The sequence below is a fragment of the Oncorhynchus mykiss genome, chromosome 10 (assembly GCF_057628025.1).
Source record: "Oncorhynchus mykiss isolate SJ-2025 chromosome 10, ASM5762802v1, whole genome shotgun sequence".
Classification (NCBI taxonomy): Eukaryota; Metazoa; Chordata; class Actinopteri; order Salmoniformes; family Salmonidae; genus Oncorhynchus; species Oncorhynchus mykiss.
This window is the reverse complement of record NC_143031.1, coordinates 38,943,259-39,184,520: the sequence shown is the minus strand read 5'-3', so window position 1 is coordinate 39,184,520 and position 241,262 is coordinate 38,943,259. Positions and strand designations below refer to the sequence as shown.

Here is a 241,262-nt window from a genome sequence, read left to right as displayed (position 1 = left end):
TCAATATCCTCCCTGGATACCCGGGCCAGGTTGATTAGAAAGGCCTGCTCGCTGAAGTGTTTTAGGGAGCGTTTGACAGTGATGAGGGGTGGTCGTTTGACAGCGGACCCATCACACACGCAGGCAATAATGCAGTGATCACTGAGATCCTGGCTGACGACAGCAGAGGTGTATTTAGAGGCCAAGTTGGTCAGGATGATATCTAAGAGGGTGCCCATGGTTACAGATTTAGGGTTGTACCTGGTAGGTTCCTTTAATCATTTGTGTGAGATTGAGGGCATCTAGCTTAGATCATAGGACGGCCGTGGTGTTAAGCATATCCCAGTTTAGGTCACCTAACAGTACCAAGTCTGAAGATAGATGGGGTCAATCAATTCACATATAGTGTCCAGGGCACAGCTGGGGGCTGAAGGGGGTCTATAACAAGCGGCAACGATGAGAGACTTGTTTCTGGAAAGGTGGATTTTTAAAAGTAGAAGCTTGAATTGTTTGGGCGCAGACCTGGATAGTATGACCCGAACTCTGCAGGCTATCTCTGCAGTAGATTGCAACTTCGCCCCCTTTGGCAGTTATATCTTGTCGGACGATGTTACAGTTAGGGATGGACATTTAGAGATTTTTGGTGGCCTTCCTAAGCCAGAATTCAGACATGGCTTGGACATCAGGGTTGGTGGAGTGTGCTAAAGCAGTGAATGAAACAAGGAGAAGGCTTCTAATGTTAACATGCATGAAACCAAGGTTTTTCCGGTTACAGATGTCAACAAATGAGAGTGTCTGGGGAATGGGAGTGGTGCTGGGGGCTGCAGGGCCTGGGTTAACCTCTACATCACCAGAGGAGGAGTAGGATAAGGGAATGGCTAAAGGCTATAAGAACTGGTTGTCTAGTGCGTTCGGAACAGAGAGTAAAAGGAGCAGATTTCTGGGCGCGGAAGAATAGATTCAAGGTATAATGTACAGACAAGCATATGGTAGGATGTGAGTACAGTGGAGGTAAACTTCGGCATTGAGTGACGATGAGAGAGGTTTCGTCTCTCGAGGCACCAGTTAAGCCAGGTGACGTCACCACGTGTGGGGGGTGGAACAAAAGGGCTATCTAAGGCATATTGGGCAGGGCTATGGGCTGTACAGTGAAATAAGACAATACCTAAACCAAAACAGCAATAGACAAGGCATATTGACATTAGGGAGAGGCATATGTAGCCGAGTGATCATAGCGTCCAATGAGTAGCACTAGATGAGTCAGGGAGCCAATGCAATAGTCGCTGCTACGCTAGGTGAGCTGGAGACACACCGATTTAGACAGCTAGCATGCCTGGGCTAAACAGATGGGCATCCGGTGACGTCGCAACGAAAGAGCCTGTTGAAACCACCTCGGACGGTTACGTCGGCAGACCAGTCGTGATGGATTGGCGGGGCGCCGTGTTAGCGGTAAAGGGTCCAGGCCAATTGGCAAAAGAGGTATTGTAGCCAAAAGAGGTATGTGCTTTGTGATTTCATTTTTTTTACATAAATGCTTCAAAATTCACCAAAAAACCTCACTAGCAAGCTTTTAAAGTGGTGCATCAGCTAATACGCTTGAGGAGGGCGGTCACATGGTCCTGAGTTCGCACCAGCTATGGTCCGAATTGGGAAGACATGGTACTCGCTAAGCAAGCAACGTGATGTCCTTTATTGTGGTGCCGTGACCCAGATCTACAGTTGTGTAGAGCTCAACGCTGGGGTTGATGTTGAGTAAATTTGAGGGGTGAATATAGCACATGGGTTGTATGACACTCCTCAGCCTGAAGTGTCCCACTTGCTTCGCCTCATTAGCTAGATTTTGACGTGGCTCAAATGGCTAAACGTTTTAGGAGGGCGGTATTGTGTGTTTGTGCGGCAGAGGTCCAGAGTTCGCGCTAGGTATAGGACGAATTGGGAGACATTTGTCACGTGCACCGAATGCAACTGGTGTAGACCTTATAGTGAAATGCTTACTTACAGGCTCTAACCAACCAAAGATTGGAAAGCAGCTGCAGTCATCCCCCTCTTCAAAGGGGGGGGACACACTTGACCCAAACTGCTACAGACCTATATCTATCCTACCCTGCCTTTCTAAGGTCTTCGAAAGTCAAGTCAACAAACAGATTACCGACCATTTCGAATCCCACCATACCCTCTCTGCTATGCAATCTGGTTTCAGAGCTGGTCATGGGTGCACCTCAGCCACGCTCAAGGTCCTAAACGAAATCTTAACCGCCATCGGTAAGAAACATTACTGTGCAGCCGTATTCATTGATCTGGCCAATGCTTTCGACTCTGTCAATCACCACATCCTCATTGGCAGACTCGACAGCCTTGGTTTCTCAAATGATTGCCTCGCCTGGTTCACCAACTACTTCTCTGATAGAGTTCAATGTGTCAAATCGGAGGGTCTGCTGTCCGGACCTATGGCAGTCTCTATGGGGGTGCCACAGGGTTCAATTATTGGACCGACTCTCTTCTCTGTATACATCAATGATGTCGCTCTTGCTGCTGGTGAGTCTCTGATCCACCTCTACGCAGACGACACCATTCTGTATACTTCTGGCCCTTCTTTGGACACTGTGTTAACAACCCTCCAGGCAAGCTTCAATGCCATACAACTCTCCTTCCGTGGCCTCCAATTGCTCTTAACTACAAGTAAAACTAAATGCATGCTCTTGAACCGATCGCTGCCTGCACCTGCCCGCCTGTCCAACATCACTACTCTGGACGGCTCTGACTTACGTGGACAACTACAAATACCTAGATGTCTGGTTAGACTGTAAACTCTCCTTCCAGACCCACATCCAACATCTCCAATCCAAAGATAAATCTAGAATTGGCTTCCTATTTCGCAACAAAGCATCCTTCACTCATGCTGCCAAACATACCCTTGTAGAACTGACCATCCTACCAATCCTCGACTTCGGCGATGTCATTTACAAAATATCTTCCAATACCCTACTCAACAAATTGGATGCAGTCTATCACAGTGCCATCCGTTTTGTCACCAAAGCCCCATATACTACCCACCATTGCGTCCTGTATGCTCTCGTTGGCTGGCCCTCGCTTCATACTCGTCGCCAAACCCACTGGCTCCATGTCATCTACAAGACCCTGCTTGGTAAAGTCCCCCCTTATCTCAGCTCGCTGGTCACCATAGCATCACCCACCTGTAGCACTCGCTCCAGCAGGTATATCTTTCTGGTTTCCCCAAAACTAATTATTTCTTTGGCCGCCTCTCCTTCCAGTTCTCTGCTGCCAATGACTGGAACGAACTACAAACATCTCTGAAACTGGAAACACTTATCTCCCTCACTAGCTTTAAGCACCAGCTGTCAGTGCAGCTCACAGATTACTGCACCTGTACATAGGCCACCTATAATTTAGCCCAAAGAACTACCTCTTTCCCTACTGTATTTATTTTATTTATTTATTTTGCTCCTTTGCACCCCATTATTTTTATTTCTACTTTGCACATTCTTCCACTGCAAATCTACCATTCCAGTGTTTTACTTGCTATATTGTATTTACTTTGCCACCATGGCCTTTTTTTTTGCCTTTACCTCCCTTATCTCACCTAATTTGCTCACATCGTATATAGACTTGTTTCTACTGTATTATTGACTGTATGTTTGTTTTACTCCATGTGTAACTCTGTGTCGTTGTATGTGCCGAACTGCTTTGCTTTATCTTGGCCAGGTCACAATTGTAAATGAGAACTTGTTCTCAACTTGCCTACCTGGTTAAATAAAGGTGATATAAAAAAATATATATAAAAAAAACAAGTGGTACTTGCTGAGCAAGCAGGTGACGTCCTTTACACCTATAAAAAGACAACATTACTATTGATCTCTATATAGAGCTTGCCAGATTGTAGTCCGAGAACCTGGAAATAAATTCACTCGATTTGGTTCTTTCAGCCATCCCTATGGGGAAAGAATAAGGTTTTGGAATAAACACTGAAAATAAGGTCTGACCCAGGCTTAAGTGATTTTATACGTTTAGTTCTATGAGATAATAGCAGCCAGTTAACATGACCTTTCTCTCTTGTCATGATGTGGGTTTTGTCCTATATTTGTATTTCATTTATTTTTAATCCCAGCCTCTGTCCCTGCAGGAGGGCTTTTGCCTTTTGGTAGGCCGTCATTGTCAATAAGAATTTGTTCATAACTGACTTGCCTAGTTAAATAAAGGTTTAAAAAAATAAATAATTATAATAATAAATTATTTCACAAAGTGACAGTTGATGAAGATTATTTTAAACCATGTGATTACCACAGACCTCATTTTCGGCGTTTATACTAAAACCTTACAAAAACACCATTAAATCTCCTCATAGGCTTTGTCCAACGAACGAACCATGGCGGAGTTAGTGCCTCCAAAATGCGCTATTACTATTTCTCTCTATTCGGTGACAGAAGAAGAGCGTCACAGATCGAACAATTAATCAGATATCTCACCAGATGTTTAAATGTGAAGGTTGGCGTTTCCACTCACTACCAAATAAGGTGATGAGAGGAAGCCCAGTGCCTGACAAGTGGGAGAAATGGAGCGAGATGGATTTTTGTCGAAATTCTGCACATTTTCTCATCGATTAAACATTTTGTCAGAACAAAGTTTTCTGTTTCCCAAACTAGAATCTGTAACAAACATAGCGGACTTTACCTTTTGCCAATGTTTTTTTTCTTTTTTATTGTGTTATTTAGGAGCACAAGGTTGAATTTAGTTATTGCACACGCGCACTTCTCAGAGTAGGCGTTCCCTAACGAAAATATGCAAATAAATGTTAGAACGCGCCAATAGGATCTCAGTAGCTCCTGCTTGGCTCTGCCCACCTCCTTGCTTGTTCTGCCCACTATGATTATTTGACTACGTTGGAAACGACAGGCTCTGGTCTATCTTGGGTTAGTTATACATATCTTTAGTTTCGTTTGAACTGTTTCATGAATTCAAAATGGCGAAAAACCCATAATGGCGGACCTTGTCGGTCCCCGAGCCAAAGGTAATCCTTGTGAGGACTGAGGAGAGGGACTTATGTTGGCTACCGAATTTCATGCCTTCAGGTGGGTAAGGGGCATGACCTTTCAACGTTTGCATTTTCTATATCTTGTTATAGCGCCACCATCTGGTCAATCACTGTTATTTTGTAAATGACCGCAAGACGTTTCATTCACCCAAGTTTCGTCAAAATCGGGCCAGTGCTGTCTGATATCGCGTGTGACGTAAGGGACGGACGTAGACAGATCCACAGTCCCCTCCCCAATGAGGGACATTATTATTAGAAGTCATATTATTCATAGTACAGACTGTATACTGAGCAAATGTGTCAGTCAATTATATCAGCGGCACTTGACTATAGACAGAATACATATTAAAGGATGCGTCATTGCGCTTGACGCTCAAGTTATGTTACAGTATTTTTAACACTGCTTTGCACTGAAGTTATGAAATGTGATACTTTTCGACCGAGAAGGACTATGGGAAAGCAAGTCTACAGTATCAAGCTAGCTCGTTCTGCAGCATGCAGCCACTCATGTCAATAAACTACAATCCCCAAAAGCCCTTGTATTGTTGACTTAAGCAAGATTTTGTCGACGTGGGAAAGGGTCTGCTCAGTGCTGACACAAACAGATAAATGTTCATGGATGTCGGTTGCAATAGAAATGAACATCTTGACATGCACATTGGATTCAATAAATATATGGTAATTGAAACTGCCTGTGGAAGCAATAAACATATGTGAATTGAAATATGTGGCTTAAACCTGAAGAGATATTGCTGAAAAATGCATTCAAGTTATGGGTGACGGAAAAAGGCAACGATTATTTCGTATTACAAAGGAGGCGAGGATATGGAGAAGGAGGAGGCGGTTTGACAGGTATGCGTTCTGTTCTTTGCTGTTCTGGTAAATCCCAGTGGTACCGCTATGACCGTCTAGCGAAGTGTTCACGCCATCAAACGAGAGCTCATATTTCCGTTATATTTTCCTCCAGATTATGACATGTATAGGGGAGGGAGGGAGGCAGACAGTTCTCTAGATGCGCGTGACAAATTGACAGCCTGAGCCTGAACTTCACATGTTAGCTTTGATTGCAACAGGTACACAATATAAAGTATGTGGACAACCCTTCAAATTAGTGGATTCGGCTATTTCAGGCACACCCATTGCTGACAGGTGTATAAAGTCGAACACACAGCCATGTATTCTCAATAGGCAAACATTTGCAGTGGAATGGCCTTTGCTGAATAACTCAGTGACTTTCAATGTAGCACCGTCATAGGATGCCATCTTTCCAACAAGTCAATGTGCCAAATGTCTCCCCTGCTAGAGCGGCCCGGTCAACTGTAAGGGCTGTTCTTGTGAAGTGGAAACATCTAGGAGCAGCAACTGCTCAGCTGCGAAGTGTTAGGCTACAGAACGGGACTGCTGACTCGTATCGCATGTAAAAATCAACTGTCCTTGATTGCAACATTCACTACTGAATTCCAAACTGCCTCTGGAAGCAACGTCAACACAATAACTGTTCGTTGGGAGCTTCATGAAATGGGTTTCCATGGAAGAGCAGCCGCACAGAAGCCTAAGATCACCATGCACAATGCCAAGTGTGGCTGGAGTGGTGTAAAGCTTGCCACCGTTGGACTCTGAAGCAGTGGAAAGGTGTTCTCTGGAGTGATGAATCACACTTCACCATCTGGCAGTCCGGCGGACAAATCTGGGTTTGGCGGATGCCTGGAGAACACTACCTGCCCGAATGCATAGTGCCAACTGTAAAGTTTGGTGGAGGAGGAATAATGGTCTGGGGCTGTTTTTCATGGTTTGGGCTAGGCCCCTTAGTTTTAGTGAATTGATATTAATGCTACAGCATACAGAGCCCTGACCTCAACCCCATTGAACACCTTTGGGATGAATTGGAATGCTGACTGCGAGCCAGGCCTAATCACCCAACATCTGTTGCAAAAGTTTCTTAAACGTAACGAAACAGGAAGGGACTTACCTGAATTTGTCCAATAGAAACTATCCTTTTAGTTGCAATGGTTTGGAATGATGATTACTCCAATGTTGTTTGCACACACGCTATGACGTGTCAAATATTGGGTTGCCGACATTTGCTTTAGTTTATGAGTGGAGCAATGGGCTATACTGATGTGCACTTCTGTATGAGAATGTACTGTATCTACTCAAGCATGAGTAGAGCCAGGTCAATGCTCATCCTTTCTATAGTGTCAGTCTGGTCTACTAATTCCCTGCATTTGAAGTGGAATGATCATATTCTACATTATAAAAAATAATGTTTGTTGATCTTTGAGTTCAATACTGCCCTATTTGATTACATATTGATCCTCCTTCACCGTGCAAGTCAGGAGTCATTCATTGTATACATTACACCAAGAGTGAGTAGGGTACCTTGTTTGCTCAATTGCAGTCAATGAATGTCAGCTGTCAGTTTCCCAATAATAGTAGGTTGTCTTGCACATGGTCACTCACAGGCTCCAATAAGCCAATTCTCAGCTGTTGATCACAGTTATCCACTTGACTGAAACAGCATAGCTAACTTTCACATTTTCTCTCATCTCTAATGCTAAAAATAGCAATGGTGGCCTTCTATTCTGTTGAAGCCAACGGTGTTCCAGTGGTTATAGCCTACTGATTGTCATGGTACATGTATTTGTCAATTAGATGGACACTGAGAACACAATTTTTGGGGCACAATAGATATATTCTCTGACTGGGCTAATAATGGATGGAGGTCCACCAATGGCTGCTCTCCTCCTTTTCAACGCCTTCTCGGAAGCCCCCTGCAACGTTAACTTTTTATCCTGAAGTATCAAGATTTAAATCTTAAATGGCCACAGGGCAGAGGGCAGGCTATTATCCAGTGATGCCTGCTCCTAATGAGGTCCTTGCAGACTGCAGATGCACAAGTTCTGTCAGAGTGTCTGCCAAACTTTTATGATGGATGATTTACAGTATGGGGCAAAACAAAGTCTGTAATCAGTTCACAGCTGTAGTGTAGGCCACCGTAGTCTCATCCACCAGCCGGCTCTTGTTAGCAATTAGCCTGGGTTTGAGGTTAAGACCACTTTACAGCTGTGTCATGATCCCCAAGCACAGCAGCCATAGATGCTGCTGATGCAGTCTGGGATAGCAGTATAGCTCTGACCTTGTTAATAATTTATGAAGGCCACTACAGGGGTAGATGGGTAACACAACACTGTTGGTTTGAGGCACCGACAGGCAGGACACTTGAATGTGATGATAAGCAGCACAATATCCATTGAGTTTTGACTGTTCCATGTTACATTATAATGGCATGCTGATCCAACCCAGGTGAAAGGGCTGTTTTGTTTGCTAGATACTGTAAATCAATAGACATGAAATTGCCTCATTTTGAAATGTCTTATTATGCCTGTTAAAATGTCTGGCTGTTAATGAAAATGATTGCTACATATTTTTGGGACAGGTCTCCTGGTTGGAACTCTGGATACGATGCTGGACTCTACGTCTAAAGTTGCACCGTTTCGCATTCTACACCAGACACCGGACTCCCAGGTCTACTGGTCAATAGCGTGTGGTGAGAGTCTCTCTACACTTTCTCAACTATACTCTTCAGTCAGAGTAGACAACACACATTAAGTGTTCTACCCACTTCATATGTATGTACTGTATTCTAGTCAAGGCTCATCCTATAGAACTACTGCTGTACACACCATTTTTGTTCATATACTGTCCATAATATCTATACACACTGTCATATACATATTTATATTCCAGACTCTGACATTGCTCGTTCTATTATTTCTGTATTTCTTAATTCCTTTCTTTTTCCTTTTGGGGTTTGCATGTTTTATATGGCTAGGTATTACTGCACTGTTGGGGCTAGGAAGATAAGCATTTCGCTACACCTGCGATAACATCTGCAAAATATGTGTACGCGACCAATGAAATGTCATTTGATTTGAACGTAAACATTATATATAGGCTTTAGTCATGGAATAACAGGCTACAATCATGTAATAACCTTTAGGATTATATTTGAGTCTAGACACATTTCCCATTTTGTAACAAAATAGATGGCTTAGTCATGGATAGTGTCAACAGTTTCCTTTCATTTGTGACTGTTTTCCCTGTGGTTAGGTGGCACCAAGGAGGAGATCAGCCAACACTGGGAGTGGCTGGAGAAGAACATCATGAGAACCCTGTCTGTGTTTGACTCCAGCGATGACATCACCAGCTTTGTGCAGGGCAAGATCAGAGTAAGTAATCACTAAAGCTTATTAAACATGTGGTTAGACACAGACATCAACAATACTATTGTTGATCTCTGCCGCTCTCACAGGAGATGGAGGCCTCCTCCAGACTTAATGATTTATTCATGTAGTGAAGCCTACTGATGATAAGTGCTTACTCTTTGAAAATAGTTGGTGGTGATTGTTATTTCACTACTGCTTTATGATATGGAAACATTTGACTGTTTGTTGAAAGCTAAGCAAAGGATAGTAGGTTTAATAACAATATGAATTAACAAACCATATTATGCTAATCTATATGTCTTGATACATATTACAGAATGGAGATGGCATGCTGACTTGTTTAGACTGCTCAATTATATTAGCTATCTCAGTGGCCATTAGAGGGATGTTGACCTCTTCTTTCTATAAAGGGTCTGATTGCTGAGGAAGGAAAGGTGTCATGCGTGCAGGAGGATGACCCTGAGAAGTTCCGTGAGGCGCTGCTAAGGTTTGAGAAATGGTTTGACCTCCCTCAGAAGGAGAAGCTGGTCACCTACTACTCCTGCAGCTACTGGAGGGGTCACGTGCCCTGCCAGGGCTGGCTCTACCTCAGCACCAACTTCCTGTCCTTCTACTCCTACCTGCTGGGCTCCGAGGGTGAGACCAGAGACCTGAGCAACCCCTCACTGTTGGCTAACTGTCACTAAATTGTCACTTATCCATTGTATTTGGATACAATATTATTATCATTCCATGTCATGACAGAATGGCAGTGAAAATAAAAAATAAAATAAAATAAGTTTCCTTTTCAGTGAAGCTGGTTATCTCCTGGAATGAGATCTGGAGGCTGGAGAAAACGTCCAATGTCATCCTGACGGAGAGCATCCATGTGTTGGCCAATGGGGAGGACCACTTCTTCTCCATGTTCCTTCATCTCAATGAGACGTTCCTGATCATGGAGCAGCTGGCTGACTACTCCATCAAACGCCTGTTTGATAAGGAGACTTTCCAGGAAGAGCCCTCCCTCTCAGACCCTCTGCAGATCACCAAGAGGTACTGTACTGTACTGACGTACTGTCCCTGCGCTCTTCCACATAACTCCTATTTGACAGTTACATCAGGGCACCATGGTGAACTGAGACGATAGTCATAACTCTGTTTAGTTCTTCCATGCTCTTCTCAGTCACTTTCCTCTCTTCCAGAGGCTTAGAAACGCATGCTAGGAACGAGCAGTTCCGGGCCTTCTTCAGGCTGCCTAAAGAGGAGAACCTGCTGGAGGTGTATGAGAGCTTCCTGTGGGTGCCCTTCAGCCACTTCAACACGCTAGGGAAGATATGTCTTTCCGAGAGCTACCTGTGTTTCGCGAGCCAGGATGGCAGCCAGTGCCACGTCATCATCCCCATGAGAGAGGCAAGACGCTTCCATGAAACACAACTAATTACTGATAACGTTTGTTCTGTTGCTCAGTGGTTTGTCCAGTGTTGTTGAAACCAACTCCTATCCTTACAGGTGATTGGTGTGGAGAAGCCGGACCGTAGCAGCAGGGCTTTGATTGTGTGTGTGCGGGGTAAGAGGGCTCTACGGTTCTCTGAAGTCCGAGACTTTGAGCGCCTCGCCAATGCAATCCGCAGGAGGTGTGGGATGACGGCCAGTCCTCAGCACTCTGCATCGACTGAGGTAACTTACTGTTTTGACCTTTGCCATCAACCTTCCAACTGTCTCTAATTCACCTCCTTATCTGCCAGGCTATAATTGCTGCTATTGAAAACAAACAGAATTGTGTGTTCACTGTGCCTTGCAGGTCATCAGAGGGGAGTGCCAAAACCTCATCAATCACTTTGAGGACAACCCAGAGGAGGTGGCTTTGATGGTGGGACAGAAGGACAGCAGCAAGGCTGTTAGCACTGAGGCCCTCATGACCGTGTTCCATCCCCAGGACACCGAAAATCTGGACCCCAAAATGGTGGATATAAGTGGTCTTTTTCTCTAAAATATTACTTTTGCTCATAGTATGAAGAAATATAAACATTTCACTAAAATATAAAGCGCAACATGTAAAGTGTTGCTCCCATATTTCATGAGCTGAAATAAAAGATCCCCTACATTTTCCACACACACAAAAATATTATTTCTCTCAAATGTGTACACATTTGTTTACATCCCTGTTAGGGAGCATTTCTCCTTTGACAAAATAATCCATCCACCTGACAGGTGTGGCATATCAAGAAGCTGATTAAACAGCATGATCATTACACAGGTGTACCTTGTGCTGGGAACAATAAAAGGCCACTCTAAAGTGTACCGTTGTGTCACACAACACAATGCCACAGATGTTTCATGTTTTGAGGGAGCGTGCAATTGGCATGCTGATTGCAGGAATGTCCACCAGAGCTGTTGCCAGAGAATTGAATGTTAATTTCTCTACCATAAGCCGCCTCCAATGTCGTTTTAGAGAATTTGTCACTGTCCAACTAGCCTCACGACCACAGACCACGTGTATGGCGTCGTGTGGGGGAGTGTTTTGCTGATGTCATAATTGTGAATAGATTGCCCCATCGTGGCAGTGGGGTTATGGTATGGGCAGGTATAAGCTACGGACAATTAACACACTTGCATTTTATCAATGGCAATTTGAATGCACAGAGATACCGTGACGAGATCCTGAGGCCCATTGTCTTCACACAGCCATTGAAGAGGAGATGTGTCGCGCTGCATGATGCAAATGGTGGTCACACCAGATAGTGACTGGTTTTCTGATCCACGTCTCTACCTTTTTTTTTAAGGCATCTGTCACCAACAGATGCATATCTGTATTCTCCATCATGTCAAATCCATAGATTAGGGCCTATTGAATTTATTTCAATTTACTGATTTCCTTATATAAACTAACTCAGTGAAATCTTTGAAAATGTTGCATCTTGCGTTTTTATATTTTTGTTCACGATAGTTTCTCTAGGAGAACAGTTTTTTTCCAGTGTGAGAATGATAATAGGGTGAAGTTTTTTTTTTTAAAGGTGCTCTCCCTGTACTGTAGAGTTGTCCCAGCCTTGACAGCTCATTTCTTATTCTACTGTTTCATCTCTGTGCCTGACAGCTGAAGGAGAAGATGAAGGAGCAGTCATGGAACATCCACTTCTCAGAATATGGCCGTGGCACCAGTATGTTCTGTACCAAGAAGACACGAGACCTGATTGTGCGTGGCATCCCTGAGGCCTTAAGGGGAGAGCTCTGGATGCTTTTCTCAGGTTCTGTTTGATATGGCTCATTAACTGTTAAATGGCATGTATGTTTCCTTTACTGGCGTGTTAAAGTGTGGTGTCTCTAATGTTTAATGCCGTAGATGGCTGTAGGACGCTGGATGTGTTTAGTTAAATATGGAGTGGGGTGTTTTGCCTTTGTACTATAGGTGCAGTCAACGACATGGCCACTAACCCAGGGTACTACAGTGAGCTGGTGGATCAGTCTCTGGGGACCAGCACCTTGGCCACTGACGAGATAGAGAGAGACCTGCACCGCTCCCTACCAGAGCACCCTGCCTTCCAGAGCGACACAGGCATCTCTGCCCTGCGCAGAGTCCTCACCGCATACGCCTACAGGAACCCCAAAATCGGCTATTGCCAGGTACCAAGCTAGAAACCCCTATAACACATTTTTTATTTTAAAAAGCTAATGGGCACCTTGATATTGCTCGTGCTTTTTCTCTTGTGAAGGCCATGAACATCCTGACGTCAGTCCTTTTGCTCTATGCAAAAGAGGAGGAGGCTTTCTGGCTGCTGGTGGCCGTCTGTGAGAGGATGCTGCCTGACTACTTTAACCGCAGGATCATCGGTGAGTGACGCAGCTGAACAACAATATCATTTTTAGTTGTAGCATGACATTAGATATTTGTACGGTATGTGTGTTTGATACTGAATTACACTTTCCCCCTTAACTGCTAAACATCCTGTTTACAAACTTGTGTTTCCTCAGGTGCACTGGTGGACCAGGCGGTGTTTGAGGAACTGATCCGAATGCACCTCACCCAGCTGACGGAACACATGACAGACCTGACCTTCTTCTCCTCTGTGTCCCTGTCCTGGTTCCTCACCCTGTTTATCAGCGTCCTGCCAATAGAGAGCGCGGTCAACGTGGTCGACTGCTTCTTCTACGACGGCATCAAAGCCATCCTGCAGCTGGGCCTGGCTGTGCTCGACTACAACATGGAGGGCCTGATCAGCTCCCATGACGACGCTGAGGCGGTCACCATCCTCAACAAGTGAGTGTCAACACTGAGAGGGCGGGGTCTGAAGGTCAACTGAATTGGTTATTTCAAAGTACCGTATTAGGTTATGGTTGGGTTGTGAAGTAACATAAATTCCAAAACAATGAGGTAATTCTATAGGAATGTCCATTTAATTCATGTTACTTAACTGCTGCTCTGTTTGCCCTGGCAGGTTTTTTGATAATGTGACCAATAAGGACAGTCCTCTTCCACAAACAGTGCAGCAAAACTCTGTAGGGAACAATGACAAAGCATCATCCATCTCCAAGGTGGATGTCAGTGATCTCATCAAAGAAGCCTATGAGGTACTGTAACAGTCAGAGTTGCTAGGACCCCATGTCTCAATGTCAGGCTTGTCATTGATTAGACTTTTTTAATTTGCTGACAGAAATATGGAGACATGAAATCAGAGGAAGTAGAGAGCAAGCGGAAAAGAAACAAACTATATGTTATCCAAACGTTAGAGGATACAACCAAGCAAAATGTGGTGAGTTGCTCATCCACAAACTTCCATAGCATCTTTTTGGCATTGTTTACTACAATTTGATGTAGGATTATTTGAGATGTACTTTTTCCCCAGCTGCGGGTAGTGTCACAAGAAGTAAAGTTCAGTGCTTCCCAGCTTGATGAACTTTATATATTGTTCAAGGTTGGTGCAATATCTCAAATAGTAATAATATACTACTGCATACCTACATGCATTAATATTCCTTCTCATAGACAGAGTTGACATGAAAAATTTAAATATGTTGAAAATAGACACAAAGTTAACCGCTGGAGATTGAATATTTCAATGTGTTTCCAGAGGCAACATTTCCTCAGCTGCTACTGGACAATGAACAGCCCAGTGCTGCTGCACCACGACCCCAGCCTGGCCTATCTGGAGCAGTACCAGCTGGGCTTCCATCAGTTCAGCCTGCTCTTCTCCCTCCTGGAGCCCTGGTCCCTCTGCAGTGGCAAGGACACCCTCTTCCTCTGGGCCTTCCGCCTGCTGGATGAGAACCAGGATGGCCTCGTCAACTTCAAAGAGTTCTGCTGTGCCTTGGGTAAGGTTACACCAGCCGGCTGATGCATAGCTACAAGTCTATGAATGCTGTTCCCACCCTCTGCTTCTAACGTTATCTGTGGGAACTATATGTCACATCTAATCCAGCGTCAACCTCATGAAACCTTTCATGCTAATTTACCCCTTCCCTATTTTGTTCTTACTACAGATATTTTGTACAGCGGCACTTTCACCAGCAAACTGACATTCCTGTTCAAGCTTCATCAGCCACCAGGTAAGTAAGATCACCTATAACTTCATCAGCACCTTCTCTATTAACCTCTTGTCATTCTGTCTATGATACTTTTGTTCTGTATTCCTTCTTAAGTGCCTTCAGAAAGTATTCATACCCTGTTACTTATTCCACATTTTGTTGGTACAGCCTGAATTCAAAATGTATTCCGTATATGTTTTTTCTCACCCATCGACACACAACTCATAATGACGGTGAAAACATGTTTTTAGACATTTTTGCGCATTTATTGAAAATAAATGACAAACTCATTTTCATAATTATTCACACCCATGAGTCAATAGAAGCACCTTTTGCAGCGATTACAGCTGTTAGTCTTTCTGGGTAAGTCTCTAAGTGCTTTCCACACCTGGATTCTGCAACAATTGCCCATTTATTATTTTGAAAATGTCAAGCTCTGTCAAATTGGTTGTTAATCATTGCTAGACAATTTTCAGGTCTTGTCATAGATTTTCAAGTAGATGTAAAAAATTAATTACTCAGGAACATTCAATGTCTTCTTGGTAAGCAACTCCAGTGTAGATTTAGCCTTGTGTATTAGGTTATTGTCCTGCTGAAAGGTGAATTCATCTCCCAGTGTCTGGTGGAAAACAGACTGAACCAGCTTTTCCTCTAGGATTTTGCCTGTGCGTAGCTCCATTCCTTTTTTATCCTGATAAACTCCCCAGTCCTTAACAATTACAAGCATTCCCATAACATGATGCAGCCACCACTATGCTTGAAAATATGGTACTCAGTAAAGTCTTGTATTGCCCCAAACAACACTGCTTTTCCACAATTTTTGCAGTTTTATTTTAATCCCTAATTGCAAATAGGATGCATGTTTTGAAATATTTATATTCTGTACAGGCTTCCTTCTTTTCACTCTGTCAATTAGGGTAGTATTCTGGAGTAACTACAATGTTGTTGATCCATCCTCAGTTTTCTCCTATTACAGCCATTAAACTGTTTTAAAGTCACCATTGACCTCATGGTGAAATCCCTGAGCGGTTTCCTTCCTCTCTGGCAACCGAGCTAGGAAGGACGCCTGTATATTTGTAGGTAGCCTGGTGGTCTAGCGGTTAAGAGTGTTTCGGCAAGTAATAAAAAAATGGTTACTGGTTCGAAACCCAGAGCCAGCAAGGTGGAAAAATCTGTTGTTCTGCCCTTGAGCAAGGCAGTTAACCCCCAACAACAACTGCTCCCCGGGGGCCGATGTCGAGAGATGCAGAATCAGACATGCAACCCCCTGCATCTCTCTGATTAATTTTCACCCGTCTACCAATAGGTGCCCTTCTTTGCAACGCATTGGAAAACCTCCCTGGTTTTTGTGGTTGAATTTGTGTTTGAAATTCACTGCTCGACTGAGGGACCTTACACATTTTTTTGTGTGGTGTACAGAGATGAGGTAAACATTCAAATCATGTTAAACACTTGTTTCACACAGAGCAAATTTTTACTCCTGAACTTATTTAGGCTTGCAGCAACAAAGGGGTTGAATACTTATTTACTCAAGACATTTCGGCTTTTCATTTTTTTATTAATTTGTAAACATTTCTAAAAACATAATTCCACTTTGACATTATGGGGTAGGCCAGTGACCAACAATCTAAATTTAATCCATTTTAAATTCAGACTGTAACACAACACATTTTGGAAAACGTCAAGGGGTGTGAATGTTTTCTGAAAGCACTGTATAATAAGAAACAAATCCCAATACAATTTTCTTGCAGACTGTGCCTTTCTAATTTCAACTGTACTGTATATTTTGTGCTACTCTTCTACTCACCAACTAATCTCTTTGTTAACTGTTCCTTACATCTGTCCCTACTGTAATGTTGTATGCTCTCACAGACAATGTCTTCTTCCAGCTTTCACAGGTAGTCCTTTCCAATCAAAGGCCCAAAGACTGCCTCACTTTATTCCAATGACTGACGACATATCCCACTTGAGTCGATTGACTGGTCAGCTTGCTTTGCTCTTTTCTTTCTATGCTATAACCTTTTCACTCTAGTCCTCTCTGTGCTTTTCTCTTTGGTAGATGCTCATCTGTCTGTCTTTAACAATGTCTTAAATGTGGGTCTTTTGTTGTGTACAATTTGTTTTACTACCATCTAGGGATGTTAACTAACTAGATCCTTTTTAATGTGAAATTCGGATAGCCAAGCTTGCTTCGCACTCATGTTGGTGCTAACAAGCAGGTGAGCTAGTGCTAGGTTTCAATAGCCAATCCAGTAGGGGCTGGAAACTATAGTGAACTTTCCCCAGCTTTGGTCCTGCCCTGTTCACACTCTATGCTCGCATTGCCCAACGGTCCCCTGCCCACTTTGCTTCCTTCATTGAAAATGAATGGTCTTCTGTTGTTTCATAGCTCCCCAATGTGCTATATGGATCTCTTGTGTTGTTTATCACACGTGCACAGCATACAGTCTAGTTTGAGGAGCAGAATAGCCTATCACCTGTCATCCAGGGTGAGAGCAGCTCTTTAAAAAGAGGGTACTGGAATTAAATGTGTTTTTTAAGGCCAGTCATTACGTAACAAATTGCTTAAAGGTTCTAAATGCAATCACGTGTTAACTGTTTTGACGCCTCCCGTGTGGCGCCGCGGTCTAACACACTGCATCGCAGTGCTTGGGGCGTCACTACAAAGTCACTCACTGTAGCCGCTTGTTATAGACCCCCCTCAACTCCCAGCTGTGCCCTTGACGCCGTATGTGAATGATTTCCCCCCATCTATCGTCAGAGTTCGTACTATCCCAATTTAGGTGACCTAAATTGGGATATGCTTAAAACCCTGTCCGTCCTACAATCTAAGCTAGATGCCCTCAATCTCACACAAATTATCAAGGAACCTACCAGGTACAATCCCAAATCCATAAACATGGGCACCCTCATAGATATCATCCTGACCAACTTGCCCTCTAAATACACCTCTGCTGTTTTCAACCAGGATCTCGGTGATCACTGCCTCATTGGCTGCATCTGTTATGGGTCCGCGGTTCAACGACCACACCTCATCACTGTCAAACGCTCCCTAAAACACTTCTGCGAGCAGGCCTTTCTAATCTACCTGGCCCGGGTATCCTGGAAGGATATTGACCTCATCCCTTCAGGAGAGGATGCCTGGTCATTCTTTAAAAGTAATTTCCTCACCATCTTAAATATGCATGCCCCTTTCAAAAAATTTAGAACTAAGAACAGATATAGCCGTTGGTTGACTCCAGACTTGATTGCCCTTGACTAGCACAAAAACACCCTGTGGTGTACTGCACTAGCATCGATATACAACTTTTCATGGTAGTCAGGAACAAGTACACACAGTCAGTTAGGAAAGAAAAGGCTAGATTTTTCAAACAGAAATTTGCATCCCGTGGCACTAATTCCAAAAGTTCATGGAGAATAAGAGTACCGCTGCCCACTGCACTGAGACTAGGAAACACTGTCACCACTGATAAATCCACGATAATCGACAATTTCAATAGGCATTTCTCTATGGCTGGCCATGCTTTCCACCTGGCTACCCCAACCCCGGCCAACAGCTTTGCACCCCCCACAGCAACTGGCCCATCCCTTCCCGCTTCTCCTTCACCCAAATCCAGACAGCTGATGTTCTGAAAGAGCTGCAAAATCTGGATCCCTACAAATCAGCTAGGCTAGACAATCTGGACCCTCTCTTCCTAAAATGATCTGCCGCCATTTTTGCAATCCCTATTACTCGTCTGTTCAACCTCTTTCGTATCGTCTGAGATTCCTAAAGATTGGAAAGCGGCCGCAGTCATCCCCCTCTTCAAAGGGGGAGACACTCTAGACCCAAACTGTTACAGACCTACAGTTGAAGTCGGAAGTTTACATATACCTTAGCCAAATACATTTAAATTCAGTTTTTCAGAATTCCTGACATTTAATCCTAGTACAAATTCCCTGTTTTAGGTCAGTTAGGATCACCACTTTATTTTAAGAATGTGAAATGTCAGAATAATAGTAGAGATTTATTTCAGCTTTTATTTCTTTCATCACATTCCCAGTGGGTCAGAAGTTTACATACACTCAATTAGTATTTGGTAGCATTGCCTCCTTTCAATTATTTAACTTGGGTCAAACATTTCAGGTAGCCTTCCACAAGCTTTCCACAATAAGTTGGTGAATTTTGGCCCATTCCTGCTGACAGAGCTGGTGTAACTGAGTCAGGTTTGTAGGCCTCCTTGCTCGCACACGTTTTTTCAGTACTGCCCACACATTTTCTATAGGATTGAGGTCAGGGCTTTGTGATGTCCACTCCAATACCTTGACTTTGTTGTCCTTAAGTCATTTTGCCACAACTTTGGAAGTATGCTTGGGGTCATTGTCCATTTCGAAGACACATTTGCGACCAAGCTTTAACTTCCTGACTGATGTCTTGAGATGTTGCTTCAATATATCCACATAATTTTCCTTCTCATGATGCCATCTACTTTGTGAACTGCACCAGTCCCTCCTGCAGCAAAGTACCCCCACAACATGATGCTGCCACCCCCGTGCTTCACGGTTGGGATGGTGTTGTTCGCCTTGCAAGCCTCCCCTTTTTCCTCCAAACATAACGATGTTCATTATGGCCAAGCAGTTCTATTTTTCTTTCATCAGACCAGAGGACATTTCTCCAAAAAGTACGATATTTGCAGTTGCAAATCGTAGTCTGGCTTTTTTATGGAGGTTTTGGAGCAGTGGCTTCTTCCTTGCTGAGCAGCCATTCAAGTTATGTCGATATAGGACTCTGTGGATATGTGTATTTACTGTGGATATAGATACTTTTGTACATGTTTCCTCCGGCATGTTCACAAGGTCCTTTGCTGTTGTTCTGGGATTGATTTACACTTTTCGCACCAAAGTACTTTCTTCTCTATGAGACAAAACAGGTCTCCTTCATGGGCAGTATGAGGGATACGTGGTATCATGTTCTTTATACTTGCGTACTATTGTTTATACAGATGAACGTGGTACCTTCAGGCGTTTGGAAATTGCTCTCAAGGAAGTTCCACCTTATCTTAGCTCACTGATCACCATAGCAACACTCACCCGTAGCACGCATATTTCACTGGTCATCCCCAAAGCCTTCCAGTCCTCTGCGGCCAATGACTGGAACAAATTGCAAAAATCACTGAAGCTGGAGACTTATCTCCCTCACTAACTTTAAGCGTCAGGTGTCAGAGCAGCCTGCCAATCGCTGCAGCTGTACACAGCCCATCTGTAAATAACCCATCCAACCAACTACCTACCTCATCGTCATTGTTTTTCTGCTCTTTTGCACACCAGTATTTCTACTTGCACATCCTCATCTGCACTATCCATCACTCCAGTGTAAATTGCTAAATTGTAATTACTTTGCCATTTTTGGCCTATTTATTGCCTTTCCTCATTATAACATTTTGCACACACTGTATACAGATTTTTCTATTGTGTTATTGACTGTACGTTTGTTTATCCCATGTGTAACTGTTGTTTTTTTCGAAATGCTTTGCTTTATCTTGGCCAGGTCGCAGTTGTAAATGAGAACTTGTTCTCAACTGGCCTACCTAGTTAAATAAAGGTGAAATAAAATTTTAAAAACTACAGACCCGGGTTTGATCCCAGGCTGTTTCACAACCGGCAGTGCCGGGGAATCCCATAGGGCGGCGCACAATTGACCCAGCGTCGTCCGGGTTTAGGGGATGGTTTGGCCGGGGGGGCCTTTACCCGGCTCATTGCGACTACTTGGGGTGGGTTAGGCGCCACAGTTGAATGGTGTTTCCTCCGACACATTGTTACGGGTGTTAAGGAGCGTGGTTTGGCGGGTCATGTTTTGGAGGACACATGATTTGACCTTTTCCTCTCCCGAGCCCGTTGGGGAGTTGCAGCGGTGAGACAAGATCGTAATTGGATATGACGAAATTGGCCATAAATAGGGGGGTTACAATTAAAAAGCTAACATTTTTATTTCTCAATCTCAACTCCTAATTCAAGCGTGCCTCCCATTCGCCATTCGAGTGCATAGGCTATAGTCAACGGTAGGCAGGCTAGCAACGTGTCACCCTGAACTTTACAATGTGAGCTTGTGGCATTATAATTGTTTGAAACATTAAAGTTTTACTTTAATACAAGTAATGAGGAATGTCTTACCTTGCTTCACAGCAGCCTATCCAAAATCCAACCATAGAAATGTGGAGGCAATTCTTTAAGAAATACTTCCTAATGCCATTAACCAGCATTTGTTCTATTGGTATTCATATTTTGTTGTCCAGAAGCCAAAGTCACAATCCTAGTCATATTAGCAACCCATCGTAGTTATTAGATTCCCCCTTTTTCTACGTTTAACTGAGATTTTCATCTCTGTGACACATGGAGCCGCTCGCATTAAGTGCGCTGTTTAGAACAGTGTTTTGTCGCTAATTGCATTTTGCATGTTTTATTAGCTAAGTCATTACACCAGTTGCATGTTTTATTAGCTAAGTCATTACACCAGTTGCATGTTTTATTAGCTAAGTCATTACACCAGTTGCATGTTTAATAATAGCCTATATCCTTTTGACTGTAAGACATAGGCTTGCTATTGCTGCATGTTTTCATTAAGCTCTTAATGAAAAATGACCATTCCTTGTATGTATGTATGTATATTATTTTCTGTTGGTCACGTTTCGAAAACACTTTACCGTTTGTTGACCGGTTAATGAGGTTGGTTAGTCGGCAGAAAAACGTACCAAAGGTTTACAGTTGAAGTCGGAAGTTTACATACACTTAGATTGGAGTCATTAAAACTTGTTTATCTTTTTTATTTTTTTTATTTTTATTTTACCCCGTTTTCTCCCCAATTTCGTGGTATCCAATTGTTAGTAGCTACTATCTTGTCTCATCGCTACAACTCCCGTACGGGCTCGGGAGAGACGAAGGTTGAAAGTCATTTATACTCCGATACACAACCCAACCAGTCGTACTGCTTCTTAACACAACGCGCATCCAACCCGGAAGCCAGCCGCACCAATGTGTCGGAGGAAACACGTGCACCTGGCGACCTGGTTAGCGTGCACTGCGCCCGGCCCGCCACAGGAGTCGCTAGTGCGCGATGAGACAAGGATATCCCTACCGGCCAAACCCGGACGACGCTAAGCCAATTGTGCGTTGCCCCACGGACCTCCTGGTCACGGCCGGCTGCGCGATCCCAGAGTCTCTGTTGGCACAGCTAGCACTACGATGCAGTGCCCTAGACCACTGTGCCACCCGGGAGGCCCCCAAGTTAAACAATTTAAAGGCAATGCTACCAAATACTAATTGAGTGTATGTAAACTTCTGACCCACTGGGGATGTGATGAAAGAAATTCAAGCTGAAATAAATCTCTATTGTTCTGACATTTCACATTCTTAAAATGAAGTGGTGATCCTAACTGACCTAAGACAGGGAAGTTTTACTAGGATGAAATGTCAGGAATTGTGAAAAACTGAGTTTAAATGTATTTGGCTAAGGTGTCTGTAAACTTCCGACTTCAACTGTATATATGATATAATTGCTCACTGGTTATGGTTTAGAATGGCAAAATGTACTTTACAGTTACTGTATGACTTCCTTTGATGTGAATGTATTCCATTCTTACTATGTAGTGTCTGACCTTCCAGAAGATGGCGTGATCAGAAAAAGCCCTGAAAGAGGTATTTTAATTGGCATGTCTCGTTCTATTTTACCAAGCTTCACAATGTTGCTAATTTGAACAGAATGTCAGAAAACACATTGCGCTTTCTGTTTCACTCCCACAGGCAGAGGGAAAGTTGATCTGCAGGCCTACCTGAAACAATGGCAAGATGAGATACTAAAGAAAGAGGAGAGCATTAAGGATTTACCCAGAATAAACCAGGTGAATACACCACTATCTAGGTTAGCATGAAGTCAATCTGGTGGCTATGACATAGTTATCTTTTGAACAGGTCAACTTTGAACAATTGAATACACATGTCATTCCTTTATGCAAAAGTCTTCATTTAATCCATCTCTTTTATTTTTTGTTTGTCAGGCTCAGTTTATCCAGTTTTCCAAAACACTCTACAACCTGTTCCATAGTGACCCAGAGGAAGAGTCTCTGTACCGTGCTGTGGCTCGAGTCACCAGTCTTCTGCTGAGAATGGAAGAAGTAGGGCGCAGGCTCCAGGAGCCCACCAGTCCCCAGAAGTCCAGCACTAGCCCCATCCAGGCTGCCCTAGAGGGGGCTCTACCTGACGGAGAGGCTTCCAGCACCCCTGAGAGCAGCTCTGACACCCCTAGCACTCCCATCACTCAGGAGGCAGGCTCCATCCCACAGGAGGTCGAGTGGTCATTCGCTTTTGAGCAGATCCTGGCATCCCTGCTCAACGAGCCTGTCCTTGTGCGCTTCTTTGAGAGGCCTGTAGACATTCAAGCCCGGCTGGACCATGCCAAGTGTGCTCAGTTGAAAGCCAAGACAAACGAGTGAAGGATCCACTGTGGGTTTAACCCTCTTATCAAAGCCATTAAGTCTCTGTTCACTATCCTCTCTATTTTCTACTGTTATTTCTCCACCTGGTCAGGTAACAGGAAAGGATCCTAAGCCAACCCTGTTCACTGTAACCAAACGTAGAAATATACTTGTATAAATTCCAGTTGTATCTTGTAGATTCATAGTTTGTCCTGTCCTCTGCACACCAGCGAACCTGCTCAAGCATCTTGCTTCTAAGTGCCAGAGTGGTTTTTCTCATGCAGCCATAAATCTCTCAGCTAATTTTCAGAAACACCAGCCTTTCAAATTGGGGTGAGAGTGATCAGTTGACCTGTGTGGAATATATAGGGAGCACCCTCCAGGGTAGTCACTTGAAGCCAACAATGGAAGTCAGTCTTTGCCTGATACCGGTGCATGTAGATGGGATGAATAATTGTATATGAGACCCTTACTGTTGCTCATCCATAATTATGCAATGAATGGAACCTAGAATGGAGAGATGAAAGAGGCACCACTGTTATTGTATCTCTAGGTTTATTTTGTAATGAAGGGATGTGGCCAATTTATTTCTGGTCATTTTATGGAAGGGGGGCTTTTGAAAACAATGGGACCACTACTTACTAAAGGCCTAAGAGAGTGCTGAATAGTTGGAATTCTACATTTCAGTTTTTTTATGGCCTCTTGCTTTTTTGCCTTCAATTATCCATTTGTTTTGCTGAAATATCATGACTGAGGGAACAAGAGCATGCTGTCATTGCCAAGTCAAATCACTTTCAGGACACAAACTAAAAACTAATTGTATAGTTGTTGTTGAGGCAACCACAAATGAGGACGTTGTGCAATATTTAGTTTCTAACTAATGTCTGAGTCTTTAAAGGAAATTAAGTTAATGTATATATAATTTGATATACAGAAGAATATACATAACTGTCTTATGATTTATATTATCTTGTTTGATATTGTAAATTTAATTGAGTTGCAAAGGGATTACTAAATATTTGTCAGAGTAAATGTTATATTTATAATGTTTTGTAACAGGAAATTATTGTTATGTTTGATTATATTTGTGAGACTGCAGAAAAAAACTGGTAGTGTATATCCTGTTACACATTCCTTTATAAATTGTTAGACTTTTTTGAAATGCTGTTAAGCATGAAAGGATGCATGGGCATGGATAAATTATGACAATAACTAATTATTCCAAATGCAACACAGTTGGCTCTGAATGTGTTAGTTTATTTCTAGGTTTGATGTGGTGGACTGTAAAATGCAGGATTTTAGTCAGATATTGATTGGAAAAAAACCTGCTTCAATGTCTTTTGTGTAGTATAGATATTTCTATTTTACATGAGCAGTTATACATATTTATTTTCAAAATGAGTCAGGAAAAGGACAGCTGAGCAACTTTTACATGGTTTGTATTTTCTCTATTTGAGCGTTTTTCCTCAGTGCCATCTGTGTGTAAAATCACACCTTGCAGTTATATTATAGTCCTCTAAAATGATATTCCTTGTTATAATAGATGCTAAGGTTAATATAAATATTTGTCACCTTAAAGCATTACTTGACAGCACAATATCATAAAATATGGTCGATATGTAGCTACTTTGCAGTAAAAAAATATATATATCTAGTAATGAGCATGTTCATGGGAGAGCAAGTGTTACTGTTTAAAATTAGCAGTTTACTCTACATTGCATTAGTAGTGACTCTTGAGTGGGAAGTTAAATTCACCTGTGAACAAGTCAACTAAATGAAAGTCTTAAATATTTGCAGGGAAATTGCCATTTGAAATGACACAGTTCTCATGATAGATTGTTGTAGACTACACTCGCATTTAGAAATAAAGAGACATTGTCTATGGGCTTTATCAGTTATGCAGTAGACATCTGTAGTCAGATTTTTATCTACTTGATGCAATACATAGGATAATGGTGTACTTATTACCAGTGAAACTATATTAGGTGACCTTTTATTTCACCTTTAAGCTGTTTACGCTTTAAGATGACTCGTCGCACAAATGTATTTAGGCCGACTTAAGATAACTTGTAAATGTAATGGCATTGTTTCCAATTAATGGTCTTAATTACAGTACTCTCATTTAAACACATTTATATGGTGACTGTCTACAGTCTGTGTACTGCCTGTTTTTGTGAGGGGGGGGGGTGGGGGGGGGTTCTGGAGGAAAATGAATCCGTTGAAATGTTATGTCGTTTTTGATCTGCCTGTGCCTACCACAAGTGACACTATGTGAATGTCAAACGTCTTGAAATGAAATAAAGTTATAATAAAAAAATCTCAGTTTGTCTGTCTTAGACATCAAATATGTGTATTTGAATGAATGAGTTGTTTTGCAAATAGGCCAAGTGAATGAACCGAACAACCAGGATGGATTTGAACCCTGGAGTTCCGCAGGATTTTGTTCCAACTAGGCACCACACTTGACCAACTGCGCTAATTGATCAGTTCAATAAATTCAACAACTGGTCTTCCAGGTTAGTTAAATAAAAAACATAAACTGCCTACCCCTGTAGTAGGCTATGCTTACATATACAGTGCCTTGCGAAAGTATTCGGCCCCCTTGAACTTTGCAACCTTTTGCCACATTTCAGGCTTCAAACATAAAGATATAAAACTGTATTTTTTTGTGAAGAATCAACAACAAGTGGGACACAATCATGAAGTGGAACGACATTTATTGGATATTTCAAACTTTTTTAACAAATCAAAAACTGAAAAATTGGGCGTGCAAAATTATTCAGCCCCCTTAAGTTAATACTTTGTAGCGCCACCTTTTGCTGCGATTACAGCTGTAAGTCGCTTGGGGTATGTCTCTATGAGTTTTGCACATCGAGAGACTGACATTTTTTCACATTCCTCCTTGCAAAACAGCTCGAGCTCAGTGAGGTTGGATGGAGAGCATTTGTGAACAGCAGTTTTCAGTTCTTTCCACAGATTCTCGATTGGATTCAGGTCTGGACTTTGACTTGGCCATTCTAACACCTGGATATGTTTATTTTTGAACCATTCCATTGTAGATTTTGCTTTATGTTTTGGATCATTGTCTTGTTGGAAGACAAATCTCCGTCCCAGTCTCAGGTCTTTTGCAGACTCCATCAGGTTTTCTTCCAGAATGGTCCTGTATTTGGCTCCATCCATCTTCCCATCAATTTAACCATCTTCCCTGTCCCTGCTGAAGAAAAGCAGGCCCAAACCATGATGCTGCCACCACCATGTTTGACAGTGGGGATGGTGTGTTCAGCTGTGTTGCTTTTACGCCAAACATAACGTTTTGCATTGTTGCCAAAAAGTTCCATTTTGGTTTCATCTGACCAGAGCACCTTCTTCCACATGTTTGGTGTGTCTCCCAGGTGGCTTGTGGCAAACTTTAAACAACACTTTTTATGGATATCTTTAAGAAATGGCTTTCTTCTTGCCACTCTTCCATAAAGGCCAGATTTGTGCAATATACGACTGATTGTTGTCCTATGGACAGAGTCTCCCACCTCAGCTGTAGATCTCTGCAGTTCATCCAGAGTGATCAAATCAAATCAAATTTTATTTGTCACATACACATGGTTAGCAGATGTTAGTGCGAGTGTAGCGAAATGCTTGTGCTTCTAGTTCCGACAATGCAGTAATAACAAGTAATCTAACTAACAATTCCAAAACTACTGTCTTGTACACAGTGTAAGGGGATAAAGAATATGTACATAAGGATATATGAATGAGTGATGGTACAGAGCAGCATAGGCAAGATACAGTAGATGGTATCGAGTACAGTATGTACAAATGAGATGAGTATGTAAACAAAGTGGCATAGTATAGTATAAAGTGGCTAGTGATACATGTATTACATAAGGATACCGTCGATGATATAGAGTACAGTATATACGTATGCATATGAGATGAATAATGTAGGGTAAGTAACATTTATATAAGGTAGCATTGTTTAAAGTGGCTAGTGATATATTTACGTCATTTCCCATCAATTCCCATTATTAAAGTGGCTGGAGTTGAGTCAGTGTCAGTGTTAGTGGTGGCTGTTTAACAGTCTGATGGCCTTGAGATAGAAGCTGTTTTTCAGTCTCTCGGTCCCAGCTTTGATGCACCTGTACTGACCTCGCCTTCTGGATGATAGCGGGGTGAACAGGCAGTGGCTCGAGTGGTTGATGTCCTTGATGATCTTTATGGCCTTCCTGTGACATCGGGTGGTGTAGGTGTCCTGGAGGGCAGGTAGTTTGCCCCCGGTGATGCGTTGTGCAGACCTCACTACCCTCTGGAGAGCCTTACGGTTGAGGGCGGTGCAGTTGCCATACCAGGCGGTGATACAGCCCGCCAGGATGCTCTCGATTGTGCATCTGTAGAAGTTTGTGAGTGCTTTTGGTGACAAGCCGAATTTCTTCAGCCTCCTGAGGTTGAAGAGGCGCTGCTGCGCCTTCTTCACGATGCTGTCTGTGTGAGTGGAGCAATTCAGTTTGTCTGTGATGTGTATGCCGAGGAACTTAAAACTTGCTACCCTCTCCACTACTGTTCCATCGATGTGGATAGGGGGGTGTTCCCTCTGCTGTTTCTTCAGCCTCTTGGCTGCATCTCTGATCAGTCTTCTCCTTGTATGAGCTGAAAGTTTAGAGGGACGGCCAGGTCTTGGTAGATTTGCAGTGGTCTGATACTCCTTCCATTTCAATATTATCGCTTGCACAGTGCTCCTTGGGATGTGTAAAGCTTGGGAAATCTTTTTGTATCCAAATCCGGCTTTAAACTTCTTCACAACAGTATCTCGGACCTGCCTGGTGTGTTTCTTGTTCTTCATGATGCTCTGCGCTTTTAACGGACCTCTGAGACTATCACAGTGCAGGTGCATTTATACGGAGACTTCATTACACACAGGTGGATTGTATTTATCATCATTAGTCATTTAGGTCAACATTGGATCATTCAGAGATCCTCACTGAACTTCTGGAGAGAGTTTGCTGCACTGAAAGTAAAGGGGCTGAATAATTTTGCGCGCCCAATTTTTCAGTTTTTGATTTGTTAAAAAAGTTTTAAATATCCAATAAATGTCGTTCCACTTCATGATTGTGTCCCACTTGTTGTTGATTCTTCACAAAAAAATACAGTTTTATATCTTTATGTTTGAAGCCTGAAATGTGGCAAAAGGTCGCAAAGTTCAAGGGGGCCGAATACTTTCGCAAGGCACTGTAGCATGAGGTGTCAAACTCATTCCATGGAGGGCCTCCTGTCTGCAGGTTTAAGTTTTTTTAATAAGGGAGGAGCGAAAACCTGCAGACACTAGGCCCTCTGTGGAATGAGTCTGACACCCTTGACCTAACATGTATCCCTCTTGAGCAGAGTTTCCCAAACTCGGTCTTGGTGCCCCCCCTGGGTGCACATCTTCTGAGAAAGCTGAGGCTTGGGGATGTCCGTCTGGGGTTACTCGCCACCCCTGTTGTTCATTTAACCTTGGTGGAAAATGTTTGGTCAGAAATCAGTGATATAGGTGAACTGGTTGAACTGGTTTTTACAGATGGTTCCAAGGATCCTGATAGTGGACACACGGGAGCAGGAGTTTATGTTCCTGAACTTGATGTGCAGAAATACTGTAGAAGACTTAACAGATGGCCTGTCTGCATACTCATTTGAACTGTTGGCAATGGAAATTGTTCTTCAGTGGGTGGTGGAAGCTTAACCTATTAGAATTGAATTATGCTCAGATTCTTTGTCTGTACTGTGTAGTTTATCCTCTGGTAACTAATAGTGGTGATCTACTATTGGAGGCATTAGGTTTATTATGGAGAATTGCAAGACTGGGTGTGGCAGTGTGTTACTGCTGTAGATATGTATAGAGGACTCAAATAGGATATAATCTGTTTTAGCAGTTGCCATTGAGGGCTTCCCCCATTTTAAAGTAGTCAACTGGGTGGGGATTCCTGTCGGTTGGGAGCAACAACCAATGATCAGAGAGCATTGTTGTCTTCTTCAAATGGGGATCTATGGTTTGTAAATGGCTTTATCGCCATCTAGTGTCCACAATGTATAAATGACAAGATTTGGTTCAGGACTCAAAACAGGGATATGGTTCCAGTCGTTTTTCCATCATTCATTTTTCCCATAGGGGATTTTAGAAACACTTAAAATAAGGGCTGTGTTTCATGTAGGCTGACATTTTGATAAACATGTAAATCTCTCTTGGACAAGGTGACTTACTAATATTTGGCTCTATTTACTCTCAGATTTGAAAATGCTAATTAGCATCAACGTAGACATCATGCAAACTACAAATCCCTACAAGTTCCTCCACGTCATCTCTAGCTGACACCTTTGCTAAACAGGTATTGTGTCAATTTAAAACTTGCACAGACAGTTCACAGACTTGTCCATTTAAAGAAATGTAGCCTATTTATTCATTATTACATTTAGCTAACATTATATAGTTAATCCAGAGATTCTTACCTTTGCCTCGATTCGTCAGTCTCGTCCAGATAATTTTATTTGCAGTTTTTTGTGATTGCCACATTAGCAGCTAATTAGCATTTATTTAACTTTGGGGGTAAATGCAGGCAAATCTATTGATAAATCACCTTGTCCTAGAGGGATTAACACAGTTATCAAAACATCACGCCAGGTTAAGCCTACATGAAACACAGACCTTATTTTAAGTGTCCTTATTTTAAGTGTTTCTAAAATCCCCTTTGTTTGACCTCTAGGTTTTATAGTTATTATGACTCATACTGTGGTACTCTATATAAGCCTTACACTTTCAAACACAAAAGAAGAAAGAAATATCTATGAAGATATCGTCAAATGTCCTGCCCATGCTATCGCAGATGCCATAATTGCATGGATACAAAGAAGAGACCTCTTTCCATCTCTATGACTTCTGTTGGGTCCCAGCCCATTCAGGTGTGGGAGGAAAATAAATTGTAGCCAAAAGGGCTTTAAAGGTCCAATGCAGTTGTTTTATAGCAATGTCAAGTAATTTCTGGGTAACAATTAAGTACCTTACTGTAATAGTTTTCCAATAAAATGGTCTAAAAGAAACAAAAGCAAGAATTATGCTAGGACTGTCTGGGAGTGGTCTGAGTAGGGAAACTAGCTTTAATTGCCAGTGAGGTTTGGAACCTTTGTTATTGGTCTATTAACTTATTTACCTCCTGGTGATGTCACCAAGCAAGCTGAAACTCCACCTATGTGAAGCGTAAATTGTATTTTCAATCAGGAAATAACACGGATTAAATGTTTTCACACTTTTACAGCATTCGTTTCATCAGCTGTTGTACAATATGATACAAAAAAACAAGAAAAACAACATTTTGACTGCACTGGGCCTTTTGCATCTACACAGGCAGCCCAATTCAGATTTTTTTTCCCACTAATTTGTGTTTTGACCGATCACGTCAGATCTTTATCAGTGCTAATCAGATAGGTCAAAAGACCAATTAGTGAAAAAAATATCAGAATTGGACTGCCTGTTTAAAACTTCCTAAGGCTAGGGGGCACTATTTTCACGTCAGGATGAAAAGTGTTCCCAAAGTAAACTGCCTGCTACTCAGGCCCAGAAGCCAGGATGTGCATATAATTGGTAAAGTTTCTAAAACTGTTAAAATGATGTCTGTGATTATAACATAACTTATTTGGCAGGCAAAACCCCGAGGACAAACCATCCAGGAATGTTTTTTGAGGTCACTCTCTTTTCAATGGGATTTCTATGGGAATCTAGATTCCTAAGGCACTTGCTTGCAGTTCCTATCGTTTCCACTGGATGTCAACAGTCTTTAGAAATTGGTTGATGTTTTTCCTTTGAGAAATGAAGAAGTAGGGCTGTTCAGAACGAGGGTAGAGTGAAGTGTACTGTTGTAGTTGGGGCGCGTGACCTGAAAGCTTGCTCCACTTTGTTTTTATCCACTATTGAACACAGTTTATTCCTTTGATGGGGTGCTGTCCTCAGATAATAGCATTGTTTGCTTTCGCCATAAAGCCTTTTTGAAATCTGACACTGTGGCTGGATTAACAAGAAGTTAATCTTTAAACCGGTGTATAACACTTGTATGATTTAGGAATTATTATTATGAGTATTTCTGTTTTTGAATTTGGAGTGCTGCTAGTTCACTGGGTGTCGGATTGGCGCGCGAAGGGATCACTAAGAAGTTGCGCCTGGAACAGTAGGCAAGTTCGTTATGCATGGCCCGGTGCCCCGGTTAGGTGGAGTTTGCACATTTTAGACCATTCCATTGGTCCTTAAGTGACAAAACGAACTGGCCCATTGTATACTGAACAAAAATATAAACGCAACATGCAACAATTTCAATGTTTTTAATGACTTACCGTTCAAATAAGGAAATCAGTCAATTGAGAGATTCATTAGGCCCTAATTTATGGATTTTACATGACTGGTCAGGGGCGCAGCCATGGGTGGGCCTGGGAGGGCATAGGCCCACGTCACTGGGGGGCCAGGCCCAGCAAATCAGAATGAGTTTTTCCCCACACAAGGGCTTTATTACTGACAGAAATACTCCTCAGTTTCATCAGCTGTCCTGGTGGCTGGTCTCAGATGATCCCCCAGGTGAAGAAGCCGGATGTGGAGGTCCGTGGTTGGCGTGGTCTGCGCTTGTGAGGCCCGTTGTACGTACTGCCAAATTCTCTAAAACAACATTGGAGACGGTTTATTATAAAGAAACAAACATAAAATTCTCTGGCGACAGCTCTGGGGGATATTCCTGCAGTCGGTCTTTAGAATGACTGCAGCATTGTGGCATTTTGTTGTGTGACAAAACTGCACATTTTAGAGTGTCCTTTGATTGTCAATGATCATATTGTAATGATCATGCTGTTTAATCAGCTTCTTGATATGCCACACCTGCCAGGTGGATGGATTATTTTGGCAAAGGAGAAATGCTTACTAACAGGGATGTAAACAAATTTGTGCAAAAAATTTCAGAGAAATACGCCTTTTCTGCGTTTGGAAATTTCTGGGATCTTTTATTCCAGCTCATGAAACATGGGAGTTTATATTTTTGTTCAGTGTACATTGAACTTGTGGTCCAGTGGAGGCTGCTGATGGGAGGACGGCTCATAATAATGTCTGGAACGGAGCTAATGGAATGGTATGAAACACATGGAAACCATGTGTTGGATGTAGTTGATACCATTCCGCTCCAGCCATTACCACGAGCCCGTTCTCCCCAATTAAGGTGCCACCAACCTCCTGTGATCTGGTTGGCAAGCATGTAAACGGTTTGTGTCTGGAGTGCATGGTTAATGAAATGGTGAAGCATGTGCTGTTGTATTGTAAGTACGTAGAAGAAAGACAAAGATTGATAAGGATAATTGAGGTTGGACGGGGGGGTTGGAAGGGATTTGGGTGATGGGGGAGGGTTTGTTAGAAGTTAGTAGGGCTCTTTATTATTTTCTTAGTAGTACAGGAATAGGTATTATTTAATTTGAATGTATGTTTTATTTTATTCTAAAGGCTGTGACCTGTGATTGACCACACACTCCAGTACAGTAGGTGGCGGCATGCACCTCTAACGTTTGTTTTCAGGCCGCCATAGTAGAAGAAGTTGTAGCTTGAAACTAGCCAATAAGGCACGCACGCTAGACTGCAGTTTGGTGGCGCTTGTATGCAACATTTTAGCTACAGTAACATTTAATATTTTCAGGTAAATTCACTATATATTGTTGAAGTCTATAATTATTTGTTTAATCATCATTGTTAGTATCTTGTAATAAAGTTACTATATTGTAATTAGCCAGCTAGTGAATTAGTTTGATGGCTAGATTGCGTAAGGAAAGGTTAGGTTCGTAACGTTAGCAGATAGCTACCTTAAAATAGGCTAACTTTAGCCAGTACCGGTCTCTTTGCAGAGTCATAAACATACGCCTCTCTTGCGCGTAGCAAGCTATGTCTACCGTATTGCTAGTATTGATATGCATTATGTGTAGCAAATAATGGGCTAACATATAGCTAGATAGATTTCCAGATAGCCAGCTTGCTAACTAGCATTCTAAATTACAGAAATGGAGACGCCGCCAGGTGAGGCGCGCCAAAAGGCAGCAACATTGATATGGGTGGAACTAGCTAGTAGCGAACTTTAGTTAGCAAATGTACTTAGGTAAGTAGATGCATTCACTGGTGGGACCTCATTGTCTAGAATAGAGGAGCCACAATAAACTACTTATGGCTGTAATTTTATCCAGCGACCACCACATTTGATTGACATGACATCTGAGACCTGAAATCAAACCATTGTGTTTTTGTTTTCTTTATGTAGGTGCAGAGTATGGAACCCTCAGGGCATCCAGAAACCTCTGGCTCTTTTCAGATGGCCACTGAGAATGTGCACCTAGACCTTCTATCCACACAGACTGATATGGACATGTTTTCTGGGCACGCCGATATGGGCCTGCCGCCTGCTCAGACTGATGTAGACCTACAGACTGATATGGAGGTGACCTGCTCACAGGGAACAGAGGGACAAAGTGGGCAGCAGAACCTTGATGAGCTGACAACCTTTCTCACCCAATCTGAAAGAGAGAGGCAGAAAACTCAGGACAGCCTGAGCATCCTGGGGGACCCAGACTCATTGGAACTGTCCAAAGCCCAGGTGGAGGAGTTTTACAGCCGCACAGTCGTTCCCGGGCCCTCAGACCTTCCCGGGCCCTCAGACCTTCCCGGGCCCTCAGACCTTCCCGAACCTTCAGGCCCAGCTACAGGCCTCAGTCAGGATGAGTGGAGCGGGCAGGGCCACACAGAAGCCTGGCCAGAAATGGGCGCTGAGCCAGGGACAGACAGGCTGGAGGTCACAGAGGGAACTGAGACTTTAACTGGGACACTGTTGCCAGAGACTGGAGAGGAGCGAATGGACATAGTACTAGAAGATCCCTCTGCACCTTCTCAAGATGACGTTGATCCAAATATGCCTTCTATAGTCAGCGTAGAGGGTTCACACTCTGAGGATGGTCCAGGCAAAGAGGAAGCCTTATCATTCTTTGGATTGGTGCCAAAGGTAGAAGACACAGGCACAGCAGACAAAAAGAATGAGAGAGAACAACCAGTGAGGGGCAGTATGTCCCCACTATCATCCTGGGCCCAGCCATTGACACCAGGTGAAGGTATGTGTACTAGTAAGGAACTTTTGTTTGTAGGATCTTTCTCCTTCCTAGTACTTTATTAACTATTTTCTCAATGTGACACACAGAAGTCTCAGTGCCACAGAAATAGTTGGAGAATTATAAAGTTAAATGTAAAACTTCATTTAGGTTACATTACATGTTTTTGAGAAATAATTTGCAATCCCTTCTTCAAATAGCCATCACAGTTCACATACAGCTTGCATATCTACAGTGGGGCAAAAAAGTATTTAGTTAGCCAGCAATTGTGCAAGTTCTCCCACTTAAAAAGATGAGGCCAGTAATTTTCATCATAGGTATCCTTTAACTATGACAGACAAAATGAGAGAGAAAAAATCCAGAAAATCACATTGTAGGATTTTTTATGAATTTATTTGCAAATTATGGTGGAAAATAAGTATTTGGTGACGTACAAACAAGCAAGATTTCTGGCTCTCACAGACCTGTAACTTCTTCATTAAGAGGCTCCTCTGTCCTCCACTCGTTACCTGCATTAATGGCACCTGTTTGAACTTGTTATTGGTATAAAAGACACCTGTCCACAACCTCAAACAGTCACACTCCAAACTCCACTATGGCCAAGACCAAAGAGCTGTCAAAGGACACCAGAAACAAAATTTTAGACCTGCACCAGGCTGGGAAGACTGAATCTGCAATAGGTAAGCAGCTTGGTTTGAAGAAATCAACTGTGGGAGCAATTATTAGGAAATGGAAGACATACAAGACCACTGATAATCTCCCTCGATCTTGGGCTCCACGCAAGATCTCACCCCATGGGGTCAAAATGATAACAAGAACGGTGAGCAAAAATCCCAGAACCACACGGGGGGACCTAGTAAATGACCTGCAGAGAGCTGGGACCAAAGTAACAAAGCCTACCATCAGTAACACACTACGCTGCCAGTGACTCAAATCCTGCAGTGCCAGACGTGTCCCCCTGCTTAAGCCAGTACATGTCCAGGCCCGTCTGAAGTTTGCTAGAGAGCATTTGGATGATCCAGAAGAAGATTGGGAGAATGTCATATGTTCAGATGAAACCAAAATATAACTTTTTGGTAAAAACTTAACTCGTCGTGTTTGGAGGACAAAGAATGCTGAGTTGCATCCAAAGAACACCATACCTACTGTGAAGCATGGGGGTGGAAACATCATGCTTTGGGGCTGTTTATCTGCAAAGGGACCAGGACGACTGATCCGTGTAAAGGAAAGGATGAATGGGGCCATGTATCGTGAGATTTTGAGTGAAAACCTCCTTCCATCAGCAAGGGCATTGAAGATGAAACGTGGCTGGGTCTTTCAGCATGACAATGATCCCAAACACACCGTCCGGGCAACGAAGGAGTGGCTTCATAAGAAGCATTTCAAGGTCCTGGAGTGGCCTAGCCAGTCTCCAGATCTCACCCCCATAGAAAATCTTTGGAGGGAGTTGAAAGTCTGTGTTGCCCAGCAACAGCCCCAAAATATCACTGCTCTAGAGGAGATCTGCATGGAGGAATGGGCCAAAATACCAGCAACAGTGTGTGAAAACCTTGTGAAGACTTACAGAAAACGTTTGACCTCTGTCATTGCCAACAACGGGTATATAACAAAGTATTGAGAAACTTTTGTTATTGACCAAATACTTATTTTCCACCATAATTTGCAAATAAATTCATTAAATCCTACAATGTGATTTTCTGCATTTTTTTTTTCTTATTTTGTCTGTCATAGTTGAAGTGTACCTATGATGAAAATTACAGGCCTCATCTTTTTAAGTGGGAGAACTTGGACAATTGGTGGCTGACTAAATACTTTTTTGCCCCACTGTATGAACAGCCTTTAGTTACTGATAATTGTGTTTGTTTCAGCTGAGGAACAAACTGAAACTGAGGTCGCCATTGAGGATCCAAAAGTTTCTCAAAGTGGTCAAAATACTACGGTACAAAAAATACTTCCCATTCATTGCAGACATTTTCTTTAAAAGTAAGTGAATTAACCTCATTTACTCTGATTTTATTGTAGGGGAGGAAGAGAGGCCGTCCTCGTCGTGGAGAAGTGAGGAAAAACATTACGTCTGATGGAGGTTTAACATCACTACTTCACAAGCTGCTTATGTTTAGTCTCAATAACTAATTATGTATGACTATTTGTCTATTTATGATTATCATGTTGCCCTAAATGCATTGTATCCTTCTGCAGATCAGCTAACAGACAGCGACTCTGACGATACAGCTGACGATCCGAGGGACACAGACTTTGACCCTGCACGGTCAGGCCTCCGACGCTCCACCAGGGCCTCCCAAAGGAGCCACAACACCCTGTCCCCCCGGCTCATTGCTCCCAAGCCGCCTTGCCCTGCCTCTACCCCTGGGTACACCCAGAGGTCTGGAGGACCCCCTCCACCCCGGCTGCCACCCCCTCGCCAGACTACCAGAGTCCTCTGTGCCAACTGCAGTGGAATGTTGCAGAGTGGACAGACAGCCTACCAGCGCAGGGGTCAGCCTCAGCTCTTCTGCAGCTCCACCTGCCTTAACTCCTTTGGCAAGAAAGCCCCCAAGAAAAAGCCCTGTGCTTTCTGTAAAAGGTAAGCTTCTCAATAGATATTCAATGAATGTATTTTTAGCTTCTCTTTCCAGTAAGGACAGGTCATCCATAACCAGTTTCACAGTAAAGTAAGTGTAAACCTTGTACATTGTTTTGATCTCAACAAAATGTATCTTTTAGGGACATGGGGAATAGTAAGGACACCATGCTTGCACAGGTTGGCCAGTCACAATCCTTCCAAGAATTCTGCAACAACACTTGTCTTTCCCTATATGAGTCCCGGCTGGAGAAGGGTCCGAAACAGCCCCCCAAACCAAGTACCCCTGGCCAAAGATGCAGTGTGTGCAACCACATGCGTGAGGTACCAAAGCTTTGACCATAACATTTTGAATGATCTGCTCCCAGCCGATTGGCTTCATGTTGAACACATTAGTGGCAGAGAGTTTCTGTAGGAGGGAACTCCAGTAGACAATAGGATGATGATTTAACACAGGATGACTACACTTCCACAATGCCTTTCATTTGAAAATGCAGTAGGCTTTTTTTGTGTGTACATTATATTGAACCATACTTTATTGAAGCTATTCTAAAGATTGCAGCTTCTACTCTTGCAACAATTTATCGAAAAGCTGGCACCAGCCTTACCTATTCTGGTTTGTTTCCCCCCACCATCTGTTAGTCATTTGAAAATTAGTACAATAAAATGTATTCAAAATAAGTAAGCACTTTTTAATGCCAAGCGCTGCAAAACCACACAATGACGTGATTATGGTATACATTCTTTAAAGTTGACCACCTGTGTTGATGTTGATTTGTCAAACCATGGGCTTTTCCCAGAAGGGACAAATAATGCCTAAACACATTTCACAGTCTTCGTGTTGATAATTTCACAATTGAAAACTGACTTGTATGTTTCTAACTAGATGTACTGCATGCTGTGATTATAGAGGAGGGAAGTCTGTCATTTGTGCTGCTGTGGGTCTTCGTATGCTATGAGCATGCACCAGAATAAATCACAGCCAGCTACAAGATTTTGGTGGACTGATGTAAACACCAAGGGAAGTGATGTTTTAAGTTAGATTTGATTGAAATGATCTCTGAGCCTGTCCTACATTTCTTCCCTCTCCTGCCTCAGATCAACCATGAGGTAACCATGGGCAATGTGATTCACCTCATGTGCAGTGATGCCTGTTTCAACCGTTTCCGGGCCACCAAGGGCCTGAAGACCAGCTGCTGTGACACCTGTGGTACCTACATCAACACCTTCACCTCCCGGCCTGAGTACCTACTGCATGAGGGCCAACAGAGGAGGTTCTGTAACTCCTCCTGTCTCAGACTCTATAAGATGGTGGGTGGAGGAATGTACTATAGGCATATTTCTACCTGAAAATGATACGGTGTTGATCTCAATGGCTGCTGTATTGTCTTTTGATTTCAGAAAAACACTAAGGTGCTCTCGTGCCAGTGGTGTAGGACTCTGTGTAAGATCTTTGACATGCTGTCTATGGTGGATCAGTATGGCATAACCAAACACTTCTGTTCTTTGTGCTGTATCGCTTCACATAAAGTGAAAACTTCTGGGGACACAGGTACATTTTACACTCCTTGGCTTGTTTACACAATCTGAATGGTGTGATGTCTGCCTGAATTAGTCTTCATTTTTACTAATCTGCTTCTTTTCCAGTTCCCAGTGACGCTTGCAGTTTCTGCAAAAGGAGCCCCTCTGAACCGTACTACTGTAAAGCAAATGAGACCATTTACGTCTTCTGTAGCCCTAGCTGTTGGAGCACATTTCAGGTAGGATAGCCCCATACCCTAAATAGAGTTGAGACAAAATAAGTCTACAGATGCATCATCCAGTGTTTAGTCATGTCTTCTCTAAGTATGTTTTTTTTGCATTAAAACATGTCTGCCAGATGCTTATACAACATTTTGTTATTTTATGTGGATTTGTTTTAAACGTACATTTTTTATGTCTCAGTTGTTCAAATAAAAAAAATCATTCAAAGGAGATTTTTGCTGAAGGATTCTGAAAGTGATTAAAAAAGGAACGGCTAATATTTACAGTGTGATGTACAGGCTTGGCCGTAGGTGCCTGTAAACAGAAAAATGCTTGTTAAAATGCACACCAAGCGGCTGCAGTGGGGCGCTCCTCCTCACTTCTGGAGCCCATTAAAAAAAAAGCTCATCTTAAAGCGCTTTCATGTGGAGAGGGTCACCTTTTGAAAGGCGTTCACCTTTATTCTACCTAAAAAACCTATGAATTAGGGCTTGTTTTGTTCTTGTGAAACCTCTGAGCGATTCTTGAGTCTGTCTTTGATACTAGTCCTGTGATGTTGTTTTGTTTGCCTTGGCTAAAATGCGTTGCTGCTCATTTTCTTGTTTATTCCCCAATTTAACAAATATGCTCACTGCTTCTTCACAGCGCAACAGTCCCAATGGAGCCCTCTACTTCAACTGTGTCTCCTGTCATAACATGTTCAATGGGAAACCAGAAATCTTAGATTGGCAGGTAATTCCTTGTTCATACGTGTTTATTAATTTACCAGTCTCAACATTGTGGCAAAAAATGTGTCTTACGGCTGGTTTAGTGAGAACTTATTTTATCAAGACTACTCAAATAAAAAGTACATGCACCATTCTATTTCATTTGCTTTCAGGACTCAATATATCAGTTTTGCTGTAAGGAGTGCTGTGAGGACTACAAGCGCCTGAATGGTGTGGTTTCTGTGTGTGAGCACTGCAAGCAAGAGAAACCTCTGCATGAGAAGATGAAGTTCTCTGGGGTGGAGAAGGCGTTCTGCAGTGACGGTTAGGATAATGCATGCGTTTCTGTGTGCATTTTTTAGATTTAATAGATTGTTGATTTACATGGAATCACTTTCCTATGTGTCCTAGGCAGAGGCTTATAAGTGTTTTGTGTCTTATTTTTTATTTTTTTTTACCAAGGTTGCATACTACTATACAAGCAAGACTTTGCTAAACAACTGGGCCTGTGCTGTATAACTTGTGCATACTGTTCTCAGACCTGCTCACGGGCGGTCACAGAGGAACAGGATGGCAACACGTGGGACTTCTGCAGCGAAGATTGTAAAAGCAAACACTTCCTGTGGTCCCTGAAAGTATGTCTAATCAATCACAATGCCATATAACTGGCCCTGATACGTTTTAAATGCCTGCTTGTACACGGGCTGCATTCAGTTCACTCTGTCACTGTACATAGTACATTTTGTATGTGGTATTCTAGACTTGATATAGGAATGGTAGCTTCGGAATGCAAACTGGCAGAATATGTTCATGCATGGGAAAAAAATGAATCAGAAGAATATGCATGATATGCGATCAAATTGTGTGAGCAGTGTCCTCTTTTAACATGCTACAGTGTGTGCTGTATGTATGGGTGTTCTGAGCCGTGTCTGTTCTCCTAGGAAGCAAAGTGCCATGAATGCAAGCGTCAAGGGCAGCTCCTGGAGACTATCCACTGGAGGGGAGAGATCAAACACTACTGTGACGAGCCGTGCCTCCTGCTCTTCTACAGCCAACAGAACCAGCCCAACCTAGACACCAAGCAGGGGCCTGAGAGCCTGCTCAACAGTGCTACATGTACACAAACGCATGCACACACACACACACGCGCGCACTATTTTTTATGAACCCAATCCATACATGGGAAGGATTTTTATAAGCACACTTTGTAATTGTCTGGTGTTACAGTGAATGCCTTTGTGAAATTGTAAACTTGTGTTCGTCTCTCTCAGTAATAGGCTATTAAAATTCTATATGTTTACTGGGCTTACAGGTAATTCCCCAGATTCTATGCCTCCCCCTGCTGCGACAAAGACAAGTGAAGTAAGTGTGCTTTTGACTCGATGCTCCAAAGGGTGGGGGGGGGGGGTGGGGGGAATACCACCGAAAGAGAACTAAATGCATTTAATCATGGCTTTCACCACCACACATTTATTGTGCTTGAAAAAAAACATGGCTTAATTTCAGTCAAATCTGAGCGACCATCCCAATTCTGATATATTTTTTAATGTTTCTGTTATTTTAGGCCACAGGAAGAGTACTGACTAGGGCTGTAGCCAAGCCTGCTCCTCCCGTCACTCCACCTATCTCCCAAAGGAACAAATCCTCCATGTGTAAACCCATGATGACTACTACCGGTGTCACATGTAAACCTGAGATGAAGTCCCAGAGTTCCCAGACAGGTAATGGTTAATGTAAACCCATGTCTCTCTCTATGGGACTCGCTGATTTAGTCTACTGTATAGTGTAATATTATATAGTATAATATTATACTATTTATACAAAATATCCCTATTCATATATTGAGAGCATTTTTTGTTAAATCAAGCCTACAACGATTATCATTAGCAATGGCAAAAACACAACTTCATGGTTTTCCTGTGTCTGTTTCAGATGATTTCTTGCTGTCTCCACCTGTGATGTTGCCGGTCCCTGTGCCTGTGTTTGTTCCTGTGCCTTTGAATATGTATTGTCAATACACTCCCATAACAATGGCCCTGCCTCTGCCGGTGAGTTGGTTTTGTCTAGGTCTTGTTGAGTATTGTGCAAAATTGACTCTAGGGTTATCGTTGTTCATTTAGAGTCTAGACAAGAGTAACTCTTAGTCTCCACCCAAATTTGTTCGATATGGATGCCTGCAGACTAGTGCTGAGCGATTTTGAGGTCGGTTCAGTTCCTGTTTGATTATTAACATATAATCATGGGTTTCAATTATTATCATTTTAAAAACATTAAATGCACTATGCATTGTGTGTTGAGTGCTGTAACACAATAACAAAAACAATTAAGTCCCATGATGGTAGTGACTTCCCATTACTGAGTATCACTTATTAACAATTTATTCACATTACTTTAATAAAATATTTCAGTTGTGTATATTACAATTGTTTTATTTGATGACCTTATTATTATTTGTTTTATCTCATCTCTGTAGAGCTGCTGCCTATGCTGTCTGACAATCACTATTTAAGTAGTTCAAAGTAAATTACTTTTATGACTGCTGAATACCAACTATCAATCACTTAGATAATGTATGTGCACGTTGAGATACCTCATGAAGCAACTGCTCTCGGGCGCCCATTCTTCTCTCTTTTATGTAGCAGGCGCAAAAGAGAAACAGACCGGCCAAGTAGGCGCGTAATGGATTATGGTCAACGTTTTCTGCGCTAAACTATGTAGAATATTGGCCTGTTGGAAACTACAACTCCCTACGGTATTGCACAGTTTGGGCTTGGATCTGATTTATCTCTAGAGGAACTGTGATCAGAGCTCACACGCACAAAAAATAACTAAATGGAATTGTAATCATTTAATTGAGTCGGCCAATTAGTTGTTTAAAAACCAAAAAATAAATGCAATTTCTGTTAATCGCTCAGCAATACTGCAATAGTGTATAGTTCTCTAGAGTGACTGCCCTATTGGTCTGCTTATTGTTTTGCTCCTTATTCTCTTAGCTCCCAGTCCCCATGTTCCTACCTGTCACACTGGATCATATCGATAAGCTTGTGGAATATATAAAAGAGCTGAAACTCCAGATCCCGTCTGATCCACTGGAGGCTGACATTCTGGCCATGGCAGACATGATAGCAGAGGAGAGTAAAGGCAAGGGCTCCTCTGATCTGTCTGGTAATGCTCCTGCACTTACTCTTCTTAGTCAACTCTCTATTGCTGTTCTATATACAATTGTAACTTTAGGATTGTTTATCTTTAGATCTGGACAGTGATCAGAAAGCAGGCCCGTTGCCGAGGGACTACAGCTTATTTGAGTCTTCATCCCAAGATGACATCCTCTCCATGGCTGTCAATATGGATGATGTACTGACTGAGCCAGGTCAAGACCCAGTAGATGAGCTCACCAAAGGCAGGTTAAACCTTCATGATATGAAAGGTGTAATTTGCTTTGCAGTCTGCGATGTGTAAACTTTCACTGTAATTTCACTCACACACACACACTCAACAACGGGGATGTCTGAGATATATATTTTGTCATTTAATTTGTGCTCTGTAGCTTCCCTGGACCTGAACCCCAATGTTGATTTTCTCTTTGACTGTGGGATGCCGCCACATGCTACTTCACCAGAGCAGAGCTCCAACGTCGCTGTTCAGAAGGTATAATTAAACACAGCCTAAAACAGCAGTGCATTCTGTTTGCTTTGACTGTCCCATAGGCAGGACTTTGATCATCCTCTCCCTAATTGACAAACCTTTAGTTTTGGCAGTCTTTTATGGACCTAACTTTGACTAGTGTCAGAAAAGAGTTGACTCTCGACTTATGTGAGAGAGACACAGGAATCACATGGTATGCTGGAAATCTGAAAATAGCTGGCACAAACATGACAAATGACTTGGTGTCAGACTTACCGGAGACCAGAGGTCATGTTCTACATTCATAGACAGGTGCAACAGGGTCCCAAAGGTGAAATGGTTGTTGAAAAGCAAATCTATCCCTAGCGGCAGGCAGGAATGATCCCAAACACGCGGCTCATGTAACAGTCACCAAACCTGCAAGATGGACTGCTTACCAATGGACAGTGTCTTCAGAAATTTAAGAGTATTTGACATATTTACTGAAAAATGTTGACTTACTGTTTCTCGGGTTTTGGTGGTCTAAGAGACCACCAAATGATTGTTGCAAATGTTGAAGAATTGATTAGGTACCGTTTATTAGGGACACCACCCCGTTCACGAAAATGGTTTGCTCCTACAGATAGTGAGTCACGCGGCTGTGGCTTAATAAATAAAGCAGGCATTGAGGCATTCAGTTAGTGTTCGATTGAAAACAAATGACCAAAGCGGCTTTTGCGTGGTATGATTGTCGGTGCCATGCGCGCCGGTTCCAGTGTCAGAAAAGGCCGGCCTCCTGAGCTTTTCACGCACAACAGTGTCTAGGGTTTACTGAGAATGGCGCGTCAAACAAAAAACATCCAGTCAGTGGCAGTCCTGTGGGGAAAACAACTTGTTGATGAGACAGGTCGAAGGAGAATGGCTAGAATCGTGCAAGCCACAAACAGGCAAATAACGGCGCAGTACAACAGTGTTGTGCAGAACGGCATCTCAGAACTCACAACTCGTCAATCCTTGTCATGGATGGGCTATTGCAACAGATGACCACACAGGGTTCCACTCCTATCAGCTAAAAACAAGAAGCGGCGGCTCCAGTAGGCACATGATCAGCCTGATCAGACCAATCCCGTTTTCTGGTGTCATGCTGATGGCAGTCAGATTTGGCAAAAGCAGCATGGTACCAGGCAAGATGGGGCTCATGGACTCAACGGTATAGGCTGGTTGTGTAATGGTATGAGGAATGTTTTCCTGGCACACGTTAGGTCTCTTGATACCAATTGATCAACGTTTCCATGCCCCAAAGAATTCAGACTGTTATGGAGGCAAAGGGGTGTACGACCCGATACTAAATGAGTGTACCTAATAAACTGGACTCTGAATGTTTGTAATGATGCACTCTGAGGAAAATATAAAGAACTACAGTAATTATCCCTTAACAGGTCATAACTGTGCTATGTCTAATATAGGCTTTGTGCCACAGGGTCCCAAGCGTCAGGCCATGCCAGAGATGACCTTACATGATCCCCTGGACAGTCAGCCTCTTGGTGCTGGCTTGAACAGCTCCCTTGGGGTCAAAGCCTGGAGGGAATGGTCCCAAAGCAAGCACTCAGACGCTGATGACAGAAAACGTAAGATGTTTCAGCTGTGGTCTGAAAGCTGAGTTAATAGATATCGCTTAACTGGTAGATAGCTCTTTGATGGCTCTCCTATGAGTTTGATTGATCTCCTATGAATGAAATGGGCGGTAACGTTTCAATGTAATCCTGACGATAGCACCTTTTTTAAATGTTTCTCCTATACAGAGAAACCATTAGACCTTCTGTTGAGTAGTCCTGAGGAACTGAACCATGGCCTGTCACAGTTTGTCCAAGATATTGTTCATCCCAGAGGACCGTGCTACAAGCCTGACAGCATATTTTACCTATGTCTTGGTATTCAACAGGTCAGTCCCAATGTTTCAGTCAGGTAGTTCATCTATGCAACTTGTCTAAATACCCTTATTCAAATCTTAAGTAATTACATTTTTTAGAAAAGGTGATTGTTTATTTAGCGATGTCAATTTTGTTTATACATTGTGTTCAACCAACACATTTGTTCGCAATTGTCTTGTCTATTTTCCAGTATCTCCTCGAAAACAACCGGATGGTGAATATATTCACAGACCAGTTATATGTCACCTTTGCCCAGGAGCTGAATAAGATTGTCAACAAATGGCTGCCATCTAACGGTGGGTTCATAATAACATTTCTATTTATTTTTCACACATTGTGTATGTGTTGTATTTGGGGTGTATGTAATGTATTTGTGTGTGTGGGATGCAGGTGGTCTCGTGTCTCGTGTCCTGGAGGAGCACCTGTGGGAGTGTAAACAGCTGGGTGTGTACTCACCCTTCGTCCTGCTCAACACCCTCATGTTCTTCAACACCAAGTCCTTTGGCCTGACCACCGTGGAGCAGCACCTCCAGCTCTCCTTCGCTACAGTCACGCGCCAGGCCAAGAGGAGGTCTACACCACATGGCATGGTCAAGTCATCTAGTGTCTGCTACCACCCCAAATCACATCTCAAGAGAACCAGCAAAGGTGAGAGTTTATAATTAGTGTGGTTTCTGTGTATTATTTTGGTCTAAGAAGCCTAGTGAATGAGAAGTGTCAGTATGCTTCGTAGCCCATTGACAGATAGGCTAGTTGTCATTCCAAGTAACCGCTGAGACATCGAGTTCCTTTGGACCGTGACCCCAATCTGGGGGGAAGCAGGTCACCTATCTTGAGTTGTGCCACCTTTCAGCTGAATTCCAAGGGGCTGACCAGGGCTAGGGTACGGAGGCATTTTACACAAACTGCAACTAGCTCAAATGTAATCTTTGAGTACACAAGTATAGTTTAGAGTTATGACGTCCAGTTGAGTGGTAAGAATGTTGGCTATTTTCCAAAACATCCTCAATGTGCTGTACATATAATTTGGATGTATTCCTGACCAATGTGTGGTAGACTCATTTGCTTTTATCTGCTGAAGAATGATATGGGATGACATTTTGTCTTAAAGTAACTCTTAGAGCCTAGGTTGTTCTTATCCTTATTACTAAAGTGTGTTTTTAAAGTGCAATTAGATGATGGGTAATTTCCATAGGGAGAGACCACCACTCCTTAACATAGTGCTGCTGGCCCCAAAGAGCTTCCACTGAAGCTAAATCAGTAAAAACAGTTGAGCTGTTAAAACCCTCTATTGCATTGGCTTCCACCAATCAAATAACATGCTGCTAATGAGTTGGACTGCCTGGCAGATAACACTGCAATGTCTGTGAAATTGGCCTGGTGCCAGTTGTTTATTTAAAACACAGGCTTGCTTAGACCCACACCTCTATTCTCCTCGGTGTTTTTATGTTTACTGGCATGTTCTGACTGAAACATAATCACGTGTTTTAACAGGTTTATTTTGAACTCGGCCCGACCATCATTATCTGCATATCTGTGTCACTAGCTAGATTCCTCAGTGGCTTTGTAGGTCAGTTTGAAATTGATCCATTTGGCACTACTTTTGCGGTTTTATGCTGATGGACAAAATACTAATTAAAAAAAAGCTTTTAGTGACATTCTGTCACCTGTTGACAGTTGTGTTCTACGGGTGCTTGTCTTAAATATTACAAATATGTGAGGCAGCTGTTGATGTAGGAGAAGGATGTTGGTCTCTCCCCCCCGGTTGGTTCAGTCATACTGCTATTTTCAGTGTGTCTGACAGCTATTTATACCACAGAATGGAGTTCTTTTGAAGAGCTGCTCTCAGCATAGGAGGTGTACGATGGTAGAACACTGTGGTATGCGCCTTAGAACACGGTTTGCCAAGGGAAAATCAGGAAGCTTAAAGTAGCTGTCTAACATGATACTAGAGAATCTGACTGAAAGTCTCTAACGTCTCTAGCTGCACAATAAATAAAGCCCATAATAAAGTCAAGTCCATACATCAACGTTGAATAAATCATGTGTGTTTCTGACCTTAGGCAAATTCAAGACATCAAAGTACCCTGGTCTTTGTAGGAAAGACCTTGTCCAGTGCAAAATAATATTCATTTTATTAACCTTTTTATAAGTATGATAGTGACATGGTTTTATAAAAAACATAGTTATTTTCATCAGAAACCTCAACACTGATCCCCTGTAACTGTCCGGACATCCTCTTCATCAGTTTAACATAGCCCTAACTGTAACTGACGCCAATTGTTAAACTAAAGGCCCAGGGGTCAGACAGTGAAGTGAGCCTGTACTCTGTTCTGTTCACACACACACACACAGAGGTCGGCTTGGGGAAGAGGAAACGAGATGAGCCTTCTGAGCTGGAGCAACAAGAGAACCGGATGAACCCTCTCAGATGCCCCGTCAAATTCTTTGAGTTCTACCTCTCCAAATGGTAAGCAATGTGGACTGTCCAGGTATGCAACGCAGGGTTTAAAATGCCTGTTAAAGGCCTTGGACTGTCCCTGGCTGTCAAAGATTTGGAATTTGTTTGATTCATTGACTCTGATGTTCCCTCTAAGCTGCGGGTGGCCACGCACCACCTCCAGGACTGACGTGCAGAAGAAATGAGACTGTTATTGAATCAACATTAAACGCAACAAACCCCAAAAATTCTAATTTTGCAAGATTGAGTCTGATTTTGTTGTAGGCAGAGCCAGAGCGCAAAGGAGTAAAATTATATTGCGGGTTAGCCCACAAGTGTTTTTTCAATCACCCGGGAGTGAATGCGCTTTTCAGATCAGAGCACAGAGCTGTGTATGTGTGCATTTGTTGATATTATTTGCAAGTTAGTGAGTTATTAGCCCAGTTCTAGATAAGTGTAGGTCAGCACAAAACATGTAGGCTTAGGCTATACTTCAAGCTGTCTATGAAAAGTCAGTCAGGTAAAAAGCTTATGTCATAATTAGTGACAGTGTTTTATTTTGAGACCGGCTTGAATATGCAAATAAGCCAATTGTCTAAATCTCTGTATGGTAATAATAATGAATTGTATTTTGTAAAGTGGTTTCTTGCATCAAACAGTTTAGTCATCTATTTGGCCCATGGTGTTACCAAGTAAAAAATCATTAATGTCAAGCCCTTCATAATATATTACTTTGTCTCATGCAATCAGAGCACTGCATTGAACACCACATATACTGTATTGTAAAAATCAAAAGCCTGGGCATGGCAGGTGAAAATGTGGGATTTGGGATTTCCCAAATATGGGATTTGTTAGTAGGTCAAATAGCCACAATAGCCTATTGGCTACTGTAAGTGGTACAGCCTCTTTTATTTGACCTTTATTTAACTAGGCAAGTCAGTTAAGAACAAATTCTTATTTTCAATGACGGCCTAGGGGCAGAACGACAGATTTTTACCTTGTCAAGCTCGGGGATTCGATCTTGCAACCTTCCGGTTACTAGTCCAACGCTCTAACCACTAGGCTACCTGCCGTCTCAGTGTTCACTGTAAATGTGCTGGAAGTTGCATAAAATTCTCACAACATTCAAGTTTCTGCTCACAAGACCTAAAATTTGCTCGGTGCCCCAAAAAGTTGTTTGGAATGAATAAATAAAACAGAAGTTTTTATTTTTTAGATTCACATATGGTGTCTGTCTTTGTGTTCTTACAGCTCTGATGGTGTGCGGAGCAGCTGCAATGCATTCTACCTGCAGCCGGAGGGCACATGTATGGCCGAGAGTTCTCGCTGGTACTCTGATGTCCCCATGGACAAGGGCAGGCTGGGAATTATGCTCAACAGGATCCTGGCTGTCAAGGATGTCTATGATGAGCACCCAGCACAGGAAGACATGGACTGACAGCCGCACTGATAGATTGCACAACAAGTTTATATAGTGTACATTGCTAACATGGAAGCCGCTAGCACAAGGGATGACAACCATAACTACAATGCATTTTTGTTCCATGTTTTTTTTCTAATTCACCCCTACACAAATAGTTCAGTGAGCATTTCCCCCATAGAATTACCATTATACACTGAGTGCACAAAACATTAGGAACAACTTCCAAATATTCAGTTGCACCCCTCCCCCACCGTTGTCCCCAGAACCGCCTCAAATTGTCTGGGCATGGACTCTACAAGGTGTCGAAAGCGTTCCACAGCTGGCCCATGTTGACTCCAATGCTTCCCACAGTTATGTCAAGTTGACTGCATGTCTTTGGCTGGTGAACCATTCTTGGTACACACGGGAAACTGTTGAGTGTGTGAAACCCAACAGCGTTGCAGTTCTTGACACACTCAAACCGGTTGGCCTGTGACCTACTAAAATAACCTGTTCAAAGGCACTTCAATCTTTTGTCTTGCCCATTCACCACCAGAATGGCACATTGTCTCAAGGCTTACAAATCCTTCTTTAACCTGTCTCCTCCCCTTCATTTTCACTGATTGAAGTGAATTTAACAGGTGAAATCTGTCAGGGATCATAGCTTTCACCTGGTCAGTCTATTTTATGGAAAGAACAAGTGTTCCTAATGTTTTGTGCAATTAGTATATGTACAGAACCTTAATAGGACTGTAGTATACCACCATCAGTTCAGGTAATCTATTTTGAATGCTCAAGTACATTGGGCACTGTCAACAACAACTAGTTGAGACTTCATGTCTGTCGTTCGTATTGAAAAGTCATACATTTGTTTTTTATGAAGTGTACAGAACAGCTGTATTATAGAAGTAGTTCACAAATCCATTTAATTGACACTGCATTTCACCCCCAACGCCAGCCTCGATTTTGTTCCATTCAAAGGCTTAATGTTCAGATAGTGATGATATTTACGTGTTCGTTATTTAGCAGACGCTCTTATCTAGAGTGGCTTTACAGTAGTGAGTGCATACGTTCGTCTTACTTTTTTTATACTGGTCTCTGGTGGGAATCGAACCCACAACCCTGGTGTTGCAAGCTTCATATTCTACCAACTGAGCCACACAGGACCCTATATAAGCAATCATTTTCAACTTAAACACTATAAATCTGTGTTTACCATGTGGCCAGTGAGGGGAAAACCATTTATTGCTGCCATATGTTCACATGTACAGTATAGAGAAGCTCATAGTAAAGGCAGACTTTTTATTTCATAGCTAATGTATATACACTACATGTCCAAAAGTATGTGACTACCCCTTCAAATTAGAGGATTGGGCTATTTCAGCCATACTCGTTGCTGACCGGTGTATAAAATTGAGCACACAGCCATGCAATCTCCATAGACAAACATTGACTGTAGAATGGCCTTACTGAAGAGCTCAGTGACTTTCAGCATGACACTGTCATAGGATGCCAGCTTTCCAACAAGTCAGTTTGTCAAATTTATGCCCTGCTAGAGCTACCCCAGTCAACTGTAAGTGCTGTTATTGTGAAGTGAAAACATCTAGGCGCAGCAACGACTCAGCCGCGAAGTGGTAGGCCACACAAGCTCACAGAACAGGACCACCGAGTGCTGAAGCATGTCAAAATTGTCTGTTCTCTGTTGCAACACTCCCTACCGAGTTCCAAATCGCCTCTGGAAGCAACGTCAGCACAATAACTGTTTGTCAGTAGCTTCATGAAATGGGTTTCCATGGCCAAGCAGCTGCACACAAGCCTAAGATCACCATCCGCAATACTGAGCGTCGGCTGGAGTGATGTAAAGCTTGCAGCCATTGGACTCACCACCTGGCAGTCTGATGGGCAAGTCTGGGTTTGGTGGATGCCTCGAACGCTACCTCCCTGAATGCGTGGTACTAACTGTAAACTTTGGTGAAGGAGTAATAATGGTCTGAGGCTGTTTTTCGTGGTTCGGAATAGGCCCCTTAGTTCCAGTGAAGGGAAATCTTAATGCTACAGCATACAATGACGTTCTAGACGATTCTGTGCTTCCAACTTTGTGGCAGACACTGACTACGAGCCAGGCCTAATCGCCCAACATCACTAATGCTCTTGTGGCTGAATGGAAGCTAGTCCCTGCAGCAATGTTCCAAAATCTAGTGGAAAGCCTTCCTGGAAGAGTGCACATACTTTTGGACATGTAGTGTATATTGCCCCTCATTTAATAATTTCTTATTGTAACGATCATAACCATTCATTAAACAAAAAAAAGCCTAACATCGTGATAGAATAGTTTTTTATTTACTTCATTTTAATCCTGCTTAGATTGTATTGTCTTGACAAAATAGTATGTTTTAATGCATTTTCAGTCCTGAATGTCTTGAGAAAAGTTGAATATGTACTATGTTTATTTTCTGTCTTTATAATTAAAGGATGCATATAGAATGTCTTGTACAAATTCTTTCATAAAAATACAATTCATGGTTGTAAAATCAATGAAATGCGTTCTGCATGTGAACTCTTTCTGGTATGTGGTCTGCCAAAGGATTACACAGTGATATGAAACGGACAAGCATTTGCTTGTCATTTCCAGTCAGAATAATCAGACATAATAAGGGTTCATAAAACAACTTGCCTTGAACCCTTTGAAATATTATACTCTACGTGGCAAATGTTTGGCTAATGGGAGAAGACCTCCAACTGTTGCTATTTTTATGCCCTAACTAATTAATGAAGCTTTGGAGTTCGATTGGCCTCTTTTTGCATACAGACTCCCGAGACAGGTACTCCCTGGACAAGTGCCATATATTTTACCCCGTACTTGGGTCTTGTCTGCTGGCCACGGGATTGCTCTGTACAGTAACATAACTAAAGTAGAACATGAGCCCACCTCTGTTTGTAGCACTGCACATAGGACACAGCATTGAGTCAATGCCTCAAACATCTGATGTTTTTCAGTTGGAGAAGTTCTGTTTTCAGGAGAAAAATGTTTACTTCGAGCAAGTAAACAAAATTATCCTAAGCCTCTACTCTACTTTGGTACAGGGTGATGTTTAGGGTGTGTAAATAGGCTAATGCTGCATTTTGACTGATACCTTGTTTTGTGTGTACGCCTTGGTTTTATACTAGGGAAATTGTCCAAAACATTCCAATACATATGCTGATGTGCTATCATGTGTGCAATGATGTCAGAAGGGGAAAAAACTTTTTTGTTTGCAGTAACTTCTTTGTTGTAATATTGCAAACAGACGTGGCAGTTTCGCCATTAAGAATTCCAGCTTTAATGCATCTCCGACAGTCCCACTCTGGTCCCAAGTTAGATTAGGTCCAAGGCCCAACTATTTTTGTCCGCCACCTCAGGTGGAAACATAAAAGTTTAGATCTGTAGGCCAAGCCACTGTATAAAACCCTGTGGTGGAAATAAGCCATAACTGTCCTTCAGATCTTTAGATCGTCTAGTCTGGTCTTATTATTGCTGTGCTTGCTGGATCGACTCGGACGCCGTTGGTTCTCTGCAGGCGACCCTGGAGCAGAACTGGAACCTTTATTTTCTGTGGTGTCACCCCCTTCTGGTTTACTGTTCCTCTCTACGGCCAGGTTATCTCTGTTCTGCTTGTAAGCCACTTTGCTGCTGTAGGGGTGGTAGGCAGTGTCAGGCTCAGTCAAGATGTACTCGTCTGCATGGTAGGGCTCAGGGGCTGGTTGGTGCCTGGGGAAGTAGTTATAGTTCGGGACAAAGGGCACTACTGCCTCGCTGGGGGCCTTGTACCCTGCCTCAAATGTGGACTGGGCACGTCTATACCGGAGGCCCTGGCGGCACTTGGTGAACCCCAGGTGATACATCTCGACTAGGTTCAGTAGCAGCGAGATGAACGCCACTGCCAGCATGAAGAGGATGAAGATTGTCTTTTCTGTGGGCCTGGAGATGTAGCAGTTCACCACGTTGGGGCAGGGTGAGCGGTTACAGGTGTACAGTGGCTTCAGCTCAAACCCATACAGCAGGTACTGAGCTACGATAAATCCCACCTCAAACAGGGTCTTGAAGATGATGTTGAAGACATAGGTGCGCAGCAGGACCCCTCGCAGGCGGATGCGGCCCTGATCGTCCCGGACTGGGGGCTTCTTGGGCTTAGTGTCGGGCAGCAGCTGCTGCTTGTCATTGTGGATGGCCAGTTGCGCAGCCAAGTCTTTCTCCTTCTGCTTCTGTTTCTCCTCCATGCGCACCAGGTGCAGGATGTGGCCCAGGTAGATCAGAGTGGGCGTGGACACGAAGATGATCTGCAACACCCAGAAGCGGATGTGAGAGATGGGGAAAGTCTTATCATAGCAGACATTCTGACAACCAGGCTGCTTGGTGTCACAGGTGAAGCCAGACTGCTCGTCACCCCACACCTTCTCAGCTGCAGCTCCCAACACCAGGATCCTGAAGATGAAGAGCACGGTCAGCCAGACCTTGCCCACTACGGTGGAGTGCTCCTGGGCACTCTCCAACAGCTTGCCCAACAAGTTCCAGTCCCCCATAGTGGCTCACTCATAGGCTCAGTCCTACAGAGAGACCCAAAACAGGAACCTGCAATCAGAATAAAAACATACAAACGAATGCACTGCATAAGAGACAAACATCACAATTGCATTGAAAACTGTTGCAAAATAACTTAAGAGCTTGAGAAAAATGCCTCGCCATTACTTTATCATTACACCTAGGGTGGCATAATAAATATCTACGTGATGCATTTTCATTTGAATGTATTTGGTTGTAAACTCATGCATTTGAAGATAGAGCCAAATATTTTTACTGTGGCTATTCAGACCTTTCCAACTCAATCATTTGTTTCTAGTTTTTGGCTGAGGTGCAGTTTTTTATATTTGTTTGAGAGGGTTTCTGTAAATGAATCGGATTCACTATCATATATGAGGTTCTGCTTCAAGTTTATGTGGTTCTGTTTCTTCTAGCATGAAAACATTTGTCAATACCTTAATTTGGTCTATGCACCATGCAGAGACCAACTAATAAGTGAGATTGGTGCTTCCTGGTAATAATTTGCCATAATTTATCTGAAGAGAAAGTAATGTCCAGACTTTGACTCATTACCAACCTATGGCCTTGTCATTTCCACACAATTTATTTTTCACAAGCTGGAGCCCTAATCCTCAACATTTCCCCAAAATGTGAGAAGTTCTGAAAAACATGAAAAATAGTGTAATGTTGGTAATGTTTCTGGGTTATTGCCACATGCTTGTGAAATATCTTGTAGAAAAGCTCTGGGTGGTGCGTATGCATATTTTGGGGTTTTCCCTTCATTATCTTGAGAAAAATACATTTCCTCAAAGTTCCTCTGTTTTTATTAGCATGTTTGATTTAATGAACACACCCCAGGCAACAGCAGGATATCCACCCTTAAAGTAACACCTGTTTCCTTGAGGAGAAACCTCCCATCAAGTAGACCACTATCCAAGGTTGCAAAATTCTGGTAACTTTCCCCAAATTCCCGGGTTTTCAGAAATCCTGGTTGGAGGATTACGGATTTCCTGTTTTTTGTCACTTTATTCCGGGAATCTTTCAACCAGAATTTCTGGGAATTTCGGAAAGTTTGCAGCCTTACCAATGTAATTTTATTCATTATAGGTGAGATATGAGCACGATGTATGAATGGATGATGTACAGGTAACTGGCATATATTCTACAAGTGTCTGGAACTCTATTGGAGGGATGTGACACCGTTCTTCCACAAGAAATGTCATAATTTGTTGTTTTGTGGTGGTGGAAAACGCTGTCTCAGGTGTCGCTCCAGAATCTCCCACAATTGGGTTGAGATCTGGTGACTGAGACGGCTATGGCATATGGTTTACATCATTTTCATGCTCATCAAACCATTCAGTGACCACTCGTCACTCCCATCAGAATAGAAATGATTCTCCATAGGTTGAAGGCGATCATTCAGAATATCTGTGTATTTATTGGTGTTTACCTTGCCCTCTAATGGGTTGAGCAGACCTAAACCATGCCAGGAAAAAACACCCCACACCATAACAGAGCCACCAGAACCCTCATTTACTCGTGTTTCCTTCATTATGGCAGTTACCTGTATATTTATCACACTTGTAGGCTACTTTATATGTTGTATGTGTAATAGCATATCAGGAATAGATCATTGAAATAGGTTGTCTCCCATTTAAAAGGTTATAGAGCAGCATATGTATCTCATACTGATCCTGTTAATAGTCCCAAAAGTGAATAGTCTGCCTGTCATTTTAGTAATACAGGTATCATGTATGAATGTCTATTGCATGAAGACTAAGTACTGACTGTACTCACTACCCAGAGAGTACGCCCTGAAGCAGGTGGTGGCCTGGCCACTGTAGCTTACTACCACGCAGTGTAAACTGAAGATCAGATGGAGGAGCTCCAAGACACACATACTGACACACACATGGCAGGTTGCAACTCTCCTCTCCCTAGATATAGATGAATGGTACTTTCCCAGGGGTTGAGTGGATACTTTAGTAAACACACCTAGTCACTGATGCAAGTTAAACTTGCCTCTGGAAGTTGCGGTCAGGTTCCCAGATGAGTTTCCCCACAGGGATTTTAAAATTATTTCAAAAACGAGACTGTTGTTACCTAATAGCCTTTCATGACAGTGTACATGTGGATGGCCAAAAACTTTTCTCAATCTAAGACTCGTCTGTTTACATTCATCATAGTCCATGATCTAATCCTCTCTGACTTCATCTGTTAAATTCTGCTCTTATTACACAATAAATAATATTTTATAACAACACTGGCCTGGTTAATAGACTAGACTGCAACTACATTGAAATGGCTGTCTTCCCTCATTACAGTTTGAAGTTGAACCATTTCAGAAATTCAGAGACTAATATTGACCAACCTGCTTTTGGAGTTGTAATACACACTTTATTATGATACAGTGAAATGACACAATTACTGGCCTCTTGCAGTATGACTGCAGGGACCACTAATACAAATGATTTTACAATGTATGTTTCTTCAGTTGAAACTTTTATAGACACAGTGTGTCAAGACCCACCTTCCCATGATGGTTATCTCCAGTGAAATTGCAGATCCAGTGGTGGCGTCTCCACTTAGGTCGCTATCCATCACAGTCTATACCGTGGTAATCCTGTTCCCGGCAAGACCATGTCCTTGGATAGTGATGACACTAGACTTCTAATGTTAAGCTATCTTTTCTACAAATGGTTTCGGCAAGTTTTTAGCTCTTGTTGAATCTGCTTACTTCTGCCCCATAAATGTGTCCTGTAAAAGTAACCACCAATAGGACCTCTGTAAGAACCCTTTTTCACTGTCAGTTAGCTAGGATGAGAGCACTCACTCCCTGTAGAGAATTATAAAGCCCACTGCTAAAGTAGTGTTTCTTTACGACTGAGTGGCGTGTAAGTAGTCCAATGGGGGGTGGGCTTAAGTCTTGCGTGGTATGGCTCTAAATATAATTCACTGTGAAGGGAGTGACTTTGCTATCACTAAAGGGGGATGTGTGTGAGTGGGGTGGTGGGGGTGGGGGGGGGGGGGGGGGGGGGTGGAGTTGAAAGGTGAAGTGTTCCAAGTCCTGTGGCTGTGTGGGGGTGGGAGAGCATCAGAAAATGGAAAGAGGTGGACCCTCCCTTCTTTGTTATGGTTGGGATTGACTGGCACGTACTGTGTCATTGTTGACAGGCTGACAGGAATCTCACAGTCTGTGGTGGGTGTAAATTCAGCAGAGGACATCCTTCCAAACAGAAGCAGTTATATTTACTTTTGATAAAAGAGACAAAACCATGTTTGGTTAAACTGACCTCGGTTCATTGTAGTGATGAAATCATACCCCTTTAAGGATCAAATTGTAAAGTCAGATAAGTCAACAGAGAACACATAGCACATATGGTACATTGCAAATCTGCACTTTGAAAGGCACAGTATGAATGCTAACCATATGAAGAGTTTATTTCCAAAACGCTATATCCACAGTTCTTTCACATTTATGTTTTTTCATCAGAAATGATTGCTTATGGGTATGTTCGTGTGTGTAAAACATTACTGTTCTCCGATTTTTAATTAATAGATTTTACTTTTTTTTTTGTTGCATTTACTATAAATCGCTCTCGATAAGAGCATCTGCTAAATTACTAAAATGTCAAATATAAATGTTTACAAACAGATCAAATAATAATTATATTGAAGTCACAAAATGTAGATATTTGTTACATTTGACTGTGTAAAACCTAGCAGTACTTATTTCTCTGAGGGTGAGGCGGATATGTAGTATTTAGCAAAAAAACATGACTATTTATCTTTTTGAAATGAAACCACCAAGTGATAGATTTTAAACAAATAGATGTCTGTTATTGAACCCCATGCCTTGATTAGACAGTGAAAAAACACATTTCTTTCAGAATTTCTTTAGACAATTAAAGCTAATTTGACAACATTTCTGAAAGTGGATATATACCATTTTGGAATGAAGCTCTTCATATGACCAAAATTGTCTGTATTTATCCAGCTTGTTAAAACCAAAGTGTCTGATTGCAATAACTCCAGATAACATCTACATTTAGTGGCGCTATACATAGCGAACAGTGAAAATCATTGTGATTAAATGTCTTCCTTCTGTCAGACCTCACACCTCATAGACTCTATATATGGTCTCTATTGACGTGCTCTAGAAAAAGAGAAATGCCCTCACACTTGCCCCTGCTAGGTCCAGCTGTCCCAACGGTGAATATTTATTAGGCTCAGAGGCTGACCCCTCACAAGGCTATGCTATTGATAACCTGGGACCAGGTTACCCAGCCAGCCTGTCTGGAGTCTTTAATCACTGAGGCTGCCTCAGACATTTCCTCACAGGCGGTCTGACAGCTCACGAGAACTACAGCCTACCTCTGTCTTTTAGGAATCTTCCCGAGACTTCATTATTTGATTGTGTTTAAAAAATAAATCTATGAATTTAACTTTTTCCCCCTTCAATTCTTACTCAATGGCACTGTCAATTGATGACCATAACAGCAGAGAATCTATAAACCATTAGTACCTAATGTTTTGGCTTAGTTGTATATGTTAATGCTGCTCTCCTGTGGCTTTCTGAAGTATTACATAAAGGTAACATCACCTTGTAACGCAAGACCACATACAAAATAAAGGAAACACTTGAGTAAATGTGGGATACAAAGTATATTGAAAGCAGGTGCTTCCACACATCTGGTTCCTGAGTTTATTTACGCAATTAACATCCCATCATGCTTAGGGTCATGTATAAAAATGCCCAGTTGCCCATTGTTTTGACTACCAATCCTAGAAGAGATCTCTGTGACTGAAAGAGAGGTCTCAAAGGAGCATAGGGGATTTAAAGGGTGTGTTTGTGTGTGTGTGTGTCTCACCAGATCTCAACCCTATTGAACACTTATGGAATATTCTGGAGCGGTGCCTGAGATGACGTTTTCCACCACCATCAACTAAACACCAAATGATGGAATTTCTTGTGCAAGAATGGTGCCGCATCCCTCCAATAGAGTTCCAGACACTTGTAGAATCGATGCCAACTTTACCAAGGCGCATTGAAGCTGTTCTGGTGGATCGTGGTGGCCCAACACCCTATTAAGACAATTTATGTTGGTGTTTCCTTTATTTTGGCAGTTATCTGTACATAACGCATTCAGAATACATTCACAAGCATATACGCATATAGTTGTGTTCACTACCAGCTCATTATAATATTTCCATGTGGCTATTGTACATAATTAAACTCAAGTGTTTTATTAGGAATTTCTAATTTTATTAGGTACAGCAATAAAAACCAGTGCAATTCAATATAAGAAGGCATGGTATACAACAAAACAGGGACTAAAATGCTATATATATTATGAAGTAAAAACTTTACAGTACCACAAATTCTAAACATCTATTATCCTTATACAGCAATGCTGTATATACTGGTAAGAAAAACAATGAGATAGACATTTAAACATGTTCTCTGATCATTCGGTTCTACCATCGTAACTTAAACTTTGAAAGTCAAGCACATTTTCTCATTCATTATCCATTCTATACTACTCTATACACTTGCATAATCAGTCTCATTCATAGAATTCAAAGCACCATTCAGATGTCTTGAAGCACCCACTTGATATTTCACTATGAAAGTGAGGTAGTTATTAGTGGTGCTTAGGAATGGCCTCTTAGTTATTAGTAATACTCCACTACAACCACCAGATGTTGGTTAAATTAACCACTTGGACAGTTTTCTTGGGTTAATATTTACAATGGACAATTGAACCCATACCCAGGCTTTGTCCTAAGCATGTCGCATTAAACAGGCTGTCAGGAATTAAATCATGATATAGAATAGATGATGAGATGGTTTAGTTGCTTGAATCTCGCAGAGCATAACGAAGACGGTATATTGAATTCAGCTGAATTTGAGGCGTTGCAAGTTAAGGGCACGTTAATAAATCAGTTTACCGTACTTTTATCGTACAGTCTCCTCTTCTGTCGAGCTTATGTCTTTATCCAAATTGATATTGTCCTTTTAAACACATCCATTTGAAGTGTCATTTCGACAAGTATAGAAAAAGTGTCGACACCTCATCATGGTGAAGTAAGCAGATTAATGAGTGTTGTTAAGGCCCTTTACCTTGAGCTTTGAGCATGTTATGTAACCAATTAGAGTTATACTGCCATGGTCCGTTTAGTTTGTTCTAGTATGAGCAGAGCTTTTGGGTGATCCATGCCCCCATGGTTGAGTCTCCAGCATTGCTTAAGTGCCTACCGCAAGCCTTCCCTGCCAGGAAGACGACCTCTGCGATGTTGAGCAGGATACAGATCCCTGACACAGCCAGCATGAACACAGTGAAGACAGTCTTCTCTGTGGGCCTGGACACAAAGCAGTCCACCGTGTTGGGGCAGGGGTACGAGTCACACTTGACTAGCCGGATCATCTTGTAGCCGGGGTAGATCATGTAGAAGAGATACATGAAGGTCACTTCGAAGATGATGCGGAAGAACAGGCTGATGATATATGTCCACCAGAGGGCACCTGTGATCTTCATCTTCTGGGTCTTGATCTGCTCCAGGTCCTTGGGGCTGGCCCGGCCAGACAGTTTATAGAGTTTCTTGTCGATGTGTCGGCGATGGGCAACGTGCATGGCCACCAGCAGGGCCGGGGTGGACACCAAGATGAGCTGCAGGGCCCACAGACGGATGTGTGAGATGGGGAAGAAGTGGTCATAACAGACGCTGTTGCAGCCGGGCTGCTGGGTATTACAAGTAAAGCCAGACTTCTCGTCGCCCCACACACTCTCTGCTGCAACCACCAGGACCAGGATGCGGAAGATGAAGAGGACAGAGAGCCAGATGCGACCGATGCCCGTGGAGTGTCTGTTTACACCGCTGATGACGGCATAAAAGGACGCCCAGTTCATTTTCGATTCCAGGTCTGAAAAACAAGGATAGCATTAAAATGATTTCATTGTAGAAGCTAATAGGTCAACAATGTTGATCATTTGTTGATAATTTTGCATAAAAAAATGTGCCTTACATACGTTAATTATTTCCACAAGATTTCTTTATACAAATACTAATTGCACGGATTGTTACTAAAAACACAGATCTCACATAACCCGATTCACCAGTCAACAACACTGTCCGACCAGCACTGGTCAGCGACTGAGATATTGGGAAATCTCAATAAAGCCATCCATTCTTTAAAAGCAGAATCCCCCAAGACTAATTCCATATTCTTCAAATCCAACAGCAACTGAGCTCTCTCCAGCTGGCTATATTTCAAATCTATTTAATTCCATTCCAGTCATTCCTGCCATGCCAGAAGAAGAGACTTGGAGAGATGGAGAGGTTACCAAGCTCAATAGGAGGTGTAAGAGGCATAGGCGGCACCCAGGGTGGAGGACAACGTTGACCCGCCGGTGTAGCATGGACATTGATGTGCGTCCAGTGGAAAACCAAGCCTCTCTACCAGCCCTGACGTTGGTGTGCGGCTTAAGAGCGCAAGTCTTTGGTCTTGCACAAGACATCATGTGACCTTTTTTCCCAAAGGCACTGGCAAGGGTGTAACTGCCCCCATGTGACCATTGTGCCATGTTGACACTGGCACCAACCTGCATGGTATATCTGTTGCCTTCCCACAGCCAGACTGACCACAGACGGTGGTCGTAGTGAGGACTTTCATTAAATGTTCTATAATATTTGAAGTGCAATAACAAAAACTATGATATGTCAATGCAAATTGTCCCTACAAATAACAGGGTTCAGGCATATTTCACTTTAACTCATTCAAATCAATATATAAATGAGAAAACATCAATATTTCAAATAATTCCCTATTGAAATATTGTACATCTTAGAGTATTAATTATGATTTCCAAAATAAACCTTTACTTAAAGCTATTATTCAAGATGTGCATGTTTTTTATTCTTACAGTGTGCACCCCTGATTTTCTTAGATACACTATATATATATATATATGTGGACACCCCTTCAAATGAGTGGATTCGGCTATTTCAGCCACACCCATTGCTGACAGCTGTATAAAATTGAGCACCCAGCCATGCAATCTACATAGATAAACATTGGCAGTAGAATGGCCTCACTGAAGAGCACAGTGACTTTCAACATGGCCACGTCAGTTTGTCAAATTCCTGCCCTGCTAGAGCTGCCCCGGTCAACTGTTGTTATTGTAAAGTGTAAAAGTCTAGGAGCAACAACGGCTCAGCTGTTTAGTGGTAAGACACACAAGCTCACAGAATGGAACCGCTGAGTGCTGAAGCATGTAACGCGTAACAATTGTCTGTCCTCGAGTGCAACACTCATTCCCAAGTTCCAAACTGCCTCTGGAAGCAATGTCAGCACAATAACTGTTCGTCAGGAGCTTCATGAAATGGGTTTCCATGGCCGAGCAACCGCACACAAGCCTAAGATCACCATGTGCAATGCCAAGCATCGGCTGGAGTGGTGTAAAGCTCCCCGCCACATGTTCTCTGGAGTGATGAATAACGCTTCACCATCTGGCAGTCCAACAGACTAATCTGGGTTTGGTGGATGCCAGAAGAATGCTACCTGCCCAAATGCATAGTGCCAACTGTAAAGTTTGGTGGAGGAGGAATAATGGTATGGGGCTGTTTTTCGTGGTTCGGGCTAGGCCCCTTAGTTCCAGTGAAGGGAAATCTTAATGCTACAGCATACAATGACATTCTAGATTATTCTGTGCTTCCAACTTTGTGGCAATCGTTGGGATGTATTGGAATGCCGACTGCGAGCCAGGCCACATCGCCCAACATCAGTGCCCGACCTCACTAATGCTCTTGTGGCGAAATGGGAGCATGTTCCAACATCTAGTGGAAAGCCTTCCCAGAAGAGTAGCAGCAAAGGGAGGGCCAACTCCATATTAGTGCCCATGATTTTGGAATGAGATGTTCAACAAGCAGGTGTCCACATACTTTTGGTCATGTAGTCTATTTTACAAGCAATCTATTGTGTGGCTGTTACTGGTTATGAGAAACGAAATAGAACCCAAATTGTGCTTTTAAATCATGTTAATACATCAAATACAGCTTTTTAAGGATAGTTATAGAATTTTAGAAACCTATTCACCAACATGTAACTCATGACAACAAAAGGAAAATATAAACGTTTTTTTGTACACTTAATTTAGATTTCACAGTTGTAACAAATTATTAAATGCATAAAATTACCTTCAGTAGAAGTAGTGCACAAACACACCAAGAAATAATTGAGTTGCCATTAGTATAGAAATGTTTTTTTCCCATTAGTGACTATGTGAGACAAAACACCATGAGTTTGCATTGCTAATGATTTCTCTCACACTAGCCACTGCCCTGCACAGTCAGTCATATGCTCTTGTGTGAATAATTTACATACAATAGCTGCTTTTATTGGATCCAACAAGCCCCTTTAGAATTCGCCTACCCTCAGCAAAGGAAAGAATCTGTGTGGACACAAAGAAGCCTGTCCTATCTATTGTGAACTGTGCTGCAAGGGAAGTGGAGGCTCCTTTTGACGCAATACGGAGTAAAAAGTACAAAATCCAAACAAAGAAAGTCTAACCACATGCAGAGGGAGTAAATCTTACAGATAACGGTTGAGAAATAAATGCTTGCTGTGTGCGTCACAGTGTGTCTGATACTTCCAAAGACATTCTAACCTTTCCTTGTATACCCACCTGCTGTCAAAAGGTTCAGAGGAATACTCTTAAATAGTCTTAAAGAAGCCTCAGACAGATCCACATCTAGAGGGAGCTAAGCCCACGGATGACACACTAGCCCTGTTTATGCCTGCCGCTGCAGAGTTGCAAAGAAAAAGCCATATCTCAGACTGGCCAATAAAAAGAAAAGATTAAGATGGGAAAAAGAACACAGACACTGGACAGAGGAACTCTGCCTAGAAGGTCAATATCCCGGAGCCTCCTCTTCACTGTTGACATTGAGGGTGGGTACTATTTATGAAGCTGCCAGTTGAGGAATTGTGAGGCGTCTGTTTCTCAAACCAGACACTCTAATGTACTTGTCCTCTTACTCAGTTGTGCACCGGGGCCTCCCACTCTTCTTTCTATTCTGGTTAGAGCCAGTTTGCCCTGTTCTGTGGAGGGAGTAGTACACAGCGTTGTACGAGATCTTCAGTTTCTTGGCAATTTCTCACATGGAATAGCCTTCATTTCTCTGAACAAGAATAGACTGACGAGTTTCAGAAGAAAGGTCTTTGTTTCTGTCCATTTTGAGCCTGTAATCTAACCCACAAATGCTGATGCTCCAGATACTCAACTAGTCTAAAGAAGGCCAGTTTAATTGCTTCTTTAATCAGAACAACAGTTTTTAGCTGTGCTAACATAATTGCAAAAGGGTTTTCTAATGATCAATTAGCCTTTTAAAATGACAAACTTGGATTAGCTAACACAACGTGCCATTGGAACACAGGAGTGATGGTTGCTGATAATGGGCCTCTTTACGCCTATGTAGATATTCCATAAAAAATCAGCCGTTTCCAGCTACAATAATCATTTACAACATTAACAATGTCTACAATGTATTTCTGATCAATTTTATGTTATTTTAATGGACAATAATTTTTTGATTTTCTTTCAAAAACAAGGACATTTTTAAGTGTGGCGTTAACAACCCTCCAGGCAAGCTTCAATGCCATACAACTCTCCTTCCGTGGCCTCCAATTGCTCTTAAATACAAGTAAAACTAAATGCATGCTCTTCAACCGATCGCTACCTGTACCTACCCGCCTGTCCAACATTACTACTCTGGACGGCTCTGACTTAGAATACGTGGACAACTACAAATACTTAGGTGTCTGGTTAGACTGTAAACTCTCCTTCCAGACCCATATCAAACATCTCCAATCCAAAGTTAAATCTAGAATTGGCTTCCTATTTCGCAACAAAGCATCCTTCATTCATGCTGCCAAACATACCCTTGTAAAACTGACCATCCTACCAATCCTCGACTTTGGCGTTGTCATTTACAAAATAGCCTCCAATACCCTACTCAACAAATTGGATGCAGTCTATCACAGTGCAATCCGTTTTCTCACCAAAGCCCCATATACTACCCACCATTGCGACCTGTACGCTCTCGTTGGCTGGCCCTCGCTTCATACTCGTCGCCAAACCCACTGGCTCCATGTCATCTACAAGACCCTGCTAGGTAAAGTCCCCCCTTATCTCAGCTCGCTGGTCACCATTGCATCTCCCACCTGTAGCACACGCTCCAGCAGGTATATCTCTCTAGTCACCCCCAAAATCAATTCTTTCTTTGGCCGCCTCTCCTTCCAGTTCTCTGCTGCCAATGACTGGAACGAACTACAAAAATCTCTGGAACTGGAAACACTTATCTCCCTCACTAGCTTTAAGCACCAACTGTCAGAGCAGCTCACAGATTACTGCACCTGTACATAGCCCACCTATAATTTAGCCCAAACAACTACCTCTTTCCCTACTGTATTTTATTTATTTATTTATTTTGCTCCTTTGCACCCCATTATTTTTATTTCTACTTTGCACATTCTCCCATTGCAAATCTACCATTCCATTGTTTTACTTGCTATATTGTATTTACTTTGCCACCATGGCCTTTTTGCCTTTACCTCCCTTATCTCACCTCATTTGCTCACATCGTATATAGACTTGTTTATACTGTATTATTGACTGTATGTTTGTTTTACTCCATGTGTAACTCTGTGTCGTTGTATGTGTCGAACTGCTTTGCTTTATCTTGGCCAGGTCGCAATTGTAAATGCCTAAATCAACTTGACCAACCTGGTTAAATAAAGGTGAAATAAAAAATAAAATAAAAAAGTGACCCCAAACTATTGAACGGTAGTGTACATATTCATACATAAACATACATACACACACGTATAAATATATACATATACACATACATACATAAAAATACATACAGTGGGTAGAACAAGTATTTGATACACTGCCGATTTTGCAGGTTTTCCTACTTACATAGCATGTAGAGGTCTGTAATTTGTATCATAGGCACACTTCAACTGTAAGAGACGGAATCTAAAACAAAAATCCAAAAAATCACATTGTATAATTTTTAAATAATTGATTTGCATTTTATTGCATGACATAAGTATTTGATCACCTACCAACCAGTAAGAATTCCAGCTCTCACAGACCTGTTAGTTTTTCTTTAAGAAACCCTCTTGTTCTCCACTCATTACCTGTATTAACTGCACCTGTTTGAACTTGTTACCTGTATAAAAGACACCTGTCCACACAATCAAACAGACTCCAACCTCTCCACAATGGCCAAGACCAGAGAGCTGTGTAAGGACATCAGGTTTAAATTGTAGACCTGCACAAGGCTGGGATGGGCTACAGGACAATAGGAAAGCAGCTTGGTGAGAAGGCAACAACTGTTGGCGCAATTATTAGAAAATGGAAGTTCAAGATGAAGTTCAAGATGATGGTCAATCATCCTCGGATCATCCTGCAGCACACACAAGGTCCCCCTGCTCAAGCCAGCGCATCTCCATGCCGGTCTGAAGTTTGCCAATGACCATCTGGATGATCCAGAGGAGGAATGGGAGAAGGTCATGTGGTCTAATGAGACAAAAATAGAGCTTTTTGGTCTAAACTCCACTCGCCGTGTTTGAAGGAAGAAGAAGGATGAGTACAACCCCAAGAACACCATCCCAAACGTGAAGCATGGAGGTGGAAACATCATTCTTTGGGGATGCTTTTCTGCAAAGAGGACAGGACGACTGCACCGTATTGAGGGGAGGATGGATGGGGCCATGTATCACGTGATCTTGGCCAACAACCTCCTTCCCTCAGTAAGAGCATTGAAGATGGGTCGTGGCTGGGTCTTCCAGCATGACAACGACCCGAAACACACAGCCAGGGCAACTAAGGAGTGGCTCCGTAAGAAGCATCTCAAGGTCCTGGAGTGGCCTAGCCAGTCTCCAGACCTGAACCCAATAGAAAATCTTTGGAGGGAGCTGAAAGTCTGTGTTGCCCAGCGACAGCCCCGAAACCTGAAGGATCCTGAGAAGGTCTGTATGGAGGAATGGGCCAAAATCGCTGCTGCAGTGTGTGCAAACCTAGTCAAAAACTACAGGAAACATATGATCTCTGTAATTGCAAACAAAGGTTTCTGTACCAAATATTAAGTTCTGCTTTTCTGATGTATCAAATACTAATGTCATGCAATAAAATGCAAATCAATTACTTAAAAATCATACAATGTGATTTTCTGGATTTTTGTTTTAGATTCCGTCTCTCACAGTTGAAGTGTACCTATGATAAAAATACAGACCTCTACATGCTTTGTAAGTAGGAAAACCTGCAAAATCGGCAGTGTATCAAATACTTGTTCTCCCCACTGTATACATACATATATATTTTTTTAAATATTTGTACAAACTAGTAAACAACAACGCTTAGCCCTATATTTCCAGCTTACTATATACATTTTATGGACACAGTCTATTTTACAATAGTTTTGTTTTGTTTGTTTTTAACTCTTATCCTTCCTCTACCTTCAACTTCTCCCATATATTTATGATGTCCATCCGGTTTGATTTATATTTCCCATATCTTTCAAACATTGCTCTTCAAAAAAGTTCTTAACTTATATTTGATTTATCACAATTTTCTTTAAGTAATTATGGTCTTTAATGCAGGGCCTTGCTTTTTACCCCTTCCACTTTTGCAGTAATGCTGTAATTAGTTGGTTGTAATTTTGGGTAGAGCAGATATTTCCATATGTTTTAGTTAGCTGCATGTATGACATAAATCCACCAGTCGTATTTATGATATCATTTAGGAAGATTATACCTTTTTATAAACAATTTTTCAATTAGTATATTTGAGTTTAACAACAATATTTGTTATATTGTTCTGTCTTTTCTGGTTGATTAAATTGATATTGCAACCAACTTTCTATGGCTTGTTTTAAAAATAGCTTTATTTCGGAGATATTTCCTTTTCAAATAACTGAAAGTGAGAGGTTGTAATCTGAATAAATGGAAAAAGGCTTTTCTTGAACATAGGGTGAGACATTCTTTCTAATTTGCTAGAGAACCAGTTCGGATTTAAGTATAACTTTTGTATGACTAAAGCCGTTAGTGAGAGGTCTAATGCTTTATATTTAATCATTTCTGCCCTCCGAATTCATATTCCTTATATAAATTGGCCGGTTTAATTTTGTCTGGTTTGCCATTCCAAATAAAATGGAATATTTGTTTTCTAATATAATTTACAAAAGTGTTCACTAGGTGTAGTTAAGACGATAAGCAAATAGGTAAACTGGGATATGACTAAAGAGGTAATCAGGGTGATTTTTCCACAAATAGAAAGGTATTTACATTTCCATGGTAGCAAGATCTTATCTAAATTTATTGGAGTGAGATCATCTATTTATTTTTGGATAAGTATACTGAGTATATACACATCACCATCAGACCATTCTATTGGTAAAGTACATGGTAAAGTAAAAGTTTTATTTTTTTGTGATCCAATAAGTAATATAGTACTTTTCATAATTTGGTTGTAAAAATGTTCTAGATCCTTTATGAACCTGGGGAGAGATCCAAGTTGTAGATTTGAAAGAAAACATGAATCATCAGCATACAATGACACCTTTGTTTTTAAGCCCTGTATTTTTAATCGCTTGATATTATTGTTGGATCTGATTTTAACATTTCAATGGCCATAATAAATATATATGCCGATAGTGGACAACCTTGTTTTACTTCTCTTGACAGTTCAAAACTTTCTGAGAAGTAGCCATTATTTACTATTTTACACCTAGGGGTACTATACATTATTTTAACCCATTTTATAAGAGATTCTCTAAAATGTAAATGTTACAGGCATTTATATATAAACTCATACTTTATCAAAAACCTTTTCAAAGTCAGCTATGAATAGCAGGCCTGGTTTCCCTGATTTTTCATAGTGTTCTATTGTTTCCAGTACTTGCCTTCTATTATCTCCAATGTCCATATAAAAAACCTGTCTGATAATCTACCATTTACATAGGAGTGGTTAAAACATGCTAATAAGGGTCCTCTGAGTATATAAAAAAATATTTGGTATACCTCAACTGGAATGCTGTCCAGCCCTGGAGTTTTCCTGGACTTAAAGGCTTTAATTGCATCAAGAAGTTCCTCTGTAATTTCACCTTCACACGAGTCTTTCTGAATGGCTGTTAATTTTACATTATTGATAGAAGAAAATCCACACAATTAGCTTCGGTTAGAGGAGACGGAAACACCTTTTTAGCATTGCTTTTTAGTCTCAGTTTTTATTGTTATTCATTTGTTTTTTTATCCTCTTATGTTGTGTAGTAAATATTTCAGTTTTTAATGTCTTTGTTTTTTATTTGTTTTTTTTCCTGTGCAGTGAATTGCATTGCAGTAATGTTTGAATATGCTATATAAATAAAGCTTGATTTAATTTTACTTCACTTTTTCCTGCTCTTGTCCACATTCTGATTGTGCCCACATTTTGTAAAATATGTCTACACATGGCATTCAAAGGTGTCTCTGTCAACTGTTTCCACATTGTGCCCACATTTCCTGGCCCCTCCCTATATGCAAATTATTTGACAGATATTCTTTCAAAATAATATTTATTTATTTTAAGACACTTATTGATCCATAAGTCTATGGTGCCACCTTTCAAATATTGATTTAAATGGTTTCACTGTCCAGTTCCGTCTATCAATCAATCAAATGTATTTATAAAGCCTTTTACATCAGCAGTTGTGCTTATACAAAAACCCAGCCTAAAACCCCAAAGAGACAGCAATGCAGGTATAGAAGATCAGTGGAAAAACTATCTAGAAATGCAGGAACCTAGGAAGAAACCTAGAGGAGCCAGGCTCTGAGGGGTAGTCAGTCCTCTTCTGGCTGTGCCAGGTGGAGATTACAGGAGTACATGGCCATTAAGGTCAAATCGTTGTTCAAACTTTCATTAGATGACCAGCAGGGTCAAATAATAATCACAGAGGGTGCCACAGGTCAGCACCTCAGGAGTAAACATCAGTTGGCTTTTCTTAGTCGAGCATTCAGAGGTAGAGACAGGTGGTGCAGGAGAGAGAGAGTGAGTCTACATTTGTAAGATATCCAGACATAATGTGTGCCCGTCTACCTCCGAAGGTGGTCAGGAAGATCTGATCACAATCAGACCATAATGCGTCTTTTAATAATCTGCCCCTGTCTGGAAATGTGGGCACAATAAGAATGTGGACAAGTTCAGGACAAAGGATGCATGTTAGAACAAGGTATAAATCGGGCTACTGACTGAGGTTAAATATCACCCACCGTACATCAAGAGACATGAAGCTAGAACTAGGTGGCCCAGAATTGAGGTGGTGTACTGATGATTTCACTTTAGCACAGCTGTCCAATGGGTAGCAAATAAAGGAAACGTTTAGCGAGTATGTCCAATATATTGATTTAATTGGCTTTGAAACGGAAATACATTTTGAGATCACAATTGATGCTTTCACCAAAATACACATATCAAGTTACATGGGAGCAATATTAGTCATGTTCAATATATATGATTTTGATTCATGCACATTTTGTGCGTGTGCATATCAGTGTGCCAATAACATTTTGCTTGACCATAGCAGCTTATCATATTTATTCTGGACTATATCCATATTTTTTTTTACACTAGCAACTTCTTTAAGAAACAATGAGAAAAGTACAAAACACTCAAATAATTTGTTACAATGGGAACCATGCAGGTTTTGCACACAGAATTCCTGCTATTCTGAAAAAAATAGACCAACCACTACTCATTATCAACTCTGACAAAGGAATCCACCAAGTCTGTCAAAATCAGTGCCTGTTCAAACTGTACATGTGTAAGAAAGAAATCAAATGAGTCAGCCATACATTTTGAGAAAAGAGCAAATTGGCTGTCACAAGGCAGTTATTTAACAACAAAAAACTATTCAGCAAAACAAGATGAAAAGGGAGTGGATCTCTGTAATTAAGTGCATCACAAACCCATTATTCAGTGTTACAATGGACATCAATCAGAGGAAATAATATTGTACATACTCCATATGTATTCTGACAGTGAAGCAAACCATTTTAAACGTGGCTCTATACTCCAGTATTTTAGTTGAGATTGTTTCATATTAGGCGACAGTACAGAATGCCAGCAGCGAGGGTCTGTGGTACAATTAAAAAATGTATGTATCTAGTCCCCCATTTTAAAAAGTCATAACTATTTGGACAAATTCACTTATAGTGTATTAAAGTAGTCAAAAGTTTAGTATTTGGTCCCATATTCCTCACACACAATGGCTACATCAAGCTACAAAAAACTTGGGCTGCTTTGCCCAATAGGAACAGAATGGTGAATTCAGGGACCGGGACCGAGTTGTGCCATTTTGGAGTCACTTTTATTTTTATTGTAAGAATAGATCTTTCTGAATACTTCGACATTATGGATAATCATGAATGAATCACGAATAATGATGAGTGAGGTTACAAAGATCATACCCCCCCCCCCCCCAAATGCTAACCTCCCGTTACTGGTAATGGTGAGAGGTTAGCATATTTTGTTGTAGCCTCTGCTCAGCATCTCACTTATTCATGATTTTTCTTAGTCATGGCATTATCAGGATTAATTTAGAAATGTTCAGAAACATTATCTGTAAACCTAGAAAGAAAATTAAACCAGTCACCATTCAGTTATTATTGGGCAAAACAAAAGCTGCAGCACAACCAAAACAAACTGCACAACAACACTTTGACAAAAATGTACTTACTTTGTCTGCAATACGTTGTTGAATGCACTAAGTCGCGCCGGATAAATGTGTCTGCTAAATGACTACAATGTAAATGTAAAAATGGGTCCAAATACTCAACTTTTGAATACACTAAGTGAATCTGTCAAAAAATACTTAGGACTTCAAATTAATTTCTAAACGGTAAAACAGCTATTAAAACACCCTCAAAACAAAAGGTGACATTCTGTACTGTCACCTGATCTGAATTTTTTTTCTTCTCAAAACCAAAATGCTGGATTATAGAGCCACCTTTTAGGAGACTGTATAAGCACACAAGCTACCTTTTCCATCACTAAACACATTAAGTGTGGATGACAATATACAATAGCAGTTTTTTGGAACTATAGATTGTTACCACCTCTGTAGAGTTCTTCACAAAAGTCTAAGTACTGTTGGATACTCTCAGGAAATATGAATCCGCTTGGGAACAGCTGTTAATCAATTGATCATCAAATTCACTTTACTAATCTTCTCAAGCATAGCACTGCACCATCTCGACAGTGGAAATACTTGGTTGTGTATTCGTATGGAACCTGCAGATAATATTAATGGCTGCCAATAAATAATTTTCCTCTGATACGGCCACAATTAAAGCCGTGATTTGCAGCATCAGAATAAAATGTGACCATAAACAGACAAACAGTTTCTGTCTGGGATTGTATAAAACTCCCTTTTCTTAAAGACCATAGACACCAGCAACGTTTTTGTTTATTACAGAGGGACAGAGAGTAGATGGACACTGCAGACCAGGCATGGCACTGTTGCTTTGTTTGATGGCTGTTAGCCCATGTTTTTACGGTTCCCATAGCCTCTCCGATGCGTATCCTTCCAGTTGTCCCAGTCTCTAGCTTTCTGCAAGGCCTCCTCATCGTCGTTTTCAACCCGCTTCTCTTTCTCTTCTTGTTCTCGCTCTTCTGCATCAAAGTCCTCTGAAAGGGAGACAAATTGTATTTGGTGAATGAGACAGGGTGTATATAAAACATGGTTGATGAACATTTATTTGAGTTTTCCTGAAAACAATTGATGTACAGTTAACTGTAAATAGAACACTATTATAAACATCTCCTAACCCTACCAGCGCTGCGTGGGATCCCCTGGTCTGGCAAGGCATTTTTCTTCCTGTGCTGTTCATACCAGTCATCCACTGACATAGTAGGTAGGCTGGGGTAGCCTGCCCCAAATACTCTGAGATGAAAAATTACACATTAAAAGGGATATTTTGTTTTTCAGCATGTTAGACCTAATTTTCCACTTACTTTTCAAGTTGAAGCATCATCCAGACAGTTGTTTTGGTTAAAGATCCTGAGATTTCTTTGGCTGGCTTAGTTGTGTGCATGAGCCATATAGTGGCAATGGTCAGACACACACACACACACACACACACACACACACACACACACACACACACACACACACCAAAAAAAGAAAAGTCCCCTTTTCAGGACCATGTCTTTCAAAGATAACTCGGAAAAATCCAAATAACTTCACAGATCTTCATAGTAAAGGGTTTAAACACTATTTCCCATACTTGTTTAATAAACCATAAACAATGAACGTGTGGAACGGTCGTTAAGACACTAACAGCTTACAGACGGTAGGCAATTAAGGTTACAGTTATGAAAACTTAGGACACTAAAGAGGCCTTTCTACTGACTCTGAAAAACACCAAAAGGACAGATGCCCAGGGTGCCTGCTCATCTGCGTGAACGTGCCTTAGGCATGCTGCAAGGAGGCATGCAGATGTGGTCAGGGAAATAAATGACAATGTTCGTACAGTGAGACACCTAAGACAACGCTACAGGGAGACAGGACGGACAGCTGATTGTCATCGTAGTGGTAGACCACGTGTAACACCGAACATCACACCTACGGGACAGGTCCAGGATGGCAACAACTGGTCGAGTTACACCAGGAACGCACAATCCCTCCCCATCAGTGCTCAAACTGTCCGCAATAGAGAGAGGCTGGACTGAGGGCTTGTAAGGCCTGTTGTAAGGCAGGTCCTCACCAGACATCACAGGCAACAACGTCGCCTATGGGCACAATCCCACCGTCGCTGGATCAGACAGGACTGGCAAAAAGTGCTCTTCACTTAGTCACTTAGAAATGATTGTTTTTGATAAAAAAAACATTTTTTTTGTCCATTAAAATAACATCAAATTGAGCCAAAATACATGTTAATGTTGTAAATGACTATTGTGGCTGGAAACAGCTGATTTTGTTTGGAATATCTACATAGGCGTACAGAGGACCATTATCAGAAACCATCACTCCTGTGTTCCAATGGCATGTTGTGTAAGCAAATCCAAGTTTATCCTTTTAAAGGGATAATTAATCATTAGAAAACACTTTTGCAATTATGTTAGCACAGCTGAAAACTGTCATGCTGATTAAAGCAGCAATAAAACTGGCCTTCTTTAGACTAGTTGAGTATCTGGAGCATCAGTGTTTGTGGATTCGATTACAGACTCAAAATGGCCAGAAATAAAGCACTTTCTTCTGAAACTCATCAGTCGATTCTTGTTCTGAGAAAGGATGGCTATTCCATGTGCGAAATTGCTAAGAAACTGAATATCTCATACACCGCTGTGTACTACTCCCTTCACAGAACAGCGCAAACTGGCCCTAACCAGAATAGAAAGAGTAGGAGACCCCGGTGCACAACTGAGCAAGAGGACAAGTACATAAAAGTGTCTGGTTTGGGAAACAAACGCCTCACAAATCCTTAACTGGGAGCTTCATGAAATAACCAGTCTGAGATATGGAGTTTTGGTTACTACATGATTCCATATGTGTTATTTCATAGTTTTGATGTCTTCACTATTATTCTACAATGTAGAAAACAGTACAAATAAAGAAAAGCCCTTGAATGAGTAGGTGCCCAAACTTTTGACTGGTATTGTATGCATGTATGTACACACATTCAATGAGGTCTAAAGTGTTAAATAAACTAGGTATCCCTTTAATTACACATGAATCAACTATTTACTTCATGTGATATTTTAAGCAAGTAGCTATGTCCTGTTGACAAGGGAGGTTGGACAGAGTACGTATTTTGTGAGCAGGAAAACGGCAATTAGCAGAAGGAGAAAATAAATGATAAGTTTGAGCAGGTGCCTACCGGGCCTGAACAGCATCTCTGGTGAGAATGAAGGGTTTCATGGGAGGCCTTTTAGAGTGTAATGGCTCTGCTGAACTCTGCACATGGAAAAGATACAGCGCATAAGAAAACCATACTCTTTCAATGAGACATTGGTGAATGAATGGCATTAGTTACATCTTCAAGTCCAGGTACCTGTTTTAGAACATCCATCCTGGTCAAAATCTCAATTTCCTGGTCAATGCTCTCTATCTCCTCCAGGGATACAGCAATCCATTTCCTCACATTGAGGAGGTAAAAGTTCCGGACTATCTCGTCATCTGCCTGCCCACTGTCCACTGCTGCCTTGATCTCTGATAGCTTGGCCTCTGTGTCCTTCCTCTGTTTGTATCTGCAAAGTATAATAAATAAGTTAGAACAATTTGCGTGCAGATTACTTGCCATTCTGAAATGAATAAGTCAGATCTTTCATTTGTTAAATAGGTGAGGGACATAACATATTTTAAGAGGTGCGTGACAGGTACTAGACCTTCAAGCATAGGTCAGTTGGCCTACATTTGACTTGTGCAGTGCTCAATCAAAACAATGATTGTTCTAATTGTAATTGAAATGTAGATGTTTAATATACCTTTCTATCTTTGCCACTCTAACTGTTGCCATCGCAATTAAGTCTGGAGGTTTGGGGGGCCCATTTGCAGATTCTTCTTCTGGTATGTCAGAGGAGTTTTCAATGGTTTTGGGTAGTTCAAACTTTGATATGTTATACTCCTTACATCTTTTCAAGAAGTCCAAAAAGTAACATCTAGCTATCTGAACGTGGTCTAGTCGTTTTGCCAGGTTCACTTGCTTCAAAGTTAGAGCCCCCAGGAAGGCAGGCAACATAAGATACTTCAGATCTGTGGTTGCTACCTCCTCCAAATCCTCATTTCGGCTGAAAAACAAACATAAACAAGATTAACCTTGATGATCATAACTATTCATTAGAACTAGCTTATGATGTGGAGAAACATTGCGAACTGTTGAGCCTTCAACTGACGTTCCACCTTAAAATTGGTTTCCAGAATGAGTACGGACACTTTCCTGATACACACATTTGAACGCACTGGACATGCAGCATCACCTTCATTGCATGGCCTTACCTTAGGTTAGCTTGCTACTGGAGCTAGGTTGTTAGCTTGTTTACGACAGCCTAGTAAAGTAGCTAGCTAGCTAGCTAAACGGTCAAACAACTTTACGGTGTAATCTGTTTGTTATCTAGCTGTCTTTACAATTTGATACCTGCGAATCTGGCTACTCGTCATTGCTAGAGAAGCAGTCTGTGTAGTTTGGTAGCTGCTAGGTAGCGCTAACGACGTTAGTAACGTCACCTGAACAAGTCGAGTTGGGCCACCATTCGCGTTGCCACTTCAAGTTGCGTTATCCCACGCTTGATTTTGACCTGGATATGGGTGGCTGCGATGGGATCATTTGTGGTGTCCACCTCCTCATATAGTTTCCATCCTCGATCTAATAAATCAGATAGTTTAAGCGGTTCTTCTGACTGCATTAATGACATGCTAGTGCTTTCTACGGCTGCCATTTTTTTTTACAACGTTTTGGATGTAATGACCACTATCGGCTTCCGTATTTATTCTACGCTCACTTTATTTATGAGCGTATAGAAGTTTGCTGTGTTTTCAATGGCTGTTTTGACAAACGTCCTCCTGAGACCCAGCAATGCATGTGTGTCCTCTAATGGACATAATTCGTTTTTGGTCCGTATTTCTAAGGCCACACGTGCAGTGGCGGTTTTAGCATGTAGCAAAGCCACTACATAACACAACATTACACAATACACGAATTGCACTATAATGGTGACAACCGGTGCCCACATACTGTTAGGGCCTAAATTAATCTGTCCCAACAGCAGAGTTTTCTTTTCAGCACCATGGAGTGAATCCTTACCACCGCTACACCTGGCTATAAACGGAGCCTTAATTGTCTGGCAGCCAAAAAGTTAATTCTGCCTCATTTACTGCCTATTTAAAAAACATAGCTGACTTGCTTGAACAAATGTTGTTCCTACTGACGATTGAGATGTACAAACTATGGCATAAGGGAATGATGAACGGATAAGAGGCAATCAATAATTTCGATTAAGACATTAATGAGCGAGCTAAGACAGATGTAGTCAATAAAACTATTTCTTCAGCACTTTTTAAAATGTAAAATGACAGAATTAAGAACATGGCCCATTCTTACAGTATTCTCCCTGTACACCAAGTCAGAACCATAGGATAAATAAAGGTGCCATATAATTAGACAATGAAAGCGCTTACAATATTTGATAATGACATTTCTCTAAAGCAAGCTATAGGCTACATGTGCACCACCAAGTCAGAACAGTAGGCTAAGTTATGAGGAGGAAAGGGACCAAATTATTTGGGTGAGGCACATGGGCTACTAACAGCTTACTACACAATATACACTTAGTATTACTTTCTTCGCTACAGTATACGTCTCTCTAGCATAATACATAATTTATGCAGCAACATACAAGACATTTTTGGACTCTCCGTTGTGCTCTGCTCACTTGAACATGAAGGTAGCTCAGTAGTCCTTCTCGTGGGCAAATTTTGTCATCAAACTTTGTCATCAAAGTCTGGCATTCTCTGGATTTATGGTGCTTTCAAGACAACTGGTAACTCAGAAAAAAAGAAGGGACCTTATATAGACAAGTGTGTGCTTTCCCAAATCATGGTCAATCAATGTAATTTACCACAGGTGGACTCTAATCAAGTTGTAGAAACATATCAAAGATGAACAATGGAAACAGGATGCCCCTGAGCACAATTTCGAGGCTCATAGCAAAGGGTCTGAATACTTATGTAAATAAGGTATTTGTGTTTTTTATATATATTTGCAAAATTTTCTGAAAAACTGCTTTTGCTTTGACATTATGCGCTATGGCGTGTAGATTCACGAGGAAAAACATTTATTTAATACATTTTAGAATAAGGCTGTAACGTAACAAAATGTGGAAAAAGTCAAGTGGTCTGAATACTTTCCGAATGCACTATGCTGTATAAAAATTATGAAACCGTGAATGAATGTATTGATCATGCATTCAAAGTTGATTTAACTTACAATACATTGAACACACAACCTGATTGGATATAATAATAAGCACCAGACCTATAAATACCACAAGATGCTTAGACATAATCCACTTCAAAAACAGTCTGCCTTTTCAAACTCTGTACCTATCTGCCTATCGTCAGGCAATTTTGACTTAATTGGGGAATAATAGATAGACTACATTTGGGGTGGCAGGGTAGCCTAGTGGTTAGAGCGTTGGACTAGTAACCGGAAGGTTGCAAGTTCAAATCCGTGAGCTGACTAGGTACAAATCTGTTGTTCTGAACAGGCAGTTAACCCACTGAAAATAAGAATTTGTTCTTAACTGACTTGCCTAGTTAAATAAAGGTAAATAAATAAAATTTAAGTGTTGGCTATTGTTAGGGGCCAGACGGATTACCAGGATGTGTACTCAGAGCGTGCGCAGACCAACTGGCAAGTGTCTTCACTGACATTTTCAACCTCTCCCTGACCGAGTCTGTAATACCTACATGTTTCAAGCAGACCACCATAGTCCCTGTGCCCAAGAAAGCCTAAATGACTACCACCCCGTAGCACTCACATCTGTAGCCATGAAGTGCTTTGAAAGGCTGGCTCACATCATCCTGGAAACCCTAGACCTACTCCAAATCACATACCGCCCCAACAGATCCTCAGATGACGTGATCTCAATCGCACTCCACACTGTCCTTTCCCGCTTGGACAAAAGGAACACCTATGTGAGAATGTTGTTCATTGAATACAGCTCAGCGTTCAACACCATAGCGCCCACAAAGCTCATCACTAAGCTGAGGACCCTGGGACTAAACACCTCCCTCTACAACTGGATCCTGGACTTCCTGACGGGCCGCCCCCAGGTGGTAAGGGTAGGCAACAACACATCTACCTTGCTGATCCTCAACATGGAGGCCCCTCAGGGGTGCATGCTAAGTCCCATCCTGTACTCCCTGTTCACCCAAGACTGCATTGCCAAGCATGACTCCAACACCATCATTACGTTTTCTGACGACACAACTGTGGTAGGCCTGATCACAGACAATGAAGAGACACTTCACCAACCAAACACACCAAGACAGTCGCGAAGAGGGCACGACAACACCTTTTCCCCCTCAAGAGACTGAAAAGGTTTGTCATGGGTCCCCAGATCCTCAAAAGTTATACAGCTGCACATTCGAGAGCATCCTGACCGGTTGCATCACCGCCTGGTATGGCAACTGCTCGGCATCCGACCATAAGGCGCTATAGAAGCTTTCTGCCATCCAGAAAGCTTCGATAGCACCTTATGGTCGGATGCCGAGCAGTTGGACCATGACAGTTCGTTGATGATGTGGATACCAAGGAACTTGAAACTCTCGACCTGCTCCACTACAGCCCCATCGATGTGAATGGGGGTGTGTTCGGCCCTCCTTTTCCTGTAGTCCACGATCAGCTCCTTTGTCTTGCTCACGTTGAGGGAGAGGTTGTTGTCCTGGCACCACACTGCCAGGTCTCTGACCTCCCTATAGGCTGTCTCTTCATTCCTGCATGGCAAGCGGTACTGGAGCCCAAGTCTAGGTCCAAAAGGCTCCTTAACAGCTTCTACCCCCAAGTCATAAGACGACTGAACAATTAATCAAATGGCCACCCGGACAATTTACTTTGACCCCACCCCTCTGTTTTTACATTGATTCTACTCGCTATTTATTATCTATTGTATGCATAGTCACTTTACCCTACCTATATGTACAAATTACCTCGACTACCCTGCACATTGACTCGTTACCGGTACCCCCTGTATATAGCCTCGTTATTGTTATTTTATTATGCTACTTTTTATTTTATTTTTTACTTTAGTTTATTTAGTCAATATTTTCTTAAAGTCTATTTTTTGAACTGCATTGTTGGTTAAGGGCTTATAAAGTAAGCATTTCACGGTAAGGTCTACACTGGTTGTATTCGAGGCATGTGACAAATACAATTTTATTTGATCTACCCCACTTTTCAAACAAACATCAAAAGTTTTTTCCATTTCTATCATCTGGGAGGAAATAAGAGGCTCACTATAAACAAGGCTCTACAAGTGCAATTAATCTACTGGTTCCCTGGCCTATGTTTTACTCTGGGACAGTGGTCCTCTGGAAGTCCCATGAAGATGAATTGTGTTTTTTTTTTTTAACCAGTCAATGAAAAACTAGTAAGTCATTTGAAACAGTATAATGGAATAGTGCCTAGTGAAGTTCATTGCAGCAAATGTGCAACATATCCCTCTCAATGCAACCCCCTCCCCATAGTGTAGGCAGAGCTAATTAGGCAGTAAGTCTACCCTTTCCACCGTACTGCAGTCTATACAATTCTATTCAATTTTAATCAATGATTGCACACTGTTGAGTTTTTTTTTCTGTAGTTAGCTCCTCAACACGGCAGGCTAAAAGGAAACATGAGCTAATTTTGGACGCAGCAAGAATTTAAACACCTGTTTATTTTGTAAATAGTCTCCATGGCTGCATGGGAGGGTTTCAAAACATGTGAAACACTAACAACAGCCCTATTGTAAATACTTGTCCACACATTTCCACCAAATAGGACCTATGTGCTGCAACCATCAATCATATATGAAATACTCCAACACAGAAAGATAACCTTCGACCACTGACCAATTCCATATAATTTTGTTTGACAGTATCCATGTAATCTTCTTGTTTATAATAGTAATCAATCTTTAAAATAAATAATGATGAGGCAGCTGTGGCACTTGCCTTAAATCTTTCCCTGAGATTGAAGTACCACTATCGACCTTTTAGCCACTGTGGATGGTATAAACAGCATGAGCCTAACATTCGGTAGAAAGAATGAAAGTGTGGATTTGCTATTGTGTCATGTTACTACAGCCTCTGCTGCATAAATACTACTATTACTATTTGGTTTGCCAAAGGCAAATTAGGCTTACAAGTTTAGCAACACATGCCATTGGCAGTCTCATACACAGATGGTTAAAACTTAACAAGACACATGTAACATTTTTGTGTAGTTTTTTTAATAGAAATAAATATAAAATTGCACTTATGTACATCAACATGCCTAATGTATTAATAAAAACAAAAAATACAGCTAAAATGTATTCTGTATGCCTATGATCAGAATGTACCTAAATTGAGGAGTATATGGCATTAGCCCCTTTTGACTAAAATGGACATTCAAATTAGATCAATCAGCTATTCTGCCTCTCATTTGGCAATTTAGTTAATGAGTAAGATGTAAATTGTTAAAAGCTTTTCAGTGTCAGTTGAACAACTTAAAGCTGACTGGAAGGTTTCCATTTAGGGTACCTCCTTTGTAATCAATTCAACTAATCTTCTATTGAGGAACATGCATGAATAGCTAACAGCTCCCAATCAATCACATTTTCTCTTCAAGTAACACAATATTTTTCACAGTAGTGCCCTCCTCCAGTCTCTTTAAAACAGGTAACAGATGAGTCCAGATCCATCTGTTTATCTTTGGTATTGTATGTGAGTTGTTCCTCTTGTTTTTTATTGTACTGTAGCCTGCAGACTACGTACTACTACACGGGGAGTTAGGTCAGGTGACCTGGGCCAGCACAACTTGACAAGATATGGTGGTTAAAATAGTGCTTCATGTTTACTCAAGTGTCTCTATGCAAAGTTTATTTGCATACATATCTCTCCACTGTCCTTTCACACCTCTTGCAGGTGACATAGCAGCACCAGTGATACTTGCACTGGCATCTCTCCACAATTCTCTCAGTGAAGGCATTGTAGCCGCGACCACAGCACATTATATCGCAACTCCCACTGTCGTTGGATGTCTTATTGCACTGTCTGGAGACAAAAAATGATGTTCCAATCAATAAACCTCACTATATAACTCAAAAATATGAATGGGGTAGAGAATCAACTTAAGTTCGACCTTTCAAAGTGTCAAAGGTACAGTAAAAATGACAATTTCCACTGTTACATTGAGAGAAACAAAGTCATACCTGTTCTGTGTGCCGAGTGAGCCATGCTTCTCATTGTATGTGCAGTAATCCGAAGAGCTGATCAGGTAGACCAAATCACTCTCTCTCACTGGTCGAAAATCCAACTCTCTGGGGACCAACTGCTTCCTTGTCCCAACATGACGATGGATCACCTTGGTGGCAGACAGGTACTTGGATTTGAGATCCATGGCAATGTGATTAATATCATGGAGGCCCTTCCAACATGTTTTGACAGAGCAGGACCCAGATACCCCATGGCATTTGCAATTGGTCTCCTGGGCATCAATAAGTGCCTGAAAGTAGAGCAAAAAATAATATTAAAATGTGTTGCCACGTTTTGCAAATATTAATTATAGAATAGAATATGTTGTTTATCATGGTTTTTTAAAACTGTTAGCCAAACAGGAGTTCCATGAAAAACAATGGCACAATAACTTGTGAGTAATTATGCACGTGTATGCAACTGTTCATGTCATCGTGAAAATAAAATTCAACCATTACCTGTCTTCCAACTGCATTATTGTGCAAGTTCATCAGTCTGAACGGCTGAGAGCCAGATCTGCTGTTTCTCATCGGTGCATCAGAAAAAGCAGATCCCATTTGGAGACCATAGTGCAGGTTATCACCACATCCTCCCCATTTGAAATCGGGCCCGGCCTGTTCAGCAGGGGCTGGGGCGCACGAGCAGCTGGGGAGCTCTCCAGAAGAGCAGGCTCTGGCGATGGAGTGACTCACTACCGCAGCAGCTAGTGAGAACACAAACGCAGACTCCCTGGTGCCTGCAATACAGTTAAATTAATGCAAATCACAGAAAATCCCAAATCACATAATTTAATTGGACACAATATATAAGGCCTACATTTCCAAAGGTTCTTTAGCTTACCCTTTGCTAAATCTGGTGTAAAACGAGGGGCTTTTTCAACAGAGGAACAGTTCCACCGCATGTCACCGAAGGTGTTCTGACATGTATTTTTGGTCATCTTGGCGGCGTGGACAATACTGTGCATCAACTCGATATTTCGCCGACAAAGTTGCAATTGCTCATGGGCCAACGCGTCTAGCAGCTTGCAATGATTAGTTTGATTCCAGCCTAAAGAACTCCCATTTACAGTAAGTCCACTGAAAAGATACAAAACTCATCAGCTATTTGATATGTCATATAGGTGTATCAACTGAACAAATACAAGTCATGATTTTTTTTCAATAAATCGAATACAATTTTATTGGTAGCGTAGGCTACACATATTTTGCAGATGTTATTGCGGGTGTAGCGAGATGCGTATGTTTCTAGCTCCAACAGTGCAGTAATACCTAAAAATACAACACAATACACACAAATCCCCCTCAAAATAAAATAAAAAATAATTAAGAAATATAGAAACATTAGAACGAGCATTGGACATTATGGACAGTATATAAATATAAATGGTGTGTACTGCAGTAGTTATATAGGATGAGCCTTGACTAGAATACAGTATATACATAAGACATGAGAAGTGGGTAAAACAGTATGTAAACAAGGTAGCAGAGTAGCATAGGCCTCTGCTCTGAATAGATAGCCCGACATTGAACACTGGCCACTTCATATACTGTTTATATACTGTTGTTTACTCACTGTAGGCTATATTCTGTATTCTCATCATAATATACCTACTACTGTACATTTCATTTTATTTTCCAAATTATATACTGTCTATCCACACCACGTATTTATATTTAGGCTATAGTCCTATTCTTGATTCTGACACTGCTCACTCTAATGTATCTACTCTGGATTGTTAATTGGACTCGTTCCGACATTTCTTGATTTCTTTCGTTTTTTTATTAGGCCATTTATGTATTTGTATTGTATTTTCTAGACATTCTCCTGCACATGTTTTTGCACCTGCTATAACACCTGCAAATCTGTCTACACGACCAATACACTTTGATTTGATTTGACCTATAGCTACATACAAACGGAATACTTACAGCCAATATATAGCAGCAGAGCAGTTCGCGTTCACAATAAATGTCAATAGAAATAAATCCATGTGGAATTTCATTGTAAACAAATGTTTACAAATCTGCCTAAAATGTAAAACAATAAAAACAAGCTCCAAACGACTCCTTTAGTAGTCCGATGTGATTATCCAGTGATAGTATTGTTTTATTTAGCCTATGAGTCTGGAGGTATGGCCCTACTATGAGATACAAGCCACTGGTGGTGTGACCTCAGCTCCAGGGAGTCTTCTTATGTCGCCGCTACGATAGCCACGCCCCATTAAATTGGCGATTTGTGAATGAACCATGGAATGAACACAGCTTCACGGATCAAATTCTAATTTTGTGAATTCACTGGGATGGAACTGTAACATATGCCTATTAGCAGTTATCCTATATATATAGCCTATGCATTTCAAAAGATGGCCCCTACATTTATGATGTTGTTGCTACAATGCTGGTTAACCTATGTGCCATTAATCATGATTGATTAAACTACAGCCATACAAAGTGTTAGACATGTAGGCTAATGCGGGATAAAGCCATTCATTAACATGCAACACTTCTATTAACTAGCACTGGCCTAAAGTATTTGGAAGATTTCCTTTGAAAACACATCTGCAACATTCTAATCTAATCTGTGTGACAATCTGACAACATAACATTTGCCAGTATAATATTCTCAACAATTTTACAATAATATAAAATGCATGTTGGATCTCTGTGTTTATATGATATCTGAAAGCCTATTTTGTAAACAGCCCATGAACTATGAGAATACCCTTGATAATTAGACCTCCCTAAATCGCTGAAAATACGCAAATCCGTGATTGATGTCCAGATTACGCGCGCGTCAAAGTGACATTACAACGTTATAACTATGATTTTAAATTGGACTACAGGTTTGCTTCTTTACAACTTTTAATATCGCGGTAGTCTAAGGTTATGCTTATCGTGTTGAGTGCGTGAGGTCCCGAGTTCAAATCCCCGACGAGTTTTCATTTTGCATGTCCTATGCTATGCATTGACCTAAATGTTCCTCAATACATTAAACAGGCAGATTAGATGTAGGTATGTTAATGTCTCGAAACCAGTTATGTTTGGTCTACGTTAGATTAGTGGACAAACAAAACGATTGATACACCCTTGGTTTGTATATATTAACGACTGATCGGCAACGATTGACGGATTGACGCGCTAAACAATTAGCTCAACTAATCCAATTAACATGGGCCATTATCGAGGAACTAAATTATTCTTACAACCAATACAGGACAGAAGTATTTAACCATTCTCACAGTCTGATACTTCGATGCTATCCGTTTTCAAGTGTGTGTTTATATGTGCTATACACATTAGTCTCCTTGATAGAATCAGACTATAGCCTCCCTGAGCTGACAAGGTAAACATCTGTCGTTCTGCCCCTGAACAAGGCATAACCCACTGTTCTTAGGCCGTCATTGTAAATAAGAATTTGCTCGTAACTGATTTACCTAGTTAAATAAAGGTAAAATAAAAATTGATTTATAATAAAGGCTACCCACTAATCCTTATTATAAAAAAAAACAGGGAATGATTAACAGGGATTTCACTAGCATGGTCAAATAAGAGAGTATAAACGGTTGATTATCTGCATGTGGTATGAGCAGATGATTAGTGGTTGAAAGAGCGTTTCCAGGGGATATCAGTGTGCCTTAGCGAGAAGATCATTCAAAATGGTGTTTATCTAACCCCTATTATATTCCCTTGGTGAGATATAATGACTTTTCTCTTATATGTAGTCTTATGATAAGGCTTTGCCAGAATACTGTCAATGGAAACATGTAGAGGTCATGTTTTTTTAAAACTGTTTAAAGGAACTAGGGGTTCAGTGGTATTGCCACTCCTAATTTCACTATCATTGCTTCTACATTTGTATTACTCTATTCACAAATAATCAGTAAAGGATGGGGATTCAGTATTGTGCATGTAATATGTTCATATTTGTACTGTGATATACTGTATACCATTTCTTCCTCAGTAGCCTATCCTAGCACCTTTTGGCAGAACCATCATTTCTGTTCACAGCCAAAACAAGAAATGCTCTGTAACCCCGTGGTGAGATTACTGATTTTCTAACATCAGCAAGGCCCCTGAACAGCAGCACATTTCTGCCACTGTGTGCTAAGGGTTGTCTGTCTCATCAAGCTCAGTCTATCAGAAACACATCACCTCCATCTTTGAGGCTCATATTGTAGCTTCAGCATGTCCTCTGTTTTTGTTTTATCAGGTCAATGCTTTTCTTTATGCTTAAGGTTGTACGATTATTCTTTGGCTGATTGCTTGTTCCCATGTTGCATCTCATATTACACTTGGTTGATTAACTCCAAGTCTCATTACAGAAACAAAATATTCACTGTCAAAACAAAACAAATGTTCTCTCCAGTGGGGTATGTGAGCTACTTTTGTCCAGCCTGGTCTCATAGAGTAGATGTAACATAGTAAACGTAGATCTGGGACACTCAAATTAGTATATGTTACATTTTGTACAGTTACATAAGACAAAAGGCAAAAACGAAAGTAAGGTGGTTGGTTGGGGTGGATAGGTAAGCGTATTATGTGAACATCTAGGAAGCCCACTCCTCTCATCAAAGCTAACACCTCTCATCACCCCGAGAAAGCCATCCCCACAGTGAAGCATGGTTGTAACGACGTTCGTCTGTAGGAGGAGAAGCGGACCAAAAAGCAGCGTGGTGGTTATTCATGTTCTTTAATGGAAAACTGAACGATACATGAAATAACTCAAATCTACAAAACAACAAACGGAACGTGAAAACCTATACAGCCTATCCTGTGACAACAAACACAGTGACAGGAACAATCACCCACAAACACACAGTGAAACCCAGGCTACCTAAGTATGATTCTCAATCAGAGACAACTATCGACACCTGCCTCTGATTGAGAACCATACTAGGCCGAAAACATAGAAATGCCCCAAAACATAGAAAAACAAACATAGACTGCCCACCCAACTCACGCCCTGACCATACTAAATAAATACAAAACAACGGAAATAGAGGTCAGAACGTGACAATGGTGGTGGCAGCATCATGCTGTGGGGATGTTTTCATCGGCAGGGACTGGGAAACTGGTCAGAATTGAAGGAATGATGGATGGCGCTAAATATAGGGAAATTATTGAGAGAAACCTGTTTCAGTATTCCAGAGATTTGAGACTGGGACGGAGGTTCACCTTCCAGCAGGACAATGGCCCTAAGCATACCGCTAAAGCAACACTCTAATGGTTTAAGGAGAAACATCTAAATGTCTTGGAAAGGCCTAGTCAAAGCCCAGACCTCAATCCAATTGGGAATCTGTGTTATGTCTTAAAGATTGCTGTACACCAGCGGAACCCATCCAACTTGAAGGAGCTGGAGCAGTTTTGCCTTGGAGAATGGGCAAAAATCCCAGTGTCTAGATGTGCCAAGCTTATAGAGACATACCCCAAGAGACTTGCAGCTGTAATTGCTGCAAAAGGTGGCTCTACAAAGTAATTACTTTTTGAGGGGGTGAATACTTTCGCAAGCCACTGTACATTTACCATGTTACGTCTACCCCTGAGTGCAGGTTGTCATGTCTTGCTCTCACCTACCATATGTAATTCTGATTTGAAGGGTAGTTTATTTGCCACTCCTCTGCCCCCGGAACAGCCCCCCCCCCCCCCCTCTGCCGCTTTCTGCTGTGAGAACCAGGTGAGAACTATTCTACCCCAAAGCAAATCCTTCCTTTTGTTGGATCCCCAGCTTTGGATTCGGTGTTAGGAGTCTTGAGAGGTGAGAAATCGTTCATGTTTATGAAAGGTGAATTTTGAGGTGTGAACTGGCATGCAAAGGCTTGCCCTTCCTGTTCCTCTGTTCATTCTTCTTAGAATGCTTATTCCTGGAATCCACCAAAGGAATGAGAGTATAGCCTACACACACAAAATTACAGATAGTGTGTATTGGGTGTTGGAGAGGCAGACGTTTGAAGTCTTTGCTAAAAGGGCACATTTACAACTGATAAGAGCAAATAGGCATTGATTTTAATTTCCTTCAAAATGACCTGACAAAAATGTCGAATCGTCCTATATTTTGGTTCTTCCCATATCAAATCAGGGTTCCAAAGTCAATAGTGAGTTTCAATCATTATTGCATTTTTACCAAATATTCATATTTTAGAGATGGTACTCAAATACATGCTCCTATGCCCCAAGTGTGTTTATTTATTACATTTAAATAATGAGTCCTCTCTGTTTCTAAACTTTTCTGAATATGATTTCTTACCGAAAGGGGGCACTGTACATCAACAAAATGTGGCTCCAGTAATGGCTCCATAGTTGCCATTAGACAGGCTGGCATTACGCTGTACTTCAACGCATTCTTCTTCCTTTGCTGCTTAATTTAACGATGTGAACAGTTCCTTCACTGTCCTTGATCTGCAGACAAGTGAAGGGAGGCCCCAGCCCAGTCTAACTCTGTGGAAAGACAATACAGTTTAGAATTTCTGGTAGTGGTGAAACAGAAGGATGGACTTTCCAGAGACATAGAATCCACATCTACTGTCTCAATCAGAGCGTGATTGTATCATCTTTATCAGATGACAAAAAACACGTGTCAAAGATGGACTCCAGCTACTTTTGAACTTTTCCTGTTGAAAAACAGGAGTTGGCCATTCAAGGAGTTGCACTCTGACTTCATCGGCTTTCCCCCGTGCTTGCAAGAACAATAGCGCAACAGCGCCAGGTCATGAGGATACCTGGACCACCTATTGAGATGTGCCTTTTGTTACGTAAATATAGTCATAAATGAGGTGAAAAGGAGTGTGTTGTTTAACGCTGGTTGATTGAGGTTACGCTTACACAGTCACACTAAGTATGTCCATGGCCCCCATGGGTGGAAAGGAAACAGCATCTAGCCTGCAACAAACCTGCTGAAAGTATCTTGTTGTAAGCTGCATAGAGTATATTTGCTGTATTTTAAAGAAGCAATATATACCTTAGTATGTTAATATATACCCCAGTAGATAAATACAGTAGGATCTTCTTTTCACTTCTTTCTTTTAACAACTGCCATAAGTGTTGTTACAAAATACTATGTTATATAACAACTGTGAATTAAAATAATAATAATAATATAAATCAATACAATTTACAAAAACAGAATTCTATTTTATATACATATTTACAATCACAACAGAGTATACAAATGTACATATTAGTCAACAAAGCAGGGAAACAATTATACCCTATTTACCTACAAACAATCCAAATAATTCATATCACAATACATACCACAATGTATTGAAACACTTAAACTAAACAGTGTTTGAATTAAAAGGACTATAGCTACCAGAGTTTGGGACAATTCTATCTTGACTCAACTTGACTCAGGCATTGAATTGAATCACAAAGCATGAATTGGAGAATGAACACTGAATAAGCACTGAATTGAACCAAACGAATTCTGATTGCTACACAACTAAAGTAATACTACAAGAACATGGTACACTCACTGCCCTTTTTGTCAGGTTTCTCAACTGAAAGTTGTAATGTTTGATACCAACTCTTATTGCAGACATTATGGATGATGTAGAATTTCTATAATAACAGAAAAGTAATACACTTGAACTTCCCTGGGTAATGGTCTGATCTATCTTTCCTTCCATAACGGTTATCAAACTAATTAAAAACAACTGGACATGATTCTGCTTTTGTCACCAATTTTCCAGAAGGTTGACTGCATGGTGATTGACCAAACCCTGTAATATTTATAATACATGCACAGTGCAGAGCAGTTTCATAAACATCCAGAAACTGTAATGTTGACAGATAATGTGTGCCCTTAAATGCTTCCTTAAAGACTAATGTGTCCACTCACATATAAACATGAACACGCAAAGGAGTTATATGCTGAAAAATGTTTTGACTGTGTGTGATATTCACAAAAGATTCAAGCTGCCTATGTATATGGAAAGACAAAATTCTTCTGAGAAAAACTGAAACACAACTGGCCTTCCAGAAACAGGACATGACTGGTTCAGCTCAAAGGGAATGACAAGTGAATTGGTTATTTCAAACAAACCAAAGCAGAACTAAATAAAGCAAAGAAATATAAATGGTGTCCATGACAAGCCTTGGGATCATGAACGGTCAACATAGTAACATGAAGAATGTCATTTTAGGTCATGTGATTCCATATTTGACAAACAACTTCATTTCAAACCTAAAAGAAACATCCATAAAGACCTTGTTATTTAACAGAGAGAGAGAGAAAGAGAGAGAGAGGTAGAGAGAGAGAGATATTTGCCTACAGATCAATCATTTGTTTTAATCAGTGCACATTCTAACAGAGAAATGTTTGTGCTTCAGCTGTGCATGTTCAATTCATCAGAGAACTCTCACACATTGTATTTCTATATTGTGTTCAAACGCTTTGACAGTATGTACCCATGTTAGCTAACGACCTATATGACTCAGTGGATTGATACCACACCAACAATCACATTCACTTCTCCAAATATGTTTAGTTTGGTAGATAAAAACAAGCATTCTACATTTGTTTAATAATGTATAACAGGTGTTTTATGTACTTTGTCATGACAGAGAGTTATTTTAGTGGAGACTTGAATGACTCCTGTCAACCTTGGTTTCTCAAGCATGTTATGATCAGGGAAACCAAGTTATTCCCTATAAATGCACTATTCTAGAATTAAAGCCTAATGTATTTTTCTTCCCAAAAAATCAGCAACTCCTCCCTTTCTTAATGCTTGACAAGTTGGGTGCATATTTGTCCATAATCAGCACCGAAGATCAGAGTCATCATCACTCTTTGGAAAGAATCTTCCACTCAGAGATAACAGGCAGTGGGTTAATATCATTATACCATTACACCCTAATATCAGGTAGGGTGGGACCTATCAGCTCAGTAGTAGCCTGAGGATGGGGCTTGGCCCAGCCTGAGGGTAGATACTGTATGTACTGTACATGTCAACTCAGGAGTAGGTGGGCCTTCTCATCTCCTCATTGGTCGATATGTGATAGATGGTGGTGATGGTTGTAGAGGCAGAGTAGAGTCGGTGGAGTCTCCCACAAACCATAGATGGATATGGTGGTTGAGGGTTGGGGCTGGTTGAGGGTTGGGTCCTGATTTGACAGTCATTTTGGTGGGCCTGTGTCTGCTTCTTCAGGAGTGGCTGGCTGGGGGGGCCTCCCCAAGTCGGATGCTCCCCAGGAAGGTGGTGTGGTTGGTCATGCTAATGGAGGTGTCCTCGTACACCATCCTGATGGAGATCTTCTGCCGGGCACGCAGCAGACACACCCCAGCCGTGTAGCAGGTGTTGAACTTGCGCTGTCCAGTCTCGATGCTCCGTGTACAGCGCAGGAACGGCGTCTTGTCCACCATCACCTCATAGCTAGCAATGTCAGTGAAGTTGAGGTAGTAAACCTGGCAGTAGAAGTTATGTGGAGACAAACATGCTATAAATATTGTGTTTAATTCAGAGGGAATAACACAAATATGCACTCTTAGAAAAAAAGGTGCTATCTGGAACCTATCTTCGGCCTTCCCCATAGGAGAACCCATTGAAGAACCCTTTCTGGTTCAAAGTAAGAGCGTGAGCATGCAGATAATGAACTAGACTACTTATATAACTTAATAGGTAATTAACAATGATTTTATTTACAATCATAAAATATAGCAGGCAAACTGGGAATATTACCACAGAATAAGATCCACTTTGTACAAGGTGGATCACATTGAAGGGCATGCAATACATTCACTTCACTCATCCAGACATTTCCCTCTGCAGCCAAGAGCACTGATAAAATCAACCACCTGGGTTCTGATAAATGTAGCCTACAGTATGCCAAATCATTTCAATTGAATACTTGCAAAAGTCATTACATGGGGAAATCTAATTTGGATTTCTGAATAAGAATGTTTAGGCTCAAAGCTAAGGAGTCTTTATAGATTATGCCTTAGTATTATAGGCCTTACAACAGACAATTTAGATATTTTGACCTAATCATTGAGATAGCATAATCCACTGGGACTGCAAAGAGAAAGGATGAGTGACATGCAGGCGACAGGAAGAGTTAGGCCCAAGACCATACTCACTTCTACCTGACTATAGATGAAGTAGGTACCATCTACCAGCACCTCTAGCTCCCCAGACCGCGAGTGCATCTTGAACACCTTGTGATGCATGGATATCATTTTCCAGTTTCTCAGTACGCCTTCTGAAAGATCTCAGCGTGAGAAAAGGGCAGTCACTTAACATCCGTCGTTGCCATACAATTACAGACAGGGTAAACTACAGTAAATACAAATGTGTGTTTTTCTTCAGCAGTGAATTCATGTTTTTTATCTCCCCTTTTTCGTGGTATCCAATTGGTAGTTACAGTCTTGTCTCATTGCTGCAACTCCCGTACAGACAAAGGTCAAGAGCCTTGCGTCCCCCGAAACATAACCCAACCACGCCACACTGCTTCTTGACACAATGCCCACATAACCCGGAGGAAACACCGTACACCTGGCGACTGTGCACTGCGCCCGGGCCGCCGTAGGAGTCACTAGTGTACCATGGGACAAGGACATCCCTCCTGGCCAAACCCTCCCCTAACCCGGACGGTGCTGGGCCAATTGTGCACCGCTCCATAGGTCTCCCGGTCACAGCTGGCAGTGACAGAGTCTGGACTCGAACCCAGAATCTCTAGTGGCACAGCTAGCATTGCGATGCAGTGCCTTAGACCACTGCACCACTCGGGAGGCCTGTGAATTCATGTTTTAACTTATAGATGGGTGGGCTGTTTATCAACAAAACTAATGTGTGTGCAACTGTGGAGCAAAACAGCTATCTGACTGTCCAGAATCATATCAACACAGAGACTTGTGCCCCATCGATGAGCACACATCTTTTTAGTGACCTTCTATTCACATTTATTCTTAGTGGAACAAAGAACAAATAAGAGACTTCTTAAGAATGATTTCTGACAGTAAATTTGGCTTGTTTTCATCCATTAAGTGATGTGACCAGAGTATCTACAATTTAACTCTTACCTTCCTTGACCTGTATTGTTGTTTCCTGGCCTTGGAGATGTACCACAGCAGGCTGTAACACAACAAGAAAGAATACATTCCTCAAAAAGTGGACATACATAAATACAATTAATCATCAGAACATTGAAAGGGTAACATACCTGGCTATCTCTGACTCTGCCCCCTGTACAGATTAAGAAAGAATTACAATGTCATTTTTTTTAATGAAAGGTTAAAAAACACAAATACATCTCAAATCAGGATTTTGGCCAAATGGAATGAAACTGAGGAGGTACCTGAGGGTCCTTGAAGACCAGGGGGTCCCTGTGGCCCTGGGGGTCCAGCAGGGCCTGGCGGTCCGGGTGGTCCTGAGGGACCCATGGCGTTGTTCCCAGGGATACCTGGGATGCCAGGAATACCTGGTGGCCCCTGTGGCCCTGGAGGGCCTGGGGGGCCAGGTGCACCCGGAGGGCCTTTCTTGCCTAAAAAAAACAAGACATGGAAAGAAATCTGAATTAGTGAGTACTATGACATAAATGAAAATACAAACAACCTCCTCCTCACTGCACCATCACCTGTAGCAATGGAAGCGTTCACTTAAATTTTGCATCACCATGATGATGTGGATGGTGACACTGCTTCTTGAAATATTTTGGGACTGTATTACCAGTGGACTAATGAAAGAAATACACAAATAGTTTTTGACAGAATTTAGGTGTAGATGTACAGTATAAATTATTTTGTGAACCTTACCTTTCTTCCTTTCTTTCCGTTTGTTTCCATGTGATTCTGAAAGAGATAGAACATACAGTTAGAGAGAATCAAACAAGTTAAGGTGGGTGCAGATGCAGTACAATACAGGTTGAAAACACTCCCCCCGGCACAAGATATGCCACTTCTGTTCTCAAAGATATGTCTTTACAGCTTTCCATCTTATCTCTCCCCTAGTCTAGATTGCAGAATTAAGTGATAAGGCCCAAGAAGACGGTGTTTGGAGGATATATTGGCACTGGTGTTGTTAGCAAACCGTGCCAATATATCCTCCAAACTCTGGCTTCGAGGGCATTATTACTGGTTACCAACATATTCAAATAATGATTGACATATCTTCATTAACATTTGTATTTTTATGAATTTATTCATACTATTTAATCCTACCACAATATATAATCCCGACACAAAAAGTTCATTCTATCGATTGCCAGTTGCCAGAGACGCGACCCAGTCGTTCAGTCTTTTTGTTCTGTATCTATGGACCCGACCCAATGGCTGGCAAAGTTCGTATCCCTTACTTGCTAGCTAGCCAACTACGGCTAAGTTACAGTCACATCAAACAGTGCAGCCAGAATAACAACAGTAGCTGCATTTGTATTTGTTTAAGCTGTTTTCTAGTGACATTTATTTGGACACATCTATAACAATGAGCTAATAAGGAGCGATTTTGCCTGGCATAGAAAATGTGCTCTCTCGTCAGGACACTGATGTTCAGAGCAGCTAGCCAACAACACAGCAAACACAATCACTTGAAACTGAAGCTGGAAAGATTGCAAACTAGCAGCTCTTCGTTTCGTTTGACCTTTTTTCAATTGGCATTTCTTTGTATATATCCCAAAAATGATGCCAGCTGATTCATGATTTCAACTGTCTGAGAATCGCTGCCTACCTGTCTGTCTGGCCCCAACTCCCGACACTTCATTACTATGGGACAGCTGGAGTTCGAATTTGAATATGGAAACAATGTTGCAATTGTCGGAGAGAGAGACAGCAAGGTTGATACAAATCTCAGCTGTAGAAATCTAAATATTAGTCTAAAAGAAATGTGAGATAATGTGTAGAGGATTTTTATAGTGGAGATCAAGTTTATAAATTGCCTGGCTGGGCTGATGAAACAGCGGATTGCCCAGTCAGATGGAACAGAATAAATAGGCCTTTTAAAGTTATATATTTAGCCCGTGGTAACTTGTGGAATAGTCACTGGCTGGAATGTGGTCTCAACCAATAAACATTCAGGATTAGACCCACCTGTTGTATAATTAATATATATATATATATAGATATAGATATATATATAGAGTCATATATTACTGTAGAAGCATGTAGAGCAAATTATTAGAGTTAGCTTATGGTGGTTGGTGCCTAACACAAGGTGAACCCAACTGAAAAGGAATCAACATGCTATTGTCCTGAAATGAATACGATTTACTCTCAACAAATATGATTTAAAAATGGTCTGTCCATAAAATTAGAAGGCGTGGTTTTCTGAGGACAGCCATTATCTCTCCATTCCTTGTATATGTACTGTATCAAGATAACGTCTTGAGACATAAATAGATTTTCTCCTAAAAAATCTTTCATGAGTGATAAAAAATCTGGAACACGTTAGGAGTGAAAAAACAGAAATGCTAAAAGTCTTTGTATCACAGGCGAGCAGGAGGTGGTCTGAGAGTAATTATAATTGAAAGACTCAGGAATTTTACTGATTTGAGGAAAATATATCTAAAGGTAGTTTTCATTGTTTATACTGCTGTATGTTGCAGTTCGGGTTGTAAAGATACCGGTAATTTACCAAAGTTACCGGAAACTTCTTTTTGGTAATGAAGAGAAAATATATGACAATCTATCGTAACTTTGGTCATTTATACTTAAATAACTTTTAAAAAATGTATTCATATATAGCATTCATTTAATCTATTACACGAGTTCTAGACCATATGGTTAAAGAGAAAATAGCCTAATTAATGAAAAGATCTTCTAATCAACAATGGCATTATATTTTATTCACTTTGCAACTCTTCAAACTATTGACTGTGTTCACAACCACCAGTTTGACGTCAAAATATTGACAACAAATACATATTGACATAGTAAAATAAATAAAAGTGTGTAAAAAATATATAAAGAATATTTCATGCTGAAACCCTCATATTAACATCAATGATATTCACTAAGTTGATGGTTTATATTTAGGATAATGTTTTACAGCTTTGTCATTCTATTTTTTATTTTAAAATCACTGAAGTACTCAAAAGGGCCATGTGATGGATTACATAAAATCCTTGAAAGATACCAAAATTCTGGAAGTTTATTGGTAAACGTCTAAAGTTTCCAGTAATTTACCCACCTTTTGCAACCCTAGTTGCAGTTGCGTTGGCTATGTCAAACAACACAAACAGAGAGTTTGAGTTTGCCATCCTTTGAGAAGCTTTTCTTCCAAGTTTTGACATGGAATGAAAAGAACCTAAGAGCATTGTGTGTTACATGCGTCATAAAAACAACTTTCAAGAAAGCAAATCTGGAGATGTCACATTCCAAAAGTTAGAGGAATATTTTCGAACAGACTTTCAGAAAGAAATTACTTTCAAGAGATGTTAAAAACTCCCAATCATTGCGCCCATGAAGGCCATGAGTAGCCTGACAACTCACACTAAATTCTTCAGCTGTCGTTTGCTACATACTTCAGTTTGAGACTGCCATCATTGAAGTCGGTTGTGGTGATAAGGAGCATGAGGGGCATTGTACAAAACTAAACAAAGTCATCAGCGATTGGATCATCTCTAACCAATCAGAGTATCAAAGCCAATTACACATTTTAAAACTGCTGCTTCACCATGTGTGTTCCGGCTCTGGCCCAACCAATCGGTTTCAGGACCAATCAGATGGCCCAAATTTGTTCGCATTTGGTTAAGGGTCGAGGAGGTACTCAAATCCAGACTCATTGCGGAGAAGAAACTAACATCTGTGGACGTAGCGTTTGGCCAGAGCATTTGGCCAGAGTCTGGGTAGCCAGGCAAGCCCATGAGGGCCCTGTTTTTAAAAACACTCGTTATTAATTAATAGTGAGAGATGCTGTGACACTGTGCCCACTGCGGTGGCACTGTGGTATATTTGGAGCTGTTTCTTTGTATAAGAGTGTGTTAGGGTTTCCCGAAAACAAATTCCCTAACCACAGCTTTCATAGTTGTCAGGTACTGCATGGGACTGGCTGAACACAATGTAATTCATGTTAGAACTCCAAAAACAATAAGACTTGGATGTTACTGGACCCGTATCACAGTCTAGGATGGACAGTCAAAGTAAAATGGCCTGTAATGACTGCACAACACACATCGTTTCTTGTAGTTGAATTGCAGGAATGGACCCATCCAAAGCGCAGCAATTATACAATTTGAAAAGAATACCCTAACAACCTTGCTCAACTCATATAAACAACATCTGTGCAGCAACTAAGTGAAAATACGCAAGAAGACTGTCAACGACACTGTAAAACCTGTGATATACATGTGTGCCTGTTTGTCTTAGAAGTCTTTTTTCAATAAATGCCATAATTTTGCTGTTTTAATTACCATTGTTTCTTAATGTCTTCTCACCCAATCTATTTTTCTCAATTCATAAGCGTTCAAAAGTATGAAGAACAATTTGCTTAAGACACTAGCTTTCAAGTTTGTATTTATTCCAGATGACTTTTTTTCCAAATGAGTTCAATAGTTTCTTTGATGAGCAAGATAAATGTATACCATGGCTAACTATGCATCCGAATGGTGAATAACTCTACAGTGAAGACGAAAAGAATTGACCGCACACGGAACAGACTCCAAAACAGTCCAATTCACTGGATCTTCCTTTGGTTTGTCAAATGTGCATACAGGCCCAACTGTGCTAAAATATCAAAAACTTTACATGCAGGAACTATATTGTATAAAGAAGATAGAAGTGCTCCTCATATTACGGGAAACTGTCCACCTACAGCACCACCCAGTAATTCATCTGCTCAAAATCCTAGCAAAGAAATCGCTGAATTGGTCATAGCAAGAAAAGAGCCAAAATGAGAATTACTCATTAAACAACTTACACATTTGTTGGATCAGTGATAACACTTTTTACTTTGTTTTCATTGGCAGCCATATAGGAAATGACTGTTTTACTGGAAAGAGGATTAGAAAGCTAGGAGTTGATTTCACCAACTTCTATAGATTCACAATCTAGAGCATTCTTTCAGGCTGCATCGCCTGGTACTGATGCGTTGGGCTGTACCGCCTGGTACTGCAACTACTTTGCCTGCAACAGCATGGCTCTCCAGAGATGGTGCGGTCAGCCCAACGCATCACCGGGAAACACTGCCTGCCCTCCAGGACATCTACATCACCCGGTGTCATAGGAAGGCCAAGAAGAACCTAAGGCACCGAGCCACGGTCTGTTCACTCTGCTACCATCATGCAGACAGAGACAGTACAGGTGTATCAAAGACAGGACAGAGAGACTGAAAAAACAGCTTGTTCAACAGACCATCACTAGTCAGCCACCGCCCGGTACTCTGCCTGGCACCTTAAAGACTGTCACTAGCCCGTTATCACCTGGTACTCCCCTGCACCTTAAAGACTGTCACTAGCCCGCTACCACCTGGTACTCCCCTGCAACTTAGAGACGTCTGCGCCATGTACAGTGCCTTCAGAATGTATTCACACCCCTTGACTTTTCCCACATTTTGTTGCGTTACTGAAATTTAAAATGTATTCAATTTCCGATTTTGTGTCAATACCCCACAAAGTGGAATTATGTTTTTTACATTTTTTACTATTTAGAGTGCCTTGAAAAACCATTCATCCCCCTTGATGTTTTTCCTATTTTGTTACATTACAACCTGTAATTTAAATAGATTTTCATTTGGATTTCAAAATATACACAAAATAGTCCAAATTGGTGAAGTGAATTGAAAAAAATAACTTGTTTCACAAAATTCAAAACAATAAAAAACGGAAAAGTGGTGTGTGCATATGTACAGTGGGGCAAAAAAGTATTTAGTCAGCCACCAATTGTGCAAGTTCTCCCAATAAAAAGATGAGAGAGGCCTGTAATTTTCATCATAGGTACACTTCAGCTATGACAGACAAAATGGTGTGGCTTCATAAGAAGCATTTCAAGGTCCTGGAGTGGCCTAGCCAGTCTCCAGATCTCAACCCCATAGAAAATCTTTGGAGGGAGTTGAAAGTCCGTGTTGCCCAGCAACAGCCCCAAAACATCACTGCTCTAGAGGAGATCTGCATGGAGGAATGGGCCAAAATACCAGCAACAGTGTGTGAAAACCTTGTGAAGACTTACAGAAAACGTTTTACCTCTGTCATTGCCAACAAAGGGTATATAACAAAGTATTGAGATAAACTTTTGTTATTGACCAAATACTTATTTTCCACCATAATTTGCAAATAAATTCATAAAAAATCCTACAATGTGATTTTCTGGATTTTTTTTCTCATTTTGTCTGTCATAGTTGAAGTGATGATGAAAATTAGAGTCCTCTCTCATCTTTTTAAGTGGGAGAACTTGCACAATTGGTGGCTGACTAAATACTTTTTTTGCCCCACTGTATTCACCCACTTTGCTATGAAGCCCCTAAATAAGATCTGGTGCAACCAATTACCTTCAGAAGTCACATAATTAGTTAAGTAAATAAAGTCCACAATCTAAGTGTGTGTGCAATCTAAGTGTGTGCAATCTAAGTGTCACATGGTCTGTCACATGATCTCAGTCTATATACACCTGTTCTGAAAGGTCCCAGAGTCTTCAACACCACAAAGCAAGGGGCACCACCACGCAAGCGGCACCATGAAGACCAAGGAGCTCTCCAAACAGGTCAGGGACAAAGTTGTGGAGAAGTACAGATCAGGGTTGGGTTATAAAAAAATATCAGAAACTTTGAACATCCCACGGAGCACCATTAAATCCATTATTTAAAAATGGAAAGAATATGGCATCACAACGAACCTGCCAAGAGGGCGCCGCCCACCAAAACTGGCGAGTACCACATCTCTTAATAAGAGAGACAACAAAGAGACCAAAGATAACCACGAAGGAGCTGCAAAGCTCTACAGTGGAGATTGGAGTATCTGTCCATAGGACCACTTTAAGCCGTACACTCCACAGAGCTGGGCTTTATGGGAGAGTGGACAGAAAAAAGCCATTGCTTAAAGAACAAAATAAGCAAACATTGTTTGGTATATGCCAAAAGGCATGTGGGAGACTCCCCAAACATATGGAAGAAGGTACTCTGGTCAGATGAGACTAACATGGAGCTTTTTGGCCATCGAGGAAAACGCTATGTCTGGCGCAAACACCTCCCATCACCCCATGAACACATCCCCACAGTGAAGCATGGTGCTGGCAGCATCATCGGCAGGGAATGGGAAACTGGTCAGAATTGAAGGAATTGATGGATGGCGCTAAATACAGGGAAATTCTTGAGGGAAACCTGTTTCAGTCTTCCAGAGATTTGAGACTGGGACGGAGGTTCACCTTCCAGCAGGACAATGGCCCTAAGCGCATACTGCTGAAGCAACACTCGAGTGGTTTAAGGGGAAACATTTAAATGTCTTGGAATGGCCTAGTCACAGCCCAGACCTAAATCCAATTGAGAATCTGTGTTATGACTTAAAGATTGCTGTACACCATTGGAACCCATCCAACTTGAAGGAGCTGGAGCAGTTTTGCCTTGAATAATGGGCAAAAATTCCAGTGGCTAGATGTGCCAAGCTTATAGAGACATACCCCAAGAGACTTGCAGCTGTAATTGCTGCAAAAGGTGGCTCTACAAAGTTTTAATTTTGGGGGTTGAATAGTTATGCACGCTCAAGTTTTCAGTTTTTTTTGTCTGCCCAGGGAGGTGAATACTTTCGCAAGCCACTGTAATTACAAATGAAAAGCTGAAATGTCTTGAGTCAATAAGTATTCAACCCTTTTGTTATGGCAAGCCTAAATAAGTTCAGGCGTAAAAATGTGCTAAACAAGTCACATAATAAGTTGCAGGGACTCCCTCTGTGTTCAATAAGTAAGGGATAATCAACGAGGGTCTATGTGTTCTATGGAAAAAAATATAAATTACGTGGAAGGTGTAGCGGAGTGGAACTGACCTTTCCCGGAGTTGCATTGTCTTTCATAGAACGTATAGAGCCCCGAGTTGATTATCCCTTTCATACCATGGCTATAATCTAACAGATTTACTGCTACTAAATGTGTTAATTTGCAGGTAAAAATGTGTTCAAGTTCCACTGAAGTAGCCAGCAAGTTTACTAGATAGCTACAATAGTCGGCGTGGTAACCAAACAAACAGACTTGCAAGTTTAGCTAATCAAACCATCAGTCCTACCTAGCTTGCCATTATAAACAATTGAATTCAACAATGCAAATAATATATTCAATTCCACAAAAGCAGCTCAAACATAGAACATGTAAGAATGAACTATAGCCAATCAATTCTACAGTGCAAATATACTGTGTGTTATAGGGAAATAATGCACGCTCCAGAATGCCCTTCAAGCCAATCAGAAAAAAGTATTCAACAATGCTATGGTATAATAATGTTTAACATCATTATGAATGACTACCTCATCTCTGTACCCCACACGTGCAATTATCTGTAAGGTCCCTCAGTCGAGCAGTGAATTTCAAACACAGATTCAACCACAAAGACCAGGGAGTTTTTCCAATGCCTCACAAAGAAGGGCACCTATTGGTAGATGTGTAAACATCTGAGCGTACTGAAGTTATTAATTACACTTTGGATGGTGTATCAATACACCCATTCACTACAAAGATACAGGCGTCCTTCATAACTTAGTTTCCGGAGAGACAGGAAACCGCTCAGGCATTTCACATTGTAGTTACTACACAATACTAACCTAAATGACAGAGTGAAAAGAAGAAAGCCTGTACAGAATAAAAATATTTCAAAACATGCATCCTACTTGCAATAAGGCATTAAAACCTGTTACGGATGATGCGAATTCTCTCTGTACAGGAACCAACATCCGTAACAGGTTAAAGTAAAACTGCGAAATGTGACAAAGAAATTAACTTTAAGTCCGGAATACAAAGCGTTATGTTTGGGGCAAACACAACACAACACATCACACAGTACCACATATTTTCAAGCATGGTAGTGGCTGCATCATGTTATGGGTATGCTTGCAATCGGCAAGGACTAAATAGTTTTTTTAGGATAAAAAGTAACAGAATAGAGCTAAGCACAGGCAAAATCCTAGAGGAAAACCTGGTTCAGTCTGCTTTCCATCAGACACTGGGAGACAAATTCACCTTTCAGCAGGACAATTTCCTAAAACACAAGGCCAAGTACACTGGAGTTGCTTACCAAGATGACATTTAATGTTCCTGAGTGGCTTAGTTACAGTTTTGACTTAAATTGGCAAAAAAAATCTATGGCAAGACTTGAAAATGGCTGTCTAGCAATGATCAACAACCAATTTGACAGAGCTTGAAGAATTCAAAAAAAATAATGTGCAAATATTGTACAATCCAGGTGTGCAATTCTCTTAGAGACTTACCCAGGAAGACTCACAGCTGTAATCGCTGCTAAAGTTGATTCTAATATCGATTGACTCAGGGGTGTGGATACTTATGTAAATTAGATATTTCTGTATTTCATGTGCTAAAATGTCTAAAAACATGTTTTCACTTTGTCATGGTGTAATGTGTGTCGACGGTTGAGAAAATAAATCTATTGAATACATTTTGAACTCAGGCTGTAACACAACAAAATGTTGGAATAAGTCAACGGGTATGAATACTTTCTGAAGGCACTGTATATAGAAACAATGTAACGATATGCGCTGAGAGTCGGGTGTTTTAATAAATAAATGGAACATAACACAAATCAAGAAAAACGGACAACGCACAGACATGAAACAGAAACAATGACGACTGGGGAAGAAACCAAAGGGAGTGACATATAAAGGGCAGGTAATCAAGGAGGTGATGGAGTCCAGGTGAGTATCATTATGTGTGTAACGCTGGTGACAGCCCTAACGCGCAGCCTGGAGACCAAGAGGCCGGAGAGGGAGCACACGTGACAGTACCTCTTCCCCAACGTGTGGCTCCAGCCGCAGGAAGATGACGATCCCAGGGATCAGCAGTGGACCTGTCAATTCTGCGGAGGTGCAGAAACCTGACAAACCGGCTGAGGAGTGAGTGCCTGATGAGCCGGCTGAAACCTCCCCAGTTGCCTCGGTTGAGGCACGGGAACCTGTTCACCCAGCTTAGGCATGGGAGCCTATCGAACCCACTGAGGCATGGGAGCCTACAAACCGGCTGAGGCCTCCCAGGTAGCTCCGGCTCCAACACTCGGACCGACATCACCCCAACACAAAAAAAACACTCCCTGATGCTTCCCTTTGTTGAGTCGTCATTCTGTAACGTGTGCACTGAGAGTCAGGAAGCAAGTTCAGGGAGTGAGTGTTTTAATAAATAAACGTAACATAATACCAAACACGAACAATGCACAGACATGGCACTGGAACAGAAACAATGACGCCTGGGTAAGGAACCAAAGGTAGTTGTCATGTTGGTATGAAAGATCGGGAGACAGGCACAGTACCCCCCCCCCCCCCCCCCCCCCCTTCCCCGACGCACAGTACACCCCCAACGACACCGGCCTCTAGGACGATCACAGGAATGCAGTGAGGGTCGATCAGGACCTGATGCAGCTGCTGAAGTTGCGGCGGCGCCGGACGGACCAGTCACAGAGTCGTTGGACGGACTCGTTGCAGCGATGTCGGACGACCTAGTTGCAGCTGCCGAAGTTGCAGCGGCGCCGGACGGACCAGTCACAGAGTCGTCGGACGGGCCATTCCCGCTGTCTTTCTTTATGGTCGATTATTCTGTCACGGTGGTATGAAAGATTGGGAGACAGGCACAGGAATGCGTAATAGGGTTTTTTATTAAGCCCAAATTACGGTGTGCCGTGTAAAAGCAAGGGGACGAAGACCAAACAAACACGTAACAAAACACAGGGTAGAAACCCAAAACAAAAGAGCAAGGAGTACCTCGAATAAATAACACACAAGCACAATGATTAACACACGGGATGAGACCCCTAATCATCTGCGCAAACCACAATTGCACGAAAGCCAAAACACACAGCACAGGTACTCACACGCACCACACGACATAGTAACAATAATTGACTGCCCAATGGAAACCAAAGGGCACACTTATACAAGTACTAATCATTGGGAATACGGGACAGGTGTGCGTAATGAAAGTTCCAGAGGGATCTGTGACAGGAGTGACATATATAGGGAAGGTAATCAGGGAAGTGATGGAGTCCAGGTACAGTAAGTCTGACGCGCAGGTGTGCGTAACGATGATGACAGGTGTGCGCCATAACGAGCAGCCTGGTGACCTAGAGGTCGGAGAGGGAGCACGTGACAAACAATGTTTGCATACTGTTTTACCCACTTTATATGTATATACTGTATTGAAGTCATGACTCATCCTATATAACTACTGCTGTACACACTTTTTGAATTCATATATTGTCCATAATGTCTAAACACACCATTTATATATATATATATTTATATACAGGATTCTGACATTGCTCGTTGTGATATTGCTCGTTCTGATATTTCTGATATTTGTCAACTTTTAATTTTAAAATTATGTGTGTATTGTTATTGCATTGCTAGATATTATTGCACTGTAAGCATTTTGGCTGCACCTGCGATATCATCTGCAAATCTGTGTACGTGACCAATAAACTTTGATTTTAGATTTTTAAAAAGCCTTCAGCAACCTCACAGTGTAACCAGTGTGAAATGGCTCGCTAGTTAGTTGTGCGCACTAGTAGCGTTTCCATCGGTGATGTCACTCACTTTGAGATCTTGAAGTTTTTTGTCCCTTGCTCTGCGAGGGCCGTGGCTTTTGTGGAGCGATAGGTAACGATGCTTTGTGGGTGACTGTTGTTGTTGATGTGTGCAGAGGGTCCCTGATTCAAGTCCAGGTTCAGGCATGGAGAGTGATGGAAGCAATAGGCCTACTGTTACATTGGCACCGTAATCCGGATCACTCAGTTAGGCTCTGCCCGGTTGCTGCGGCAAAGGGGGTGAGTGTAACCGGTGTGAAATGGCTAGCTAGTTAATGATACGCACTAGCAAGGTTTCAATTGGTGACGTCACTCGCTCTGAGACCATGGAAGAAGTTGTTTCCCTTGCTCTGCAAATGTTGTGGATTTTGTGGTGCGATTGGTAAGGATGCTTCTTGGGTGACATGTTGATGTGTGCAGAGGGTCCCTGGTTTGAGCCCAGGTTGGGGCAAAGAGAGGGACAGAAGCAATACTGTTACATCAGCACACAGATAGTTTGAAAAAAACCTATGTTGATTAATCATCAATCAGGTAAAATATTTGTGCTCTATATTTTTATATCAGTACCAAAATAACCATATGCATTTAATGTTGGACTTAACACTCCTTTGCTTGGTTTGGATGAAACATGCAATAGTTGGAGAGTGAGACAGAATCATTGATGCTTAAAAAACAATCTCTCCTCCATCCCAAGTGTGTCTGCTTACTTTCACGACTGTACTATATCAGTCAACATGGATAGTTTGTTACCAGTAGATAGATAGTTGCAGTAAAGCTTACGCCCTTTCACTCTATAGCCATAAGTATGTTTTAAGTTCAGGTTGTCAGCCACAAAATGTTGTCACGAAAGATCAACATGCCCACAGCATTGAACATACCCTGCCTTGACAATAGACTAGCAATACATGTTGCTGAAGAAATTGTGGTCATTTTCAGCATCATACATTCTCCCCAGCAACAAGAATAAACTTGTTGCTGGGGAGCACATGATGATCACTCCAACCCATCACCCTGGTACAGGTCCTGGGTCAGATGAGCTCCATTACGCACGCACACACGCACGCACGCACGCACGCACGCGCGCACACACACACACACACACACACACACACACACACACACACACACACACACACACACACACACACACTGCTCATAACTCAGCTGTTTTTACAACAGGTGTCCCCACTTAAGCACATGGCTCAGCACAGCCTCTAGAGGTGCACAAGGAATTTTATGGGTGGGGATATGGGTAATAAATACTGGTCAATGTGTTATGGAGAGGCAGGGGAACAAAACAACAAAGAGAGAGAACAAGCCTGTCCCCAGTGTGACACAGCTCTAATGGCCGTACAGTCATGAGAATTGATTTCTGAAAAGAATCCCCATCTGTAAACAGATTGTGACAAAAAAGTGGTAAAATGCTTTAATGAATGGAACAAATTAGCATCAAAGAGGGCCAACATTGAAAACACATTTTCACAACACGTACTACAAAAACACATCTGCTGTGAAATGGCTTGCAAAGGCAAACTGCATATTTATGAAGGCAAAGTGCATCTGACATGAAAGAGAAATTATTATTTTGGCAAATGCTTCAGTACCAGCTCCTTTGGTCTGATAACGCAGAGGGCTCTTTCAAGTCCTCTCCCAGGGCCAGCTGATTGACTTCCATCATTAACACATCCAGTAATGGTTAAACAGCTGAGGACTGCTGTATCCCACACTGTAGTGTTAACTGTTTACCATCAAAAGGTACACATGGTCCTTAGGTCGGTCTACCATTTGGAATCAATACAAAACATTTGCACTGGGGTAACCTCAGTTATTTTGGTTACATGTGACAGACACTGTTCTTACTAGCAGTTTGCACAGTCTGGCATATGTCAGATGTCACATCACACTGCCAGAACCATATTTAGCTATGATGTTGGTTAGCATCCCAGCTAGCACATAACGTTGTGAGAACCATATGTTTCTTAGAACTTGGTGAGAGAGTGGTTGTCATATGGTTATTTTGTATACGACCTTCCCACAACCTTCTGTGAATGGTGCAGGATTGTTGCTTGGCTTTGGAACATTCTCAGCACATTTAAGGAACTGGACAAAAAAACATGATTTTTTTATTTTATTACTATAACAGAAGGTTTACTAAAATGTCAAACATGGTTACATTTATTTCCATTTTAGGTAATGTTCTAGGAACGTTCTCCAACTTGTTTGATGTTGGGAATGTTCTCAAATAGTTCAAGAAAACATTAAGAAACAATGTTCTTCCGTCGGAATTTCAGTACTTCAGTTAAATAAAGGTTAAGCAAAAATAAAAATAAAACTTCAGCATAATGTTTCCAACATGTTTACTCATGGTTCTATTTAAAGTAATGTCCCCAAACATTAAGAAAAATGTCCATAAAAAAACACAAGAAAACTTTAGCAACGTTCAGAGAACATTCTAAAAATGTTATTTAAAAACACATACATTCTGTTCTCAGCATCAACAAAACTCTATCCTCTATCATGTTAAGTGTGTTCTTGTGTGTTGAACATGCCCACTAATTGGCCACACCTGATCTTAATTAGTGTTTGTTTCCTTTGAAATGTTGTCATTTTGAATAGACAAAAATGAACAGCTTTGTCTGAGTTTAAAAAAAACATGGCATGCTAGCTCCATCCTGGTGGCACAGTAGAGTAATTACATGGCTACAGAACAGAAAATCATAGGTTTGAATCTCACAGATGCCATTCCACAATAAAAAAAGAAATGTGTTTGCATGATTAGTGCCTAAGCAAATACATTTAAAATCAAATTGTATTAGTCACATGCGCCGAATACAACAGATGTAGACCTTATAGGGAAATGCTTACTTGCAAGCCCCTAATCGATAATGCAGCTTTAAAAAATACAGATAAGTACAATAACTAAAAGTAACAAGTAATTAAAGAGCAGCAGTAAAATAACAATAGCAAGACTACATACAGGGGGGTACCGGTACAGAGTCAATGTGCGGGGGGGGGGGGGGGGGTACCGGTAAGTTGAGGTAATGTGTACATGTATGTAGAGTTATTGAAGTGACTATGCATAGATGATATCAACAGAGAGAGTAGCAGCGGTGTAAAAGAGAGGAAGGGGGGCAATGCAAATAGTCTGGGTAGCCATTTAATTAGGTGTTTAGGAGTCTTATGGCTTGGGGGTAGAAGCTGTTTAGAAGCCTTTTGGACCTAGACTTGGTGTTCCGGTACCGCTTGCCGTGCGGTAGCAGAGAGAACAGTCTATGGCTAGGGTGGCTGGAGCCTTTGACAATTTTTAGAGCCTTCTTCTGACACCGCCTCGTATAGAGGTCCTGGATGGCAGGAAGATCGTGTGATGTACTGGGCTGTTCTCACTGCCCTCTGTAGTGCCTTGCGGTCAGAGGCCGAGAAGTTGCCATACCAGGCAGTGATGCAACCATGCTCTCGATGGTGCAGCTGTAGAACCTTTTGAGGATCTGAGGACCCATGCAAAATCTTTTCAGTCTCCTGAGAGGGAATAGGTTTTGTATTCCCCTCTTCACGACTGTCTTGTTGTGCTTGGACCATGTTAGTTTGTTGGTGATGTGTACACCAAGGAACTTGAAGCTCTCAACCTGCTCCACTGCAGCCCCATCGATGAGAATGGGGGCATGCTCAGTCCTCTTTTTCCTTTAGTCCACAATCACCTCCTTTGTCTTGAACACATTGAGGGAGAGATAGTTGTCCTGGCACCACACGGCCAGGTCCCTGACCTTATCCCTATAGGCTGTCTTGTCATTGTTGGTGATCAGGCCTACCACTGTTGTGTCATCGGCAAACTTACCGTGCAGTCATGAGTGAACAGGGAGTGCAGGAGGGGACTGAGCACGCACCCCTGAGGGGCCCCTGTGTTGAGGATCAGCGTGGCGGATGTGTTGTTACCCCTCCCTTACCACCTGGGGGAGGACCGTCAGGAAGTCCAGGATCCAGTTGCAGAGGGAGGTGTTTAGTCCCAGGGTCCTTAGTTTTTTGATGAGCTTTGAGGGCGCTATAGTGTTGAACGCTGAGCTCTAGTCAATGAATAGCATTCTCAAGTAGGTGTTCCTTTTGTCCAGGTGGGAAAGGGCAGTGTGGAGTGCAATAGAGATTGCATCATCTGTGGATGATTCCATGTGCTTGGAGTTCAAAACAGTTAACCTCTTAGAGCTCTAGGGGCGCTATTTCATTTTTGGATAAAAAACGTTCCCGTTTTAAGCGCGATATTTTGTCACGAAAAGATGCTCGACTATGCATATTCTTGACAGTTTTGGAAAGAAAACACTCTGAAGTTTCAGAATCTGCAAAGATTTTGTCTGTAAGTGCCCCAGAACTCATTCTACAGGCGAAACCAAGATGATGCATCACCCAGGAATTAGCAGAATTTCTGAAGCTCTGTTTTCCATTCTCTCCTTATATGGCTGTGATTGCGCAACGAATGAGCCTACACTTTCTGTCGTTCGCCCAAGGTCTTAGCAGCATTGTGACGTATTTGTAGGCATATCATTGGAAGATTGGCCATAAGAGACTACATTTTCCAGAGGTCCGCCCGGTGTCCTTTGTCTAAATTTGTGCGTAATCTTCAGGTGCAGGCATTTTCTCCTGGGATTCAGGAGAGAAACCATGTTTCCAAGAACGATGTATCAATGAAGAGATATGTGAAAAACACCTTGAGGATTGATTCTAAACAACGTCTGCCATGTTTTCAGTCGATATTATGGAGTTAATTTGGAAAAAAGTTTGCGTTTTGAGGACTGAATTTATGGATTTTTTTTGGTAGCCAAATGTGATGTATAAAACGGAGCTATTTCTAATACACAAGGAATCTTTTTGGAAAAACTGAGCATCTGCTATCTAACTGAGAGTATCCTCATTGAAAACATCAGAAGTTCTTCAAAGGTAAATGATTTTATTTGAAGGCTTTTATGTTTTTGTTAATGTTGCGTGCTGGATGCTAACGCTAATGCTAACGCTAAATGCTAACGCGAAATGCTAACTCTAGCTAGCTACTTTTACACAAATGATTGTTTTCCTATGGTTGAGAAGCATATTTTGAAAATCTGAGATGACAGTGTTGTTTACAAAAGGCTAAGCTTGAGAGATGGCATATTTATTTCATTTCATTTGCGATTTTCATAAATAGTTAACGTTGTGTTATGCTAATGAGCTTGCTGATAGATTTACACAATCCTGGATACAGGGGTTTTTTCATAGCTAAACGTGACGCAGAAAACGGAGCGATTTGTCCTAAACAAATAATCTTTCAGGAAAAACTGAACATTTGCTATCTGAGAGTCTCCTCAATGAAAACATCTGAAGTTCTTCAAAGGTAAATGATTTTTTTGAATGCTTTTCTGTTTTTTTGTGTAAATGTTGCCAGCTGAATGCTAATGCTAAATGCTACGTTAGCCATCAATACTGTTACACAAATGATTGTTTTGCAATGGTTGAGAAGCATATTTTGAAAATCTGAGATGACAGTGTTGTTAACAAAAGGCTAAGCTTGAGAGCTAGCATATTTATTTCATTTGATTTGCGATTTTCATGAATAGTTAACGTTGCGTTATGGTAATGAGCTTGAGTCTGTATTCACGAACCCGGATCCGGGATGGGGAGATCAGAAAGGTTAACCTAAGCTAGCAGTCTTGTTGAAACATGTTCTCAGAATGTTTTTTAATTACCTTACCTTCTCAGAACATTAATACAACCTCTCAGGAAAACATTCAGGGAACCATAGTAAAATGTTCTCAGAACCTCCCTGCAAACTAAAAATGAATGTTCCCAGAACAGGCAAAATTTTCACATCTGTTCTCAGAACGTTTAAAAACGTTCAGTTTTACCGGTCAGGAAACTCATGGCTTCATTCCCAGAACTAATGGGCAACCAAAAACGTATGTTTCCACAACTTTCAAGGAAGCAAATGTGCTAGCTGGGATATGTCAAACAAACACATTGGGATACACTCAATTCATCTGTGTCATTAGTGAATTGAAATCTAGCAGCAAGAGAACAGAAACCAGATATTGTGGTGATCAAATGGATCAAAAAGCGAACATGAAGAGAGTCACTGTGTGAAAACACTCAACGTGTCAAATATTCTGGGTTGGGAGTATTCATGCTTGCTCTACTACTCTAAAATAGCCCAATGTTGGGAAAAGATTTTAGCTTTCTGTTTCTTCTGTAAGTACAAACTGTACACATTGCAACACGTCTTTCCACAAAAAATTCTAATTGAAGGCACAAAGTAAACCTTGGCATTGCACAAAATTCCCTCTGACTGCCAAGAAGCCCTCACCAGTTGTCCAAATGGAATAGGATCTGCTTTGTGTAATCTCATACTGCATGGATCCTGCACAGTGCAGCTCTAACCTCCGAGCTCAGACTGTGATTCATGGCATGGGACTGTAATACATGGTCTTTCTTCATTTGAATCAAAATGAAAGAAGGACAGACCTGTCAGAGAGCAGGTGGGGGAAATTGTTAACATTCATTCCTTAGGCCTGAGATTGTCGATCATTGCTTTAAAGCTCAGTCTTAATTGAATATGTTTATAATGTAGAACTAAAATCACATATCCAGGTAGCCTCAAAGTTAGAGTGTTGGGCCAGTAACCACAAGGTTGCTAGTTCAAATACTGGACAAGGTTAAAAAAAAATCTATCAATGTAACCTTAAGCATAGCCCTTAATCCTAATTGCTCCAGGGGTGCTGTACAATTGTGACCTCACTCCCTGCAGGGGTCTCAGGGGGAGTTGGGATATGCAAAAAATAAATAAATTATATTACATACATATTACATAAGCAGCCCCCAAATTCTTATTATAGCTATTAATTAATAAATCTATACTCAGCTTGTTCGATAACATTGTCTGTCTTGTTGCCTAATTTGGAAAGACCTTTTGACCGGGGCTGCTTGATCCTTTAAAGTAATGTCCAAGAAATGTAATGGATATTAAGTTGAAATCAAATTGAACTATAAATGGCTGTTATGGAAGACAATGAGTCAGCCAATGGTCACATCTTAAAATGAGCTCTGCTGTCTCCTGCTCCATGCAAAGGGGAAAAACAGCATTATCTAATGTAGTGAGTTGGTGTTCTCAGTCCTGTCAAAGGCCTTGTCATGTAATGCTGTCTGAGTACATGGGTGCCCCAGGAGAACCTAATACAAGCAGAGAGGGGATGGGCAGAACAAGGAGATGAGCCAATTGGTCAATCTGTCATCTCTTTGGCTAATTTTATTTAAAAAGAGTGAAGTTAGCCAGCAGCTTCATTCTTGCAATTTGGACAGGTCTCACAGTAGGAGGCCTGATCGGTTGCGGGCCATTACACAGCAGTGTTTCAAATGACACTGGGAGACCGAAAATTACATTAAGCTCCTTTATTGTATTTTCAGCCTGCCTCAGGCAAGTAATTGACCTTGGTGGATTTGTGAGGTACAGTGCCTTCAGAAAGTATTCACACCCCTTGACTTTTTCCACATTTTGTTGTGTTACAGCCTGAATTTAAAATGGATTTGTTGCGTTGAGATGTTGTCACTGGCCTACAGATAATACCCCATAATGTTAAAGTGGAATTATGATTTTTGATGAATAGAATTCATACAAAATGAAAAGCTGAAATGTCTTGAGTCAATAGGTATTCAACCCCTTTGTTATGGTGACTCACTTTGTGTGCAATAATAGTGTTTAACATGATTTTTGAATGACTACCTGTACATCTCTGGCAATACGGACATTCAACTCCCTCCAAAGATTTTCTATTGGGTTCAGGTCTGGAGACTGGCTAGGCCACTCCAGGACCTTGAGATGCTTCTTACGGAGCCACTCCTTAGTTTCCCTGGCTGTGTGTTTCGGGTCGTTGTCATGCTGGAAGACCCAGCCACAACCCATCTTCAATGCTCTTACTGAGGGAAGGAGGTTGTTGGCCAAGATCTCATGATACATGGCCCCATCCATCATCCCCTCAATACGGTGCAGTCATCCTGTCCCCTTTGCAGAAAAGCATCTCCAAATAATGATGTTTCCACCTCCATGCTTCAAGGTTGGGATGGTGTTCTTGGGGTTGTACTCACCCTTCTTCTTCCTCCAAACACGGCGAGTGGAGTTTAGACCAAAAAGCTCTATTTTTGTCTCATCAGACCACATAACCTTCTCCCATTCCTCCTCTGGATCATCCAGATGGGCATTGGCAAACTTCAGACGAGCCTGGACATGCGCTGGCTTGAGCAGGGGGACCTTGCGTGCGCTGCAGGATTTTAATCCATGACGGCGTAGTGTGTTACTAATGGTTTTCTTTGAGACTGTGGTGCCCCACGAGGTGAGATCTTGCATGGAGCCCCAGACCGAGGGTGATTGACCGTCATCTTGAACTTCTTCCATTTTCTAATAAATGTGCCAACAGTTGTTGCCTTCTCACCAAGCTGCTTGCCTATTGTCCTGTAGCCCATCCCAGCCTTGTGCAGGTCTACAATTTTATCCCTGATGTCCTTACACAGCTCTCTGGTCTTGGCCATTGTGGAGAGGTTGGAGTCTGTTTGATTGAGTGTGTAGACAGGTGTCTTTTATACAGGCAACGAGTTCAAACAGGTGCAGTTAATACAGGTAATGAGTGGAGAACAGGCGGGCTTCTTAAAGAAAAACTAACAGGTCTGTGAGAGCCGGAAATCTTACTGGTTGGTAGGTGATCAAATACTTATGTCATGCAATAAAATGCAAATTAATTACTTAAAAATCCTACAACGTGATTTTCTGGATTTTTGTTTCAGATTCCGTCTCTCACAGTTGAAGTGTACCTATGATAAAAAATTACAGACCTATACATGCTTTGTAAGTAGGAAAACCTGCAAAATCGGCAGTGTATCAAATACTTGTTCTCCCCACTGTATATGTAAGGTCCCTTAGTCGAGCAGTGAATTTCAAACACAGATTCAACCACAAAGACCAAAGAAAATAAAGGCACAGTAGATGGGTAAAAAAAATACATTGAATATCCCTTTGAGCATAGTGAAGTTATTAATTACACTTTGGATGGTGTATCAATACACCCAGTCACTTCAAAGATACAGATGTCCTTCCTAACTCAGTTACTGGAGAAGAAGGAAATCGCTCAGGGATTTTACCATAAGGCCAATGGTGACTTTAAAAATAGTTTAATGGCAGTGATAGGAGAAAAATGAGGATGGATCAACAACATTGCAGTTACTCCACAATACTAACCTAATAGACAGAGTGAAAAGAAGAAAGCCTGTACAGAATACACATATTCCAAAACATGCATTCTGTTTGCAATGACATTCAAGTAAAACTGCAAAAAATTGCAAAAAAATGAACTTTACGTTTGGAATACAAAGTGTTATGTTTGGGGCAAATCCAATACAACACATTAAAAAAGAAATGGAATGGAGCTAAGACCGGCAAAATCCTAGAGGAAAACCTGTTCCAGTCTACTTTCTACCAGACACTGGGAGATGGATTCACCTTTCAGCAGGACAATAACCTAAAACACAAGATCAAATCAACACTGGAGTTGCTTACCAATAAGGCAGTGAATGTTCCTGAGTGACTGAGTTACAGTTTTGACTTAAATTGGTTTGAAAATCTATGGCAAAACCTGAAAATGGTTGTCTAGCAATGATCAAAGACCAATTTTATAGAGCTTGAAGAATTTAGAAAAAGATTATGGACAAATGTTGCACAATCCAGGTGTGGAAAGCTCTTAAGAGACTTACCCAGAAAGAGTCATGGCTGTAATCGCTGCCAAAGGTGCTTCTAACATGTATTGACTCAGGGGTGTGAATACTTATGTAAATGAGATATTTCTGTATTTCATTTTCAATACATTTGCAAACATTTCTAAAAACAGGTTTTCACTTTGTCATTATGAAAAAAAATCTATTGAATCCATTTTGAATTCAGGGTGTAAGACAACAAAATGTGGAATAAGTCAAGGGGTATGAATACTTTCTGAAGGAAATGTACAATATATTCTCCACACATGAAATACTGTATGTGCAGAGGACCAAACCAAGTTGGCAGTTATATTAGAGGTGTACAAAACAGACAATTATTTGACGTAATAGGCCTCTGATTTAGTAACACTGCAGTCTCGGCCCTCAGATCTGTCTGTGTTTAAAGCTATCCCCTATAAAACTGACAACTCCACTTTGCAGTGAGACAGAGAGGAGGCATATCCAGTGCATGAAACTGACATATTCTGAAGACTAACGGAATGTCTACATATGTTATTCTGACAGTCCCCATGCTGAGTGTTTCAGTTTACATTATGGTACACAGAGCATACAAGGACTCCAGGCTTTCATATGACTCACTCTCACAATCCATTTCCAATGCAACCACAAACTGTGCACTCCAGAAAGAATGAATAAACACCTTGGAATAAAAAAAATGATGTTAACCTTGATGACATTTGACTGTGAAGTAAAGACAGATGGGCTTTGCGGTGCGAATACAGCTCTGTGATTAAATTCAGTGACACATGTAGGTGATGATAATGAGGAGGAACGACAGGTGAACATGAAGCTTTTCCTTTCAACAGCAGCAGCCATCTGTGTAGGGGCATGTATCCCAGCGATCCCACTTCTACCTGTTACAGCGGTGACCCCGCACTCTTTGTGCAGGTGAAGAATCACAAACGTTCTGTGCTTGTAAAGATCAATGCCACCCTCAATACATTGCTTAAGCTCCACATGAAGAAAACACAGGAGAGGTTGGGTTCCCTCCCTTCTTCCTGCTTTGTCTCTTAAACCAAAGGTGATAGAGACCAAAACAGATCAGGTGTCACAGAAGGTTTGCTCACCGCACGAGCATCTCGTCTGGTTTTGATGTAGGTGAAAGTGCCCTGAGCCTGAGCCGTGTGATCATACATGGATAGTCTGGTGTCATTTCAGTCCAGTGAAAATATACATTTGCGGTTGACCTAACCCTCCATAATGCCTATCCTTTCACATATTTTGGGGGGCTCTTTTGGAGAGGCCTTTCCCTCCATACAGTACTTTCTTCATTTCGTTTTCCTTGAATTTTTATAGGGGAGTCACTTTTTCACGCTGATCTTGGGAATGCGCGTAGTTCAAGGCCAGGCAAGCATTCCTGAAGCAGCCAAAGACCCTGGCATTTCTGGGCTCTGCCAACGCCTCTCTGGCATGCAGCACCATTGTGCTTGCATGTATCTTTGTCACCAGTGGAAATCTTTCCTGGCACCAATCTAACATACTACTTTCTAACTCCTATGGCTCAAGTGTCAAACGCACATTAGTTTGCAATTTCCCCATGTACTGGCATTTTCAAACTGCCAGGATTGGCAATTTACCTGCCTAACATCAGGTCGCTTGCGCTGAGGTGGGAGGGGTGGCAATATTACAGGTGTGTCCTTAAAAATAAGCAAAAAAGTGACAATTTCATGCAGCGCTAATGGAAAGTTTTAAAACCCACCAAATGCAGCTGTTAACGGTAACGCAGGTGATAATGGCATGGATTTTGAGAGTGGAAAGAGAGATATGCCTTTTGTGCCAGTGAATCTCGTATTTATAAACATAAACAACTTTTGGTTTTCCCCCATTTCATTTAATTTGATTTAAAACCAAGCATAGCCCTTAATCAATGCTGGTTTAGCAGCAAAGCATAGGTGCATCTTTATATCCTGGCCATTAGCTAAGTAGCCTATAAATAAAGGGGTTTAAATGGTCTACTGAGAGTGCTTTGAAATATTAAGCTTTTGCCCTCATATGTTTTCATTATTCACAATTGACATACTTAATATATCTTGTTCAAGTTGCCCACTGGGCAGATGTCAATTCAATGTCTATTCCACGTTGGTTGAACGTCATTCCATAAAAATTACGTGGAAACACATTTTGAAAGAGCTGACCTCGTCCGATTACAAATGACGCACTCTTCCAAACTATTCAGGCCTCCTATCATGCCATATCAACGGCAGATTGTTTTTGAGGATCTGCCTTGCACATAGGCAATGATACAATTGACAGGAGCCTAGTATTATGTATAGAAGTGCAAATGTTATGGTAAAGACATATATGTCTACCCCAGCTAGCACATTTGGTTCCTTTGAAGTTGTGGGAACATACGTTTTTGGTTTCCCATTGGTTCTGGGAACAAAGCCATATGTGTCCTGACCGGTAAAACTGAACGTTTTTTTAAACGTTTTGAGAATGGAAGTGAACATTTTGTCTGTTCTGGTAACATTCTTTTTAGGTTGCAGGGAGGTTCTGAGAATGTTTTACTATGGTTCCCTGAAAGCTTTCCTGGGAGGTTTTATTCATGTTCTGAGAATGGAAATTATAGGTTATTATGAGGTTTTTGAATAGCTTCCTTAAAAGTTTCAATAAGACTTTTAATAACACTGCTAACGTAGTTTAACTGCTTAGAACTCCAAGCACAGATATAAATTAATTTGCTTAGGCATTAATCAAGCAAACATATAATTTTTTTAATTTTAAATATGGCACATCTCACTGACTCACTTATCAACCTATGATCTTCTGTGGTCTGTCCATGGGATTTGTCCACTGCACCACCAGGATGGAGCCATGTTTTATAAACTCATATAAAGCTGTTCATTTTAGTCTATTCAAACAGACCCCCTTTCAAAGGAAACAAGCACTCATTAAGATCAGGTGTGGCCAATTAGTGGGTGTGGCCAACACACTTGAACACACTTAACAAGATAGAGATAGAGTTTTGTTGATACTGAGAACGGAATATATACGTTTTTAAATAACATTATGCAGAAGTAATGGAATTCCCACAGGGGAACGTTGGTTCTTAACATTCTCTGACTTATTTCAGAACATTCCCAATGTCAAACCAGTTAAGGCGTCCACATGCTTCCCAGCCGAAACAGTTCAGAAGAGTTCGGTGAGTGTTTTTCGGCTGTTCGGGCACACAACATTTTTTTCTGGAGGCAAGCCGAAGTTTGTTGCCGAAGTCTACGCCCCTTCGTCGGTGATTGGTCAACAGTAGGGATTCTTCAATAAAGTCTTTGTTGTCATTCAATGAGAGATTACTTGTTTTCATGCACATTTTTTCAATTACATTTCATTAGTTAGATGTAAAATTGTGCAACTAAGACTTCCTCGGCAAAACCATCAAAATGAATGATAGATTTCTTGAGTTATCTTAGATTATTTTCAGGAAGTGTATATTGGCTACAATGTCTCAAAATGGACAAACTGTACATTTGCCGCTTTTTTCTTGCTTTTCAAGCGAGTATGCGAGCACACTTGTTTATTCGGCTAGCCGACTTCGCCGAACTGAAGCATGCTGACGCCTTCAGAGAACGTTCCTAGAACATTACCGACAATGTAATTAAATGTACCACGTTTGTACTTTTACAAAACATTCTGTTAAAGTAATACCAAGAAAATTACAATTATTTTGTCAAGTTGCTTAAATGTGCTGAGAATGTTCCAAAGCCATGCAACTCTCCTGTACCAATCACAGAACATTGTGGGAAGGTTTTATGCAAAATAACGATAGGACAACCAGGCTCTCACCAAGCTCTAAGAAACACATGGTTCTCTGATATGCTCGCTGGGACGTGTGAACACAATGCAATGGAACGAGAGAAGCGATTTATGATATCATGCTTCTGACCCCATCCTGTTTAGAAATATTATTGTTCTTTTAAAAAACAAACAGCTTGTTTTCCGTTTTCTATCAAGCCCTCTATAGGCTACCCTAGGCTACTATGGCTGGTTCAACAGCAATGCATTGTCTTTTTTATCCTGGCCTTGCAAAGTAGCCTATCTATAAAAGGTGTTTAAATGGTCTATTCGTCAGAGTGCCTTGAATTGAAAATATACTGCACATCCTAAAACATACATCTACATTCAGCAGATGCTCTTATCCAGAGCAACTTGCTCAAGGGCACATCAACAGATTTTACAAATAGTCAGCTCAGGGATTGAAACCAGTTACCTTTCAGTTACAGGCCCGACGCTCTTAACCGCTAGGCTACCTACCTGCCGCCCCAGCTATGAAAATAGCAAAAAATATTTCTGACATACCTCCAGAACTATTGCGCTACTGCCAGCGATTAGATTAACCATTGCGTTAATATTGTTAAAATAGAGCCCCTAATATCCTATTCCCTAAATGTGCTTGGTGACTGACACATCATTAGTGTACATAAGGGGAGATCTTCAGCATTAAGCCTAAAGAGCAGTGATCTGGGATCACAGAACCATTTCTTCCCTATAGTATCTCTCCACTGAAAACACAACATTGGAACTGCACCACATTTACATGTAAATAAATCCTCAGAGCAGAAAGGGGCGGCTTTCAAAACACATGTCAATCATCTCCTCAGCCTTGCCTTACTGGAGGTAATCAGAGGAAAGGAACATTGCCTCACTAGCCAAACCTGATCCTGGCAGGATCTTTCCAACCTTAATGTGTGTGAAGCTGAGGTATGTAGACTCACTTCAACTGATATCTAAGCAGCAGTAGCCCACAATGGAATGAGAGAGTGAGCGAGTGAGTGAGAGAGAGAGAGGGAGAAGAGAGACTAAAACCCTCTCTAATGACAGAGTGCCCAAACTAATTACTGCATTGTAAAATGTACACATGCAATGCATCTCAGGCTTTGAATTGAACACCACATCAAAAACCCCAGTGCTCACCCCTGTCAAACCAAGAAACCAGGAGAATGGCCGCAAAAAATAATTACTTAAGGTCTGGTTTCATACCAACAGCATAAAAGTGGGGAACAACATTTCCCTCCCAAAGTGCACAGATCCAGCCTCTGTAAACAAAACTAAACATCGCTGGCGTTACAAGAAATACCACCCCGACCATGAACCTTGCAGCATACAGGGTTCAGCCTGCTCTGTCCCTGCTATCTTGATTACATGAGTCTTTTCCCTGGAGGAAAAACTTTGATGTATACCCATCCGTCCAGCCATCAAATTAACTAGAACATTAAAGTTGAAGGCATTCTCTGAATGTAATGAAATCATTGCTCTGAAAAAGAATCCATACCTGAATCAAGTCGTTTATTCTGCTGGCTCCTTTTGGTGCGATGGACGGCATTTTCTCTGTCTTCTGTGAGGTGAGAGTTTTCCTCACTGTTCCCCAGAGGCAATCTATTCTGTTGGTCAGTGAGGGATACAAAAAAAGTGCTGTAAAATTTAAATAGAACTGTAGTTTTCAATGGTCTCTTTATAATTTCAAGCCTCTGTAGGACCTCTTAACTAGCCAGTCATGAGAACTTGCATAAGACATACGAAGTGTGTTCATATTATCTCATAACATTTATTGAAATCAGGGGCAATGTATGGAAAAAGGAGACAAACTTGATGTTTTTTCAACTAATATTTCAAATCCAGACTGGAACCCTGCTGGGTGGATTAGATTTGTGTCTGTATTTTGGCTTTTGTTGACATAGAATGGAATTACTTGGCTTTGTTCACTTGGAGTATTTATGAGACCTGCACCTGTGGAACATAAATTAGACCAAACTGCAACGCGATCAGCAGAGTACCTCTCTACAGACACTAAGAAGAGGGGATAGGGAATAGGGGAGATGGAGAAAGGTTAACATTTCAGTCGCATGCCCAACTCCAGGGGAAACAACGTGAAAACATGATTCCATTGATGGAAGGCATCAGGCTTATGTGAATGGTACAAGATGCAGAAAACCAAACCCAGGCAGAGTCTCTATCTGATGGATAGTAGAGCAGGCCGCTTGTTTCCATGTCTCCTACTTGATAGTGTAGTATTGATTACTCATTGAAAATAGCACATTTTATGACAATAGAAAGCAGTAGCCATCAATTCCAAAAGTCCACCAATAACCTTAAGACAGGCAAAGAAACATGACTTTTGACTGGGTTTGAACATGGGTCATCTGCGTGCCACAAGAATGTGTTAGCCCGCTGAGATAATGCCTGGGCAAACAGTTATAGGGGAGTTCTGCCTCCAAAATATTAGAGGGCACTATAGTTCGCTTTTCACTAGTTCAGTCTTCCATAAAAGTGTCTTCAAACTACTGTTTAAAAAGTTCTACATAAAAGAGTAATGCTGATAAAGGCAATACCGTACCTGTTAAATGTTGTGAAAATTGGCCAGAGAGACTAGCGCTTGCCAAACGTGAACAATAAGAATTACCTCACATCTCTCCCAGCCAATGGTTTCATTTTATGGCCCCTCTGCATTCCTTTGGGGTGATTGTCCACTTCCACCAACTATCATTATACTCTCCAGAGGTGAGTCTCATGTGCTGGTACACGCGTGTCAACGTTTATAGAGTTCAGCTCTATATGGATACTGCACTGATATCAGGGTACTTTCAACCTACATTAGAGACTGTACAGTACTCTAAAGCATTGGCTTTAAGGACAGGAATATTACATGAGAACAGTAACCAATGGACTTGTTATTCAATAAAATTGAATAACAATGGCTTTATTTAGCAGGTACAGAGGATGTTCTGTAGCTGAGTGATACCAACAACAGGCATGCTTCTATGGATGCTCTGCTCATTGCATGCCGACTTAAAAAACGCTGGAGTTTGTGCTTAACTCTGCACCTGGCCGACATTAAAACCGGGCAGGACAATAAAGGGTGAAAGCAGTGCTGGGAGTTTATTTTGTTTATCAGCGGGGCCTTTGATATCCCAGCCAGCCCGTAAAGGGAGAGGATGGCCAAAACTTCAGCTAACCTGACAGGCACTCATTACAGTCTGTAGAGCCTGAGACAAGACCTCTGAACCTAAGCTTTGTGTCAACATGACTCTCACCAAGTACTTTTCCATATGCTGCTGCCCACCTTTATGATAAAAATTCAACACTGAGTGTATAAAACATTAAGAACACCATCCTAATATTTTGCCCTCAAAACAGCCTAAATTTGTTGAGGCATAGACTCGACAAGGTGTCTCAAGCATTCCACAGGGATGCTGGCTCATGTTGACTCCAATGCTTCCCACAGTTGTGTCAAGTTGGCTGGATGTCCTTTGGGTGGTGGACCATTCTTGATACAAACAGAAAACTGTTGAGCGTGAAAAACCCAGCAGCGATAGAGTTCTTGACACACACAAAGCAGTGCGCCTGGCACCTACTACCATACCCCGTTCAAAGGCACTTAAATATTTTGTCTTGTCCATTCACCCTCTGAATTGTACACATACACAATCCATGTCTCAAGGCTTAACATCCTTATTTCAATTGTCTCCTCCCCTTCATCTACACTGATTGAAGTGGATTTAACAGGTGACATCAATAAGGGATCATAGCTTCCACCTGGATTCACCTGGTCAGTCTATGTCATGTAAACTCAGTGTGTATACAGTGTGGCAAAAAAAGTATTTAGTCAGCCACCAATTGTGCAATTTCTCCCACTTAAAAAGATGAGAGGCCTGTAATTTTCATCATAGGTACACTTCAACTATGACAGACAAAATGAGAAGAAAAAAAATCCAGAAAACCACATTGTAGGATTTTTAATGAATTTATTTGCAAATTATGGTGGAAAATAAGTATTTGGTCAATAACAACAAAAGCTAGGCCACTCCAGGACCTTGAAATGCTTCTTACGAAGCCACTCCTTCGTTCCCCGGGCAGTGTGTTTGGGATCATTGTCATGCTGAAAGACCCAGCCACGTTTCATCTTCAATGCCCTTGCTGATGGAAGGAGGTTTTCACTCAAAATCTCACGATACATGGCCCCATTCATTCTTTCCTTTACACGGATCAGTCGTCCTGGTCCCTTTGCAGAAAAACAGCCCCAAAGCATGATGTTTCCACCCCCATGCTTCACAGTAGGTATGGTGTTCTTTGGATGCAACTCAGCATTCTTTGTCCTCCAAATACGACGAGTTGAGTTTTTACCAAAAAGTTATATTTTGGTTTCATCTGACATTCTCCCAATCTTCTTCTGGATCATCCAAATTCTCTCTAGCAAACTTCAGACGGGCCTGGACATGTACTGGCTTAAGCAGGGGGACACGTCTGGCACTGCAGGATTTGAGTCCCTGGCGGCGTAGTGTGTTACTGATGGTAGGCTTTGTTACTTTGGTCCCAGCTCTCTGCAGGTCATTCACTAGGTCCCCCCGTGTGGTTCTGGGATTTTTGCTCACCGTTCTTGTGATCATTTTGACCCCACGGGGTGAGATCTTGCGTGGAGTCCCAGATCGAGGGAGATTATCAGAGGTCTTGTATGTCTTCCATTTCCTAATTGCTCCCATAGTTGATTTCTTCAAACCAAGCTGCTTACCTATTGCAGATTCAGTCTTCCCAGCCTGGTTCAGGTCTACAATTTTGTTTCTGGTGTCCTTTGACAGCTCTTTGGTCTTGGCCATAGTGGAGTTTGGAGTGTGACTGTTTGAGGTTGTGGACAGGTGTCTTTTATACTGATAACAAGTTCAAACAGGTGCCATTAATACAAGTAACGAGTGGAGGACAGAGGAGCCTCTTAATGAAGAAGTTACAGGTCTGTGAGAGCCAGAAATCTTGCTTGTTTGTAGGTGACTAAATACTTATTTTCCACCATAATATGCAAATAAATTCATAAAAAATCCTACAATGTGATTTTCTGGATTTTTTTTCTCATTTTGTCTGTCATAGTTGAAGTGTACCTATGATGAAAATTACAGGCCTCTCTCATCTTTTTAAGTGGGAGAACCTGCAAAATTGGTGGCTGACTAAATACTTTTTTTGCCCCACTGTACATAATAACATTTTATAAAAATGAAATGTAAATGTGTGCCTTACAACACCCATTACAGATGATGTAGGTGAGTTTGAGTCATTAATTGTCCTTGCACAACTAGATTTCAGCCAAATGTCAATCTAACAAGTGGCTTCCATCCAATGGTTACAGAGGATATCCTCAGTCCAAGCTAAATGATAAGTATGGGATGGCAGGAACTATGATGTAATGTTATATGATTCCCCCAACAGATGATCACTACATCCTGCCATTCACTGAGCTTTATCTTCATATCAATCAAACATATATGCACATCTGAAACAAGATATCAGCAAACACTGCCAGTAGCGAGAAAAACACAATGTTGTTGGGCAAGATTAATGAAAAGTAATTTGAGGTCTTAAAACGATCACACAAGCAGCGGTCCTTAAACGTATTGGGTTGCACACTTACTGGTTTAAGAATTAAGGTCTCAACATTTGACAGGAGTACATGCTCCCTGAGCAGATATTGTCTTTCAGTGGGATGGGTAAAACCAACAATCTGCTGTTAGGTAAACTGTGTTCATTATATTCTACAGCAGTTGTCACATTCAGATTGGATAAAGACATGTGAAAATGAAACGTGATTGCCAAGGCACGAATATTACAAATATGTACTTAGAGTTCTATTATGAAATCCCCCCCCCCAGGAGAAACTCAGAAGAATAGGTAAAACAAACTGTTCTCCGTGACACACAATCTACTGTCCTGTTTCAAATCCTTTTACAATACAATCTATTTTATAGTACATAATCCAATATAAGCTTCTACTTTGATGCTCCCTTGTAGTATGTGAAGTGTGCACACAAGTTGGAAAAGGATCAAATGAGGGAACAACTGCAGCTTGGAGGTAGTGATTCATTAGACAGGTGCAAAATAAGATCATAGGCCTACAGAATGAGGTGTGGGGGAGAGACTGTGTAAAGCAACAGGGGAACAGAGGCATCCCTATATCCCTAGATATGAAGGAGAGTCTGAGGAGCGGGATGGCAAAAAGAGAACTCTACCTTTCAATTCACATTACATCCTTGCCTTACTTTTTGTTGTGGCTTGCAACGCCACATTCTTGGTCCGCAGCTCAAATTGACTGTAAATAGCACAGTAGCTGCTAGCCAGTTAGCACAAACTATTAAACAATGACCAAAACATATTACACTATTGAATAATACAATAACATTACACTCTTGAATAATGCAACAATTCACAAGCATGTGCAGACATTTAAAGGGTTTATTCTCTCGTCTGTAGGTTACACTCGTTACATTTTAACTTCAAGACAAAGCACAGAGTTGCTAACAGCATGTCTTCATCATGCAACTTTAGCCGATTAACTGCCTCATACGAATATTACAGTAGGCCTACCTTACATTACAACAAACCAGACTTTTCCATATACATTACAACAAACCAGACTTCATTTTCACCAATATCATGCAAATCATTACATGTGGTATAAGCATATTGTGGCTGGAAATGTGGGTATAAGTTAATTCACTGCAGATTTGCGAAGAGCTGTTTGATATAGAAGCCCATGCCCGCCACCCCAAAATATTTGTCAACATGAACAATTAGTCTGTGCTTCAGTCTGATCAACTGTAACCTACTGATAACAACCACAGCTGCAGGGAGCCTAGAGAAGCCTATGCGCTCTGATCCCATCTGGGCCCGGCCGGGGGAAACATAACGTCATGTTTTTATAGCCTAAGCTATGTATTTATAGCCTAAAATAGGCCCATTTATGTTCTGAGAAAATGTGAATGTGATCAAATGTGGTTTATATTCACACTTCGGGTGGCTTGGCTACCTAGACCTTTTTAATCCAGAATTATTGACTGGAATTAATCAATCAACACAATAGTGATGACATACTCTATGAGTATATTTTTATATACAGATTCAAAGGCCTACAAGATGCAACTCTGCATACAGCAAGCTCAGCCCTATTAGTTTTATTGTCCAATAGCAATTGTTGTCTCTTTGTCTGTGTAAAGGGTTTTAATGTTTTCATTCTCCCTAGGAACAGGAGTTTTTCCAGGAGTACAAAACAACAACATATGTCCTGATTAGAAAAATAATCTGGTCCTATCATAGCCCATATAGAACCGTTTTTTAAATATTTTTTTTACAGTGATGTATTACTATGTAATACGCTACAACTAGGGTCCGGAGTTGGATAGGTTAGCCTACTACCAGATCAGGAAAAACTCTGGGACCCAGGAAAACACCACACAATGTTACAAATGAAAAAAAAACATTTCCTATTTGTATGATGGGCTTCTGTAGTTTAACGTGGCTCAGTGCGACAATTTCAGAATGTAGCAGGCTGTTACTGCAGTTTCAGGTAAAAACAATAAAACAAGTCTCAAATATGAGGAAAATGTCTATACATTTAATCTGTTTCAAAAACATTGCTCTGTATTACCATTTATACAGTAGGAGTGTTGGCTCAACAAGACAATTCTGTTTACACTGCCCTGCTTCAAGGGGGCAACTGTCGGGCTAGCATCGTGTTCTACCTCCAGAGGTAGAGGTCGAGACGTAGCAAGTACACAAGTTTGTATATGTATTTTTACGCAAAGTTTAGTAAGTGTAAAGAGGCTCAAAGTAAATCAGAGAGAGAGAGAGAGAAATATCCAATATTAGAATAACCCAGTGTGGTCTGGGGCGGTGTGGGAAGTATCACCACCACCAGAATAGATGCTGACCTGCCAAATGCTAACCTAATGCGCCGGTTCCCTGAAAGGCTGGAGAGACGCATTGTCTAGACTATGCAACATGAGTCTGCCGTGAGACATGGAGCATTTCTATGCAGGTGGCGTTTCCAGGTGCGTTTTAAATTGCACCTTTTATACTGATGGCGGACATTGCCATCTCATTCATCGCGCTGTAATAGGGGAGATCAGAGTACATACCTCTCTTAGAAAAAATGTACCCATAGGCTGCCACTCAAAATAAAAATAACAGTAAGAAATACATACAGAGGTTTAAGTAATAATACATTCAGTTTAAACAGAAAAAAAGTGGGCCTCCACCCCCAACCTCCTATCCCATTCCCCCAACCCCACCCAGCCAACATGTCTCTATCACCCGCCCCCCCCCCCATCAAATAGGGTTGCTCGTCAGTCACCCCCCCCAGACCCCCCCACCCGGCGACCAGAGAAAACCCTCCCCATACCACCAGAGAAAGTTAAAAAGGTTAAAATGGGTATATACATATAAAGTGGGGAGAACAAGTACTTGATACACTGCCGATTTTGCAGGTTTTCCTACTGATGTATCAAATATATCATAATTGTATCAAATACTTATGTCATGCAATAAAATGCAAATGAATTACTTAAAAATCATACAATGTGATTTTCTGGATTTTTGTTTTAGATTCCGTCTCTCACAGTTGAAGTGTACCTATGATAAAAATTACAGACCTCTACATGCTTTGTAAGTCGGAAAACCTGCAAAATAGGCAGTGTATCAAATACTTGTTCTCCCCACTGTACAGTTGAAGTGGGAAGTTTATATACACTTAGGTTGGAGTCATTAAAAGTTGTTTTTCAACCACTACACACATTTTTTGTTAAAAAACTATAGTTCTGGCAAGTCGGTTAGGACATCTACTTTGTGCATGACACAAGTCATTTTTCCAACAATTGTTTACAGACAGATTATTTCACTTATAATTCACTGTATCACAATTCCAGTGGGTCAGAAGTTTACATACACTAAGTTGACTGTTCCTTTAAACAGCTTGGAAAATTCTAGAAAATTATGTCATGGCTTTAGAAGCATCTGATATGCTAATTGACATCATTTGAGTCAATTGGAGGTGTACCTGTGGATATATTTCAATGCCTACCTTCAAACTCAGTGCCTCTTTGCTTGACATCATGGGAAAATCTAAATAAATCAGGCAAAATAATTGTAGACCTCCACAAGGTTCATCCTTGGGAGCAATTTCCAAACGCCTGAAGATACCGCATTCATCCTTACAGACAATAGCACGCAAGTGTGAACACCATGGGACTAAGCAGCCGTCATACTGCTCAGGAAGGAGACACGTTCTGTCTCCTAGAGATGAACGTACTTTAGTGCAAAAAGTGCAAATCAATCTCAGAACAACAGCAAAGGACCTTGTGAAGATGCTGGTGGTAACAGGTACAAAATTCTCGATATCCACAGTAAAACGAGTCCTATATCGACATAACTTGAAAGGCCGCTCAGCAAGGAAGAAGCCACTGCTCCAAAACAGCCATAAAAAAGCCAGACTACGGTTTGCAACTGCACATGGGGACAAAGATCGTACTTTTTGGAGAAATGTCCTCTGGTCTGATGAAACAAAAATAGAACTGTTTGGCCATAATGACCATCGTTATGTTTGGAGGAAAAAGGGGAAGGCTTGCAAGCCAAAGAACACCATCCCAACCGTGAAGTACGGGGGTGGCAGCATCATGTTGTGGGGGTGCTTTGCGGCAGGAGGGACTGGTGCACTTCACAAAATAGATGGCATCATGAGGAAAGGACAATTATGATATATTGAAACAACATCTCAAGACATCAGCCAGGAAGTTAAAGCTTAGTCGCAAATGGGTTTTCCAAATGGACAATGACCCCAAGTACACTTCCGAAGTTGTGGCAAAATGGCTAAGGACAACAAAGTGAAGGTATTGGAGTGGCCATCACAAAGCCCTGACCTCAAACCCATAGAACATTTGCGGGCAGAACTGAAAAACCGTGTGCGAGTAAGGAGGCCTACAAACCTGACTCAGTTACACCTGCTCTGTCAGGAGGAATGGGCCAAAATTCACCCAACTTATTGTGGGAAGCTTGTGGAAGGCTACCCGAAACGTTTGACCAAAGTTAAACAATTTAAAGGCAATGCTACCAAATACTAATTGAGTGTTTGTAAATTTCTGACCCACTGAAAATGTGATGAAATAAATTAAAGCTGAAATAAATCATTCTCTCTACTATTATTCTGACATTTCACATTCTTAAAATAAAGTGGTGATCCTAACTGACCTAAAACAGGGAATTCTTACTTGGATTAAATGTCAGGAATTGTGAAAAACTGAGTTTAAATGTAGTTGGCTAAGGTGTATGTAAACATCCGACTTCAACTGTGTGTATATATGTACTGTATCTTTTGGCCTTTATGGATTGTTTATTTGTGTGTTGGCCTTTAACTGAGATGATTCTTTACAGAGTCAAGTATATTTGTCCAGGTCTCAATTGTTCCTTGACTAGCACCATTCATTCTCACTGTCGATCATTCTAATGTTATAACTTCTAATAGTAACTGTATCTACTGGTGAATCGGGAGAGAGTGAGGTGATTGTCATCTAAGAGCCAGCATCTTTTTTTTGTGGCAGTGCTGCCTGCCAGCAGTAATCAACTCTGATTGATTGAGAGATTATAGGAGCTATTATCGTTAAGTAACATAAGAGATGCAAAGCATTGACAATTTACATTCATGAAATGTGTAACTTTGCCCCAGAAGCATTTAACTGCAACGCACTCCTACATCATAAGGAATGTGCCTACCTGATTTAGGGGACACAGTGAACAGTTGGGAGTTGGGGCCAATTTCATTGTAAAATGTTTCCTTGTGTTAAATACAGTTAGCGGTGTAAAGTACTTGGAAGTACTTCTTAAGTCGTTTTTTGGGGTATCTGTACTATTTTTCACAACTTTTACTTCATTACGTTCCTTTTTTAACCCCTTTTTGTGGTATCCAATTGGTAGTTACAGTTTTCACTCATCGCTGCAACTCTCGTACGGGCTCGGGAGAGGCGAAGGTCGAGAGCAGTGCGTCCTCCGAAACACAACCCAACCAAGCCGCACTGCTTCTTCACACAATGCCCACTTAACCCGGAAGCCTGCCACACCAATGTGTCGGAGGAAACACCGCACACCTGGCGACTGGGTCGGCCCGCCACAGGAGCCGCTAGTGCGCGATGGGACAAGGACATCCCTGCCAGCCAAAACCTCCCCTAACCTGGTCGACACTGTCCAAATGTGCGCCACCCCATGGATTTCCCGGACGCGGCTGGCTGCAACAGAGCCTGGACTCAAACCCAGAATCTCTAGAGGCACAGCTAACACTGCGATGCAGTGCCATAGGCCACCGCCCCACTCGGGAGGCTACTTCACTACATTCCTAAAGAATATTATGTACTTTTTACTCCATACATTTTCCCTGACTCCCAAAAGTACTCGTTACATTTTGAATGCTTAGCAGGACAGAAAATGGTCTAATTCACACACTTATCAAGAGAACATCCCTGGTCATCCCTACTGCATCTGATCTGGCGGACACACTAAACACATGCTGCATATGAAAAGTATGTCCGAGTGTTGGAGTGTGCCCCTGGCTATCATAAATAAATAAAAAACTAGACAATGGTGCTGTCTGGTTTGTTTAATATAAGGAATTTGAAAAGAGTATTTAAAACCAGATACTTCTAGACTTTTACTCAAGTAGGATTTTACTGGGTGACTTTCACTTTTACTTGAGTCATTTTCTATTAAGGTATCTTTACTTTTATGACAATTGGGCGCTTTCTCCATGACTGAATACAGTCTGAACAAACTTACAACGTACAGTATAAGTTGATGGTTCCGATTACAGGATGCCATGGTCATATTTTTCCATATTCTGTTCCAGTTAAAGGGTTGTTCAGAACAAATGAGATCTGCGGACCATACTTTTTTTTTTTTACAGACCTTTGACCCTGTTTCTACTAGTGCAGCTGGAACTGGGACTGGAATGATGTACTCAACTGAACTCCAAACAGTCAAGAGACCAGGAAGGTCTCTTCGCATAACAAGGGGTGTTTACCATACTTTGTTTAGCACTTGTTTGCGTATGATGCCTGATACTGGGACAAGCTGAGTAGGCATGTTTCCAATGAGTCACTGCCTGCTATAACCTCGGTTTTGTGTTTGGCAACACGTAGAGTATCAAACAAATGCAGACCTGCTGTGCCTACATTGGCAAGCAAGCATGCATACATCATTTCAGCATAAATCTTTTTTATAACAACTTTAATTAGTCTGATATTCTTCCCTGCACGAATCAGGATTGAAAGCAGTGGTGTACCGCAGTTTCGCGGGTCCCCCACGCAAGGGATTTTTTGGGGAAAACAGCCCATTCCTACAATTCTACACATTTTGCCATGAGCTGAGAGAAAATGTTGCATTGATTGAAAGACATTGAATGATGCCTGGATCATAAGGTTACAACAAGTCCACATCTGGAGCCTGAGGTCAAGTCAGCATGTCCACTGTGTGTTGTCCCTAGAGTGGGTCATGCACTTGTGTCTGGGGCTTGATTTAAAGGCTCCTTTGTCAGATACGTGTTCTGCTCAGGGGCCAAGCCCAAAAGGGAGCCCACAGCCCACTCAGACACGCCAACCCCTGAGGGGACCGGAGACAGAGTGGGTAGAAAAACACGAGAGATTTGACTTATTCCTCTTCACTGCTGCAAACAGACCACCCAGAGTCTTATTCTTGACGAAGGCTAACACTGTTCTGCTCTTTATGTTGGTGTGTGCAGTGTGAAAAATGTATTGCCCCTCTGTCTAAACAGCATGTAACTTTGATGAGGGGTCAGACTGAATGATTATGTGACATTGGAGTGGAAAAATATGTACATATGGGAATAAAACACATGATTGATTCCAAAATCGTCCTAAATTCAGTCCTGCAGTGACACGTCAAGCATTTTTGGCACAGCGGGTAGTGCTATCACTTTTGGGAATGATTTTGGGGAAGAGGAGCCATGGGAGGAACACTAGAGCCCGGGGATACTGCTCTATTGATTCATATTGTATCTGTTATGCGTGCCATGCTGGTCCACAGATTTCAGTTATCAGATACATGTTGGATAGCAGCTCTACTCATTCATAATACATGGAAACTGAAGACATCTAGATTTTTCAAAAATTACAATATATGTATGCAAGGTTGCTTGTTTGTTATTGCTGGCATAGGATCAGGAAGGATCTCGTTTTCAGCAACGCTGGTGTTTGGTCAAATGTTTAGACACCACAAGATGATTCTGATAAGAAGCTTTTGGAGAGGTAGAAGGCCTACTGTATGGTTGGTAGTTTGAGTTAAATAAATGGAAAACATGTTCATAATTTATTACAAAGATGTTTCTTTGGCCAGTATGTTTAGCATTGCTTGGAACACTGGGACTGAGAGGTAGAGTGATTACCCTGTATGTGTGGGCATGTTTCACAGTAGCTTCCTCTGCCTTCATATTTATTTTCACTTGTCGTACAAACCCAAGTGTGTCTTCATGAGTAGTGTTTTTATATCATGAAAAATGCAGTTAGTCATTATGTTGTGAACAGCCCATAAAAACACCCGCAATGAATGCGTGGAACATTTCATGACCTTCCGCATGAATGATTCAAATAATAAACACAACTGCTATTGTTTATACTGCACAGAATCTATTGTATATGTAGAGATCATGGAGATGTTAACGACTGTTGTAAAGAAGGGGAATGAAACATGTCTTGAAGCCCACTGCCTTACATGAACCAGTCTACAGACACCCTTCTCAGAGGCCCATGTTTGAACTGGGCACTGGGTCCACCCACGTAAGGCCAAATGTTTGAGTGTTAACAGCATTCACCCTTGTCCAAGTGCTCTCATGTTAGCCAACTGTCAATCATAGGAAATCATTTCTGGCACACTATTGCTCAGGTAATTTCAAACATTTCATAAAACATCTACAATATGACTATGAAACATCACATTTCAAAGGGAATGAACTTAAATCACTTGACATGTCTAGTAACTATTAGTTATTAGCTAACAGTTATACTACAACCAATATGCGTGGAAGCCCTATTGGCAAACTGTATAGCATTTGGCACAGACACAGAGTGGTGTATTGACTCAGTCAAGAAACACTGTGGATGGGCACTATTAAAGATCTCAACTTATTCAAACTTAATTTTAACCCATAACTTTGGAAAGGTGTGTACAAATATCTGAGCATCATGAGTTATGTGTAGGGTGGAGTAGGAGGAGTGAGCCATGAAGGGAGGCGCATCAGGGGTTGCACTGAGATGCATTTGTACTCAGAGACTCAATCATCGTAACCATGCTGGCAGTAGCTACAGTACAGTGCCTCAAAAAGGATTCCCCGGTGTGGAGTGTTCTCGGGAAGTTTGTCACTTCCATGGAGAATGGGTGAGTAAGCCCATCAATAAGTAAGTGACTGTGGTTGAGGAGAGTGACACTCTTTATATTAATTCCAGGACACAAACCAATGCAACATCTTCTGCTTTTGTGAGTCATTATGTCATTTCAGCACCAAAGGCAACCAACCAGATCCAATGATGTGTGTCACTATGTCATTTCAGCACCACAGGCAACCAACCAGATCCACTGAGATGTCAGAAACGGTCATGGTACAGCCCAGACGAGCCTTCCTGATTGTTTCACTATGAAGTCAGAATTACACTCATGTTACAGGCCTCTGGAGATTGAACAGTTTAAGCACAATGAGAAAGTCCCACATACAGCATATTAGAGCCTTTGTACTTAGGAGTCAACAGACTTCAGTATTCATCACCTCTCTAGCTATCAGTAGGAATGCCACAAGACACATAAAGAACAATAGTGTAGACAGGATGCTCAAGTGGAGTCTACTGTCTACATGAGTAGAGAGCACTGTTCCCCTGTTTACAGTATTGCACAAACTGAAAACAACACCATGTGTTGGGTATTGGGCGCTACATATTGAACATTCTTAAATCAAGTGAAAAGTACTATACAATTCAATTGATTCACCATGTGCAGCATCGGCCCAACAAGTCAGACTATCCATAAGACATCAGTGGTAAAGCAATGGTAAAATATATGGACACTTATCTTGAAGGGCATTCCCCAGACTACTTTAATCACACATACTGTCCGAATCTTGCATCGCATCAGTGTTATTGTGATTCTGGTCAGACTAACACAGAGACATTGAAAGAAGAACCACAGAAGAGCTTTGGACATGGTTCTTCTTTCCTCCTTCATCCAGATCATGCACTGACTCCAGCCATTTCTAATAGTATGCAGATTCCTGTTCACACAGCCTGCCAAGTTAAGCAAAGCACGCAACGTTTCCACGCAGCAGCATTAACGATGACTCATGGTTCTGTAACTCTACAGGGAGAAAATCCAGGTGACACCGGAGATTTATGTGAACAATGATGTTACTAGCCGGTCACCACCCGGTTACTCAACCCTGCACCTTAGAGGTTGCTGCCCTATATACATTTGAAGTCGGAGTCATTAAAACTTGTTTTTCAACCACTCCGACAAATTTCTTGTTAACAAACTATAGTTTTGGCAAGTCAGTTAGGACATCTACTTTGTGCATGACACAAGTAATTTTTCAACAATTGTTTACAGACAGATTAATTCACTGTATCACAACTCCAGTGGGTCAAACGTTTACATACACTCAGTTGACTGTGCCTTTAAACAGCTTGGAAAATTCCAGAAAATGATGTCATGGCTTTAGAAGCTTCTGATAAGCGAATTGACATTATTTGAGTCAATTGGAGGGGTACCTGTGGATGTATTTCAAGGCCTACCTTCAAACTCAGTGCCTCTTTGCTTGACATCATGGGAAAATCAAAAGAAATCAGCCAAGACCTCAGAAAAAAATTGTAGAGCTCCACAAGTCTGGTTGATCCTTGGGAGCAATTTCCAAATGCCTGAAGGTACCTGAAGGTACCACGTTCATCTGTACAAACAATAGTATGCAACTATAAACACCATAGGAACACCCAGCCATCATACCGCTCAGGACGGAGACGCGTTCTGAGAGATAAACGTACTTTGGTTCAAAAAGTGCAAATCAATCCCAGAACAACAGCAAAGGACCTTGTGAAGATGCTGGAGGAAACAGGTACAAAAGCAAGCCCAATCTCGACATAACCTGAAAGGCTGCTCAGCAAGGAAGAAGCCACTGCTCCAAAACCGCCATAAAAAAGCCAGACTATGGTTTGCAACTGCACATGGGGACAAAGATTGTTTATCTTGGAGAAATGTCCTCTGGTCTGATGAAACAAAAATAGAACTGCTTGTCCATAATGACCATCGTTATGATTTGAGGAAAAAGGGGGAGGCTTGCAAGCCGAAGAACACCATCCCAACCGTGAAGCACGGGGCTGGCAGCATAATGTTGTGGTGCTTTGCTGTAGAAGGCACTGGTGCACTTCACAAAACAGATGGCATCATGAGGAAAGGACAATTATGATATATTGAAGCAACAGCTCAAGACATCAGTCAGGAAGTTAAAGCTTGGTCGCAAATTGGTCTTCCAAATTGACAATGACCCCAAGCATACTTCCAATGTTGTGGCAAAATGGCTTAAGGACAACAAAGTCAAGGTATTGGAGTGGCCATCACAAAGCCCTGACCTCAATCCTATAGAACTGGAAAAGCGTGTGCGAGAAAAGAGGCCTTCAAACTTGACTCAGTTACACCAGCTCTGTCAGGAGGAATGTGCCAAAATTCACCCAACTTATTGTGGGAAGCTTGTGGAAGGAAACCCGAAACGTTTGACCCAAGTTAAACAATTTAAAGGCAATGCTACCAAATACTAATTGAGTGTATGTAAACGTCTGACACACTGGGAATGTGATGAAAGAAATAAAAGCTTAAATAAATTATTTTCTCTACTAGTATTCTGACATTTCACATTCTTAAAATAAAGTGGTGATCCTAACTGACCTAATACAGGGAATTTTTACTAGGATTAAATGTCAGAAATTGTGAAAAACTGAGTTTAAATGTATTTGGCTATGTAAACTTCCAACTTCAACTGTACATAAACATGGAATCACTGGTCACTTTAATAATGGAACACTAGTCACTTTAATAATGTTTACATATTGCTTTACTAATTTCATATGTGTACTGTATTTTAGACAATGCCACCTCGACACTGCTCGTCCTAATATTTATATATTTCTTAATTCCATTATTTTACTTTTAGTAAAATTGTGTATGTTGTTATGAATGATTAGAATGATTAGATATTAATGCACTAATCGGAGCTAGGAACACAAGCATTTCGCTAGACTCGCAATAACATCTGCTAAATATGTGTATGTGACCAACACAATTTGATTATGTGATCATCATGGCCTCACTTGGTATGGTCTAAGAAGCTCTATTCATGGCTTTCCTTTTTAACATTATATTCATAATCCACCCTTTAACCTTGAGTTTATGAGAGTTCTTATCCAGCCAATCATATCCATCCCCCAGGGACTCATAAGAGAAGAGAACCTGGTGGTGGTGTGTGCTCAGTGGCATAATGACAGTCATCAGCAACCGAGGCTCACACTGGATGAGAGGCTACAGCTAGAGCACTTGACCAGACGTGAACATGTACTCACCTCACAAGCCCAGTATTAGCCTAGATAAAGTACAGTGGAGGAAAGAGAGAGAGAGGCTTGTCTGTCCACAGAGCTCCAGATGTTGCACCAGTCTGCAGCTCTGGCCAGATGGTACACAGCTGTACTGCAACGCTAGTCTACATCACAGCACAGAAAACCAACCATCCTCCATTATATGCAGTCTACAGATTTCACCCACTACGAACTGTGATCCTTCTCCTCAACAATTTGCAAAATAACAAAAAAGTATTGTACATTTTTGCCACTAGAAAATACTATCATACAGTAGGAATAGGGTGTTAAACAACAATGTCAGAGAACAGTATTCGACAATCAAGAATTGTATGGGACATTACCCACACTCTTAGAAAAAAGGAATCCAAAGTGGTTCTTCGGCTGCCCCCATAGGAAAACCTTTTTTGTTTCCAGGTAGAACCCTTTTTGGGTCCATGTAGTACCCTCTGTGGAAAAGGTCCTGCCTGGAACCAGAAAGGGTCTTCAAAGGGTTCTCCTATGGGGACAGCCGAAGAACCCTTTTAGGTTCTAGATAGCACATGATGATGATTTAATTTAAAGCATCACTCATGACAGAGTCAAATGATAGTCCCCTGGAGTTCAACGGAGAGAGCAATCCACCTGAACCCATAATCAGGATTGTTTAATACTGCCATCTGTGCAAATAGGTGTGTAGTAAAACATTTACAGCTGCACAAGTGTTTATTGCCATCTGGTCCCAACACATGAATATTTGACATTGTGTTGATGAAACATGAGGAACAGTGCACAACGTGATGAGAAATGTTAACAAACTGAGATATTTATGAATATCATATTGATATGAAGTAATAGTTTACTGAACAGGCCTTCTGAGACACAACATTTCTCAACAAAATGAAGGCTGATGCATCTCTAGTTTACTGATGGTCTCAATATCAGGAGCCTACCAACAATATGAAAGGAGTCTTTTGGCCAATGAACGATTGCCCAATAGTCACTTGGTCAGAAACAACAAGAATCAATGAATACATCTTTGTCCTCCAAAAACCAAACAGCTTTGATTAAAACAGTCAGATATGTTGGTAATTTACTGCAAAAGAGATTCTAAAATCAAACAATAGATTTTGAGCAGTAAACTATCCTCACAATGAGAACCACGGAGTGCTGAAAGCCTCTATGAGTAAATATTTTGGCATTCCTACCCAAAATAACAGCTATGCATCACCGAGGCCTGTGCAACACAGGGGTGGTGGATGGGGTTCATTACCCTATTATATGTTTAGCAGTGTTAGAATACAAAGACTGTACTACGATGAGAGAATCCTGCAAAGACCAACTCAAATTCAAACCACACGCCAACCCCTCTTTTAAGCAAAGTGGGGACTTTACCATTTTTTCTGTGTGAAAAAGTCATCGAAGATAGACATCATGATAGACAGTGTCTGATGGGAGGCTATGTGTGACTGTGGCAGTGCCAAGGTGAGATAATGGGGATAGCCCTTCTTTGTGTCTGTTCTGTCACATCAGTTCAACTGCAATGCCGGCCAATGTGGAGGAACTACACACTCCCTTGTCATCGCAGTAGCAAAAGCCACAGCTTTGAAAACCTCATCTGTATCTGTTTGTGACTCTTGCGGATTTGCCCTCTTTACAAGAAACAGGATATGGTTACACTTAATAAACACACTGTTGTGCCACGACAATTTTCAAAAGCCATCAATTTTTTGTAATAGGAAATTAATAGGGTTCGACTAAAAGCATGTGGGGCATGAGCCTGCACTAGGTTGAGACCCAGCAGCTATGCCTTCTTCAAACCAAGGTACAGTTGAAGTCGGAAGTTTACATACACTTAGGTTGGAGTCATTAAAACTTGTTTTTTCAACCACTCCACAAATTTCTTGTTAACAAACTATAGTTTTGAAGTTGGTTAGGACATCTACTTTGTGCATGACACAAGTCATTTTTCTAACAATTGTTTACAGTCAGATTATTTCAATTATAATTCACTGTATCACAATTCCAGTGGGTCAGAAGTTTACATATACTAAGTTGACTGTGCCTTTAAACAGCTTGGAAAATTCCAGAAAATGATGTCATGGCTTTAGAAGCTTCTGATAGGCTAATTGACATCATTTGAGTCAATTGGAGGTGTACCTGTGGATGTATTTCAAGGCCTACCTTCAAACTCAGTGCCTCTTTGCTTGACATCATGGGAAAATCAAAAGAAATCAACCAAGACCTCCCCAAAAAATTGTAGACCTCCACAAGTCTGTTTCATCCTTGGGAGCAATTTCCAAACGCCTGAAGGTACCAAGTTCCCCTGTACAAACAATAGTACGCAAGTATAAACACCATGGGACCACGCAGCCGTCATACCGCTCAGGAAGGAGACACGTTCTGTCTCCTAGAGATGAACGTACTTTGGTGCGAAAAGTGCAAATCAATCCCAGAACAACAGCAAAGGACCTTGTGAAGATGCTGGATGAAACAGGTACAAACGTATCTACATCCACAGTAAAACGAGTCCTATATTGACATAACCTGAAAGGCTATTCAGCAAGGAAGAAGCCACTGCTCCAAAACAGCCATAAAAAAGCCAGACTACGGTTCGCAACTGCACATGGGGACAAAGATTGTGCTTTTGGAGAAATATCCTCTGGTCTGATGAAACAAAAAACTGTTTGGCCATAATGACCTTTGTTTTCTTTGGAGGAAAAAGGGGGAGGCTTGCAAGCCGAAGAACACCATCCCAACTGTGAAGCATGGGGGTGGCAGCATCATGTTGTGGGGGTGCTTTGTTGCAGGAGGGACTGGTGCACTTCACAAAATATATTGCATAATGAGGAAAGGACAATTAGGTGGATATATTGAAGCAACATCTCAAGACATCAGTTAAAACTTGGTCGCAAATGGGTCTTCCAAAGGGACAATGATCCCAAGCATACTTCCAAAGTTTTGCAAAATGAGATTAAGGACAACAAAGTCAAGGTATTGGAGTGGCCATCACAAAGCCCTGACCTCATCCTAAAGAACATTTGTGGGCAGAACTGAAAAAGCATGTGCGAGCAAGGAGGCCTACAAACCTGACTCAATTTCACACCAGCTCTGTCAAGCTGTCAGGAGGAATGGGCCAAAATTCACCCACCTTATTGTGGGAATCTTGTGGAAGGCTACCCGAAATGTTTGACCCAAGTTAAACAATTTAAAGGCAATGCTGCCAAATACTAATTGTGTGTATGTAAACTTCTGACCCACTGGGAATGTGATGAAAGAAATAAAAGCTGAAAGAAATGATTCTCTCTACTATTATTCTGACATTTCACATTCTCAAAATAAAGTGGTTATTTTAACTCACCTAAAACAGGGACTTTTTACTAGGATTAAATGTCAGGAATTGTGCAAAACTGAGTTTAAATGTATTTGGCTAAGGTGTACGTAAACTTCGAACTTTAACTGTAATTAGCTTTAAATAAAATGTCAAAGCTGAAACTAACCATGAGAAAACCTCAAAAGAAGGGAAAATAATCTTGACAATTACATACAAAATGTATTGGATCAAACCCCTGATGAAAACGTTTTAAAACATGAACCAGCTATGTGACAGATTAGTGTGAGGTCTTCACAGTTACTGAACCACACACAGTAAATATTTGGGATCTCGTCCATTGTGATTCTACCCCAAACAAAATTCATAGTGATTCTCAATATTTTTCAGTTCAGTTCATTATGGCCAGCTTGAAATTGTTTTCATTAGGAAGTCTTAATTGTGACATTATGAAAGTTGTGAGTGACTAGCCTTCATTGTTGTAATCTGATTGAACGAGACCATCCAGTGCTGCTTTGGGAATCAGTGTTACTATGGTCATGTCAACACACTCCAAGAAGACTTCAAACAAAGACTGGTCTCTTTCAGCTAGAGTTATGAGAAGAAATGTTCTTAAGTACTGGGTTTTCCTCTGTCTGAACACAACAAACAGTATCTAGCCTCTTTAAACAATAGCCAAGATGTCTGTCATACGACTCATTGGGCTCTTTCTTCAAACTATGAAAATATATATTGCGAAAATGTTATTCTAACTACTCCCAAGCTCCAATTGTTCCCACAAAAGGCCAGAAACCAGAATTCCCTTATTGACTAAGCAATGGAATAAACCTCAAATAATTGCAGGATTGGCAATCAGCTGCACTTTGTTCTAGAGATGTTTTGATAACAGATTTTGAATTTGGGCTTAAGGACTCATACACATGGGGGAAGTTAATAAAAAAACACTCCAATAAGTGGATAAGAAATAAATCAAATCAAATAGACATGCAATACTCTAGGATGTAGACAGCCAATTCACATATTACATGGAGAATCAAATATAAATTAGTATATAAGGCCAGAAATAATAAAATAGGATTATGTGTCACTGAGTTTAAGAGTACATTAATATACCAGGGGAAAAGCATGTTCTCTTTCAGCTTTTACCTTGAAGCCCCCAAACATACAGTTCAAGACCACCACATTCTTGACCTCTCAGGAGAAATGTTAATGCAAGTTTGAGGCTCTCAGATTTTTTATTTTAATCACTAATCCCAAGTCATTTGGTCATCCTCGTGCAGACTCTAAGTCTTGGCCATGGATGACCGCAATGGTGTGAGTTTATAGTTGCCACGCTGATCACGGTGAAATAGCAGGTAGCAACAACCAGAAAGAAAGCCAGAGCTTGACACTTTGAGAGGTACTGGCTATTTACACCTTCACCTACTCACAGAATAGTGACTGGCAGCTAAAAGCTTCAGCTTTATAGAAGCCAATGTTTTGGCAGGTTGGCAAACTGAATCAATGGTAAAACACAGTCACTGGCAGTAACTCTTTGATAACTCCCAATATATTTAAACAACTAATATCAGCTGCCATATCACAATCCAATATGCAAGACATACTGTCATCAAGTGTGCACTCGCACCTACCTGCGAACTGGGAACTAATTATTTTATCATACAATCATAGAAAAATGCTTAGAATAATTGGCACAGGAAAGTAACATCAGACAATATTAGAATCTTAGCATATTGTATTCGTGTTGAAGAGTAGCCTACAAGGGCGATGCATGGTGAGAGTCCGTTTGAAAATCATCTGATTGATGATGAGATTTAAAAGATAAAACATATCTGTTGAAGTAATATAAATTATTTTTTAAATTTGTGCCTTTGCTTTTCCTGAAATAAAATTATTCTTCAGTGCAACATCTGTATGTAATCTAGTAAAGAATCAATTAATTTCCTTGTAGCTCATTTGAATAGTCTACATCAATTAGGACATAATTCATAATGAGTCAGATTATTTATCCTGGCATCTTGTAAAGTCGGCCACACACATAGTAAAGCCACAACATTGTGTGATGAGGCCAACTTGTTTCAGAGAATTTAGAATGTGTGGTCTACAACAATTACAACACTTGCATGTTCGCACAGCTACATGCAATTTAAATCCAAACATATCTAGGAACCTTCACTTTATTTACATCTTCATTAGTTTCAAAGTAGACCCAGGTGCAGATGTACATTTGATTAAATCTCCCAACACTGTCAAAAGTCAATTATTGACTTCTGAATATGCGTAGGTCACAAGATGGCCACTGAATATGCCCTCCACTATGTCAATGCTGCATAGTCTCTCGTATGTTCTTTAACTTCCTCTTTTATAGCAAAGCTCTTGTACCTTCTGCAGATACTACAAATCAAAAAGGGAACCCCCTGTTCCCTGTAATTTAGTTTTATAGCTCTCTAAAATTGGACTAAATCACAAAGAAAGACAAACTGAGATGTGCTCTGTAAAACATAAGTAATATAAGGCTTTCCAACATGACACGTTTGTTTTTTTTCTCCCCATAAGCCTAGCTGCACTGAAACTGACTTCAAACACTTTGCATATCAACAAAGGGCCTGGGACGTCTCAGACACGCCTTATCTCATCTAGTCCCAGTAATGTCTCACAGCTGCTTTCAGTAAGGCAGTCACGAAGGCCTTTGGACATTGCTCTGCGAGAATTGAAGATGCTGGCTCATCACAAATGACACTGTCATAATCCGCTGTCTCTGACATCAAAAGACAAAAGAGGACAAGAGATACAATTTGTGGAAAACATGAACTTTTCTCAAAATAAGATATTTATTTATGGATGTTTACTTTTGGGAAAGAGAATGTCATTGGGTTTTCAGAGAATCCTGGTCCATGAGACAAATCATTCATAACAATTTCATCTACTTTTGTTTTTGAAAGATCAATTAGCTTTCCCAAATCACTCTTATCAGAGAGCCTCACAGAAGAAGACTCTGGAGATGACAAAATGTTTTCTAACTGTTCTGTATTATTTTAAGGCAGTCTAACTGCATATGATCATCTAGTTGTTTCAAATAAAAACCTGGAATGTTTTCAACATCTTTAACAGAGGATCATGCTTTTTGTTGGCCCAGTGTTTTCTTAGTTTCAGTTTTTAATACCAGATTTTACAGGGTTCATTAAAAGTAACCCTCCCCCCTCCAAAATACACATTATTTTGAAGGCAAAGGCTTTTAAGGATTAAAGACACAGTAGAGGAATGAGTGCCTTAAGAACATGGGCCTTCATTTATATATAAAAAAAGAAGCATTAAGTGAGCATAGGTCATCATTACACAACGTTCCAGATTGATCACTTTCAACATGAACTAGGGTCGAATTGCTCCAACCGGTTTACTGAGATTTACCACCCAAACCCACTCCCTTTCCTGGTATAAATAACTGAGAGAAACCGGTAAATTATAATCAATTATTCATATGAACAGCATGACGTTACATGGAACTGTTAAATGACATGCGAAGTCTAAATCTGGCTTCTCTACAGGCCCTTGGCTTACTCTGCTATCTGCAGGATCACTCATCAACGCCCAGGGTGGGAACAGACAGCTCATCTCAGTATGGAGCGCAAAATACAATGCATGTATTATCTCATCATGGTAACTTTTTTCTTGTGAAAGGAAGGACTACATTTGCTGCAGCATAGCCTATGCTACAGTAATATAAGGACTGAATGCACGTCTAATTTACACATCTCCATCTGGCTTTAGGGGTCACCCTATTTTTCCATTGTAAAGATGCATTTTTTTAGTTGCATCTGCAGAGTTTTAAAACGGCCTATCACTCGAATATCGTTGCTTTAAATTAGTACGCACACGAGCACTCTCTCGCAGTCTTTCTATCAATTCCATTCCAATTGAATCCAAAATAGATAGGCATAATCCTGTACAATATATATATATATATATATATATATATATATATATATATATATATATATATATATATATATATGTCCTTGCCTACCTCTTTCAGGCAATACATTAAATGCAGTATTGGCCTTATATTTAGCTAATGAATGATTTGTTATGCATACGCTTCTAATTTAAAGCCTCGGTCTCTTGTGCAATACGCACCTGCGCTCCGCTAGCCTCTCTTCTTTAAAAAAACGCCCCTTAGCTCTGACTGTCCCAGGAAAAGCTAGACTACAAATAGCTTGCTGGACATCTTTTAAAGCATTTCTTATACAAATAGACTATTCGAAGAGGGATGCACGCTCTTGTTTGCTGAATGTTAAATACAGCAGCATACAGAACTCACAGGAGTTTGAAAGAAGAGAGAAGGTGCGACGGCGGTTGTCTATAGTAGTTATTTATTCAGACCCTATATTATTCAAGCATGTCATTACAATTATGAATTTAAGGAAAACGAAACTTATTTCAGTTAACTGTTGAAAGCAAGGAAGCAAAGAAGCAACAATAGAGAGAGAAAGGCGGTGGGCTAATACCAGTCGCACGACATTAGGGAAAATATTATGAGAGGTAGCCTATATTTCCGTCAGCCTACTAATTATAAAAATGTCAAATAGAACATATTACATGTCAAATTTTAAATCAAATTCACTAGCCTGTAATTGTAACTTTGTTGGCCGCATGTCCTGCACCAGCATCGCATGTTCGCTCCCAGCTTCATTGTTTGAGAGAGGTTCGTCATTCCAATCCATATAATACAGTATAATATATTTCCCCTAATTGGCTACAGTCCACACTCAAAAAGATTAGCCTATTGGAGCTTGTTTAATTTACTTACCCAAGAGAGCATAGCTACATGTTTGGGCTTTTATGTTTTTCTGTCAGGCGTAATGTGCGATAGCCTATAGATCATAGACCAGTATTGGATAACGGCACAGTCATTTGGGCTTTTTTTGGGCTTGGGATCATAAAATGTCTTTAATGTAGGGCTAATAAAATGTATTTAATGTATGCCTCATCAGGCTCAGGTAGCATCAGGCTTGAATTTTCATGCCGATCAAAGCTCTAATCAAATCCAGACATATATGCTTTAGAATGACACTTCCGGTTTTGGCTGCAAATACTGGGTTACCCGGAGAAAAGCGATTTATTCTCGGGGTGGAATATTTGTCAAATACCGGGAAATGATTCAACCCTAACATGAACCCATGATCAAATCTCAAGTCAAGTCCTAGCTGGTGCATGTTGATCTCCTGTGTTGAACAAGCTTGACATGACCTCATATGTAAAGGCTAAATAAAGTCTGATCTATTAGTCAGCTGAGGTAACACATTCATGCTCAGATCAGTACCAATCATGAAACCCCACAATATGTCTAGCTCAATTCGCTTAACATTCTTCTGTACCAAACTACAGTATGAACAGCGACCAATCAATTGACATTGAACCTAAAAATTGTAGCTCTCACACTTAAATAAATATCCACAAAGAGAATTCCAACAAATATCCCAACATCTTGGTGCTAGGTAGCTAAAAAGGTCACATCTTGCTTTGAGTGGCTTTTCGCCAAATTCTGAAAGCTTGTTCAATTCCCCATGCTGTGTTTTCTATTTGAACCTTCTAACCAAGGCTGTGGAGCACCTGTCAGTAATTTGGCAAATATGTTTTTCCACCTGCTACCTCGTCCCCCCCCCCCTATTTTTTCCTCCAAGTGCTCACCCTACCCTTCCTCCTGGGACAGTTTCTGTGTGTTGTGGCTTTAAAACAATTCCAATTTGGGGCAACCAGAAAACCACATGAAACATGTTTCATAAATGTGGCCCCACATCTGTTCTGCAGCAAGGTTGACAACATGCTTTCACTACTCCTCTATTATTCATACAGATGTAGGATCTTAATTTGATCAGGACAGGTTTAACTTGTACTGCATTTGGGGTTTTAAAAGGCTTCTGAAGTTGGTAATTTCCACTTAGAAATGTCAGAATTGATTTTCAGAAGGTTTTATGAATCCCTACAAAAATGTCCATTAATTATAATCCACATAATAATTGACATTTCCTGTTGCTATATGAGTATTTTCCTGCTGTAGCAAACTGGCTCAATTTAAGATCCTACATCTGTAGTTTCTTTCCAAACTCAAACCACTGAAACGATCTATGCTGAGAAAATGTAGACAATATGTATATTATTTATTTGAGTGATCTAATAGCAGTGTTCATAATTTACATTTTGGCTTCAGTACATTGTTATTATATGGATGCAAATATATATTAATCAAAGATAAACTTTAGCATTTATAATCAGTGTTGGTGCCATTCAATGTTTCGCATTACATGAACATCTATGGGTAATGCAATTAATACGCTAATAAACATTACAGTGCAGTTTAGGTTTATAATACATGCTGTATAGTGCCTTAGGTTGGATGTAGGTCCAGAAATTGGCCCAGGAAGTTGCAATGATCACTATCTGAGGGAGGTGGAGGGAGGATAGAAGGGTGGTGGTCTTGTGAGAATGAGATACATTTTGTTTTGAACAATTACCTCCATAATAATGTTAAGAATTTGGGAGGCTCATACATATTAACATCCATAAAGTAAGGCCTTTCAGAATTAATTTTACCTTCATTTAACTAGGCAAGTCAATTAAGAACAAATTCTTATTTTCAATAACAGCCTAGGAACAGTGGGTTAACTGCCTGTTCAGGGGCAGAACGACATTCTACCTTTATTTAACTAGGCAAGTCAATTAAGAACAAATTCTTATTTTCAATAACGGCCTAGGAACAGTGGGTTAACTGCCTGTTCAGGGGCAGAACGACAGATTTGTACCTTGTCAGCTCGGGGGTTTGAACTTGCAACCTTCCAATTACTAGTCCAACGCTCTAACCACTAGGCTACCCAATAATTTTTATTGAACCTTTATTTAACTGTATAATCATGTATAATCACTTCCTAATCTCTTTCCGCTCAGACTTGTTACATTTTAATGAATTGAGTCGCTGATGTGGTCTTCCTGTCTTTGCGGGCTATACTCGGCCTTGTCTCAGGATGGTGAGTTGGTGGTTGAAGATATCCCTCTAGTGATGTGGGGCTGTGCTTTGGCAAAGTGGGTGGGGTTATATCCTGCCTGTTTGGCCCTGTCCGGGGGTATCATTGGATGGGGCCACAGTGTCTCCTGACCCCTCCTGTCTCAGCCTCCAGTATTTATGCTGCAGTAGTTTGTGTCGGGGGGCTAGGGTCAGTCTGTTATATCTGGAGTATTTCTCCTGTCTTATCCTGTGTCCTGTGTGAATTTAATCTCTAATTCTTTCTTTCTTTCTCTCTCTCTCTCTCTCTCGGAGGACCTGAGCCCTAGGACCATGCCTCAGGACTACCTGGCATGATGACTCCTTGCTGTCCCCAGTCCACCTGGCCGTGCTGCTGCTCCAGTTTCAACTGTTCTGCCTGCGGCTATGGAACCCTGACCTGTTCACCGGACGTGCTACCTGTCCCAGACCTGCTGTTTTCAACTTTCTAGAGACAGCAGGAGCAGTAGAGATACTCTCAATGATCAGCTATGAAAAGCCAACTGACATTTACTCCCGAAGTGCCGACTTGTTGCACCCTCGACAACTACTGTGATTATTATTATTTGACCATGCTGGTCATTTATGAACATTTGAACATCTTGGCCATGTTCTGTTATAATCTCCACCCGGCACAGCCAGAAGAGGCCACCCCTCATAGCCTGGTTCATCTCTAGGTTTCTTCCTAGGTTTTGGCCTTTCTAGGGAGTTTTTCCTAGCCACTGTGCTTCTACACCTGCATTGCTTGCTGTTTGGGGTTTTAGGCTGGGTTTCTGTACAGCACTTTGAGATATCAGCTGATGTAAGAAGGGCTTTATAAATGCATTTGATTTGATTGGAATTAGGTAACAGTCTCAGAAAAAAAGGTACCGAATTGTACTTAAAGTGGTACAAACGCTTGTCACTGTCAACTTAAGCAACATTAACCTACATTATCACAGGATGTAATGCAACTAAATAGGAAAAATGCCAAGTGGTTTATGGTTTATTACCGGTATCGTCCCGTGTCAGTCAACAAGGTTTACCCTCGCTCTTTTGTTTGGGTTCAGCACAGTGTATACGCGTTTGTTTTGGGTGTATCCAAAACCCCTATTGTGTATTCCTGCGCCTGTCTCCAAAATCCTTTTTTTTTTTTTTTTTTACCAGCGTGAGAGTTTAATTTTCTTCCATATTGTTATAGTGTTCTTAACTATGAAGTTGTTAATGTTCTTAGATATATCCTTTGAAAATCAACACAAAGATTCTGGGGACAATATGCACCCATTGTTCCTCTTTAATGCATTTAACTATATGTCATAAGTTTTAGCAAAGGGGGCATTGAGTCTTCAATATTGGACAGGTATATCAGGAGATTATCTACAAATAAGTTTAGTTTATATTCATGTTTACCAATACTGATACCTGTTACGTTTGGGTCCTGTCTTTCTGCAAGCGGTTCAACTGCCACTGTAAACAGGAGGGGGGAGAGGGGAGAGGGGACATCCCTGTCTTGCGTCCCTTTCTAAAGCAATTTCACAGAGATAATGTATTATTTGTGTATATTTAGGACATTTATACAATATTTGAATGACATGTATTTCAGCTGAAAAGTTGAAAGCTTCCAACGTTTTGAATAGAAAATGTCATTCAAGACGGTCAAAAGCCTCTTCGGCTTTAACAGCCATTATTGATGAATCTATATCTTGTTTTTTTGCTTGTTGTATTACACTGAAACATGTTCTTGTATTTGTTTGTCTATTTTTAATAAACCCTGTTTGGTTGATATGTATCAAGTCTGTATCAAGTCTGGTAAGACTTTAGCCATTCTATTGCTTATAAGCTTTGTTATCATTTTATTGTCACAATTGATTACATTTATGGGTCTATAATCAGCAGGGTACTCTCCAGATTTTCCTGGTTTTAATTTAACTGAAATAACTGTTTGATACATGGAACTAGGAAGTACTGAATTTACATTTGTGTAAATAGAGGGCCTACTTTGTCCCAAAATGTTGAATAGAATTCTAAGGGAAAGCCATCCATTTACTGCTATATGATTGCTCAATATTAGTCTCATTCGAAAATAGTTGCATGTGATTTGGAACATACAGTTGAAGTATATTAGCTGCTGGTGGAGAGAAGGAGGAGGTTGAATGGGGTTGAAGTGTTGCAGTGGTGGTTCTGTGAAATACCCTGATATGATGAGTAACCTTGCCTGAGACCTGGAGACTTGCTTTAGTTCCCAAGGCTAATACCATTGCCTAGACTTTAGCTCTGTGGGCTAACACGGTCTTAAGTCATGACTCAGGTTAGAAACTGTTTGGTCGATCTAATTAGTAGCTCCAAGAGGGAGAAGCAATGAACGTGAGCTATTGTGTCCAGTTTCATGCAAGAGGTAAATCCCTTTATGATATAAAAAGCTTTCACCTTCAAAATAATACTCAACAGGAAACAATTTTAGCTTTCTTGACTCATTTCTTTAGTTAGCAGTAACTTTTAGTCTCTCCTCTGTTTTCTAAACATACCGAAAGGCACAAAATGTTTTGTTTGTATGGATAGCTTCCCATAAGAAAGAAAATAACATCTGTGTAACCACTAGCTACACCCTCAAGTTAATCTAAATAGATGCAGGTGCATATCATGGCAAACATAATTGACAATTAAGGTCATTCAAACATTCTTTCCTAACTCCCTTGCAAGCAGAACAAAACTTGTAATAGTCTTGACACCTGTCCCCAGTAACAACTATGGCCTGAGGCCCACTGTTCCTTTGAAATCATTCCAAATAACTCTATTAAAACCTACAGCTAAAATAAGCACATCGTTCTTGACCCACACATCTACAGTTCACCATCAGGAATGTTTACTTATGTTTTATGAGCTTCAGTGGTGGGTATTATTATAAAAGATTATGTAAAACGACAGTCCCTAACCTCTATAACTACAGTCCTCAGATTGAACCCTGACCATATCCCCTCTGGATGGTTCTTTGGTTCAGGTTGGGCCTTTGCTTGAATATATGATAATAAGGACCCAATGCAACTTACACTACAGACAAATAAACAATAGAAACAATACACACATCCGTAATCACATCTTTCACAGATATTTCCAAATATGGGGCCTAAATCATCTCTAAAGATCTCTCACTTCAAACATTTGCCTGTCTCTATTAACATTTACAGCCATGTGTACATTCTCCCACAAAGATACATTTTAATGGAGTTGAGTAATTGTGTGGATGTTATTAATTGCATGCACAATGTTGCTATTAAGGTAATATCCTGTAAGAAATCTCATACTCCAACAGAGCACACAGTTTGATTTAATAGTGATGTTGAGGGTTGGCACTGGATCTTTTGTGGAGCTAACTCTGCTAGCCAGAGATTTCACACTGAGCTCTGGAGACAAGCCACAATGCCTGGGGAAGTTGAAATGATGAAGCGGGGGGTCATTTACCTGCTTTAGCTAATTTACAATCTCATTTGGGATTTTTGAAGTGTTTATCTCTAAATAAACCTCTATGAATAAACCATCCACAGACCTACAAAAAACATAGTGACTGAACTTAAAAGCGGAGGATTTTTTTTAGATATGAGCAACCAGTTGTGCTGTGTAGTACTTTTGCAGTTCGTAGCAAGGTCAAAGACAACAATGTGGATTCTGGAGAATTCAGAGCGACATGATCACAAACAAACCAATAAACTTTTCTCATCTCATCTGATTATAACATAGATGAGGGCCAGATGGATCTTAAAGTTGCAGAATTGTTGGTGTAATTTATGTGTAATTGAAAGGCATCCACTTAGTCTCATTTTACTGCCATGATGTTTCTGTGCAGCTGTATTTTTAACATGGCTGATCATGCTTCTGACCATATTTTCTAAACCAAGCACATTTGGCAGAGCCATCTTACACCCCAGTCTCAGACAGGTGGGAGCATTCTCTCTCCCATGCTGTCAATCCACAGGCTTAAAGAATAGCTGACAAGAGAACTTTAGCTCCTTTTAGGATTTGATTCCAGTAACAACTCAAATGGCAACAGGTTTTTTCTGAAGTCAATTAAGAAATTGTAAGGCATTATAATATGCCAATGCATTAAAATGTGAGAGTGGGTTGTTCATTCTTGGAGGGGATGTGTGGAATCTTACTGTGCCACATGCTGATGACATGCAGGCATTATTCTCTACTGTAGATGTCTGCTCGTCTCAACATGCACCATCAGGTCACTTAAACCATACACTCACTATTCAAATCCTCGCTAAACCACTTTGGAAAAAAGACTTTCACCAAAAGCATTATTAACCATTATCCATCTCAAGCAACAATAAACAATTGGGCACCTCAACCTGAAACTATGCTCTGTATAGCTATACTGCCAACATGCAACTAGACTGTATCATAATAAAACAAAGCCTAAGTAGTCCTTATCTGAGAAACACTACAGTATACAGTATACTGTATTATTGTGTCTGATCAAGGACAAATTAAAGTTTCTAACTGATGGCAGTAAATATTCATCATACACATCCTTTCATCGGAATTGACAGAAATTGCCACATGTTGTTTCAACATCCCACAAGTGAAAATAATTTGGTGTGGGCTACACTTTGGTCCTCTTATGTGTATTTATATGAATTCTTACTAAATGTTAATATATGTTTAGTGTTATTACGCTATTAAAGAGCCGATAATTAACCTACCTGTGGCTGTAGATCAGTTGGGTAGCTGATATCCAACAGCTGGAATACTGGAGAATATCGGTCATTCATATCGTCTGCGGCCGGTGACACTGTCTCCTCTCTGTTCTTCTGGAGAATCTCGCGTTTCACCTCCGATCTCAGGTCCAAATAACAGAAAAGCGTTACTAGATGCAATGAAAGGGATAAGACGAAGAATCCCAGGAAGATTTGACAGTTATTACAATGTTTCCTGCAAATGCAAGTAGTCTCTTTCAAGTCAATCTCCTCTATGTGTGCAAACTTTTCAGACATAGATTTAGGTGCCATGTCTAAATACTCTTTCAGTCGTTGCTAATTCAGCATACTAGGCTTTTGTCTATGATGCTATGGCCCTAACCTGAGCTGTCTGATGCTCAAACGTTCGCACATCGACAGTTATCTCCATCCACATCAAGGCAGGGGGACGGTACAGTAACCCCCACTGATACCGTAATTTAAAGCAATCCTTGTCGAAAGATCCGCCCCTCTTGTATCTGATTGGGCTGCGCCTATCACGTGCCACTCCATTGAAAACTACAGCGACGAATGCTGTCCGGGTCGTGTGGCTTGATGGATCAGCCAAAACCAGAACAACCCATCACTGGCCACATCACGTCATTTCAATGTTGAAATGTGGAACATATTTGCTTGAGACCTTGATCAATGAGATTTCAACCTTTATTTACACACTCATAAAGGACATACAGAGTTCGTTGAATTCCTAAAGTGTTATCACTATGCCTTAGAAGAACCATCTAAAAGTCCAACAAAATTCCAATGGGTGGCGCAGTGGTCTCCGGTAGGGATAACCTTGTCTCTTGCAGCGCACCCTAACTAAGGTCGCCAGGTGCACGGTGTTTCCTTCGACACATTGGTGCGGCTGGCTTCCGGGTTGGATGCGCGCTGTGTTAAGAAGCAGTGTGGCTTGGTTGGGTTGTGTATCGGAGGACCCATGACTTTCGACCTTCTTCTCTCCCGAGCCCATACGGGAGTTGTAGCGATGAGACAAGATAAGTAGCTACTAACAATTGGATACAATTGGATACCACGAAAAAAGGGTCATACACATTTTTTTTAAATGTAAAAAAAAAAGGTCAGATTTTTGGTTTAGTTGTCATCTAAATGTTTATCACTGGGCATTCAACCATTTAAAAGCACAACAAAGTTCAAATGGGAATATGCCAGATATTTTGTATTTATACAACAATTTAGAGCTCTATTCAATCTGTATAACTGAAGTGTTACAGAAAGCAAAATATAAATGTAAAGGCAATTTCCGATTGTACCGACATATGCAACATTTACCGTGAATGCACTAACGAGGGAAAATTGCCTTTAAATTTCAATCACTCTGTAACGCTGAACTTCCGCGATATGAATTGAATAGAGCCCTTAATGCGTTATCAGGGGCATCATGCACCCCCAAAATCTGAAGGGACACAAGAGTAGAGTACATGAGGATGGCTGTTCCGGTGTTCCGGACACCATCTGGAAGTTGGAGAATTTAGAATTTTTCAAACACCTGAAGCATCTTTTTCCTGTAATCGAGAGCAATAATCATGATGCTTAACTTTAAATAAATAAATACAACTTTTTTTTTTGCATGTCTAAGCATACCTCTTGAGCTCTCTGTATCTTCCTGACTGTTTATTTAAAATTGTATTTTTTTTGTGCATCTTTTCTAAAATCTGGGATAAATATGAAAAGGAATGTGAGTCTTATTCAATACATTTAGTAATTGCTTGCTTTTCAAAAGGCTAACAACCTTGCCAGCAGGCATGCCAGCTAATATAGCTACTCTAACTTGATTGATAGACTGAAATGGATTCTTTGTAGCTAGTTATGCGATTATGAGATTGGGAATCTGTCTGGGCTAGCTAAAGTCAAATGAATAAAATTGTACTTTTTGGAGAAATGTCCTCTGGTCTGATGAACATCTCAAGACATCAGTCAGGAAGTTAAAGCTTGGTCGCAAATGGGTCTTCCAAATGGTCAATGACCCCAAGCATACTTCCAAAGTTGTTGCAAAACTGCTTAAGGACAACAAAGTCAAGGTATTGGAGTGGCCATCACAAAGCCCTGATCTCAATCCTATAGAATATTTGTGGGCAGAACTGAAAAAGCATGTGCGAGCAAGGAGGCCTACAAACCTGCTGTCAGGAGAAATGGGCCAAAATTCCCCCAACTTATTATGGGAAGCTTGTGGAAGGCTACCCAAAACGTTTGATCCAAGTTAAACAATTTAAAGCAATGCTACCAAATACTAACTGAGTGTATGTAAACTTCTGACCCACTGGGAATGTGATGAAAGAAATAAAAGCTGAAATAAATCATTCTCTCTATTATTATACTGACATTTCACATTCTTAAAATAAAGTGGTGATCCTAACTGACCTAATACAGGGAATTTTTACTAGGATTAAATGTCAGGAATTGTGAAAAACTGAGTTTAAATGTATGTAAACTTCCGACTTCAACTATATATATATATATATATATATATATATATATATATATATATATATATACAGTGCACTCAGAAAGTTTTCAGACTTTTCCCACATTGTTTTACGTTAAAGCCTTATTCAAAATTGATTAAATAAATGTTTTTCTCATCAATCTACACACAATACCCCATAATGACAAAGCAAAAACCGTTTTAAGATTTTTTTTGCAAATATATTAAAATGACAAAAACAGAAATATCTTATTTACATAAGTAGTCAGAACCCTTTGCTATCAGACTAGAAATTGAGCTCAGGTGCATCCTGTTTCCATTGATCATCCTTGAAATGTTTCTTCAACTTGATTGGAATCCACCTGTGGTAAATTCAATTGATTGGACATGATTTGGAAAGGCATACACCAGTCTATATAATGTCCCACAGTTGACACTGTATATCAGAGCAAGAAACAAGCCATGGTGTTAAAGGAATTGTCCGTAAAGCTCAGAGACAGGATTGTGCAGCATTGAAGATCCCCAAGAACACAGTGTCCTCCATCATTCTTGTAAGTTTGGAACCACCAAGTCTCTTCCAAGAGCAGGCCGTCTGGCCAAACTGATAAATCGGAGGAGAATGTCCTTGGTCAGGGAGGTGGTCACTCTGACAGATGTCCAGAGTTCCTCTGTGGAGATGGGAGAACCTTCCAGAAGGACAATCATCTCTGCAGCACTGCACCAATCAGGCCTTTTATGGTAGAGTGGCCAGACGGAAGACAATCCTCAGTAAAAGGAACATGACAGCCTGCTTGGAGTTTGCCAAAAAGCACCTAAAGACTCTCAGACCATGAGAAACAAGATTCTCTGGTCTGATGAAACCAAGATTGAACTTTTTGGCCTGAATGGTACGCGTCACATCTGGAGGAAACCTGGCACCATCCCTACGGTGAAGCATGGTGGTGGCATCATGCGGTGGGGATGTTTTTCAGTGGCAGGGACTGAGAGACTAGTCAGGATCGAGGGAAAGATGAATGGAGCAAAGTACAGAGAGATCCTTGATGAAAACCTGCTCCAGAGCGCTCAGGACCTCAGACTGGGTCGAAGGTTCCCCTTCAAACAGGACAATGACCCTAAGCACACAGCCAAGACAACGCAGGAGTGGCTTCGGGACAAGTCTCTGAATGTTCTTGAGTTGCCCAGCCAGAGCCCGGACTTGAACCTGATCGAACATCTCTGGAGAGACCTAAAAATAGCTGTGCAGCAACGCTCCCCATCCAACCTGACAGAGCTTGAGAGGATCTGCAGAGAAGAATGGGAGAAACTGCCCAAATACAGGTGTGCCAAGCTTGTAGCGTCATACCCAAGAAGACATATCCAAGAAGGCTGTAGTCACTGCGAAAGGTGCTTCAACAAAGTACTGAGTAAAGGGAACTGAATACTTATGTAAAAGTGATATTTCCATTTGGAAAAAAGTCTAAAAAACTACTTTTGCTTTGTCGTTATGGGGTATTGTGTGTAGATTGATGAGGGAAAAAACAATATAATCAATTTTAGAATAAGGCTGTAATGTAACACAAGGTGGAAAAAGTGAAGGTGTCTGAATACTTTCGGAATGCACTGTATATACAGTACCAGTTTGGACACACCTACTCATTCAAGTTTTTTTCTCTATTTTTATTATTTTCTATATTGCAGAATAATAGTAAAGAAGTCATAACTATGAAATTACATATATGGAATCATGTAGTAACCAATAGTGATAAACAAATCTAAATATATTTGAGACTCTTAAAAGTAGCCACCCTTTGCCTTGATGACATCTTTGCACACTCTTGCCATTCTCTCAACCGTCTTCATCTGGAATGCTTTTCCAACAGTCTTGAAGGAGTTCCCACATATGCTGAGCACTTGTTGGCTCCAACTCATCCCAAATCCTCTCAATTGGGTTGAGGTCGGGTGATTGTGGAGGCCAGATCATCTGATGGAGCATTTCATCATTCTCCTTCTTGGTCAAATAAGCCTTACAAAGCCGGGAGGGGTGTTGAGTCATTGTCCTGTTGAAAAACAAATGATAGACCCACTAAGCGCAAACCAGATGGGATGGCGTATTGCTGCAGAGTGCTGTGTTAGCCATTCTGGTCAAGTGTGCCTTGAATTCTAAAATACATCACAGTGTCACCAGCAAAGCACCCCCACACCATCACACCTCCTCCTCCATGCTTCACGGTGGGAACCACACATGCGGAGATCGTTCACCTAGTCTGCATCTCACAAAGACACAGTGGTTGGAACCAGAAATCTCAAATTTGAACTCATCAGACCAAAGGACAGATTTCCACCGGTCTAATGTCCATTGCTCGTGTTTCTTGACCCAAGCACGACTCTTCTTATTATTGATGTCCTTTAGTAGTGTTTTCTTTGCAGCAATTCGACCATGAAGGCCTGATTCACAGAGTCTCCTCTGAACAGTTGATGTTGAGATGTGTCTGTTACTTGAGCTCTGAGAGGCATTTATTTGGGCTGCAATTTCTGAGGTGCAGTTAACTCTGATGAATGTATCCTCTGCAGCAGAGGTAACTCTGGGTCTTATTTTCCTATGGCGATCCTCATGAGTGACAGTTTCATCATAGTGCTTGATGGTTTTTGCGACTGCACTTGAAGAAGCATTCAAAGTTCTTGAAATGTTCCCTATTGATTGACCTTCATCTCTTAAAGTAATGATGGACGGTCATTTCTCTTTGCTTATTTGAGCTGTTCTTGCCATAATATGGACTTGGTCTTTTACCAAATAGGTTATCTTCTGTATACCACCCCTACCTTGTCACAACACAACTGCTCGGTGCAAATGCATTAAGAATGAAAGAAATTCCACAAATTAACTTTTAACAAATAAAGTTTTATTGGTCACATTCACGTGTTTAGCAGATGTTGTTGCAGGTGTAGCAAAATGCTTGTGTTTCTAGCTCCGATAGTGCAGTAATATCTAACAAGTAATATCTAACAATTTCACAACATATACCCAATACACACAAATCTAAGTAAAGTGGAATGGAATTAAGAATATATAAATATATGGACGAGTAATGTCAGAGCAGCATAGACTAAGATACAGTAGAACAGAATACAGTATATACACCTCCACTTCACTGATACTCAACACTGGTGCCCCACAAGGATACATGCTCAGCCCCCTCCTGTACTCCCTGTTCACCCATGACTGTGTGGCCTTGCATGCCTCCAACTCAATCATGAAGTTTGCAGACGACACAACAGTAGTAGGCCTGATTACCAACAATGACGAGCCAGCCTACAGGGAGGAGGTGAAGGCCCTGGGAGTGTGGTGCCAGGAAAATAATTTCTCACCTAGCGTCATCAAAACAAAGGAGTTGATCGTGGACTACAGGAAACAACAGAGGGAGCACTCCCCTATCCACACCGATAGGACCGCAGTGGAGAAGGTTGAAAGCTTCAAGTTCTTTGGTGTACATATCACTGATAATCTGAAATGGTCCACCTACACAGACAGTGTGGTGAAGAAGGCGCAACAGCGCCTCTTCAACCTCAGGAGGCTGAATACATTTGGTTTGTCACCTAAAACCCTCACAAACCTTTACAGATGCACAATCGAGAGCATCCTGTTGGGCTGTATCACCGCCTGGTACGGCAACTGCACTGCCCGCAACTGCAGGGCTCTCCAGAGGGTGGTGCAGTCTGCCCAAAGCATCACCGGGGGAAAACTACCTGTCCTCTAGGACACCTGCAGCACCCGATGTCACAGGAAGGCCAAAAAGATCATCAGGGACAACAACCACCCGAGCCACTGCCTCTTCACCCCACTATCATCCAGAAGGTGAGGTCAGTACAGGTACACCTACATCAAAGCTGGGACTGAGAGACTGAAAAACAGCTTCTATCTCAAGGCCATCAGACTGTTACATTCTGTTAAATAGCCAGCACTAGCACATTAGAGGCTGCAACCCTATATTCATATACTTGGAATTACTGGCCACTTTATTAATGGAACACTAGTCACTTTAATAATGTTTATATATTTTAATCATTGCATATGTATATACTGTATTATATCCTATTCTACTGTATCTAAGTCTATACCGCTCTAACATTGCTCGCCCAATATTTATATATTGTTAATTCCGTTCCTTTGCTTTAGATGTGTGCGTATTTTTGTGAAATTGTTAGATATTACTGTGAGATATTACAGCACTGTTAGATCTAGAATCTGAAGCATTTTGCTACACCCGCAATAACATCTGCTAAACATGTGTATGTGAACAATAACATTTGATTTCACCTTATGTAGACATCTCTGTGCCTTTCCAAATACTGTCCAATCAATTGAATTTTCCACAGGTGGACTCCAGTCAAGTTGTAGAAACATCTCAAGGATGATTCATGGAAACAGGATGCACCTAAACTCAATTTCGGGTCTCATAGCAAAGGTTCTGAATACTTATGTAAATAAGGTATTTGGGTTTTTTATTTTTAATAAATGTCCCAAAAATTATAAAAACCTGTTTTCGCTTTGTCATTATGGGTTATTGTGTGTAGATTGATGAGAATGCTTATTTATTTAATCCAATTTTGAATAAGGCTGTAATGTAACAAAATGTGGAAAAAGTCAATGGGTCTGAATACTTTTCAAATGCACTATATATAGTTTTTTATTTTTGTTCAGTGTGTTTGGGATGTTCTGGCTTGACATGTACGACAGGTACCAGGTAAATTGACTGAGAACACATTCTCATTTACAGCAACAACCTGGGTAATAGTTACAGGGGAGAGGAGGGGGATGAATGAGCCAATTGTAAGCTGGGGATGATTAGGTGACCATGATGGCATGAGGGACAGCTTGGGAGTTTAGCCAGGACACCAGGGTTAACACCCCTACTCTTCCAATAAGTGCCATAGGATCTTTAGTGACCACAGAGAGTCAGGACACCCGTTTAACGTCCCATCCGAAAGACGGCACCCTATATAGGTCAGTGTCCCCAATCACTGCCCTGGGGCTATTTTTTTTTTTATATCTGAGGAAAGAGTGCCTCCTACTGTCCCTCCAACACCACTTCCAGCAGCGTCTGGTCTCCCATCTAAGGACCTTCAGAAGCAAGCCAGCTTAAAGGAGATATTTAAAGGAGATGTGTTGCGATGCATGAGGCAAATGGCGGTCACAGCAGATACTGACCGGTTTTCTGATCCACATCACTACTTTTTTTAAGGTATCTGTATTCCCAGTCATGTGAAATCCTTAGACTTAGTAAAGTCTTTGAAATTGTTGCATGTTGCATTTATATGTTTGTTCACTGTGGTATGGTTACATTTAATTTGCTCTGTTAAACCTACCATTTGGAATAACTTTGATAGCAAAAGTTAAGAGATCGGTCAATAATCATTCTCACAATATCACATTGGTAGTGACAAATATCAATGCCAGTTAAAACCCTGAATGACCAAATGCATAGTTGTGGATAGATCAGCTCTCCAGTCGGAGGTGCTGCCCAGCCTATAGTGTTTTTCTGATAGTGGATATAATGTTGAAGATCTGAAGATGTTTCAAAGGTATAAATTCAAGGCTTGTTTGTCTATGTTGAAAAATGGTTGCCATGGTGACATAACCCCGTGGTTGAAATTTCACCTTCAAAACAACAGTTTACGTTGATTCATTTTCTAAATGCAATGTATTTTCCACATAGATTCCACTTCACAATACGTTAGAAAATGTAAACAACCTACATGTGTCTTTTTACATGCTGCAGAGAGAGACAGAGAGAGAGAGAGCTATGTCTTAAATATAATGCAACCTGTTAGAGGTCCAGATTATGGCTTACCTGAGACCACACATAATACATGTATTTCAAAGACACATTCTGAATGCTTAGCCATGCATCATCATCACAAGTTTCACTACTTACACAGTGGAGGCTGCTGAGGGGAGAACGGCTCATAATAATGTCTGGAACGGGGCAAATGGAATGGCATCAAACACCAGGAAACCATATATTTGATGTATGTACAACCATTCCATGATTGTGCTCCAGTCATTACCACGAGCCCGTTCTCTAAAATGAAGGTACCACCAACCTCCTGTGGTACAGTATGGACCTTCTGGACAAAGGCTCTCATCTGAACATGACTAAGGGACGCTTTTATACCTTTCACATATTCACCACTAATTAGGGTCCCCTAAGAAATATGAACAAAAACTATGGATCTTATGCTGTTACACTACTGGTGTATCAACAACCTTGGAGTCATGCAATGTCAATTATATTGCTGACATCTCTATTCTGGGCATATGCCCACAGCCCCATTGCTACTCACTGATCATACCCACAACATTATTACAATATCAACAGCTGAAGAAATACCAGGCCTTCTCAAAGCATGGAGCTGACCTCTTTACAGTGTTAAAAAAAGGCGCAATAGTAAATATGTAGCGCAATATATTTCCATCCCTTCAAGCCTGCCTCTTAAAAGGAAAAAACTTGTGTGATTTATATGTCAAATAAATTTGAACAGCCATGAGGATCTATGACTAGATCTATGACCTTATTCATCTACTGTACTGTATGTACGTATTGGATAGAGGTATACCTATTGGTTCCATGATGTTCATGTGGGATACAGTTGGACATACTGTAGTGACGATAATCTATGTAAAAATGGCAATGGAAAGCAATGATGGTTCCCTATTAATTGCCCCTTCTAAACACTGTTATATGTGTAAAATACATATCCATTTTTTCCTAATATAAACAGATGCAGTGAAGTTTCATCATCATCTGACTGGATTTACCAACCCTGCCCTCTTTCAAGTCAACTCTGAAATTAAGTTCAAAGCTGTTCGGCTATAATTATATTATATTTAGAACATGTCTAATGAATCTCACACACACACACACACACACACACACACACACACACACACACACACACACACACACACACACACACACACACACACACACACACACTATGCCTATCACACATTTAGGTCAACAGGAGTATCTCAGTGGACCTGTGGAGGTGAAGGGAATTGAACTGGGACTGGTTTTTCACTCCCAACACTTTCCAGTGCTGAGCCCCATCCATGTCAGAGCTATGCGTAAGCCTCAAAGTGTTAGGGTCCCTTTGAAACAGCAGGATCCGTCAGCTCTTGGCATAGGGAGAGAGCGCGTATGCTACCCAGCTCACTCCTTTCTAGGCATCTGTCACAGTTGGCTGAGAGACTTCAAATATCATGGAATGTGTTTGGTTATAATATATACAGTACCAGAAAAAAGTTTGGACACACCCACTCATTCAAGGGGTTTTCTTTATTTTTACTATTTTCCACATTATAGAATAATAGTGAAGAAATCACAACTAAGAAATAACACATATGGAATCATGAAGTAACCAAAAAAGTGTTCTTCAACGTACCCTTTGCCTTGATTACAGCTTTGCACACTCTTGGCATTCTCTCAACCAGCTTCATGAGGTAGTCACCTGGAATGCATTTCAATTAACAGGTGTGCCTTGTTAAAAGTTTGTGTTTGAGCTAATCAGTTGTGTTGTGACAAGTTAGGGGTGGTGTACAGATGATAGCCCTATTTGGTAAAAAGTCCATAGAACAGCTAAAATAACAAAGAGAAATGACCCTCCATCATTACTTTAAGACATGAAGGTCAGTCAATCCAGAAAATGTCAAGAAATGTGAAAGTTTCTTCAAGTGCAATCGCAAAAACCATCAAGCGCTATGATGAAACTGGCTCTCATGAAAGGAAGACCCAGTTACCTCTGCTGCAGAGGATACGTTCATTAGAGTTAACTGCACCTCAGAAATTGCAGCCCAAATAAATGTTTCACAGAGTTCCAGTAACAGACACATCTCAACATCAACTATTCAGAGGAGACTGAGTGAATCAGGCCTTCATGGTCAAATTGCTGCAGAGAAAACATTACTGAAGGACACCAATCAGAAGAAGAGACTTGCTTGGGCCAAGAAACACGAGCAATGGACATTAGACCGGTGGAAATCTGTCTTTTGGTCTGATTAGTCCAAATTGGAGATTTTTGGTTCCAACCACCGTGTCTTTGCGAGACGCAGACTAGGTGAACAGATGATCTCCGCGTGTGTGGTTCCCACCGTGAAGCATGGAGGAGAAGGTGTGATGGTGTGGAGGTGCTTTGCTGGTGACTCTGTCTGTGATTTATTTTGAATTCAAGGCACACTTAACAAGCATGGCTAACACAGCAGTCTGCAACAATATACCATCCCATCTGGTTTGCGCTTAGTGGGACTATCATTTGTTTTTCAACAGGACAATGACCCAACACACCTCCATGCTGTGTAAGGGCTATCTGACCAAGAAAAAGAGTGATGGGGTGCTGAATCAGCTGACCTGGCCACAATCACCTGAGCTCAACTTAATTGAGATAGTTTGGGGTGAGTTGGACCACAGGGTGAAGGAAATGCAGCCAACAAGTGCTCAGCATATGTGGGAACTCCTTCAAGACTGTTAGAAAAGCATTCCAGGTGAAGCTGGTTGATAGAATGGCAAGAGTGTGCAAAGCTGTCATGAAGGCAACGGGTGGCTACTATGAAGAATCTAAAATATATTTACATTTGTTTAACAATTTTTTGGTTACTACATGATTCCATACGTGTTATTTCATAGTTTTGATGTCTTCACTATTATTCTTCGTTGTAGAAAATAGTAAAAATAAAGAAAAACCCTTGACTGAGTAGGTGTGTCCAAAGTTTTGACTGGTACTGTATATATTTTTCTTTAAACATTAGATTGTAATAATTTCCTCATGCCCACTAAAAAGATAAATGTAGTATCCCTGAAGCCCCACCCCCTCACCCATCTAATGACTTCTTAGTGAGAAGCAAACACAATGTCAAGGCCTACAGCATACATTAATACAGTACCTAGATCTCTTTTAGTTGTTGTTAGTTTCAGGGATTTGATGAACGACCTCATATACTCCCAGTAACATTAGCCTTTTGACGTCTGACCAGTCTCTTTCTATTTGAATGCCATAGCGCCTCTGGCCTCTCACTGGAAAGGACAGTGTGCAAAATGACTGTCAACCACAATAATCTCTTCTCATGTGCAGTAATGGTGAAAAACATTGACTGTGACCAATATGCTTCCTAGTTGATGTAATCTCTCTGAGCATAAAGTTACATGATATGTTGGCTTTATTTAACCAACACATTAACAGTGGCCATAGATATATAGTTGGCCAACCTGGAAAACCACAGGAAAGCTTCAGGATTAGCTGATTTCTGTTTTGTCATTGTTTCGGCACAATAGGCAGTAAGTGACTCCATCTGGTTTTCCAAGTCTAGATCTGTTGTGGATTCGTAGGCAACCTCTTGAGCATGCAGACACCAAGGCCCCTTAGGGTAAGGATTGCCCATTACTGTCATAAAATAGTAAAGCATTAATTCCAGCGTAGGATCCCACAGACAACCCTTGTCTATCACCCATGAACATTCAGTGGTGCTATGTAAATCCAAGCAAAGCCATCACTGATGCATATTATTTATATTCAATGTGCCCAAGATGTTTTCATGTTTCTATATAGTGATCCATATTTGTAGACATGACAGCGGCGGGTGGACATGACCTGTACCCCCGCACACTGACTCGGTACTGGTACCCCCTGTATATAGCCTCGTTATTGTTATTGTGTTGCTTTTAATTATTTTTTACTTTAGTTCATTTGAGCAATATTTTTCTTATCTCTTCTTGAACTGCACTGTTGGCTAAGGGCTTGTAAGTAAGCATTTCACGGTAAGGTCTACACTTGTTGTATTCCGCGCATGTGACAAATAAAGTTTGATTTGATTTGGGAAGGTCATAGGTAATGTGACAAAGTAAAACAGTGGGGAACATACTTTAAATCATGGCTCCTTTGTCCTTGTCCCAGAACCAAGGGGGCTGTCCCACAGATGTACCCCTATATCATCCATGGGCCATGTCTGTTCTTGAAAGTATTAACTTTAGAGAGGACTTTCTGTAGCAGCAGCACCGTTCCAAGAGCATTAAAACAAGCTTAATATAAATGTGCCTTTCATCACTTTCCAGCATTGGGAATGGATCATGCTTTTAGAGTAACTTTATTAGATCCAATGTTGAGAATGAGATTTGAACATCAATACAACAGAGCACAGAGACCCTTTCTGATGTGAACATTTGCTGTGATCCATTAATTCTCTCAACATCTGACAGATGTCAACAGAACAGATGTATTGGAGAGACCAGGCCCACATACTGTACTGTTTTGAAGAGAAATAGAACAATTATAGAACATTATTGCAAAATCAATCAGACACAACTGCTGCCAAAGTGGATATACTGTACACAGTATCACCAAATAATGTTGGAGACTACTTATGCATCATTCACAAGGACAGGAATATTCAAAAGGTGTACCATTTATGTAACACTTGACCATGCTAATGTGGTTGTTCACTCCAGTGTTTGAAAGTGAAATGAAAAGATCAATTTTAAAACAGGTTGGTTTGTTAAGAACATAGGTCACATACATCAGATTTGGTTTTCTTAGGCAGTTAGCTTGTGTATATATATTGATACACATCACATTTTAAATGTGATTTCGAGTCTATTTGTTGTTGTTGTTCCAGGAATGTGGGTCTCTGATGATAAAACAGATGTCAGTAGGAAGTTAAAGAATTTTGTTTCACAGTGATCAGTATAAAACCTTTTCACTGATATTGATGCAGAAATAGTATGGTGCTGCCGACAGTTCTCACAAATACACAGCATACTTTCTCTCACAATCAATTCTCACTTAACAATGGCTCTCCCTACTGGTGATACAGAGTAACACAGATTCTATGACTTGTTACAGTGCCTTGTAAAAGTATTCATCCCCCATGGTGTTTTTCCTATTTTGTTGCATTACAACCTGTAATTTAAATCGATTTTTATTTGGATTTCATTTAACGGACATACACAAAATAGTCCAAGTTGGTGAAGGGAAATGTAAAAAAACAAACAAACAAAAAAAAAAAAAGGAAAAGTGGTGCGTGCATATGTATTCACCCCTTTTGCCATGAAGCCCCTAAATAAGGTCTGGTGCAACCAATTACCTTCAGAAGTCACATAATTAGTTAAATAAAGTCCACCTGTGTACAATCTAAGTGTCACACGATCTGTCACATGATCTCAGTACACATACACCTGTTCTGAAAGGCCCCAGAGTCTGCAACACCACTAAGCAAGGGGCACCATGATGACCAAGGAACTCTCAAAACAGGTCAGGGACAAAGTTGTGGCGAAGTACAGATCAGGGTTGGGTTTTAAAAAAATATCAGAAACTTTGAACATCCCCCAGAGTACCATTAAATCCATTATTAAAAAATAGAAAGAATATGGCACCACAACAAACCTGCCAAGAGAGGGCAGCCCACCAAAACTCACGTACCATGCAAGGAGGGCATTAATCAGAGAGGCAACAAAGATACCAAAGATAACCCTGAAAGAGCTGCAAAGCTCCACAGCAGAGATTGAAGTATCTGTCCATAGGACCACTTTAAGCCTTACACTCCACAGGGCTGGGCTTTATGGGAGAGTGGACAGAAAAAAGCCATTGCTTAAAGAAAAAAATAAGCAAACACGTTTGGTGTTCGCCAAAAGGCATGTGGGAGACTCCCCAAACATATGGAAGAAGGTACTCTGGTCAGATGAGACTAAAATGTAGCTTTTTGGCCATCAAGGAAAACACTAGGTCTGGCGCAAACCCAACACCTCCATCACCCCGAGAACAACATCCCCACAGTGAAGCATGATGGTGGCAGCATCATGCTGTGGGGATGTTTTCATCGGCAGGGACTGGGAAACTGGTCAGAATTGAAGGAATGATGGATGGCCCTAAATACAGGGAAATTCTTGAGGGAAACCTGTGTCAGTCTTCCAGATATTTGAGACTGGGACGTGGGTTCACCTTCCAGCAGGACAATGGCCCTAAGCATACTGCTAAAGCAACACTCAAGTGGTTTAAGGGGAAACATTTAAATGTCTTGGAATGGCCTAGTCAAAGCCCAGACCACAATCCAATTGAGAAACTGTGTTATGACTCAAAGATTGCTGTACACCAGCGGAACCCATCCAACTTGAAGGAGCTGGAGCAGTTTTACCTTGAAGAATGGGCAAAAATCCCAGTGGCTAGATGTGCCAAGCTTATAGAGACATACTCCAAGAGACTTGCAGCTGTATTGCTGCAAAATGTTTTTTTTTGTCTTACTTCTTGTTTGTTTCACAATAAAAAATATTTTGCATCTTCAAAATTGTAGGCAAATCCCCCCCAAAATCAAATTTAATTCAAGGTTAATTCCAACAAAATAGGAAAAATGCCCAGGGGGGTACATACTTTCGTAAGCCACTGTATGTGACCTACCAACTGATATATTTCGAGGCATGGTTACAAGGGTAGTGCTAACCTTAATTTTTAAATGTGTCTAACTGAAAAGACATTCGGGATTGTAAAATGACAAACATCTAAATCTTTTATTTAACCCCTCACAAAAAGAGAGTCTGTTAATGAACGATTGTATTACTTTAATGAGCTTTAACAGTGAGCAGGCACGGCTCCGCCCAAAATACAATAGAAACAGAAAACAGATTACATATACAACTAGAAACACAGATATGGGATAATATTTGTTTTAGAACGGAATTAGTAAGCACAGTTTTAAAACAAATCTCAGGAAAAAAAAAAGTTATTAGAACTAGTGCAAAAAGTTCTTAACATTAAAGCACAGTGTATAAAATGGCATAAGAAGTAGTCTCCTCACAGCATACAGGCTTAGGACACCAGTGTAGATTTATACCCCTTTTCCCTTCTCTGATTGAGGTACCAATCCTTTACATTCTAACGGATAAGCAACAGCGATGACTGACATAGGAGAGAGAAGGGTACAAGTGACCTTTTTGGAAATGGAGAGACCATACAATGTTACACACGTTAGTCATATAAGGCAGGCAAGATTTCCAATCCCAAGTTGCAGTTATCAACATTGTTGTCTCTTTTAGAGTGTTTGGCATCTTAAACCAGTTTATAATCAGCATGCTGACAATGTCCGTTAGATATTAAATGAAACAACACAGGCTGTCAAAAACAAAATATTGCACTTTTAGCAAAAGAAACGAGCAGTTTATCAGACTGACATGAGATTAGTTCTTACTAATTCATTGTGGGCATTAAAGGCTACAGTGATATAATTAAGCAATAAGGCACGAGGCGGTGTGGTATATAGCCAATATATATTGGCTAAGGGCTGTTCTTAGGGCCTGGATATAGCCATGGTATATTGGCCATGTACCACAAACGCCAGAGTTGCCTTATTGCTATTATAAACTGGTTACCAACATAATTAGAACAGTACAAATATTTTTGGGGGCATATTGTGGTATACAGTCTGATATACCACGGCTTTCAACCAATCAGCCATCAGGGCTCGAACCACCAATAGTATAATATATTTTATTTTAGATAAATAAATAATCTGAATCTCATGCATCTCATAGATCTCTGATTTGTTTATATTACTAAAATGCTCAGATATTCAAATCCAAGTTAAATTCATATACATACTGTATACAATACTCTGTAAAAACCTGTGCTATGATATAGTTTTTCAATAGTAAAATAGTTAAGATAGTTTTGTTAGGACATAAACAATATGCCTGTATTCTGGTAGACCAAGGTCACATATAGTATCTGTTTGGGAGGTGAACCCAAGGAATACTTTGTAAGATAAAAAACTATTCACAATTCCTATTTGTGAATCAATTTGTCACATTGGAAGACAGTTATTTTATTTCAGCTTCCCAAATACAAGCCCAATTTTTACCAACTATTTGTAAGAATAATACACAAATTATGCCAGGAAAAGAGAGGTCAGAAGTATTCAATCCAAGAAATCAGAAACATATGAGAACCATTTATATAATCATGCTCTAGCTTGTCTTTACAAATAACAAAACCGCTTCCCAACAGATTGCCTATGAATAAATCAAGGTGGATCTTTTTCTATATCTCTAATATTTAGAAGTATATTTATAAAGTTTTGGTTCATTCCAAATACTGTAATCACTGTATTTCACCATGAATGTAATGAACACACAAGAAGACATTGAGGGCATAGACACATGCCTCAGTTTTTTGATGACGCGATGCATTCACATCTTGAACATTTCTTAAACATTCAGCCATGATAACATTCTGCTCCAATTATCACTCTGGGTCTTTGTTATGTGTAATACGTGGTAAATTGTCTGTTTTATGAGTAAGAAATGATTGGTGTAGTTATAATACAGACAGTCTTCCATTGCACAATCATGTGCCTTCTGTAAGCGATTAGAGACCCAGTGGGGGTTTCAACTCGTTTCAATCAGCTTTGCATAAACACATGTTCCTCCACAGCATTAGTAGTGTACTTCTGACATCTATCAAAAACAACATGGTTTACCTTTGATTAGGATCTGTAATCCAATACTTGCATGAACTGATTCTACTTGGTGTATGATAATGAGGGTAGTGGTACTGAGAATAAGAATAATATTTACTCTGAGCCAAACAAAGTATTGTTGTGCGTATTCTGTTAGCTTGGAAGATGTAATGGTCATCTGATTTGTGTTGGGTCATTTACATTATATTGCTGACTTCTTCACTGTATTCACACACACACACACACACACACACACACACACACACACACACACACACACACACACACACACACACACACACACACACACACACACACACACACACACACACACACACACACACACACACACACACACACACACACACACACACACACACATCCAGATAAAAAAAATAGCATACGAGCCTGCAACTCATACTTTTCCCCACTGTGCAGTTCACAAACTCAACACCCAATGTCATACGTAAATCCCCAAAAACATCACTCAACTCATTAAATAGAGTAGTGATAAAACTTGAAAAAGGCCATTTGTACCCAAAACCTTCTCAGAAACAGCATACAGTACCTCTTTCAGTTACAAAATCGACGCTTCCTCTGGACCCTGGGATGATAGGAGACCCGCCTCTCTTTCCCTATGCCCTTTCATGTCCTCCTTACATGTGAGACATGTCTGGTTCTCAGTTTCGAAACCTCATCCACCTCCATACCTCTCTGTGTCGAGGTAGGGGAGGGCCCGTGCTTCGCCACTCCTCCGGTGTGGTGGAGGGTGAGGAGGTATACCGACCTGTAGCCTGCCCTGGAACGGTGTATAACCTCCTCATTGCTGATGTCCTGTGGAGGGGACTGGATGGAGAGAGAGGGTTATAAACGCCTCACTCCTCAGGTACTGTGAAGGAAGGGGTCTCTGTAGACTGGAGGCAGGGAACAGTAGAAACTCTTGTTCATATTCAGTCACTCCTCTCGGGCAGAGCTCTCCTCCAGGGGCAGGGGTACCATGGCCTCCAGGCCCACAGTGCCACTGCTCTGGACAGTGGAGAAGGAGACGACAGTGTGCAGCAGGATGAGGACCAGAACACACAGTCTTAGTCTGCTGCTGCACAGCCGCGATGCAGCTGACACGGGCGGGGAGCTGCGCCGCTGCCATGACGACGACCCTGGAAGCTGTGTCAGGGCGCACGCCGCCCCCACAGAGGGGTCGCAGCCACTCCATCTGACATCACAACACTCTGGGTCTGCATTGGTTAAATGGTTTTCTAGTAGCCCTGCATCACACACAGAGAAGAAACATAATTCAGATCCAGATTAGTTTTTCAGATGACAACAAACAAGATACCAGGCGATTCCAGCCCGGGAAAGCCCGAAAATATTTTTGGTATCTCAGAATGTTCTGGCAATTCTTACAAAGAAACGTCACTGGAAGGAATGATGTTTGACCTGCTCTTCACATTTGTATCACCATTTTTTGGAAAGTGATGACAGTGGTCATGAAAGTGGTCTACTGCAGAGATAGCCTGCAAAGTAATGACATACTTTCCAGGTCCATACCCAAACAGTTCGAACTACTAATTTTAAAAATTACTCTCTCCAGAAATAAGTCTCTCACTGTTGCTGCCTGCTACCGACCCCCCTCAGCTCCCAGCTGTGCCCTGGACACCATTTGTGAATTGATCGCCCCCCATCTAGCTTCAGAGTTTGTTCTGTTAGGTGACCTAAACTGGGATATGCTTAACACCCCGGCAGTCCTACAATCTAAGCTAGATGCCCTCAATCTCACACAAATCATCAAGGAACCAACCAGGTACAACCCTAAATCTGTAAACAAGGGCACCCTCATAGATGTTATCCTGACCAACTGGCCCTCCAAATACACCTCCGCTTTCTTCAATCAGGATCTCAGCGATCACTGCCTCATTGCCTGTATCCGCTACGGGCCCGCAGTCAAATGACCACCCCTCATCACTGTCAAACGCTCCCTAAAACACTTCTGCGAGCAGGCCTTTCTAATCGACCTGGCCCGGGTATCCTGGAAGGATATTGACCTCATCCTGTCAGCTGAGGATGCCTGGTCATTCTTTAAAAGTAATTTCCTCACCATCTTAGATAAGCATGCTCCGTTCAAAAAATGCAGAACTAAGAACAGATATAGCCCTTGGTTCACTCCAGACCTGACTGCCCTCGACCAGCACAAAAACATCCTGTGGCGGACTGCAATAGCATCAAATAGTCCCCGCGATATGCAACTGTTCAGGGAAGTCAGGAACCAATACACGCAGTCAGTCAGGAAAGCAAAGGCCAGCTTTTTCAAGCAGAAATGTGCATCCTGTAGTTCTAACTCCAAAAAGTTCTGGGACACTGTAAAGTCCATGGAGAACAAGAGCACCTCCTCCCAGCTGCCCACTGCACTGAGGCTAGGTAACACGGTCACCACTGATAAATCCATGATAATCAAAAACTTCAACAAGCATTTCTCAATGGCTGGCCATGCCTTCCTCCTGGCTACTCCAATCTCGGCTAACAGCTACTCGCCCAAGCCTCCCCAGCTTCTCCTTTACCCAAATCCAGATAGCAGATGTTCTGAAAGAGCTGCAAAACCTGGACCCGTACAAATCAGCTGATCTTGACAATCTGGACCCTCTATTTCTGAAACTATCCACAGCCATTGTCGCAACCCCTATTACCAGCCTGTTCAACCTCTCTTTCATATCGTCTGAGATCACCGCAGTCATCCCTCTCTTCAAAGGGGGAGACACCCTGGACCCAAACTGTTACAGACCTATATCCATCCTGCCCTGCCTATCTAAGGTCCTAGAAAGCCTAGTGAACAAACAGATCACTGACCATCTCGAATCCCACCGTACCTTCTCCGCTGTGCAATCTGGTTTCCGAGCCGGTCACGGGTGCACCTCAGCCACGCTCAAGGTACTAAACGATATCATAACCTCCATCGATAAAAGACAGTACTGTGCAGCCGTCTTCATCGACCTGGCCAAGGCTTTAGACTCTGTCAATCACCATATTCTTATCGGCAGACTCAGTAGCCTCGGTTTTTCTAATGATTCCCTGATCCACCTCTACGCAGACGACACCATTCTGTATACTTCTGGTCCTTCCTTGGACACTGTGCTATCTAACCTCCAAACGAGCTTCAATGCCATACAACACTCCTTCCGTGGCCTCCAACTGCTCTTAAACGCTAGTAAAACCAAATGCATGCTTTTCAACCGTTCGCTGCCTGCACCCGCACGCCTGACTAGCATCACCACCCTGGATGGTTCCGACCTAAAATATGTGGACATCTATAAGTACCTAGGTGTCTGGCTAGACTGTAAACTCTCCTTCCAGACTCATATCAAACATCTCCAATCAAAAAATCTAATCTAGAGTCGGCTTTCTATTCCACAACAAAGCCTCCTTCACTCACGCCGCCAAACTTACGCTAGTAAAACTGACTATCCTACCGATCCTCGACTTCGGCGATGTCATCTACAAAATAGCTTCCAATACTCTACTCAGCAAACTGGATGCAGTTTATCACAGTGCCATCCATTTTGTTACTAAAGCACCTTATACCACCCACCACTGCGACCTGTAAGCTCTAGTCGGCTGGTCCTCGCTACATTTTCGTCGCCAGACCCACTGGCTCCAGGTCATCTACAAGTCCATGCTAGGTAAAGCTCTACCTTATCTCAGTTCACTGGTCATGATGGCAACACCCACCCGTAGCACGCGCTCCAGCAGGTGTATCTCACTGATCATCCCTAAAGCCAACACCTCATTTGGCTGGCTTTCCTTCCAGTTCTCTGCTGCCTGTGACTGGTACGAATTGCAAAAATCGCTGAAGTTGGAGACTTTTATCTCCCTCACCAACTTTAAACATCTGCTATCTGAGCAGCTAACCGATCGCTGCAGCTGTACATAGTCCATCGGTAAATAGCCCACCCATTTTTACTTACCTCATCCCCATACTGTTTTCATTTATTTACTTTTCTGCACATTTGCACACCAGTATCTCTACCTGCACATGACCATCTGATAATTTATCACTCCAGTGTTAATCTGCTAAATTGTAATTATTCGCCTACCTCCTCATGCCTTTTGCACACAATGTATATAGACTCTTTTTTTTCTTTTTTCTACTGTGTTATTGACTTGTTTATTGTTTACTCCATGTGTAACTCTGTGTAGTTGTCTGTTCACACTGCTATGCCTTATCTTGGCCAGGTCGCAGTTGTAAATGAGAGCTTGTTCTCAACTAGCCTACCTGGTTAAATAAAGGTGAAATAAATAAAATAAAAAAATACAATTATAGGCCCTTTCTAGACCTATACAGTGCCTTCTGAAAGTATTCATACTCCTTGACTTATTCCACATTTTGTTGTTTTACAGCCTGAATTCAAAACTGATTAAATTAAACATTTTTTTTTACCAATCTACAAACAATACAAAGTGAAATTGTTGCACATTTTTTGAAAATGAAATACAGAAATATGACATTTACATAAGTATTCACACCCCTGAGTCAATGCTTTGTAGAAGCAACGGTTACTGCAGGGAGTCTTTCTGGCTAAAAGCTTTCCACACTTGGATTGTGCAACATTTGTCCATTATTCAAGCACTGTCAAATTCGTTCTTGATCATTGCTAGAAAACCCCTTTCATGTCTTGCCATAGATTTTCATGTAGATGTAAGTAAAAACTGTAACATGGCCACTCAGGAACATTCACTGCCTTCTTTGTAAGCAACTTGTGTTTTACGTTATTGTCCTGCTGAAAGGTAAATTCATATACCAGTGTCTGGTGGAAAGCAGACTGAACCAGGTTTTCCTTTGGGATTTTGCATGTGCTGAGCTCCATTCCATTTATTTTCTATCCTGAAAAACTCCCCAGTTCTTAATGATTGCAAGCATACCCATAATATGATGCAGCCACCACTCTGCTGGAAAATATGAGGAGTGGTACTCAGCAATGTGTTGAATTGGATTTGCCCCAAACATAACACCTTGTATTGAGGACCAAAAGTTAATTTATTTTCCACATATTTTTCAGTTTTACTTTAGTGCATTTTGCAAACAGAATGCATGTTTTGGAATATTTGTTATTCTGTACGGATTTTCTTCTTTTCACTCTGTCAATTAGGTTAGTTTTGTGGAGTAACTACAATGTTGTTGATCCATTCTCAGTTTTCTACTATCACTGCCCTTAACTCATTAGTCTTATGGTAAAATCCCTGAGCGGTTTCCTTCCTCCTTCAACTGAGTTAGGAAGGACATCTGTATCTTTGTAGGGACTGGGCGTATTAATACACCATCAAAAGTGTAATTAATAACTTCACTATACTCAAAAAACATCTACCAATAGGTGCCCTTTTTTGCGAGCCATTGGAAAACCTCCCTGGTCTTTGTGGTTGAATCGATATTTGAAATTCACTGCCCGACTAAGGGACCTTACAGATAATTGTATTTGTGGGGTACAGAGAGGGGGGTAGCCATACAAAAATAATGTTAAACACTATTACTGCACACAGAGTGAGTCCATGCAACTTATTATGTGACTTGTAAAGCAAATGTGTATTTTGGAACTTGCATAGACTTGCCATAACAAAGGAGTTGAATACTTATCGACTCAAGACATTTCAGCTTTTTAATTAGTAAACAATTTGAAAAACATAATTCCACTTCGACGACATGGGTTATTGTGTGGTAGCCAGTGACAACATTTTTTGATTATTACATTTTACAATTCTGGCTGTATAACAACAAAATGTAGAAAAATGTAAGGTCTGTGAATACTTTCTGAAGGCACTGTACTACGACCCGTACATCATACATCTTGTTTTCTAAAATATGGACTCGGTCTAGATTCTGTAATACAATTTTTCACATTAATTTATTAAACAGTAAAAATATTAATATGAATATCTCAAAAAGATTTTGCTTATTTTTTGTTTGGAAAACAATATTTTTGAAGACATTGCCCATACTTTAACCATATCGACATGTACATACTACCTCAATCAGCCTGACTAACCAGTGTCTGTATATAGCCTCGCTACTGTTGTTTTTCACTGTCTTTTTACGGTTGTTTGATTTCTTTACTTACCTATTGTTCACCTAATACCTTTTTTGCACTATTGGTTAAGAGCCTGCAAGTAAGCATTTCACTGTAAGGTCTGTTGTATTCGGCGCACATGACAAATACTTTGATTTGATTTTATACACTACCGTTCAAAAGTTTGGGGTCATTTAGAAATGTCCTTGTTTTTGAACAAAAAGCACATTTTTTGTCCATTAAAATAACATCAAGTTGATCAGAAATACAGTGTAGACATTGTTAATGTTATAAATGACTATTGTAGCAGGAAACGGCTGATTTTTCATGGAATATCTACATTGGCATACGGAGGCCCATTATCAGCAACCATCACTACCTGGATTATGTTGGAGAGGCTTCCATTAAAGAACACCCTCTGTGTTCTGTTAGACAGGTAACTCTTTATTTACAATATAGCAGGGGGTGTAAAGCCATAACACATATGTTTTTCCAGCAGCAGACGATGATCGATAACGCAAAAGCTGCACTGAAGTCAAACAAACAGCCCCAAAAATATTTTGATTATCAATTTCCCTCAGCCAATCATCAGTCATTTGTGTAAGTGCTGTGCTTCTTGAATGTCCTTCCCTATAAGCGTGCTGAAAGTCTGTTGTCAATTTGTTTACAGTAAAATAGCATTGTACTTGGTCAAACACTATTTTTTCCAAAACTTTACTAAGGGTTGGTAACAGGCTGATTGGTCTGCTATTTGAGCCAGTAAAGTGCGCTTTACTATTCTTTGGTAGCGGAATGACTTTTACTTCCCTCCAGAATTGAGGGCACACAATTTCTAGTAGGCTTAAATTGAAGATATGGCAAATAGGAGTGGCGATATCGTCCGCTATTATCCTAAGTCATTTTCCATCCAAGATGTCAGACTCCGGTGGCTTGTCATTGTTGATAGACAGCAATAATGTTTTCCCCTCTTCCATACTCAACTTTACGGAATTCAAAATTACAATTCTTGTCTTTCTTAATTTGGTCAGATACACTTGGATGTGTAGTGTCAGTGTTTGTTGCTGGCATGTCATACCTAAGTTTGCTAATCTTGCCAATGAAAAAATAATTAAAGTAGTTGGCAATATCAGTCGGTTTTGCAATGAATAAGCCATCTGATTCAATGAATGATGGAGCTGAGTTTGCCTTATTTCCGCAAATTTCATTGAAGGTGCTCCAAAGCTTTTTACTATCATTCTTTGTCATTTATCTTTGTATGATACTCTAGTTTCTTATTCTTTTTATTCAGTTTAGTCACATGATTTCTCAATTTGCAGCCAGATTTATTAGGCATTTGTTTGCCTCATCCCTCTCAACCATACCATTTTTTCAATTCCTCATCAATCCACGGGAATTGAACAGTTTTTTCTTAATGGGAGCATACTGGGATGAGCAATTTCATAAATGTGTCAAGTGCAACGTCTGTTTGCACCACAGACCAACAGATATTCTTTACATGAACAACATAGGAATCACTACAAAACGTATTGTATGACCTCTTATACACTATATTAGGCCCAGGCTTTGGAACTTTGGTTTTCCTAGATATGGCTATTATATTGTGGTCACTGCATCTGGATACCACTTTCAAGCATGAGTAAAGATGTGATCAGTACATGTTAATGATTTCATTCCTGTGCTGTTTGTAACTACCCTGGTAGGTTGACTGATAACCTGAACCAGGTTGCAGGTACTAGTGAATATTTTTCTTGAGTAGTCCCAGAAAGTCCTCCGTAATTTGACTCCCCCCTCATGCGAGAGAAAGGCCTATAGTAGGGTGTGCTTGGGAAAGATGGCGGAAGTGGATGATGAGTTCGAATCAAGCACAGTTTGTGTAGACGAATGTTCAGAATGGACAACAGTAGAATTGAAACCTGGAACAAAATGTACATTTTCTAAAATTGTAGTGGAGGATATGTGTATGAATCGCTTCTTGTTGGGATGCGTTTGTTGAATAAGGATGCATATGTGGGAGACCTGTTTGAGGTGTCGAAAATGGTTAGTATGCACTGGGAAAAGTGGACTCTGTCAGAGTGACCAGGAGTGGTCTTATTTTGATTCATTGCATTTCTGAAGAACAGAGGAAGATTGCAGTGAGCCTCAAAAGGATCCGGAAAACAGATTTTCCATTGTTGAGGTAATGGCAGCTACTGTCAACTACAGGCACAGATAGAACAAGGAGCTAGTTATAAAACAATCTGAGATATCCAAAACATTTTCAGGCCTTCCTGGTGTGGAATCGACCCACAGTTTCTGTGCAAATACATGAGCTTGAGAGAAAAATGGTAACAACAATAACGACTAAATGTCACTCAAGGCACCAATCATACTGTACCTGTACAGATGAAACTGGATAGTCCTCCGTAGACCAAGTCGTCATTGTCTGGTAACACAAAGGGGCACATGGTCTGGACCTCCAGACAATATTGCTTGCAGGGAATCCTGTGTTGACACTGGCTCTGGGTGGCGTTGAAGTATTCTGAGCATAACCAGGCTTTGTAGACTGACTGCAAGAGAAGAGCACAGCGCCTGGCAGCTTTCACACACAGCAGGTTTTTGTCATTGCAGTGTAATTGATGGACATTAAAACCATTTCTACAGTATTAGGGCAGCAGCTACTACAAACATCTATTTTCTGCTGAGGTGGAAATGGGTAGCTATAGTGAATCCTCTATAAGGGGACAGATGATACAAATTGGGCTGACTACAGTGATAGAAAACTTTGCCAAAACAAAGCCAACCCAGTATACACTTTGTCAAGGCCATCTCCAGGCCATCAGACTGTTGAACAGCTATCCCTACAGTAGTTGGCTACCTGCCCAGGACTCTGCCCTGCACCTTGATACTAATGCCCCATGTATATAGAGTCATTGAATGCTGGTCACTTCATATTCTGTTTATATACTGTTGCTTGTATGTGCATATGTATATACTTTATTCTCGAGATAGCTCATCCAAATATACCAACAGTGGCTTGCGAAAGTATTCACCCCCCTGGGCATTTTTCCTATTTTGTTGCCTTAAAACCTGGAATTAACATGTATTTTTGGGGGGTTTGTATCATTTGATTTACACAACATGCCTACCACTTAAAAGAAGCAAAATATTTTTTATTGTGAAACAAACAAGAAATAAGACAAAAAAACAACTGAAAACTTGAGCATGAATAACTATTCACCCCCTCAAAGTCAACACTCTGTAGAGACACCTTTTGCAGCAATGACAGCTGCAAGTCTCTTGGGGTATGTCTCTATAAGCTTGACACATCTAGCTACTGGGATGTTTGCCAATTCTTCAAGGCAAACTGCTCCAGCTCCTTCAAGTTGGATGGGTTCCGATTGTGTACAGCAATCTTTAAGTCATAACACAGATTCTCAATTGGATTGAGGTCTGGGCTTTGACTAGGCCATTCCAAGACATTTAAATGTTTCCCCTTAAACCACTCGAGTGTTGCTTTAGCAGTATGCTTAGGGTCATTGTCCTGCTGGAAGGTGAACCTCCATCCCAGTCTCAAATCTCTGGAAGACTGAAACAGGTTTCCCTCAAGAATTTCCCTGTATTTAGCACCATCCATCATTCCTTCTATTCTGACCAGTTTCCCAGTCCCTGCCAATGAAAACATCCCCATAGCATGATGTTGCCACCACCATGCTTCACTGTGGGGACTTGTTCTCAGGGTGATGAGAGGTGTTGGGTTTGCGCAAGACATAGTGTGTTCCTTGATGGCCAAAAAGCTACATTTTAGTCTAATCGAATCAGAGTGCCTTCTTCCATATGTTTGAGGAGTCTCCCACATGCCTTTTGGCGAACACCAAACGTGTTTGCTTATTTAGTTTTTTAAGCAATGGCTTTTGTCTGTCCACTATTCTGTAAAGTCCAGCTCCGTGGAGTGTATTGCATAAAGTGGTCCTATGGACAGATACGCCAATCTCCGCTGTGGAGCTTTGCAGCTCCTTCAGGGTTATCTTTGGTCTCTTTGTTGCCTCTCTGATTAATGCCCTCATTGCCTGGTCTGTGAGTTTTGGTGGCCGGCGTTCTCTTGGCAGGTTTGTTGTGGTGCCATATTCTTTCCATTTTTTAATAATGGATTTAATGGTGCTCCATGGGATGTTCAAAGTTTCTGATATTCTTTATAACCCAACCCAGATCTGTACTTTTCCACAACTTTGTCCCCGACCTGTTTGGAGAGCTCCTTGGTCTTCATGGTGCCGCTTGCATGGCGGTGCCCCTTGCTTTGTGGTGTTGCAGACTCTGGGGCCTTTCAGAACATATACTGAGATCATGTGACAGATCATGTGACACTTAGATTGCACACAGGTGGACTTTATTTAACTAATTGTGTGACTTCTAAAGGTAATTGGTTGCACTAGATCTTATTTAGGGGCTTCATAGGAAAGGGGTGAATACATATGCATGCACCACTTTTCCGTTATTTTTTTCCTTTCACTTCACCAATTTGGACTATTTTGTGTATGTCCTTTACATGAAATCCAAATAAAATCCATTAAAATGACAGGTTGTAATTCTACAAAATTGGAAAAACGCCAAGGGGGATGATTACTTTTACAAGGCACTGTACTACAGTACATACCATTTTATTTCGTAATGATATACTGTCTATACACCCCACATATTTATATTCTGGGTTCTTTCTGACACATGCTAACTAATACAATCTACTCTGGATAGTTACTTGGACTTGTTCAGTCATTTCTTGATTTCTTGTTTTGATTATTGAGTATTTGTGAGACATTCTACTGCACTGTTGGAGCTAGTAACACAGTACATTCTACTGTACTGTTGGAGCTAGTAACACAACACATTGTACTGTACTATTGGAGCTAGTAACACAAGACATTCTACTGTACTGTTGGAGCTAGTAACAAGACATTCTACTGTACTGTTGGAGCTAGTAACACAAGACATTCTACTGTACTGTTGGAGCTAGTAACACAAGACATTCTACTGTACTGTTGAGGCTAGTAACACAAGACATTCTACTGTACTGTTGGAGCTAGTAACACAACACATTGTACTGTACTGCTGGAGCTAGTAACACAAGACATTCTACTGTACTGTTGGAGCTAGTAACACAAGACATTCTACTGTACTGTTGAGGCTAGTAACACAAGACATTCAACTGTACTGTTGAGGCTAGTAACACAAGACATTCTACTGTACTGTTGGAGCTAGTAACACAAGACATTCTACTGTACTGTTGGAGCTAGTAACACAACACATTCTACTGTACTGTTGAGGCTAGTAACACAAGACATTCAACTGTACTGTTGGAGCTAGTAACAAGACATTATACTGTACTGTTGAGGCTAGTAACACAAGACATTCTACTGTACTGTTGGAGCTAGTAACACAAGACATTCTACTGTACTGTTGGAGCTAGTAACAACACAATCTACTGTACTGTTGGAGCTAGTAACACAAGACATTCTACTGCGCTGTTGGAGCTAGTAACAAGACATTCTACTGTACTGTTGGAGTTAGTAACACAAGACATTCTACTGTACTGTTGGAGCTAGTAACACAAGACATTCTACTGCGCTGTTGGAGCTAGTAACACAAGACACTCTTCTGTACTGTTGGAGCTAGTAACACAAGACATTCTACTGCGCTGTTGGAGCTAGTAACACAAGACATTCTACTGCACTGTTGGAGCTAGTAACACAAGACACTCAAGTGCACTGTTGGAGCTAGTAACACAAGCATTTCACTGCAGCTGCTATAACACCTGCAAATTTGTACGCGACCAATAAACTTGATTTTATTCAGGGCTGTAGCCATGGAACCCTATAGTGAAATTTACTGAGTCAGCCACTGTGGTAATGCACACTGTAAATCACTGTAAGACAAGCACTGTATGGGGCCAGTGAACTACATTGAGTACAGTACAATGTAGCTAAAGGAAAGCCAGGGTACATCTTCATCCTACTCAGGAAGCTCTCCACCAGGCCCTGTGTTTGATTAAGTAAGAGAGATAAATATAGATGATAATATGAGCAAGGCAGCAGCAGCAGCCCTCCACAGACAGAGGCACAGGAAACAGGGCAGCAGTGATGTAGACAGAGGACCACAGCAGTTTCTTCACCTCGCTCTGCTGTGGAGCCAAGGGCTACCGCTGTCATGCCAGCAGGATGAGCCAGAGCCTTTCACAGCCATTCTATGTATCATATGGTCAGCCTCCCATCACTACACCCAATACTACAACCTGTCTTTTCTTTATTCACAACAGGATAAGGGTAGGTACTGGTCGGTTCCTGGATGAGAGACTAGATACTGCTGGAAGTGGTGTTGGACGGCTAGTAGGAAGCACTCTTTCCGCTGCTCTAAAAAAAATATCAACGCCCCAGGGCAGTGATTGGAGATATTGCCCTGTGTAGCGTGCCGTCTTTTGGATGGGCCGTTAAAACGGGTGTCCTGACTCTCTGTTGTCACTAAAGATCCCATGGCACTTATCGTATGAGTAAGCGTGTTAATCCCAATGTCCTGGGTACATTTCTGTCCATCGTACCATCATGGTCACCTAACCATCAACAGTTTCCAATTGGCTCATTCATCCCCCTCCTCTCTCCTGTAACGATTCCCCAGGTCGTTGCTGTAAATGGGAATGTGTTCTCAGTCAACTTATATGGTCAAATAAAATTATACAATTCTGAAGACGAGTCAGCCCCACCAAGAGTAAACATTGTGAAGGATGAGGATGTCTGCTGCGACACAAATCTAAGTACAGATACTCAATTATTTTATTGCACAATTACAACACAATACATCAAACACTACAGTATATTACAACTTTGTCCAATGTTCTGTGTCTCCCTCTACATGCTTTCTTGGTTCATCTTTCAATTACAAACCCCACTCACTCCTGAGAGAGACAGAGACGAGAGAGGAATTCCCTGACTACATTTCCATACACATTAACCTGCAGTATGTTGCTGACAGATGGTACGCTGGAATTGTGTTTCCAGAATGACAAAGACCATCAAGGAACTCATCAACATCCACATGAACAAGGGGGCTCAGAGAACTGAACCCATCTGATTGAATAAGTTAACACCACAGAAGGTGACTCTGTAACATAAGACGTTATCAAACATCGTGTTTTACAAGACACTTGTGCAGAGTAAGAAAAAAAAGAGCTAGAGGCTGTTTTGTATGTACAACCTATTGCAACACAATACTAATCCTGCAATACAAAATGAAATAGTTGCGAGAGATGAGGCGATTAGACCAGCATCCCGGAGTCGCCTCTCCAATGTTGACGTTGAGACTGGTGTTTTGCGGGTACTATTTCATTAAGCTGCCAATTGAGGACTTGTGAGGTGTTGGTTTCTCAAACTAGACACTAATGTACTTGTCCTCTTGCTCAGTTGTGTACTGGAGGGGTGCAACTCAACTTTAGGAAGGTGTTCTTAATGTTTTGTACACTCGGTGTATAATAAGCCTAGTGCATGGTAGCTGGCAGAGAAAGGAACCAGTGATGGTAGGGAAACATTGATTTTAGGTTTCATCAATGAACCTCCAGAGAACACTGATTCATTCAATCTTAATCTGGGATTAAATTCAAAGCTACTTCATCCTCCTCTTGCGATGCCATTGCATCAGTGTAGTGTCTGCAATCTGTACTAAGACTCACTTGTACACGGTTGAATTGGGGACAATTCAGTTTCACAGCACACAGCAATCAAAGATGGCGACTGGAGTGCATGTGCGCACATAACACTCGGGGCCAAATGCAAACTCTGCTCTCCCTTGCTCTTTGGTAAATTATGGAGATCCCCAATTTAGCTACTGATTTTAAACACGTGTGAGTGTGGCTATGAAATACCAGTTATCAGTGTAAGTTGACTATAGTTATTTCCTTCATTTATCCAAAATTGGAGTGGAGGATACGTGTTTGAATGATAATGAATCACTTCTTGTTGGGATGCATTTGTTGAGTAAGGATGCATATGTGGGAGACCCGTTTGAGGTGTCAAATGGTGAAGTAAGGTCTAAGGCACTGCATCTCAGTGCAAGACGCGTCACTATAGTCCCTGGTTTGAATCCATGCTGTATCACATCCGGCTGTGATTGGAAGTCCCATAGGGCGGCGCACAATTGGCCCAGTGTCATCCGGGTTTGGCCGGGGTAGGCCATCATTGTAAATAAGAATTTGTTCTTAACTGACTTGCCTAGTTAAATACATGTAAAGGTTAAATTTAAAAAAATACAAAATAATTTAAAGTATGCGCTGGGAAAAGTCTGTCAGAGTGACCAGGAGAGGTCTTCTTTAGATTCATTGTATTTCTGAAGAACAGAGCAAGATTGCAGTGAGCCTCAAAAGAATCCGGACAACAGAAGTTTTGTCTTAGTAGAGCACCCGTCAAAGGAGTCATCTTGGTGTGACATCGGATGTTCAGGTTGAATCTCCTATGCGGCGGCTATTAAAATAATTGAGAAAACAAATGATGCTAGTGAAGATATGGTAGTCAATGCACCACAGCCTGTAGTAAATGTTTGCTGCCAGTCAAAAGATACCTTGGTGGATTTTGTGGCGTTCATTGCCACAGGTATAAACCGTACGGCACAAGTCTCAACGAAGGCTAAGAAACTGGAGCTTAGTGTGACTGCGGGAGAAAGGTTTTGGGGATTTAAGGATTTTACATCTAAAGACCTGCAAAGGGTACTGGTGCTGGAAGACCCACCCTTCCAGGTTTCTCTTGAGCCTGTGTAGGGATCAGATTAGTTTTATTTTTTTCACAGAAAAGTTGTTGAATTTTTTCTTTTTGTAGTTTGGTAGTTTTATGGTAGTTTGTTACTGTTTTTGGCAATTTTGTTTCCATCCCGCACAGTAGGTGCGCATTAAATGCACATTAAATTGCGCGATCGCCAATATACCATAGAAGAAGAAGGTGTTAACCCATGTTCACGGTTAGCCACTGTTATGTAAATACAAGCTGAAAAGTATCAGTGGCCTGGGCTTGGCCCTCGATACGAGACGCGCCAGCGCACGTGTGCTTGTACACCATCGGATAAATGAGACACCCACACTACTTTTCCCCACGGGTTCTGCCATTTTGTCCTGTCCCCAACTCAAAGATGATGGAAAAATGAAGATGTCCCACTCAGGCCGTTTACCATTGAACAAAAATTGTCACAGTACGCTACTTCCTGGTTCAAGTCCCATTCTGCTTTTAGGCTTCAAATTCATGAAAATGTGGTCATTCAAGAAATATGTCAAATGTTATTTGTTGATTCATTTAGTTTTGATTGTGTTATTGTATTTTTCGTAATCGAAAACCTACATAGAAGGCATTGGGTAAAGATAATTAATCCACAAATACAAATATAATTTTAGATATATCTTAAATGACCCCATTTTCATGAATTTAATGATATAAGCTTGAAGCCCATTCAAAAACTGTAAAGGACTTGAACCAGGCGGGACATTCATAGGGTGTTCCGTTCTGCTCTCCTATAGACACCAATGCGATAGCAGCTACTGTAGGTCTGGTCTGCTTAGTTCATTGACTGTATATGAACCAGAAAAAAATGAGGGAGAGGGATTTTTCCGCTTCCTCTTCCGTCTCTGCCCTAATTTTGGGCGTGACAATTATTTCATCAAATTTGTGAAAACATGGTCATTTTAGATATTTACAATTATATCAGTGCTTGTGGGTAAAAACTACAAGGCAACTTCCTGGAAAACGACAAGTCACTTTCATACCATATTTCTTATTAGTTTCTTGAGATATATAACAGTTTGTTTGAGAAAGGCCTGTGACAATTGTGCTATGTCTGGTTTAGACATTATATAGCCTCATTGTTGGATAAAATAAGTTACCAGTTATTTGGTCAAGTGCACCCCTGCTCATTGTGGTTTAGCCCGAGAGTGGCACTAGGGGTGTGCTCAGCAGGACACAAGTTATGTTCAGATAGAAATATGCTATATAGAACAAACATGCCTCTCTGACATGTAGAATAAAGAATCACCTGGAAATCAGTGTTTTTACGCTTTTATGTGTCATCCTCTGGGTTTCTTGTACTTTTAAATACCTTTTTAAAGGTAACGTCAGTGATATGAAGTAGATCATACATACCCAGCAGGCGGTCCGGATCAGGATCAGTACCAATAATGGGATCAATACGGACAGCTATTCCCATGTTAAAATGTTATGGAATGCATTTGCTCCATTGTTTTTCATGGTAGGTCACTCTGGTAGGCCTACATTATGATCAAATAGCCACAGCAGCCTACTCGGCCACTGTTAAAACTGTAACTTAAAGCGGGTACAGCCTCAGTGTTCACAGTAAATCCTCATAGTTGCACAGAATTTTCATAATGTTCAAGTTTGCACTCAGCAGACCTGAAATTTTGTCAGTGTTGAAAAAAAGTAGAGGAAACATTGCTTGCGTGGTGGGGGTTTGTTACTACGCCATAAAGAATGATAGAGTTCGTCCGCCCTTGAGTGCGTCCACCAATTTATTGTAGTTAACCACAGGAGGTTGATGGCACCTTAATTGGGGAGAAAGGAATCGTAGTAATGACTGTAGCGGAATTACTGGAATGGTAACAAATACATAAAACACAAGATTTCCAGATGTTTGATGCCATTCCATTTGCTCAGTTCCAGCCATTATTATGAGATGTTCTCCCCTCAGCAGCCTCCTGTGTAGTCAACTGGGTGGGACTTCCAACTTCATTGGCTGATCTCTCATGTCATGTCCAACCAGGTCATCTGGAGGGATTATCTAATTGTGAAGAAGAAAATGGACTACTGCCCATGCTGTCAAAAACGCTATAATGGCACAGATACAAAGATGAGTCCTCTATCTAACTCTATGTACTACACTGATAAATGACAGTATCCCTCCGGACATTTGTCACCTAGGAAATGTGTGTGGTAGTTGAGTACCCCTGATGTGAATGCAAAAGTAAACAGCATAGAGGGTCAATTTCAGCAACAACTAAGAGTGTTGGAGCTCGTGGCTAAACTCTCCATTGTTCTGGTTCCGTGGCTACCACATTGTAAGAGTGTGAAACGAACCCATGCACATGCGCAGATACTATGTGTGACTGTGTGAGAGCGAAGTCTTGCATCTTACTCATCACAATATCTGTGGTGCTGCTCATGCAACGTCATTTCGCTGACTCTACCTTTAAACTGTACAAATTGTTTTACCCAGAATAAAATTAATCAATCAGTATTGATTATTTTAGATTCGATTTTGATATCGGAACCTGTCAAATGTGGCTCATAGTTTGTTTTTATAAGTACTTTAGCTTATTTCTTAAGTTCTTTCTTTGTATTGTTTTTGTGTTTATTGTTTTGTACTGTTAGGTATTACTGCACTGTTGGAGCTAGAAACACAAGCATTTCACTCCACCTGTGATAACACCTGCTAAATATGTGTACAAGCCCAAAACAATTTGATTTGATTTATTTTGCCAACATTATATTTATTCTAACCACCTCTACCATCAATTTGATTTGAAATGACATATTTTTCCTCTTCTCATCCTTAGCCTCTTACCTGCCTGTCTCCCCGACCGCAAGACACGTTTATCTTTTCAACATGGATAAACGTCTGGAGCATGTTAGAACTTGGAGATGTTGGATGATGCATCTGGAAAACTTCAATCTAGCAAGCGTAAGTTGACTTCACAATGATGAACTGAGACATACAGTGAACTTTAAAGGCCACCTATGTCCACCACTGAGAACACTGTGTCTAGGCCAGTTTGATTGATGCCGCCAAAGACCTATAGCGCTGACCTGCCATACTGTAGGGCATTTTTCAGTGGGCTCCAAACAAATTGCATAGAGAACAAGAACACAACAGAATCAACTTTAAGTGCTGCACACAGTTGGATGGAGTCTACTTTTCTAGCTAATAGGGGGCTCTTCACTCTTCTGTAGCAATATGGGCATAATGATGCAGAGCAGACAAAGGAAATGTCTGCTTTTTAACGACCTTTCCATGGATTTTCTCATGACATCATGGGTCTGTCTTCCTTTTATGAGGCCTATTAAAAAGTCAGCCCTGGGCATCCCTAGTCAGTCGACAACACACTGTTAAAACCGAGCCTATCTTCCACACAGCTATCCTCTCCACAGTTAGAGACCACACGGCGTGACATGGGAAGTTCTATGAAATGTGTGTTTTGATTTGACTTCTTTGAGCACACTGTAGTGTAGTTCGGCATACTGCAGTAGTCTTTCAGTCAAAGCAAAAGTTGTCTGTCGTATTCTTTTCACCAGCAGATGTCCTCACTGCTACATTGAAACCCTGTTTCGCGTTGCCATAAATCACATTCATCATGGCTGTTAGTTGTCATATCCTCCTAACACCCAGCAAAAAAAAGCTATTTTTATTTGTTTCACATCCGATTAGTGTTTGGGTTGGATTTTTTTTTTTACAAATAAAATAAAATGTGAACACATTGTTTATTTTATGTAGTGGACATAAGAAATTGGTTGATAATAAATATGAAACACTTAACATTACAATAAATGGGTTCAGTAGGTAAAAACCATAGTTGGCGCATCCTGATGTCCACTACAGAGGACATAAAAAGCTCTTATTTATTTAATGTGAAAAAAACATTACACTGATCTGACAACTCACCAAACTATTCTTGAGATATTTACTTACTATAAACAATTTGAATATCAAACTCACAAAAAAATATAATTACACAATTACACGCACTAACCTTTCTTATACCATAAAATGTGCTAATTGTGTTTGGCAGCAATTCTGAAAAACCAGGAAGAGAAAGTTATCCAGGTCACAGCCTCACATGTGATATCATTGAAAAGCCCAGAATGGCCTCTCAAAGGCACACCAGGAATTAATTACCACAGTGGCATGAATGGCCTCAAAGATACAGACCAAAAACCAATGTCCATAAGAGTGGACAAAAATGAATTGCTCGGTCTCAGGACAATAAAAAATGATTTCCTGTTTACCATCCAATAATTAAAAGTAATTCCTAGAAATGGGAAAAATCACAAATCCATTTTTTTTTTCTACAATCTTAATAAATTACCTTAAATGAAACATTCTTCAATGTTTCATGACTTTCCGAGTAACAGCATCAGATTTATTGAATTCTTGGTCAAATAGACATTGAGCACATTATGATCAACAAACCCAAAGTCCAAATCATTAAATGATGTTCTACATAATGATAGCCTGTCTCCTAGATGTGCTAAACGCTAGCTTAGCTTTGAATGTGCTCTGTGAAAGACTCAAGGAGAGCAGAGTGTGCTAACCTGACAACCTGGCTTTGTGTGGGTCTCAGACTAAGGAGTGTTAGCCGCTTGCCTGGCTCTGAATGTGGGCCTGCTAACCTGGCTGGCTGTCCTTACACAGCCCAATGAGTTGGCTCCATGCCTAGCCCCGCAGACAGACACACAGCACAGTACAGCACAGGGCTACTCTTAACACGCTGGAGACAGTCAACTGCATGAGATCACTGATGCTTCAAGTGCTCAATAGAAAGTCATAAGAGACACAGGGAAAATAAGCCTTTTACCAGTCATCCAGTACTTCTCATGCTGTCATAGTGTTTAATGTTAGCCCATTAAGAATGTGTCATGGTGGTCTTGTGTATACAGATAGCTTCTAGTATGTAAAGGTGGAGGTAGAATGTAATGAGTCATATTTGCTGCAGGTCCTATATTCGGCCAGGACTGAAAGTGATGTTGGAGGAAAGCATCCAGAGCAGATTCAATTAAAGCAAAGTACACCACATGACCAAAAGTATGTGGACACCAACTCGTCGAACATCTCATTCCAAAATCACATGCATAAGAAGTCGGTCCCCCCTTTGTTGCTATAACAGCCTCCACTGTTCATGGAAGGCTTTCCACTAGATGTTGGCCTGGCTCACAGTCTGCGTTACAATTCATCCCAAAGGTGTCCTATGGGGTTGGGGTCAGTGCTCTGCGCAGGCCAGTCAAGTTCTTCCACACCGATCTCAACAAACCATTTCTGTATGGACCTCACTTTGTGCACAGGGGCATTGTCATGCTGAAACAGGAAAGGGCTTCCCCAAACTGTTGCCACAAAGTTGGAAGCACAGAATTGTCTAGAACAAGGGGAGGTCAAAGTACGGCCCGCCGGGCACTTCAATCCGGCCGAGACATACATTATTTATTTATTTATTTTAAATAAAAGTACTTTTGTTTTTACCCATTTCTTCTCCCCAATTGGTAGTTACAGTCTTGTCCCATTGCTGCAACTCCTGTACGGACTCGGAAGAGGCGAAGGTCGAGAGCCGTGTGTCCTACGAAACACGACTCAGCCAAGCGGCACTGCTTCTTGACACAATGCCCCCTTAACCCGGGAGCCAGCCGCACCAATTTGTCGGATTAAAAACTGTACACCTGGCGACCATGTCAGCGTACATGCGCCCGGCCCGCCACAGGAGTTGCTAGAGCGCAATGGGACAAGGAAATCTCGGCCTGCCAAACCCTCTCCTAACCCGGACGACCCTGAGCCAATTGTGCGCCGCCTTATGGGTCTCCCAATCACGGTAATCTGTGTCATAGCCTGGGATTGAACCCGGGTCTGTAGTGATGCCTCAAGCATGGCAATGCTGCGCCACTCTGGAAGCTTTTTTTTAACAAACAATTTGTCCCCCAACAAACGCGGCCCTCCGTTGAATTTCAAAATCCCGAAGTGGCCCTCGAGCCATGGTTTCCATGGCTGCTTCCAGAGGCAGTTTGGAACTCGGTAGTGAGTGTTGTAACCGAAGACAGACGATTTTCATGTGCTACGCGCTTCAGGACTTGGTGGTACCATTCTGTGAGCTTGTGTGGCCTACCATTTCGCGACTGAGCCGTTGTTGCTCCTAGACGTTTCCACTTTACAATAACAGCACTTACAGCTGACCGGAGCAGCTCTAGCAGGGCAGAAATTTTGCGAACTGACTTGTTGGAGAGATGGCATCCTATGACGGTGCCACATTGAAAGTCACTAAGCTATTCAGTAAGGCCATTTTAATGCCAATTTTTTGTCTATTTTATTTTATTTATCCGTTATTTTACCAGGTAAGTTGACTGAGAACACGTTCTCATTTGCAGCAACAACCTGGGGAATAGTTACAGGGGAGAGGAGGGGGATTAATGAGCCAATTGTAAACAGGGGATTATTAGGTGACCGTGATGGTTTGAGGGCCAGATTGGGAATTTAGCCAGGACACCGGGCTTAACACCCCTACTCTTGCGATAAGTGCCATGGGATCTTTAATGACCTCAGAAAGTCAGGACACCCGTTTAACGTCCCATCCGAAAGACGGCACTCTAGACAGGGCAGTGTTCCCAAACACTGCCCTGGGGCATTGGGATATTTTTTTAGACAAGAGGAAAGAGTGCCTCCTACTGGAGATGGAGATTGCATGGTTGTGTGCTTGATTTTCTACACCTCTCAGCAACTTGTGTGGCTGAAATAGCTACATCCACTAATTTGAAAGGGTGTCCACATACTTTTGTATATATAGTGTATGTCTGCACCGTTTTAATCACCTCGTTAAGTATGGTGTTAAGCAGCTATCTAATCACGAACCTTTTAAGGTGCGTTTACACACACAACAATTCTGATGTTTTTACCACTAATTGGTCTTTTGACAAATCACATCAGATTTTTTCAGAGCTGATCTGATTGGTCAAAAGACCAATGTTGAAAAAAAGATCAGAATTGGGCTGCCTGTGTAAACGCAGCCTAAAAGGAAAATTACAATTGGCTCAGAACAGGGCAGCACGGCTGGCCCTTAAATGTACTGAGAAGAGCTGACATTAATAATATGCATGTAAATCTCTCATGGCTCAAAGAGGAGAGATTGACTTCATCACCCCAAAAAATTGTGAGAAGTGTTGACATGCTGAATGTAGCAAGGTGTCTGTTTAAACTACTAGCACACAGCTCAGACACCCATGCATACCCCACAAGACATGCCACCAGTGATCTCTTCACAATCCCCAAGTCCAGAACAGACTATGGGAGGCACACAATACTACATAAAGCCATGGCTACATGAAACTCTATTTCACATCAGGTAACTGGTTCAACCAGTAGAATCAGATAAATAAATCTGATAAAAATACACCTTATGGAGACACACACACACAGGCATAGACACATGGCAAGTCACACACACACATACAAATGGATTTTGAATTGTAGATATGTGATAGTAGAGTTTTGTCCTGTGGGCACACACAATGTGTTGTGAAAAGTGTTATGAAATGTAATGTCATGTAATATTTAAAATTATATATAACTGTCTTAATGTGTTTGGACCCCAGGAAGACTAGCTGCTTCCAAGGCAGCAGCTAATGGGGATCACTAATACATTCAAATAAATACAGTCAGCAGGCGGTCAGACAGCCTTAACGTCTCTCAGAGCAGATGTGATTTTCACTCCTGCCACTACACAGTAAAACCTGTCATTATGCACAGCTCAGGAAAAGAGCAGAGAGTGAGTTAAGAGTATAAGCCTCAAAGGTTGCCAAAACAAGTTTAGAAATTCCTAGTATTGTGAGTGTGTTGTATTCAATATATATGTACATACAGCGTATTATAGTATCGCCCATTCAATCTTCTACAATTGCATTTTTCCTATCCTTTTAGCAATGAGAAAAAAATGCATATCACTTGTCTGTGGTGCACCTAGCTTGCGGTTGAATCAATAGGTATAGCTTGTTGCAAAGGGGAGGTTGCTTATCTGAACCACAGATAAGTAAAATCAATTGTTCCAAGATAAACATTTGGAGTAAGTATCAGCTACAAATGTGACCTCAGATCACACTCAGTTGGTACAAAACACAGTCCAGTTTCAGTCCAACACAGTTGAGACATCGACAAGCGATATTGTCAAGTATATTCTGGCGCAGTATTGTCCAGCAGTAGCTTCAGTAGATCTGTTTTCCAGTATTTATGACCTGTTGTCAGTCTAGAATCTACTTAGCTACCCCATATTGTCCCTTTTGGGACAAAAGGCTATACTGTATGATATAGTAATATATTATTGAAGACTATAAGAGCTCTCTCTCTCCCATATAAGTCCTTATCACTGAAGGGGATAGAAGGTCCTGCTATAAGAGCTCTCTCTCTCTCTCTCTTTCAAATATATTCTCATGACTAAAGGGGTGAGGTGACAATGGGCCTACCCTGCAGCTCTTTTGCAACTGCAGGGTTCCTTCTGAGTAATAGTGAGGTGAAGCAATTATCTGTGTATAAATGGGGTGGAAATGGCCCAATATACAGCTGTCTTAAACATTTCACATCTACTTAATCAGAGAGACCAAGTCTCACTGGAGACTTGGACCAAGGAACACCTTATTGTTGGAAAGAGAATAACTGCATGAGCCAGAACAATCCGGACCTTCTGATGAGTCAACTTCTCTGATTTTTAAATGATCACAAGATCATGTTGTGTGGTGTTGAGATGATCTTGAACATTATATCATTAGGTGATCAATTTCCCCCCCTATGACTATACTACCTCAAATCAAATGTTCAAATCAAATTTTTTCCACCTTACAGTGGAAATGCTTACTTACAAGCCCTTAACCAACAAAGCAATTTTAAGAAAGAAAAAGTGTTAAGAAAGTATTTACTAAATAAATTGAAGGAAACAATAAACAAATAAAAATGAAAAAAATAAGAAAATAGAAAAAAACATTTTTTAAGAGTAACAATAAAATAACTGTCACGTTCTGACCTCTATTTCCGTTGTTTTGTATTTATTTAGTATGGTCAGGGCGTGAGTTGGGTGGGCAGTCTGTTTGTTTTTCTATGTTTTGGGGCATTTCTATGTTTTCGGCCTAATATGGTTCTCAATCAGAGGCATGTGTCATTAGTTGTCTCTGATTGAGAATCATACTTAGGTAGCCTGGGTTGCACTGTTTGTTGGTGGGTGATTGTCTATGTTGATGGCTTGTTTCACCACAGTCCATATGATATGATTGTTATTTTGTTTACTGGTTTTGTATAGTGTTCAGTGTTCACTACTTTCTTTATTAAAGATTGACCATGGACACTTACCACGCCGCGTATTGGTCCTCAGATCCATCTCGCCTCTCCTCTTCAAATGAAGAGGAGGATGGCCGTGACAAAAACAGTAACGAGGCTACAGTTGAAGTTGGAAGTTTACATACACCTTAGCCAAATATATTTCAACTCAGTTTTTCACAATTCCTGACATTAAATCCTAGTAAAAATTCCCTCTCTTAGGTCAGTTAGTTTGTTGTCCTTAAGCCCTTTTGCCACAACTTTGGAAGTATACTTGGGGTCATTGTCCATTTGGAAGACCCATTTGCGACCAAGCATTAACTTCCTGACTGTCTTGAGATGTTGCTTCAATATATCCACATAATTTTTGAGCCACATACCATCTATTTTGTGAAGTGCACCAGTCCCTCCTGCAGTAAAGCACCCCAACAACATGATGTTGCCACCTCCGTGCTTCATGGTTGGGATGGTGTTCTTCAGCTTGCAAGACTCCCCCGTTTTCCTCCAAACATAACGATGGTCATTATGGCCAAAGAGTTCTATTTATGTTTCATCAGACCAGAGGACATTTATCCAAAAAGTACGATCTTTGTCCCCATGTGCAGTTGCAAACCATAGTCTGGCTTTTTTATGGCGGTTTTGGAGCAGTGGCTTCTTCCTTGCCTTTCAGGTTATGTCGATATAGGACTTGTTTTAGTGTGGATATAGTTACTTTGTACCTGTTTCATCCAGCATCTTCACAAGGTCCTTTGCTGTTGTTCTGGGATTGATTTGCACTTTTCGCACCAAAGTATGTTCATCTCTAGGCGACAGAACGCGTCTCCTTCCTGAGCAGTATGACAGCTGCGTGGTCCCATGGTGTTTATAGTTGCGTACTATTGTTTGTACAGATGAACGTGGTACCTTAAGGCATTTGGAAATTGCTCCCAAGGATGAACCAGACTTGTGGAGGTCTACAATTTATTTTTTGGGGTCTTGGCTGATTTCTTTTGATTTTCCCATGATGTCAAGCAAAAAGGCACTGAATTTGAAGGTAGGCCTTGAAATACATCCACAGGTACACCTCCAATTGACTCAAATGATGTCAATTAGCCTATCAGAAGCTTCTAAAGCCATAACATCATTTTCTGGAATTTTCCAAGCTGTTTAAAGGCACAGTCAACTTAGTGTATGTAAACTTCTGACCCGCTGGAATTGTGATATAGTGAATTATAATGAATTATATGTTAAATAATCTGTCTGTAAACAATTGTTGGAAAAATGACTTGTGTCCTGCACACAGTAGATGTCCTAACTGACTTGCCAAAACTATAGTTAACAAAAAATGTGTGAAGTGGTTGAAAAACTAGTTTTAATGACTCCAAACTAAGTGTATGTAAACTTCTGACTTCAACTGTATATATAGGGGGTACCGGTACAGAATCAATGTTCAGGGGCACAGGTTAGTCAAGGTAAAGTGACTACGCATAGATAATAAACAGAGTGTAGCAGCAGAATAAAAATAGGGGGGGGGGGGGGGGGGGGGGGGTCAATGCAAATAGTCCGGGTAGCCATTTGGTTAGCTGTTCAGGAGTCTTATGGATTGGGGGTAGAAGCTGTTAAGAAGCCTATTTCTCACCCATCTACACACAATAACCCATAATGACCAAGTGAAAATATGTTTTTAGACATTTTTGTGCTTACCGCTTGCCGTGCGGTGGCAGAGAAAACAGTCTATGACTCGGGTGAGAAGTCTTACAGGATAATGTAATGCTTCGCACAATGGCATATTAAAACATGATACACAGGTATCTATCTGTGTGTTGGTCTGAGAAGAGAGACCATAGCATACTACAGTTCCTTATTGAGAGGTTTCCAGTCAGCAGTCAGAGTAGAGAGACAGATTAGTTTTGCCCTGTGTCTTCCTTGTTGGTTTGTCAGTTGCCAATAGATTACTCACTCAGAGCGATGGGCAAAAGCATGAGCGCAGAGACAGGGGTCGTTTCTCTGCTTTCTCTTATGTCTGCTTGCAATAGTGCTATTCTTTTTTACAGGCCTACAGGAAAGTAATATTTTCTTCAACGTGTATTGTTTGTAATGAACTGGTAATTAATGTGCTTTAGCAGTATCAGCATTATTTCAAAATAGGCATTCATCAGACATTTTCATACACAACATGTAGCTAGACAGGGAGATAGCTAGGTTTCGGGAAAACCGTGATGTTGATAATAACATGGGGCACCAAGTCCACTAAACAGCTGTTGTTGTAGGAAGTTCTTGTTAAAGCCCCCATGCAGTCTTTTTAATTGTATTTTGAAATCATCACAGTATGTCTAATAAATCACTGTGTGTGTTTATTTCATGAAAATAACTCCAATATATTTTTATCATGCATTTCCCTGAGCCTCCTTTTGCCATTGAACTACTCAGTCTGGTGCTCTATTTCGCCTGCTCTCTTTGCTATAGCCATGGAACCCCTTGCTACTCTCAGTCGTGTAAGTGCCGATATAGCTCCGGTTAAAATAAAAGACACGCAGCACAATATTTACCACTATGCAGATGATGTTCTTTTGTTTTTATCCAAGCCTAAAATGTATATTCTACCCTTACTTAACTTGATAGATACATGTGGCTCCTTCTCGGGCTTCAAGATAAACTAGCAAAAAAGCTAATTGATGCCGATATCACGGCCTGTGGATATGCAATTTGTGCACTCTACCCCATATAGAACAGTGATGGGCAAGTTCACAAGCCTTGGCATCGTAGTGACAAGAACTTGATCAGCTATTGAAAACTAATTGGGATATGAAAATCAGCTTAAACAAAACATAGATTTTTGGAAATCTCCGCCTATCTCCTTGGTTGTATAAACGCTATTAAAATGGTTGTCCTACCCAGGTATCTTTACCTCTTCCAAAGTCTACCCAATTTCATACCACAAAGCTATTTTAAGAAACTGGAGTCAATAGTAATTCCATTCTTATGGGCTAACAAGGCAGCCAGAATTTCAAAGAAGCATTTATGCAAGTATAAGTTAGTCGGGGTTTTGGCCTTCCTCACTTTAAATGGTATTATTGGGCTGCTAATCTGAATATTCTGTCTTTCTGGAGGGAAAGTTTACCTGGGATCCGACAGAATGATATGCTTTCGTGGCTTTTGATTGAGCAGGCCTCCTGTCAACATTCCTCACTGCCTGCACTTGTTAATAGCCCATCATATGTGAAAAAAGCCCCTTATGACCCTAACCCAGTCATTTGCCACACTCTTACGATCTGGAAACAGATTAGGTATTTTCTTAACATACCCACTGTATACATTGACAGCCCAATTTGCCTGAATCATGCATTCCACCATGCATTGAATGATATGGTGTTTTCACCGTGGAGGGAGAAGGGGCTCACAACAATCGGTAACTTATACATTGGTCATTTAGCTTAATTTCAACAATTACAGGGTAAGTTTAACTTGCCAACAACACATTTTTTCAAATCAGGAATTTCTTAAAGACACATATCCCACAGTATGGCATTAAACCAAATAATCCTACATTAGATAGCCTGATCCTTGTCAAACCCCATTCAAAAGGGGCAGTCTCTGTATGATGTGCTACATGCTCACATAGAGGTGCCCACATAGAGGTATCGACAGACACTATTAAAATGGCTTGGGAGCCGGAACTTGGTTCAGAAATCTCAGATGAGGCCTCAGTAGAAGCTCTCAGGAATATAAACCGCCGTTCAGTGAATGCCAGACACAACCTTGTTCAGTTTAAGGTGATACACAGGTTACATTACTCAAAGGTTAAACTGCATAAAATATTCCCAGACACCTCACCACTGTGTGAGAGGTGCAAGCAGGAGGAGGGGACTTTGACCCACATGTTCTGGACATGTCCTAAGTTACATGCTTACTGGGCTCTCATTTTTGATTATTTATCTAAAGCCTTTGATAGAATTATTGCCCCAGACCCATTGACCGCTCTGTTTGGTACAGTTGATGGGAATAACCAGGAAGGGAAGGCTGTCCCTCTTTGTACTCTATTAGCCAAAAGGCTCATATTGCAATTTTGGAAATTGGAGACTGTACCTACCTTTGAAATGTGGTTATAGGATTTAGGGAATGTAATGCATATGGAAAAGATTTGATACAATACCTCCAATAGAAGTCCAATGTTTTACAAAATATGGCAGCCTATACAGGATAAATGGTCTAATCCCGCTTCATAACTGGGTTGATGATTTGCTGCTACTCTGTGCTGTACTTCACTCAATATTTACATTTGGCTTAACTACACTGCTTGTAATGACTATATGCTGTCTTCATATAATATGTACCACCTAACAGGACTTTTGTATGTGTGAGTTAAGCTTTGCTTTGTCCTCTAAATTTGCCATCCCATTCAACAGTACAATGAATGTCAATGTTTGTATCTCTGTCTTTTAAAAAATAAAAATGATTGTGTTGATACAAATGTAAATATATATACATACACAGCCCTGATTGGCGGATAGGATCATCTAGACTCTAGAGAAGGCCTGGGCAATTATTTTCCATGGAGGGCCACATTAGAATATATTTTTGCCATCGCGGGCCAGAATCATATTACAGGATTATACATCATGTGTATGACTGTGTTGACAGATATATCTACTGTAAATCACGTCCAGATAGGCTACTTACTTTACTCTTGTTAACGGGTATGCACAAAAACACAAGAAAGAGAGAGAGCTCAACATTACATTTAAACTACTCAATCAGTGTGAGGAGTGAAGTCTCTGATGGGCATTGACTACAGCAGTGAAGTCAGGTATAGTTTCTGACGTTGCTATGCTCAGGATTGCTGAGAGGTGAGAGAGAGTAAGAGACGATCTGTGCCTTGACTTTCTATATTTCATCACTGAAAATGTCTGTTCACATACAGTACCATTCAAAAGATTGGGGTCGCCTTGAAATGTCCTTGTATTTGAAAGAAAAGCACATTTTTGGTCCATTAAAATCACACCAAATTTATCAGAAATACAGTGTAGACATTATTAATGTTGTCAATGATTATTGTAGCTGGAAACATCATTTTAAAAGGCTAATTGATCATTAGAAAACCCTTTTGCAATTATGTTAGCACAGCTGAAAAGTGTGGTTCTGATTAAAGAAGCAATAAAACTGTCCTTCTTTAGACTAGTTCAGTATCTGGAGCGTCAGCATTTGTGGGTTCCATTACAGGCTCAAAATGGCCAGAAACAAACACTTTCTTCTGAAACTCGTCAGTCTATTCTTGTTCTGAGAAAAGAAGGCTATTCCATGCGAGAAATGGCCAAGAAACTGAAGATCTTGTACAACGCTTTGTACTACTCCCTTCACAAAACAGCGCAAACTGGCTCTAACCAGAATAGAAAGAGGAGTGGGAGGCCCCGGTGCACAACTGAGCAAGAGGACAAGTATATTAGAGTGTGCTGTTGTGTGTATGGAAATGTTTTATAGCCTTTTTGTCCCGTTTCAACAGAAGTAAATTAACTTGGCTAGTTTTCGCCAGTTGATGTACGTACCACTAGAGCTAGCCAAAAGTTGGGTATTTAGGTCACTTTAGGTATTATTTTTGCCTCAAACCAGCAAACCCTTGAAGACCGGTACATTTTGACAGCGCAATATAGAAAACATTTTTTTTCTTGGCACACAAGACACCTGTGTGATTTGTGCCTGTCTTAGTGAACTAATCCATTGAGGAGGCCACGGTCCAAGAATATGAGGATTGTGGCTCAGATGAACAAGGCACGTCTCTCTCCAGAATGAGCTCTCACTCACCATTTTGTGAGTATTTATTGTTTCATAACTTCATTGTGTGCATTGTTTACTAAGTCCATCAATTCCCCATTACATACATCACCAGTAGTAGCCAACATTTACCTATTAATTCACATCATTTCTAATCTGCAATGTTTGTTTGGTTATGGTAATTTCTGTTAATACATAAAATATATTTTTATTACAGTAATTTACCGTTCTCATTGTCGGAGTTTACATGTGTTTTGTAGAACTCACAACCTATACTACACTTGTCAGAAACAAGTTTTTGTTCATTTCATTCCATTTACGAGTTTTGTCAGTTTATTCATCATCTTTTGTTTTAAACTCTCCTGTCTATGTTGTGTAAGGATGCACACCTGATTACGCATATAGAAGTAGGACTAGTCTACCTGGCCTGCGTGCAATTTTAGGCCTATAAATGTGCCCATTTGGGGATGTCTGATAGTATCTCTGATTGTCTTAACTCACCACCACTAATGAGCTGTGGAGCTTCTCAAAGTAATTTTTCTTCACCTCAAACAGCAAGTAAACAAAGTCTGTTTTTAGAATCAATTGAAAATGACAATAGTCCCTCAAAGTATTTGAACAACATTTCCAGCTCTCTTTCGATAACCACTTGGCATGAAACAGAAAAATGTAATGCTCTGATCCAGTGGAAATGTCTTAAAATACCTGATTACTTCTTATCCCTTCCACAAATAGCCTACACCTGTGTCTGTCTCGAGCTCACTGGCACAGGAAACTGAGGGCCCAGAATATTTTATACAATGTTTGAAGTTTGCTTGGTAAAGTTTTGGGGTGACTCAGTTGATAGTTGATACAATATTTCAAGATCGTTGCAGACAGGCCATGGGTAGAAAATGTAATTTAAAGGATATTTATTTTTATCAGGATATTTTCTACCTGTAAACTGCAATGTTTTTTTGTTGGGTTTGTTACATAGTTGGCAATGGCAATACAGGATACTTTTAGATTTGCATAATTTTCATTTAGATTTAGATTGAATGTAGATTAACCACACACAATGATTTTGAGATACAAATATTATTCAAAATGAAGTGAAACTGTTCCATGAAAATGTGCATATGAAAATCATAACTGGCACGCAGACTGGTAGAAATGGTAAGATAAATTGGCACTCCAAATAGAAATGGTTGCCGACCGCTGATGTAGCATATTACCGGGCTACTTCAGGAGCACAATGGCAGAATCTGCAAAGGCCAGCAGCAGTGTGAGGAGGCTCGGAAACTGTTTTTTTCTAACTGGTTAGGCTATATTGATCTCTGGCTCCCTCGAGTCATTAGTGTGACTTCATTATTTAATCAAAGAGCGTACTTAAAGCACCAGACAAGTTCAGTAAAAGTTCAAACACATAGGGTGTGTCTATATATAGTACCAGTCAAAAGATAGGACACACCTACTCATTAAAGGGTTTTTCTTCATTCTTTCAAATGTTCTACATTATAGAATAATAGTGAAGACATCAAAACTATGAAATAACACATATGGAATCATGTAGTAACCAAAAAAGTGTTATATAAAGTATATTTTATATTTGAGATTCTTCAAAGTAGCCATCGTTTGCCTTGATGACAACTTTCCACACTCTTGGCATTCTGTCAACCAGCTTCATGGGGTAGTTACCTGGAATGCATTTCAATTAACAGGTGTGCATTGTTAAAAGTTAATTTGTGGAATTTCCTTCATTCTTAATGCGTTTGAGATTATCAGTTGTGTTGTGGCAAGGTAGGGGTGGTATACAGAAGATATCTCTACTTGGTAAAAGACCAAGTCCATATTATGGCAAGAACAACTCAAATAAGCAAAGAGAAATGACAGTCCATCATTACTTTAAGATATAAAGGTCAGTCAATCTGGAAAATTTCAAGAACTTTTAATTTTTTTTCAAGTGCCGTCGCAAAAACTATCAAGAGCAATGATGAAAATGGCTCTCATGAGGACCGCCACAGAAAAGGAAGACGCAGAGTTACCTCTGCTGCAGAGGATAAATTCATTAGAGTTAACTGCACCTCAGATTGCAGCCCAAATAAATGCTTCAGAGTTCAAGTAAGAGACACATCTCAACATCAACAAAGGCCTTCATGGTCGAATCGCTGCAAAAAAAACACTACTAAAGGAGACTTGCTTTGGTCAAGAAACACGAGCATTGGACACTAGACCGGTGGAAATCTGTCCTTTTGTCTGATGAGTCCAAATTTTAGATTTTTGGTTCCAACCTCTGTGTCTTTGTGAGACGCAGAGTAGGTGAACGGATCTCTGCATATGTGGTTCCCACCGTGAAGCATAGAGTTGGAGGTGTGATGGTGTGGGGGTGCTTTGATGGTGACACTGTCTGTGATTTATTTAAAATGTATGGTTGGTAGGCTTAACCAGCATGCCTACCACAGCATTCTGCAGCTATACGCCATGGCATCTGGTTTGCACTTTGTGGGACTATAATTTGTTTTTCAACAGGACAATTACCCAATTTCCCTCCAGGCTGTGTAAAGACTATTTGACCAAACAGAGTGATGGAGTGCTTTATCAGATGACTTGGCCTCCACAATCACCCAAGCTAGTTGAGAGAATGCCAAGACTGTGCAAACCTGTCATCAAGGCAAAGGGTGGCTACTTTGAAGAATCTAAAATCTAAAATATATTTAACACTTTTTGGGTTACTACATGATTCCATATGTGTTATTTCATAGATTTGATGTCTTCACTATTATTCTACAATGTAGAAAATTGTAAAAATCAAATAAAACCCTGGAATGGGTAGGTGTGTACAAACTTTTGACTGGTACTGTATATGTATGACCCTATTGCAGTTCCCCCTCAACCCAACTAGGGGTCGTGACCCAGACTTTTAATACCACTGTTTTACACTAAAAGGGCATTATCGTCATTTTCACAATTTCAGTGTTATTTCGATGTCATATAGTGGAAATATCATAGGAAAAACATGTAAAATCTAGTTTTGACTGCACTGCCCCTTAATCAAAGTTTACTTCCTTATTCTGGCCCGTTGTCGCATAGACATGTATAGAGATCGCAACATTGTGTCTATCCTATTATCGCATCTGAGAGCGCACGGGCAGTGCCATTGAGACCGATTCAACTTCGCGATCTTTGTACATCTCTATGCGACAACCGGACAAAAAGAGGAAGTGGATAGAAACTCGGTAGAATTGCTAACTTACCTCTCTTTTCAACACACTTTGCGTTCACTCCTTTTCTGTTAGCTAGATCCGACCAGCTACACCGAATGGTGTCAGTCGAAAGAGGTTTTCCAGACTGAAAGAACCCCCTAGCACCAGGCTAGCACTTTGATAGCTATAGGTAGGCTATTAGCCCACGAGGTGAACAACAAGCACCGTTCTCACCTCGTACTCAAGGCACATTGCTGAATAAAATAATATGTTCTATATTGCAAAAATGGGCAAAAATGTGATGGAAGGGTGACTTTCCATAATGCTGCCAGAGGGCTCTACGTAGGGCTGGGCGGTATGGCCTAAAGATCATATCTAGATTTTTTTTCAAATTTATGGGCGATTCACAATATATATCTCGATTAAAATATATTTTTTTTCTCTAAATAAGCTGTGTTGCAAATTAAAGCTCAATACACTGCATTTCAAACAGTCAGCAATAATCAAATGAATTCAGGGTTACAGTGCCTTGCGAAAGTATTTGGCCCCCTTGAAATTTGCGACCTTTTGCCACATTTCAGGCTTCAAACATAAAGATATAAAACTGTATTTTTTTGTGAAGAATCAACAACAAGTGGGACACAATCATGAAGTGGAAAGACATTTATTGGATATTTCAAACTTTTTTAACAAATCAAAAACTGAAAAATTGGGAGTGCAAAATTATTCAGCCCCTTTACTTTCAGTGCAGCAAACTCTCTCCAGAAGTTCAGTGAGGATCTCTGAATGATCCAATGTTGACCTAAATGACTAATGATGATAAATACAATCCACCTGTGTGTAATCAAGTCTCCGTATAAATGCACCTGCACTGTGATAGTCTCAGAGGTACGTTAAAAGCGCAGAGAGCATCATGAAGAACAAGGAACACACCAGGCAGGTCCGAGATACTGTTGTGAAGAAGTTTAAAGCCGGATTTGGATACAAAAAGATTTCCCAAGCTTTAAACATCCCAAGGAGCACTGTGCAAGTGATGATATTGAAATGGAAGGAGTATCAGACCACTGCAAATCTACCAAGACCTGGCCGTCCCTCTAAACTTTCAGCTCATACAAGAAGAAGACTGATCAGAGATGCAGCCAAGAGGCCCATGATCACTCTGGATGAACTGCAGAGATCTACAGCTGAGGTGGGAGACTCTGTCCATAGGACAACAATCAGTCGTATATTGCACAAATCTGGCCTTTATGGAAGAGTGGCAAGAAGAAAGCCATTTCTTAAAGATATCCATAAAAAGTGTCATTTAAAGTTTGCCACAAGCCACCTGGGAGACACACCAAACATGTGGAAGAAGGTGCTCTGGTCAGATGAAACCAAAATTGAACTTTTTGGCAACAATGCAAAACGTTATGTTTGGCGTAAAAGCAACACAGCTGAACAATCCATCCCCACTGTCAAACATGGTGGTGGCAGCATCATGGTTTGGGCCTGCTTTTCTTCAGCAGGGACAGGGAAGATGGTTAAAATTGATGGGAAGATGGATGGAGCCAAATACAGGACCATTCTGGAAGAAAACCTGATGGAGTCTGCAAAAGACCTGAGACTGGGACGGAGATTTGTCTTCCAACAAGACAATGATCCAAAACATAAAGCAAAATCTACAATGGAATGGTTCAAAAATAAACATATCCAGGTGTTAGAATGGCCAAGTCAAAGTCCAGACCTGAATCCAATCGAGAATCTGTGGAAAGAACTGAAAACTGCTGTTCACAAATGCTCTCCATCCAACCTCACTGAGCTCGAGCTGTTTTGCAAGGAGGAATGGGAAAAAATGTCAGTCTCTCGATGTGCAAAACTGATAGAGACATACCCCAAGCGACTTACAGCTGTAATCGCAGCAAAAGGTGGCGCTACAAAGTATTAACTTAAGGGGGCTGAATAATTTTGCACGCCCAATTTTTCAGTTTTTGATTTGTTAAAAAAGTTTGAAATATCCTTTAAATGTCGTTCCACTTCATGATTGTGTCCCACTTGTTGTTGTTGTGAAAATACAGTTTTATATCTTTATGTTTGAAGCCTGAAATGTGGCAAAAGGTCGCAAAGTTCAAGGGGGCCGAATACTTTCGCAAGGCACTGTAAATATAAGCCTTCCACAACAATAAGACCCACTAATAATTAAATTATTTTATCAAAATAGTTTAACATGCTTGCAATAATCATTGATCTGGATTTCAAGTCTTTCTATGAAAATGCCCTTTTTCATACAAAATGTAGCCAGAACCAAGCAACGTTGACATCCACTAATAATGACCAACTTCTTGTAGCAGGCATAATAGAAAATAAACACAGGTAGGGCTGTGACGGTCATGGAATTTGGATCACGGTTATTGGTGAGAAGAATTGACTTACACATACAGCTTGTGTAAGAAAAATGAGGAGCTACTCTCAACTATTCAATGTTATTTAGGTGGTTTTCGCAAATGAGCATGGAAGCCGATCAATGTCTAAATGTGTTGACATGATACCTCAGCTGGAACTTGCTCAGCTGAAACGTACACAGCTTGTTTCCAAAGCTAAACAGGGTACATAGAGGTAGGCATCTGGATGGTGGATTAGTTCTTACTGAACTGCATTAACACTCATATACCAGTAGGAGTCAATCTTTGGACTGTGGCTTCACATTTTATTTCAATATAGAGTACCTCTTTATTTAGGTTGATGGTATGACGTTGAAACAATGACATTGATTCAAACATAACATTTTAGTACCAACATGGAAACAAGGTCAAATCAAATATAAAATTAAACATAATTACAACCACCCAATGGCAATATATACTGAATATGGGATGAAAAAGATAGTTTGTTTCTATGTAATATTATCAACTCAATTTCAACATATACTGAGTTTTGATGATTATGATGAAATTAGTTTGACGTAAGAAGCTGTTACTCAGGTTAAGTCAAAGTTCTACCCATATTTCAATGTTTACAAGTTGCCAGTTACTTATATAAAAATGTGTCTTTTATGCTCAAACCTCAAACCTTTTTTGGACCAAACTTCAAATGCAAATATGGGCTGTAGTGGAGCCAGAGTTTCAAGTTCCTCAGTGTCCACATCCTTAAGGATCTATCATGGTCCAAACACACCAGGGCTCGACAACGCCTCAGGAGGCTGAAAAGATTTGGCATAGGCCCTCAGATCCTTAAGAAGTTCTACAGCTGTACCATTGAGAGCATCTCTGGCTGCATCACCGCTTGGTATGGCAACTGCTTCGTATCCGACCGCAAGGCACTAGAGGGTAGAGGTCGACCGATTATGATTTTTCAACGCTGATACTGATTATTGGAGGACAAAAAAAAGCCGATACCGATTCATCGGCCGATTTTTAAAAATGTATTTGTAATAATAACAATTACAACAATACTGAATGAATACTTATTTTAACTTAATATAATACATCAATAAAATCAATTTAGCCTCAAATAAATAATGAAACATGTTCAATTTGGTTTAAATAATGCAAAAACGAAGTGTTGAAGAAAGTAAAAGTGCAATATGTGCCATGTAAGAAAGCTAACGTTTAAGTTCCTTTCTCAGAACATGAGAACATAAGAAAGCTGGTGGTTCCTTTTAACATGAGTCTTCAATATTCCCAGGTAAGAAGTTTTAGGCTGTAGTTATTATAGGAATTATAGGACTATTTATCTCTATACGATTTGTATTTCATATACCTTTGAAGGCCCAAAAAATTGTCAAAGACTCCAGCCACCCAAGTCATAGACTTTTCTCTCTGCTACCGCATGGCAAGCGATACCGATCACCAAGTCTGGAACAAACAGGACCCTGAACAGCTTCTACCCCCAAGCCATAAGACTGCTAAATCGTTTTTAAAAAGTTAACCAAATAGCTACCTAGACTATCTGCATTTATCCTTTTTGCACTACATTTTTTGACTCATCACATATGCTGCTGCTACTGTTAACGATCTATCCTTTTGCCTAGTCACTCCATTCCTAGTTATATGTATCTACTGTATCTACCTCAATTACCTCGTACACCTGCATATTGACTCGGTACTGGTATCCCGTGTATATAGCCATGTTATCATACCTCATTGTGTGTTTATTATTACTTTTATTATAACATCTTATTACTTTTCTATTCATTCTCAATTGTATTTTTCTTTGCATTGTTGGTAAGGGCTCATATGCATTTCACTGCTTGTTTACAAAGCACGTGACAAATACAATTTGATTTGACTATCATGCTAGCAGATACCCATAGACTTCCAGTCATTGCGCTAACGCCAGTTAGCAGTGGCTCACAAAACTACCTCTAACTTCTTTCATACATAGTTCATCTGACTCTGGGGAAGTAGATGAAGGACATCATTGCCAAAATCCGGAAGTATCCCTTTAAATGTGAGATGATGTTTAATATTGACTCTACTTTATCTCTAAAGAGGGAAATCAAATCTGTTATACTCCATGATAGAACTTCAAGCTCAATGCACCCAAGACATTTTCCAGAAAACAACTATTGCAGATTGAGTGGTGCCAATCTAATCAATGTGACAGTAATATTTCTGTCAATTCTGTCAATTCTTGATAATAAATTGAACAATCCTATCACCATTCACAACTTATCTCATCTGCACCAAGTCGAGGTATCTAAATATCTGAAAATGGGCATTACCGGTAAACCCTTCAGAGGCTAGTTTAAATTTAAACAAATCCTTTCTAATTGTGATTATTCTCTAAGCCATACAAAGGAAGGTTGCTAGTCATGGACTGTCGTATCTATGGTAACTGCAGACTCCCCTGAACGGGAGTCCCGAGGGAAGGCTAGGAGCTTGTGAACTGCCAACCCTTCCTTTGGACACAGTCAGCTGCCTGGACAGCTAAATCAAGACTGAGGAAACGGATCATGCAAACAGTTTCCACCCACACCTCACAGAATACAATAACAACACTGACTGACTGCATACGTTTCATAGACAGACCCTACCCAGGGTCATTCACATGGAGTGGAGCAGCTGAGCACAGGCCACACATAGCCTACAGTGATGTGAGATGGGGTGTCTGGACAATGATAAAGGGAATTACATTTGCGTGTTAATAAACACAGCTACACTGTTATACAACTATTGTCAAGATCTTTGGAATATCCATGTAGCAGAGAAACGACGCACACACACACAAGCACCCACACAGACGTCCTCAGTGGTGGAACTAGTGGTCGGAATATCAGAGAGTTACTGCTCTGGAGCAAAATATAACATCATTTCATATCTGAGTAAGCAGTCTAATGTAACTGCTGCCATATGAAGACATTAAAGCGTGACAGGTCAACCTGTAATGCTGAAGTCCCCATAGATCTCATTAAACATCCCTGCGATTGGATTCATTAACAGCTTACATTGATCAGCTAAATGTGAGTCCTCTCCTGACATGCGTTATGCCACCACCACAGTACATTCCTATCAGTACTGGTTTAGGCAGGAGCCCCAGAAGTGTTGATCCAGCTTCCAGGTGTTAATATTCTACTACGTGCTGAAGACAAAAGTTTTCATTGCAATCAGAAGGACATGTATGAAATCTGGTAAAAGTTATGGTAAATAGATAGTAAAGGATCATGTTCAGTCCATTCCACTAGTTGCCATACATTTTAGTTGCAGCATAGAAGTCATAGTATACTGCTTCAAGTTACAAATAGGGCTTCATAAGAATTCAGTGTTGCAAGTGATTTTAAGCTGTAAACAAACTGATTGGCTTTGGCAAGAAAATTATGAGTAAACAAAATGATCTTGACAGATGATGGATCACTATGTCCCTTAAAGCAGAGGGGGGCTGCATGGGAGACAAGGTTGGAAAGTAAATGTGCCTCATTTGTAACCATTCCGTCAATTTTACACAACATTTCTGCGCCATTTCTGAAAAGTCTGCGCACGGACAAAATATTAAGATTAATAAACTTGGCGCTCGCCATACATACATTCTGTATACATGTTTCCTATTATAAATCAGACCTGTCGTAAAACTGTGCGCGAGTGAACAGCATTAAAACTCTGCCTGGAAAATGCCTCCAATCACCTTTTATGGTGACAATAACGCCCTTTATCTGCTGTATAATTTGGAACTATTGGCATTAGGTTTATATGTCCCGCATGGGTAAAGGCTATGTGATTAAATAGAAAATAGAAAACACACCTATCGCACAGCAGCCTACCCATACTGTCAAATACACTACATGACTCAAAGTGTGTGGACACCTGCATGTCGAACATCTCATTCCAAAATATAGGCCATTAATATTAGGTTGGTCCCCTCTTTGCTGCTATAATAGCCTCCACTCTTCTGGGAAGGCTTTCCGCTAGATGTTGGTACATTGCTGCAGGGACTTTCATTCAGCCACAAGAGCATTAAAATCCAAATAAAAAAATGTGGCCAGTGATTTCAAGTCTATGTGTATATAGGCAGCAGCCTCTAATGTGCTAGTGATGGCTATTTAACAGTCTGATGGCCTTGAGATAGAAGCTGTTTTTCAGACTCTCGGTCCCAGCTTTGATGCATCTGTACTGACCTCGCCTTCATTGATGTTGGGTGATTAGACCTGCGTTGCATTTGATGTTCCAATTCATCCCAAAGGTGTTTGATAGAGTTGAGGTCAGTACTCTGTGCAGGCCAGTCATGTTTTCCCACACCGATCTCAACAAACCTTTTATGTATGGACCTCGCTTTGTGCACGAAGGGATTATCATGCTGAAACAGGAAAGGGCCTTCCCTAAACTGTTGCCACAAAGTTGGGAGCACAGAATCATTTAGAATGTCATCATATGCTGTAGCGTTAAGATTTCCCTTCGCTGGAACTAAGGGGCCTAGCCCGAACCATGAAAAACAGCCCCAGACCATTATTCCACTTCCACCAAACTTTACAGTTGGCACTATGCATTCGGGCAAGTAGCGTTCTCCTGGCATCCGCCAAACCCGGATTGACCCGTTAGACTGCCAGATGGTGAAGCGTGATTCATCACTCCAGAGAGCGCATTTCCACTGCTCCAGAGTCCAATGGAGGCAAAACATTACCCCAATCTAGCCGATGCTTAGTATTGTGCATGGTCATCTTAGGCTTGTGCGGCTGCTCGCCCATGGAAACCCATTTCATGAAGCTTCCGATAAACAGTTTTTATGCTGACATTGCTTCCAGAGGCAGTTTGGAACTCGGTAGTGAGTGTTGCAACCGAGGACATGCGTTTATGCGCTACGAGCTTCAGCACTCGGCGGTCCCGTTCTGTGAGCTTGCTACCACTTCGCGGCTGAGATGTTCTTGCTCCTAGACGTTTCCAATTCACAATAGCAGCACTACAGTTCACTGTACTTGTGCACATGACAATAAAAACTTGAAACTTGATAAATAGGCCTACTTCTATGTAATAGATCAGCTGTTAAATTCGACTGTATACTGGTAATATAAACCGTGCTGCTTATGATATTGCACAACTTGAAATATATTTAGTCTATCTATTTACTAGGCTACTAGGTCACGCCTACTCATTAAAGGGCTTTTCTTTATTTTTTACTAATTTCTACATAGTAGAATAATAGTGAAGACATCAAAACTATAGAATAACGTAGAATGCAAAAAAAGTGTTATATTTGAGATGCTTCAAAGTAGCCACCCTTTGCCTTGATGATACCTTTGCACACTCTTGGCATTCTCTCAACCAGCTTCACCTGGAATGCTTTTCCACCATTCTTGAAAGAGTTCCCACATATGCTGAGCAGTTGTTGTCTGCTTTTCCTTCACTCTGTGTTCCAAAGCATCCCAAACCATCTCAATTGGGTTGATGAACGGTGATTGCGGAGGCCAGGTCATCTGATGCAGCACTCTCCAGCACTTTCCTTCTTGGTCAAATAGCCCTTACACAGCCTGGAGGTCCCACTAAGAGCAAACCAGGTGGGATGGCGTATCGCTGCAGAATGTTGTGGTAGGCATGCTGGTTAAGTGTGCTAAATAATAATTCTAAATAAATCACAGACAGTGTCACAAGCAAAGCACCCCCACACAGCATACCTCCTCCTCCATGCTTCACTTTGGGAACCACACATGCAGAGATCATCCGTTCACCTACTCTGTGTCTCACAAAGATAGAGGTTGGAACTAAAAATCTCACATTTGGACACACCAGACCAAAGGACAGATTTCCACAGGTCTAATATCCATTGATCATGTTTCCTGGCCCAAGCAAGTCTCTTCTTATTATTGGTGTCCTGTAGTAGTGGTTTCTTTGCAGCAATTAGACCATGAAGGCCTGATTCACGCAGTCTCCTCTGAACAGTTGATGTTGAGATGTGTCTGTTACTTGAACTCTGTGAAGCATTTACTTTGGGCTGCAATTTCTAAGGTGGATGACTCCAATGATCCTCTGCAGCAGTGATAACTCTGGATTTTACTTTCCTGTTGCGGTCCTCACGAGAGCCAGTTTCATCATAGGGCTTGATGGTTTTTGCAACTTCACTTGAAGAAACTTTCAAAGTTATTGAAAGTTTCCGGATTGACTGACCTTCACTGTCTTAAAATAATGATGGACGGTCTTTTCTCTTTGCTTATTTGAGTTGTTCTTGCCACACAACTGATTAGTTCAAACGCCAGAAGGCCAGAAATTCCACAAATTAACTTTTAACAAGGCACAGCTGCTAATTTAAATGCATTCCAGGTGAATACCTCATGAAACTGGTTGAGAGAATGCTAAGAGTGTGCAAAGCTGTCATCAAGGCAAAGGTTGGTTACTTTGAAGAATCTCAAATATAAAATGTATTGTTCTACAATGTAGAAAATAGTAAAAATAAAGATAAACCATTTAATGAGCAGGTATATTCAAATTTTTGACTGGTACTGTATGTCTAATTATAAGATTCCTATATCTAATTATTTTAGATTCTAAAAATAAATCTGTGTTTTTCGCTCGTTTTTTATGAATAAGCTTTTCATCATATCCCCCATCTGCACAAACACTTACTTGCCAGCTTGCAATACAATATTTCAACCACTAGCAGATGTGTGTCCGCATGGTCTAAGGTTTGTGGGGAGATGAGGACATTCTCTTGTCAAGTAAAATTTGTATGAATGCTAACTTTTGCGTGAAAACTGACGCACGCACATTTTTGGGGTATATTTTGTACGTACGCACAGTTTATAAATGAGGCCCCAGGGTCTTCCAGGTGGGCACCAATCAGAAAGGACACCAAGACGTTACACCAGCTGTGGGCAGAGAAGGTCATTACTATACTATGTTATCCCTGGTGGCCTAACACAGAGCACAACCTCATAGTAAAAAAGGGCTCTGAACATTTGTTTGTGAGGCTCACACTGTCGGCAGTGGTCAGCCTATAGGGAGAAGGTAAGTGAACTGGCATTGGGGTGCCAGGACAACAACTTCTCCCTCAACGTCAGCAAAACAAAGGAGATGCTTGTTGACTTCAGGAAGCAGAGGAGGGAACATGCCCCAATCCACATCACTGAAACTGCAGTAGAGTCAGCAGTTTTATGTTCCTCGGTGTCCACATCACTGAGGACTTGACATGGACCAACAACACTAACTTTTGTCAAAAGGGCGCATCAGCATCTCTACTTCCTAAGGTGGCTGAAGAAATTTGGCACGACATCCCGGGTCCTCTCCAAATACTACCACTGCACCATCGAGAGAGTCCTGACCAGTTGCATCACGGCCTGATATGTGAATTTCTCCATCTGCGACCTCAAGGCTCTCCAGCAGGAGGTGAAGATGGCCAAGTACAACACTGGGACCATGGTCCCACCCATTCAGAACATCTACTCAAAATGGTGCCTGAGGATGGCCCTCAGGATCATCAAGGACCCCACACACCCCAGCCATGAGCTGTTCACTCCGTTACCGTTAAGCAGACAGTATCGGAGCATGAGATATGATACCAATAGGCTCAGAGACTGTTTCTACCTACAAGCCATCAGGCTGCTGAACACTTGCACTGGACTGACCACCTGCACTGACTCTCTGCACCTTAGCACATATGCACTCACTCACACCCATACAGATATACAATCATCCACACACTCATCCACAAACCACAACTGCTGCTACCAGACTTATTAGTATTGTTAAATACTGCACAATGTAAACACTTGCCCCCCAAATCCCCCTTCCCAAAAACACGTGTAAATATTAGACTATGAATTGTGCCTTCCTGTTTTATATTTATTCTACTGAGCCATTTACATTGTTTGTATTCTTATCTTTTCTTATTTCACATTGTTGAGAAGGAACCTGTAAGTAAGCATTGCGTTGGATGGTGTATACCATGTGTATCCTGTATATACGACTAATGAAACGTGAAATTTGAAACTAGAGACTATTGGAGGAAGGACAATGGCGTGTGATTGGGCAGTTACCATTATGAAGTGTGTGTAATGAACCACCATAGGAACATGTTCACACAAACTAGTCAGCAGAGGTATCTCTGATACACAAGGTAATTGGAGAATGGGGAATTAAGAACTTCCCTGTGTTAACTGAAAGCATATAAAGGACACGCCAACTCATGGGGAGGATGATGGTTAATTGAGTCATGACCCTGAAAATCTTGTGCATGCAATGTTTTTGAATGTAATTTTTTTTTTTATTTCACCTTTATTTAACCCGGTAGGCTAGTTGAGAACAAGTTCTCATTTAGAACTGCGACCTGGCCAAGATAAAGCAAAGCAGTGTGACACAAACAACAACACAGAGTTACACATGGAATAAACAAACATACAGTCAATAACACAATAGAAAAAAAGTCTATATACAGTGTGTGCAAATGAGGTAAGATAAGGGAGGAAAGGCAATAAATAGGCCATAGTGGCGAAACAATTACAATTTAGCAAATAAACACTGGAGTGATAGATGTGCAGTGATAGATGTGCAAAGTCAGGGGAAGAGGAACAGAGCGAGGTGTCTTCATTTAATGTGAGTCTCTGATCCTTGCAGAAAGGAGTTCCACAGTCACATCCCCTCCACTAATAGGCACCCTGAGATGGGAGAGCTGATTAAAAACACAATCCTCTCAGTTTGAAAAGAGTAGAATAAACAGTCTGTGAACATGACAAATTAATGGTTAAGTAAGTTAGTTAGTTATATCTCACTCTTTCTTTGTTGCCTACCACTTTACATACAATATTGTGCAAAGCTGTCATCAAGGCAAAGGGTGGCTACTTTGAAAAATCAAAAATCAAAAATATATTTTTTATTTGTTTAACACTTTTGTGGTTACTACATGATTCCATATGTATTATTTCATAGTTGTGATGTCTTCACTATTATTTTAATGTAGAAAATAGTAAAAATAAAGAAAATCCATTGAATGAGTAGATGTGTCCAAACTTTTGACTGGTACTGTATCTCTCTATTATGCGTGGGAATATTTTGGAACAGATTTCCAAAATAAAAATGACTTGGAGCTGATTTGCTGGTGTTTTTATAGTATTTTATGTCCAACAATAAAAATATATATTATTACTTTTTTTTCTCCAAAAACTTGGGGGGCCAAATAAAATCACCTAAATGCCAGTTGGGGAACCCTGCAGTAGACAATGTAACCAATCACATCTTAACGCTGACTCGGTGAGTGAGTAAGGAAGTGCATTGGAGATGTTGTACCCACTGTGACTATTAAAACCTACCCTAACCAGAAACAGTGGATGGATGGCGACAATCGCGCAAAACTGAAAGTGCGAACCACCGCATTTAACCATGGAAAGAGGTCTGGGAATATGGCTGAATGTAAACAGTGTAGCTATTCCCTCCGCAAGAAATTAAAAAAGCGAAATACCGGTACAGGGACAAAGTGGAGTCGCAATGCAATGGCTCAGACACAAGACATATGTGGCAAGGTCTACAGGAAATCACAGACTAAAAAAAGAAAACCAGCCAAGTCACGGACACCGACATCACGCTTCCAGACAAACTAAACATCTTTAGCACTCACTTCAGTCATTATGAAGTGCTTTGAGAGACTAGTCAAGGATCATACCCATACTGCCACCCAAGACCCACTTCAGTTTGCATACCGCTCCAACAGGTCCACAGATGATGCAATCGCCATCACACTGCACACTGCCCTATCCCATCTGGACAAGAGGAATACCTATGTAAGAATGCTGTTCATTGACTACAGCTCAGCATTCAACACCATAGTACCCTCCAAGCTCATCATCAAGCTGGAGGCCCTGGGTCTCAACCCTGCCCTGTGCAATTGGGTCCTGGACGTTCTGACGGGCCGCCCCCAGGTGGTGAAGGTAGGAAACATCTCCACTTTGCTGACCCTCAACACTGGGGCCCCACAAGGGTGCGTGTTCAGCCCCCTCCTGTACTCCCTGTTCACCCACGACTGCATAGCCATGCATGACTCCAACTCAATCATCAAGTTTGCAGACGACACAACAGTAGTGGGATTGATTACCAACAACGACGAGACAGCCTACAGGGAGGAGGTGAGGGCATTCGGAGTGTAGTGTCAGGAAAACAACCTCTCACTCAACGTCAACAAAACAAAGATGATCATGGACTTTAGAAAACAGCAGAGGGAGCACCCCCCTATCCACATCGAAGGGACAGCAGTGGAGAAGGTGGAAAATGTTAAGTTCCTCGGTGTACACATCACAGACAAACTGAAATGGTCAACCCACACAGACAGTGTGGTGAAGAAGGCGCAACAGTGCCTCTTCAACCTCAGGAGGCTGAAGAAATGTAGCTTGTTACCCAAAACCATGACAAACTTTTACAGATGCACAATCGAGAGCATCCTGTCGGGCTGTATCACAGCCTGGTACGGCAACTGCACCGCCCTCAACCACAATGCTCTCCAGAGGATGGTGTGGTCTGCACAATGCATCACCGGGGGCAAACTACCTGCCCTCCATGACACCTACCGCACCCGATGTCACAGGAAGGTCAAAAAGATCATCAAGGACAACAACCACCCGAGCCACTGCCTGTTCACACCTCTACCATCCAGAAGGTGAGGTCAGTACAGGTACATCAAAGCTGGGACCGAGAGACTGAAAAACAGCTTCTATCTCAAGGCCATCAGACTGCTAAACAGCAATCACTAACTCAGAGAGGCTGCTGGCCACTTTAATAAATGGATCACCAGTTACTTTAATAAACAATGCCACTTAATAATGTTTGCATATCTTACATTACTCATATCATATACTGCATTTTATACCATCTATTGCACCTTGCCTAGGCTGCTCGTCCATCGCTCATCCATATATTTAAATGTACATATTCTCATTCATCCCTTTAGATTTGTGTCTATTAGGTAGTTGTTGGGGAATTCTTAGATTACTTGTTAGCTTCTTGACGCACACATCCCTGTAGCGGGATCATTTTCGTCAGCAACCGCTGAATAGCATAGCGCAACAGTCAAATAATATTACTAAAAAATATTCATATTCATGAAATCACAAGTGCAATATTGCGAAACACAGCTTAGCCTTTTGTTAATCACCCCGTCGTCTCAGATTTTGAAATTATGCTTTACAGCGAAAGCAATCCAAGTGTTTGTGTAAGTTTATCGATAGCCTAGCATAGCATTATGTACACTTAGCATCAGGAAGCTTGGTCACGAAAATCAGAAAAGCAATCAAATTAATCATTTACCTTTGATGATCTTCGGATGTTTTCACTCACGAGACTCCCAGTTACACAGGAAATGTTCCTTTTGTTCCATAAAGACTATTTTTATACCCAAAATACCGACATTTGTTTGTCGCGTTATGTTCAGAAATCCACAGGAAAGAGCGGTCACGACAACGCAGACGGAAATTCCAAATATTCTTCATAATGTCCACAGAAACATGTCAAACGTTTTTTATAATCACTCCTCAGGTAGTTTTTAAAATATATATTCGATAATATATCAACCGAGTGTGTAGCTTTTTCCATAGCAGCGGGGGGAACAATGGCCGCTTTACTCAATTGCGCACAAACTCACTCTGAGAACCCCCACCTCTCCACTTGCGCAATGTGATCCTTCATGCTCATTTTTCAAAATAAAAGCCTGAAACTATGTCTAAAGACTGTTGACACCTTAGGGAAGCCACAGAAAAAGGAATCTGGTTGATATCCCTTTAAATTGAGGATAGGCATGCATAGGAACACAGAGGTTTCAAAATAAGAGGCACTTCCTGATTGGATTTTCCTCAGGCTTTTGCCTGCAATATCAGTTCTGTTATACTCACAGACACTATTTATACAGTTTTGGAAACTTTAGAGTATTTTCTATCCTAATCTGTCAATTATATGCATATTCTAGCATCTGGTCATGAGAAATAGGCCGTTTACTTGGGAACGTTATTTTTCCAAACATAAAAATAGTGCCCCCTAGCTTCAAGAGGTTAGATATTACTGCACTGTCAGAACTAGAAGCACAAGCATTTCGCTACACTCACATTAACATCTGCTAACCATGTGTATGTGACCAATAAAAATGGATTTGATTTGATTGCACATTCTGCAAATCACCAGCAGAGGGCATTTTGAATCCAATTTCACGTTCACTGTTTGTAATACTTACAAATTGGATCATAACTCAAAGTAGCAGGAGACCAAAACGTCATAAATATGCTATCTTTGATAAATTATTTCTCAGTTGTGCTTTTAGATACAAATGTCAAATATATGTCAACAATCCTTCCTTCAAAAGACCATTCTATGGATTAAATCTTGTGAAAAAAATCATGGTCCCTTTTTGTCCTGGTTTTGTGAGGAACTCACTCTAATGTGAAAATGTGACATAATTCTATTTGTCAAAGTATCTTCAGATCCTTCGATATAAAGTTATTTGAGCCAAATCTTAAGATAAATGTAGATGGATACAATCTCACTCAATAAAATGCCCTTGCGCAACAAATTGAAATGCAAGGTGTCAGTATTCTACAGTAAATTAGTCGTCAGGTGTTCTCTGGAGTTTGTTTCAACTTGAAGTGCTGATGCCAAAACTGTTTGAAACTCGTCTTATCGAATTATTGAAATTGGTTCATAGAAAGATTATGTTTTTGAAAATAAAACTGCTCCAATTCTGCCATTTTTTTTACAGGGGATTTTATGATGCCCAAGCATAATGAAAGTGTATTAAAACTTTTAGAACTAGCAATATTGACCTTTGTCACCAACAAATATTTTTTCAGATAGACACCTCAAACTATACTATTAAATACACTACATGACCAAAAGTATCGAGTATCAGCTCGTCGAATATCTCATTCCAAAATCATGGCATTAATATGGATTTGCTGCTATAACAGCCTCCACTCTTCTGGGAAGGCCTTCCACTAGATGTTGGAACATTGCTGCAGGGACTTGCTTCCATTCAGCCACAAAAGCATTAGTGAGGTCGGGCACTGATGTTTGGCGATTAGGCAAGGCTTGCAGTAGGTGTTCCAATTCATCAAGGTGCTCGATAGGGTTGAGGTCAGGACTCTGTGCAGGCCAGTCAAGTTCTTCCACACCAATCTCGACAAACCATTTCTGTATAGACCTCGCTTTGTGCATGGGGGCATTGTCATGCTGAAACAGGAAAGGGCCTTCCCCAAACTGTTGCCACAAAGTTGGAGGCACAGAATTGTCTAGAATGTCATTGAATTCTGGAGCTTTAAGATTTCCCTTCACTGGAACTATGGGGCCGAGCCCGAAGAATGCAAAACAGCCCCAGACCATAATTCCTCCTTCACCGAACTTTACAGTTGGCACTATGCATTAGAGCAGGTAGCGTTCTTCTGGCATTCGCCAAACCCGGATCCGTCTGTCGGACTGCCAGATGGTGAAGCGTGATTCATCACTCCAGAGTAAGCGTTTCCACTGCTCCAGAGTCCAATGGAGGTCTGCTTTATACAGTGCCTTGCAAAAGTATTCATCCCCCTTGGCGTTTTTCCTATTATGTTGCATTACAACCTGTAATTTAAATAGATTTTTATTTGGATTTCATGTAATAGATATACACAAAATAGTCCAAATTGGTGAAGTGAAAAGGAAAAAATAACTTATTTCAAAAAATTACAAACTGAAATGTAGTGTGTGCATATGTATTCAACAAGTAATTTTGCATCTTCAAAGTGGTAGGCATGTTGTGTAAATCAAATGATACAAACCCCTCAAAAAATATATTTTAATTCCAGGTTGTAAGGCAACACAATAGAAAAAATGCCAAGGGGGTGAATACTTTCGTAAGCCGCTTTACTACTCCAGCCGACGCTTGGCATTGCGCATGGTAATCTTAGGCTTGTGTGCGGCTGCTCAGCCAGTGCACCTCGGTGGCGCAACGGTCTAAGATACTGCTACAGATGCATAGCAGATCAAGCTGTGTTGCTGCAGATGCTGGTTCAATACCTGTGCCAGCCTTGACTGAGAGACTGTAGGTTTTTACATATCTTTATGTACATATTCTTCATCCCTTTACACTTGTGTGTATAAGGTAGCTGTTGGGAAATTGTTAGGTTAGATTACTCATTGGTTATTACTGCATTGTTGGAACTAGAAGCTCAAGCATTTCGCTACACTCGCATTAACATCTGCTAACCATGTGTATGTGACAAATAATTTGATTTGATATGAAGCTCTCGACGAACAGTTTGTGTGCTGATGTTGCTTCCAGAGGCAGTTTGAAACTCAGTAGTGAGTGTTGCAACCGAGGACAGACAATTTTAAGCTCTTCAGCACTCGGCGGTCCCCGTTCTGTGAGCTTTTGCGGCCTACCACTTCGTGGCTGAGCCGTTGTTGCTCCTAGACGTTTCCACTTCACAATAACAGCACTTACAGTTGACTGGGGCAGCTCAAGCAGGGCAGAAATGTTACGAACTGACTTGTTGGAAAGGTGGCATCCTATGACGGTGCCACGTTGAAAGTGACTGAACTCTTCAGTAAGGCCATTCTACTGCCAATGTTTGTCTATGGCGATTGCATTTCTGTGTGCTTGATTTTATACACCTGTCAGCAACGGGTGTGGCTGAAATAGCCGAATCCACTCATTTGAAGGGTTGTCTACATACTTTTGTATATATAGTGCATATTAAATTAGAAGTTGCCACAATATGCTGTTGAAGATTGTTATAACCTTAATCATGAGGGGGAAAAAGGTTCTTAAATTGACATTAGTCATACATTATTATTCAACCAAATTAATGGAATAATCTAAGTAAATAAACAAAGTGTAATGAATAATATAAATGCAAAGCCAAAATCAAAAAATACAAACAATCTCAAGATCAGATATTACTTGAAATCCTCAAACGTTAGGCACGGAATTGATTAACTGCATAAATAAAATATCCCTTTGTTTACATTAGAAACGGTCTTTCTCCCTGTGGTACCACTTTCCTCTGTGAGCACATTTATAATATTGCCATCCAGGACAATGGAGGGAGGCCCCATTACAAAGCTGATGGAGCCCATTCACCAGGGTGATAAGCAGGCAGACAGCATGGCCTTCCTGTGAAGGCAAGCACATAATCACTCATCAGCAGTAGGGCCCTGTAGGCTTCACTGCTTTCAGGAAGATATAAAAAACGATCAGGGCAACGACTGTAGCAGCACATAATTCGCAATGTTACTATTAGTATTAATATGACTACCATTTAGGATAAATTTCATGGTATCTCAATGCAAGATGTTCTTTCTACTTATACTGCAGGTATCCACTGCACAGATTGGTTGCAGTATGCTTGTTACTCAATGCATGTGGTAAAGAAGGATGACCGCAAGCTTATGAAAGAGATGATCCAGGTTAGCCCCCTTTTATTGGTCAGATGATGCCAATCAGCAGCCAATGGTCTGGACTAATACTAGGGGTGTGGGTACGTAACAACCCTGTTGTAAATCCTTCAGGAAGCTCATTGCCTCATTGATATTCTAGTGTGCTGTGAGTCAGCTGGTTCATACTCTGACACTCTCTTTGAGCCAGCCATGTTACTTCCAAAACACAGCCCTCTGGTCCACAAATTACCATGTGGCTGTTTGGAGTATTTTACTTCGATGTAAAGGATGTATATTTGAAAATGCAATAAGTAAGTACACATATTCACACCAATACCTGAAAACATTAAATTGCTGAAAACGTGTGTGAAAATGTGTTAAAATGGATTAATATGGGTTGAATATAAACAGTACTCATTAAAGATGCACTATGCAGAAATCGTTCTGCCATTTCCTGGTTGCTACCATTCTAATAGTTCACGTGACAAAACAAGCAAGTATACTGTAGAGAATCTGTGTACCATCTAAACTGCTGTCAAATCTATTTTCCATAACCAAAAATATTGTATTTTCAGTTGTTTTAAGCTGGTGTACAAAACCAAAAAAACGAAACTTAAGAACGGGAAGCATACAAATAACATAGAACAGATCTACCGCTTCTTGGGCTTGCTTTCAATAAAAATGACAGATCTATAGGTCACATTTCTATGTGAATTTGGTTGGGTCGCCCAAAAAGTTGCATATTGCAGCTTCAAGATTGCAATATTTTCCCTACTTTCTGGAATAGGAAATAGGTATCAAAGCAGCTTGGTGTAGTGAATGTACAAGCATAGACTACTATCATATCTCAAAGCAGAGTGCACAGGTGCTGCTCCTGTTATTCCTACAAGAAAGCTGATGTTACATAAGATTAACAGTGATTAAACATTGATTCTGATTAGACACAGTGTTCACTACTAGGCTGTATTTACTGGCTGCCTTTTTGTAGCAGCAGCAGAACGGGATCATAAATAATTGACCATGTTTTAAATAGTGAGAACTGGTCTTAGAAAATATGTACTGTATGTAAAATCAAAAGGTAACAAACATCTCCTTCAAGCCCTACACTCTACTCTGATAATGATATGGTAATAGGAAAACAACTGGGATAGGCCTACAGGTTAAACTGAACTGGAAAAATGTGAACTATACAATTCATAGTTGTATGGACAGAGTAGTGTTTTGTAAAACACAAAGCAGTTTTAAGAGTAAATGTGCATGAGTCAAGCATTAGACAGTGACAATCACCCTCTAATCCACTGCACCTATGAAATGTGTCCATTCATTTGTGTAAAGTAGTAGCCAGGGGATACATTACATCCTAGAGGGAGGAGCTGCGACTTGGCACTAGCAATGTTAAAACATAACTGAAAATGATCTGTAGCTGACCCCACCAAGAGGTTGACACCATCAATAACAGTTATGCCTGAAGGATCACTGTGTCCCTTCACCAAAGAAGACTGATCTGTAAGGTCACACTGTGAGCAAAATGTTTGTCCTTGGAAAGAGCAACAGTTCTGTCAAACAGGGGGAAGGCTTTTAGGAGTTTTGGACAAGGGCCTGGAGAGGCTGTCTGAAATAACAGCATCTCTAGCCTACATAAGAGGAAAGATGAGGAATTAGCCTGTATGGGCTGTCACCTTCGATCTGTCTCCATATTTTAAGCTCTACAACCAACATAAGCCCAGTGTATGATCATATAAACAAGAATATCCACAGCGAAGGAGATGAGACATGTGATAACTAATTGACACTGACAGCAACCTCTTCCGGCCCAAAATGTTTCAGTTCATGTCCCTACTCACATAGAAATAGACCCTTTTGTTTATTAACTAGTAAAAATGCAGAAGCCATGTGGCTTTCTATTAAATGAATGGGCTTACTGTACATACATTCCTGAAATACTAATCATGGTATTTTAATACAGGAATTTCTATTTAAAATTGTTTTTCTGCATTTTGGACATTTGTGAGAAAATGCCAAAATAGAGGATGTAAGTGGGGACAACAGGGCAGGGGACATGAGTAAACTCATGACATGTGTCACCTCAGCACAGCGCAGTGCTGTGTGGATAGGTCTCCTTAGTTGACAGGGTGTTTCTTAGTTGACACTTGAAGGGCAACCGATGTGCTCTACAAAAGGTGACCTTGAGACAAAATGTCAAGACAGTCTTGTTTAAGAAGCCTTGCTTGTTTTTGATATGCAGCACCTGGGAACCAATTAGTAGCCTTAGGATGGGGTAGCTTCTACCGCTGGGGTGTGCATATTCAGAATTAACTGTATGTGTGGGATCAATTGCACTCTGGATAACTTCTAACATTTTCATTTGATAACAAGGTAACATTACATGAAGTTGTTACTTTGCAAGGCGTTCGATGGCTTGGCAGCCAGCAAGAAAAGGTGGATGTTATCTGAAGTTTTCAAAATATGATAATCTCAACTAGATATATTTCAAATGTAGTGTTTCTCTTATACCTGTGTAATAATTGGTTAATATGCACAAGTAAATCAATCACTCATTTAAAATCCCTGAGTGAGCCTGTGGCCTTTTTTGCCTGAGTTGTTTCTGCATGGAATATTTGAAATGGATGTTAGTTCAGCCTTCCAAGTTTTTAGAACATGCATAGGTCAAAACCTTATGACAACCATCAGATAATATTACCTTTGCTCTATGTAGCATACATCTTCTGTTTGCTGGAAGCACTGTCTCTTATCACCAGGGCTGTTCTTAAACCTACAGCTGTGGGTCAATAGGCTACAGCTCAGTGACACCTCTCTCCACATGTGCCATCCTGAAACAGAGTAGTTTCAAAGCCTTAGGAAATCCTGGTTGCCCGAGCTCTCATTAGAGACTTGGGAAACACCTAAGGCATCATGGCTCTATCAACACCAACCAGGGCAAAGAGTCTGACTGTGGTCCAATATGACTCATAAATACCCCTAACCACAGACATCCCTCTGCTGTGAGGTAGTGGAACATCAAAGGCTCTGCCAGACAACCCAGAGAGGGCACAGAGGGGTGACATCATCACAGCTCGACACACAGGTGGCAAGATACCAGAGCTGAGAAGTGGCATGAAAAACAAAACACTATTAACATGATAGAAGCACAAGGAAACAAACATCTGCTATAGGTAGATATTATACAACCATGAACCACATGTATTATTATATTCATAGGCTATTCATGAATTCAGTATGAATATTCACATACAGTAGGCCTGTTCATGAATGAGCAAATAAATTGTTTCAAATGGAAAACATTCATAAGAGGTATTGTGTAGGCATATGGTACTTTGTCTCTGTAATTAGTCACCTGAAATCATTTATTGTGTGTAAATGTGTCTTCTGTAGCCTGAAGACGAAGGAGCTTTAACCGTTCCGCCCATAGCTCCCTGCTGAATAAAACAGCCATTACAAGGTAAAATGCACTTATGACAGGATGTACAGTTGATCTTACCTTACAGTCTTCTGTGTGGGATCGGACGGAATAATCCTCCGATAAATACTTGAGAAAGAAGAAGTCAAACTCTTCATATTTTTCCTGAGCGTGTTGGTCCAGCCGCATGTACGCCTGGATACAGATGCTGCAGACATCCTCGTCATCCCCACCGCCTCTAAACAAATCCAAAACCATGTTCTGAAGACTGCAATTCAAACTGTCTGGGCTTGACATCCCCAACAGTAAGTCGGAGATGGTGTAAGAATCACAAAAAGAAAGGCTGAAATTCCTAAAATAATCAAGTAACATCTGTGACGAGAACGTTGATGGAGTTGAGAAAGAGGACCCAAAGCCATTTTTTTGCTGATACAACGTGGTGCAGGCTGACTCCAGGTGAGTGTGGTGGCTTTGAGAATCAGTGCAATGAGGACTTGGAGCAGCGGATTTGGTGAAATTGCTTAGAAAAATACCAAATTTCTCCTCATTTAGAGCCGGGTGGACCCCGTCAGTCGCGTTACTCCAGATTTTGCGGTTGCTCCTATCCTTGGACCTCAGTTTAACTCCAGCACACAACCAGAGGTGATCAGAGAGAAGGACAGTGAAAAATAATAGGGATGCCAAAGACATTCGCCATTTCTGTACCCTCTCGGAATCGGCACAGGGTTTGTCGTTTTGTTTGGGTGCACAACAGATTTTTAACACGGCGTCATCTTCCCTTCGAAACATCCAAGCACCCCTGATCATATTTTAGGGGGGAGACAAAAGCGATCTCAGATGGGTTTTTCACCTCTGCAATATAGGCTATCCCCCAAACAATGTCACCTACCTCGTTTGCAACATGGTGATGGGAAGAATTTTCCCCAAGTTGTTGTGTCAAGAAATCAATCCAGTTCCAAACCCTGGCGTCTAATTTTTACAATGATCCATTGCAAATAGATAACGTCCGGCATAATATTCCCTATACACCCAAAATTGTAACATATTGCGAAATCCTACTGACACCTCCAGCACCGGTGCAGCATCACACAAGAAACGCATAGTATGTACAAAAACGAAATCTTTATTCTATATCTGTCATCCTCAAACATGACACAATTACTTATTTTTTTCTTCCGTTTCTGATGAAAAAAAAGCGAAATTTGCCTCTCATCTTCTCCCTCCTTGATAGTCTCGTTTAGTCTGTCGCCATCTTCGGTTTTGCACAGAAAACCTTGAGATTTTTTAATTGAAGGGGGTTGGGGCGCATGCGCTCTTCGTCGCCCCTGTGGTTCCACATCTCTTACATCCCCATTAACGCAAGCTCCATTCATTCCCCAGCTTTCATTCATTCCTTTCGCTGGACAGCTTTCCCCCAGGAGGCATTTAATGATAGAGATTAAACACCACGTTATTCATCTGGTTCGCAAGAAAATATTTAATGTGACTATAGATAAATGTGACAATTCATATGTTGTAAAAAATATATGCCATGGTAAACGGATTTAGATGATGTTGAGTGTGGTGATATACTACAACCCCAAAACTGTGAGGTCAGAAGATCATTAAATGTTAGTTCATTTCATTTTACACTTCTTTGTTGGTGTTTTCCCAACAGAGAAACCACCCTCACCATATTTTAGAGTGGTACTGATTGTCATCAATTGCTACTGTAGTCCTTCCTCTACTGCCTGGCTAGGCTACTAGTACTAAAGTGTATCACAGTAATAATACAAAATAAAAAAAAACGAACCATAATATGTATGGCATAATATGTATGGCATAATAATAATAATCCTAATCTCTATGGTTCTGCACATAACAACTACAGTGCCTTGCGAAAGTATTCGGCCCCCTTGAACTTTGCGACCTTTTGCCACATTTCAGGCTTCAAACATAAAGATATAAAACTGTATTTTTTTGTGAAGAATCAACAACAAGTGGGACACAATCATGAAGTGGAACGACATTTATTGGATATTTCAAACTTTTTTAACAAATCAAAAACTGAAAAATTGGGCGTGCTAAATTATTCAGCCCCTTTACTTTCAGTGCAGCAAACTCTCTCCAGAAGTTCAGTGAGGATCTCTGAATGATCCAATGTTGACCTAAATGACTAATGATAATAAATACAATCCACCTGTGTGTAATCAAGTCTCCGTATAAATGCACCTGCACTGTGATGGTCTCAGAGGTCCGTTAAAAGCGCAGAGAGCATCATGAAGAACAAGGAACACACCAGGCAGGTCTGAGATACTGTTGTGAAGAAGTTTAAAGCCGGATTTGGATACAAAAAGATTTCCCAAGCTTTAAACATTCCAAGGAGCACTGTGCAAGCGATAATATTGAAATGGAAGGAGTATCAGACCACTGCAAATCTACCAAGATCTGGCCGTCCCTCTAAACTTTCAGCTCATACAAGGAGAAGACTGATCAGAGATGCAGCCAAGAGGCCCATGATCACTCTGGATGAACTGCAGAGATCTACAGCTGAGGTGGGAGATTCTGTCCATAGGACAACAATCAGTCGTATATTGCACAAATCTGGCCTTTATGGAAGAGTGGCAAGAAGAAAGCCATTTCTTAAAGATATCCATAAAAAGTGTCGTTTAAAGTTTGCCACAAGCCACCTGGGAGACACACCAAACATGTGGAAGAAGGTGCTCTGGTCAGATGAAACCAAAATTGAACTTTTTGGCAACAATGCAAAACGTTTGGGCCTGCTTTTCTTCAGCAGGGACAGGGAAGAAGGTTAAAATTGATGGGAAGATGGATGGAGCCAAATACAGGACCATTCTGGAAGAAAACCTGATGGAGTCTGCAAAAGACCTGAGACTGGGACGGAGATTTGTCTTCCAACAAGACAATGATCCAAAACATAAAGCACAATCTACAATGGAATGGTTCAAAAATAAACATATCCAGGTGTTAGAATGGCCAAGTCAAAGTCCAGACCTGAATCCAATTGAGAATCTGTGGAAAGAACTGAAAACTGCTGTTCACAAATGCTCTCCATCCAACCTCACTGAGCTCAAGCTGTTTTGCAAGGAGGAATGGGAAAAAATGTCAGTCTCTCGATGTGCAAAACTGATAGAGACATACCCCAAGCGACTTACAGCTGTAATCGCAGCAAAAGGTGGTGCTACAAAGTATTAACTTAAGGGGGCTGAATAATTTTTCACGCCCAATTTTTCAGTTTTTGATTTGTTAAAAAAGTTTGAAATATCCAATAAATGTCGTTCCACTTCATGATTGTGTCCCACTTGTTGTTGATTCTTCACAAAAAAATACAGTTTTATTTCTTCATGTTTGAAGCCTGAAATGTGGCAAAAGGTCGCAAAGTTCAAGGGGGCCGAATACTTTCGCAAGGCACTGTATGTAGATCAAGCCTTATATTGTATTGAAAACACATTTTTCTTTTAATGTATATGACATTTAAATGAATAAATTGAGAAGTAGTAGTCATCTCTATAGACACTCATAATTATGTTGGCACTGGAAAAATGTAATTACTCTGCAATGCAGGTTTACATTGTAAAGACATCCTTAGGTCCACAAGAAAGTAAACTCAATTTTACCGCACAAATTAGATTGTTTTAGAATTGTTTCTCACTATATAGTGTAATAATGCAAGCAACATTACTCCCCCATTAGCTAAATCAATGGATTAAATAAGATTACTTGCAACCAGTTTCTATAATTAAGTATAATTTAGTCTGTTTCTTGTCCCAAAGGTATCAAGTATCTGTTTTACTCATTGTTAGACTGATCCTGAGCTGCTATATACATTTGTTACATACAAACTGAGCCGAGCCATGCTGAGCCGAACTGTGCTGGCCTGGTTACGCATCCACCTTCGCTGCTGGAACTATGCTGGAAAGGACAATGTTAATAAAATAAAAAATATCAGAGCTGGTTCGGCTCAGTCCTATATTTTTTGAGATTCTTTATTCATACTTAATTTAACCAGAGAAGTCACATTGAGATTTACAGCTCTGTGATCTCAGATGGTAAGGTCCAGTAAAGTGCTTATATACAGTCCCAGTCAAAAGTTTGGACACACCTACTCATTCAAGGGGTTTTCTTCATTTTACTATTTTCTACATTGTAGAATAATAGTGAATACATCATCAATACATCCTCTTCAAGTGCAGTCACAAAAACCATCAAGCGCCGTGATGAAACCGGCTCTCATGAGGACCGCCACAGGAAAGGAAGACCCAGAGTTACCTCTGCTGCAGAGGATAAGTTCATTAGAGTTACCAGCCTCAGAAATTGCAGTCCAAATAAATTCTTCACAGAGTTTAATTAGTAGGTAGAGTAGGTGAATGGATGATCTCCCCATGTGTGGTTCTCATCGTGAAGCTTTGAGGAGGAGGTGCGAGGGTGTGGGGGTGCTTTGCTGGTGACACTGTCTGGGATGTATTTAGAATTCAAGGCACACTTAACCAGCATGGCTACCACAGCATTCTGCAGCGATACATCATCCCATCTGGTTTGCGCTTAGTGGGACTATCATTTGTTTTTCAACAGGACAATGACCCAACACACCTCCAGTCTGTGTAGGGGCTATTTGACCAAGAAGGAGAGTGATGGAATGCTGCATCAGATGACCTGGCATCCACAATCACCCAACCTCAAGCCAATGAGTTGGACCGCAGAGTAAAGGAAAAGAAGCCAACAAGTGCTCAGCATATGTGGGAACTCTTTCAAGACTGTTGGAAAAGCATTCCAGGTGAAACTGGTTGAGAGAATGCCAAGAGTGTGCAAAGCTGTCATCAAGGCAAAAGGTGGCTACTTTGAAGAATCTCAAATAAAAAAAATGTTTTTATTTGTTTAACAGTTTTTTGCTTACTACATGATTCCATAGCTGTTATTTCATAGTTTTGATGTCTTCACTGTTGTTCTCCAGATGTTGAAAATAGTACAAATAAAGAAAAACCTTTGAATGAGTAGTTGTGTCCAAACTTTTGACTGGTACTGCCCTACAATGGCTTATAGACAAACATGTATTAGTTAGTCTGTTTAAGGATGACCATGCTGCTAACTGATAGAAGGTACAGTGATGTGTAAGAGCCTTGTGTTTGTTTCTAGTGTGTACGTGTAAGCCTGGGATATTCATGTAAAGGAATATCACCATAGTCCAACAAAGGCAAAACAGTGTGAGTTTATACAGTACAGTATATATAGTGTGAATCAGGTATTCAGTAACTGTCAAGCATTGACCTAACTAAGCACACTTATTTTTGCCGTACAGTGACACCTGTTGGAAAAATAATGAAAGTGACTCCCTTTAAATCACTGACTAGAGAACTGTCTCATAAACTATATATGAGCTTAATATTAGCATAGCTAATTAACAGGCACATGTTTTGTATAACTTGCTGTGTACTAATGTTATTCAAGTGGATCAAATAGACAACTAGAAAATTACATTTACTTCAGTAAATGTGGTGTATTTGCAAGTCTTGAAGTATTTACAGTTGTGAAATAGCAGTGGTAGTGTCGCCAGTAGTAATGGTAGTAGTAGTAGTAGTAATGCTAGTAATAGGTTTTTCATAGGCTATGTGTTAGTTACAGTGACCTATTTTGGGTGGTTTGTAGGTGTGGAGTTATGATAGTGGGTTAGTGGCTAGTATAGTAGGTTAGAGTGAGTCACAAACTAAGACATATAATATGTTTAAGTTTGAACATTCTGAGTTTCATGGCAGTGATTTCAGCTTAGAATGTTGAAGCCTGCATTCCGCAATTGAAATGAATGGGGATACGACGAGCTTTATAGTTTATGAAGTAGGAATGGTAGCACAAAGCTGTGTTGAATAAAATGGTGCCTTTGAAGTCTATGGAACGTTTATGCTAATTTAAGACGGTTATAGTTCAAAATGAATAAATAGCATCAACAATCTTTTGACAAGCAATTTAAGTTGAGTCAGTCTGCACATGTAAACATTTGTTTGGTGTTCATATCTTTAACAGTTCAAGAGCAGTGGGAATTCAAATACTTCCCATTCAAGGCTATGTAGCTTTTATGTAAAAAAATAATAATGTATAAATGGTATGAAAAAGCTGTATACAAGCACACTATTCCAGACCGGTCTGCACATTTTAACGTTTGATGGTGTTTCTAGATTAAATGGTCGAAGACTAGCAGTGACCTGCATTTTTCCCATTCAAGTCTATGGTAACTGGAATGCATTGGAAATTAAGCAAATAATGTTTGTAGTGTGAAAAGTTTTTTCAAACACACCTACCAATGGTTGTCTGGACATTTTAAAGCTGTTTTGGTGTTGGTAGCTTTTACAATTTTCACGCTACAGGTTCCAGTGGAATAATAATCTAGTTCACCAGCCGGCTCTCTCTCTGTCGAATTGTCTGGTTTCACAGCGCCTCAGAATGGGATTTGACTGTAAATCTATGGCAGGAGCGAACGAAACTAGCACTGGTTTTAATTGACTGATCTCTCAGTCCATCACCATCTAATATAACCTGTTTAACCTCCCCCTACATTGTGGACTTCAAAGCACAAGCAGCGAAAGTGGACATGACTTCGGAAAATCTGAAAGTACGCATTTTAGAAAAAGTTTTGACAGACTTCATATGCTCGAAGACTTTATATGCCGGAACTCAGAATCAATTGGGCTTCCAAAAAATCATATGGTTCCATCTAAATCAGCCGTAGCAGGCTCGCTCGCTCCCTCTCTTGCCTCGATTTTAAACACACTCCTTTCGAGTGCCACTTGATTGCACAGTGTTACCAGGCTATATGCGCCAGCAATTCGATCCCGGTGACGAGGTTAGCGGAATAATAAAAATAAGAAGTATGAACAGTTTTTTGCTTTGTTTTCAGCAGGCATATCTAACTAGTAACAAGCAAAAGTACAGAATCTCACACAGGCTCCCAAAAGTTTTGTATTTGATTTTTATTTAGTCTGCTCTATCCTCATCCAGAAACAGTTGTAATGGTCATGTCTCTACCCTATAGGAACTAATTCTGATTGGAGCAGTGGCGACCCCCAATATTTTTTTCATGTTTTACATGTTATTTTGGCATTAGTACATATCAGTTTGCAAACGATATAAAGAAATGTTAATAAAGTTAATAAAGTCACATACAAACTTGGTGTCTTTTTTGCTTTCTTGAGTAAGGCAACTCCAAAATGCAGGTCTTTCAGCCTAGCTCAGTGCTTTCTGTGGTGGTGGGGCAGCCAGTGGAAAATACGGAGCGTAATGGTTGGTAATGTTCTCTAGTTGCGCCATGATTTGCTCAGTGTTCTGTCACTCATGGGGACACTACGTCACTGCAAAATCTACGAGTATAGCTTGAAAATTCAAGCCCCTTGGGTGCTGCCATGGAGTTACATTAGAAGTGCCCATCCAAGAAGTCTCAAGGTCATTGGCTACAGATAAAATTACGTCAAATCACGTTATATCTACAGTAGATTTGACTGGACTGATCATGTCAACATCATACCTTCAAAATCTTAGCTTGCAAGCTAGCAGTCGTCATCATGAATCAACTCAACAATCTACTGGCAAATCTTTTTCAATCCTTGTCATATGAAAATAAATAATTAAGAGAAATTATAGATAAAACAAATCGGTGCTCATCGGCCATTGGACATAAACATTACACCACGAGTTTGAAATCGCAAACTCAACAATGAGTGGTTTGGAGTCATTGGTTAAATGGGTTTAAGGGTCTCTTTTTTTTTTTTTTTTTTTAAATGATAAACATTCAACATTGGCCATGCTGTCAATCCAGCTTGACTTCTGCCGTGTTCAAGACAACTGGGAACTCAGACAAAAACGAGCTCTGACTGGGAAAATACGTTTTGAACAGTGATCCAACTCGGAATTGCAAGTCGGGAACTCTGGTCTCTTCTAGAGCTCTAACCTGAAGATCACTGACGTCCTCATGATTCAACCTTGTTTTTTTCAGAGTTCCCAGTTATCTTGAAAGCACAATAAATCCAGAAAATGCCAGACTTTGATGAAAGTTTGATGACAATTTTTTGATGACAATTTGCCTGCGAAAAACTGATGCGCCACCTTCCTGTTCAAGTGAGCACAGCACAACAAGGTGAGTCCAAAAATGTATTGTATGCTGCTGCATAAATTATGTAATATGCCAGGGAGATATGTATATTGTAGCTAAGAAAGTAATACTAAGTGTATGTTGTGTAGTAAGCTGTTAGTAGCCCATGTGCCTTACCCTAATGATTAGGTTCATTTCCCACCACATAATTTAGCCTACTGTTCTCACTTGGTGGTGCACATGTAGCCTATAATCTATTGTAAGAGCTTTCATTGTCTACTTATCTGCCCCCTTTATTTATCCTATGGTTCTGACTTGGTGTACAGGGAGAACTGTAAGAATGGCCCATGTTCTGAATTCTGTCGCTGTACATTTCAAAAGTGCTGAACAAATAGTTATATTGACTACGTCTGTCCTAGCTTGCTCATTTATGTCTTAATCCAAATGACAGATTGCCTCTTATCCGCTCGTCGTCCCCTTATGCTATAGTTTGTAAATCTCAATTGTCAGTAGAAACCACATTTGTTTAAGCAAGTCAGCCATATCATTAAATGAGACTGAATGAACTGTTTCACTGCCAGACAAGGCTCCGCTGATAGCCAGGTGTAGCAGTGGTAAGGTGTTGGGACTGCTGTTGGGACTCTGCTGTTGGGACAGCTTTATGTAGGCCCTAACAGTTTGTGGTAACTGTTTGTCACCATTATAGTGTAATGAATGTATTATTTAGTGTTGTGTTGTGTAGTGGCTTTGCTGGCATGCATCACAAAATACATTTTGGGAGTCTGCCGCACCAAGATTTACGTGCTAAAATCGCCATTGGATTGGAGAGACAGACATACATGTTCAAGCTCTGCGCAAATCAGACTATTTGGACAAAGACATTTTACAACACATCTCTGAAGTCAGACAACAGCCTATTGTATAAACGTCATGTTATCCATGGGAGATCAGACTGTATAGGGTAGCTAACCCTGTGATGCACATGAACATGTGGCTCACCTCTCTTATGTCAAATAGGCTTTAAAGATGAGCCCTTGTCACCAGCAGATGGGGAGAATAGGCTTTCTTTATGACAGACCTTGGCATCAAGATCAAAGGTTAAATAAGAACCATCTGCCCTGGTAACCTGCCAGCTACAGACCCTAGTCGTTTTAACATGGCGTGCTACTTCAAACACTGCCTGTGCTTTATTACATTTCTTTAGTGCGTTAACCTGGATTTTTTTCAAACATTATTTCCCCCCTGCCTCCCTAGTGAAAGAGCATTCAATCCTCACAAATCCAGGAATAGTTTATTGGGCCACAGATTGAGTATATGAAGCCATAGTAATTTTACAGAGGACACCTCTCCTGCCCTTGTGGTTTCTCAGTAGTGATTTCTAAATAACTGGTCGGCCACAGATGACTGGTGTAAAGAAGATACGTGAATTTGGCTGTTGAATGTGCTCTAGAATTGTCCCCATGCCAGTAAAGCATAAACTGGTGTAAAACATTTTAATGCAGTGTGATGGTGGTGCACTACTATATGTAGTAGTGCTGAGCGATTAGTGCTTTTTGAGGTTGGTTCGGTTTCAGTAAGATTATAAAAAAATAATCCAGGATTTCGGTCTTGATAATCTTTTTCGACATTACAATGATTTTAGAGCTTTTTAATGGAAATTCCAAAGGCCAAAATAGTGAACATTCAATCAGGTCCACATTGGGTAGACATAATAATACAATATTTCAGTTGTGTATATTACTTTGTTTTTAAGTGATGACTTTATTATTTTTCATTCCTTAAAAGTAATCATCTCATCTCTGCTCAGACAGTGCTCCCCATACTGTACTGCCTGTACTGTACTGTACTGCCTTTACTGTACTGTACTGCCTTTAGTCATTCTATTTAGCTAGCCTACCTAAGTATGCAGCAGAGCTGTCTGACAAAATCATTTTACTAGTTCTTCAAAGTACGTAGATAAGGCATACTTTCACAAACGGTCTCTGTCCCTCATCGTTGTGTTGTGTGCGGTATGTGTGCATCTAACCAAAAGTAGCAGGCTGTGTATCCATCCGGAGATCTGTATAAAATGACAAGATGCTCATGTCTCTGCCCTAACAATGGGAGTTGTTATCCCAAAGGCAGGAAGGCAGGTCCGAAATAAGACAATATAAATGCAATAGGATTATTTTGGATAGATGTTGTTGAGAGTGAAACCGTGTACAACCTAAAATACCAAATAATGCATGCAGAGCAGATTTTTAAAATTTAACTAGGCAAGTCAGTTAAAATCAATAGTTATTTACAATAACAGCCTACATCGGCCAAATCCTAACGACGCTGGGCCAATTGTGCGCCGCCCTATGGGACTCCCAATCACGACCGGTTGTGATACAGCCTGGAATTGAACCAGGGCCTGTAGTGACGCCTCGGAGATGACGCACGGAGATGCAGTGCCTCAGACCTCTGCGCCACTCGGGAGCCCCAAGTGTTAGAATTAGGTCAATACACGATAATCAAAATCCAGAAAAGAGCAGTTAAATTCTGCAACCACCTAAAAGGAATCGATTTCCAAACATTCCATAACAAATCCATCACCTACAGAGAGATGAACCTGGAGAAGAGACCCCTAAGCGAGCTGGTCCTGGGGCTCTGTTCACAAACACAAACAGAGCCCCTGGACAGCAATACAATTAGACCCAACCAAATCATGAGAAAACAAAAAGAGAATTACTTTGTCTCTGAACAGAATACCTGACCACTGCGACTGACCCAAAATTAAGGAAATCTTTGACTATGTACAGACTCAGTGAGCATAGCCGTGCTATTGAGAGAGATAAACTCCCATTTCTATTTTGTAATTTGGTATTTTATTAGGATCCCTATCAGCTGTTGCAAAAGCAGCAGCTACTCTTCCTGGGTTCCACACAAAACATGAAACATGACATAATACAGAACATTAATAGACAAGAACAGCTCAAGGACGGAACTTTTTTTAAGGCACACATAGCCTACATACACACAAACTATCTAGGTCAAATAGGGGAGAGGCGTTGTGCCGTGAGGTGGTGCTTTATCTGTTTTTTGAAACCAGGTTTGCTGTATATTTGAGCAATTTCAGATGGAACAATGTTCCATGCAATATTGTCTCTATATAATACTGTACATTTTCTTGAATTTGTTTTCGATTTGGGGACTGTGAAATACCACAGTGTGCCATCACAGCAGCAAGATTTTTGACCTGTTGCCACAAGAAAAGGGCAACCAGTAAAGAACACCATTGTAAATACAACCCATATTTACGTTTATTTACTTTCCCATTTGTACTTTAACTATTTGCACATTGTTACCATACTGTACATAGCCATAATATGACATTTGAAATGTCTCTATTCCTTTGGAACTTTTGTGAGTGTAAAGTTTACTGTTCATTTTCTATAGTTTATTTAACTTTTGTTTATTATCTATTTCACTTGTCAAAGCAAGTGAAACAGACAAGAAACTAAAGGGAAATAAACATGTAAAATGATAGACATGTCAAATGCTATATTATTGGCAATGTTGTAACAATGTGCAAATAGTTGAAGCATGAAAGGGAAAATAAATAAACAGATAGGTTCTATCCTAATATTCCTGCCAATGCATTCTGCATTTTAAAATTGGAAAACACCAGCAGTAAATTCCACAATCAGTCCTTCTCGCTCAGTAAAGTTATGTATATTATTATAAAGGCAGAAGATGAAAGTACAGTATTTTGTGCTTAAAAACGTAATAAGAGTGGATATACATTTATCTTCATTGAAATATGGTACTTTTTAAGGCTGCATCTGTGGACAATTGCCCAAATGGAATTAGAAAATTCTTCCTCCATGATGTCAGGATTTTCCTGTGATGGATGCGGAATATGATGCATATGCATCATGTGAAATCTGAGACTCTAGTTCCCCTTTCATTTACCCAGTTTCAAAGGGGAATTATTACCATGTTTCTACAATACACACACGCACACACGCACACGCGCACACACACACACACACACACACACACACACACACACACACACACACACACACACACACACACACACACACACACACACACACATCAGTTTAAGGTAACTAAAATAAATGATTATAAACCTTCAGTTTCCATGGCTTTGCATTGAGCAGGTGTCTCTGTAACTTCTATGGCCAAGAAATGCCTGATTCAGATATGGTATAGCTGCACCTGGCTTCAACCTCAATTCTGTCTGCCGATACTGAAATCCCACATGCTGCCTTCCATTATCAAGCCACTTGCAATACCACATGATTTCAATCAACCATATGAAAGGAACCATAGACAATATGGTGACAGGCTACATACCAGTACTATAGACCCCTTTCCAGTACACAACACACTGATGTCATGCAAAGATGCACACGACTATTGGCGGCAGAAAGAAAGCCATCTCCATCTGCGCCCATTCAACATAGCCTAGATGTACGTTTTTATTACTTCTAAACAAAATCACTTTTGGGGTTCTCATACGCTTACAATTCTGTTTTGATTTTTGCTTTAACAGTCGCTAAGATTACATTTGGTTGTGATCTTTGCAAAATAACTATTTTGGATGCAGCAAGTGTTAGCTACAATGCTAACGCTCATTGACATAGGTTGTAGCAAAAGCTAGCCCAAAGAGCCAATTTACTGGTTGAAGTTGAAGTGTTTAATTATAATGCAATTGATTTTAAATGATGACACAAACATTATATTAAGTAGGACATTCATGTTAGCCTTAAAATCCTATTATAATCCAAAAGTTGTGTGAAATGCACTCATAAGGAACATGTAAATAGAGGCTTTTTTTGCTGCCATTCTATAAGAACTATAGTTCCCCCTGCTGGTAAGGGAATTCTATAACAACAATGTAAATGTTCATAGCCAATAGAGGGCAATAGAAACCATATCAATTATGAAAACGTTTTTAAAAGCAATGGAACAATAAGCCTGTAATCAACTATTATTGTTTTGTAATGACAAAATAAGTATACACATTCATATTCTACAGTGGGTGATGCTGTCAGTTTCTAATAATTCAAAATGAGACAAAATGAAACTGCTCTCTGTTTAGTCACAACGACAGTTACAGTACTGTGGGTTTATGCATTGTAATGCGTATATTTTGAAAACAGTACTAAATATTTCTCGAAACGGCAATTCTGACCTTTTAGAACCTAATGGGGGGGTGGGAAAGTTGTCTGACAACATTTTCTTTGTGAATTAATCTGTCATTGATGCATATGGCTTTGTACAATATCCTCCTGACACTAGTCCACATGGTGAAATAGAACTCTCACTCCTCTGTAAAGGCTGCTTTTTTGGACACTCAACCCCACTCTTAAAAACAATGAGGGCAAGAGAAAGTCAGAAGTTGTTGTTGGTGTGCGTGCATGTGTCTGCATGCCTGTGTGTGCCCCAGGAGGCTGCTGAGAGGAGTACGACTCATTATAATGACCGGAACGAATCAAATGGAATGGCATCAAACACTTGTAAACCATGTTTGATATATTTGATACCATTCCACACATTCCACTCCAGCCATTACCAGAAGCCTGTCCTCTGAAATGAATGTGCCACCAACCTCTTGTGGTGTGTGTGTATATATGTGTGTTTGTGTGTGCGTGTGACAGGGTGGGAGGCGTGATGTGAAGGAAGTTTTCTTTGATATAAGCACAGTGTGCTGGGCAGTTCCTCACTCCCCTCCTCACTCCAGCTCAAACACCACAGTTTGTTGTTTCCTTTGTCAAATCAAATCAAAGTTTATTGGTCGCATACACAGATTTGCAGGTGTTATAGCAGTTGCAGCGAAATGCTTATGTTACTAGCTCTAACAGTGTAGTAGAAAGTCACGCAAATAGAATACAATTACACAAATAATCAAAACAGGAAATCAAGAAAAAACAGAACGAGTCCAATTTACAATCTAGAGTAGAGTGAACATGTGTTAGTATCCAGAATACAAATATGTAGTGTGTGTATAGGCAGTATATCATTTGGAAAGGCACAGTAGTAGGTATATTAGGATGAGCTATGTTGAGAATACAGTATATACTGTAAATACACAGTATATAAACAGAATATGAGGTGACCAGCATTCAATGACTCTATATACTGTACATGAGGCATTAGTATCAAGGTGCAGGGCAGAGTACCGGGCAGGTAGCCGACTAGTGATGGCAGTTCTTGGTCTCGGCTCTGATACACCTGTACTGTCTCCGTCTGCTAGATGCTAGCAGGGAGAACAGACCGTGGCTCGGGTGCCTGAGGTCCTTGATGATGATCGAGGCCTTCCTTTGACACCGTTTGCTGTAAATATCTCTATGTCTTTGTGCTCCGTAGTACATCACAGCGGTATCAGCTGTCTGGAAGACCACAAACCAGATCCCGGAGAGATGTGTACATATTTACCACTGATAGCTTCATGAACACTAAGGCCATGTGTGGGGCCATGCACTCAGAACAAAATGGTACTGTTCGGGCTTGCTTCAACCTCAGGGCCAGCATCGTACATCAGAGCCAGGCAGGTCAGGATTCCGGTTCTGCACTGGGAAGAAATTCAAAGATAGAGATGTGCTTTAGTTGAGACAGACTCCACATCACATTCCCAGAAGGCCACAATACAGGCACATTGTAACAATGTTCGTCTGAGGAAGCAGGAGTAGACCAAAGCGCAGCATGGTACGTGTTCATATTTCCTTTAATTAACTGAACACTAAATACAAAAGAACAAGAGAATACATGAGAACCGAAACAGTCCCGTATGGTGCAAACACTGAAACGGAAAACAACTACCCACAACCCATAGTGCGAAAACAGGCTGCCTAAGTATGGTTTTCATTCAAAGACAACGATTGACAGCTGCCTCTGATTGGGAACCATACTAGGCCAAACACCTAGAAATATAACACATAGAACCAAAACATAGAATGCCCACCCCAACTCACACCCTGACCAAAAACATAAAAAATTAACTAAGGTCAGGACGTGACACACATAATGGCCATGCCAAGTCTAGGACCAAAAGGCTCCTCAACAGCTTCTACTCCCAAGACATAAGACTGCTGAACAATTCATAAAATCGCCACCCCAATTCATAAAATGACCCCTCCCTCCCTTTTGTAGCCTAGTGGTTAGAGCGTTGTACTAGTAACCAGAAGGTTGTAAGTTCAAATCCCCGAGCTGACAAGGTACAAATCTGTCATTCTGCCCCTGAACAGGCAGCTAACCCACTGTTCCTAGGCTGTCATTGAAAATAAGAATTTGTTCTTAACTGACTTGCATAGTTAAATAAAGATAAAATAAAATTATCTATGCATAGTCACTTTACTCCCATCTACATGTACAGATTACCTCAACTAGCCTGTACCCCTGCACACTGACTCTGTACTGGGGCCCACTGAATATAGCCTCGTTATTCTTATTGTTACTTTTTATTATGACTTTTTGTTTTAGTCAACTTGGTAAATATTTTCTTCTTCATGAACTGCACTGTTGGTTAAGGGCTTGTAAGTAAGCATTTCATGGTAAAGTCTACACTTGTTGTATTCGGCGCATGTGACAAATAAAGTTTGATTTGATGTACTATCATTAGGCATTTTATCAATCCCTGAGCCTTGGACTGAGGACAAGGGGGATAATGAGATGGTAATTATCTGCTTAGGGGTTGGGTTAAATGTGGAAGACACATTTCAGTTGAATACATTCAGTTGGACAACTGACTAGGTATCCCCCTTTCCCTTTCCATTTCAATTGCTGAGTAAAAGCTTAGTATAGATTAAACTCAACCTGGCACCCTCTAGCTGCACTAGTCAATATGTTTGAGTGGATTAGATTTAGAGGTGCTTTCTCTATAAAGAGGTTACTATGGTTGTTTTTATTTCTTTATAGATGACTGCCATATCAAACAATGACAGCGACAATGATGTAGTGGTTTTACGCCTCCACCATTGTCAGATGTGGTGTTGTGTTACATCTTTTGTTGTTGGGGAATAAAGAGTAAACCCACTGGGCATAGATGTCTATTCCATGTTGGTTCAATGTAATTTCATTGAAATGATGTGGGAACAACGTTTATTCAACCAGCGTGTGCCCAGTGGGAAGGCGAAGTCATTACCATTAGATATGTAATCTAACCTAGATTATACACATACTTGAGCCACAGGAGGCTGCTGAGGGGAGGATGACTCAATAATGGCCAGAATGGAGCAAATGGAATGGCATCAAACACGGAAAGGATGTGTTTATGTATTTGATACCCTTCCACTTATTCCTCTCCAGCCATTACCGCTAGCCCATTCTCTCCAATTAAGGTGCCACCAACCTCCTCTGTTGAGAATACTTGCGGGTGAACACACTTCTTTATTTATGCATACGACTCCAGATGAAAGACGGCCTATGTTTTGATTCACCATATTACCATTGATTGTCGCTCAGGGCTCATTGGTTTCTGTGGCGACATGGTTAGTGGGTTGGTGATGATGGAAGACTGTGGGTGTTTTGTTGCAGCATCCTGCCGTCAGTGTGGCTGTCGAACTCCCTCTCTCAGGAAGTTGCTCTTAAAGACTCAAGGGTCTCACTCATAACAAACCTCGGGCCCACACACAACCACCCATAACCAAATTACTGGACAAACAAGTAAATATTTATTGGGTAAATAATGGACAAAAACCAAAATAGAAAATGTCAATAGCAGTGAATCGGATCAGTGGACAATCAAAAACTTTCCCACGTCACTGAGAACATCCAGTCAATAGATATATCGAGAACATTCAGTCCTCTAATGTTTGTCAAAAAGCTTTGGGTTACAGCAGAGCATTGATGGAGAAATCATGGGAGACATTCATTGGTTATTTGCCCCCTGTGTGTCAGAAGGACACGGATTGAGTGTAATGGAGAGGGTGACTGCCTGAGTAACCCATCCCCCGAGAAGAAGACTCATGAATGTCCTATGCGTGCATATCAACAGTATTCTGCTTCTCAATTAGAATAATACACTGCCTCTCCCAAGAGCTCCAATGATCAGTTTCAAACTCCAAGGTCAGGGGTCAGCCACCACTACCTGGCATAATGCTAGTATCAGTCTCAGCCCAGCTCCTGATTACTGTCTAAGCTGCCACAGAGGTTTGTGTTTCCAGAGGTCCCTCAGAAGCTGATCCTGATTCAGTCCTTAAATACTCCTGAAGGCTAAGGGGATGGCGAGGGTACTGAAAGTAGAGGAGTTCAAACTTGCTGAACTGTGAGGTAAGATAACACTTCCTTTGGCAGGCTTAGATGGCCTTGGTATGTTTGGAGAGCTGGCGTAACGTGATAGGCCAGAATGCTGAGCCATGGAGTGAATCACCTCAGGCCCTTATACTCTGAGGGCCAAAGCTCTCAGTCTCTGCCTGTTTGATTTGTGATGGCTCCAGGTCTCAGGTGATAACAACGCACCTGTGAAAATGCTAGTGTGATCCACATAAGACCCTACACTAAAATATCTGAGATGAAATATGCTACTCAGAAATGTACTGTATCTGAGAAACTAGATGTATATTTATCAACAGTTAACATGTATGGACAAGTGCATACAATCACAGTGGTAGTGTAAACCTATATATCATTCGTAAAATTTGTAACATACTGTGTGGAGGGCCCCATGAAAAATGCCTACCTTACTCTTGGCAAAATTAATCATTTGCCAGGCTGTTTCTCGATAGACCAACAGCCATAGTACCTGGAGCCAACATCTAGTTATTACAGTTGTGGGAATTGTTAGATGGATGCCAGTGCACAGAAGATTTATAAAATTGTATGTATGATTGCAGAAAAGCTCTAATCAAAATTCAAAACGGAATGTTTTGCACTTTGTAATAATGCAGATTATATAAACTAGACAATCTGATGCATTGTATTTAATGTGAAGTATCAGCCATCATGTCTGACAACATTACTTATTCCATCTCCAACAAGGATTTATGACATTTCATAAAAAACAACTCCAATGACAAGCTGACTTCCTCTGTAACTAAAAAAGGCCAACAATAACCATCTCGTGGTCTTCTATTAATGATAGCTTTCATCATACTTTCTATGTTGGTCGATGGCAGGCGGTTGTCACTTAAATGATTTGATAATGATAGTGTTCCGCCTGCCAACCACAACATGGGCAGCCATTGTTTTAGTTTTTTATCCAGTGCTGCACCCCACCCAGTGCCATTCTATAAATGGGAAAGGATGCTGAATAATAGAGCTACCCTTTTCTTTGCTGTGGTGAAGCAAGGAAAAACTAACTCAACATTCACATTCATTCCCTCAATCGGAAATAGTATCACATAATGTACAACTCAGTACAGTCAAGCTAGAACACATTAGATTATATACTTGAATTTACAGTAACTGTGTAATAAAATGCCTATAGTAATGAAATAATTTACTAACATATTGAAACATGAATTCATTGGAATTTGTATATGCCTACACAGCATTTGCATGTTTGAGGAAAAATGAAAATCCCTTTAGAACTATCCCAGTACATTCTTACTTTCATTTTGCTGTTCCCGGATCATCATCGACATGCCTTTAAACAAACACTCAACAGGCTTAGCAGATAAGGCTCCTTGCAACTCAGCACATTCTCTCTGACAGGACCTGGAATAACAGAGTTGAAGGGTCAGGGGTCAGGATGAGTAATGCCTGGCAGGTAGAGGGGACTTAGGGTGAATTACATCATAAGAGGAGCCACTCATCTGCCCTAAACTGTAATTCATTAACCCTCCTAGAATTTTATCAGTTCTTCCCACTGTCTGGAGTGGACTAATGACCTGGGTCACGCAACACAACCCTGTGCCATTAAGAATTATGTCGCTGCACACTGAGATAACCTGCCCTAAATAAACCGTCAGGGTACAAATTCCAAGAGCGGCCCTATGATAGAGACCATATTTCACTCAAAACAGAAGTGAAAGAGTGGACACTTTAGAAAGAGAAAAGGTCTGAGCTTTTATAGTCTTTCTTTTCTCTAAAATATTATGATTTCCAATCATTCTTAATTAATATAAGGCCATTGTAACTTACTGTTTTATACAGTGGTGCAAAGTTAAAATAGTTTAAAGTACTACTTAATAAATATCTGTCATTCTGAAGTTTGAGGCCGTCTTAATAACTCCGGAGACACCATGACATATAAAAATAAGCATTTGCGGAAACTAAAAGGCTAAATGTGAAATTAGAGGCAACTAAACATAAAAATAAAAATCTTCAGAAATAAATAAATAGCTAATTGACGCAGTTATTGGCTAAGAAAAACAATTTGATCTCTTTGAGCCATTAGATGGCAGTAACAGTCTTTCCTTGCTGAACTAGGCTTTCTTCTTATTCATTGACAGGGTAGGCTCTGGACTTCTGTATGTGCTGCTTCACCACGTCATATTGGTTTGTGGGTTTTTGAACAGAATGTCAGCATAAATCCATTTCTTTTTTTGAACTCAGCTTCATTGGATGTGAAAAAGCAAGTACATTTGACACGTCAACAGAATATGAGAAACTGCATTTCTTGTCTCATATGACTAATGTGCCAGCACAAAATTCACAGTGTCTCACCACCACCCAGCCAACACAGAATAATGACACAGTCCTTCTCTGGAAAAATGGAAAACAGAGGCTGAGCCGTTTAACATTTTGAGTGCAATGGTTGGAGGACAAGCTCAAAATAAAGAAAAGAAAAGCACATTTCCTTTCAATTCACTGAAAATAATGCCCTACTGGCTTTATCTATGGCCTAAAAGACTTGAGAAAATCACATAACACCATAATACAGTAAATGC

At 40.9% G+C, this 241,262-nt stretch overlaps 8 protein-coding genes and 1 long non-coding RNA gene across 23 annotated transcripts; 2 read left to right on the top strand and 7 right to left on the bottom strand.

Moving 5' to 3' along the window:
- Nucleotides 1-4,848: 4,848 nt before the first annotated feature.
- Nucleotides 4,849-24,103, top strand: LOC110533854 (TBC1 domain family member 8B). 6 transcript variants are annotated; one of them, XM_021618403.3, is made up of 21 exons: nt 4,849-5,066; nt 8,466-8,576; nt 9,140-9,258; nt 9,666-9,891; nt 10,047-10,287; nt 10,437-10,644; nt 10,744-10,911; nt 11,036-11,197; nt 12,329-12,479; nt 12,641-12,855; nt 12,945-13,062; nt 13,204-13,489; nt 13,668-13,800; nt 13,884-13,982; nt 14,076-14,144; nt 14,301-14,541; nt 14,710-14,775; nt 16,644-16,736; nt 22,378-22,425; nt 22,531-22,628; nt 22,785-24,103. In XM_021618403.3, the coding sequence occupies exons 1-21, from the start codon at nt 5,057-5,059 to the stop codon at nt 23,217-23,219; spliced, it is 3,297 nt and encodes a 1,098-aa protein (XP_021474078.2). In that variant the 5' UTR covers nt 4,849-5,056; the 3' UTR covers nt 23,220-24,103. The 6 variants fall into 6 exon arrangements, with proteins under 6 accessions (XP_021474078.2, XP_090044741.1, XP_021474076.2 ...); XM_021618401.3 differs by lacking the exon at nt 4,849-5,066 and adding an exon at nt 5,569-5,881; XM_021618404.3 differs by lacking the exon at nt 4,849-5,066 and adding an exon at nt 5,577-5,707.
- Nucleotides 24,104-32,715: 8,612 nt separating this feature from the next.
- LOC110533851 (zinc finger MYM-type protein 3) lies at nt 32,716-51,222 on the top strand. Of its 2 annotated transcripts, XM_090186560.1 has the most exons (26): nt 32,716-32,881; nt 33,238-33,334; nt 33,494-34,334; nt 36,200-36,270; nt 36,354-36,414; nt 36,531-36,915; nt 37,056-37,236; nt 38,011-38,223; nt 38,314-38,464; nt 38,560-38,672; nt 39,301-39,387; nt 39,536-39,686; nt 39,825-39,997; nt 40,304-40,478; nt 40,675-40,724; nt 40,927-41,083; nt 41,295-41,410; nt 42,356-42,527; nt 42,613-42,762; nt 42,910-43,010; nt 44,446-44,593; nt 44,768-44,907; nt 45,087-45,192; nt 45,287-45,544; nt 47,252-47,366; nt 48,588-51,222. In XM_090186560.1, exons 3-26 carry the CDS (start codon nt 33,503-33,505, stop codon nt 48,772-48,774), a joined length of 4,293 nt encoding a protein of 1,430 aa, XP_090042686.1. In that variant the 5' UTR covers nt 32,716-32,881; nt 33,238-33,334; nt 33,494-33,502; the 3' UTR covers nt 48,775-51,222. The 2 variants fall into 2 exon arrangements, with proteins under 2 accessions (XP_090042686.1, XP_021474072.3); XM_021618397.3 differs by lacking the exon at nt 33,238-33,334 and having other exon boundaries at nt 32,757-32,881.
- On the bottom strand, nt 51,059-56,177 carry LOC110533852 (gap junction alpha-3 protein). 2 transcript variants are annotated; one of them, XM_021618399.3, is made up of 2 exons: nt 55,827-56,177; nt 51,059-53,347 (listed from the first exon to the last, which is right to left on the bottom strand). In XM_021618399.3, exon 2 carries the CDS (start codon nt 53,296-53,298, stop codon nt 52,216-52,218), a length of 1,083 nt encoding a protein of 360 aa, XP_021474074.1. In that variant the 5' UTR covers nt 53,299-53,347; nt 55,827-56,177; the 3' UTR covers nt 51,059-52,215. The 2 variants fall into 2 exon arrangements, with proteins under 2 accessions (XP_021474074.1, XP_021474075.1); XM_021618400.3 differs by having other exon boundaries at nt 51,059-53,322; nt 55,827-56,118.
- Nucleotides 56,178-58,540: 2,363 nt separating this feature from the next.
- On the bottom strand, nt 58,541-62,666 carry LOC110533849 (gap junction beta-1 protein). 4 transcript variants are annotated; one of them, XM_021618395.3, is made up of 2 exons: nt 62,495-62,666; nt 58,541-60,221 (listed from the first exon to the last, which is right to left on the bottom strand). In XM_021618395.3, the coding sequence occupies exon 2, from the start codon at nt 60,205-60,207 to the stop codon at nt 59,485-59,487; it is 723 nt and encodes a 240-aa protein (XP_021474070.1). In that variant the 5' UTR covers nt 60,208-60,221; nt 62,495-62,666; the 3' UTR covers nt 58,541-59,484. The 4 variants fall into 4 exon arrangements, with proteins under 4 accessions (XP_021474070.1, XP_021474068.1, XP_021474067.1 ...); XM_021618393.3 differs by lacking the exon at nt 62,495-62,666 and adding an exon at nt 60,324-60,821; XM_021618392.3 differs by lacking the exon at nt 62,495-62,666 and adding an exon at nt 60,643-60,819.
- Nucleotides 62,667-69,735: 7,069 nt separating this feature from the next.
- Nucleotides 69,736-75,882, bottom strand: LOC110533848 (immunoglobulin-binding protein 1). The gene is made up of 6 exons (XM_021618391.3): nt 75,569-75,882; nt 74,830-75,132; nt 74,397-74,592; nt 74,223-74,299; nt 72,177-72,286; nt 69,736-72,030 (listed from the first exon to the last, which is right to left on the bottom strand). The coding sequence occupies exons 1-6, from the start codon at nt 75,778-75,780 to the stop codon at nt 71,882-71,884; spliced, it is 1,047 nt and encodes a 348-aa protein (XP_021474066.3). The 5' UTR covers nt 75,781-75,882; the 3' UTR covers nt 69,736-71,881.
- A 4,787-nt stretch (nt 75,883-80,669) lies between these two features.
- On the bottom strand, nt 80,670-83,884 carry LOC110533847 (protein Wnt-11). The gene is made up of 4 exons (XM_090188613.1): nt 82,178-83,884; nt 81,796-82,073; nt 81,295-81,587; nt 80,670-81,136 (listed from the first exon to the last, which is right to left on the bottom strand). Exons 1-4 carry the CDS (start codon nt 82,299-82,301, stop codon nt 80,962-80,964), a joined length of 870 nt encoding a protein of 289 aa, XP_090044739.1. The 5' UTR covers nt 82,302-83,884; the 3' UTR covers nt 80,670-80,961.
- A 4,559-nt stretch (nt 83,885-88,443) lies between these two features.
- Nucleotides 88,444-150,702, bottom strand: LOC110533846 (uncharacterized). Of its 4 annotated transcripts, none has more exons than XM_021618387.3 (8): nt 150,189-150,702; nt 119,020-119,128; nt 93,086-93,121; nt 92,629-92,814; nt 92,494-92,516; nt 92,354-92,405; nt 91,412-91,542; nt 88,444-90,739 (listed from the first exon to the last, which is right to left on the bottom strand). In XM_021618387.3, exons 1-8 carry the CDS (start codon nt 150,492-150,494, stop codon nt 90,479-90,481), a joined length of 1,104 nt encoding a protein of 367 aa, XP_021474062.1. In that variant the 5' UTR covers nt 150,495-150,702; the 3' UTR covers nt 88,444-90,478. The 4 variants fall into 4 exon arrangements, with proteins under 4 accessions (XP_021474062.1, XP_021474063.1, XP_021474064.1 ...); XM_021618388.3 differs by having other exon boundaries at nt 91,418-91,542; XM_021618389.3 differs by having other exon boundaries at nt 91,412-91,533.
- A 14,522-nt stretch (nt 150,703-165,224) lies between these two features.
- On the bottom strand, nt 165,225-228,626 carry LOC110533845 (NALCN channel auxiliary factor 2-like). Of its 2 annotated transcripts, none has more exons than XM_090186558.1 (3): nt 228,519-228,626; nt 175,559-175,730; nt 165,225-168,399 (listed from the first exon to the last, which is right to left on the bottom strand). In XM_090186558.1, exons 2-3 carry the CDS (start codon nt 175,626-175,628, stop codon nt 168,089-168,091), a joined length of 381 nt encoding a protein of 126 aa, XP_090042684.1. In that variant the 5' UTR covers nt 175,629-175,730; nt 228,519-228,626; the 3' UTR covers nt 165,225-168,088. The 2 variants fall into 2 exon arrangements, with proteins under 2 accessions (XP_090042684.1, XP_021474060.1); XM_021618385.3 differs by lacking the exon at nt 228,519-228,626 and adding an exon at nt 221,448-222,710.
- A 5,488-nt stretch (nt 228,627-234,114) lies between these two features.
- On the bottom strand, nt 234,115-240,079 carry LOC110534919 (uncharacterized). Its single transcript, XR_002475183.3, has 2 exons — nt 239,981-240,079; nt 234,115-236,005 (listed from the first exon to the last, which is right to left on the bottom strand). It is a non-coding gene; the product is annotated as an uncharacterized LOC110534919 (long non-coding RNA).
- Nucleotides 240,080-241,262: the final 1,183 nt, after the last annotated feature.

Bases quoted from the DNA above. Each gene is read 5' to 3' on its own strand.
- LOC110533854 (XM_021618401.3), top strand. From the start codon at position 5,755: ATGTGGCTTAAACCTGAAGAGATATTGCTGAAAAATGCATTCAAGTTA. The intron at 10,912-11,035 runs GTAACTTACTGT...TGTGCCTTGCAG, and splicing joins AGCACTCTGCATCGACTGAG to GTCATCAGAGGGGAGTGCCA. The intron at 13,063-13,203 runs GTGAGTGACGCA...GTGTTTCCTCAG, and splicing joins CTTTAACCGCAGGATCATCG to GTGCACTGGTGGACCAGGCG.
- LOC110533851 (XM_090186560.1), top strand. From the start codon at position 33,503: ATGGAACCCTCAGGGCATCCAGAAACCTCTGGCTCTTTTCAGATGGCC. The intron at 38,465-38,559 runs GTACATTTTACA...CTTCTTTTCCAG, and splicing joins GAAAACTTCTGGGGACACAG to TTCCCAGTGACGCTTGCAGT. The intron at 40,725-40,926 runs GTAAGTGTGCTT...CTGTTATTTTAG, and splicing joins CTGCGACAAAGACAAGTGAA to GCCACAGGAAGAGTACTGAC.
- LOC110533852 (XM_021618399.3), bottom strand. From the start codon at position 53,298: ATGGGGGACTGGAACTTGTTGGGCAAGCTGTTGGAGAGTGCCCAGGAG.
- LOC110533849 (XM_021618392.3), bottom strand. From the start codon at position 60,670: ATGCCTCTTACACCTCCTATTGAGCTTG. The intron at 60,222-60,642 runs GTAACCTCTCCA...CTTGTTTTTCAG, and splicing joins TACACCTCCTATTGAGCTTG to ACCTGGAATCGAAAATGAAC.
- LOC110533848 (XM_021618391.3), bottom strand. From the start codon at position 75,780: ATGGCAGCCGTAGAAAGCACTAGCATGTCATTAATGCAGTCAGAAGAA. The intron at 75,133-75,568 runs GTGACGTTACTA...TTTGTTTTTCAG, and splicing joins GCCCAACTCGACTTGTTCAG to CCGAAATGAGGATTTGGAGG. The intron at 72,287-74,222 runs GTAGGCACCTGC...TTTTCATCTCAG, and splicing joins AGAGATGCTGTTCAGGCCCG to AGTATTTGGGGCAGGCTACC.
- LOC110533847 (XM_090188613.1), bottom strand. From the start codon at position 82,301: ATGCACAGTATTGTCCACGCCGCCAAGATGACCAAAAATACATGTCAG. The intron at 81,588-81,795 runs GTAATGGTTGAA...CTCTACTTTCAG, and splicing joins ATAATGCAGTTGGAAGACAG to GCACTTATTGATGCCCAGGA. The intron at 81,137-81,294 runs GTATGACTTTGT...TTTTGTCTCCAG, and splicing joins TCACTCGGCACACAGAACAG to ACAGTGCAATAAGACATCCA.
- LOC110533846 (XM_021618387.3), bottom strand. From the start codon at position 150,494: ATGGCACCTAAATCTATGTCTGAAAAGTTTGCACACATAGAGGAGATT. The intron at 92,517-92,628 runs GTACCTCCTCAG...TAATCTGTACAG, and splicing joins TGGTCTTCAAGGACCCTCAG to GGGGCAGAGTCAGAGATAGC. The intron at 92,406-92,493 runs GTATGTTACCCT...GTTGTGTTACAG, and splicing joins GCAGAGTCAGAGATAGCCAG to CCTGCTGTGGTACATCTCCA.
- LOC110533845 (XM_021618385.3), bottom strand. From the start codon at position 222,173: ATGATCAGGGGTGCTTGGATGTTTCGAAGGGAAGATGACGCCGTGTTA. The intron at 175,731-221,447 runs GTAAGATCAACT...CTTCTCTTGCAG, and splicing joins CCCACACAGAAGACTGTAAG to TCAGTCTACAAAGCCTGGTT. The intron at 168,400-175,558 runs GTACAGTATGAT...TGTGTGATGCAG, and splicing joins ATCCAGTTTCATCTGTACAG to GGCTACTAGAAAACCATTTA.